The sequence below is a fragment of the Vulpes vulpes genome, chromosome 10 (assembly GCF_048418805.1).
Source record: "Vulpes vulpes isolate BD-2025 chromosome 10, VulVul3, whole genome shotgun sequence".
Classification (NCBI taxonomy): domain Eukaryota; kingdom Metazoa; phylum Chordata; class Mammalia; order Carnivora; family Canidae; genus Vulpes; species Vulpes vulpes.
The window spans coordinates 88,791,458-89,067,763 of NC_132789.1; the positions used below are offsets into that span (position 1 = coordinate 88,791,458).

Sequence of the window (276,306 nt, forward strand, 5' to 3'; positions counted from 1 at the left end):
AGAGAGCGCGAGAGAGAGACAGAGAGCGAGCACATAAGCAAGGGGAGGGGCAGAGGAACAAGCAGACTCCCTGCTGAGTAGGAACCTGATGTGGGGCTAGATTTCTGGGACCCTGGGATCTTGACCTGAGCCAAAGGCATATGCTTAACTGACTGAGCCACCCAGGTACCCCCCCCAAATTTATTTTTTAATTAAAAACTTTATAATTTTTACTTTAATTTTACATACAATAAAATGTATCTTTTTCATTGTACATAGCCTTATAAGTCTGGAAAAAAATAGAAAGATGACTATTTTTAACTGTGAATATTGATGCTTAGAGTTTTCATAATGGAAAAGGATCATTGTTTAACACAAAAGAGTCATTTGAGAAAGGCAGGAACCCTTATCCAATGCACCTAATCATGGCTTCTTGAGATGAAATGGAATACAGTTAGTGAATGATGGGTCCCCTTAGGTCAAGGGGACAATTTACCTCTTAAGAGTACCTGACCATAACCACTAGGTTTCTGTGTTCCTCAAGAGCCACCCCTTCTGGGCATATCCTCCCAGGGAAGGTGAAGCTAGGATTCCAGCAAAGGTGGTGGTGGTTATTTCACAAAACACTTGTCATGATTGGGGTGAAGCCCAAAATTGATAGCAAATTTAGCTGTTACATGTACATTTTCATTAAATATTCCCATTTCCAGCATATCTGAGTAATAAATGATCAGGGATAATGAATAGGTAATTCAAATAATTGAATATCAGTATCAAATTTACCATATTACAGAAAGGTCTGGCATTTCCCCACAATATGAATACATGATAATATCATTACTAGCATTTATTGAGCACCTATACTAGATGCTTACCATATAGTATCTCATTTAGTCTTCACAACCACCATGTGACCTGGTGTGTTGAATCTTCTCTGGACTAGAGACAGATGATCTGGACTTGACACTTCACCGTCAATTTTATATAGAATGTGTTGAGATGTAACTCACATTTATAGACGTGGCTTGGTTTTCTATACTCACTTAAAAAAAAAACAAGGGTGAAGTAAGTCAAAAGCATGGTCAACATCTTGTATATTTTAAAATAAATGTAGATTTAGTGTGTGTTTTCGGTTTAATTTTTAAAAAGATTTTTATTTATTTTGAGAGAGAGTGTGTGCAAAGGGAGGGGCAGAGGAAGAGAACCTTCAAGCAGACTCCACACTGAGTGCTGAGTCCGATTGGGACTTGATCTCATGATCCTGAGATCACCACCTGAGCCAAAACCAAGAATCAGACACTTGACCGATTGAGCCACTCAGGTGCCTCTTTTTTCTGTTTTTAAAGATTTGTATTTATTTTGAGGGAAAGAGACAGAGAGAGAGAGAGAGAGAGAGAGAGAGAGAAGTTTATTTAATTTTATTGTAATTGCTGCACCTAGTCTGGGTCTCCAATTCACAACCCCAATATCAAGAGTCACATGCTCTTTCAACTGAACCAGCCAGATGCCCCCTTGGTGTGTGTGTTTTAAAAGCATTCAACCGGGCAGGCCAGGTGGCTCGGTGGTTTGGCGCGGCCTTTGGCCCAGGGCGTGGTCCTGGAGACCCGGGATCGAGTCCCGCATTGGGCTCCCTGCATGGAGCCTGCTTCTCCCTCTGCCTGTGTCTCTGTCTCTATGTCTCTCATGAATAAATAAATAAAATCTTTAAAAAAAATAAAAGCATTCAACTTATGTGGATCTAATATAAAATTGATTAACTCGTTTGGTATCTCCTTAGTGCCTCTTCCATGCTTTAGTTTTGTGTATATAATTTGCATATTTTTAATCCATGTTTACAATATTTTTTTCCGATTCACATTATTTAGACATACTTCTCCACAATTTTGCCACTACAACTGGGATGTTTCTCATCCTGTCTGGGCTTCAGTTTCTCCTTCATAAAATTAGGCTGTTGGGCTATAATTTAACAGCTAAAATGTTTTCAACTCTGAAATTCTGTGACAATAGAATATTTATTACCTACAGTCAAATAATGGCATAAATGAACAAGGAGTCTTCTTTGGGGAACAAGTTTACTTCAAAACATGGATGCTACTTAATGGGCCATAACTTTCCTGTTGTTCATGAGTCAGCATGAAAACTACCTCCAGAGAAGGCTAAGTAGGTCAGATTTATCTAAGAAGACAGCTGTGTAATCCCGTATCCCTCTCCAACCCCATGGCACTGCAGATACATGCTTCTGGCTTTTTGAACAACAAATAGCATTACCCACTTTGTAAAGTCCACCAGACCACAACCTGAAAATCAAGCTGGCCTTTAAAAAATTTCAGGAGGGGAACAAAATAGAGCTCTTTTTATATATGGTCCACAGCAATTTTCCTCTATCTTTAAGGCATTTTTTAAAAGATTTTATTTATTTATTCGAGAGAGAGAGAGAGAGAGAGAGAGGCAGAGACACAGGCAGAGGGAGAAGCAGGCTCCATGCAGGGAGCCCGACATGGGACTCGATCCCAAGTCTCCAGGGTTACGCCCCGGGCCAAAGGCAGGCGCTAAACCACTGAGCCACCCAGGGATCCCTTTTAAGGCATTTTCATTGATTCTGTGATACCAATTAGTGTGGACAAGACTTTTGGTGAAAAAGTAAAAAAGTTTAAAAATTAGTAAAAAAGTTTTATACCATGACTTTTTATTACACCTGTTTCATAAAACGTGTTAGGTCACCAGTGTTTGCTTGCTTTCCTTTCTAAATCCTAAGAGGACTTAAAATACATATTGTAAATAAATGGGTCAATGAAAGAACTCTCACTTAGAAACAAACTTTAAAGGTGCAGTCACTGTTACTTGGGCTCTGCGAATATTTTTTGTCCGTAGAGGACCCCTGAACACACTGGGAGGACCTTCAGAGCTCCAGGGGCAAATACAGACCCAGAGAAGTAAAACGAAGAAAAAAAAAAGTGGGGGGGGGGGGACACACTAGAATGGGACTGGAGATCCTTGCCACGGAAACGAAGATGCTGGCAGGGAACACAGGAAAAAGAGCAGGAACAGAGAGGATGCTGGAGGTGTTGACGTTGGAGGATGCAAAGGGACTTCTTCCCTTTGAGAGGGAGGACGCATGATTGACTTAGTCCTTCCTTGGCATCTGTCCTGCTATTTGACCACTGCTCTTCCATTGTCTAGACTCTAAGGCACCAGAAACCATTAAATAGAGGATCAATGTAAGCAGACAGGTGTGCCCCAGTCCCTTCCCCTCTTTCTTCTGCGCTGCTCATATTCTAGCAGCAAACTAGTTTTAAAAAAAAACCGTCAGACTGCCAACACTTCCAGGTTACGCAAAGCGATTCCTGAATGAACCTTTGTGATACGGTTGGCAAAGGCATGGTATTAGACCTGCAAGAGATCTCAGGTATCAGACGCACTTTTTGGTTACAGGCCTCAAATGATGGGGCTAGAAAAATATATTTTCAAGTATTACGTTATTGTATTAACCAGCTGATGTCCGGCACAGGCCGCTGACCGCCACGTTTCAGAAGAGGCAGGCTCACGTTTGCAGAACGCATCCTGCGGGGAGCTTCTGCCCCCGGGGGGCTCTGAAGCCCAGAGGCTTCCCCACCTGTCGCGGCCTGGACCGCGTCCACGGAGGCTGCCGGGCGCACCACGGCCGCGCCTCGCTGAGGTCAGCCTCTCGGCCCCGGGACAGCTCTTTTCATGCTAAATTACAGACTTTGCAGCCACCGGATATCCTCGCTGCCTAACTGGCAGTAGCCATGTGGCTGCGCCGGCGTTTCCTGACAACCACGGCGTTATTTCCACTAATATCCTGCCTGGGGCCTCCGGCCGGGCGCCGCCGCCCTCGCCCGTGGGTAGTGACCCGGCTGCGCCCGCGCTGCCCCAGCACAGACGGAGGCGCCCCAGTCCCTCCAATCGCGCCTGGCGACAGTGGCCCGGGGGCCCCTCCCGACCGCCGCGGGCCGTGCCGGGGGCCGGCGACTCGGGGAGGGCGCCGCGGGGCGCTGGGGCGGGCGGCGGCCGCGGGGTCCGCGCCCGGGAGGGGCGCCCTGGGCCGCCGCGTTCGCACGGTCCCCGCGCCCCCGCGCCCCCGCGCCCCCGCGCCCCCGCGCCCCCGCGCCCCCGCGCCCCCGCGCCCCCGCGCCCCCGCGCCCCCGCGCCCCGTCCCTCCCTATCGGCCGCGCACACGCGCGCACAGCCGGCGGCGCGCCCCGGGCTGGACCCGCAGCAGCTGCGGCGGCGGGGGGCGGGGCCGGGGCGTGGCGAGGCGGGGGCGGGGCCGGGGCGAGGCGGGGGCGGGGCCGGGGCGGGGCGGCGCGGGGGCGGGCCCGGGGCGAGGCGGCCCCGGCGCCAGCGAGCGAGCGAGCGAGCCAGCGGCGAGCGCGGCGAGCACCCGAGCAGAGCGAGCAGCAGCATGGCGGGGCTCCGACGCCCGCAGCCGGGCTGCTACTGCCGCACCGCCGCGGCGGTGAACCTCCTGCTGGGCGTCTTCCAGGTCCTCCTGCCCTGCTGTCGCCCGGGAGGGGCTCAGGGACAAGGTCAGCCGGGCGCCGCCGTGCTCGCGCTCCCTCCCCACCCCGCCCCCCCCCTCTTTCTTTTAGGGAACTGCTGAAATGTCTAAGAGGGCGAGGGGAGGAAGGGGAAGGGGCAGGAGGAGGGAGGAGAGCGGTCGCAGGTCTCGGCCGGTAACATCTGGGGCCGCCGCGTCCCCTCCCGCGCCCCCGCCCCCGCCCCCGCCCCCGCCCCCGGCGGCCGGAGCCGGGCAGTGGCGGGGCTCGGGCACCGGCGCGGACCGCTAGCCGCACGCGCCCCGGAGCCTTTGTGCGCGGGCCCCGGGCGCCCCGGGCGCAGCCCCCGCTTTGTGTGGCGCGCGCGGGGGCCCCGCGGCGGCCCGGCTGGCTGCAGCTTTGTTCCCCGAGCCCCGCCGCCGGGACCCTCCCGCGGCCGCCCGCCCCGGATGCTCGGGATGCGGCGCGCCGGGTGGCTGCCCCGGCACCCCCGGCCCGCGCGCCCCCCGCCCTCGGGGGGGGGGCCCCGACTCGCACCCCGTGCATTGTGCCCGCGGCCCCGGGCGGCTCGTCGGCGGGCCCCTCGGCTTGGAGAAGGAAGGGGTGACTCGTCCGGGAGAGGCGGGTGCTGGGGCGCGGGAGGGAAACAGGAAGCGTCCCTTTTCCGTGCATTAAAACGCGCTGTGTTTTCTTTGGTGTCCGTGCAGCGGTTGAGCCCCTGCCCAACGTGGTGGAGCTGTGGCAGGCGGAGGAAGGGGAACTGCTGCTGCCCACTCAGGTGAGGACGACCAGGTGACAGGGCGGCCGCGGGTGCGCGCGGGCGGAGGGGCCGGGCGGCCGCGGCCCCCCAGCGGCACCGGCGCTCGGGCCACTTTGCAAGGCAAATAAACGGCCGGGCCGAGCCCGAACACCTGGCAACGGTGGCCTGCCCAGCCTCCTCCCGCGCCATGTGACAGGGCGTGAGTCACGCCCGCCCCAAGTTCAGGAGCTGGGAGCCGAGGCCACCTCAGCAGGGCCGCGGCCGCGGCCGCGGCCGCCCGGAGGAGGGGAAGGGCGGGCCCCTGGGCGGCCGCGGTCCCCGGAGCGCCGCGAGCCCCGGGACAACAGGAAGGCTGCTCCCAGGCGTGCCAGCGGCTGGCACTGGCCACCAGCCTTAAGCAGCTTCTGCAGGGAAGATGTGACTCTAAAAAGATTGTCGCCCTGGATCTTTTCCAAGCGCCTTTAATTCGCGTAGGAGACACCCTCTTTAGCAACTTGAATTTCAGGTTTCGGGGGCTCTCCCCCCTCTGATACAGCGATTGCATGTGGAAAAATAATTACTAGCATTTCATTGAGAATCTGCGGCATCCTCCCGGGTTCAGGGCTGCAAGCAGATACAGCCCCGCAAAGCGTTGTGTTAGGGTTTAACTTCCAACGTTTGTCTGCAGATGTATGCATTTAAGCATGATACGGTTGACTGCTTTTCAGCAGCAACAGTAGTGACCCCAAATACTTTCTTTTGGGGGGAGGGAGGAGTTGAATTATAAGGGAATATTTAGCTTGTGTGTGTGGTAATTTTTAAGATGTTCATTACTTCCCACATTGGTGGCAGCACTTAATTCTATGTTGTCTCTTGTGGCTGTTTGGAAAAACAGGATGTCTAGCTGTAAGTTCACGGCTCTGCAGTTTTACAGTTGAGTTTCTCCAATCTGTGTGAAGCATTAGAGTGCTGGTTTTGAGATATTCAGAATATTCACTTTAACCAGGACTAATGAATAACAGCTTCAAGGCAGAGAGGTGACTTCTAGAGGAAAATTTTTGTGGACCTTTCCTGAAGGCCAGCGAGCTGAAAGAGACCGGTCCTTTGAGAAAAAGCCTCATTGGGATGGAGAGCAAATAGTCTGCCCTTCTCTTAAAAGTTTGTTCCCAAATGGGTTTTTTCCCCCTCCTCTGATCATAAATAACAGATGCGTATTGTTGAAGATTTGGAAAATACAGAAAGATAAAAAGAACCAAATAGAAATCATTCATGATTCTACCGGGAGACCCACATTTAAAATTTGACGTTTTTCCTTTTTTAAAATACAGTTGTATTTGTGTCTTAATCATGATTGTTCAAAAGCAGCATTCGTGAGGTTCTGGGCTGGAGACTTCTGTGTTGTGGGGGCCTGTCCTGGGTGGAATTCTGTGTCCTGTGGGCTACAAGATGCCCAGCAGTTAGAGCCTCGCTGTCTCTACTCAGTAGTTGCTGGTGGCACTTTCTCCTCCCTCTTGCCCCCAGGTCTGACAGCTAAAAATGTCCCCAGACGTTGCCAAATGTCCCTGGGGAGCAAAAGTGCCCGGGTTGAAAAGCACTGGTGTATATCTATATGCATTTGCATTTTTACTCATTTGTAGCCTGTACTCCTTACTGGCTAGTGTTGAAAGTCAACCCAGACAGAAAGGAAAGTAAATTATAGACTCTCATTTGTTGCAGCATTAGTTGAAGATTTAGTCACTGTGCTCAGAGATGGAAACGTCAAGGCCTGTGATATGATCAATGATTCTATTTATAGCCTTAAAATTTATTTTATATTATTCTTAATTTGTGGCTTTATTTTGTTTGTATGTGTAATATAGTTTGTTTTGGTGAAAAAAAAATGCACACAATTTAGAAGCTGTCTTTCTGGAGTACTCACTAGAGAAGCCTTTATAACTAAGCTATTTTAATGAAAGCTATAATGAAAGTGAAACTGATATTCAAAATAATTTTCTAAATACTTCATCTCTATCTATAGACACATCTTTTAGAGACTATTTACCCTGCCTGTACTGGGGTGGGGGTGGGGATATATGTGGATCTATCTGTATCTGTCAGTGTAAACTGCAGATATATATGCATATGTATTTATCTAAACTGCCTATACACTCACACACATATGTATATAAACTGCAGAGAGTTCTGAAGAAAGTTATTTTTAGAGAATTCTCTTCAAAGTATTTGGACTTTTTTTCCCCACAAAAAGCTCCCTTGTGTGTCATGGAGTCAGCTGAAAAAGAGAGTATTTATAGGTGTTTTTTAAATTTGAGGGTTTCTGCTTAATTAATTTGTAGGCTGGGTTCCTTTCACTCAGAAGGATCCCAAGGCAGCTGCAGAAGCTAAGATTTGTTAGTGATGGGAGAAATGGGAGCACCAGAAGGTATGGCATCAAAAAATTGAATTTTTAAAAAAGATTTATTTATTTATTTTTCATTCATTCATTCATTCATTCATTCATTCATTCATTCATTCATGAGAGACACAGAGAAAGGGGAAGAGACACAGGCAGAGGGACAGTCAGGGTCCCTGAGGGGAGCCCGATGTGAGGACTTCATCTGGGGACTCCAGGATCACACCCTAAGTCAAAGGCAGACGCTCAACCACTTAGCCACCCAGATGCCCCCAAATTGAATATTAACATTTGTCACCACTCATTATTTATACAGTTGATATTTTTGGAAATGTTTTCTGGTGATTGGGTCTTTTTTTTCTTTTTAAGTGAGCAAGGACTAGAAAAATGCATCTTTGGTGCATTTTTGGTACAAAACCAAATAAAATAATTGAATTGTTATAATCTTCCAGACCTGCTGGATAGGTTTCCAGGATTTGACTCCCGGTTCCGTCCCTTTTCTCAGTTTCTTCATCTGCACAATGGGGGTGGGAATGGCCCTGATCTCAGAGGATTTTGTGAGGATTAAAACTGTCTTGAACTCAGTGAGCACTTCATGTGTGTTACCTATTATTTTGGTATACTTCTCAGCTGATTCCTAGATTTGGTCACTGGAGGTCATGGGAGTTTTCCTGCGTTGAAGAGGTTGAACCAGTGCAGAGAACTCAGTACTATTTCTTGCTCTACAGTTGTGTAGATAGGTTATATTATTCACATCTTTTTGTTATGTGCGGTTTTTACGTGGTAAGATATTTGGTGTTCGAACATAAACTATCTATGGTGATAATGAGAAGGAAGGGAAAAAAAACGTGATTTTATTCTTAGATTTACAGAACTTTTCCTCTCTTCAGGCCTTACTTCACCTATACTTCAACACACTGAATCCAAAGTGGTGATGGTTAGGAACCAAACACACGTTTTCATTAGCTTATTATCAGGAAGTAATCCCATGTGTGCAAGATACTGCATTGCATACCTTCTTACTTTGCCTTCAAATAACCCTCTGTGCTGGCCTGTGATGCCCTTGACCTGCCCTAGCTCTCAGGGCCTTCCGCAGTCTGACCCTGTGTATTGCTCTAGGCATTCCTCTGGGACGCAGGCCCCAGCATGACCCTTGGCAGAGCGGCCCCCCTGTGTATCTGTTGAATGAAAGAACAAATGTGATTGTCCTGCTGTTCCCATAGAGCCATCCTCCCAGACTTCTAACTCCGTAGTGGCACTATTGTCATTTCTCGCTTTCTGAGGTTCTTGAGCGTCTGGATTTTTTTTTTTTTCTTTCTTGGCCTTGATGTTCCTCCTTGCCCTAACTGGATTCCCTGTAAGAGTTTGGGCTTTTCTAAGCTTGGTGGTCTCATTGCAGCCACACTGTTCTGCATACAGTAGGCATTGAGTAGTTAGCCCGGAGCTCTTCCTGGGGGAGGAGAGGCAGTTATCAGTGTCTTGTCCTGTTTCTGAGGTTAGTTTCAAAGATGGCAGGCTAAATGCCTTACGTGTTGATTTTGGTGGTGGTTGTTTGTTTTTTTGGTATCCCTTCTGGCAGCAGGAAGGGCAATCTAGAATTGTTCTTCTAATCCATTCAGACTCTGCAGAGATAGAAGCCTCACTCCTAACAGCCCTGGTTAGATTTGGGACACTAACATTGGTGCTGAGTAGGAGCAGGAGTTACCTGATACAGAATCATGTTGGTCTGGTTTGGGGTGGCTGGGCTTAGTGCTTTTCTGGCCTTGTCTGTTCATCCCCCCACGCCCAGCAAAGCCCCGGGATACAGCGATAAAGAAGGACGTCTCTGCCTTTAAAAATCTCATGTCTTACCCCCTTAAGTCTGGTATAGGTAACGGAAACTGGTAGAAAGTGAAACAGGAAATAGTACAATAGTACACTGAATATCTAAATTCTTTATTATCTCAGGTACTGTGTTATGTAATAGCATCTTGCTCTAGTCAGTGAATCATTGACTGGTATTTAGAAATCTTTTTGTTATAGAGATTTATTTTGGGTTTAATCTACTTCCACTATCAACATAAAAAAATAATACCTAACATGAATTGAGTATTACTGGCATTGTTTAAGTACTTTATGAGTTTTTAATACTCATGTTAATACACTAAAAACCATGAAGTGTTCTGACCTGACATTACGGATGAGGAAATGGAGTCACAGAGTCATTAAATAATTTGCCCAAGGCTGAAGGAAAGTGGCAGTGGTGTGATTTGTACCTGGGAGGTGTTGAGCTTCAAAGCTCCTGCTCCTGGCCACTATGGCACTGTATGAGTTTTAGCAGTCTGGCTGGGAAAGTATTGTGGTGGTGGATTTCCTGTGTTTCAGGGAGATCCCTTCATATTCTGTTTTGAGTTAGAAAAATTAGCTTAATGAAGTTTTAACAAATGGTCAGATCCACTAGTGTTTCTGAAATTTTTGCTTAATATTTTTATTGAGGTATAATTGACGTAGAACATTACATTCCTTTCAGGTGCACCACATAACAGTAAGTCTAGTTACCATCTGTCACCATACATATTGCATAAATTTTTTTTTTTTTGTCTTGCGATAAGAACTTTTAAGATTTACTCTCAGTAACTTTCAAATTTGCAATACAGTGTTATTCGCTGGTCATCATGCTAAATATTACATCCCCAGGATATATTTTAACTGGAACTTTGTACCTTTTGACCAACTTTACCCATTGTGCTTCTCCACCGCCTGCCACCCCTGGTTCCCCAGCAATCACCAATCTGTTTTCTGTATCTGTGAACTTGGTATTTGTTTTTTGTTTTTGTTTTGTTCTGTTTTGTTTTTTCTTGTTTTGTTTTTTAAAGGTTTTATTTATTTATTGAGAGGAAGCATGAGCAGGGGGAGGGGCAGAGGGAGAGAGAGAGCATCTCAAGCAGACTCTGTGGTGTTAGCTTGATCCCATGACCCTGAGATCATGACCTGAGCTGAAACCAAGAGTTGGAAGCTCAACTGACTGAGCCACCCAGGTTTTTGTTTTTTAAATTCTGTATTTGAGAGCTATCATCTATCATAGGTATTTGTCTTTCTCTGTTTGACTTATTTCACTTAGCACAGTACCCTAAGGGTCTACCCATATTGTTGAAATGAGATTTCATTTTTTTATGGCTGAACAGTATTTCATTATATATATGCACACATATGTATATATACAGGTACCCATGTATATGCATACATACATATCACATCTTTATCCATTTATGTCATTAACTTAGGTTGTTTACATATCCTGCCTATTGTAAATAATGTTACTGTGAACATGAGGGTGTAGATATTTTTTTGAATTAGTGTTTTTGTTTCCTTCAGATAAATACCCAGAAGTGGACTTGTTAGATCGGTTTATAATGTTTTGAGGAACCTCCATACTGTTCTCCACAGTGGCCACACTAGTTTGCTTTCCCATCAACAGTGCACAAGGGTTCCCTTTTCTCTACATCCTTGCCAACACTTATCTCTTATCTTTTTGATACTAGCCATTCTAACAGGTGTGAGGTATATATCCACGAGTATTTAAGAAACAGCTAGACTGCACTTAGCTCTGTGGATACTTATTGAGTATGTACTGTGGCCCAGCACTGGTCTAGGTGCTTTGGATGTTGAACAGAAAAAACACTGCCCTAGTGGAGCTTGCAGTCTAATAGTGGCATATAGATGGTAAAAAGAAGTAGAATAAATTGTAAATTCTTTAGTCTGTTGTTAGAAAGGCATCCGTGCTGTAGGGTGGCAAACCGGGGGAAGATTAAGGTGATGGGAGCTGGAGTTTTAATTTAACAAGGCAAAGTTGGTCCCTTTGAGAAGGCCTGTATTTGACATTTGAGCCAAACCTGGAAAGCAGTGAGAGATTTAGAATAGCTAGTGCAAGGGCCCTGAGGCACTGCCAAGGGCCAGTGGGGTAGGGAGATTACAGGATTTGGTTCCCTCCTTTTGAGAGCCTGGTGGTGTTGGGGAGATAAGGCTGGTAATACCCTGAGATAACACTCAAGTGCTGAAATGTAGCAACTGAGAGGAGAGAGGAGGAACCGTGTATATTGGAGGGGTCTGTTAAGGCTTAGGAGTAGGAGGGCTGCTTAGAGACCTGCATTAGCAAAAGTGTGAATGGGGCCTCCTCTAGATCCTTACATGAGTGACAGTGTTTTTAAGTTGATGCTTTGAACCGGAGCCCGGAGCTCCTGATGAAGTGTGGCTGTAGAGATAGGGATGTGTATGTCAAGGTCAGTTGACAGTTGCCCGGTTCCAGGTTAAGGAGCTTAGAGTACATCTGACTAGCAGTTAGTGAGTGGTAGTAGGCTCTTGAGTAGAGATTAACATGGTGACATTGGATGCTGGGTTCATACCAAGTGGGTCGTTAAGTCGTGGCTGATGTTGAAGAAAATTGGTCTTGCAGTGACACAAGGGATGGATTGGAGGCAGTGGTCTTCAGCCAAGTGAAAAGCCCTGTCTGTGATGGTAATGGAAGCCTGGAGTACTGATAGTATGGGCTGCCTTGCTGTGGACGGGGTGGAGAAGAAAGGGCAGGTCTGTACCATGGTTCAGACAAGTGAGTAGGTCTTTATGGCTAGAGGTGAAGAAAGAGCAGTATAAGATGACCCTAAGGTTTGCCCAAGGGTCAAGGAGGGTGATGGTATCCTTGACAGAAGGAGGCTGGTTAGAACAGAAACCACTTGGGATGCCTGGTGGCTCAGAGGTTGAGCATCTGCCTTTGGCTCAGGTCATGATCCTGCAGTCTGAGGATCGAGTCCCACGTCGGGCTTCCAGCAGGGAGCCTACTTCTCCCCTCTGCCTGTGTCTCTATTTCTCTCTCTGTCTCTCATGAATAAATAAATAAAAATCTTTTTTTTTTTTGGTAATAAAATCTTAAAAAAAAAAAGAACAGAAACCACTTGGCAGGGGCCCCATGTGTTGATAAGTCAGTGTTGGTCATAACTATTTTGGGAGAGAAAAAGTGCATATGTGCTGGAGGCATTTGCCAGTAGGTTTGGAGTTGCAGATGAATTCATCCTACAGGTATTGTGGAGTACCTGCCACATGCTGGCCACACACCAAAGCGGCAGGAGTCTTGCTCTCAGGAAAGATAGGCATTCCCTGAGTATCTACCCGTGTGATCGAGTGAGGAGTTGGGGTTGGCAGTAGGGATTTGGGCCTCACGGTGATGAGCGTGGGTCAGCATTCTGGGGGAATTGGTGTAGGGAGTCAGGGCCCAGGACTGGCAGTGACGAGGAGGAAGATGGGGCAGAGAGGCATTAAGTGCCAACAGCCAAAGGTTAGGGAGAAGCTGGAGGACCAGGAAGGCTCCGTATTCCTGACCCCCCAAAGGTGGAGAACTTTGGGGGAAGAACGGTCAAGATTGTGTCTGTCAGTTTACATGTAGGATTTATTTGGATCTGGCCTTTTGTTTCTATTTCAAGTTCCTTTTCTTTTTACCTTCCTGGTACATGACATGTGGTCAGATTTTGGCCTGGTAATCTGGGGGAGGATTTTGGAAGTGCTTTTGACGGTGATGTTTATGCCATTTATACAATTGATCAGCCTTTTTATGTTGATGTCAAAATTTATCAGGTATCCATGTAGGGGATTCTGAGCTAACCAAAGGCTCTTGGAGAGACAAGATGTCATGCTAATTTGGAAATTATGTTTAGGTCAAAATTTTAAGCAGGGAGAATCTGACATTATCTAAAGGATCACTCGGCAACTTACGGCTTTTAGGAGTGTCATTCTTTTTTTAAAAAAATATTTTATTTATTTATTCATGAGAGACAGAGACAGAGAGAGAGAGAGAGGCAGAGAGAGAGAGAGAGGCAGAGACACAGGCAGAAGGAGAGGCAGGCTTCATGCAGGGAGCCTGACGTGGGACTCGATCCCGGAACTTCAGGATCACGACGTCCTGGGCTGAAGGCAGGCACCAAACCACTGAGCCACCCAGGGATCCCTAGGAGTATCATTCTTTCAATAAATTCATTGCCTGCTGTGTATCAGGCGCTATTTTTATTTTTATTTTAAAGATTTTACTTATTTATTGAGAGAGAGAGAGCGTGCGAGAGCGAGCACAAAAGTGGGAGAGGAGCAGAGGGAAAGAGGGAATCCCAAGCGGACTCCAGGCTGAGGGTGGAGCCCAACGTGGGGCTCTATCTCAGGACCTCCTCTGTCTCAGGAGATCATGTCCTGAGCAGAAGAGCCAGACACTTAAGTGACTGAGCTGCCAGGTGCCCCCAGGCAGTATTTCTAGACGTTCTTTACAAGTTCATCATCCATGTGAAATTTAAGAATTGTTTCTTTTCAGATTTCTGTGTTCTTCTTAAACAACTGTTAAACCATGTGTTTTGTTTTGTTTTTTAATCAATAGGGTGATTCTGAAGAGAATATGGAGGAGCATTCTCAAGAACAGAGGTAAGAAAAACCACAGGAGCAAATACCTGCATGCTGAACATTGCTGCCCACTTTGGATGCTATCTGAAGTCTTGGTTATGTACGTTTATGTTTATGTGTTTAATATATCTGTGATATACCTTGATCTTTGGCGCTTGGGATATCTGAACTCTCTAATAATTAATATGTCTTTGTTTTAAAATAAAGTTGTGCAGAAAGCTGTTAGAAATACCTCCTGCCACCCATTTTCTTTTTCTTTTTTTTAATTTTTATTTTATTTATTTATTCATGAGAGACACACACACACACACACAGAGAGAGAGAGAGAGAGAGGCAGAGACACAGGCAGAGGGAGAAGCAGGCTCCATGCAGGGTGCCTGATGTGGGACTCGATCCTCGGTCTCCAGAGTCACACCCTAGGCTGAGGACAGCGCTAAACCGCTGAGCCACCCGGGTTGCCCCCACCACCCATTTTCAACTTTGCATTTTCCATAGCACACCTATGCTATCCTACTTGTTCAGAAATGCCTGTTGAACATGAGGCACAGTGCTGGGTGCTGGGCATGAAATATTGAATAAACCCTGTGCTGCACGTAGTAGTGGAGCCAGACCTTACTGTAAACAAAACGAAATGCTTGTGATTGTAGTAACTGTCAACAGTTGGATTGCCGTGGTACAGAATAATGAGGAAGATAGGGTGGTCAGGTGAGGCCCCTCTTAGGAGGTGACATTTGAGCTAAAGTCTGGAGGATGCAAAGGAATAGCCAGGTAGCAAACAGGGAGAGTGCTCTGGGCAGTGGGAGTGGTGGCAGATGCAAAGGCGCAGAGTTAGGAAGCACTAACAGCATTCCAAGAACTTGGAGAAGGCCCGTGTGGTTTGTGGGATAGTGAGGTAAGACAGGACCTTAGAAACCACAGTAAGGAGGTTGGATTTTATATTTTTAACGGTGTAAGATTTGTTAGAGGATCTAAAGCAGGGGCTAGGAAATCGAAAGGTGTCAACTACATTTTTAAGAGAATACTTTGGTCGCGGAGCAGTCTCATGGTCACTTTTCAAACTGGGATGTCTGGTCCCTGGAAGGTACATGGAGACTCTAAATGGTACCTGGACATAACAAAACTTTCAGGGAATCAGCTTTTAGATCCCACCATCCAGATAGTCTTCTGAAATTGAGCTGTCTGAGGTTGCAAGTTACCCTTTTCCACCTCTTCTTTTGTAATCTCTCTTCCCCACTTTATAAAAGAAAGGCATACTTCTTACCTCGTCCACATCTTACTATGTGCTCAATGTTGGGCAAACAGAGGTGTGATTTAAAAATACCGGCATTGGTCAGGAGAAGTGATAAACTCTGATTGGGTAACAAATTCTTTTGTAACTCTGGAGGTTTCTGAATCTATCGACAAAATTGAAGGGCCCAATCAAATTGGCAGTTGGTCATTGCAAGTTATTTTTAGGGGATCTCTGGGTGGCTCAGCAGTTTAGCGCCTGCCTTCAGGCCGGGGCATGATCCTGGAGTCCCAGGATCGAGTCCCATGTCAAGTTCTCTGCATTGAGCCTGCTTCTCCCTCTGCCTGTGTCTGTCTCTCTCTCTGTCTCTCATGAGTAAATAAATAAAATCTTTAAAAAAAAAGTTACTTTTAATGATCATTGCTTTTTGGATAAACAGTGAAGGAGTTTAGAGAATATAGGGACAGTATTGTAACAGCGCTCTTTCTATTCACGTTTTAGTTTATGTGAACAAGCTTTTTCAGTGCTTACACTTTTAAAAAAGTGGACAAGAAAAATAATAGTCACATGAATCAATGACGGGGGGGTGAGACACTTTTCATCCATTTCACTAAAGAATGCATTTTCAGTAAATTTGTCTCTTCATGTTTAATCGCCTATCAAAATTTATGAAATTTCTTGATCAGTTGTATACTAAAGAAAATTATAATGACAGCTCAGTTCAGAAGAAAAAAATACTTAACACTTAAACACTGTGGTCATAGGAAATTTTAAAAAAATCTAATGTTTCAGTTGAAACTCATAGTTTTGTTGCAGAAGACTTTGAACATTGTGATGTATGTATTAGATTTAAATACTTGGAGGGAATATCCAGTAATACAAGAATGCCTATTGGTGTGTTTAAAGAAATGGATGATGGGGGCACCTGGGTGGCTCTGTTGGTGAAGCGTCTGCCTTCGGCATTGGTTATGATCCTGGGGGTCCTGGGATCATCCCCTGCGTCAGGCCTCCCTGCTCAATGGGAAGTCTGCTTCTCCCTCTCCCTCTGCTGCTCCCCTTGCTTGTGCTGTCTGTCAAATAAATAAAATCTTTTTTAAAAAAAGGATGATGATAGGGCGCCTGGATGGCTCAGTTGGTACAGCATGTGACTCTAGATCTTGGGGTCATGGGTTTGAGCCCCATGTTGGGTATAGAGATTATAAAAAAATAATGGTGGATTTCATTGCAGTAGTATTTGAGTTCCATTGAATGTGTTTTAAAAAATGATTATGAGTTGAGATGCCTGGGTGGCTCACTGGTTGAGTGTCTGCCTTTGGCTCAGGGCGTGATCCCAGCATCTGGGATTGAATCCCACATTGGGCTCCCTGCAGGGAGCCTGCTTCTCCCTCTTCCTGTGTCTCTGCCTCTTTCTCTCTCTGTGTGTCTCATGAATAAATAAATAAAATCTTTAAAAAATGATTGAGTTTTATTAAAAATGCCCTCATTTATAATATGCCAGAGATTACATTCTTTGAAGCCTTTTGAATTTATAGTACAACATTTTAAATGTGGGCTGAATGTATGAGGCAGAGTTCAGAGTTGGTTGCAGTCCTCTGTTTGAGTGTATGGGAGCAAGAAGAGGCAAGGATTGCCGGTGGTTCAGGCAAGGCTGGTGGGAGTGGGGATGAAGGGACATGGGAAGTTCTGAGGTGAATTTTGGGGGTGGAACAGATTCATTACTTGTTGAATCAGTGGTAGAGCAAGAGGGACTAGACTGACTGACTAGAATTTGGCTTGAGCATCTGGAGGGAGGACAGCTGAGATGGGAAAGGAATTAGGGGAGGGAAATCAGGAATTCTGGTTGGTTGTCTCATAGGAATGTCAGACTTGATATGACACGTCCCTGTGGCCGTGGCGCCGTGAGCCCTGAGCTTGGAAGCCCTGGGCAGCCTCCAGGCGTGGGTGTGTCCAGCCTGTAGACAGCCTTGTTGCTCGCCTTAGCCTTTGTTCTTTCCTTTCTCGTCAGTCAGAACTAGTTTCTTTACCTCAGTTTTATGTCAGACTCTAAGGTATTAGTAGGTTTTATCCCTACGGGTCTTTTGACCTAGTGTTAGATTGTTGGTGAAGGTGTGGGGGGTAGGAGAGTGATTAGAACAGTGGCTTTCAAACTTGTTGCCAGTGACTCACAGTAAGGGATGCGTTTCACGTCATGCTTACCTGCCTGCTCAGAGGCACATGCGTATGGCCATATGAATGTGCGTGTGCGTGCTTTATTTATTGATAAAATAGCGTGTCCCTTTACTACCTGTGACATACTCTTTTCTATTTCATCTTTTTTTGTCATGGTTAAATGTACATAACATTTACCATTTAAACCATATTTAAATGTACAGTTCTGTGGGATTGAGTACATCCACGTTGCTGTGCATCCAGTCACTGCCGTCCATCCAGAGGTTTTCTAGTTCATCTTATTTCATTAAAAAAAAAAAAAAACTTGGTTGCCACTACTAGATTTTAAAATTTCTTAATCATGATTCACATTTTGATTGGCCCTGATTTATATATTTTAATCTTCTCAATATCAGATATTCCAGTGTTTTGTGTTATATTATCCCTAGTTGCTTTCCTTTTAACTTGACTTCCAAACCTCCTCCTCTTTGTTTTTTTCTGGCTTTTTTTTTCCCCCTTGGGATTTGTTCCTTATGTGTAAAGACTAGATGATGACCTGGGTTGGATGGCACTATTAGAGAATTTTCCTTGTGTTCATTTTTTGAAAGTGTAGGTTCTGGAGCTCTTTTAAGAAGTCTCTCTGTAAGTATAATGTCCTGTGATAGCTAAATGAATAACCTAGGTACTTAGTATTCACTTACCTTTACTGTACAGTTGGGAATTTTCTTAAAATGAAAATTTTAGTACCTCCAAAGCTCATACAATGTTGCTACAGTTAAAATAGATCTTTTGTTTCAGAATATATTTAGGTTTACAGAAAAACTGTGAAGAAGGTACAGAGAGTTCTCCTATACCCCTCATGCAGTTTACCCAACCGTTAACATCTTCCATTAAGGTGGCACATTGGTTATAACTAGGAAACCCAACATTGGTATGTTACCATGAACTAAACTCCCTGCTATTTGAACTTCATTTGTTTTTCTCTGATGTCATTTTTCTATCCAGGATCCCATCCAGGATGCTACATTACTTTTAGTTGTCATGTCTCCTTAGGACCTCTTGGTTGTGACAGTTTGTCAGACTTTCCTTGTTTTTGAGATCTTGACAGTTTTGAGGAGTACTGCTCAGGCATTTTGTAAAATGTCTCTCTGGGGTTGCCTGATGTTTTTCCTCCTGGTTAAACTGGGATGTTACGGGTTTTGTGGAGGAAGACCGCAGCTATAAATTGGTATTCTCATGACATATCAAGGATATCTGCTATCAACATAGCTTATCACTTTGATATTGACCTTGATCACTTGGCTCTCTTTCTTCACCTCTTTCCGTGCAACACTCTCTGGTGGCAAGTCATTAAATGGAATTAAGCTCCACCTACACAGATTATTTGGCATTCTTCTGTATGGGAGGTTTTGTTTATCTTCCCTCATTATTTATTAATTCATATACTTATATCAGTTCAGTCATACGGGTATTTTACTTTATAACTTTGGATTATAATCTGATATTAGATTTGCCCTGCTAGTTTTATGTCCATTATCCTAAATCTTATTTTTGAAGTTATTACTACCTCTTTACACATTTTATAAGATTTTATTTATTTATGTATGAGAGACACAGCGAGAGAGGCAGAGACACAGGCAGAGGGAGAAGCAGGCTCCATGCAGGGAGCCAGACACGGGACTCAATCCCAGGTCTCCAGGATCACACCCTGGGCTGAAGGCAGCACAAAACTGCTGAGCCACCCGGGCTGCCCTCTTTACACATTTTAAAAACATTTTAGTGGTTTTCATTTTGATCACTACTGCACAATGCCAACTCTCAATGATAAATAGAACTTGAGGTCGGTTGACCCAGTGCTCAGGAATTCTACAACATGAATGTCTCATCTCAGAGCACCCATATAGAGGAACACCTTGGGCCTCAAGATAGATTTGACCATAAAACAGAGTTTCAGGAGTGTGGGTGGCACTGACCTCTAACCCTGGTAAGAATCTAGATCTGAAGACAGCTCTGTGTCTCACTCTCCCGACTGCCCGGGGTGGGGCCCAAAGCAGACCACCATTAATCCTGGGGTGGAGGGTTCTGGAGTCGCCAGCCTATGATCTCAAACAGTTTGGGAAAGCTTTCAGGGAAATTGGCCTCACTGAAGATTTTGTTTGTATTAACTTGACTTAATCTTCTATGAATGCTATGTAATTGTATTTGGTTGAAAGCCAGGAAAGCAATATTTGAAAGACTTTCTCCCCTCTTGCCTCTGCATCCCCATTTTTCTCTCGGGTGTTCTCAAATATCAGCAGTAATCTTTTCCTTTGCTGAGAGTGAGAGATTGCATTTGGGACTCAGCGATGAGAGCAAGTGAGAGCGGACTTCAGCTCTTGCTGGAATTGAATACTCTCAGGGAAGCTGGTCTGGCTCTCTGTACATAGCTCCCATAAGCCTTGTTGGCATACATTTGTTAGAATGTGAAAAGTGTGAGCATTGGCAAAGTGAATAGTACAGCATATCAGCTTTTAAAAATAGTTACATAAAAAGCATAAATACCGACTGGTCAGGTACAGTGTCTATGGGAGTTGTCATTGTGTTGTGTGTTTTTTTTTTAATGTGCTTTTTTATATGATCAGTAACCGCAGCAAGCCGTGTTCTCCTGAAGCAATTTACATCAGTTAAAGGCAGATCCTAAGAGTCAGAACACGAAGAAAGTCTTGTTAACCTTTCAGCAACATACTGAAAGATAGAATTGCAGGGCAAAAATGACCTAATCGCTAGGGAAACTTCCTTTTGGCAGTGAAGGGGGTTTCAGAGCCCCCACAGGGAATGGAAGTGCTTTTCACTTTTCTTTGTTCTCCTTTAGAAGTTGAAAGCTATGTTTTCAGTACAACCCTGAAGTTCATCACCGGTTGACAGGATTTTAGCTTTCTAACCTGAGCGTGCCACTCTAGTAGGGTTCCATTGTGGGTGTTCTCTCCCTACCTGCCATTTCCCCAGGTGATTTCACCTGTTCTCCTGTGTCTTTCGCTATATAGAAGGAACTTGACCTTAGATTGTACCTCTTAGCTGGGGGTCTCACCTGTGCAGTTGCCCACAGAGAGTTCCTTTTAGCTTTCAGATGCTGTTAGCTCATTGAGCTCTTCGGCTCTATTCCCTCTCAGCCTGCACCCAGCTGCCACACCATGCATTCATTTGTATAAACTAGAAACCAGGGTCCTCCCCCGCCCCCTTGATTCCTTTGTACTCCCACCCTAGTAGGTGACCAAGTGTGGCTGGATCTTCTTCAGATGATCAGCTGCCTCCATTTTACAGCTACCCCAGCCTGTTAGGCACCTTCCTCCCTGAGGAATGTATCTCAGTTATACCTCCTTCCCCGTCATTCCTCCTACACACAACCCTGCCTTCATGATCAAGTGCAGACGCCTGAGCGTGGCATAGAGGCCTTTTGTGATCTAGGCCCTGCTAACTTCTTCAGACTTCCTGCCCCTGCTTCTCCCTTCCCTTCCCTTCCCTTTCACATGGGCTCATGCTCTCTTTTTTCTCTGGCTGAGCCCCTCACCCAACAACTCCATATGGCATCATGGCATTTCTAATACAGGACATCTCTGTTTTAAAATTCACTGTCTCAGGATTGTCCTGAGTCTCATTTGGCTAATTCCTTAGTGCCTATTCTAGTACCTAACACCTAGGTGAAGAACTGCTAGATGAAGGGATGCAAGCTCCTGATACAAATTTAAGTCTTTTAAGTTGATTACTTGTAATGATTCGCATGTTCTTCATATCCAAGCCCATGAGGCCCTATTTGCCCCTGAAATTAAAGCATTGGTATTAGTATTAGAGGTGTGGTTTTTAAATTAGGTCATTGCAGTTGGTGTGTTTTTAAAGAGAATGGGTTATTAGCTCTATCAGTGTGTGCCTCATGGTACCTTCTAGAGAGTCATGTGGGCCCCGGGAGGGTTGCAGAACGAATGCATTAAGTCATGGTCTTCATGGCTGTAACAGTGTAAAGTAAATTTTCTTTGATTGTAATGGATTTCATAATTTAGATTGTTAGAATACAAGCTTTTTTTCAACAGTGTTCTTGGTATAAAAATTGTCTTCAAGTCACAAAAACCTTTTTGGGTTTTTTTTTTAGGTTGTGAAATTTTTAGCAGAGCTTTTGAGGCTTATTCATATAATTATTTAGCCCTCAATTGGAATTAATTAGAAAAATAGTGTAATAGGATCAGTATCCTAATTCTGATTTTCATTGAAATTATTACTTCCCCTAGATTTATCTTTTATAGACTCTGGAGTGATTAGGCTTATGCTTATTTATATCTTTTTATTGAAAAAGACATTTGAACCAATTTTAATAATTGTATTTTGTATTTCCAAGTGTATACAAATAATTGTATTTCCAACTGTATTTTGAAGGGTTAATCTGGAATAAAAATAAGCAAAACATTTCATTACTATTCACATTCCCGAAACAATAAGGTAGAATTGAAGTCTGGAGATTGTGGACGTGGGTATGGCCCGTAAACATGGCATATCCAGGTTTGGAAAACTTGGTGTTCATTACCTTAGACTAGAGATTGCCTTTAGGAGAAGTGTCTTCATTCAGCATTTGAAGTGGGACTCTCAGCTGGCTTCATTCCACATGCTACTGGGTGTCTTGTCTGATTATTGCTACTCGTCACAAATATTTAACAGCCAAGTATCTCTGTGGAGTCTGTTCAGTCAGGTGTGCATCCTAAAGTAAGAGCTAGGCAGGTTCAACAGCCCAGGAAGACTTGCCTATGGAAATGACAACATGGCTATTAAAAAGTACATAAAAGATTCGTAAGGAGCTTGTATCAGACCAGAGTGAAGGTACCACTGTGAGCAAGAAAGAGGGACTTGGGTGTTTTGCCATTGGGAACCTAACTTCTATCTTCAAGAAGCTTATAGCTATATAGTTAGAGGTGAGGGGACACTATGGTTGTCTTAGGCCTCTTTTATACAGTGAGAATTGTGCTTTGGGTTGCCCTTTACTCGTCATGGTGGGTTGATGAGAAATAAAAGTACTTTTTAGATGGATCCCAATATATGGGCAGCAGTATTGGTCAATTCTGTGAAGGCATTCTGGATATGATGTGACACCAAACTTCTTATTGCCTAGGAGGGTGACAGAGCTTGGGATTTCAAGGTTCAGAGGAGAAATATAATTTCCCAAGGCATTATTCTCTGTCTAGGAACACAAGTATTAAAATAATAGGGTCTCCTGGGAGCTTGTTACTCTAGTTTTAAATGAATTGACATCAAATTATTTGATTGTTGTTGCAGTCTTCCACGTGTGACATACGACTCTAGAGTAATAATGATTCCCACCCCCGCTCCAGTTAATGTGACAAAAGAATGTTGCCACTTCACGAATAATTAACTAAGGTAGTCTAGACAGTACTTCACAGATGTTGTGCTCAGTAAAGATGTTTTTGCATTGCCTTTGCAAACTCATTCATGAATGATACAGGGAAAGTCTTGTTTGTTTATTGTGGCCTTTGTCAGTGTTTTCCCCCAAGTAGTGGGGATGTAGTTTTAAAAAGTTTGCTATAGGGACACCTGGGTGGCTCAGTGGTTTAGCTCCTGCTTTTGGCCGAGGGTGTGATCCTGGAGTCCTGGGATTGAGTCCTGCCTTGGGTTGCCTGCATGGAGCCTGCTTCTCCCTCTGCCTGTGTCTCTGCCTCTCTCATTCTCTCTCTCTCTCTCTGTCTCTCATGAATAAATAAATAAAATCTTTAAAAAAATAAAACGTCTGCTATGAACATGAAGATTCTTTGAGATTAAATTTTTTAAATTTATTGAGAATTTTAAATCATTTTAAAATTACTCATTGATAGTTCCTTTTTTCTTCGTCCAAAAATCTTTTAGTAAAATGTAAATTTTGGGAAGATTACCATATTTACCTCATGGCATTATTTTCTCTACTACAAAAATACGTGTCCCAGTTTGAGGAACATGGTTTTACTGCCATACATGCTTTTTCCCTGATGGCTAATTCCTGTTGTTTTTACCAGTTTTTTCAGATATTTCAATCAGAAGACATGGCTCTGGATGGCATGTGACTCTTGGGCTAAAACTAAACATTATCTATTAATAAACTATTGAGACTATACCAGACTAAAAAGCTTCTGCACAGTAAAGGAAACTGTGACCAAAATAAAAAGGCAACCTATGGGGGACGCCTGGGTGGCTCAGTGGTTGAGCATCTGCCTTTCGTTCAGGTCATGATCTTGGGTTCCTGGGATCAAGTCCCCATCAGGCTCCTTTGTGAGAAGCCTGCTTCTCCCTCTGCCTATGTCTCTGTCTCTCTTGTGAATAACTAAATAAAATCTTGGAATGGGAGGAGGTATTTGCAAATGACCTATCTGATAAAGTGTTAGTATCTAAAATATATAAAGAACTTCTACAACTCAACACCCCAAAAATGAATAATCCAATCAAAAATGGGCAGCAGACATGAATAGACATTTCTCCAAAGAAGATATACAGATGGCCAACAAGGCACTTGAAAAATGCTCTATATCACTTATCATCAGGGAAATGCAAATCAAAACCACAGTAAGATTCCACCTCACACTTTTCAGAATGGCTAAAATCAAACCCACAAGAAACAACAAGTGTTGGTGAGGATATGGAGAAAACGGAACCCTTGTGCACTGTTGATGGAATGCAAACTGGCGCAGTTACTGTGGAGAAGACTATGAAGGTTCCTCAAAAAATTAAAATTAGAAATACCATATGATCCAGTAATTCCAATGCTGGATATTTACCCAAGAAAATGAAAACACTAACTTGAAAAGATACGTGCACCCCTATGTTTGTTGCAGTGTTATTTACAATAGCCAGAATATGGAAGCAACCCAAATGTTCCATTGATAGATGAATGAATAAAGAGGAGATAATATGTGTGCATGTGCGTGCGCACACACACACAGGAATATTATTCAGCCAGCCATAAAAAGGAATGAAATTTTCCTATATGTGACAACATGGAAGGACTTAGAAAGTATTATGCTAAGTGAAATAATTCAAACAGAGAAAGATGAATACCATATGATTTCTCTTATATGTGGAATCTAAAACACAAAACAAATGAACAAATGAGAAAACCAGACTCTTAATTACAGAGAACAAACTGGTGGTTGCCAGAGGGAAGGTGGGGGGGTGGGTGAAATAGATGAAGGGGATTTAAGAGGTACAAACTTAGTTATAAAATAAATAAGTCATGGAGATGAAAAGTATAGCACAGGGAATATAGTCAATTATATTGTAATAATATTTTGTATGTTGACAGATGGGACTGTACTTATTGTGGTGAGCACTGAGTAACATACAGAATTGTGGAATCACTGTTGTACACCTGAAACTAATATAGCATCTATCAACTGTACTTCTGTAATTCTTTTAACTTCAAAAAAACTTCACCCTCCAAAAACTAAGCTTCTTCTATGGGAAAGATGATTTTCCACCTGTGAAATGTCCAAAGAAACCTACAACTGAAGGTAGTTCCCCGAGAATAGCTTCAGTAAAAGCAAAGACATTGTGCCTCTCACAATGACCATTGTGCAAATGTACATAGTAAATAATTCATGCTGATGTTATGCCTTGTGCATCATTGACTTTCAGGGTTGTCCTACCTTATGGATGTCGGTTCCTTTCGCTGCCACTAAATTATTGATAATAGATAAAGTCCAGTTTGAATCACAATCCAGTGGCCCAGTTAATAGTTATAGCAGATGTATGTAATATGAAGCTTTGGTGAAGTAATTCCTCTGGGATTATGATTGATCTACCTCTTAAAATCAGGCCTTGCTTATACAGTTAATCCATTAAAAATTGCATTTAAGTAATTGCCCTTGTATTATACTTTTTTTTAAAAGATTTATTTATTTATTTATGATAGACACAGAGAGAGAGAGAGAGAGAGAGAGGCAGAGACACAGGCAGAGGGAGAAGCAGGCTCCGTGCCAGGAGCCCCATGCGAGACACAATCTCGGGACTCCAGGATCACGCCCTGGGCCGAAGGCAGGTGCCAAACCGCTGAGCCACCCAGGGATCTCCTGTATTATACTTTATAGTTTACAAAGTACTTTTACATGCATTGTCCCTTAGGTAACCAGGGATTCCCATTTAATAGATGAGGAGACAGGTTTTAAAAAGTAAAACAGTTTAAGATTACAAAGTATGAAGTGGCTGTACAGGCACATAATCTGAAGTGTCCTCTTTCTAGATACACTTGTTTATTTTGCATCTAAAACAGGGGCACCTGGTGGCTCAGTCGGTTAAGCATCTGCCTTTGGCTCAGATCACCATCTCAGGGTTCTGGAATCGAGCCACACTTAGGGCCCCTGCTCGGTGGAGAGCCTGTTTCTCCCTCTCCCTTTGTTCCTCCGGTGCCATTCCCTCCCCCCCCCCCCCAGCTTCTGTGCTCTATCTCTCTCAAATAAATAATAAAATCTTTTAAAAAATAAAGCGATATAGGTTGGGACACAATTTTCCCAATTAGTCTGCCCTCTATAGAAGGAGACCAAATCTAAGAATGATATATGAAAGAAACTGAATTCTTTAGTAAACCCTGGTATTATATGGTTCATAGAAAACCGCTGAAAAAAATGAGCATGGCTCTTGTAAGAGAGATGCAGAGTTGGGACTTGGGTACAATGACACTTCACTGTGTGCTAGAGAGCTTCTTTCATTTTTTTTTTTTTTTTTTAAAGAACTATTAGAGAGAGAGAGGAACACACACAAGCAGGGAGATGAAAGAGGGAGAATCTCAAGCAGACTCCTGTCGAGCTTGCAGCCCACAGGGCTTGATCCCATGACCCTGAGATCATGACCTGAGCCCAAATCAAGAGTCAGATGCTTAACTGCGCCATCCAGGCGCCCCATCATTTTCTATTCTGTTCTCTAAGTGCTGCTTATCCGTGACATTCAATTGCATAGCTTTTGAAAAAATTGGGAAATATAAATCTGGAATTTTAGGATTACTTTGTGGAACACGTACCACTGTCATGTGTGCTCTGAGAGGTTGTCTTTAGTCCTCGGATGGATATGTTATCCTGTTTGCTTTGCGATTAGATATTTTCAGCTTCAAGTAACAGAAAACCCTGACTCAACCAGCTCAGACAATGAAAAATGTATTATGTCACCTAACAAGAAGCCCGGAGGCTGGGTGGTTCTGGTCTGGTTTACTCAGCAGGTGAGTGTCAGCACCAGGCAGCCAGGTTTTTCCAACTCTCAGTTCTGCTGGCTCAGTGTGCCGCATGGCTCTCTTCAAGGTGGCAGGAGGCTGAGGCCTCACAGCCTCCTGTCCTCCCAGTGGACCATCCAACGGCAGGTTAAAAGAACCCTCCTCCTGTGCCTCTTTCTCAGGGGCACCCGTCAGCGGGACCCGCCCCCCCCCCCCGCCTTATATCTCACAGGCAAAACATGGTCCATGCTCACCTTGGCCGAGGGAGTGGTAGGACTACCCAGTTTGCTTTGCAGCAGGATTTACACAGCCACCAGGGAGTGGCGCTTACTGACCTCACTGAGGCTGTACCGTGTGGGAGAAGGTGATGGACTCGGGAAGGCCAGCAGCAGGGCCTGCTGTGTCCAGCTCGGGGCTTGTTCTGAGCGAGGAATGACAGGTCTAGGGCAGTGTTTCTCAAAGAGCAGTCCTGGGACCAGCAGAATCAGCACCGCCTGGGAACCTGCTAGACCAGTTCCCAGAGCCCACCCCAGGCCTACTGAATCAGAAGCTCCAGGGGAGGGGCCTGTGATCTGTTTTAACAAGCCCTCCAGGTGATTATGATGCATGCTCAAGTTTGAGAATCATTGGTCCGGGGTGAGGCATCTAAGGAAGCACATTTCAAAATTTGCTTTGGTTGAAGATTAAATAATGGGCAGCAGAAATGGTCTTGTTGGTAAAACAGTGGAGTGGAAGTTGGGAGACAAAGGTTGCCCCCCCCCCCCACCCAGCTCCACCCACTATCACTGGCCCAGGCTTTAGCAAACCTAGAATACTTACATATTCTTTGCAGATGGTATTATCAAGTTGCAGCCAGTTGATTTCACTTTTTCTAAAAGGGTTCTGTCCTGATTATGGGGCTTGGAGGTGGGGTTCCAAGTTGAACTTTAGTGCCCACCCATTGGGGCCACCATGCTCTGGCACGCCTGGTAAACAGGTGGGTTGGGCCATTGCAGGTCAGCTTCCAGGAGAACTGAGGAACTTTCTCAGGGATAATTCATTCATTATAAGGGAAGTGAGTCTGGCAGGAAACCTTGGCCCAGTAACAAAAAGTCTCAGTTATTGGATGGGAGTGGCCACTCCCAGGACAGGGTGGTGTGTGTACTCAGATCTGCCTCTTGGCCCTGCTCCCTCTGGGCACGTGGCTGTGTGTGTGAGAGTGAGAGTGTGTAAGTCTGTAGGGTGTGTGGGGTGGTGGTGTTGGGGCATGAGGAAGGATATTACTGAACTAAAAACTGAAAGAAGTGTTCTAAAAATTCTGTGAGAAACTGGGGTGGGTGGATGCCAGAAGAGGCGCCGCCCACAGGGAAGGGAAGTTCCCCATCCTGCCCGAAGCCCCCCACGCCCATCCCCACAGTCCTGGACCCTTGGTCAGGAGCAGGATGGTGCTCAGGGGCAGGGTGGCCGCTGGAGAGAAGGAATAAAGCCCAGACGAGCGCCTATCCTAGCTCGCTTCGCCTGTCGTTTGACACTTGAGAGTTTCCCCGACCAAACCACAGCCTGGGGATTCCCTGCAGCTCTTTCATGGTGCACTGGGAGTATTTGCGCCGAGGGGGCAGGACGGAGGAAGAAGCCCAAGTTCAAGGGCGGTGCATTCCCTTTTCCTAGGGCTGCGTAACAAAGTGCCGCAAACTGGGTGTCTTAAAACAACAAATTTATTCTCTCAGCTCTGGAGGCTAGAAGTCTGAAAGCAAGGTGTCGGCAGGGCCACGTTGCCTCTGAAACCTAGAGGGGATTTTTCCTTGCTTCTGCTGGTTTGCTGGTAACCTTTGTTGTTTCTTGACTTGCAGCTACATTCGTCATTCTGGTCTCTGCCTCTGTCATCACACGACATTCTCCCTGTGTCTCTCCATGTCCTCTCGTGGCCATCTTCTTAGAGGGACACCAGTTGTATTCTTTGAGGGGCCCACCCTACTCCGTGATGGCCTGATCTTAACGAATTATGTCTGCAAGGCCCTATTTCCAAATGAGGTCTCTTTCTGAGATACAGGGGGTTAGGACTTCAGTACATCATTTTCCGCCTGGAACACCCAGAGAGTCTCCTCATCTCCTTTTCCTGCTCTCCCCCAAGTTTGGGGCTCCTAGGAGGTAACTTTGGTGTTGAGCTGTTGCCTTAAGCAGCCGTGATTTTTTGTTTCTTAGAGCTGCACTCCAGGCCCACTGCACTGTTGGAGGGCCAGAGCTCCAGAGGCAGCTGCAAGCCCTATAGATTTTTTTGACCAACTCACTGACCCTTTGGTTGAATGGCCTTTTGGTTGAATGGACTTTATATTTCTAAACATTTTTTTTTGCACATCCATAAGAGCCTATCCCAGGGAATTCTTTATGCTATTTACACATAGGCATGAGCGTTGGAAACGTGTCTTCTCTTCTGTTTTTATTTTTTTTTCTTGTGGGAAATAAGTGGGAAGATTGACGAGTATTTTAGTATATACTGAAGCTTAACAGGCAAAGCCTTGAAATCGAGCCATACTCCTTTGATGAGAATGCAGAAAAATGCAGTTCCTGAGACTGTTGGCTGGCTGTGTGGCGTCTGTGTAAGTGCCTTCAACCTGGTTCCTTACTGGCTTAAACGTAGCACAGATGAGTACCTTTGGGTCGCCTCACAAACCAAAGCAAGATGCCTGTGAGTCTCGTTCATTGATTTGGTAGGGGAATCCTTTTGCTGTTTCCTGGAGATGCTTGCATCCAGATTAGTCCCTTTCTGCTTATTTTAAAATAATAAAATACATTATTTTAACTGCAGTTAGCCAGATGTATCCTAGTGCTAACCATAGGAGTAGCTCTGTTATTGTGAACTTTAATACTTTGCCCATCAGTCCACTTTCAGGTGGATGAATGTCACATCCGAATTGCCTGTTAGTTTGACTTTCATGTAACTTAATTAGCAGATTTATGTTTTGGGAAAGTCTGATCTGTGATCTTGAAATTGGTTACGGTTGGTGTAATTCATGGGTAATTGGGTACCTTCACAGTGACTCCTCCAGTCATTAGAGGGCTGGGGTGGTTTGCGGTTGAAATGGGAGAGGGGGAGAAAGCAATGGCTCCCCATGCCTTAATCTTTTAATCCATTTAACCTGGGTTGTCAGTTTGGGCCTCGTTTTAATTTGAAAGTATGCTTAGGTAGTTGGGAAGGGGTTTCATTAATTCACCACATTTAGACCATAATTAAGGGAGGAAGGATATCCCTAATTGCCTAAATTTCTTAAAGTTATCGTGGGCACTGTAAGGGTCCATTAAAGTTATGCTTCTCCTTGTTGGAAACCAAAATTCTAGTTAAAAACAAAAACAAAAACAAAACAAAAAAACGAGGCTAAAACCAAACAAAACAAGCATCACAAAACCAAACCCCAGTTCAGAGATGTTTTGTGAGCATGGTTCTCTTGAATTCAGAAATGTATTTGTGGAATATGGAATAGGGTTTATGGATACACAGCAAGTTACCTGTTTCTTGCTGAATTCAGGGTCTGTCACCCGAATGCTCATTATTTACATTTTCTTTTTCTTTTTGCTTTTGGATTGGGGATTAAAGGGAAAAATGGAGAAGGAGATGCTCCCGGACACCTGCACACCTGTAATATTGGCTAATAAAATAGAAGGGGGAGTAGGTGTGAAGTAAGTGGGGCAGGAAACTGGCTCAAGAAAGGGAGAATCTAGACGGTAGATGGAGGGCAGTTTTTGTTTTACACCCCTCTTAGGGGTTTTGATCTGGTAGATGGGGATTATAGTGTTAATCCTATGAAATGAAGTCACCAGGGTTTTGTAGAATTTTCTCAGTGGTCCATGTCAGCCTTCTGTCCCTCTGTAATCATTCAGGTGGTTAGTAAAAATCATTTTACTCCTATAAGTCTATTGAGGAACAACTTTTAAGTATTTTTCCCTATTAGTCATTTTATTCCAATTTGTGCATTTATTTTTTAAGGTAGTACTCTATTTTTTAAAAAGTCTGTTTATTTAAGTAATTTCTACACCCAGTATGAGATTTACAATCCTGAAGTCCTCTGCCAGCTGGGCCAGCCAGGCACCCCAACATAGAAGTGTTTTCTTTCTTTTTTTTTAAGATTATTAATTTATTCATGAGAGAGAGGCAGAGACACGGAGAGGGAGAAGCAGGGAGCCCCATGGGGGACTCGATCCTAAGACTCCGGGATCACGCCCCGAGCCAAAGGCAGATGCTCAACCACTGAGCCACCCAAGGCGTCCCTGGGTTTTCTGAATAAAGACTTTGGTTTTCTGAATAAAGACTTTTAGTACCCAAAGGTTATTCAAGCTATTACAATATTAATTTTCTACACCAATACAGCTTTTAGAGTATTTTTCTTGTCATGTCTAGTTTTGCACATATTTGGCAACACTCAGTGCATGTTGTTTCCACCATAAAGTAGAAACCTGATTAAGAGACATTAGCATACTTATTATAGCAAATAAATTAAATATTTAGCTTTTAATTTTTATGGAAATCAAAAACTCTAAAATTTTCATAGAAATTGAAGCCTTGAAAAGTTAAGTCTGTTCTGGCCTCAGGGAGAGGGACAGGTTGACTTGTGCATTGTACTTTATGGCACTGTACACAGGGTTGCCAGGCTGGACTGCTGCTCTTGGAGCCACATCCTCTCAGAGGAGGCATCTTAGTCACATTTGTACAAAAGCACCATATGGGCAAGTCCTGAACTTTGTTTAGCTCTGCTTACTTTTATTATCCTAAGCATGTATTCCTTTCGTAGCCTTAAAAAATCAATTAATTAATTAAATCAGAAAGTTATTTAATAAATTAATGTATTAATTAAATTAGAAATTAAGTCTAAATGTTAATTATTAAAACTAAGTATACTTTCACATGCTGGGTTTTCAATGCAGTTACTAACATACCACACTTTTCGGTTTAAATCACATGGCTCTGTGTTCTCATTTGGTCTGAATAAGCTTGTAGAACAGATCTCATCTGGAAAACGGGGATAATGAAACCAAGATTCTGGGTGTAGAAACATTTATTAACATTTCACATTTCTGAAATATTTATATATACTAGCTTATTTAATTCATAGGAACCTCCCAAGAGAAAATAGCCTTATTTCAATTTTACTGTATCTGTTGAGACTCCTGCCTCTCAAGGTTTCAGTTCTCACCACAACTGAGAGGTGTTGGGGGTAAGACCAGAGTCCAGGGATCAAGCCACCAGACTTTGAATTTCTCACATTCATGGGTGTGATGTCAGTTGAAATGATTAGAAAATTCTCACTTGCTCTCGTTTCTTCCTTTAGTTTCCTTCTATTCTGAGTAGAAAGAAAAACAAGATAGAATAGTATCATGTAGTTATAAATATTGAAATGTTAATGCGTGTAAGCTGGGGAAGAAGCAGTACAGAGTTATGGAAACTTTGACCTGAAGATTATTAAAAAGACATTTTTTTAAAATATTTTTTTAGGGGCACCTGGGTGGCTCAGTGGTTGAGTGTCTGCCTTTGGCTCAGGTCATGATCCCCTGGGGTCCTGGAACGGAGTCCCGCATCAGGGAGCCTGCTTCTCCCTCTGCCTGTGTCTCTGCCTTTCTCTGTGTGTGTCTCATGAATAAATAAATAAAGTCTTTAAAAAAAAAACAATACGAATATTTTTTTATTAGAGTGCGTAAGTAGTGGGGGGAGGGGAAGAAGGAGAGGGAATCCCTAAGCCGACTCCCAGCTGAGCACGGAGCCCAACCTCAGGGCTGGATCCTACAACCCTGAGATCACAATCTGAGCTGAAATCAAGTTGGACACTTAACCTACTGAGCCACCCAGGTGCCCCTAAAAAGAACATTAAAAACAACAAACATAAGTTAGCTCAAGGAGGCTGATCAAAACGTCCATGATGATGGTAACTTATAATTAACATGATGGTTTGATTGTAGATATTCCTAATAGTTAAATGCCTAGTACTAACATGTTTTTCTTTTGAGTTCACTCTGGATTAAAAATAGAGGGAGCTTGTTGAAAATTTGAATTTTCACTCACTCTTGTCCAAATCATTACATTTTCCAAATTAATGATGCTTCAATTTAGAGAGATTTTTCAATGAGTATTTTGAATCTGTATTACATAATGTGTACAAAACTTTGCATAAATCATCGAGTTTCAAGGTTACGCATAAAATATCTCAAACTTGCCAAATTGGATGTAGGGAAAACGAATATTCTGACTGTAATGACTGATTAAAAGGCAGGATGCTCGTAATAGGAAATGGGCATTGCAGAGTTACTGGAACCACCCCCCACCAAGCTTATTGGTTAACTAGTAGCTTATAAACACAGACTCTACTCTCAAGGAATGTATAGTTTTAAGAGAAAGAACACATGACTTTGGCAACACGTGAAGAGGTAATGTGTGCCTGTGAGCTGAGTTTTGAGTTCTTTCTACTTGCATCTTTTCTGGCTTCATATAATGTTGGGTTAGGGCTGTGGGTAGGGTGGAAAAAACAGAAGAGAAATTGGGACAAGGATGGGTAAGTGGAAGTGTATTGCGTAGGAGGAAGAGCAACAGGCAGAGGTGAGGAGGACACAGCTGGACAGGAGAAGTAGGGACAGGAAGCGAAATAAATGAGCCAAGGTTAGGAACCTGAGGTGGTTCACATGGGTTGGGCTGTGAAATAAGGTAGGTGAGACACAGACGGATATGGTACTGTTTATCTGAGGTGTGGGGTGTATTTTCCAACCTCAGGGTCGGGGAGTCACTCAGGGGCTAAATAAATGATGTGCTTGGAGCCAGACCACCTTGGTTTGAATCTGACTTCCTACTTATTAGCTGGCCACTTTTGGCAAGTTGCCAGAATGTTTTGTGCCTTAGTTTCCCTTCTTTAAAAATATGAGTGTTACTAACAGTACCTACTGCGGAGTTTGTTTTAAGAAATAAATACAGATAAGGCATTCAGGACAGTGCTGTCCATGTCGCTGCCCCCATGTATGGCCTGCCGGGATTGAGAAGGTCCCCCTCGGTTTAGCTGCCCTGTCATGGTGGTATGCTGGCCCACACCCTTCCCTGGCTTCCAGGGGAGGACACTCTTTTTAGGCATTGTTGCATCTGAGAAGCTGGAGCTGGTGTGCACAGGATGTGAACCCTGTCTCTGTAGCTTACCAGGTGTGTGACCTCTGTTTCCTCATCTGTAAAATTGGGACAATTCACAAGATTGTGTGAGGATCAGTTAAAAGGGTTACATGTAAAAGATACTCATAAGATGGAATATGTGGTTGGCAGCACGTATCAAAACACGTGTGCTTTAAAGATACTGCACTCTTAAGAGTTTAAGGAAGCAGTGGGAAAAGTTTACAAAGACGTACTTAAAACGATGTCCATCGACTTACATTGGAAAAAAATTGTAACCGACCTAATTTACATTGGGAAAGAGGTAGAAGCAACTTGTATGTCCGACAGTACATCCACGTAGATAACCTCATAGTATTTGAAAGGGAAAGACGTTCACGATATTGAATTTTTGATAGAAAAAAATGGACAGATGTTAACTAGATCCAATGCGATCGTTTTGCAGTGTGTACAGGTAACGAATCATTACATTGTACGTGTACGTGAATGTAATAGAATGTTGTATGTCAATTTTACTCAATAAAAAAATCTTATAATGAAAGGTGGTAATGTTGACCGAGTCTGTGCCAGGTTTTGTGATACAGTTCCTCAAATATTGCTTTGCTTTGTCCTTCTAACGGCTCCCAGGGGTGCCGTTCAGAACCCAGAACTCCCTGTGTGACCCTGGGTAGACAAGCAGCCAGTGCCCTTGACAGCATCCAGTGTTTTCATTTGGTAGTGAAATGTTACTTTATTTCTGCTTATTATGCCATAAGGTTCATTAGAAACTAAGATGTGTGGAACTAGGGAAATTCACAATAAGGAGAGGAAACAGGTAAAGGGCGGATTATAATCCTCGGTACACTCTGAGTGCTGGGAGCCAAGGAAGCCCCTTTGGCCAGCGTGGTTTTTAATCCACATGAGGACATTGCTTCAGGTAGTCTCACCTGAACAGTGGGGAGTTGTCTTTTTTTTTTTTTTTTTTAGATTTTATTTATGTATTCATGAGAGTCACACAGAGAGAGGCAGAGACACAGGCAGAGGGAGAAGCAGGCTCCCTGCAGGGGGCCCACCGCAGGACTCGATCCCAGGACCTCGGGATCATGCCCTGAGCTGAAGGCAGATGCCCAACACCGAGCCACCCAGGCGTCCCAGGAGTTGTCTTCTTGTGAATGAGGAGTGATTGTGGGGCTGGGAGGGGAAAGGTGGGAATGGCTATTTAGTTAACAGGAGTTTGGGGGGATCCCTGGGTGGCTCAGTGGTTTAGCGCCTGCCTTCGGCCCGGGGCGTGATCCTGGGGTCCCGGGATTGAGTCCTACGTTGGGCTCCTGCATGGAGCCTGCTTCTCCCTCTGCCTCTGCCTCTGTCTCTCTCTCTCTCTCTGTGTGTCTCTCTCATGAATAAATAAATAAAACTTAAAAAAAAAAAAAAGAGTTTGGGATTGTGGAGGCAGAGCCGGCCAGAGCCAACAGCAGGGGCTGATCGGGAGGCAGTGGAGACCCAGCTCTGACACAGGGGTGCTGGAGGCAGTGTGGGGGGGGGATGCTGGGCCAGGCGGTCACCCTTAGTTGCTCGGGTCCCGGGGAGGGGTGAGGGGTCCCAGGAGAGAAGTAGCTACTTAGCAAACAAGTATGAAAGCGTCTGAGCGTGTTAGCAGGGGTGGCTGTACTTGAGCTCAGGGGATGCGTGTCTTCCTCGGCGCAGAAGGAAGCCTGGGGATGAATTCCTAGAGTGCCAGGCTGGCCTCGCTGCACGGGGCGTGACTGAAGATCGGAAGGGTGGTTGGTTAAGAGAATCCTGTTCAGAGTCAGAGTATCAAATTAGATTAGGCTATAGATTTAATGGATAGAAGTTCTTTAAAAAGGATCAACTAGTACTTGCCCAGGCGTTACTTCAGACGACTGGCCTCCACCAGTTTCAGAAAATGAAACACAAGATTTTAAGTCACTGAACACTTCATTTAGGCAGAATTTTCTGTGGAAGCCTAGTGTGAGAGAGAAATACAGGCCGCTCCATTACAATGGGGATGGGGAGACCCACTGAGCCCAAGGGATGGTTACCTTTCAAGAACGCGGCCCGGAAAACTAACCCTGACCCCAGAGACGTTTCTTTTTTTTTTTTTTTTTTTTTAAAGATTTTATTTATTCATTCATAGAGACACAGAGAGAGAGGCAGAGACACAGGCAGAGGGAGAAGCAGGCTCCATGCAGGGAGCCCGACGCGGGACTCGATCCCAGGTCCCCAGGATCACACCCTGGGCTGCAGGCAGCGCTAAACTGTTGCGCCACCGGGGCTGCCCATGTTTCTAAGACAGTCCCCTTTGCTTAGATGTGTGTGTGGTGTGACCATGACAATCTCACAGTTCCCTCAGTTTTGCCAGCGACAAATTTAGGGTTGGATGTTTATGAATGACAGTTTTGAAGGCAGAGTTGTTTGAGGACTTTGGGGAAAGTTTTCCTCACCTCAACAGCAGTTAGGATGTGATGCTGAGGGGATGGCAAGGTGGGGAGGTTCCACACCTGGACCCCCCAGCCCTGAAAGTGTCTAGGACTTCAGGTCATGGGAGTCATGGGAGAGAAATACTCTTTATTTACCTTGTTCTGAGTTAGGCCTCATGCTGCTTGAAGCTGAAAACATCCTGTTACACCTGTGTTTTCCCATCTGGCCCTTGAGAGAAACCTGTGACTCTAACCCAGTTTAAAGCTTTTTGCTCCACGGAATCATCTACCCAGAGGGTTAATTCCACTAAATTAGGTCTCCCATTTTGCTATTCGTGTTTTCAAAGACTTGTTTTTAAAGTCTGCATTTCAGGTAAAGCATTTTCCACATTGTAGTTGAATTACCTGTCTGTTGGAGCTGCTTTGTCCTATTCTGGAAAAGAAAGTTGTTTGTGTGCCAAACACACAGATTTGAAATCGGAACGTGGTGACACAAATGCCACACACATACGAACAGCCAAATGAACCACACAAACCTCACCCGCAACATGCATAGCAAGCAGAGCACATGCTCCCCACACTCCCACCACACACGGACAATAAACGTACGCCCCAAACAGGTTTTTTTTTTTTTAAGATTTTTATTTATTTATTCATGAGGGACGGAGAGACAGAGAGGCAGAGACACAGGCAGAGGGAGAAGCAGGCTCCATGCAGGGAGCCCGGTGCGGGACTTGATCCCGGGACTCCAGGATCAGGCCCCGGCTGAAGGAGGCGCTAAACCGCTGAGCCACCCGGGCTGCCCCTAAACCAGTTCTTCTTGTCATGGACTATATTCTTTCTATTCTTCACTATTTTCTCTATTTTCACACATAGAGAAATACTTTAAAAAATTTATAAAAGATTTCAAAAATAAAGAACTTGAAAAGACTGTGCAATGAACACCCAGATACACATCTCCTAGATTGAGCTTCTCCTGCCATCCTTACAGCTTTCAATAGCAGGGGCTAGTGTTTAAGCATCTTGAAGTTTTTGGCTAAATAAAGAAAAATGTTACGTTGCCTTCTTTTTTTGTTTTGTCAGATTGAAGGCACAGCTCCTTTTCAGCCTGCCTGCCGCTGCTCTGGGGTTTTGTGAAGTGTGAGGAGGCGGGTGGGAGAGGATGTAGGAAGATGGAAAATGAGCATCTTGCTTTTTCACTGACGTTGCTCAGTGGATCCTGGATGGAGGCAAGGGTTTTGAGGAGTCCTGCACAGGAGGCTCTTGCTCTTCAGCCCATTATATGCTCCCACTGCTCCCTAAGAGGATGAAGAGGCTGCGAGAGGCCCTCCCCTGCTGGGAAGTTTTCCTAAAAGTCCACTTTGGGTAGAGGAGCAGATTGCAGCCGCAGAGCCAAGAAGGGCCGAGGCCAGCCTTCCCTGTTCTCCCACTCATTTCCGGCTCGCTGTTTAATTTGAAATCCTGGAACATGTGTTTTAGTGAATCGGTTCATAAAAATGTTTTCTTCAGGATTCTGGAATAGAGGCTGTGCATTCTTTAGTACAGCATACATGGATAATTGCACTCTGAGTGTGCGCGCACATGTGCAAGAGAGACTGTGTTATGTAGATTGTGTTTTTGGAGGTTGAGTAGGGAGGGAGAGGGTGAAGGTAGTTCTTCTAAACTCTCTCTTCATGTTTTCTCCCTCAGTACTTATGCAGAGAGTGCACAACGAAGAGTTGAGATTCTGTGACCTGCTGGGTCCCCAGGGTCTTCTCACTCGGCCCTTCTGGGCACGGCTGGGCCTCCTCTTTTTTTCTGTTTCAGTCACTTTGGAAACTAGTTAGAAGCTGGAAATTGAGAAATTGCCATTTAGAAGTTTATACAACATATGCAAGAAAGAGTCTGTTCCAGACTTTGCAGTTACATCCACTTTGAGCTTTTCCCAACCTTTCATGGAATAAAGCCCACCAGAATTAGGTGAGAGCTCACAATACTGCACAGCATAGCTGATTCTGCATTTATAGTATCTGTGTAGTGTGTACGCCTGGATTGTGTGGTTTTTTTCTTTGAGTGCAGCCTGATGTGGAGAACTTGGGCTGTCTCTCATTTTCTGAAACCTTTATCTGGCTTATCCTAGACACAACCCATTTTTTTCCCCTCCCTTTTCTTTAGTGTTTAGGGGTGGGTTGGGCCTGAACTCATTGTTTTGTGGTACCAACACTGAACCTTATACCTTCTGAGCACTGACTGGTCCCAGGCAGTCATTTTTCCACAGGGACTCCTCTTAGGTGCTATAGCTCAGCATGCCCTTTGGAGCTCTGGAAGTTGGCCAACACTCTTCTGCCCATGGCTACTGACCCACAGCATCATGCACCATGGCGAGGCAAGGCTGTGGTACATCCTCTGGTGCATCAGTCTGAGCAAGAATCATCTGGCTCTGCCAGTGAAGAAATAAGTCCTCTGATGACACCCTTCACGCTTGATTGATTATTCAACTTTAGTGGGAATACTTCAGGTGATTGGGAGTTCACCACCTCGGAAACTGACTTCCTGTTTTTTGAGCCTCTCTCATTGTTAAGATGATGTTTGCTGGCTTAGGCCTTCCACCAGTTGATTCCATGGAGCCTGCCTTCTCGAGCAACACAGAAGAAGTCCATGCTCTCTGCCATCAGACAGATGGCAGTTCTGTGCAGATCTGGAGACCATTATCAAATTTCATCTCTAGGTTGATTATACCTAATTATTTTTTGTCGCTTCTTCAGGTTAAATTATTCCTCTCTTTTTTTCAGTTCTAATGTTAATTTGATCTGAACTTTTTTTTTATTGTAAGTTTGGCCAATACTGGATAAAGTGATTTAGTTGAATCAGAATGGTGCCATATGCAGTGAGTTCTTTTTTGGGGGGGGGGGCGGTCTGGACTCTGCTTATCTTAATGAAGACGAGATTTCATTAGTACTTGTATTAGTCTCTTCCATTTAGACCATGTTGATTTTATGGCCAGACAAAACCAAGGAGAAAGCCTCCACAAAACAACCCTTAAGCCTTTCTTTTTCTCTTTTCCTTTTTCTTCTTTTTACTAGGAACTGTTAGGTTCTTTTTCTCAACATATCTATGTTAAGGAAGTTGAGTTAATTGTTTTCTTCTTTTTTTTAAAAAAAAATTATTTATTTGACAGAGAGCACAAGTGAGGAGAAAGGCAGAGACAGTGAGGAGAAGCAGACTCTCCACTAAGCAAGGAGCCGGATGTGGAGCTCCATCCAGGACCCCAGGATCACAACCTGAGCTGAAGGCAGACACTCGACTGACTGAGCCACCCAGGTGGCCCTAATTGCCTTCTAAAAAAAAAAAAAGCCTTTATATATTTACATTTGGTCTTATTAAGGTTCCATTTTGTTGATTCAGACCTTCCTTAGCCTTTTGAGATCAAAGGAAAATATATATACAACAGACACACACATGGATGCTCTTTTATTGTTAATTGTGAAATCGATTCCAGAGTGATCACATGACTTAGTTTTCTTTCTCCCCCAAGACCTCATTTAATATGACAGGACAGAAATTTGAAAGATGGAGAAAGCCCATAATGAATAAATGTTTGGGAGAAGTGCTGTCAGTTGTTAGGAAATGTCAAAAAGAGATCTGGAAGGTCGAAAATGGGTGAAGATGGTAACTGAGGGAGGAGCCAGAGAAAAGACTACAAAATGAAAGATTAGGGGGCTTACCAAACATATTGTGAATGTCAGCGTGACAAGATAAAGAGAAGATTCTCAAAGGTTTTGGGGAGAGGATGGGTGGGGTTTGGCAGGGAACAGTTCACTAATGAAGACACCACAGTGGGAACTGGGTGCTTGACTGGGGACATGGGGCGTAGTACGCACACCTCCCAAGGTTGTTGCAAGTATTAAAGTAAATAATGTATGTACGGTATTTTCTGGCACATGGTAAGAGCTCTCAGGATGTGGGTGCGGGTGTTGCTCCTATCCTGACCATCCCTGCTACTACTGTGATGGTGAAAAGTGTATTGGGATTAGGATCAGCTTCATAATGGCTAAAATTAACGAGTCAGGAAATGACAGATGTTTGTGTGGATGAAGAGAGAGGGGAATCCTCATACACTGTCAGTGGGAATGCAAACTGGTACAACTTTATGGGAAACAGTATGGAGGTTCCTCAAAAAGTTGAAAATAGAGCTACCTATGATCCAGGATTGCACTACTAGGAATTTACCCCAAAGATAGAAATTTAGCGATCTGAAGGGGCACCTGCATCCTAATGTTTATACCAGCAGCATCCACAATAGTCAAACTATGGAAGGAGCCCCGATGTCCATCGACAGATGAATGGATAAAGAAGATGTGTGTGTGTGTGTGTGTGTGTGTGTGTACATACACATATATATGTGATGGAATATATATATATCATATATATATACATATATATACACACATATATATATGATGGAATACTCAGCCATCAAAAAAAATGAAATCTTGCCATTTACAACAACATGGATGGAAATAAGTAAATTAGAAAAAGACAGTTATATGAACTCACTCATGTGGAATTAAAGAAACAAAACAGGATCATAGGGGAAGAGAAGAAAAAAATAAGACAAAATCAGAGCGTAAGACAAACCATAAGAGACTGTAAATCATAGGAAACAAACAGGGTTGCTGGAGGGGAGGGAGGAGGGGAATGGGGTTACGTGGGTGATGGGCATTAAGGATGGCATGTGATATAATGAGCACTGGATGTCATGTAAGACTATTGAATCACTAACCTCTGTCTCTGAAACCAATAATATATGTTAATTACTTGAATTTCAATTAAAAAATGGTTCAGTTTTATGAGACAGGAAGCCCAGTGGCATAAACAAGATAAAAGTGGAGTGAATGAGCTAGAAGTTTGCTTCTAGGCTGTTCCTCTGAAAGCAGGGGGAGAGCCAGTGCCCAGGTGATAGCTCCATGGTCATCAGGTTTGGCTCCTTCTGTCTCCTAGTTGAACATGACTACTCACCCTGCAAGATTGTGTCTTCGCTTCCAGCAAAGAGGAGGGAGCTGCAGTGGCGTTTGGCCTTTGATCACCCTTTAAGGTCATATCCTGGGAGTAGCCTCCAGATTCTAATATACATTTCATTTCCAGAACTTAGTCAACGTGATTGCATCTCCATTGCAAGGCCAGCTGGGAAAAGGAGTCTACTCTGCAGCCATATGCCTAGTTAAGAATGACTTCCAAGGAGGAAGGGAAAACAGCTATTGATGTTGGCAGCTAGCATTCCCTTTGTCACAGTATACCTTTACTTACCAATATATTAGGTCCTCAACTTCTGGAATATAAGATTTGCTCCAGCTCTTTGGAATTTAACACAAAGGTCCATTAACATAACTTATATTTTGGTCAAGCTGTGAATTATTACGTGTTAAACTGGGCATTAAACTACAGAAGCTTTTCATATGGCTGACGCACATTGAAATATGCCCTGCTGAAAATACTCAGCTTAACATTACTTTTGGAAAGATCTGCAGATAAGGGAAAAATTGGAAGTTCCTAAGACTGTCATGTGCGGTTGGTAATAGACATTATGCTTCTGGTATGGAGACGATTCATGCAGATTGCTTTGACTGTTAGGTGCAGTTACAGCATTTGGTGTTTGTATCTTGTTATTTGATCTCTCTGCACTGGGAGTGCTAACTCTGCTGTCATTCCTTGGAAATCTACATCTTAGATTTTTCACATTATTCTCTTCTGTTTGGAGGATAGCAGTGGGATCCATGACCTTATTTCTAGATAAGAAATTTCTAGAAAGCCAATTATTGTGAAGTCTCATCTTGCTGGATGATTTTTCCCCCCTTGGTCTTCCTGACCATGTTTATTTCTATTGACCCAAATGCTTGAGATTTATTTTTAGTTCGAACGACTCAAGAGATGCCTAAAGGTTAATCTTAAATTCTATAAACTATGCATTGAGACAAAGACATAATTTCAGTTTCTCACACTTAACTTGGAGAGTGCTTTCTCACTTAGGAAACTTTTCAAGAACCTTAACACTTAGCAAATGTTCATGTGATGTTTTCCATTGCTATAACTTTCTCGTTTAATTCACTTTTTCCCTTAATCATTTTTAAAACGCAAGAGAATTTTCACATTTCAGGGATCCGGTTGTTATTCCTTCTTGTCCTTGGAGCATAACATAGCTTTTAAACAAACTAGGACAGAATTAGCCATATTAAATAGGAAAGAATTAAAGTTAAGTGGCACAAATGGGCGGCTCTTTGAAATATAACAAAATGAGTGAATTCTGTGAGTTACTATCATTTTTTATTTTATTTACTTATTTTTTACTATCATTTTTAAAATTCAGACATTATACAACTGCCAGGGTATAGCTTTGAAAAATCTGTTAGGATGTGCTTTTGCATATACTGAAATAGTGATAGTTAAGAAAAAAGTTTTTGGTACATATTAAGTTAATGCCTTAATTTGGTTTTGTGGCCAGAGTCAGGACCAGGAGTCAGAGAACCTGCGTCCTGCAGTTTACTAGTGATGTGATTTGGGACAAATCATTTGACTTTTGAGCATTTCATTACAAGAAGCAAAATAAGGCTAATGTCTGTCTTACCAGCCTCATAGCAAGAATGTAATAAAACACTGGTTGTAAAGTGTTTTGAAAATGATTAAGGGTCAGGAAATGTAAGATCATGTTATGAAAGAGTCATTGCTGAGACTAGAAGCAAATCTTTAATAAGAAACAGAAAACACTGCTTTTCAAAATACATTGTTTTTAAATACACATATTGAAGCCTTTGCTATTAAATGTATAATGAAGACTAAATGTTTTGACTTTCTGTGTTTTATCCTTACCCAAGAGAAAAATTGGCTGATTAGATTGATGATTATTTTGTTGCTTGGCTAGTGTAATATAAATTTTCTTAGAAATGATAATTTTTTCCCTTTATTCCATAGAACTAGCAAACTGTGATTCTTTTAACTAGATTATAAGATTTGTTTCTACAAAAAGGCTTTTTTTTTTTTTTTTTTAACAAATGAAATTTAGGATATATGAGAAACAATCCTTGACTTTTTGCCTCCTCATCGCATTTGCCACTGGCACATGCCATTGTCAAGGATGGATGCATTCACTTAAATCTCAGCTTGTTTTTCCAGAGTGACCAGCCTTGCTGAGTAGTAACAGAGGTTATGGTTCAGGGGCCCATGTGGGAGGAGAAGACAGGGTTGGCTAGGTGCAAACTGTAGGTCTGTAGAGCCAGTGCCAGGGGACCCCGGTGGGAGGACAAAGACAACTTAGGTATATTTTGTGTTCATAAATATTTGCAAATAAACTATACTAGTCTGTAATGAACTCCAAAACTGTAATTTCAGTCTTTAACTACAATGTGAGTAAACACACGGTGCATCATTTGAATTAGGATTTGAAAGCATATTATGTACTGAAGGGGAAAAGAGTAATGTTGTTCTGTTTCTCAGTATTCAAGTTCTTTTTTTTTTTTTTTAAAGATTTTATTTATTCATGAGAGACACAGAGAGAGAGAGAGGTAGACACAGGCAGAGGGAGAAGCAGGCTCCATGCAGGGAGCCCGACATGGGACTCGATCTCGGGTCTCCAGGATCACATCCTGGGCTGCAGGCGGTGCCAAACCGCTGTACCACCGGTGCTGCCCCTCAAGTTCTTGTTCTGTTTGGAGAATAAGTCTTGAGCTCATGACCTGGTAATGGTACGAGATAGTACTGCAGTTTTATCACCCAGCTAAAATGTGTCATACCCCTAAAATGGGTTGAGCGATAAAATTGTAAGAATTCAGAAAAAGGGAGCCAATTTGAGATGAGAATGGTAAGCAGGGGGCTCATGAAATAAGCAGGTATGGACTTAAGAGGAAGGAGAGACAACCTGGAAGCAAATAGGGCATGCTTGGGATGTCAGGAGGAGAGCCTGGCCAGAGCATGGGGCATGTTTTGTGGTGTTAGACATAAGTCTTCTAGATAAGTTGTACCAGATTTTGATAGCTTGAATTCTTGCCTGGGAATTAAACTATTTCATGAAGCAGAGGGAAAGTGTTAGAAATAGAAAATGGTACTAAAGAAATAACAACTTATGTATAATTGGGATGTGAAGAAGAAAAACAGAATAGTGCAATGGTACTCATATTTATTTATTTTTTAAAAATATTTTACTATATATATAGAGAGAGCACAGGGGGAAGGGCAGAGGGAGAGAATGTCAAGCAGACTTCTCCCTGAGCATGGAACATGACAAGGGGCTCAGTGACCTTGAGATCATGACCTACCTGAGCTGAAACCAAGAGTCACACGTTTTAATGGACTGTGCCACCTAGGTGCCCCAGTGGTACTAATATTTAAAATCCAAGAAGTTTCAGAAAAGAAGACCTGAATGTATAAATTGAAAGAGTCCATCAGGTACCTAGACAAATTAGCCCAAAATGATCAACCCGGAGATAGAGTCTAGGTGAAGTCTTAGACTTCAGAGAAAAGGAAACAACATTCCCAAGGACTGCTTGCAAAAAGATTAAATAGTATACAAGGGCAAAACAAATTTGGCCATCATCACACTTCTCACAGTGACTTCCAAAGCAGGTCACAGTGGAGCTGTATCTTCAGAAGGTCTTAGGGAAACTATTACTGTGCAGTTGTGTCCAGCCAGGCAGTCCTTCAAGTATGAAGGTAGACAGGCAGCTTTACGCATATACAACCTCAGGGAAAAATGTATCTTTGAGCTGTTGTTGAAGAACCTATTAAGAGGTTGAACCTCATGTCAGCAAGTGTGACGAAGGAAATGGCAGCAAGGTGACTGAGCCTGAGCACCTCATATTTTGTTGGCAGACCTAAGACTCAGATCTTAGGAAGGGGCAGGGATGGGAGAATGAAAACCCTCCCCATAATTGTAATTGGGAGCTCTTGGAGGTGGTTTTCTGTCTCAGTGTGTCTCTTAGAAGTCGTTGTAGAGACAGAGTTTGGTGTACAGGATATTTATGAAGGATTAACACCTGTGGAAGAGTCGGGCAGAGGAAGAGGTCAAATTGCAGTATTGGTCTGCACCACTGAGCCAGCCCCACAGGGAACTTTAGAGTGTTTATGGCCTATCAGGGCTGTCGAGTGTTAGGCACAAATGGTTGGGCTGTTATACCCTTGTCTTTGTCAGTCATTGGATGTGGACTGCTCTTTGAAGGGCATGTTTTTGGATGGGTGGCTCTCTATGTCCGAGGCATGCCCTAAAGGAACTCCCTGCCCGAGGCTGTCTGCCCACAGCCCTGTGGGTAGCACATCTCCATGTCTACCTTGTTTGCTTTTTCTTTAGTAGGAGGATTACGGTCAAAGTAATCATTTAGAAGATGAATTTCTTCTCATTGGTGATGGTAGCCACTCCCTTACCAGACCAGTTCTAAAAGTGATTTCTGCCTAGATGCTAGGACTGGCTGTAACCTAGAATCTGGCTGCAGTTAATGCCTTCAGAACCTGTAGAATGAGGGGTGCCTTGGCGGCTCAGTCAGTTGGGCTCCTGACTTCAGCTCAGGTCATGATCTCAGGGTCCTGGGATCGAGTCCTGAATCGGGCTCCCTGCTCAGCTGGATGTCTGCTTCTCCCTCTCCCTCTGCCCCCTCCCTCTGCTTATGCTCTCTCTGATAAATAAATAAATAAATAAATAAATAAATAAATAAATAAATAAAAAATCTTTAAAAAAAAAACCTAAAACATGTAGAATGGATTCTGTCATTGGCAACTAAGAACCTGACACGAGTAGAATGGATTGTGGGGAAAACAGCCTAGAGTCTGGGGGAGCACTTAAAAGACCACTGTGTAGTCCAAGTGGGAACTAGTGAAGGCCCAAACTACAAGAGACTTAGTTGAACATAAGAATGGATTTAAGGAGAGTCTGAAAGAGGGAATGCATCACACTTAAGGTCTTTAGAATAAGGAAATGGGGGATCCCTGGGTGGCTCACTGGTTTAGCTCCTGCCTTCAGCCCAGGGCGTGATCCTGGAGTCCCAGGACTCATCGGGCTCTTTGCATGGAGCCTGCTTCTCCCTCTGCCTGTGTCTCTGCCTCTCTCTCTCTCTGTGATAAAATCTTAAATAAATAAAAAAAAAGAAGAAGGAAATGGTTAAATCAGATATCATTCAGCATTACCTCTGGGGAATGGATTTGGGTGTGACATAGGGATGGTTGGGTGTATGTAATAGGTAGTTGTACTTTTCAATTTATACCCTACTGTATGTTATGCTTATTATATGCTAATAATACTTTAATGGTTTAAAAAAAGCTCTAAAAAATAAAAATAAAAATAATTTAAAAAGCTCTAAGCTTTGAGCCAGGAAGATTAGAAACATTGTAGTGTTCAGTTATCAAAGTTTGCTTTGTATATTGTGCATGAGTTTGAGCATATTTTTTTCTAATCCAAGAAGTCACAATAAGGCAAATGAAGGAAGGCTGTGATGACTGTAAAGTTAGAAAACTAGGTACATGTTCCATCTGACTCCTCAGTGCAGAACTTACAAAGCACAATTACTGAGTTTCTGCTGTGTACCAGGCAATGTGCTAGGTTCCTTAAACGTTTCCTTCTCACATCTGTATTGTAGATAATATCATCCACTAAATAGATTCCCAGTGGAGATTGATTAATGATATGTCTCATTGGCTTCCTCGAATTGAGGAAATGTTATTTAATGTTTGCTTTAGATGGTCTCTTTTAGTAGAATCAGATCTATAAATACAGAGAACAAATTGATGTTTGCCAAAGCGGTAGGAAAATGGGTTGAAGGGGAGTGGGAGATACAGGGTTCCAGTTATGGAATGAATAAGTCAGAGCATAGGGAATACAATCAGTTATTCGAGTGATGTAACAGGACAGGTGGTAGCTACACTTGAGATAAACACAGCATAATGTATAAATTTTGTCAAATCACTATATGTTGTACACCTGAAACTAATGTAACATCATGTATCAAGTATACTAAAAAAAAGAGGCCTTTTTTCATAAGTCCAAAAGATGGTGCATTTTATCTGCATAGAACTCTGCCACCTTTATAATGCTTTTTAAACTATTAATAATATATCTTAAAAATTAAAATAGATTAACTATGGGCGAATTTGCAGATCAGAAATAAACATCACTCCTCCACAATTAAAAACTAATTTTAATATTTAGATTTTAATTCGGTGGTTCTCAACCCTCGTCATGTTACAGAATCACCTGGGGAGTTTTTTAGGGTGTTTGTTTTTTTTTTTAACACTGATGTTACTGGCCTCACCTTGAACTAATTAAATCAGAATATGGGCAACCCGAGTTGAAACTGCTGCATCGGATTGCTTTTGTAATAGATCAACAGCTGCTTTTATGGTGCCCTTGTTTTGCTCTTGCTTAACTGGAATATGATCTGTCAGGAAGGAGATGACAATGTTCATTTTGAAGAAGGCTGAATTTTCATTTTAAAATGAAAGCACATCTGATGATGTGAAAGGGCATGAAAACATATCTCGAAGTTAAGATTTTGATACCGGACTCTCGGTTGTCAAAGAATATATGTGAAACAGCCCAAATTAGAATCAGACTTTGTGTGATTTTTTTCTTAATCTTTATCCTGTGCTTCTCTGTCGTTCCCATCTGCCTTTGATCTTGAGGTCTGTCCAAGACTCCTATAGGAGTCATAGAGCACTGGCTTTTAAATCCAAGAGGATGCACATCTAGGGATACTTTGAAGCCTGTTCAAGGGATATGCAGGCACCTATAATTTAAAGAGAATCAATTTCAGATTCTTAGACCTTGAAAGTAATCAGTCCTGAAATTGACCTGCCTCAGAAAATATTTGTGGCCCAGGATGTCCGCTGGTTCTCCTTTCTTACCTCCCCTTTCAGAATATCTGTCTTTAAAGGAAAGGCACACCTCACGCTTGCCCTAATCATCAGGGTGCCAAGCAGAGGGATAATGAAAATATTGGTGTGGCTGCTGAGAAAGGGAAAATGGAAAATGGTCCTTTTGCAAGTAAGTTTCCTATTCTTTACTGTCCATAAAATTGAGAAAAGACTTATGGAGTGGTCAGTTGATAAGTTATTAAATATCACACCCATGGATGCATATTACTACTCTCTGCTAGAAAAATCTTCTATTTCTGTCTACCTGTTTATGTGAACCCATATTCTCAGTGTGTACATCTGAAAGAACTAAATATAATAGATTTCATGTGGAATCTTGTCTCGTTCTAGTAATAAGTAATAATCTACAAAGAATGAACTAATGAGAGGGGAAGTCCCCTCCATGTCATTAAGATACACGTTTCCAGTAAAATTTTGAATAATTGTATTGAATAATGAATAATTGAATAATTATATTGAATAATTGTATTATTTTTGGGGGTCACTTTTGTCCTCATAATAGTAATTGTATTGAACTCAATTTAGAAGAAACTTTAACCCTGAATTTTATGGTTAAATACCTAAATCTCAATTTGTTTACAGATTTTTGTTGCAGAGAGGTAAGATGGTCTTAGGCATAAAAGTATATAGTAAGACAATACTGTAGGGAATGTAAAATGGAAAGATGAAATCAAAGAGAAAGGGAAATCATGCACCATTTCCAACTTTTGAAAAGTTTATTCATTTATTTTTCAAATGGATGTTGATATGTAAAAAATGCTGATGGAATTTAGACTAGAATAGATACATTTTAAAAATGATGTAATAGTTGTATTTAAAACTCTGTATTTACAATATACAAGAAATTATATTCTTTGCAACCATTTCAAATTACGGTGTGAAATTTTGAATGTTGACTTTAGAATGGTGTGGAGTACATAGTTTTTCCGAATCCTCTTTGGGATTTTGCAAACACAAACATGAACCGTAGGCCAGGCCTGTTTTGTGTGATGAGGGGTGATGAGGAAGACATGCTGATTTATTTTATTCCTTGGTTAAAATACCTGGAAAGATGATATGACTGGATGTTTTTTAAACCTCTCAGCAATATTTTAACAAGAAAAACACAATTGCCAAACTGTAATAGGGTGTCCAAAAATGCACACTCTTCTGAGATCACTTAACTCCTTCTTCCCTGAGCCTTTAGGCCATTTGTGACCTGTCCATCTTCTGCCTTCCTCTTGCTTTTGAAGAATCTCTTTTAGAGGTGTTATTTAGATATGCAGGCCGTTTGTGTTATCAGGAGATGTTAATGGATTTTGTTTTTCTAAAGAAAAACTTTATTTTTTTTACATTTTTCGTAGTTGACACACAATATTACATTAGTTTCAGGAGTACAACATTGTGATTCTACAAGTGTAGCTACCATCAGTTAATGGGGTTTTAACTTACCAGTTTGTCACATACAGATGGTTTCATGTTCTAATTTTCATTTTTTATCTGCTGGTTTTAGTTTATCAAAGAGTCTAGAGAGATTGGGAATGCATAAGGAAGTAGTTGGAGCCCTGGAGAAAGAGTCTGGTTATACTGTGGTCTAATTTTGGTGCTATTGCTAGCAAGCTGCTTGAATTTAGTTACTTTGCAGACTGTCATGTTAGCCTAAGGGTGAGGCAGGGGTGGTGGTGGTGGGGTGGTGGTGGTGGTGGTGTAGGGGTGGTGGTGGTGGAATTTGCCTTTCTTGTTGCCTTTGGCAGAGCACATTTGTGTACTTACTAGAGAATATCGTAGGATTGAGCTACAAAAGCTTATTTCTTTTGGTTCTAGGTCTCTACGCTGAGTAGAATAGGAGTTCTATTCTACCATTTTTGGGTTGACAATTTTGAAAAGATATAACCAGAAAATACCAAATGAGTAAACTGAAGATTGAAATAGGCAGAAGGCATGTGGTTTGCTTTTTTATATTTTGTGAGCAGATCATGTATTGGGGAAACAGTATAGATAGTCTTGTTTTCTTACATTTATCCTCAATTCCTGTACTGATGTTTCAGAAGCTGTCATAAAGCTATTTAATAATACAACACTTGTAAAATTGGTCTCCATTCAAACATGTCTTCCTGCTTAGAGGTGGCTCTGTTCACCCACTTCCCAACTGGTCGGTAACTCTGGTCTTTGTGTTGGCTGTTGAAGACTAGAACATTGACAAAGAGTGATTATTGATGCTTCAAAAGAGGGTGATTTAAATATCAAAACATTAAGAGATGCCCTTGTAAAAATGACTATGGCCTTTAAATAGTTCTAGTAAAAATTACCTGCACGTGGCTCCTATGTCCTATTATGCTAGTATTAGTCAAGAATTGTGCCAAAAAGGGCAGCCCTGGTGGTGCAGTGGTTTAGCGCCGCCTGCAGCCTGGGGTGTGATCCTGGAGACCCAGGATCAAGTCCCACATCAGGCTTCCTGCATGGAGCCTGCTTCTCCCTCTGCCTGTGTCTCTGCCTCTCTCTCGCTCTCTCTGAATGAATAAATAAATAAATCTTAAAAAAAAAAAAAAGAATTGTGCTAAAAATTCTCAACTCTTGACTCATTCTTTGTTGCTGCTGAGACTTAGGGTATGGTTGGGATTTATAAGAACATTTTAAAAATATAAAATGCTTATTTTCATAACTGAGTTTTGTTTTTTAAGATGTCAAGTCCCAGATAAGTCTCTTTTTTTCTCTTGCTCTTACTGTTGTGGATTTTAAGGGATTTCCTTTGAGGAGCTTCCTCTCCTGGTTCCGTACAAATTTTTCCTCAAATACGGCACAGCACAGGCTTTGGAAGCATAAACGTGGGTTTGAATTCTGGCTCAGCCCTTGGCTGGGGGCAGCCTTGGCCCAATAAATTTGTGCAAGCTTTAATTTCCTCCTCTGTAAAACAAGACTAATGGTACCTTTCTCAGTATTATTGAGAAGGTTTACTGGCAGCATACACATAAAGCACTTAGTGTGGGGCCTGCACAATAGCCAATGCTCCGTGATAGGACCAGAGGCTGTCATTAATTATTTGCCATGTTACTCTGGCATCTCAGTTGCTTTGCACTTGACGTCTCAGCTGAGATGAGAATTGCTTCTTAATGATGTGAAACAAATCAAGAATGCGTAGTGATGGAAGTAGGAGGGCATGTTTCTGTTTTCAAAGTGGAAATACAGTAGTTTTTTATTTTAAAGGTTATCATAATAGCTTATTTTTGAGTGCTTTCTTTGTGCTGGATACTCTTTAAAGCCCTCTACAAATGGAAGCTCATTTAATTCTTTGACTAAAACTGTGAGCTAGATACTATTAAGATGGGTACCCATCACTAGCCCCATTTTGTAGTAGGACATCAAAGTGACTATTTACTTAGGCCCAACTGAAGAGTGTAATGCCTGTTGTTAAAAATTTTTTCTGGGGCACCTGGGTGGCTCAGTGGTTGAGCATCTGCCTTTGGCTCAGGGTGTGATCCTGCGGGTCCTGGGATTGAGTCTGCATCAGGCTCCCTGCAGGGAGCCTGCTTCTTCCTCTGCCTATGTCTCTGCCTGTCTCTCTGTGTCTCTCATGAATAAATAAATAACATCTTTAAAAAAATTTTTTTCCCTAGGAAATACTATATAAAGAAGAAAATTAAAGCCACCATTTAAAAAATAACTTTAAAAAAAATTAAAAAAATAAAAATAAAAAATAACTTTATTTAGATATGATTCACAGTTCACACAGTGCCATGTAAATGTACCTGTTAAGGTATATAGTTCAGTGGTTTTAGTATATTGGTAGTTGTGCAACCATTGCCACAATCCAATTTTAGACCATTTTCATCACCCCAAAAAGAAACCTCATTCCCACTATCAGCCACTTCCTGTTACCTCCACTCTAGTCCTTAGCAAGCATTACCCTATTTTCTGTTTCTTTGGATTTGCTCATTCTGAATATTTCATAAGCATGGGATCATACAACACGCAGCCTTCTGTGACTGGCCTGTTTCATTTAGCATAATGTTTTTGAGGTTCACTCACATTGTAGTATGTATCAACACTTTGTTACTTTGTATGACCAACTAATATGCCCTTGTATGGATACTGATTCTGTACATTTGGGGTAGTTCCAGTTTTTTGGCTATTGTGAGTAATGCTGCTGTGAACATTGATTGGTGTGGACATATGTTTTCAATTCTGTTGGGTTATTTATCTAAGAGTAGCATTGCTGGTTCCTATGTACTCTGTGTAACATTTTGAGGTCCTGTTAAACTGTTTGCCAAAGTGTTTGCACCACTTTACATTCCCACCAGCAAAGTAGGGGAAGGTTCCAGTGTCTCTACATCTTTACCAGCACTTAATTACCAAACATTTTGATTCTAGCCATGCTAGGTGTGATGTGAAGTGATACCTTATTGTGGTTTGAATTTGTATTTCTTTAATGACAGGTCATGTTGAACATCTTTTCATGTGCTTAAGGGCTGTTTGTGTGTTTTCTTTGGAGAAATACCCAAACCCTTTGCCCATTTTTAATTGGATTAATTGTAACTTTATTGTTTAGTTGCGCAGTTGACCCTTGAACAACTTGGGTTTGAACTGCATAGGCCTAATCATGCATGGATTTTTTTTCAGTAAACACAGTACAGTATTGTAAATGTGTTTTCCTTATGATTTTCTTCGCGATATTTTCTTTTCCCTAGGTTACTTTTTTTGGCGAGACTATAGTATAATACATATAACATATAAAATATATGCTAATCAACTGTTTATGTTTTTGGTGAGGTCAACAGTAGGCTCTTAGTAGTTAAGTTTTTGGGGAGTCAAAAATTATATGTAGGTTTTCAATTGTCAGCCATATACTGTAAAGTTTGAACTTTTTTTCCATTAATAGTGCATATTCTTTTTACTGCATATTTTTGAATGGGATTATTTGACATGTACAATTTTGTAGTTTTATTTTTTCTTTCTTTTTCCAGTCTTACTGAGAAATAACTGACATATACCACTGTATATGTAAGTTTAAGGTATACAGCATGATGGTTAGACTTACCTATGTTGCGATTACTGCAGGTTTAGTTAGCATCCATCGTTTCATACATACAATAAAAAGAAAAAGCAAAAAAAAGAAGAAATTTTCCCCCTTGTGATGAGAATAACTTTTAAGATTTATACTCTTAACAACTTTCCTGTATCTATACAGCAGTGTTGGCTCTAGTTATTTACTGTATGTTACACGCCTAGTAGTAACTGGAAGTTCGTATCTTCTAAACACCTTTCTCCAATCCTCTGCATCTCTGGTAACCACAAATCTGATCTCTTTTTTTTTCTAGGAGTTTGGTTTATTTTTCTGTTTGTTTTAGATTCCACATATAAGTGAGATCATACTGTACTGGTCTTTTTCTCTCTGACTTATTTCACTTAGCATTGTACCCTCCAGCTCCATTCATTTTGTCACAAATGGCAAGATTTCCTTGGGCTTTTGTTTTTTTAAGGCTGACTCATATTCCATTTGTGTGTGTGTGTGTGTGTGTGTGTTTCACTTCTTTATTCATTTATCCATCAGTGGACACTTAGGTTGTTTTCATGTCTTGGCTTATTGTAAGTAATGCTACCATGAATGTGGGGGTGCACGTATCTTTTTGAGTTAGTGTAATTTGATTTTAACTTTAATATATTGTGGCCATCTTTTCATGTCTGTATCTAATTACATCACTTGTAATGACTACTTTGGAGTTCATTATATGAATGTTCCATAATTTAAAGTCTCATATCTTATATATGGGTTTTATTTGAAAGGAAAGAAAAAAAACTGACACTGCATCTGCATCTTTGAACATTTGTGTGGTCATTTCTTGAGGATACTTTCCTCACTAGAACAGGAATTGCTGGGTCAAGAGATGGGCAGGTTTTATTTGAAAAATATTCCCTAATTGCCCTCCAGAAACATGGTTCCAGTTTATACTCTCTTGCCAGTGACTTAGGACTGCTGGTTTCCCCTCAACCTTCCCAACACTAAGTATCATCATTTTTGTTAATTTTTAAACTGAGGGCCCCAATTGATATTCTGTACTTCTTTAAATTGGCATTCATTTATTAATGAAGTTGGTTAAAGTCTTTGTTTCCTGCCATTGTTCCCTGAGCCTGGAGATTTCCTCCTGTGGCTCTTCCAGATAGCTCTTTGCCTGGGCACCCCTGATATAAGAAGCTTTCCCAACCTCTTCCCCTGCCCACACAGACCCAAACATATTTTCTTATTCTCATTTGCATGGTTCCTTCCCAAGGCCCTGGGAGGGATCCGAGGAATGTGTTCACCTCGTGACATTTTTAAATAAATTTTCAAAAGTAAGATATATTGTGAACGTTTTTTCTTCCTGGAACATTCCCTGCTCCCCCAATAACTTTCAAAACCCCATAAATGCTGGATATCCCTGCCTGGGACAGGTTACATGTTCATTACAAAGTTAAGCTGAATGGCACCCATGAAGTTTAGTGCTTCATTAGTTTTTTTTTTAGCATTTGCAAAGGAAATTTGTTCATCTGTGGCTTGGTTCCTTGTAGGCTCATGAAAAATATGGTAGCAGCCAAAGAAATACACTTTGAAGGTTTTTAACAGTTAAGATTAATTTTGTGGGTGGTATGTGTGTTTATGCAATCATGTGTTCCCAAACCTTTTTAACCAGAAGTCAGAAATCTATTTTGGTACATTACTGATTTCCTGTGATAACCCAGTCAAATTACTCATTGTCCGTATAGCCTCTTTCTTAAATCACTCTGATTCACCTCTTTTAAAGCCTTTACACTGAGGAGGAGTCTTTTAGAACTCTATTTTTTTAATGTCTTGAAATTTTGCCTGGTTTGAGTGATGGGGCTTCAGTGATTAACTTTACTAGTTTTCCACATTTCCTAATCTTACTATGCGTGTGCATTTAATAATAGGGTGAAAAAACCCCAATAAACTGTTAAATGAAAAATTTCTGACTTGCTCCCAGTGAGACCGGAGACCTGGAGCATGGCTTTCACTTGACTGTAGTCTGGTTTGTGTTTAGAAGTGAGGTTGGTCAGCAGGTGTTTCAGCTCTCACAGGTTCCCTAGAACATGCTATGCACTGTGAGTGGGGAGGATTGAGCCCTTAAACATTAGAATCTCTCTTTTGGTTAGATACCTCTGTTGGATCCTGCTGAGTATTAGAAGACAGTGTTTGGAGGATGACAGAGAACTACGGCAGCCAGGGGTAAGGGGGGATGTTCAGGAGCTGAGCCAAAGAGAAAATAGAATCGGAAGAAGCTGAGCCCATGTGGAAGTCTGTGAAAATAGGAAGCAGATACAATTAGCTGAGAAACTGTTAATGGAATAGAAAGGTTTGAAAACATAGTGAAGAAATCCATTTTGTTTCAACATTAGATCATTCTGGAGAGAAAAATGTATGTAACAAGTGCAGTGTTGCAGGGTCAGGGTATAGACTGACAAGACTCTAGCATGACACGTGGAAAGGGAAAATCAGGTAAATTATTAAGAAATTTCCTAATGATTAAAGTCATATCTGGCAGTTTCAAAAAATTATAATAGGCTTTGGTATATGTTAGCATATGTTTACTTGCAAAAATCAATAGCCTCTCTTGGTGATCAGACTCTATTTTCAGTGTTCCTAGGATATATCAGAGCCAGCTTTCAGCTTTCAGCTTTCAGATGGAAGCTGTGACTCCAGGAACATTAATTAGCTACTTGCTGATCAGGCCTCCTTACTCTTGTTTGCTCCATTCCGGGGCAGGCACCTGGAAATCCTAGTGCTGAGGCTGGTACAGATCTCAGGAGACTTTAACCTGTGGTTTGTGTGTTGTAGTTTAAACTTTTGAACACCTTTCTTATTATTTCCTGTGATTGGTCTTTAGTTTCTATGTGTAATACTCTTTTCCCTGCTTTCCTGGGGGGCGGGAAATTCTATATGTAAGGGACCTGTTAAATTGGTGATATGGTCAGGCAGCCTTAGGAAAAGGTGAAATGTGTGCTGGTAAGCCAGAGAGGTGAGTAGTGGCTGTGTGGGATACTTTTTGTCCTTCGCTGAAAGATTTGGTAGGGAAAGTTCTCTGGGATTTCGACAGCAGTTGTTCTGAAATCTTATGTAAATATTGTCTCTTTGAGTTGCTTACTTGGGGCGGAGCTTTCAGTGAAAGTTGCTGAAGTGATAGAAGCTGTGATAGAAAATTGTTTAGTGGCATGGCATACTTGTTTATGAGGTTAAAGACTTTGTACTCGATCTGCATACTTAGGTCTCTCACTTTTTGCTCTTGCCACAGAGATTGTGAAGTTTTACTCAAACTTCAGGTGACATGAATGCCATAGAAGGAGAAGAGCTGAGATAAAAGTATGCAGATACTTTAAATTGCTATGGAAGAAGTTTGACTATTGGTACCTGTCCAGCTCTATTGGCCAACACATTTAGAATATGGAAATGAATAATTTTAAACTTTAATGCTCGGCTTGCATAGGAGGGGAACAACAGGCAAATATAATTTTAAAGCAGGTACATGAATTTAGTACACGTATAATTTGGCCAGTTTCCTTTGGCAGGGACAGAGGGAAAGAGGCTCCATTAGTCAGTAGGGTAAATCGCTGTTCTTGCGTCAGAAGTAAGGGGCTTATCAGGCTTTAAGACGCAAGTTCACTGTGAGTCTGTAGGAAGATGGCCTGTTGGCTCTTTAAGCACTTTTTCTGAAGAACCTGCTGTACTGAGAATCTGTTATGTGTGAGAAATAGGACTCAGTGTGGTGGACAAATAGGGAAGTTTGGCCTTCCTCGATCACAGGGAGTTTACACATTTCTGCATGTGAAAACAAAACCACCAGGGCAAAGCCCAGTCCGTCAATGCCAAGCGAACGATGCACACAGACGTCATTCGCTCAGGGGAAGGTCTGGTCAGGAATTCACCACATGGGGGCCTTTGATGTGAACTCGTGGGAGGACAGCCAGGGCCTGTTTCCTCATCTGGGCTAACTTTGGGGGCTTCGGGGTCCCTGGAGGCCTTGAACATGCACAGTCCCATCTTCCTTGGTTGCCACGTTTGCTTAAGGCTTGGAGGGATGATTCAGATATTAAAATAAACCCAACAGTGAAGAGTGGATGCTCAGTTTGCATCCATCTTAAAAATAGACAACTAGCCTTTAAATATTTGTCACACTTCAGGTGGGAAACCGAGAAGGCCCTAGATCCCTGGTGCCGTTCACCCCCCTCTGCCAGGGGCGTTTGGTGGGGGAGAGTTTGAGAAGCAGTGCTGAGAGAATAGGAAGGACCTGCTCCTGCAGCCTCGTCTCCTTTCCCCAGTGACTCAGTTGGGTGATAGAGGCGTCCGGTGGGCTAGGGTTCTTGAGTGGGATGGATTCAAAATTAAATGCAAAGAATTTGGCGCTGCTTGAAGTATTTTGTCTTCAGGGTGAGTTAGCGATCAGCATTGTGGAACCTTCTGCTATGTGACCTGATCAGAGGGGAGGCTGGGGGTGGAGGTGGGGAGTGAAAGGATTCACCCAAGACAGAACAAAGGAGATAGAAATGCATGGAATAAAAAAAAAAAAAAAAAAAAAAAAAGAAATGCATGGAATACACTGCAGGGGAGCAGCAAGGAGGACAGCAAATGAGAAACTGTATGCGGTGAGGTTGGGGGTATTGCTGTAGTTCAGGCAGGGGAGCGAGGAGCTATGGGAACATATGGAATTTTACTTTTTGGGTACCTGTGCCTGGTTGTAAGTCACCCATTGGTGAGTAAGGCCTATGGCTATTTTGAGGTGGGTCGCCTGATGGGCCTGCTTGCATTGGTCACTGTGAGCCCTCTTACCTCACTCAGCTTTCTGTTGTTCAAGTCTGTTGCCCAAAAGCAGTCTCCATACCTTCTGCTTTTTCAGGAGTTTGGGTCTGGCGTTGAAAATAGAGCCCCACAGGTCTAGAGCAGGTGTTCAGGGTATATATACTGAGGGGTGGCGCAGGATGGGTGAGGTGACTTGGCTTTGTGCGTAGGACTTTAGAGGGAGAAGGCAGTAATGGAGAGCCCACATGGGGGAGCTGCATTGCCCACAGGTTGGAGATGCAAAGACTTCAGCCACCTTGAACCATGTAATCTTGGGCCTTTTTTCCTTCAGATACTGAAAGGGGACAATGCCTCCTTTTCTAGGGTAGTTGCAAGGCTGGAGGTGTAGCGTGTGTCAGGTAAATATATATTAGGGACTCAGCTAATGGTGGTGGTGTCTGTTTTGAGGATAACAGTGCTCCTATCATTGGGAGGGTAGGGGTGGCTGTTTCTCCAGGGAAAATTCTGGGCCTTCGTCTAGGCCCAGAATTCTCGATATACATATCCACTCTTGATGTTCTAGTGAGGAATTAGATAGGCTCTGTTACAATTGCTAGATCCACTGCGTATCCTTCAAAAAAGGGGATGTGTGGTATTAAAATACAGGTAGACCGTAGTTTAGATACAATAAATTTCTCAAGACTGTTCTTTTAAAAAAATTATTTGTGATAAAATATATGTAATATAAAAATCACCATTAGCCGGTCACAACACCGGACTACTGTCACCAGCATCAGTCCACAGGACTCTCTTCATCGTTCCCCCTCCCCAGCCCCTGACAGCCACTTTCTGCCATTATACATACTCCTCTAAGCACCTCATGTAAGTGGAGTCATGCAGTTATTTGTCCTTTGGGGACTGACTTATTTCACTTAGCGTAATGTCCTCAGGGTTCATCCATGTTGCAGCATGCGTTCCTTGTTGTTGTTTTTACTGTTCCTTGTCTTTTATTTTGTACATTTATTTATTTATTTATTTATTTATTTATTTATTTTATTTCTTACTCTTCTTACAAAAGGAAATACACGTCTATTTTAGTCTTTCAACAGTATAGGGAAGAAAAACATCCTGTATTTCTCCTACCTGACACAGCTTTTGCTATATTTCGGTATGTGCTTCTGCTAAGGCTGCCTCTGCAAGCAGAATGGTCTGGAGTAAATCCCACATGTACTGGGGCCTCTGGCCTCTCTGGATGTAAGGGGGGCTGTTGCATGGAAATTTGGAAGACAGTGAGAAATCAAGCAGGAGCATCTGTCAGCTGTGGTGACAGAGCCCGGGGAGAATGTGGGGCCGTGAAGTGGGAACCCACAACCACCTTTTATGAAATGGGACATTCTCATCTTTGAAGCTTGAGCTTGTGGGTTTTGAGTTCCTGTTTGTGCCCTTTAATTTCAACTTTCTAAGTTCATAAGTTAGTAGTAAATAGGTGTCCTGGCTTTCATTATGTGCAGATATCAAGGAGACGTCGGAAGAGCAGTCTCTTCCCGCCAGGTGGGTGGGTTGGGTGGGTTGGGAGGAGAGCTGCTGTGCTGAAGCACCGGGGGAAGGAGGAGACCCAGCACAGAAGGAGGGTTGAGGGCGGTGCTGGGAGGCTGTGCTCTCCGGGTCCCCTGAGATCAGCCCCCGGGGAGCTTCCAGGAAGCCCCAGCACCCTGCTCCTTCTGCCAGAACATCCGGTGCTCCGCCTGCCTCATTCTCTAGTCTTTTGTTTGTCTCCACCTGGTGAGATGGAATTCTTAAGAGCACTGTTACTTTCTTATTTTTGAGTACCTAACATGCTTAGCTGGGTGCCCTAGCCCTGGACTTCTATGGCCTTTAATAAATGTTCCCTCGAATGGAGAGCCTGCCCAGAAGGTAGTCTCCTGCTGTGCTGTGTTGTCTTGATTCTCACTGCAGTGCTCCCCAGGACCCCCTGTCCCTCCCACAGCCCTCCCTTCAGCACCAGCCCTGCCTTTGGTGATTTAGATGATTGAAACAAGGCAGAGGAAATCCCCGTTGCCTCTGCCTCCGGGCTGCAGAGCTCCTGGGTTTCCCCATAGCCCACAGTGATACTTGGTGGTTAGACTTTGCAGGACTTAAGGATTGAGTAGGTTTTTGTGGCTCCATCTAATTAACTTAACCATCGTGTTGTATTTCCATGGTACTGTGTTTTCTTTGGTCTGAAAAAGTGCTTAAAGACCATGTGACTGTAGGATTACCTGTTTTTTTTTTCCCCCTTTAGCTTTTGTTGTGTCTTTAGCATTTTCTGTCAAAATAAGACCTGAACTAGAGTTTTCTGTGAATGTAATTCCCAGATGTTATGTTAGGCATTGGCAATTAAAACTACCTGAATTCTGTTGTTTTTTAAGTAGAGAAGTATTTATGAACCTTAGGTATATGTTCTAGGTCTCCCTGTTCCTGTCTGTTGAATGAAATTCATTCTGTAAGACCTGAGGTTAGGAGGTTTGCCTTAAGTTAGGGAAGGGAGGGCAGTTGTCTCAGGAATGAAATGAAGAGCGTAGAGAAGCATAATAAACCAAAAAATTAAAAATTCAGAGGAAAACAGCACTGCACTGTGTAGGAGGAAACCAAATCTGATGCATGTGTGCAGGTAACACTTGTGATGAAGAGAAAGGGAAGTGTTTGAGGAAGAGGAACTGAGGCTTTAGAAATGCAGAGGCAGACATTTGCAGAATTGGTTGGCTGTTTTGCAGGGTATGTTGAGGAGAGCAGTCAAAAGGAGGTTGGCTGTACGCTTCTAACTCACCTCAGGCTCTGTAAGGAGTTCTTGTGTGATCATTGTTTAACATAGTATTATTGCTAAGACTGTGGGAAATGTCTACAGTTAGCTGGCCTTAAAAGAAAATTAAAACTTAGGTCGAAATCAGGGCCACAACCAGAAATGAAGCTGTCACCCCCAGAGATGACAGGGAACGTTTTGTTCTTGACCCCATGCTCAGACTGATCCCCAAGGTTCCAATCAGAAGAGGTCATAGACATTCAGTAAAGGGAATCCATTCTAGTTGAATATCAACCCTGCCCTTCCTTCATGACAGAGTTTTCAAAACCCTTATATTTCTCATTACAAAATTCACGTTTGTGGTCACAAGCTTAGGTAATTCAGAAAAGAACAAAAAGGGTAAGAATCATTTTCCCACTCTGCTCACTAAGACTGTTTTGCCAGCACCTCTCACTTTATGTATGCAGGGCTGTCCTTTATTTTTCCCAGATTTCACTTGTTTGATTTTTTCTGTCTCTCCGGCGGAAAGTCTGATGGAGAATTTGATCACTGGCTGCGCCAGTGCCCTTCTCAAAGCTTTGCACCCCAAGAACTCCCTTACAGTTCACGTAGTCTGGGGAAGGGCTCTGATGGATCTGCGTGGGGTCACATGCAAGTCCCCATGGCCAGGGAGGCTGGGTCTCTAAATGGAAGGAGGGCATGGCCGAAAGCCGTGGCTCCTCTGGATTAGCAGTCCAAGTATTCTCCCACAATACTTTGTAAATTTTTAAAAGACCAAAAAATTAAAAAAAAGGTTGTTAATAACAAGTGCACAGATATGTAATCTTTAATGGCAGGCATTGTTTGCAGGTAAAATGTGTTATATGGGAGTTATATTTTTATTTGCTTTATGTATGTCTTTTTTAAGAGATAGTTTATATAATAACAGTGTATACTTTCTGTCTGCTTTAAGGGACTTTAAGAAAGTAAGCTTGTGTAGTAGTGTATGGATTGGTTAGTAGGAGGCCTGGGTTTGTTTCTCAGCTGGCTTTGAACTGCATTTCTGACCTCGGGCAAGTGGTCATTTGGGTTTTCATTTACTGGCCTAGAGAAGAAGAAATTTAGACCCTGTGGCCTGTAAGGTCACATTTAACATAAAATTCCAATGCTATGGCTTGATTTTATTACTTTATATCGTTTAGAGGGTTTGGAGTTGTCTCATAGATTTTGTGCACCATTGTCATTACTATGATTTATTTGGTGTCTTTGGCCAGGATGTGACCCTTTGATTTTAATGTAGTTCCCATGGGAAGATATGATTGTCTTTATGTTATGGTTTCTAGGAATGTGCTGTGAAGATAAAGCAGGGATTGTCTCTGTGTAGGAAACTTCATTGGGTGGCTCATCTTTTTGGGTAGTGACACACAATGGCTAGTGACACGCAGTGATGCTAAGTGTACTAGGACAGCACGCTGTTCAAGTATTTGACAGGTGTCTTTTTACTGTCCATGTGTTAGTTTTTCCTGCCTTAGTGGACTACCTTGCGTTTATTTCTCTCTAGTCTCATCTTTTTGGTACCAAATTTTTGTAATTTGAGAGGCTTTGGTTTTTGGTCTTGTGTATTTTAGAGTGTTAGCCATATCATTAGTGTGAGCAGCTGCTATTTCTCATGGTCTGTTCTGAATTTTCTTGGCATGCTGAAAGACATTGCCTACTGTGGCTGTGACATACATTCACTCCCTGAGTTTATCATGTCTCTGAAATGGAGAGCAGTGTGGATATGTATGGAGTTCTAGAACTGAGAGTAAAATATTGTAGCCTCAGCTTACTTCCAGCTTGCCTCTTCAAAGACTGTATTATCTAGTCTTAAAAATGGAAATTTATTGATAGGGAGAATCTAGTATATGAAAACAGAACCGAGAGTAAGGCTGTATTTGAGCTCCTAGCAATTGGCATTGGTAGATTTGTGTGGGTTGAAAACATAAGTTTTAAATTTAGTGTATCCTTTTCCAGTGACTGGAGAAAACTATGTGGCATGTTTTAAAATACTGAAAAAAAGAGGACCAGTTTTAAAATAAGAGTGTCCAGTCTCATTGCAGTATTGCAGATAAACCCATTCACCTTGGAAATTTAGGGGGAAACCTCTAAGTTTAAAAACAACAAGACAGTTAAAAACAAGGTGAGAACAAGTGTCAGCTTAAAAGCAGGTAGAGGAGGAAAAGACTTATTTTGGAACTTAAGGAGGAAGTAACTGTCACTTCCGTTTTCTCTTATGTTCTTCTTACTTTCTTTAAAATACTGGTCTTGTCTCTTGTAGGTTCCCTTCCTGGACCTGTCTCATAAAATGTTTGTATTAAAGTGGCTATATATCAAGCAAAGCAGTTAACAATGTATGCTACAGTTTTAGAGTTTCCAAGACTAAGAGAAATAGCATAGCGATTTGGTTGGGATTGGAGGAGCTGGCCCCTCCGTCAGAGTATGGCCTTGAGATAGGGTAGAAACTCGAGAAATGTTAGCTGTAGTTCCTTATCTGATGATGCGTGTTAGAGATCACACCAGGCTTTGGATTTGTGCTCTCTTTTTGTAGGGCAGCTTTGCATTTTGTCTGGTCTGGGAGGATCATGTCCTCTTGAAATAGAGTTCTGTGAGGTGAGGAAGAGCTTTCCATTGCTTTTACCCCACCGTCCAGAGGACTTCAGAGACCATTCATCAGTCCTTAATCTTTGGTGATTTGCAGGATGGTTTGTAATTAATTTTATCTCAGTGCTTGTGAGAAATGGCACTTAACCTAGTGCCTGTGAACTTTGACTTTATAGGACGTGGAAATGTTCTGTTCCGTATAGAGTTGGTTGTATTTGCAGTAGTAAAAGAAGTGATTGATTATTTTGAATTTTCTATTTAAGGAAATTGCATACAGCATGCTTCTAAAACGTGGAGGATGAGATGGAATCCTTTTACAAAAGAAATGGAAGTAAAGTTTTCACTTAAATTAGCAGGTTTAAAAAGAAATTAGCAGGTTTTTGTGGATGTGCCTCTTCTACCTTCAGCATAACTTGAAGAGAAACTTCCTCTGTGTATATGTGTCCACTTACTGAGAGTGAATATGGACAGTGAGAAACTTATGTGGACTTCTTATTTAGAAACCGCTGCTGCTGCTTTGGAAGGCAGTAGGCCAAAAGATATGAAAAGCCAGTGAGAAGAGAAAACTGAATCCCTCGGCGGGGGGTAGGGGTGGGGGTGCGCATCTTAATGCAAGCACAGATATGTTACCAAATATGTTAAATCTAGGAGTAAAAGTAGTTTAGTCACAGGAGAAAATAAATTAAGAAATTAAGGCTGCATGTATATCGGACATACTGTAATATGCTCTCTGGCCTGGCTCCTTGGTGTTAGGAATGATTTTCTTTGCTTTAAAGATCTCCCTTCACTCCTCACCCTGGCCAGGTAACTCTGGGAGATTTTCTGTTATTCACATATGCTCGTGTTTTGAAGTCACACAGTGGTATTGTATTAAGTAAGATCTGATTGCAGAAATGGACACTGTGGGCTGTTACACAAGATGGTACCATATGTTCATTTCACGAGACCTCATGCATGCTTTAAGGAAGGAACAAACATTATTCTTTCAAATCTGAGTAGTTTATAGTTAATACTGGTGTCAGATATTTTAGTAAGCACCTAAAATTCTTGCTGTCTCTACTGTTCTTTTTTCTTAGGTCTCTGCTGCTCTTCTGAGAATACCAACTCCTTGTGGTCAGGGGCTTTTATGCATTCATAGCACTCATGCTGTGTTGGACATATGGTTTAGAAAATACTGTGTAAAAAATACTGGTTGCATTTGGGCAGATCTTGATAATGTGATTATTGGAGTTGTCCTGTAGAGGTGGTGTGAGTATGTTTTTTATTCGTCCTGTCTTGTTTAGTTCAAGTGGCATTAATTTGGTGAATGACGGGACTTGGGGGCAAAGATCCAGTTTATTGGATGATAAAACTAAGGACCTTATAGAAGACCTAGATGGACTGGGGCTGTATTATGAGTGGAATCAAAGAAGAAGCTCAGAAGATACTAGGTACAGTACTGGGATCTGAATGAGCAGTTGTCCCCCCAGGAAGGGGAAATAGAAGAAAGGCCAGAGGAAGTACTGTTGGTGAGGGAGATGAGAGAGTGTTAAGGACTGTGGAATAGGTGAGTGCTGCATCAGTCTGTTGCAGAGTTGAGGTCCTTTGTTCAGGGGAGGCTGGCATGCTGAGCTTGGCTCTTGTGACCATTGTTTTTTTGTTTGTTTGTTTGTTTGTTGTTTTTTGTTTTGATTTTATTTATTTATCCATGAGAGACACACACAGAGAGAGGTAGAGATACAGGTAGAGGGAGAAGCATGCTCCATGCAGGAACCCGACGTGGGACTCGATTTCTGGTCTCCAGGATCATGCCCTGGGCTGAAGGCAGTGCTAAACCGCTGAGCCACCCAGGCTGCCCTCTTGTGACCATTGTTCAGGGCAGTAGCTTCAGAAGCACATTCAGCTTATGGAAGTTCAACCTCTGGAATGTAGCAAAAAGTGAATGATTCTGACCTTGATTTGACTTAGTGGATATGTGGCATAGAACCAGCAGTGGTGGCAGGGGCAACTCTCAGGTCCTGCGATCACAGCTGACAGGATGTTCCTGACTCAGCTCCAGGACTGCTTCCTGAAGTGGTACAGCTTCCCAGTGTGGCAGAGGTGCCGGTATCCTTGGTGGGGGCGCGTTCCTGTTTTTCTGGGAGTCCTTTCTGGAGGGCCCAGCAGAGAGGCTGCTCCCTTGAACCTTTCAGCAATCTCATAAGCATCTAATTCCCTATATTAAAATCTCTCTCTGCTTTAAAATAGCTAGCTTGTTTCCTGCAACCTGATTCTGAGATTGAAGAATTTTATGGTGAGAATGAATGAGCTGATTGGAAACAGAAGTATCCCTGGAAGGATCCCAGAATGAGCAGCAGAGGGATAGATAGGTGGATCTGTAGTTCTGAAATGCATGTGCTACTGCTTTCCTAATGGGTGGGTGCAAGGACTGTGGGATTGCGTAAGGGAGCTGTTCTCACAATGCAGGTTTCCAGGCTCTATCCCCAGAGATTTTGATTCAGGAAGAAGTGATGGAGTCCTAAAGTCTATATTTTTAAAAAGCTGTTCCTGGTTATCTGAGACATGGGTAAATTGAATACCAGTGGACTCATTTCTTGACTCTATGAGCTATGCTTATGATAATCCTTTTTTTTTTTTTTTTTAAAGGTTTGTTTATTTGAGAGACAGTGTGCTTGCATGCCCACCATGCTAGCAGGGGAGGGGCAGAGGAAGAGAGAATCTTCAGGCCGATTCCGGCTGAGTGCAGAGATGTCAGGGCTGGTCTCACCACCCTGAGATCATGACCTGAGCTAAAACCAAGAGTCAGGGGCTCAACTGATTGAGCCACCAGGGTGCCTCATGATGATCCTTTTTTTTTTTAAAGGGAGGAAATGTTTAGGAGTTACACATTTTGAAAGATTCCACTGCTGAGGATTAACCTTTTCTTGAATTTAATGGGATTAGCTCTGTGACTACTGCCAGAATGTGCTAGTATTTCTCGAGTGGAGTGTACAGGATTTCCTTCTTTTGTTATAACTAGAGGAAAGAAATATATTTCTGAAGTGTTACTGAATATAGGATAAAAATTGAGTTGTTTCTAATGAAAGTTAACAACTTAACTGAGTATAGTATTTTCTTGTTATCAATATGGTATTTTATAGTATAATACTTCCATTTCATTGTATAAAATGTTGTTAGTGTATTTTCTTACCTCTGTTTATAGTTAAAGGAAGATCACAATGGAAGCTATTTAAAATACGGAAATGCCTCCTCAGAAGAGAGGTCAAGGGATTATTTGGAGAACTGGCAAATTCAGAATAATTTAGTAGTTTTTAGAGTTCATTGAGCTCTGGAGGCCAGGTGGTTTAAAGATCAGGGCTCACGTGTCCATGTAGATGAATACGGGGTTGGGGAGATAGCAGGGGAGAGAACATGCCTTGGTGTAAACACTCGTTCTGCTTTTGATTTCTTCACCCCCGCATTGTGCCCTCCTCCCCCCAAAGAAAAGAGAAACACCAGTCCTGATTTCTGCCCTTCTCGTTCATCCTCTCATGCTGGCTTTTTGAAGGTCCATGCTAACAGATGAAGAAGGAAGTCACCATTGTTCTGTGGTCGGATGGTGCCTACTTGATTGAAATTGATTAGCCCTAGATGATTGGAGGCCTTGTAACAGCGGGGGTTATATGTCAAACGGGCCTCCACTGACGGGCAAGACTCCTTTTCCTCTGCAGCTGCCAGACTGCTTGAAATTGGGCAGAATAATTTTGCACTTGGATAATAGGCAGGAATTAACTGCAGCTCACCAAGTGCTGCATAATGATGGGAAATGTGGATGGCGCTAATCAAATGCATCTGCATATGGCATTTTCATTATGTATAAGAGGCATCTGCGCACAGAAAGGAAATGAGCTTGTAGGGCTTGTATGGGTGCATGTTTGAGAAGATGCATCTGCAGAAGTGGCCTCCTCTTTCCTTTGCTGCATTGAATCCTGACAGAAGTATTGAATTAGGAGGCTGGCACCGCGTGGTTGCTATAGGTTCTTTAAAAAAAAAATAACAGCTTTATTGAGACATAATTCATATATCGTACAGTTCGCCCATTTAAAGTACACAGTTCACTGTGTTTTTGTTTATCTCTGGGGCTGTGCAGCCATCACCACAATCTAATTTTAGAACATTTCTGTCCCTCTTAAAAGAAGCTATTGGTTCTTTTATAAAGAAAACATAGTTTGCACTTTTTAAGAGATATTGTTTCTGCCTTTTTTTTTTTTTTTGCTTTTGTTTTTTTGGTGGGAATGCAGATTTTCTTAGGCCCTCTGCAGAATCATCCTATTTCTCAGAAAGTATGTGCTTTTATAAACAGTCATAAAATATATTTAATGTTCCAAAGGTTACTTGCTTTTCTGACTTTTGGACTTAACCTCATGAATTATATATTAGTAACTGGGTTTATCTAACTACTAGCTGGGACCTTTTCAGCTTCAAGTGATAGACTCTAATCATTTGGTTAAGCATTAAAAGAAATTTGTTAGCTCTTAAAACCTGGAAGGAGGGTTGTTGGGTTCAAGGAGTGAGTGGATTTAAGGATTCTCCCTCCATCTCGCCGATGTTGATCTCCATGTTGACCACATTTGCCCCCATGGTAGCCAGAGGACTCGTGTGGGGCTGGGGTACGCATCGGCTCCCCACTGGTGCTGGTCTGGGGCTGCTGCTGAGCTGTTGGAAGTGAGGCTGAGGGTCAGGTGCCAGGGCTCACCTCAGCTTGCCTTGGTTTTTGTGTAACTGTTTTTTTTATAAATACTGTAGGTTTTTATTTCTTCATTCTGGGATTATGAATCTTCTCATTTAAGCAGTGAGACCAAAGCAACCATCTCAGGCATGTTGTAGTAACTAGTGATGCTGATTCAGATGGTTCATCTGAGATTTGAACCAGGCCTAGGCCCCAGCCCCGGATGCTGCTTCTGAAAGATTCTTCACAGCCAGGGGTTAACAAAATGGGTCTCCTGGGGTGCTGGCTTTTACCCCTCTGTGACGTTAAGTGCCTGAGCCACTGCCGTATTTTCCTTAGTAGGTTCGGTTCTTTAAAATTTCTTTGTTGTGTTGACATTTTCTTAACAATTATAGCTTCTGTAATTTTGTAAGTCACTCTAATTTGTATTCTCTTGATGTGACTAGGCCTGACTTTTTTTTTCTAAGATGAATAAAAAATATAACTTACCTGACATGGGTTTTTACCTGACATCTATGTTCTATACATAGTTTGCTCCCTCCCTTTCTTTTTTCTTTTCTTTTCTTTTCTTTTCTTTTCTTTTCTTTTCTTTTCTTTTCTTTTCTTTTCTCTTTTCTTCTTTCTTTCTTTCTTTCTTTCTTTCTTTCTTTCTTCTCTTAAAATTAGATTCAGTAAAGCTTTAATCAAAATTTGGAAAACTTTTTTTAAAAAATATAATCCTGTGGTACTGCTGTGTTATGGTGAGGTTGACTTTATGCTGGATAATTAAAAAGATATTCTGAGGCCTGAATTGTGATTTTCTAAATCCATGGCATCAGCTGAAAAGGTTTTCTTTTACTTAACAAGTCCTATTCAGCAACTGTTCTCTAAATACTTGGGACACGTTGGCACACAAGACAGACCAAAATCCCTGTCCTGGTGGAACTTGCCATCAAATTGGTTACGGGAATGAGACAGCAAACCTAAATACAATAAACAACTGAAACTCATGGATGTTTGAAGACAGTATGTGGTATGGAGGAAGTTGCAAACTAAGTCAAGGGAAGAGATGAGGGTTGGGGGTGGGTTGGGGGCTGTCTTTAGGGTGTGGAGGCTTATTCAAAGGAAGGAATTTTGTACAGATTTGGAGGAGGTAAGGGTATTTGCCATGAAGCTGTGTGAGAGGAGAATGTTCTGACAGCGGCTAGTACCAAGGTACTTTAAGGTGGGAACTTAGGCCTGGAATGATCACAGAGCTGACCCTGTGCATAGGAGGGGCGGGAATCTAAGGCAGTGAGATCACTGGGAGGGCCCAGCGGGTTCGTGTGAGAGCTTTGAAATAGGCTTGTGGGGGTTCTGAGCCGAGCACAGGACAGGATTGGAGTTAGATTTATAAAGGCTGATTTGGAGCCTAGACTGGTGGGAGGGCAGTTGAGGCCATGCACCTGGTCACCAAGACATCGGGGAGACAAGGGTCCTCTGACCATCCAGAACGTGGTGACGAGGGTGGTAAGGGCCTGAGGTTCTGGATATGCTTTGAAAGCAGAGCTCACAAGATGTGGGGTATAAGGTAGAGAACCGTTCAAGGTGATTCCAAGATTATTGGCTTCAACAACTGGGCTCTGAGATGGCTATCGATGGAGTAAATTGGGGTAAGGAGTTTTGTTTTAGACTTTTTTTTTTAATGTCCTACAGACCTCCAGTTGACCTGTGGGTGGGCAGCCAGGGCTGCAACCCGGGAGAGGGCTGGGCCAGAGGTGTAAGTTTGGGGTGATGTTGGGACTCAGATTATACATCAGCCGGCGAGGGCCGGCAGGAGGGAGAGAGAAGGCCGGCAGCTTAGGGGTCTCTGTCTTGAAGATGTGGTGGAGGAAGAGGAGCCCCTGGGGGGCTGGAAAGTATAATGGGTGAGTTAGGGAAATAGAGCAAAGTACCAACCAGGTCTTCTGGAATTGAAACATTAGCTTTTAAATAACTTCTAAAAGTGGAAATTTGAATTGATTTTAAAAATGATGACGTTATATTTAAGAAGAATGTGCCTTCCTATTGCTCTTGAGTTTTCTAAAAGCATGTAACTGAAAAAAAATTTTTTAAAATATTTTTATTTATTTATTCATGAGAGACACAGAGAGAGAATGGCAGACACACAGGCAGAGGGAGAAGCAGGCTCCATGCAGGGAGCCCGACGTGGGACTCGATCCCAGGTCTCCAGGATCAGGCCCTGGGCTGAAGGTGGCGCTAAACTGCTGAGCCACCCGGGCTGCCTGAAAAAAAATTTTTTTAAAGATTTTATTTATTTATTCATGAGAGACACAGAGAGGCGGAGACATAGGCAGAGGGAGAAGCAGACCTTCCCGTAAGGAGTCCGATGTGGGACTCCATCCCTGGACCCCGGGATCCAGACCTGAGCCAAAGGCAGACACTCAACCGCTGAGCCACCCAGGCTGCCCATAACTGAAAAATTTTAATATTCTCAGAGACACAGAACCGCTTAACGGTTTTGGATAATCTGGGGAGAGGGAGGTGTTACTGACTTCCCACCCGTCCTAACGTTGCCATTAATATTTGGTAATTGTCTTCTCCTGTTCCTCTGTGTATTCTGTAGTTGTAGTCATTGTGCACATGACAGTTTTGTTTCCTTTCATTTACTTGTTGGCAGCTTTTTTTTTTTTTTCCACGGTGCTATTATTATTTTCAAAACAAAATTTTGGGACGCCTGGGTGGCTCAGCAGTTGAGCGTCGGCCTTCGGCCCAAGGCGTGATCCTGGAGTCCCGGGATCGAGTCACACATCAGAGTTCCTGCATGGAGCCTGCTTCTCCCTCTGCCTGTGTCTCTGCCTCTCTCTTTCTCTCTTTCTCTCTGTCTCTCTCATGAATAAATAAATAAAATCTTAAAAAAAAAAAAACCCACACAATTTTTGTTAGGGAGCTCCACTTATTTTGCAATGTGGTGTGCCTTGACAAAAGGATTGAGTGAGTAAGGCAGCTTTGCCACCAGCAGATCTTTGCTTTCCCCTCCCTTGTCTGCTGGGCCCTGGAGTCTGCGCTGGGTTCATCTCCTGTGCTTTGTCTGGGGATGGAGAATGCTGGAAGGAGACGGGGAGATGTTAGAGACGGAGGTGGGGCTGCAAGGCTGGGTCAGTTCTGACCAGTGGGAGGGTAGCAAGCTTGCAGGGCCAGACAAAGGGAGGGAGGGCCTGTGAAGAGGGGCCTCTCCCCTGGGCTTGAGGGACCACGGGGCCACTCTTTCTTGTGACATCTTCAGCAATAACACTTCAGTGCCTCAGGGGTTTGAAAGAAAAATTACAATTTAAAAAGAAAACTCTTCATGCACTATTTGCATATGAGTGGCGCCTGTATAATTAAGAACAATTAAATTCCCTGGGCTGGATTGAAAGGGAGGCTCCAGCTACTTGTGCTGCTGTTCCAGGGGAGTGCAGCCTGGAGCTGTCAGCTCCCTTGAATTAAGTTGGAGGCCTTCTGCCTGCCTGAACCCCCCCCCCCCCCCATCTCCTCCCTGTCTCCCTCCCAATAAATTAAATTCGAAAACAGACACTTTCTAGCCTTGTCCTGATTTATTTCTGTGGAGTCGGTGGAAATCAGAATATCAGTCTTTCCTATTTTGCTTTTCTGCTGACCTTACAACTGACACTCCTCTCTCTACAACCTGGGCAAACACTCTGCTGGGTGCTTTGCAAGCTCTTTCCATACAAATTTCATTTAATCTTCACAGTGGACCTACCTGCCTTAATTTTACAGTAGTAGAAACTGAAATTCTGGTCACAAGAACAGTAGACAATCTCTTACACTTCTCTTTCTAGTTAATTCTCTTTCTAGTTAATTCTCCTCTTGTGGGTTAGTTTCTGATTGGGATCCAGTCATCTCTAGGCCCTGGGAATGCTGTAAACTTATTTCATTGGTAAAACCTTTTTGTCCCTTGGATTCCTTCCTCCCAAGATGGAGTAGGAAATCGGACACCATTTCACCCGTTCTTCCTCTTCTGGTTTTGCAAGAGCTGTGTACTTTGTCGTAGTGTTGAAGGACATTGAGTGGAGCAGGAAGGTAGTTGCTTTCCATCCTAGGTTTCCTGTCATCCATCCCCTGGGGAGGGAGGCAGTGCATATCAATAATTGAGTGTGTTTCAAGTGCCTTTGAAAAGTAGAATAATTTTTATTCCTTACCTTCACTGCAGTGTAAATGGCATTGGGCTCTTATATTGGCAAGGCCCCTTTGAGGACTTAACTCCTACAAGGCCAGGTGGGGACATCACCTGTGTGTCCCTTCTAGCACTTCTTATGTTTCTGCTGTGGTCACAAAAGTGTGGAATACCTTCCTACCTTGGATTTCCCGAAGTGTCTCACAGAGGTCCCTCAGGTCCCTGCATGAAATTGTCCCTTCATTGTGTGGTCAGGAGCAGAACCTAAACTCGAAGGTAGCTTCTGTGTGCCCAGTCCTAAATGCAGTTCATACACAAGCATTTCTCAGTTTACAACAGCTTGTGAACAAAGCCGCCATGAGCTTACTACCACAGCCAGTGACTTTTCCCAGTGAAAGGCAGCCAGGAGCTATCCTTTCTTTACTTAAAATTTTCTTTGTTTTGTCATCAGGTTTGGGTTACTTGTATTGCTTAACCATGTAGCCTTCTGATTCGTTGGGAAGCTATGGTTCTGAGCCACATGGAAGGGGATGCCACTGGGAGCTCATCTCTCTGAGGGTCAGCAGAGGTTAGAAGGATGGGAAGTTACATAGTATTAGTTCTGTTTGGCAGTGGCCCCTTTCCAGTGTTTGAGAAGGGTGAGGGGTGCCTGGGTGGCTCAGGTGGGTAAATGTCTGCTTTTGGTCGTGATTCCAGGGTCCTGGGATTGAGCCCTGCATCAGGCTTCCTGCTCAGGAGCACGTCTTCTTCCTCTGCCTGTCTCCCCCATTCATGCTCTCTCTCACTCTCAACTGAATAAATAAATCTAAAAAAAGAGAGAGAGAGAGAGAGAGAGAAATGTTTTAAAGAAAAAGGGTGAGAAGCTGTTTCAGTTAGAATTAGGTTTTTAGATAACAGAGTTACAAGATATCAGTGGTTTAAAACAAGATATATCCAAAATCTATGAAGAATTTACCAAACTCAACACCCAAAAAACCAAGTAATCCACTCAAGAAATGGGCAGAAAACATGAATAGACATTTCTTCAAAGAAGACATGCAAATGGAAAACAGACACCCAAAAAAATGTTCAACATCACTCGGCTTCAGGGAAACTAGAGATCAAGACCACAATGAGATACCACTTCACACCAGTCAGAATGACTAAAATTAACAAGCCAGGAAATGGCAGATGTTGACAAGGATGTGGAGAAAGGGGAACCCCCTTACACTGTTGGTGGGAATGCAAACTGATATAGTTACTCTGGAAAACAATGTGGAGATTCCTCAAAAAGTTAAAAATAGAGCCACCCTACAACCCAGCAATTGCACAACTGGGTATTTATCCAGAGGATACAAGCACTGATTTAAAGGGGCATGTGCATCCCATTGTTCATAGCAGCAACACCCACAATAGCCAAACTATGGAAAGAGCCCAGATGTCCATCAATAGATTAATGGTAGAGAAGATGGTGGTACACACACACATACACACACACACACACACACACACACACACACAGGACTACTACTCAGGCATCAAAAAGAATGAAATCTTGCCATTTGTAATGATATGGATGGAACTAGAGGGTTTTATGCTAAGCAAAATAAGTTGGTCAGAAAAAGACAAATACATGAAAAAGACAAATTCCACATGATTTCACTCATGTGGAATTTAAGAAGCAAAACAGATGAACATGGAAAAGGGAAAGAAAAATAAAACAAGATGAGAACAGAGAGGGAGACAAACGGTAAGAGATTCTTAACTGTAGGGAACAAACTGAGGGCTGCTGGGGGGGTGGAGTAACTGGATGATGGGCATTAAGGAGGCACTTGATAAAATGAACACTGGGTGTTGTATACAACTGATGAATCACAAACTCTACCTCTGAAACTAATAATGTACTCTGTTAATTAATTGATTTTAAGTAAATAAAGTAAAAAATACAGCAAAAAAATAAAAATGAAAGATAAAATTTTCTCCCTTCTGTGCAAGTATGACCTTTTGCATCCTCAGGCTCCAGGAAGTCTTAAGGACCCGTGCTCCCTCCATATCACCACATTTTCTTCCCTAGGGTACTGGGCCTGGTACTCAGGATGCAAGTGGAGACATTTGTGTTCATGGCAGCAGGTGGGAGGAAGGGATGAAGGAGAGAGCCAGAGGGTTCCTGGAAGCTGCTGCACAATACTTGAGCTTAGCGCCCATTTGTTGGAACTTGGTCCTATAGCTGTACCCAGCTGCAAGGGAGCCTGGGAATGGTGCCCGACAAAAAAATATATGAAAGAGGGAGAGGGGGCATATTAAGGGCTGTAGAACAATCCCTGTCACACAGAACCCTGGGAAAGAAACCATGAAAACTTTACCATTATTTCTCAAGGGAAGATTGTTTTTGACATAACACATTTTTAAGCTACCCCCACTCCCCACCCCAATCCCTAGGGAAAAAAATAACTCAGCCCCTCTGATTTGTATTAAGGAGTACTTGTCTTTCTGGGAACATTCTAGTCTAGTTTCTCCAGTGTCAGTATTACTTGGATTTCACATGAGAAAAATCAGCTTTTAAGGTATTCTGACAGTGGGATTATATCATACAAGAAGTGAGCTTGGCAGTAGTAAGTTATGCTCTGTAGGCAAGTGTGTGGTGTATGCCTAGTGTGCTTAGTGGACAGCTTGACAGTCCAAAAAATCCTCTAAATTTTTTTTTAATATTCAGAGGGTAGTTTTTTGTTTTGTTTTTAAAGAAGACTTGATCTTGTTGCATAATGACATGTCGTCCAGGTATTGTAAGGAACAGGAATGCCAGGACACACGAGTTAGTATTGTACAGGACTAACAATCACCGTACTCTTCCCAGGAAGCTAACACTGGAGGTTCTTCGCTTGCTCTGGCCAAGAAGGCCACAAGGCTGGCTGTTCAAGGAACAGTTTTTAAGTATAGAAATTTTTCTTGAGAGTTTTCCGACAGTATCGCTAATAATCTTTGTAATTGGCTGAAGATCATTTTGATATATCACTCACATTGGGTTTTTAAAAAATTGGGACACCTGGCTGGCTCAGTTGGTAGAGCATCCAATTCTTGATCTTTGGGTCATAAGTTCGAGCCCCATGTTGCATGTAGAGATCCCTTAAATAAATAAAAACTTTTTTTTAATTTAAAAAATTAAAAAGATCAGTTCATCGTGTTTGAATTAAAATGTTGTTCTGGGATGTGAAGTGATACAGGATTATTCTTTCATCCTACCAAGAAACTCTAAGAAATTACCTTATGTATGTCAGTTTTTACCTTATTTGCTTTTCTATAGTCTGTGTCCTTCATTTGTTTCTCCCCTTGTCTGGAATGCCTCTTCCATTTTCACTTGAAGACAGCACATCCAGCCTTCCAAGCCCCACCCCATGCCACCTCTTCCAGAACCCTTTTCCTAACCTGCTCTACATCATTTTCCCCCTCCTATGGACTATGCTCCTCTTTGTATTATATGCAAGATTGTAAGCCTTTTTATTCATCTCTGGAGGCTTGGGTCCAACAGCCTTGACTGTTGTAATATCTTAATTCAGGACGGCTGAAGAAATTCATGGCAGTGTGATTTGGCATTGCTGCTTTTATAATGTGCATAAGTATACCTACCCAGTTGCTTAGAGGGTTATAGATGAGCTTTAAAAAAATAGCTGGTTCATGTTCAGAGAACTAGTATCTAAAGTTACATGGACACTTCTGGGAGCTCAAAGTTGGTTTTCTAGAAATAGCCACGGTATATTGCAGGAACTTGCACTGTCTACCTGTGATTGAGAAGGGCAAGTCCTTCATCCCTAATCTCCACATTCGCTTAGTGTTCATGTGAATTTGCCTCAGCTTCTGCTTCTGATGTGTAGCATCTGGCCAACTCCATTGCTGTTTGGAGACTTCCTTTTTCATCCTAACTTGTTGTCCTAGAGCTGAAAGGTTGAGCAAAATGCATTTTATATTCTGATTTAAAAATCACATTTAATTATTTCAACTTATCGTAGAATCTAGAAAAAAGATGTTAAATCTTTAAACCATAGATGAAAAGCTAAACATTGCGCTAAGGCATAAGTTGGAACAGGAGTTAAGAAACATGGGCTTAATTACTGGCCTTTTCTTTTCTTTCACTTATTTATTTTGCCTTTTCTTTTATATGTTTTTGCAAATTTAATGACTTAAGTAAGGAATTCTTTATGGCATGTGGACTGTGGTATGAATAAACATGTAAATGTAATAATACATTTTTAAAATTCTTTGGAATGCAAATGTCATGTTCTTTTTGGGTTCCCAGACCCAATTTCAATGTGTGTGGGGGCTCCTCTACATAAAACACCAAACAATTCTAGGACACCAGCAGGATGTCCAAGAATTCAACTCAGTTCTGACACTGCATACTCAGAGATTGCACAGATTAAGGGGTCAGGTCTACAAGACTGCCCCCTCCACTTGGCCCTCCACTTCAGATGCCAGTCACAAGTTCCAGACTGTTAACCTGTGCTTCTGACTGACAGGTACAGATTGGCCATTCTATTGACCTTCTCCTTAGGTTCAATTAATTTGCTAGAGCAGCTGTCAGAAATCAGGGAAACACTTAGGTTCACCAGTTTATTGAAGGATATGATAAAAGATGTGTATGAATCAACAGCCAAATGAAGAGATACATTGGGTGAGGTCCGGGGAAAGGGTTCTGAGCTTCCATGCTCTCTCCAGACTACCACTCTTTCTGCCCCTCCACCACCTATACCTGTTTAGGAAGCCCTAGCAACCAATCTCTTTGGGTTTTTGTGGAGGCTTTCGTACATAGTAAGGATAGACTAAGTCATTGGCCATTGGCTGAATCAACCTACAGCCCCACCCCTCTCCCTGCCCAGAGGAGTTTGGGGGGTGGGTGGTGGTGACTGAAAATTCTAAGTCTCTAATCACAAGGTTGGTTCCCCTGGCAACAGCCCCTCACCTTGATTGAGGTCCACCATTCATTAACATAACAAAGGACTCCTTTATCACCCTTAACGCCGGAAATTCTAAGAGTTCTGGGAGCTGTGAGCCATGAATTGTGGATAAAGACCAAATATATATGAGAAATAAATACTGAGAAATCACAATATTGCAAATGCCTTTTGAATATAAGGTCCTGTTAGTGCCACTAGAAGGAGAGGACAGATTTGAATGGTGTGAATGTGTCATTTCAGCATCCATTGCATGGGGAATTAAGTACAGGAGTCAGAAGCTCTACAAGTCTCCAGGTTGGGCGGGTAGGAGGCCATAATTCACCAAGATAGGCATACGGTAGTCCGTCTCCTCTGAGGATAAATTCCAAGAACCCCAGTGAATGCCTGAACACTGTAGATAGTATTGGGCCCTGTCTATACAGTTGACCCTTGAACAGCATGGGGCTGGGGCACTCACTCCTTATGCAGTTGAAAGTCCACATATAACTTTGGCTCCCCCAAAACTTAACTACAAATAGCCTACTATTGACTGGAAGCCCTACTAATGACATAAACAGTTAATACATTTTGTATGTTGTATTCCACAGTATTCTATACTGTATTCTTACCAGGAAGTAAGCTAGAGGGAAAAAATGTTAAGAAAGCCATAAGCAAGAAAATTCACTTACAGTACTGTGTTTATTGAAAAAAATCCATGTATAAGTGGACCCATGCAGTTCAAACCTGTGTTGTTCAAGGATCAGCTGTGCTGTTTTTTTTCTGTAATCGTGCATTCCTATGATAAAGTTGAATTTATGAATTAGGCACAGTAGCAGGTTAATAACAACAATAATAAAATAGAACAATTATGACAATGTACTATAATAAAATTTATATGAATGTGATCTCTTTCAAAATACTTATTGTACTGCATTCACCCTTCTTGTGATGATGAGAGATGTGAAATGTCTACCTAATGAAATGAAGTGAGGTAAATGGCATAGGCTTTTTGACCTAGCATTAGGCTAGTATTGACCTTCTAAGCGTATATCAGAAGAATAATTACCTGCTTCTGGACCGTGGTTGATGGCAGGTAACTGAAACCACAGCAAGCAAAACCATGCATGAGGGGGCCTAGTGTCCAGTGCTGGTGATCCAATGGGGAGTCTGAGAGAGATGTTGAATTCCACCATGGATTCCATTTGGATGTGCCTGTAGGCCATCTGTGGGATGGCGTCTGGTACATTTGGAAACCCGAGTCAGGAGCTCAGCAGAGTGGTCCAGGCCACAGAGACACAGTCCTGGGAAATGAATCAGTCAAACCACAGAAGCCAGCTCTGGCTGATTTAAGCAGAAAAGAAATGTATTGAAAAGATGTTGGGCAGCTCTCAGAATCTCTAGGAAGACTGAAGAACCAGGCTCAGAAAACAAAGAAAGAAGAGGGGACTTAGCAGGATAGAACCACAGCTAGAATTGTGCAGTGGAAGCAGATGGAACACTTCTGTCCTTGACGTGTATCCCACTGCCTGACTGCCGTGGTTGCCACCAGAACCATTCTCACTTTCTTTCCTTCCTCATGGCACCAGCTCTTGATGCTCTGCTTCAGGCAGGTGAATCTGGCCAAGTCTGGGTCACATGCCAGCATCCTGGCTATAAGCAGGGCTTAGAAAAATTAGTAACTGGCCCTTCCAGAATCCAGGAAGGGTAGTGGTGGGAAGTCTGTGGTTGAAGTAAGGAGATTTGCATGCTGGGCAAAGAAATAACAGATGTCCAGATAGGAAGCATCCCCCAGTAGGTGACAGTTGAAACTAGGGAGTAAGTGTAACTGGCCATAGTGAGACTTTAGAGAGAGCTGAGGGGTCAGTAGAGTGGGAGAGAGGAGCTTGGCACGGAGATGAGAAGGAACAGCACAGAGGGAGGAGGGAGACTGGGCAAGATTTCCTAGAAACCAAGGAGGGGCACTTCAGGAGAGGAGCCAGTGGGGAGATTGAGTAACCTCAGCACTTGCCTTCCCAGCTTGTCCTCACCAGTGACCTCAGAAAAGCATTTTTGGTAGAGTGAGGGGGCAGGACATCAGAGGCATGGATGGGAGGCAGTGTAGCATAGGGGCTTGTTCCTGTTAAACCCTCAAAACATTGGTTTCTTTGGGTGTGGAAATGGGATAACAATGGTATCCACACAAGGTTCTTAGGATTATATGGGATAGTGCTGCACACAGCATCTAGTACACTGTCAGTGCTCAATAAGTGTAGTTGTTGTCATTGTCACTTTCACTCACAGTTGGAAGGATGAAGGTCAAAGAGTGTTCTCAAGTGACAGGAGCTTGAGTCTCTCATGTCTATAAGTGGAGGAGAAAGCACAGGAGGGGATGCTGAGAATCCTGGAGAGGGTAGGATGGGTAAGAGCCTAGAATCAGCTCAGGTTCTATCCAGAAAGGGGCTCTTGGGCATTAGTCTTTGAGAGAAGCAACACCTCATCCGCGGGTGCTATGAATGGGGACAGATCTGTCCCTTCACAACTCGTGGGACAGATCGGCATGTCGGACATCCGCTCTGGCCTTGGGCAGGCCTGGCCAGCAGTGTGCAGGGCTGGTTTAAAACGTTACATATCTCATTATCAGTGAGAGCACCTCTGACAGACTGGTAGTACTGCTCCCAGGATTTTCCTTTTCGCTTTGACCTTGAAGTCTGAGGCTCCTGTACTAGATAGAAGAAGCTAGAAAAATCATGTCCAACCAAATGATTTCCCCCACCCCCCTTGGGGATTCAATGGGAGAAAAATACTGGTTCCTGCTTTCATTGTTTTTTTTTTTTAATTATTTTTTTTTAAAGATTTTATTCATGAGAGACACACACAGAGAGGCAGAGACACAGGTAGAGGGAGAAGCAAGCTCCACACAGGGAGCCTGACGCGGGACTCGATCCCAGGTCTCCAGGATCAGGCCCTGGGCTGAAGTCGGCGCTAAATCGCTGAGCCACCCGGGCTGCCTCCTGCTTTCATTGTTAAGTGGTTCTTTGCCAGTAGTACTATGCCAGGAAGATTGGCAGCTCTAACTTGAGTAGACTTGCTTGTGTCCATCCTATCTTCCCGCCATTAACTTCTGGGTGAAGTATTTTTTAAGTTAGAAGTAAGAGCCGAACAAAAGCAACTTGTAGTGCTCAGATGGTGATGTCGACTGTCATAGGCAGGCCCAGCAAGTAGCTCAGTAGCACAGCATGTCTTTCCGTGAAGACTTCAGAGTCTAGACAATAGTGTTGTTTTGCTCCAGTCTCTTGTTACCTTTCTGAGGCAGAGAGGGTTTGTGAAATGTGTGGGAAGCCGGTCCTCTTGTCCTTGTCCTCATCGGGTGGTGGAAGCCTGGTCATGGCTGCTCTCTCGAGGTATTAGAAGAGTTTGCATGTTAAAGGCAGCGAACCATAGATGCTGGGGCTCTGAGGCGGATGGAAACCAGTCCGCTGAGGAATATGGAAAACCGGGCAGTTCCATCCTCCCTATAGGAGTCACTGTCAAATGACTGTCAGAGTGTGAAGGGAGGGTCGAGGGTTACCTGTTCAGAAGGGACTACAGATAGCCCCTGCAGGCCATCTTCTCCACAAACTGGTTCAACCTTTAGGTTCCTTTAGGGGGAAGGCCCAGCACAGACCCATGGCACGTGAGACTCATGTCACGGTGTGTTGTGGTGGGTGTCTGGCTCATGGACCGTCCCAGTGTTCTCATCTTCCAGTAAGGCCTCGTTGTCGGCTACCCTCCTGTCCTCACTGTTCATGCCCACCTCCCTTGCTGTGTGCTCCGCACTCCCCTGCTCAGTGCCGCCAGCCCAGCCCAACTTTCTGAAGAGTTCTCCTTGCTTGGATGGGGTTCTCCAGACGTGGCCTGTGCTTTCCTTAGCCTTTGTGTCTTCCCTCTTGCCCTTAGCTCAGTTTCCATTTGAGTTAACTGTTCTTTGAGGCCCCTGTCTCCTCCCACCCCCGGCCCCAAGCCTTTCCTGAGTCTTCCAGACATGTCTGTTCCTTTCTTTGAACTTTCCTGATCTTTGAGTTTTGTGAGTTGAGATGCTTCCTGGATTGTAACCTTGATGGGGAGACTCTTCCTAGAGCTAGCCACCTGCCCTGGTGCAGCAGCTTCTTCCTGAATTGTCAAGAGCTGTTGAGCCTGGGTCTGCAGTTCCTAGACCCCATTGCTCCTTTCCAGAGAGGTGGAGCACTGTGCTTGGGATGATTTGGTCAGATAACATTTCTGAATGGCCAGAACAGTTTGTTACAGTTAATTCATTTCCATATCGAAGTCACCGGACTGAAATTTTTTAATGGGTGTGTCTAATATTGGCAGATAGATTTCCTTTTCCTAGGAACACGGAGTCTGGGCATCTGAACGCTCCTCTTGGGATCTCGGGGCCACGCAGTCCAGTCCAGCCCCTTCAGTTTGCCAAGGAGGAAACTGAAGCCTGGTGTCACATGGGCACACATATCATACCTGGGACCTGAACCAAGCTCTTCTCATTTCCAGAGAAATTTCTTTTCTCTTGTACTACCCACTCTTTTTGGAACTGTTTCTTTGTCTTACATATAGAGAAAAAAAAAGTTACCTGAAATTTCTGAAAAAAGAGAAGAAGACAAAAGAGGAGAAGTCAGATAATCTCAGGCAGTGATACTCTTACCAAATAGCGTGTGTAGAATGCCTCGTCCACATGTCCCAACGCTGAGGGAAGAGTCAGCTCTTTGTGGAAGGCCGGTGTCTTCAGAAGGGCTACGAGAGAGTGTGGGACGGGGTCCATATAAAGAGCCCCTTCACCTCAGATTACTGTCACCTCTATTTCTTCTCCCTGTGCTCCTTTTTTATTTTTCTCTTCTCATATAGGGCTTTTCCTTAGAATTATCTTAACTGGTGAGGGAGGAGTAAAACATTGGAGAGATGTGGCATGAATTTAGCATTTGTGTTTACAAGATGCCTGAGTTTATTTTATGCCAGATGAGGGGACTCTTTAGAGGGAAGGAGGCAGGTGAACTGGGACATAAAAGAAACATCCGCATTATTAAGAGCACACGTGCAAAAAGGTTAATGCTGACTTTTGAGTAAAGGAGAAAAGGGAAGGAACTTTGTCTTTTATTGCTGTAGCTTGTAAAGCTTAAGTTACTTTGATGTCATCGATTTGGAAGTGAAAACTTTGGCGTCTTTAAACACAGTATAATTTCTTAGCTACCGCTGACATTTGAGGATGGTTGTTGATGTCCATGGTTGGCTAAATTTTGGCAGTTTGCTGCTTTTTCCCCCCTTCAGTCTTTAACAAATATTTGAGGGCATGTGCATGTGTGTGAGTACTGTCCAAGACCGTACCTACATCTAAATGGTTTTGTCGGGGATCCCTGGGTGGCTCAGTGGTTTAGTGCCTGCCTTCAGCCCAAGGCATGATCCTGGAGTCCCAGGTTCGAGTCCCACATCGGGCTCCCTGCATGGAGCCTGCTTCTACCTCTCCCTGTGTCTCTGCCTCTCTCTCTCTCTCTCTCATGAATAAATAAAAAAATCTTTAAATAAATAAAATAAATAAAAAATAAATTGTTTTGTCTTTGAGAACCAACTTTTTAACTTAGTGATGTTAAATCTCCGTGTAACTTGGTCTCCTTTCCAAAATTGTAAAGTCAAGTGAGCCGAAACTGACCAAAGAGAAAAATGAATCTGTTCTATGACTTTTAGGCAGAAATATTGACATGGTTTACTTCTCCATAATGAGATTGAAATAGAGTTTTCTTTGAAGTTAAAGAAATTCTGGTTATGTCTAGTTTATTACTTTAGGTTGGACCTTACATATCTGATTTTTGTTAGGTGTGTAAAACTTCCTGATTGTGGGATTTAGAAATCTCTGTTATGATATGAGATGGCCCTGGTTTAGATTTCATTTGTTCTATTCAGAGATAAGTACTGCTGCCCGTTTGGGACTTTTAAATCCCCAAGTCAGCTCTGACTCAAACTCAATTGGCTTCTCCATCTGTTCTCATTACTTTTCTTGTTAGATGACAGTCTTCCTCTTAGTAACATGATCTAATATTTATTGCACTTAACTCTGTGCCAGGCACGAAGCAAAGGCATTATTATCTCATTTTAACCTCAGGATAACTATGTGGTAGATATCTGTTGTCATCTTCATTTTAAGATAGTAAGGCTGAGACTTTTGAGAAGTTAAGTGATTGACCCACTCAGGACTACAGAGTGGTGGCCTTGGGCCTGGAATCCGAGTTTGTTGCGCTCTGAAGCCCAAACTCTCACCCAGCCGCTAGACTGCCTGGGTTCCTTGGGTAGGTTCCTGTGAACTTGGGTAGGCCTGAACTCCATACCAGCTTCATGTTTCTGACCTCAGCAGATCTGCATTGGAATTCTGGCTCTGACTCTTAGTAGCTATGTGATCTTGAGTGAATTACTTAAATACTTAAAACCTTGCCTTCATTCAGAAATTAGATGTGAAATCTAATGATAAATCCACTTTTGGGTGTACAAGACAGGAAGAGACTATCTTTAATTATTTTACTTATTACTTATATAGTAGCCTGACTTTTCTAACATAATTTTTGGCATGTGAAATTGCCTGTTTTCTTTTTCTTCTGGAATGCTGAGCCCTGGCCAGCTCAATCTGGAGTGAGTGGCTATGGTGCATGACATCCATCACCTCTGGGGTTCTTCAGAACATTTCTGGAGGCAACTAGGTGTGTTGGTGACCTTTTTGTACACAAGTCTTGGAGTTAGTCCTGGCCTTTTGAGGTTGGAGGGAGACCAGTAAACAGCATACCTCTTCTCTGCTCAAGTTCAATGCAAGTGGAGAAGTGGCAGAGGCTGGGCAGATGGAGACTGAGCTGTCACCTTGATTTAGTTAGAGGCAGAGAAGTGGAGGGTGGAAGGAAAGATTGCAGCCAGGATTCTTCCTATCAGATTAGGATTTTAGAAGGGGTTCTCTGGTCTGTGTATTGTTTGTGACTTCAAGAAAAATGGGAGATGGGCTTGCTGAAGGTCACAAAGCTTCTATTGGCCAGCAGCTCAGAAACTCAGACGTCTACTCCTGAACCAGTCTGGGGACCATGTTTGGTGGAGTGCTAGGTGGTGGGAGACAATGGAATGATTGTATTTTGGAAAGCTTGCTGGAATCCTTGAAAACAGCTACACATGTTACATTTAGGGGCTTTTCAGTTAAATATTTTGGATTACATGGCTTTTAAAATGTCACATGACCGGGGCCCCTGGGTGGTTAAGTTGGTTTAGCGTTTGACTCTTGTTTTTGACCCAGGTCATGATCTCAGGGTTGTGAGATCACGTCCTGAGTTGGACTCTGTGCTCAGTGGGGAGTCTGCTTGAGATTCTTTCTATCCCTCCCCCCCCAAGCCCTGCCCCCAAGATACAAGAGCTCTCTCTCAAATAAATAAATATTAAAAAAAAATGTCATATGATCATTGATAGTTTCTTGGTGTACATAATATACCACACTTATATATACATACACACATTCTGTATTTTATGTCTTTAAGTATGTTTATGTATGTTATACATGTACATTTTTTCTTCTATTTTTTTAATATGTTTTTTGGTATGTTAATTTGTCTTGACTCTGAAGAAAAATCATTGTAATGATTAACATTTGTGGAAAGTATGACCTGCCTTGTGGGTTTTTATGTGATGGTTATTCTTAAAAATACAGATTTGATGATGGGTTCAGCCTTTAGGGGCAACCCTGGCTGTGTTCCCCTCCCCATCATAAATAGTCTAGCTAATTTAGAGGCCAAATCTCCTTCCCTCCAAACCCCTCACTCCACTCACCTTACATGTATGTCTTGATTTGAAGTTTATGAAAATAGTCATGTTATTTGAATGCATCTAGAAATGAAGCCTATTAAAACTTAAATGCATCCCCATATTTGTTTTTTTAGTATATGTGCTGCCGAAGCGAGCACATATTTGTTGAATGCTTACAGAATCTGTACATTTGATATGAATTATACTAACCATAATCTAAAAGTATCTTGAATTTTTGCAGCTGTAGAATTATATTAGACTTCCAGTAATTCAATTTTTTTTAATTTAAAATCTAGTTCAGACTCATCTAGGGGGTAAAATGATAGCTTGTAAGAGCCATTGGCCTAAGAATATACTTTAACTCAGCATTCAAACTTCAAAACAAAACAAAAAATAATTTGTCTTTTCTTTTCTTTTTTAGCTTCTCAGACAAACTATTTAGTGGAAAGGGCTTACATTTTCAGCCATCAGTTCTGGATTTCGGGATTCAGTAAGTATCTTTTCTTTATAATTTTTAGTAACTTTATTTGCATTTTTTGCTTTCAAGATATCATATATTTAAAATATATTAATGTATATAAAATATATTTATATATAACACATATCTATATATAAAATGTTAAATACCTTTTAGGTATATTAGTAATATGAGGTATATTGATCCTAGGACTTGTTAAAAGGAATATTTTTGTGAAAAGGAGAGTGTAAGGTTATGTTAGCTATTTCACCAATTTTTAATAAATATACTTTATAATATTTTATAGTGATTGGAATTTAATAAGAAGTCAGTATTAAGTCCCTGTTTTTCTATAACAAATCAGGTTATTTTATAATGAAAAACACTAAATATTTATGGTTTCTGAATTCTTTTCATTAGATTCATTGGCTTGTTTTTACTGCTTGCTATGCTTTGAGATTCAGAATTGCACTGTACAACTGTTAGTTGCTACAATTAAGACTTTGGAAATGAGTTAAGAGGGGAAAACAGCATAGAAGCTGTAATTACTTACATCGTGTTCAGAACTCTTAGGATGTGATCTGAGTGTTGGTTGAGGGACGAATCTGGGAACTGGGAGAAGTTAAGAGAAGGGTGATGCTGTGCAGAAGGGGAGAATTTAAAGGCTCTTTTTGGCTGTGACACTTAAAGTGGTTGAAGTTTGAAACTTCAGGTGTTAAACTCCCTGGATGCAGAATATCTCAGCACTGAAGAGATACAGTTTCACATTTGTAGAGATTTGAGTATGGAAGTAAAAGTATTTCAGATGTCAAAGCTCTGCTTATTTCAGCAGCCTGGAACATCACTGCAGTGTTACAAAGAACTTTTTTGAGTTACAGGAAAAGTTAGGTGAATGAAGTAGGCTTGGTGCTAGGAGAGCATCTGGGGTGAGTTAGTGGTGGGCTCCTGGTGTGCTCTCCTTTATTCATCTGGATTTCCTTCTTTCCCTCTCCTTCTGATCAGCAAAAGATTAGAGCTGCAGGGAAGGAGAAGGAATTTTAAATTTAAAGTACCTTGTTGAGCTTTTAAAGGAGATTCTTGTAAAAGGAAGAAGAGAGAAAAGTGGGAAGGGCTCTTGCTGACTTTACAAGATTCTAGGTGTCTGCTTTTTTGTGTTTGAATTTGTACATTTTTATTCTTAGGTAAAGAAACGTTCGAAGCTGCATTTATGATCAAACCTCACTGGTTTGAGATTCTGAGAGATCACTTTACTTTGGTGAAGAGTCTTTATTTTAAAGAATTTTAATGCAGGACCTACTTTTAAAAATACATATTGCATAACATTGTACTGTATGCTAACGAAATAAAAATATGGAAAAGAAAAAATATATGTCACAGATTGCTAAATATAATAAGATGGATAATAGTAATTACAGTTAGATCAGGATAACAACTCCAGTTCATAGGGCACTGACTGTCTATGATATATTTACAATTCAGTAAGATAAAAATCCTGCAATCAGGGCACATGGATGAGTGGGTACATTGGCTATATGTATCAGATTCTGGTCCTGATAACTGGAAGCAGGTTGAAAAGCAAATGTATAAAATCTTTTATTTGAAAAGGTTACTACATTTTAGACTTGAATCACCTTTAGATGATTCATTTTTGTTTATGTAGTATTTTATACTTCTCAAAGTACAATCGTGTCTCTTGTCAGTTGTGTCTCCTGTCAATCCTGGAAGGATAGTGGAATAATGGTGGGCGGTATTATCTAAGAGAGAGAGAGAGACAGTCTCATGTGTGTCATTTTCAAATCTCTCTCTACTTGAGCATGAACTACAGATGCTCATGAATTTGTTGCTGAGCAGTAATGTATTTTGCCCAAGGGCATTTCACTAAAAGCAATAGAATAAGTCTGATTTTTTTTTTAAATAAGTCTGATTTCTAAGCCAGCACATACCATGCTATTTTTTTTTTTTATAAGTGAGCTCTGGGATATAATTATGGGAATAAATTATTTTTGCTAAAGTTTTTTAAAAATCTCGATAACTGTAGTCTAAATTAGAACACTTCTAAAATCAGTCAAATTTTTCCTTACTTTTAATAAATGTTCTAATTTATAGGCAGTATATTCAAACTTCAGGCAGAGCTCTCATTTCTTCACTGCCCTTGTACAGCTTTTGCTATTGTTTATTTCAAAGTTGACCTTGGGCAAACCCCACCCTTTTTATAGCTTTGGTTTCTTCTGGGATCCAGAATCAGGATCATGTTATTCACCTGCCTTCTGTCCATGTCTCAGGGTTTATTGTAAGGGTTAATATTCCACTGGTCCTGAGATTAAAAAGTGCTAATCATTCATAAGAGATTTTAATCATTCTTTTGTAGTATTAAATTAATAGAGTATCTTCCAGTTGTCACTAGTGAAGGAAATTCTTACCCTCATAACACTTTTAAAAATAGAATTAAAAAAATAGAATAAAAATAGCACAGTGGTAACTAGGTCTGTGTTAGGTCCGGTGAGGTTTCTGGTGGATGCAGTCACTGGACCCTGTAGAATTGCAGTTTGAAGTCTGATTTTCTAATGTGTTTTTGTTTGGGAAACATACGTATTTTTTTAAGCTAAAAATCTTATATTCTGATGATATGAGTGGGATATAAAGCTTTGAGGATAAGTAGTAGTAACTTTGCATATTGAGTTGTATTATTTACCTAAAACCTAAAACTATGAAATCTTTATTTATTTAACTTAATGGAGGGAAAAGGCAAATGTGAGCCTGGTACTCCCAAGACAGGGCTCTCTGAGGTGACCCTTTATGCTTATGGTAGTATAAAAAAATTTTAGTCATATTAGATAAGAACGCTAAAAAAAAAAAAATCAAGGTTTTGATCACATTAGTGCTTATTTTTAAAAATACACATTGGCTGTATTAAACCTTTAGTTAATACTTGTGATTGAAAGTAGGAGGAGGTAGGGTGCCTGGGTGGCTCAGTTGGTTAAGCATCAGACTGTTGATATTAGCTTAGGTCTTGATTAGAGGGTCATGAGTTCAAGCTCCACATTGGACTCCATGCTGGGTATGGAACCTACTTTAAAAAAAAAAAAAAAGGGAAAAGAAAAGCTGGAAGAGGAATGTGAGGGATTTGATGGCAATGATACAGTAGTTTGGAAATCCCATTGTACATAGGACAGTATGTACTTCATTGTCCCTAAAACACACAACTCTTAGTATTAGAGAACTCAGAATAAAATCAGAGAAATACAAGTATAATTGAGATGAATTTTTGCTGAATTTAGATACAGTTTTACTTCTAGGCCATATTAAGGAGAGCTGTATATTTGGGTCCCTGCCACTGAGGGCTTTAAAACTGGAGAAACAGCTTCAGTGAAATTTTTGTGACTCTCTGTTTATGACGTGAGAGTGAATTTGGTATCAGGTGGTAGGAATCAGAGGAAAATGATTCTAGAGAACTTAGCAGGTAGGTGGGTCAGAAGTTAGCTACATTCCTTTGCTAGCCTTGCAGGTGGAAAGAGGAGGAAGGGCAGAGTCAACATGAATGTCCTCATCAGGGTGTTTGCTGGAAAGCAGACATTCTTACCTTAGTGCACGAATATTTTGATTATGTCTAAAGCTTGTGTGTATGTGTCTCTTTGTGGAGGGAAGATCCAAAGATTTCATCAGAATTTTCTAAAAGACTCATGATTTAAATGGATAAGAGCAAGCGCTAGAAAGTGTTGCTGACCTTCTTCTCAGAAGAATGGTCTTTAGCACCAATTAAGTTTTCCTTTCCTGAGATTTAATAGTCTCTCTGTGAGTTGAAATCCATTCCCCCAATCTTAAACTTACTACTTAGAGAAGAAACTTTTAAAAAACTGGGTTTTTCTAAGTGCAGTTTCTTTATCTAAACGTATTTTCATTTGAATTAGAGCCCCATCAGGCGAGTTCTTAGTTCCTACTCTGTATATTTGCAAGCATTTAATGGCCTATGCAGGTTGAATTCTTCTAACGCAAAAGTCAGTGAGGTGTTACCATTGGTTGGCGTAAGTGCCTCATAAAAGAAAGAATTCTTTTAACAGTTTTTGATGTGTGAATTAAATGCTTTATTAATAGCAGGATTTAATCATTGTTGCTTTTAACTTTAATGAACATCAACAGCTTTTTGGATTTATTTTATTTTATTATTTATTTATTTTTTTTAAAAGATTTTTATTTATTTAATCATGAGAGACCCAGAAAAAGAGAGAGGCAGAGGGAGAAGCAGGCTCCATGTAGGGAGCCCGACATGGGACTGGATCCTGGGCCTCCAGGATCACGCCCTGGGCTGAAGCTGGTGGCTAAACCGCTGAGCGACCTGGTCTGCCCACTTTCTGGGTTTAAAGTATATATATATGGGGATGGGTGGAGGGATGAGTGGACGGATAGCTATATTTATGACCACACAATACATTGGATTTTTTTTTCTCCTTGTTCCCCTTCTAGGTTCCTGGGTCACCCTGCAGCAAAGATTCTCTATGCTTACAACCCTAGTAGGGATAGTGAGGTCGTGGTGAATTCAGTGTTTACAGCTGCTAGACATTTTCATGTGCCTCCTGTTCATTGCAGGGTAAGTGTTGATGTACTCTTGGAAACTATGCTGTGGCAGGCTGCCAGGTTTTCTTGCTTTCTTTGGCCTGAAGTTTTTACCCTCTGCTCCCTGTCTCCCCTTTTTCTGCTACCCAAACTCTTTTCCTTCTGTGTGTTTGCTTTAGCATTTATTTTTTCAGTTGTCCGTAATTTTGGTGGGTCTTGCTATCTACATGGAAAAAAAAGTTTAGAATCTAAACAAGGTATAATCTTGTATATCTAACGGGACTTTTTCATGGTTAAAGAAACTTAGTATTATGTGTCTTGAAATGACTACAAATGCAGAACCATTTAGTAATTAGTACAAGGTTTATAGTCATGATCTCTTTGCCGGGCAAACCTACTAGAATAGGAATCCTTTCTAAATGTAGGAATGGGAGGTAGTGAATGGCTCCTTATAAAGCTAATTTGCACCATAGCAGAGAGCTCCAAATCCTGGTCTTCTGGTAGTTTAGATTTCACTGGTCTTTAACTTTTAATGAAGATCCCAGTTACTAGTGGGTTTTTCTTGTTTATTTAGCTTACTTATATCTACCTGATGCACTTTTCCTTATTTATTTATTTATTTATTTATTTATTTATTTATTTAAAAGAATTTTAAAGGACAACAGCTTTTTTTTTTTTTTTTTTTTAAAGATTTTATCCATTTATTCATGAGAGACAGAGAGAGAGGCAGAGACACAGGCAGAGGGAGAAGCAGGCCCCGTGCAGGGAGCCCACTGTGGGACTCGATCCCGGGACTCCAGCATCACACCCTGGCCAAAGGCAGGCGCTAAACCGCTGAGCCACCCAGGGATTCCCGACTTTTTCCCTTTTAAATATGGAACCAAGGAGTTGGTGCAAGAGGGAGTCCAGTATTTTATGGTAGTCTGTCCAGATTAACACAGCTCCTGACTTGCATTAGGTATTGACAGGTTAGTACATTGGAGGCTCCTTTTACTTAAGTATGGTTAGAACTGTGTGTTTGGTAAAGGCCATTGACCATGTGGGTGCGGAGGAGGAGGGAAAAGGAAGAACACGAGGGCGCAGGATTCTCAATCGGAAGTGAAAAGACTTGTCAGCTATCCTGCCATAAGTCTGTGGCATATTCTTTGGTACATCCTCTTAGATTGTTGGATTTTGATCCATTTGATGATTCTCAGGGATTTGTGATACTTCTGAATCAAGGATACAGGATATACAGACATCTAGCAGTGGAAATAGTCAAAAAGTAAGTCTCTGACTTTTTTTTTTTTTAAGAGGTCCATTCCAAATGACCATTTTGGTTCTTCCTTTCAGGTGATTCCAGCAATGGGGAAAACATCCTTCAGAATTATCTTCTTACCTACTGAAGAAGGAAGCATTGAAAGTTCTTTATTTATTAATACCTCCTCATATGGAATCCTTCCCTATCATGTAAGTAACCTTTCCCTCTGGTCCCTTGATTTGTCGATTTAATAGAGGGGTTTGGATATTTTATAAAAGACTTTTGGAAATGCTGCCCCCTGGTTTATGTCATTAGAATATAAGATTGTTAGTGATGTTAGTGATTGTTAGTGATAAACTCGCCAGCTTTCCCCCCTTCTTCTGCCTCCCATGCCATACACAGTTGGCTGTCTTCTCAGAGCACAGAACTGTGACTCTCACTATGGATCTTTGAAGGGCATTAGAACAAAACAAAGAAGCCTACCATATTATGTTTCTATTATAAAAGAGAACGGGCTTTCAGAACTCTCTGCCCTGACCTCATGAACAGGCCAGGGGGAGGAGGTATAAAAGCGGTTCCTAGTGATTTTTGCCCCCTTCCCTCCTGGGCTTGGGAATATTTTTGATCAGGGGACATGGATTGCATGCTTGGCAGCCAGTTCTCAAGGAGCTCACTATTCATATCAAGGCACCAGGGATGGAGTGTGAAGAATCTTTTTGTTGTTCACAAAAAGTAGTTAGGAATTCTTAAGTGGTATCTGTGACATCTTAAATAGGATGTGGCATCAAGCCAAGATCTATCATTTCTGTGGTTATTTCTTACTGGTTTCCATTAAAAACTTGGTCCCTTATGGGGGAAAGTTGTTTATATCTGAAAAGATTAGCAATAGTGAGGAATATTCAACTTAAATATAGCAGCTTTTGTTGCTTTCTTTTGTAGACAAAGATATATAATAATTGGATTAATAGAATCTTAAAGGCCAAGGTGGTGAATACAGATTCCTTTGGAAAGGTGTTTTAACATTATGGGAAATATGTTTCAAAATGAATCGGGGAATGATTAACTTTTTTTTTTTTCCTGAAGGTATCTGGAATTGGCACTCGAAGAATCTCTACTGAAGGGTCTGCAAAGCAGCTACCAAATGCTTATTTTCTGCTTCCACAGGTCCAGAGCATTCAGCTTTCACAAACGCAGGTAATTTTAATAGATTTATTTTGAATTCTGATAAACACCAAACTTTGTAGTCCTCTAAATTTATGTTTTGCAGCCTTTTTTATATAGGATTATTAGAGATGTTAAGCTCATTAGCTTTCAGAATTGAGATTTTACTCTTTTCTGCCTTTAGAAAAAAATCCTGATATATAGAGAAATTAAAAATATATATGTAAAGTGTCAGTGGAATCCATGTACTTCTTCTGAAAGGCTGTATAGTCTATGGTGTTGCTTTCTCATAGTTAGCTTAATCTCATATTTGATCATTTGAAAACTTTCCAGTTTTTCATTATTATTACCGTTAGGCCATGTACATGTTTTATAAGTTTCTTTATTTCCTTTTTGGATTACCTATTTCCTTGGGGTATATTTTGTAAAGGGAGATTCTGTAGTTAAAGAGTATGAACCATTTTATAGAGCTTGTTAAATCTTACTAGGTTGCTTCTCAGGAAGACAGAACCTCTGTGGTCACCAGTAATGATATTTTCTCAGAAATGCCTTACTATCTTCTCCTCTCTCAGCTTCCAATCTTTCCTGAGTGTGGCTTAGTGGAAAGAAATGTTTTTGATATTTTAGAATGTGTATCCAGTCAACCCGTGAACAGTGCAGGGATTGTGGGTGCCCACTCGCTCTGCAGTTCAAAATCTGTGTGTAACTTTTGACTCCCCGGAAACTTAACCAGAAGGCCTACAGATAATGTAAAAAGTTGATTAACATGTATTTTGTGTTGTAGGTATTACATACTGTATTCTTACAATAAAGTAAGCTAGAGAAAAGGTTATTAAGAAAATCATAAGGAAGAGAAAGTCTGTTTACAGTACTGTACTCTATTTATCGAAAAAATATGGCCTGTAAGTGGACCTCGTATTATCGAAACATGTATTTTGTGTTGTAGGTATTACATACTGTATTCTTACAATAAAGTAAGCTAGAGAAAAGGTTATTAAGAAAATCATAAGGAAGAGAAAGTCTGTTTACAGTACTGTACTCTATTTATCGAAAAAATGTGGCCTGTAAGTGGACCTCTGTAGTTCAGCCTGTGTTGTTCCAGGGTCAAGTGTAATATCATAATGTTCTTTCAATATGCATTTCATTAATAGCATATAGGTTTGATCATTTTTCCCTTTTGACTTATTTCCTGGTAACTATGGATAATGTTTGAAATTGAGAAAACTCTTGAACCAATGTATGATGAACTTCGCCACCTTACCTACCTACCCTTTACTTTCTGATTAGTGAATAAAGAACATTGCTTAGATCTTTGTGTGGGTCGCAGTAGTACCTGAGGCTCTCCCTCATTCAACAGTCTTATTGAACCAGTGCTATGGGCACACACTGTTTCCATGTTCCTAGAGCTTACATCCCAGTGGGAAGACAAGCAAAACTAATTTACCTGTAATGTAATGTCTGAGAGATTTGTCATCATTTAGATAATTCTTGGGAGTTTTTGGTATTACTTTTATTTTTATAAAATTGAATAACCCCTCCTCCCAGGATTTTAAGGACGATTTCTTAAGGTTTGTAAATTTGGATTTAGTTTAAATCCTAAGACCAGCAGGGATGTACTGAAAGGCTTTAAGCATAAGAATGACATGATCTGATTGCATTTTTGTAAGGGGTGAAAAGGACTGGAGTCAGTATAACTTACATATGCTGATAGCATGGGTTTTTTCTGCTGCACATTTTTAGTCTTATCTCGGGGGCTGTCCTTCAGCAAAGGGGGTGGCTGAGAATGGCCAGGATTCGCTGGTTACTGAGACTGGAAGCTTTGAATGCCAGATGCTATATTCGTGGTGATAAAAGTATTGAAACAGAGACAGGTGTTCAGATATCCTAGTTAAGAGAGGTTAATTTAAGGATACAGGGAATTAAGAGAGAGGGACAATGACCATGCTGTCCTCCCTATGAGGCCTGCAGGGGATCTTGCTATGAAGAGAACTTGTATGTAACAGGCTGTACCTGCAGCTCTTGTCTGCTGTCCTTGACGACACCCGCTGCCCTTTCCTGCAGCGAGGCTGTCATCATCTCTACCAGGCCACTCAAGTAGCCCCTAACAGACCTGCCAGCATCTACTCTGGCTCTTTCAGAAGTCTCTGTCCCCCAAATGCAAGTTGGACCACACTTGATGGTAATATGAAATGAAATACATTTGAAATACATTTCAGGTAAATGGAATACATTTCAGAATTTGTAGCTAAAACTCAAATTTGGGTGCTGATCTTTTGTTAGAAACCAGTATTTTGGGACGCCTAGGTGGCTCAGCGGTTGAGCGTCTGCCTTCGGCTCAGGATGTGTCCCAGGATCTAGTTTTGAGTCCCACACTGGGCTCCCTACATGGAACCTGCTTCTTCCTCTGCCTGTGTCTCTGCCTCTCTCTCTCTGTGTGTCTCCCATGAATAAATAAATAAATCTTTAAAAAAACAACAGTATTTTGAAGATCTCACGATCAAAGAATATCTCTCAAAAGGCAGTTATTTTAGTCTTCCATTTTTTACTGTGATTCAGAAAAAAAGGACATTTTAAAGTATTTTTCAAGGCTTACTATACCTAAACACCTGCAACATTAGACTAAAGAAATCATTATGGTATTCCTCAGAAAAAATTCTGACTACAATATTTCTGCATTGAAACCACATACATATATATGTGTTTGTGTTGTGTTTTTAGTGACGATAAAATTGTCAGCTCTCCTTCCAACTATCTTCATTTTGATATTCTGTCTTAAGTTTTCTTCTTTCTGATTTTTGTTATATATGTGTTTGTGTTGTGTTTTTAGTGACGATAAAATTGTCAGCTCTTCCTTCCAACTATCTTCATTTTGATATTCTGTCTTAAGTTTTCTTCTTTCTGATTTTTGTTTAAGAGGATTTGGAAGTATCACCTCTAGTTCAGTTTAGAGCTGGAAGGTAGATCTCTTAAAACACAAAAGAGTAAGAAGGTATAGGTGGAAATTAAGATGTCCTCAACTTTGCTTTCACTTACCTCCTTAGCTCCACATGAAGAAAAATTAATTTGTTGTGTTTAGGACTAAAGTTTGAAGTTGAGAGAAGAAATACAGTTGCTTTATGTGAGTCCATGGAGTCATAAGAAAACGGAGACTAAGGTGATAATAACCATTTAAAAGCATTTTCACTCAAACAATAATAAGGCCAAATACTTTTTAGATTTTTTTTGTGTGAGTAAAATGGATAGCCTGCTTATACGTTTGGGTTTATGTTACATATGGGCCTAAATAGAGTTGTATTTTAGTATATTTAACTGAGTATTAAGAAAAACTACCTGGCTTAACCATAAGCAACAGGAGAAAAGGACATGCCCCCAAGGATTCCTGAATATAAAGTGTCTAAAAGGTGTAGATGCTGCTTGATTCTTCCAAGCTAGAAATGTTGACTAGAGAAAGAAAAACAGCAGGAGTATTTTAAAGCCATGAGTGTGGATCAGCAAATGTGCTTCAGGTGCTGCATTGAGGAGACGTTAATCAAATGGGATTTTTAACTTGGCCATAAGCTACCATTTCAAAACTTGAAAGAAATTTGAGTTGTTGGAACGATCGTGGAGGATATCAGATATTTTGCTGCTGTAAACCCAACAAAATTCCATCATGAGAAATTAAATCAGAAACAAGAGACAGATGTGTATCTTTGTACAGTGTTGTGACATATATGATCTGAAACACTTGATGCAGTTGCCTGCACTGTAACTCAAATTTGTAAAGAAGCAAAATTAGGTTTTGGTTATGTACCAGGATGCTAGAGAGCTTGAGAAGCTAAATACGAATAGTGAAAGCTGTTTATGCCTGCCCCTCACTTAGAACATCAGCTCTGCAGGTCAGGGATCTATATTTTGTTCACTGATGGACACATTGTAGGTGTAGGGCACATGCAGGCATGAAGGCATGAAAGTTATGCTTAAGCATCCAGGGATAAACAGGAAAATTCTTAGCACATAAGATCATACAGAGCAAAAATATACATAGTTTCAAGGAGGCTTTTTAGAGAAATTGTTAGAAAAAGGTGTATAAGTAGGTCATTAAGGGTGAGCTAGGGTGACACAGGGGGCATTTCCCACACCTTCAGGTTAAGTTGCATGAGTATAAATGGTTTCTCCCTCCATGCTGTACATTACATCTCCAGGAATTATTTCTTTTATAACTGGAAGTTTGTACCTTTTGACCACTTTCACCCATTCTCCTCCCCCTACACCACCCACCTCTGGCAGTCATGAATCTGTTCTGAGTTCAGTTGTGTGTGTATATGTGTATGTGTTTTTTTTCCCTAGAGTCCACATTTAAGTGAGATCATATTGCATTTGGTTTTCTCTGTCTCATTTCACTTAGTATAACGAATGCCCTTCAAGTCCATCCATGTGGCACAAATGGCAGGATTTCCTTCTTTTTTAGGAGTGAATAATATTCTGTTGTATGTACATACCACATTTTCTTATCCATTCATCCCTTGATGGACACTTAGGTTGTTTCCCTGTCTTGGCTATTGTAAAAAGATGCTAGAAGTGCCTGGATGACTCAGTCGGTTAAGCTTCAAACTCTTAATTTCAGCTCAGGTCATGATCTCAGGGTCGTGAATCCAAGCCCTGTGTTGGGCCCGATGCTTGGTGTGGAGCCTACTTAAAATGAAAATGCTACAGTGAACATGAAAGTGCAGATATTTTTCCAAGTTAGTGTTTTCATTTCCTTTGGATAAATACTCAGAAGTGGAATTGCTGGATCATATGGTAGTTCTATTTTTAATACTTTGAGGAATGATTGTATTGTTTCCATTGTGGCTGCACCAATTTACATTCCCACCAACAGTGCACTAGAATTCCCTTTTCTTCACATTCTTATAGACTTGTTATATGTATCTGTATGAAAAAGTGAATGTTGATGGAAGACCGGGGAGCTCTTTCCACTGGGGATCAGCTAGCTGTACTGAGTTTTTCAGATAGAGGGGATTGTCACTGCTCTTTCCTCACATTTTCTTAAAATTGCTTCCTGAGGTAGCAACTGGAAATTTTTTGGAATCAGAACACCTTAGCTCATATATCCTTGCTACTTAATACAGATTACCTCATGTGAATATGCTGTGATAGCAGTTGGTGTTACTCTCCATGCCCAGCATGGAGCATGCGTACATACATACATACATATATACATACATACATACAGCTATGACAAAAGTCAAGTTTAAGCAATGCTTAAAAATTATGGATTTATTTTATGGATACAAACTGGAGGAAAAATTAATTACTATATGTTTCCAAGCCTGGGAACCTTTCCGCTGAGCCACACTGCTTGTTGGAAGCATTAAATGAGCATCTGTAAAGCACCTAGTACAGAGCTTAATCCCTAATCAGAGTATAACTTTATTAAAGTACTCCGAAAAGGACATTATTTGATATTTTATCCTCCTTTTCTAGAAGAGTATGTATTATATAAGAGCGTGTATTTATTTTATTTGATATTTTCTCTACTAGTAGGGGAAAAACAGTGTTTGTAATGTCACATAGATCATGATTGCTGTTCCCCCCCCTTTTTTAAAGATTTATTTATTTTATTTTTATTTTTTAAAGATATATTTATTTATTTATGATAGACATAGAGAGAGAGAGAGGCAGAGACACAGGCAGAGGGAAAAACAGGCTCCATGCTGGGAGCCTGACGTGGGACTCGATCCCAAAGGCAGGCGCTACACTGCTGAGCCACCCAAGGATCCCCAGATTTATTTATTTTAGAGACAGTGAGAGAGTGCAATAGGGAGAGGGAGAGGGAGAGAGAATCCACAAGCAGACTCCACGCTGTGCACGGAGCGCAGTGTGGCGCTCCATCTTATGGCCCTGGGATTTTGACCTGAGCCAAAACGGAGAGTTGATCACTTAACTGACTATACCACCCAGGCGCCTCTGCTTGTGCCCTTTTAATATGAATATCCTAAGTTTAAGTTACCAATCTGTTTCTTAGAATAACAAAAACAAAACAAAACAAAACAAAAACAACGTGTCTATCTCATGACATAAACTAGGGTGCCAGTGAACAATTGTTATCACATTTTTTTTTGCAGCATGGGCTCATTTTGATCCTTTTTATTTGGTCTTTTACCCATTGGTATCTGATGTTTGTTTCTTTCCTGCTCAGTTGAATCAGATAAAGTGGTTCAGTATCTTTTGCTGGAAACAGAAGTGTGTGTGTGTGGTTCGTCTTCTCTCTAGATTCTTGCTGGCCCAGTGTGTTGTAGTGGCTGCTGAGTTTGGTGGGGAGGAGGGTATACACTTGACATATGGGTCTGCTCTTAGGAAGAAAGTAGGGGAGCATGAGAACTTAAGATTGCTTTTTACTTTTTAAACCTTTTCATTTGGCCCTTCTTTTTCATTTGATGGAAATGATGTGAGGGTTCCTAGCAGATGAGAAGTCACTGTTACAGTGGGTCCAAGTGAGAGTTTTAGGTTCGTCTGCTTTTGCTGTGCTCTTGTCATTATTTGTCCCTTGTCTTATCCTAGTCATTCTCTGCTCCAGTCCATGCATTACACTGCTGCTCTGATGTCCTCCAAAACAGTGCCATTCACTGCTTCCCTGGTGTCTGTCCTCATGGGGTCCTGTAGCGTGGTGTGTGAGGCCCTCAGCACCTGCTGCAGCTTCCTCTCCAGGCTCCGATGTCCCACCCTTCTCTTCTCTGCTCTGGCCTCCAAAACCACTCACTGTCAGAACATGCCGCATATCTCTTTTTACATGCCTTACCTTCATAAACTTTCACCCCATTCTAACTTGAATGATTCTTCTCATTCCATCCTTGGAGATCTGGTTGGGGTATCACCTCCTCGCAGCCTCCCCAGGGCCCTGGGCAAGTCTGTGCTCCAGGTCCCCTGGCACTTGGTTCAGGCCCCTGCTTGAACATTTGGGGTCCCGTGTCATCTCCCTCTCTTGTTCTTCCACAAGGCCATCTAGGATAGGACCTGTTTCCTTTTCATTTTTATAATCTCAACATCAGTTTAGTGTATAGTACACTGAGGGCCTCCAGAGTTTTTAATAGCTAGGTGAGTCAGTGGGCATCTGAGCTGAGGTCCCCAAATAGCATATCTACCTGTCTTTCCATGTAAGATTTGTATGACTTCACCTTTTCACCGCATCAGCCACTTTGACCTTCACCAGATTTACTACCAGGGCAGGTGGTAATATTCTTATTTTAGAAACTGTGGAGTAGACTCAGAGTTTAAGTGACTTGGTGGTGGCTGAGAGCAGAGCTGGAATTGGTAGGGCCAGCTTAGTCTGCTGCCGGATTTTCCCCATATCTAGTAAGTGTTGTGATGACTTTCATATCTGTTGACTTAGCAATTCATTGCCCACAAAAGACAAATAGCAAATAAAATGGGATTTTTTTGCCGCATTTTTATAATGGCAATAAAATAGGAACAGCTTTTAAAGGCTCAGCAGTATAGGGATCCCTGGGTGTCGCAGCGGTTTGGCGCCTGCCTTTGGCCCAGGGCGCGATCCTGGAGACCCGGGATCGAATCCCACATCAGGCTCCCGGTGCATGGAGCCTGCTTCTCCCTCCGCCTGTGTCTCTGCCTCTCTCTCTCTCTCTGTGACTATCATAAATAAATAAAAATTAAAAAAAATTAAAAAAAAAAAAAAGGCTCAGCAGTATAGAGGATCCCTGGGTGGCTCAGTGGTTTAGTGCGTGCCTTTGGCCCAGGGCATGATCCTGGAGTCCTGGGATCGAGTCCCACATCAGGCTCTCTGCATGGAGCCTGCTTCTCCCTCTGCCTGTGTCTCTGTCTCTCTTTCTCTCTCTCTCTCTCTCTCTCTGTCTCATGAATAAATAAATAAAATCTGTTTTAAAAAAAATAAAGGCTCAACAGTAGAAAAATGATTTGATAAATTTGATTACATCAATAAGTCAGACTATTAAGTAGGTCTTCCAAGTTATGATTATGATGCTTAATCTGACAAGTGAATAGTAGAATAGAAGCTAGACTATACTTGGTAATTGTAACTGCCAATATATGGTGGGATAGAATACATAAATATAGCTGTGTTAGGTTTATGAAAAAGTGAGAGTTTTTATTTTTTAATGTTTTTTACAGCACTGTTTTGATTCCAAACCATTGAGATTTGAGGAGTGTTTTAGTGGTTTATTTTGGCATAATTCAAACAATATTTGAAATTGGCATTGTCTCAGAATCTGGCATATATATAGGCTCACTGTCGCAATAAGCTCTTGGAGATTTACAAGAACTTAAGTTACTGTCATTAGAATCATTGTAAAATAATGTTTATTTTTTTAAAAGACTTGTTTTATTTGAGAGAGAGAAAGCACAAGCAGGGGGAGCAGAGAGAGAGAGGGAGGAAAAAACACACTCCTCGCTGAGCGGGAAGCCTGATGCAGAGCTCCATCACGGGACCCTGAGATCATGACCTGAGCTGAAGACAGATGCTTAGCTGACTGAACCATGCAGGCACCCCTATAAAATAATGTTTACTGTTAAAAATAAAATGATAAGACAATATGGAAAACCCAGAGAAATTTTAAAATGTGAGGAAAGCCCATGACACACAGCCTCACCAAGTAAAGGTGTGTGTGTGTGTGTGTGTGTGTGTGTGTGTGTGTTCTAACATAGGATCATATTATCAAATTATCTAAAAGTGAGATTGTGGTTATAAACAATTATAATGTAATCATAAGGTAGCATGGGTAACCAGAGAAGTAAAAGATTAGTAGTAAGCCCCAAGACCATGGTCACACTTGGCAAAGATAACTGGGATTAATGTTTTATCATCTGCTTTCAGTGTATTTCCTGAGTATGCATGTATGTGATGAGGGGTTCCCCTTCCCCGCCACAGTATAGTGTTGCTGGCTTGTGGAAAGGAGAGATTCTTTCTGGGTGTGCTGTGTGGTATCTAATGCATTTCAGACCAGGAGTTCCTAACCTTTTCAGATTGGCACAGCCTTTGCTTTTGGAGTGGCGATATCGGGCCCTTGTGCCTGCCTGTCCAGGACAGGTGTTGGGCAGGGGCTGCATGGAGTCCAATGCCTGCCAGGCTGGGGGAAGGTGTCCCAAGTTGCTTTCTTGCTTTTTGCCTCCTGAGGTGCTGATCCTTGTCAATTAAGTGTGGCGATCTGCAAGGGAAGCTGTAAAATCAGTATAGGGAGGGGACCGAGGAAAGTTTTTTCAATCACAGTTCAACGGAAGAGAAAGAGGCACATTTCTCACTAATAAATTGTAAGAGTCTGGTCTAGGATTTGGAGATGAAACATAGAGAACAGGAAAAGGTTCTTAAACCTCTGAGGCTGTCCTATTTTCTGGATGGGCTTCCATAATTAGTTAAATGAAAGGAACACTTTCTGAATGTGATAGCGGAGAATTCCTACAAATATATGTGTAATCAGTAATGTATTTAATATTATTTCTTTGCATGATGAAAGCTGTTTGATTTTCTTTTAACATAAAAATGATAGAGTATCAGAGTCTGGAAAGGTACTACTATATGTTAGGTGAGTATATGCCAATACTTAATTTTTGTCTACCTACCTGAATATGGATTTTATTTTTTGAAATAAAATCTTTGTAAGTGCTGTGTGCATTCTTTAAATTAATAGTGGACATTAAGAAGGAAAAGAGACTACTAATATATCAATAATGAATACAGTGGTATGGAAAGTAGTATATATAGGAAGGAGAGTGTGGAACATTTGTATGAGTGGATATGGCTTTTAAAAATAGGGAAATTGGAAAACAAGGAAATTGCTTAATTCGTACATTTTTCTCTTTTTCATCTCATTCCAACGAAGATGATTCAAGGGGATGGGAACGTGAGAAGTGGAAAGTAGAAGGAAGGAAGAAAGCATGGGAAAGACTAGAGAGAAATGCCTAGATGTGTGGGGGTGGCTGTCTCTCTTCCTTCTGTTCTATAGGGCAGGGAGTCCCCTCCCCTCTGTCTTACCCTTGTTGCTTATCGAAATTCTCTGCTCTCTTGGCAAGAGAGAACAGTTCTTGGAGAGCTGTTTCCTGGTCTATCCTTTGACTCAGTGCTTCCTGTTTCTCTTCTGCCTCCAGGGAGAATTGACTAGCTCCTTAGGGAAAACCCTGAGAGACCCCTAGTGTAGCAAGTACAGTACTTAAAAGCTTTTGTTTTTAAGAGTGTCTTTTCCTTTGCCAAGATTATAAACTCCTTAAGGGCAGGAATCCTGTTTTAGCCAGTGTTTGTTTTCTTATCCAGCACGGTTTGGCCATATAACATGTGGTAAATAAATGCTTGAAAATTGAATAAATGATCTTAAAAAGGAAGAAACTATAATTTCAACATTCATGAACTTATGAGTTATGAATCGTTTTTGGCCTCTTTCAAACATTTATTATATTAGAATATTATATAAACTTTTATTGGGGTATTTGAAGATGCCCAATAAATGACACCTGTATTCCTGGCCAAGTTCTGAACTAGTGGACGTATAAGAATCAGGAGTCAGGGGGTGCGCCTGGGTGGTTCAGTCAGTTAAATGTCTGACTTTTGATATCAGCTCAGGGCTTGATCTCAGGGTTGTGAGTTCAAGCCTCACTTTGGGCTCCATGCTGGGCGTGGAGCCTAGTTAAAAAAAAAGAAAGAAAGAAAGAAAAGAATCAGGAGTCTGGAAACCAAAATGCCACTGTCATATTGCTGATAAGCCACATGCTCATATATCAGTTGAGGTCAGAGAGAACCAGTTACTAACTCCCTCTCCCCTTGGGTAGATCATGAGGTGGCCCATCAGAAGGAGGTTTGAGTCTGAAGGACAGAGATACCCTTCTCTAGAGTAGAGAGAAAAGAAACCAGTTCCTCCGTGAGCCTCCTACCCTTCTTGGTGCTGTCTACCACACATCATCATGGTTTGTTGCCCACTGACAGGCAATCCCTTCTACCTCCAAGTGGAGAAGAAGACTGGGGGCAAAAGGACAGGTGAATTTAGGGAAAGAGAATCCTTTCCTAATAGCATTCCTCATTTTTTTGTACCTGTGACTCATTGGGCTTGCCTGTGATCAGGAATGGGATCACCCGGGCAACCCCGGTGGCTCAGCGATTTAGTGCTGCCTGCAGCCCAGGGTGTGATCCTGGAGACTAGGGATCGAGTCCCACGTCGGGCTTTCTGAATGGAGCCTGCTTCTCCCCTCTGCCTGTGTCCCTGCCTCTCTCTCTCTCCTCTCTGTGTATTCTCATGAATAAATAAATAAAAATCTTAAAAAAAAAAAAAAAAGAATGGGATCACCCTTCCTCTGACAAGGAGATCAGCTGACTTCTGGCAACTGTGCCCCCACTTTCCTTAGGTTCTTCCTCTGTTCCTCCTCCCACTGGAACCAAACTCCCATTTCTTTGATCCTCCTCACACTGTTGGGGAGCATTGTTGAATTTGTCCCTAGAAAGCTCTGAGATAGATTAGAATAATTCATTAATAGTCTGTTCCAAAGCCACATTGCAGTCAAGGTTGAAAGTTCATGTCATCATCTGTTTCCTATTCTGAATTCTTTTCAAGTATGCTATCCAATACAGCTTATCAGTTTTTGCAGTGGGATCAAATAACAGAGTTAAGATACTCCAATAAAAAAAAAATACCAGCCATGTTAAGTGTGCCCCATCATAGAGATGCATAGTATAATGGATAAGAAGGTGACTTCTAAAACCAGACCACCTGGGTAAAAATCTCAGTCACCTCTGAGTGACCTTGGCCAGATTACCACACCTCTTCATGTCTGTTTACCCATAAAATAAAATAACACTACTTTATAAGATTGCTGTAGCTGTTGACTAAATTCATGCTTGTGTACAACTAAAGTGCTTAGAACTAGTACCCGGCACCTAATTAAAATGCATTCATCACTTAAAAAAAAAAAGTTTTGAACATAAACCTTCTGTTGTGAAATTCTTGGAGAATTTTTAAATTCAGGGATTCAGTCCTCTGGCAAGATGTGAAAGTTCAAGGCCATAGTCCCATATCAAATTATCTTGGCTTGTGAGTTAACATTAAAACAATTTGAAGCCCTCCCCAATTTCTTATTTTTTTGGTCTTAGCCCGAGAAGTTGTCCATGCCTGAGTGAGCTGGGGAGCTAAGAGGCTGGCTCTCACTAGAGTGTGTGTGGCTTCCCCAAATTACATTGGCTTAATATTAAGTAACTTGGGGCACCTGACTGGCTCAGTTGGTCGAGCATGAGACTTTTGATCTTGGGATTGTGAGTTCGAGGCCCACGTTGGATATTACTTAAAAAAAAAAAAAAAAAACTTTAAAAAAGTATCAAGTCTTTCTTGAGCTTTGCTTGAGTCCAGAATCTTAAGACATACAAGAATATCTGATAATCAACCTTACATCTACTGGATTTGGAAAACATGCCTCCCATCTCAGCCCTCAAGGGACTAATTCTAAGCAGAATTGTTCCCATACTTCATTTTTGCCAAAAAGAGGGATGGAGGATGCAGAGTATCACCTTGGTTTTGGCTTTAGTTTATGCCAGTTGTTTTGATTCCAAGACCTTTGCATTTAAAATCAATGGGGAGAGATCGCCTGTCCGGGAGGCTGATTTGAGACCTCAGTGACTTGGTGAAGCACCACCTGGACTTACCGGCTCCTCTCAGGAAGTAGCCCGTGAGGCCCTGTGGTCTTCCCTCTGAGTTAGCAGAGTTAGTACTTCGTGGTGGTGGCAGCCCAGGCACAGATATGTCTTTGTTCTCCTTTCCTTCACGGAGCCTTTGTTTCTGGCATTCCTGTGCTGAATGATGTGGACATCCTGTTGGAGATGGAGCGGCTGCAGTGCCTGGGCAGGGGCATATGGGGATCTGTGCACACACTGGTTTCCATGGCCTCTTACAGTAGACTCACTGAAGCTTCTAGAACCTGCTTCTGAGAGAAGGCTTTTGCCTTTTAGTGTGCCCCCCCTTTCTTTTTTTTTTTTTTTAAGATTTTATTTATTTATTCACGATAGACATAGAGAGAGAGAGAGAGAGAGAGAGGCAGAGACACAGGAGAAGGGAAAGAAGCAGGCTCCATGCTGGGAGCCCGACGTGGGACTCCTGGATCACCCGGGCCAAAGGCAGGTGCTAAAACGATGAACCACCCAGGGATTCCACCCCCCCCCCCTCAAGTGGAGGATTGTTCTTAGCAGATTCTTGGAGGGGAGCTGCTATTGACCTTTCGGGAGCTTATGGCCTGGTGGGGAGAGCACCTTGGCTGTGAGCCGCTCACAGTCTCCTTCGGGTTGTGAGAGGGGGGTTGTGAGTGTGCCCCCCTTTCTCTGCAGTCAAGGGCTATGCCTCCAGGATGTGCTTGTCTTTTCCTGTCCCCTCTTCCTCTTGGGAAGACTCAGTTGAGTTTCTAGCTATTTAACCAGCTTTTTTTTTTTTTTTTTTTGGTCTTTTTATTTCTCTAACATCTGTAAAGCTGCTACTTTTTTTGGGAATTAAGTCGTTCCTTTTTCTTTTTGATCTAGATTATATATATATATATATTTTCTCTCTCTCTCTCTCTCTCTCTAGATGTTCCTCTAGATATTTTCTGGTGAGTTCTCCTAAAGGGAGAGAGATAAAATCAATAAGTTACGGGTCTGCTGACAGCATCTGTTGTTCTAACAAATCTTCTCTTCCCTGGGTTGGGGAGTCTTCCACAGGAGATGCTCTCCTATCATGCCAACATCTAAATCAGGCCTGGGGTCAGTCTTTCTTGATTTTCTTGCCTGGTTCCCCTTTAATGGGTTTCCTCTTTTTACTGTGCCCTCTCTTAGACTGAGTCCTACTTCTGTAAACTTCTCAGACATGTTCTCCCAGGGCATGGGCATTAACTGTGTTTCTACCTAATACTTTCAGAGCATTCTGCTCTGACTTTCCTGTCTCCTGCCCCTGTGAACCTGTCCAGGTCTTCTTTCGTAACCCTGGGTATAGCTGTCTCAGTCCTCAGTTGGCTCTTACTAGGGCACCTGGCTTTAGAAGTGCTTGCCTTCGTAACTCCTATTACCGAATCCTGGTTCCTTCCTGGGGAACAATTCCCATCTGCTGTGGTCTTGCTTTTCTTCCATTTTTTTAAAGCTCCAGTGAGCACAAAGATCTGTCTCCTTCATTTCAGTTTGCTACCAGGCTTTCTCCATCTCTGTGTCTGTTGGACCTTTGAGGTCTTGTTTTCTCATTCGAATTTTGTCTAGTTCTCTAAGAGATTAGTCTTTCTCTCTTTTTAAAAATATTTTATTTATTCATGAGAGACAGGGAGACATAGGCAGAGGGAGAAGCAGGCTCTCTGCAGGGAGCCCGCTAAGGAACTTGATCCCAGGATCCTGGGATCATGACCTGAGCCAAAGGCAGATGCTCAACCACTGAGCTACCCAGGTGCCCCGAGTTAGTCTTTCTCTTTTTTTTTAATTAAAAAAAAATTTTTTTAAGTCTTTCTCTTAGGGGAAATCCTGTCTTCCTCCTGCTTCATCAATCTGCCTTTTTTTGTTTTGTTTTCTCTTCATCTTGCTCTGATAGGAAAACTAAACCATGTTTCCCTAACCTTTTAGCACCCCTTTGATGTCCAGAGTGGACTGGATTGTTCCAAGGACAGACCTTCATGGTTGCCTTCTTTGTGCCTGCAATAATTGTGTCACATTGCTTCTCGGACTCCACCCAAGATGAGAGCATATCTCTGTCTTCTACCCTTATTGCTTCTTTATTTATAAAATCTGCCATCCATCTGTGAATCTGTCATTTTGGATCTTGAGCATCTAAAGCAGCAGTTGGCATTTAAGGGATTAATAAATCTAGAGCCAGTGAGTTGGGGAGGAACTTTTGAGTCTATGGGCCAGCCCACGTGAATTGAAGCTAGACCCTTTCATAGTTCCAACTCTTAGCCATGAAGATAATGTATGAAAAAGGAACAGAATTCGGAGCAACTTGTCTGTACTGTCTGCCTGGAGGTGGACCCAACAGTCTGTTCACAATCTGACTATAAAAGCAACTGGTGCACTGGAAGTTCTCTCTATTGTGGGGGGAGCTCTGTGACACCTTCTGCTCTTCCTTTTTCCTTCTCTCCTTTCCTTTCTTTTCCTAGTGGTAAAGTATATCATAAACTACTATTTTAAGTGTGAGTTGAGTGGCATGAAATACATTCATCCTGTTGTGGAACTGTCACCATTGTCCATTCCAGAACTTTTTCATCCTCCCTAACTGAAACTCTTATACATACTATATAGCAGCTCCCCATTAATCTCTCCTCTCAGTCCCCCATGACCACTACTCTGCTTTCTGGTACTATGAATTTGACTATTTTAGGCACCCTCACATAATTGGAATCACAGAATGTTTGCCCTTTTGTGTCTGGCTTATTCCACTCTGATACAGCTTTTCAGGGTTTCTCTGTGTTGTTGTGTATGTGTCAGAACTTCCTTCTCTTTTAAGACCAAATAACACTTCATTGCATGGATACACCATGTTTTGTTTATTCATTCATCCTTGGATGAATTTTGGCTTTTGGTTTCTGCTTTTGACTGCTGTACACAATGCTGCTGTAAATTTGGGTGTACAAATATCTGTTCGAATCCCTCCTGTCATTTTTTTTTAAAGATTTTATTTATTTATTCATGAGAGACAGAGAAAGAGACAGAGAAGAAGCAGGCTCCATGCAGAAAGTCTGATGTGGGACTGGATCCCGGGACTCCAGGATCACGCCCTGGGCCAAAGGCAGGCTCCAAACCACTGAGCCACCCAGGGATCCCCCCTCCTGTCACTTTGAAGTAGAGTTGGTGGATCACACAGTAATTCCATGTTTGATTTTTTTGAGGAATCGCCATACTGTTTCCACCACATCATCCTTTCTTCTATAGCCATAGCTGATCTTTGCCATGGCTACACCTGTTTAGCTAAAAGCTATGCCCACATTGCTCAAGGTCAAGCTACAAAGGCCTGCATCACAAAGGCTGAACTTTTGTTGAGCCTGGACCCACGGTCAAGGCCTGAGCTAGGCCTTCAGGACCCACTTGTCATTTGCTTAAGGCCAGCAGCATCCAATTGTATAAAAATAGCTGCTTTGCCTTTGGATCAAGCCACCATATGCTGCATGATTTACTAAGGTGAAAATCCCACAAGGCTCTCCTGAAACTGCCAGTCCAGTTTGTAATAGTTAAAAGCCAGCTCCCCAAGTGCAAAAGCCAGAGTGTTGCACAATACAGGCCACTGTCACTGGGTTCAACGAAAAGTCTCAGTATCTAAGTGTTAACTTGTTCTCCAAATTGCTTTTTGTCTGTCTTTCAGGGTTTTTTGGCACATTTCAGGAGGGTGGAAGGTTGTGGGCAATAAATGGCTCTTCTCTCCTCTTTTGGGTTCTGAATCCAAAGTGAAATAAGACGAAAAGAATTTGAAGTGTTTAAGAAAAAAACAAAACAAAACAGCCCTCTTCTCTTAGAAACCAAAGGAGCATGGAAGAGGAGTTTCCCCTCTTAAAACTTTTGATGTGGGTTTTCCCAGAAGCATTTAAGTTATTTCTTGTGGAATTTTATTAATTTAATGCATTAATTGTGAATGAATAAGTAAAAACAATAACGCTCCCTTTTGAAGGTCTACTCTGCCTTGTGCTTGTCGTCTGTATCTCATTTAGGGCTTCTAACTGGCTGTGAACTCACTCACTGTCTTATTGAAGAGGAAACTGAGTCTTAGGCAGGGTATGAGATGTCCCTAAGCTTTTGTGGCTGGAGTTTCATCTTGAATTTAGTTTATGGCAAAGCTTTTTCTAAAAAAGATGTGCATAAGAGAAAGTGCAAAAACGTGTGTTTTTTAATCCCTCTTCCCTTAAAACAGAAAAATTAATTTCAACCATTTCCTAGGATTTTACAAATATTTTAGTGAGGGGCCTGGCAATGTAGGTGAATTTTGTTTCCGTGGCTAAATATCTGAGGATTAGCACAGCAGTGGGGAGGGCTGAAGCACAGCCGCTGTTTAAGGGTGAAAGCAACCCCACAGTGCTGACTAATAACTCAGCTGAGCCCCTCTGTTGTGCAGGAAACACTAAATTAGGAGTTTGGTTATAGAGCATAGCCGTTGTGTGGAAGGGACCCAAGAAAGTGCCTGTGTTATGCAAAATCACTTGCTGTGTAGATTCTATTGTACGTAGCACTGTATATGTGGGCTACTGACTGGAATACTGAAAATTGTGGAGGAGGAGAAAAATAGGACCTAATATTGGGATTTATCTATAATTCTTTCATATTTCACAAGCTGTATTCCTTAAATACAAGGTTTCTGTGTGTGGTCATTACTGTGAACATCATAATTTCAAGGCTCTTGATCATTCTGTCTGGATTAATATATTATAGATTCTTATATACTTTTGTTAGGAGGTTGGTTTATTCTTGTTAGTAAAAGTCCTCTAAAGTGACAGGACTTGAAAGTCTCTCATTTTGTTTCCTCTTTACTTGTACATCATCACCCCAAATAACACTCTGCCCTGGCTTGGTGTGCAAAGACCAGCTTCTTAGCAGGTACAGAACTAGGTGATTTCTTCTCTTTTAGCTCCAGTTAACTAGACATATAACATAAAACCAAGGGAATATAAGCCATTACAAAAGGTTGGTTTGTTTTTTAAACACTGCCATTTCCTTGACTATGGCATTATCTCTTGGTATGGTTTTCTAATGCATGTTCCCCATGGTGAAGAACTTCCCAGCTTTTAAATTCAGGAGAAGTAGACTTGGTCTGTTCTGATTTACTTAGAAAAAAAAGTACTGACTTGTGTTAAAAGATCTGCTTTTTTTTTTTTCCTTGTTTCTCCACTAGCTAACTTTAAGATCTTTGATAAGTCATTTAACCCCTCCAAACCACATTTCTCCCCATCTTCTACAAGTGAATAATACCATATACTTTACATGGAAACTACCAAGAAATTATTTGATTTTTTTACCTGTAAAATTTATGAACTAATTTGTTAAAGTGATTTGGGGGATTTGAAAAGTAGAGAAGTTGGTTTCTATTTTCCTTTTATAATCTGCCCAGGCACACTCTTGGATAAGGGGATGTCCTACCGTCACAACAAATGTGCTCAGCTGGGGCCCTTTCAGAGAGAATTTAATCCCAGTATGTGTGCAATTGCCCCAGGGAGCTCATGTTTTGGTTATGGTTTACTTTCCTAAGTCAAGATTACAGTAGTTTTGGTTTTTTTTTGATAAAGACATGAACGTTTAAATTGCTCTTTGAGAAAAATTGGCCCGCTTCAAGGACACTTTGGAGGTGCTGGAACTCCCCCTTGTGGGACTCTGAAGTGTTCTACAACAAATGAAACAATATAATTTATTTTTGTTACACTTCCAGCTAAGAGAGGAATCTTACTTAAAATGGTAAATTATAGAGTCATCGATCCAGAAACTTACCAAGAATGACAACCTACTGGGCTTTATAGTACATCAGGTGACTGTGCAAATTGGATTGTTTAATTGTTTTCAAAAATTATAGTTTTGAAGTTATAACATTGTCAACATTTGAAGAAATATTTTAGGTAAGAGAATTACCTTGTGTGGTTAAGGCCTACAGTTAAAATGCTATAACTTTTCAAAAAATATAAATACATATGTTGAAAACGTGTTGATAGGTGGTTTTCTTTAAACTTTTTTTTTTAAGTTTACATCAGAAGTACATGCCAAGTGCAAGATTTTGATATATTCTTTTACTTTATAGCCATTGTTTATTATTTTTAGTTTCTTGTCCATTTCAAGATTGCCTTTTTACTTATTTTTAAGATTTTATTTATTTATTTATGAGAGGCACAGAGAGAGAGAGGCAGAGACATAGGCAGAGGGAGAAGCAGGCTCCCCACAAGGATCCCGATGTGGGGCTGGATCCTGGATCCTGAGATCATGCCCTGAGCAGAAGGTAGATGCTCAACTGCTGAGCCACCCAGGCATCCCTCAAGCTTGCTTTTTTCAAGCAAGCTGTCTATTGCTGTGTGCCCACTTCTTGTCATTCACTAATTGCATATTGAATTAGGTGGTAGGCATTGTGGTAAAAGCATCAAACAAGGTGCTTACAATCTTCTGGCGAAGACAGACCTTGAGCCAGGGTGTTGTTATACCGAGGAGTGTTTAGGAAGGTCAGGGAAAAGGTGCTGTCGGTGTAAGTAGTGGACAGTTACCCTAGCTGTGGTGTCAGGGAAAGCCTTGGTGAAGGGGGTGTTTAATCTGGATGTGAAGGTTTAGCTAGGTAGAGGAAGGATGGATTTCGGGGTGTGAGTTCACAGCAAAAGATTAAGTTCGGAGGTTGAAGGCAAAACAGAGCAGAAAGTAGGCCAATGAGGCTGGAGGATAAATAAGGAGGTGGAGACTAGGCAGGTGCCTGAGTTTTGAAGCTACAGTAAAGGATTTGGTTTTTGAAGAGTTCTAAGCAACTAGTGGCATTGCCTGATTTGCGTATTTGTAAACTCACTCTTGTTGCAGTGTGGAGACTGGAATGGAGAGGGCATAGGTAGAGACAGGGAGACTAGCCTACCTGTCCCCTTCCTCCGTCTCCTATCTTCAACAAGGGCAAGCATCCCTAAACTTTTTCTGTAAAGGCCCTGAGAGTAAATTTTGGCTTTGCAGGTCATGCACTCTCTGTTGCAAGTACTCATCCTGGCAGTTATAGCATGAAAGCAGTCATCGACAGTACACAAAGGAATGAACATGGCTGGGTCCCAATAAAACTTTATTTACAAACACAAGCAGTTAGCTAGATTTGCCCTTGGACATAGTTTGCTGACTCCTGATCTCCAGGGTATTAGGAATGAAGAGAAGTGCATGGATTTAAGGGCCACTAAGGTGGGGTTAGTATAATTTGGTTATGGGTTTGTTTGAGAAGGGTGAGGAGGTGGAGTGAAGTTGGTATGCAGGCCTCAGCCATAAATAACTATATCAGTGATGGTGCCAGGGCAACATGCACAGCAAAGGTAGCTGTCTTGACAAGTGTGAGCATTCAGGAGGATGCCTGGCCATCGGCTGGACATGGGTGGGTGTAGAGGTCTGAGCTGGAGAAAGTAGTGCAGGCAGTGTCAGTGTGTCACAGAGCTTCCGTAGAGAGAGAGTGAAGAGGGCAAAAGACAGAATCCAGAGTAACTAACATCTTGAGAGGACAGGGGGAAGAGCCACAAAGGAGGAACCAAAGAGGAAGGAGAAAGAACCAAGAGAAGCATATGTAATGGCAGCGTTAAATTGGCAGAAGAGTTGGGCAAAATGAAAAGTGTCTATTGGACTTGGATATGAGGAGGTCATTTATAACTTGGGTTAAAGCAATTTCAGAGAGTAGTAGGCTTTTTCTTGTTATGACTTTGATGGTGGAACTTGTTTACAGAAAGACAAATTCAGAAATCTAGTTCTTCTTTAAGATTTTACCTCTAGGGTTGCCTGGGTGACCTAGTGGTTGAGCATCTGCCTTTGACTCAGGTCATGATCCCAAGATCCTGGGATCGAGTCCCATATTGAGCTCCCTGCACGGAGCCTGCTTCTCCCTCTGCTTATGTCTCTGCCTCTCTCTGTGCGTCTCTCATGAATAAATAAATAAAATCTTTAAAAAAAATATATTTTACATTCAGTTTACAAATGGTATTAAGTCTAGCAGATAGTAGCAATTACTTTTTAGGAGAGCCTTTGGTTAATATTTGGTCCCATTTACAAGCTTAGTTAAGCTTAACTATCTTTACTGAATTTTAAAATGCTTTATATTACATTGCAGTTTTGGTACTTTAGTTGTTGAATGCAGTGGTTAAAAAAATTTTTTTTAAACATAATGTACTTAGGTAATTCTTAATAAATCTAACAAATTAAATACCATCATGTTGGTTCTACTTAATACTAAATCTTCCTGGAGTGAATAAATGCTTACCAACAATTAAGTCAGCCAAGGATTTGGGGAATGCCTTCTTACCTTACTGAGATTTCTTGGAGTCCTGACTATGGCTGCCAAGCCAAGTGCCTTTTTATTTTATAATCACTATGCCAGACACATCAAACTGAACGAAAAAGGAACTCTCCCAGCTTTGGTTGTTTGAATTTACATGCCTCGCTACCTGACTTCCCTGTGCCTTCACTATCTATGCGCTGCCCGCCCCCCCAAGCCCCCCACCCTCCTATCCAAATGGCTGTATTCCTGGATTAGAATTTTCATTTCCTCCTCTTAAAGCTATGTCGGTTCTCATCTCATGTGGCTGTTAAGATCTTTGTACTTGACACAATTCTGCATTCTTTTCATTTACTTTGGTCTCTTCCATCTGTAGCTCTTTCACATATTAAAAATGATTATGACAACCAGTGGCGTTTCAGACTGTCTTACTGTTTTGTCACAGCTTCTAATGTCATTCTACTAATGGAAGGCAGACATAAAAACAAGTTAATTGGCTATTACTGGGTAAAGCTACTTTGAAATGAAAGACTCCTATGTTGAAACAAAGTTCAAAAAGTATAAGAAATGCCAAACTACAGTATCCTGTGTATATTTAGAACATATTTATCTCCTTATTGCCATAATAGGAATTTTCATGTTGCTCAAGGGAGAGTTTATGATTTCCATTAGAATGTAAGCTCAGTGACACATTTTTTGTCTTATTCATGTTTATTTCCAGCTGCTAGAATAATATGCAGCATTTAGCAGATAGTTCAATATTTATTAAATGAATAAATGAATGTCCTGAATAAATGATAGATTGTTCACTATGAATATGAGGTTGAACTTTTTGCCTCTTGTAAGGTTTTTTCTCCCTTTTTTTCCTTCTTTTAGGCAGAAACCACTAATACTAGCCTCTTGCAAGTACAACTGGAATGCAGTTTACGTAATAAAGTGTGTCAGCAGTTAAAGGTAAAATAAAAAATTCATTGTTTTTATCTTTCCTTTCCTACCTCTTGGCTTGGAAATAAAGAATAAGGTGACACATTCTGTTTTCAGAAATACACATGCCCTTACCATAAGTGCTTTTCTTTTTTTAAAATTTGAAGTCACAAAGTTTGGATGATTTTTTTGTTGTTGTTTTTCCTGTTTCTCCATCCCTCTAATCTCAGAGTTGTTATATGGAATCTGATGATGTTTTACGGCTACAAATGAGCATAATTGTAACCATGGAAAACTCCTCAAAAGAATTTGAAGAAAACACACAAGATTTGTTAGATCATCTTTCTATTATTTATGTAGCTACAGATAAATCTGAGACCTCAGGTAACGTGTAATCTTTTAAAATTTTTATTAAAATATGTTTTGATTAACATACATCACCATTCTCGTGGCATTTACATATTGATTGTATCATTGCAATGCAAGACAAAGAGCCTTTGATTTCATCATTAAGAGATTGAAACAGTAACTAGTTCTCAATCTGCAGCTGCTAGTAAGGCTGTATTATTTTAGAGTAAATTAAGAGTGACTGCAAACCATTCTGAGTTCCCTTAGGATTAATTTTTCTTGGGATCCTGGAGAGAAACAAGTTAAATGGGCACAACAATCTAATATAAATATCCACAAAGTATTTTAAGTCTCATATCTCTTGTTCTATTGTTACTGGTTTGCAGAAGCTCAGTTAAATCATGCTGCTTTGTGTTTTTAATAGTTGATTGGGTGCCGGTTGTTCCTGGATGCCTGCCTGACAAGTTAGGATAGTGTGAACTCTAATGTCCATTTCTATGAATTTTGTCTTTGAAAATGTGTGTCCTATGTACCAGAAATTACCTAGTTCATCAATTTAAGTTTCTTTTTTTTTTTTTTAAAGATTTATTTATTTATTCATTCACAGAGAGCGAGAGAGAGGCAGAGATACAGGCAGAGGGAGAAGCAGGCTCCATGCAGAAAGCCCGATGTGGGACTCGATCCTGGGTCTCCAGGATTACACCCCGGGCTGCAGGCGGCACTAAACCACTGCACCACCAGGGCTGCCCTCAATTTAAGTTTCTAAGAACTTTTGTAGGCAACACTTATCATATGGTCCATGACACTTATAACGTGGGGTTTGCTATTATCCATTGGTTAGCAAGACTGTTCTGGTATATATGTATATTTATATGTACACATATGTACATGAAAATGTACATATACACACTCATATATATGCATATACATACACACACACACACACACACACAGCCTATACATATTTGGAGAAAGATTTGGTAGCAAAACATAATTTTATTTGGCAGTCTTAACAGTTGGTCAGACATCATTTACTTTCCATTCCTTAGAATTGATTGTAGTAGTAATGGTTCAGCAAGAGAGCTGTCCTGTCCTTGGGTTCATAGTTTTGGTGATTCACAGAATGGCCAGGTAGACAACAATGTAGAGAAGACCTCTGTCCCACAGGGAGCTCTTTTGGTGAAGGTTAAAAGGAAGGCTATGTTTTAAGATCCCAGGGTTTTGTTTTTCCAAAAATATGATCATCTAAATAAGGAAATGAGGGGTTGTCTAGTCAACAGGAGGACACAGCTTTCTTTAAAGCTGTCCAATTGGTTAGTTTCATCCAGAAGAGTTAATAGTATGACCCTAGACTCAGAGTTTCTCCACTGGTGGTGGAGGGATCATCGCTCCCTTGAGGGATCCTATATTGGAAGGTCAATCTTTTTGTATGGATCTTTTTTCTTGTGTCTTATAAGAATATCCAACAGAAAATAGCTCCCAGCTTCAATTGTAGTGTTGAAAATCAAGTCACATTTTGTATAGAAATATGTGATGTGGTATTTTAACTACTATATTAAGGTGTGAGAATGAGATAGTTCTTTGTTTTTAATCTCATTGCTCTGATTCTTTTGGACAGATGATTCGGCAGTAAATATGTACATATTACATTCAGGAAACAGCCTTATTTGGATACAGGTAATTGTAAATGCTTACATTAAATTTTAAACTGACAAGTATGTGTTTAATTACAGAACATGAGGATTTTTCAGGAACAGATACAAGAACACTGTCTCAATTCTCTTTTGCTTTAATTTATACTCCTTTTCCCTTGCTTGAACCCATATTAGGATGAAGCGTGTCAGCACCCCCTTCATACTGTTACAGACACATATGCTGGGCAGTTGCTTGTATGCCAGTCTGAGCTATTTAGTTCCTTTAACAGAGTTGATTCAAATTGGATAAATACCCCTCTGAAAATACTAATGTGGATTTTTTTTTTTTTGGTAGGACGTACATCATTTCTCACAGAGAGATGCTCTGTCTCTGCAGTTTGAACCAGTACTCCTACCTACTTCTACAACAAACTTTACAAAAATCGCCTCTTTCACTTGCAAAGGTACAGATTTAAAAAATATTGGAGACTGTCTATTTTCGTTATCTAGTTATGATAGCAATTCCTTCTGTGAAATGCCTTAGAACTGCAGAGTCAGCAAAGTTTTCAGAAAGTGAATGGGTTTGATTGTAGTACTGCAGCCTTAGTAGTTAACTACTAAGAGACAGAATGACAAAAAAAGAGATTGTTGATGCCACTTCTACCACACGTAGGATTTTGCATTTAAAGCTTAACTGAGTTGGTGATTTGAAGGAGCAAGATGCAAATGTATTTGGTGGAGGTGCTCTCTTTTTAGAGAGTTCTGCTGCCCAGGTGGTGTTTCTTGGTGCACAATGCTATGCAGATCTCGTGAATATAAACCCAGTCCTCATTTTAGGTTCTTATTTATGGTAGAGTTCTGTAAAGAAATGCAAATGACTCTATACATATGAAAACATGACCTGCCTCACTTGTATTTCAAGAAATGTTAGTTAAAGTAACAAGTGAGATATAATTTTTTACTTAGATCAATAAGGATAAAAACATTGTTAGTATTCTGTGTTGGTAATGATTAGGAAAAAAAACCCAGATATTTTTGACAAGAGTATAAGCCAATGCAGGCTTTTTTGGAGGGAAAATTGACAATCGCTGAAAATTTAAAATGCACATATATGCTCTTTGATCCTTAATTCTATGTCAAGGACTATCTATGGATATACTCATATATGCATGCAAAAAAGAAATGTGCACTGTTGGTGATAACAGAACAATGTAAACCTCCATTGATGGGAGGAGCCTGGTTAAATTGTAGCGCATTTACAGGTGGGTGTGCCCTGCAGCTTTTTGGAGGCATATGTACAGCAGTGCGTGTGTGTATACTTGGTATTTTTATTTTGTTTTATTTGTATTATTCATGAGAGACACAGAGAGAGAGGCAGACACATAGGCAGAGGGAGAAGCAGGCTCTACGCAGGGAGCCTGATGTGGAACTTGATCCCAGGACTCGATCCCAGGACTCTAGGATCATGTCCTGAGCCGAAAGGCAGACGCTGAGCCACCCAGGCATCCCCACTTGGTATTTTTTAAAGTGTATTTATATGCTTGTGTATGTGTAGAGCACTGGATAGATGTTTAAGAATCTGCTAGCAGTTGTTTAAGATAATTGGGAATTTGGGTGAACAGTAGACTCTATTTTCACATTTTTGTTAGCATTTGAATATTTTTTGGAGCCATATATGTAGCTTAAGGGAAAAAAAAAGACTAGAAGACTCTGGGTAGCTTAGTCAGGTAACCATCTGCTTTAGGCTCCGGTCATGATCCTCAGGTCCTGGGACTGAGCTGGAGTAGGGGGTAGGGGTAGGGTCCCTGCTTAGTGGGGAGTCTGCTTCTACCACTACCCCCCCCCGCCCCCTCTCCCCGCCTGCTTTCTCTTGCCATCTCTCTCTCTCTCAAGTAAATAAATAAAATCTAAAAATTAAAAAAAAAGGCTTGAGTGTTAGTATCAGAGTTAGGAATTTAATACCAGTGCCTTAATGTTACGACCAAGCTCCAGGAAAGCTTAAAAGTGTTGTTTTGATAATTCACAGTGTTTTGGAATACATTGTGCTTTCACTGTGAAGCTCCTTCTTGCTATTTTGGATGTCTTCCTTTCTTGCTCATGCCTCCACATGCTCCTCTTCACCCCACCCAGTTGAGCGTCATTTTTCACTTTTGTCATTCCTGGCAGTACTAAAGACTTTTCCTCTTATATATGGTGAATGCAGATCTTTGTAAAGAGAAGCCATAAAATGTTCATTCTCTTTTTTCCCCCCCAAAAGAAGAAATGAGAGGGTGGTTTTAAAAAGGGGTAGATGGGGATGAGAGACTCCTGACTCTGGGAAACAAAGGGCTGCAGAGGGGAGGTGAGTGGGGGAATGGGGTAACTGGGTGACAGGAACTAAGGAGGGCACATGATGGGATGAGCGCTGGGTGTTATACTATATGTTGGCACATTGAATTTAAATAAAAAAATTTAAAAGAGGGGTGGTTGGGGGCTGGTAGACATGGTGTTCTGGGTGATTAGCAACAAGGCAGCAGAGAAAAAGATGGGAGTGTTTGAGAAAGGATTTTACCATTGATATCTGATGCACTGTTTTAACGGAGACTGAAAAGCAAAGTAATAAGACAGTTAGAAATAAAATATGTATCTTGTTTTTGTTCAGGGTAATGAAAAAAAAGATACTTATGCTTCACATTTATTTCTTTGTATCTCAAAACAGCTACATCATGTGACAGTGGAATTAAAGAGGACATGATGAAGATAAAAAGCACTTCAACACTAAATGCATGTCTCTCCTCTCCTGTGGTTCAAGGGTAGGATGATTCCACTTTCCCTTTAATCATGTTTGTTTATTTGTTTGTTTTCATCTAGCAATAACTTAAAAATATAGCTGAGAAGATGTGTATGACTCTCCCTCTCTGGGCTTGCCTTCCACACTTAACACTGCTTACCAGGCAGTGGGAGGGCTGAGTGCAGAATGGGAGCAGGGAAACAATGATTCAGTTTGTGGAACAGCTTCCTGGCCTGGGAGCCAGGTGTGGATCCTGACTTGGCCCTGGTGGCCTCTTTGAGCATCCTGGTCTTGGCCTGGTCACTCATCCTCTGGCCTTTCCGATGCTCCACTTGTGGGCGTGGAGGTTGAGGAAGGCAGTCTGAAGCTCGTTCCTAACACTAACATTCATTCTCTAACGTTTTCTGATGCTCCTCTTTTTGCATTCAGAGGCACCTTGAGTGCTGAACGTTGTCTCACACTCAGGCCTGATAGCATGCACGTCCTGTGTTCACAGGTATTTTAGAATGGACTCCTCTGCAACCCAGTTTCACATAGAGACTAACGAGAACACTTCAGGAGTTTGGTCAATGTGGTACCTCAACCATTTTGACCGTAGTGTTGTACTAAATGATGTGTTTGTTTCCAAGGAGACCAAGCACATTTTAAAGGTATCTATAGTACTTTTATCCAAGTTTTAGCCTATTTTACGATTTGTTTAAGGTCAGATGCTATGAAATCAATATTTATATTATTTAATTTTTATTTCTGATTTTTTAAAGCAAGTGTTTTTCTTTGAATATTTTCAGTTTCTAGGATCTCTTTGTTTTTTAAACTATTGTTTAGGGACCTCAAAGGGACCAAGATAAATTCTTAAATGATATTTGCTCTTAACATTATTCAAAGAGATTACAATGTATAATTTATACTAAAAAGATTGTATTTATTAAAAGTAAGCCTGAATAATGACAAATAGACTTTTTCAAAATACCACCCATGAAAATTTCGAGATTATTTTTGTGAAATTTAAAAAGAGTAGCATATGAAACATTTAAAAACTGTCATTTATATTAAAAAAATTCAATCTTTGACCTGGAAATAATTGAGTAAAATTATGTTTTTAAAAGTACAGAAGAACTTTAGTATCATACTTTATAATAGTTTTAATCATAATTAGTGTTAGGAAAAGTAATTTCTCTTGCTTTTTTTTTTCTTTTTAGATTCTGAATTTCACTGGCCCTTTATTTCTACCTCCAGGCTGTTGGAATATATTTTCTTTGAAACTTGCTGTTAAAGACATTGCCATAAATCTATTCACCAATGTATTTTTGACTACAAACATAGGTGCCATTTTTGCAATACCTCTACAGATTTACTCAGCCCCAACCAAGGTATTGTTTACAGCACTATGTGTTATAATTTTCATATAATTACTGTTTATTTTTATTCACTTCTGGTGCTTGGGTTTTGTTGACAGAGTTTAAAGGCCCTGTTCTTTAAGACTATCTGAGAAATTTGCAGGATATTGCCAGGCTAATTGTAGATGATTGGTTGTTTAGATATGGAACTCTTGATTGGGAAAGAGTTTCTATTTTTCATAAAGTAATTTGAGGTTAGTAAATAAAATATTACAAATTAATTTCATTTTCATTTATTTCCAAAATTTGAAGAGCAAGGAATATATGCTCGCAATAGAAAACACAGTTGGGCTTCTAGTGCATACTAGCAATGAATTCAAATAAATGAGATGGCTAAATGCTTTAGTTAGGCCTCTGGTAAGTGACTCTTGGTTGCTTGTAATCCTTGCATTTCTTTAGTGGGCCAAATCAAAAGCCTTAACGGGTTCTCAGTTAAAATGCTTTCTAACATCTGGGTTAGCCACATTTAATTTAGGTCTTATTAAACATGCCTCATTTTTTTCTTAATGTTTATTTATTTTTGTTTGGTTACTGTTATTGCTTCTTTTTTGATCCAAGCTATTCTGTATAACGCTGGGTTCTAATTTTTCACTATGAGACGTTCATGCAACCATCTTTATGATTTTTCTCACTTATTAGCATTGGTGTTTCATAGATAGAAATGCCTCATGCCTAGCTATAAGCTTAAAGGTAGGACCTCTAAAATTAAACTGCACAAGATGTAAGGTTAATTCCATTCATCTGTATTTCAAGCAGGGGAGATTTCTTAGAAATTTCCTTTTTCCGATCAAGAGATGCATATTAAGAAGAGCTACTTGTGGGAGGGAGTAGGCAGGTTTCACATATATATGGAAGTAGCAGGTCTGTGCTTCCCCAACCTGTAGGAAGTGGAACCTCAATTTAAGTGTCCCAGGCGGCTTAGGAGTTACTATAGATTGGTGTACTGTTTTTCAGAGGATTAGAGTACAGTTAAAAAAAAGAAACCTATCAGGAATGTCCTGAGATTAACTTCTAATTCAGAAGGCAGCTGTGTGTCTTTGGGGCCCAAGGATCATCACTATGGGCATTGATGATTGTACAGGATCCACTGGCCTGGTCCTTCTGTGAGAGACAGTTCTGAGCTCTCATTCAAGAAGGGAAGCCAAGAATTCACGTGCTTGTTTGGCTTCTGGTTAAAGAGAAATTCACCCAGGTGGAGGCCATTGTCTCCTTCACATTTGAGTGCATTAGGATTTTTATGTTTAGTGTTGTGTTTTAAGTTATTCATATATTACTTTTCAATCTAGGAAGGGAGTCTGGGTTTTGAAGTGATAGCACATTGTGGCATGCATTATTTCATGGGAAAATCAAAAACAGGTAAGTATTTTGCCCTTAGATTTTCTGTAGAACTCTAGTTTGGGATTGGGTGGGAAGTAGTGAGGAAAAATAGCATTTACAGGTGGAATAATTAATACTGTAAACACAGCTTTGTCATATTTCATTCTAAAAGAGCATGATCATTCACAGAATGACTTGAAATTGTTAAGAATCCCCCCGAAAACACCCAGCGTGCTTGTGTAATGGCCCTTAAGTAGCTGGAACTTTTCGTAAGGGATTATTTTTCAAACACTTTATTTGATGGTCACAGCAACCTCATGTCCAGGAAAAATTGGAAAACTGTGGTTCTTTTATAAAAAGGCTGACTACAAGTTAGTAAAAATAACCTAGACTTGCATTTGAAGACCTTAGTTATAGGAGCATAAACATCTTACAGGGGGCGCTAGTTGTTGAGTGTGAATGAATGCCATGGTTTTCATACAGAAGCTCTTTCTGGTCCTTTTCCTGCCTTTTGACTTATGAAAATAATAAGGAGACTGTTAACACTACAGAGATTTCTCTGGGGGAGATTCCCACTTTTTTCATCCCGGCACACTCTTTAGCACAGATAAGACAGAATGGATAAGTGGAGAGGCCAAGGTGAACAGGAGGCCAGTTTGTAAATATAAACAGGCACCTTCTCCAGGCCCAGCCCCTGGTCTGTGCTCTTCTTTGGAAGTACCTCTGTTTTGTCCGTCAGCACTGATCATAGTAACTGAAAGACTTAGTTAATGACCAGTTCTGTTTACAGGGAAGCAGTTTAGTCTGTTAGGTTGAAAGCTGTTAAAAATGTTTCAGGAATAATTTTAACTTGTTTCAGGCTATATTCATGAGCCATGTGTCTTTTATGTTATTACCTTTACATAATTCGATTTAGTTTTGTTTTATACATGTTTGTTTGATTTAATATATCATTTGCCATTGGGTTAGAGGGACTCTTAGTAAAGCAGTCAGAGGAAAGTGGGGGGTGTTTATTCACTCGGTGGTCCTCTCAGTTTGAGAAGTTTGACAGCCTGTGGCATTCTTTCCTAACTGAATTGCATTTTCTGTACACTTAAATATTAAATATGATCTAACTTTTAGAAAATCCTAATTGGGAAGGGAGTCTTTCTCTGGATCGGTCAACCTGGGACGTGGATTCAGAACTTGCCAATAAATTGTATGAAAGATGGAAGAAATTTAAAACTGGTGACGGCTGCAAGTATGTCTTCTGTGTTCACCTTCCCTTGTTTCTTTTCTTCAGCACTGGTTGAGGGGGGAGGGATCACTTACATAGTACTTCACTGAAATTGCAGGACTGAATTTTTAATAACTGGTATTTCTTTTCAGCCTTTTATTTTGACAAATTTCCAACCTCAGAAAAGTTGAAAGTGTAGTGCAGTGAATACCCAAATATTCCTCATACTGGATTCAGTAATTGTTCACATTTTACCACTCCTGCTTTCTTTCTCTCTCGACCTCTCTATCTTTGTAGACACACACATTTTGTTTTTGCTGAGTCATTTGAAAGTAAGCTGTAGATATCGTACTTCAACCCTCAATACTTTATTAGAAGATAGTTTATTTCCTCAGGAGAATATCCTCCTACATAGAACTATACTACCATCACCCACCCAACAAATTTAACATTGGTACAGTTATATTATCTAGGATACTATCTGTTTTCAGATTTCTCTCTTTGATCCACGAATATCCATTATGGCTGTCTTTTTATTTTTCCTTTTTTAAAATCCAGGATCCATTCAAGGATCATGCATTGCATTTGCTTGTCATGTTTTCTTAGTTTTCTGTAGACTGTTTATCTCCGTGCTCCACCCCCCTTCCTTTATCCTTCATCATGTTGATACTTCAGAGAGTCTTAGCCAGTTATCTTATAGAACCTTTAGCACTGTGGGTTTTTTGAATTGTTTCTTCAAGTTTACATTCACATTAAACATTTTTGGGAAGAGTGCTGACTACTTGGTTGATCTTGGGTCCTTACCATTGCATTACCTGGGAAGGGACTTAGATATCAATGTGTCCCATTGTTGGTATTGTGAAGTTGAATCATTTGACTCACCCCATTGTATGTGTGACAGATCTCCATTATAGATAAATTTTTCCTTTAATAAGTAATTAAAAATTAATAAGTAATATGTGCTACAATAATTTGAGATCATATAAATTTCCTGTTCTCTAAGAGCATGTCACCCCCATAATTCTTGCCTGAATCAGTTAGTTGTTAGATTGATGGTTGCAAAATGGTGATGTTTCTAATTATTTTGTTCATTCTACATCCTTTTTGAGCATCCCTGCAGATTCTTTGTTCATTACCATTTACTGTCATTATTATTTTTGATGCTAAATTGTCCCAGATTTGGCTATTGAGAGCCTCTTCCAGCTAGCTTGTAGGTCCCTTAAACCCACAAGGGGGTTTGTGGTTTGTGATTCTTATCATTCATTCTTTGAGCACTTCTTGCTTTCTAGTAAAACAGAATGTTTTAGGATCATCTTGTACTTTCTCTTCCCCAAACCCAGAATAAGCCATATTTCCCCCCCAAGGGTCCTTGTTCCTTTTAGTGGGAGAGATATTTAATGATTTCCTTTTTTTTAATGTCAAAATTATTTTTCCAAGTAATTTCTTTCTTTATGAATTACACAGGAGGACTGTTTTAGGAATGACTCGGTTTGGTCGCTTGAAGAAATCCAAGGAATCAGAATCCTTTGTTTTCTTTCTGCCTCGTTTGATTGCAGAGCCTGGCCTTGTGTTAAACTTCAGCGCAACTGCCCTAAGGAACAGTGTGGTGAGGATTGTGTGTCTCCTTGTCAGTGACATCCCAGCTCTAGGGTTTTTGAATTACCAGTGTCTTCCCTCCTTGAGAATACTGTTTCAGAACCAAAGAGAATTTAAATTCGTTTTAAGTGATACACATACGCCGTTAGGTGCACTTAGTAGGGAGGTGTCAGAAGAACAAAATGAGTAAAACTTCAACCAGATAAAATGCATGAAACAAATATATTTTCTGAAGTTTATTTTCAGTTAAAAATCTATGTGCCAAGAAAGTGTTCAACTATGAACAACAGAGAAAGGTTGTTTTTTTTTTTTTTTGGTAGGATTTCATTATTATTTTTTTAATTTGTTAAAGTAATCTCTACACCCAATGTGGGCCTTGAACTTATAATCCTGAGATCGAGAGTCACATGCTCTTCCAGCTGGGCCAGCGGGACGTCCCACAACAGAGAAAACCTTGACTAGCACAGGCTCACATAGGAATTAGCTTGTTGTAGAGTGAGAAGCTCAAAGCAGAGGAGTCCAAAGCTGATGCAGCAGCAGTGTGATGCCATTGAGAGCCTAGGCTCTGTCTGCCTGTTACCCTCTGTCCTTGGTGTGCTGACTCCCTCCCTGTGTGTGTGCTTCCTTCGATGAGCTAGGGAGGCCCAGAGAAAGGCACAGAAGTGATACCAGCAGGCTTCCATGTGTGTCTCAAGTCTCACTGCCGAAGAGCTGCATCACATGTGGTCTGGGGGATAATTTACACTTCATGAGGCACTCACTGGATTTCTTCGGGGTGGCATCTGAAGACTTTCCAAAAAATTTTCATTTTCAAATGATACCATCTTAAAAGTTTCAAGAGTTGTACCGAGAACTCCCAATCACCCTTCACAGAGATTCCCAGTTTTCCATGTTGGCCACATATGCTTTATCATTTCTTTTCTCTCTCTTTGCACACCCCCACCACACGCATGTTTGTGAGCCATTTGAGAGTGTCAGGTGCCATGCCCCTTCTACCTCTACTTCAGTGTGAATTTCCTAAGAACAGGAGCATTTTCTCCCATACAAGGATGTAATCCTCAAAATCAGAACATGTGACATTAATCATAATAATGTTATCTAGTTACAGTCCATATTCAAATTTTTCCAGTTCTCCCACACACATACTTTATGATAGTTTTTTTTTCTCCCCAGTTCAGGATCCAGTTCAGGATCTTCAATCGCAAGATCAAGTCTTTTTTGTCACCTGTAGTCTTCCTGAATCTTTCCTGGCCTTCATAGCAGAGACAGTGTTGAAGCAGGCAGGCTATTTATTCTCTAGAATGTCCCTCGATTTGATGTGCATTATGGTTCCTCGTGATTAGACTCAGGTTATGAATCTTTTGCAGGATTATTTCAGGGGTGACACTGTGCTTTCCTTGGGGTTTTGATTTTCCTTTCCCTGTATCTAGGTGAAGTACTTTGTGGTGAAGAACCCTTCCTCTTGGCCAGTCTCCTTGCAGCTCTTGCCTCTCTCCTTGTATCCTAAACCAGAAGCGGCAGTGCGCCTGCTCCACAAATGGTAAAGCGCCCAGTTGAAGACTTTCTGATGGGATTTGGGAAATACTCTTATGACTCAGAATTATTCAGAGTCCTTCACATTTTTCACCTGGAGCCTGTACGTGGGTGTATGCAGTATTAACCCCAGTACCTGGACACCCAGCTCCTTGGGGCATATACATATACCTTGATGGAAATTGCCACTTCCCTTTGTTAGGTGACCTCTTGAGTGCTACTGTGTTTAGTCTAGTTCCCAGCAGAATATTGTTTTTTTTTTGGCCAGGAAATCTGTACAATTGTGATTTTCCCACATGTACTCCTAAAGGTTAGAATCTAAACTGCAATGATCTCTGGGCAGCACAAGAAAATGAGTTTAGTGTTTTAGTACATTTCAGTCAAGTATTAGAAAGGATGATAATTCTCTTAGTTCATGTCTAAAAGATGTTAGACATTCACGTTTTATCTTATTTTTACAGAGCAATCACAGATTCTCTTAGAACGTTTCCTTCTTTGGCTTAGTAGAATCTACCCTGATTCCAGGGTGTCTCAACTTCAGCATTATTGACATTTTGGACAAGATGATTTTCTCTTTGGGGGAGGAGGAGCTGTTCTGTGTTTCGGAGGATGTTTATAGCAGTATCCCTGGCTTCTACCCAATAGATGCTAGTAGGTCCTCCCCAGCTGTGGTAACCAGAAATGTCTCCAGATACTATCAGATATCCACTGGAAGATAAAATTGTCCTTGGTTGAGAGTCACTTCCTGTCAGGTTCCATATGGACCATTTTGGTGGGAAAATGCTTCCTATTTAGAACTTTTGTTACCATATGCTTCTTTACATATGGTAAAGTGCTGGGCTGCCAAAGTCATTCATTCAACAGTATTGAGCACTGACAATATGCCAGGTACAGTGCAAGGGGCTGGGACACAGTAGTGACAGGATGTGACATGAATTGTGTATGCAAAAACATGTGCTCACATAATAGGTAAATGTGCACACACGTATTAGTCTTTCTTTATTGGCAATCTGAATGTTAGTTCAAACATTTTTTTTCTCTTTATAGGTTTGGCACCGATATGCAGATGATTAATTTCACAACTGGTGAATTCCAGCTCACCAAAGCTTGCCCTTACCGGGTAGGATGTCATCTTTAAATAGAAAAAGAATGCTAACAAACTATACACATAGCATATGGGCTTTGCTGATTTATGTTTCAAGTTTCTATACATAATATATGCAGCTTTCTTATTTTTATATTCTAGGCATTAAGTATACATAGCAGATTTTTCCAATTAACGAATACAGCAGGAGCTGCATGGTTCATGTTAGCCTGTAAATCATTTTAATTTGATAGTTTGGATTCATGTGAGTGAAGAAATAACAACTAAATCAGGGCTGTGTAGAAAACCATAAAACTTGAGACCCCAGAATTTATAATTTTCTTTTAGATTCCCCATCGAGTTTTTTTTTTAGGGCAACATAAGGTAAAAATGCACTTAAAAAAAGAATCTTCTCCTACCAAACTGGCTTCATGTTTTAAGCAAGTCACCCAGTTTCTTTGATGGTCGCCTCATCTGTAAAAAAGGATTTCTCTGAAATTCTTAAGCCTCTGGGCATTCATGAGGTCTTGCACAAATACTTAGGAGGAGGAGTAAACATGTCATGTGGTGAGGATGTTGTCTGGGGACTTGGCAGCCTTGTTTCTTAGTTTCCACTCAGTAGTTCTGTGGCTCTTTGTACTGAGCTGAGTGTTTTCCTCTCAAGTATCCTATGTGTGAGATCAAGTAGACTTGGAGCATCTGTTACAAATGTAAAAGCACACACGTAAGACTCATAGGCATACAACTATATTTCTCACACGCACATATTTAAATGCCTTGGGTATTTTCTCCTTTCTCCACATTTATCCCTCTGAAGATACCCTGTTGGCTCTAGATTAACTTGACTAGCGTAAAGAGAGAAACCAGGTAACCTCCAACTAAGAGTTAAAACTCATCAAAGCAAGTTAGAGACTTAAAATAGGAAACACATTACAGCAAACATTCCTTGCTCTCTGTAAGTGGTCTAAGCGGCAGCATGGTCTTGTTTTTGTTAGTGAGCCTGTCCTCATTCCCTCTCATTCCCCTTTCCACTGAGCAGGCTCCCAGGGCTGTTGGGGGATAAATGAGTCCAGAATACTAAGAGATCTTTTGCCCCAATGGTATTGAATCATATATAATTTAGAATTCCAAAAATAATGCCAAATTCCTTTTACATATAAGTGTTCTGTTCAAATTTGAGCAAATGATGTGACTCATTTGGGAAAAGACTTTCCTCTGTGATGGAAGGTTTTCCCCAAGGATATTACACCTTTTGCCATAAAGGACACTGTTACCTTCAAGAAGTTGTTACACTGACAAAAATAGTATCAGTGCCTTTGAGATACTTAAAAGTTCAATTCAAAATTCTTACTAAAACTCTGTCATGTAAAGAATGGCATGCATTTTTATGATACTGATTTGCTTTTATAAACATAATTCCTGGGGATCCCTGGGTGGCTCAGCGGTTTAGCACCTGCCTTTGGCCCAGAGCGCAATCCTGGAGTCCCGGGATCGAGTCCCACGTCGGGCTCCTGGCATGGAGTCTGCTTCTCCCTCCACCTGTGTCTCTGCCTCTCTCTCTCTCTATGTCTATCATAAATAAATTAATTAATCTTAAAAAAAAAAAGAAACATAATTCCTTTAGTTAAGAGCAGGGAAAATTGGACAGTCAGGGTTCTGAATCCAGGCTCTTCACATGTGTGCTGTGTGACCCTGGACAGCTTACTTAATCTCTCTATAGCTAGCCTCCTGTCTCCCACTTATAATAATGTGAGAAGATTTAGTAAGGTTTATGGAATGCTTAGCATCTTATGGACCTTACTATATTCTAGTGCTAGTATATAAGAACTATTTAATAAAGGGTGTTTTTATTACTAAGAGTTTTAATACTAAAAATCAGCAGCTTTTTATTCAATATTTATATTAGATATATGTAAAGCCAGGTTCTCCCCTCAAGAAGTTTAGAATTCTAATGAAAATGAATCAAATATCATCACTATTTCTTCTTTCAGATAGCATGGGGACATGCCAGCCACAGTTGGATGATAAAACAAATTTAAAAATGAAGGGCGCAGAAAAGAGAATTATTACCATGTAGATTGTATGATCATAGTGCTAAAAAATTAATAAGTTGTTTTTAGTGAGAAGGAGCTGGAAAAAGCAGTGGAAAGAGGAAAAATGATGAAGAGCTCGATTTTGAATACTAAATTTAGAACACAAGATTTAGTCAGAAAGAGTTAGAAATCTGGGGGAAGGTAAAGGAGGATGTGAATAGAGATCTTTCTCCTGAATGCAGAGACCAAATGTAATAAAGATGGTTTCTGTATAAACCATAGCTCAATATTAAAGAGAAATTTAGGGTTGTCCAGCAGTGGATGAGTGTTGGGTCAGGTCCCTGTAGCATTCATCAGAGGCTATTTGGTCTGTTTTCTGAGTGATGTTTTACAGTCGGAGCATCTTGGCAGAGAAGGCTGCTTCTGGCTGCAACTCCCATCCAAGCCAGGAAGCAAATCCCCTTTCCAGCATCCGTGGCAGGTTGTCCTGCAGCCTCTGCCTGCACTTTCTCAGCTGTGGTTTGGGAACTGTTTATTGGTGTGAGCTCTCAGGGTAAACAAGTTCAGCAGGTCGATTCGGGTAGTCCCATCTGGACCTTAAAAGAAGAGCAATCATGGTTATACACTGTCATGCACATAATGAAGACGAAAGCTTTGCTCGACAGGACTCATTTAATTGCATTTATTAAATTTGCAGGGCATGCAGTCTGAGGAATCCAAGTTTGGCATCCTCCACTTACATTTGCAGCCTCTGGAGATGAAAAGGGTCGGTGTAGTTTTCACGCCAGCCGACTACGGGAAAGTTACATCACTCATACTAATCCGGTAGGTGTGTCCCGTCATGGAGCCCGTTTCTTTCCCTCTGATGCGTCCAAGTCTCTGTCTCTGAAGAATACATAATCTCTTTTCTAAGAGCTGACATTCACCTCTCCGTCAGGCAGGTAGGGATGAGGCTGTGTTGCCTGGCAGATAGAGGAAAGGCTTACCTGAGGCTCCACACTTAAGTCCCCTGGGCTTCTGGCCTTGCAAGGTAGGGGCTGTGTGCCCTTCCCTCCAAAAAAGCTGCATCTGCTGCTGTTCCCCACCCCCATCCCCCGCTGCGGCACACACACACACACACACACACACACACACACACACACACTTCTCTGACCTTAGCTCTGAAAAGTAATTGAAACTGCTGTGTTCGTTTTCATTCCTCAGTGTTTGGATTTACTCCACTCTCATAGCTGCCTTGCTTCTGGAATTCTCTGTAGCCCCAAAGGACAGTGGACTAAGGACTCTCTTTTTTTCTTTTAAATGACAGTGGCTGCTCATTTTAAGCAGCTAAATGTTTTTCATTATTAAATCTTTTTCATCTTTAGGTAGTTTTTATTTAAAGTCTTCTTTCAAAAATGTACAGTAGATACAGATCTATGTGGAAGCTCTCTGCATTGGTGAGAAGTCTAATTTTTAATACATGACATTTTAGTTACTTTTTAAAGCTCTTCTAATATCAGACCAGCTGGTAAAGACTTTCTTATTCTGGACTTCCTTTAACATATCACATGAATTTGTTCTTCTACAAGTGAATGCTCTGAAAAAGGGAAAGGTATGAAAAGTTTTTGAAAGAGTGTGTTCTATTGAGCATTTTAACCAAGATTTCTAATGCCTTGTTGACAATGTCTTTCATTTTAAACCTATTCTCCACTGAGGAACTAAGGTCCTGGGAAGTGCAGAGATAAACTTTACCTCATCCCAGGTTAAACTGACCTTGAAAAGTCTAAATTATTTCTAGTAGTTAATTTATTTTTGATGTTTCTGTATAGATAGCACTTTTCTATAGACAGTATCAGTCATCTGACATAACTTAAAGGCTATTAAATGGTTAAGGATATTCTTAATCCTTTAGGAAAAGATGTAAAGATATTGGTATATGTTGCATAATTAGGAATGAATTCCTTCTCTGCTTTTATGGTATTTACATTAATGAGGACTGGTTTTTACTCTAGTCTGCATCATTTAAACGTCTATTCCATTTAACCTTTTTTGTCCTAGGAATCATGATTTCAGTTACTAAAAAGGTAGAAAGCTAGTCTGAATTTCTATTTGATGGCTAAGAACTTGAGTAGATATATGTTGTTGGTGGGATGACATAAATCTTTGGTTCAAAAGAAACAGTGGGATTTTATTTCTAGAATTATCCCTAAGGCAGAATTTCTTATGGTCACAATTACTATGAAAACTCCTTAACTCACCCTGCAAATGATTTTTGTCAATTAGTCTAAATTTATTAATATTTCTCTGAGGCCCCCAATTTATCTCCTCCGGTTTTTTATTTTCTATTTATTTATTTTTCACTTGGAGGTCTGATCACCACTCTGGTGGCTGGTAATTAGAAAAACACGGCTTTTGCATTCTTGGGCCAAGGTGGGAGAGTGATTGTGAGAATTCACTTGTTCTTGCGGTTGTCAGCTTGTCTGGGCTCTTCTGAGCCCATTGGCAGCCTCCATTCCCTGGAACACCTTCTCATTCCATGAGATGGCAGGAGATGCTACACTATTTAAATTGAGTTTTCGCTTTCACAACTTTTCAGATGTCCTTGCTAAGTAGGAGTGTTTAAATCCAAGTGCACGGTATCTTGTGACTCTGTTGTAATACCTTTGTATTTGTGTTGTCCCAATAGGAACAACCTGACTGTTATTGACATGGTTGGCGTGGAAGGGTTTGGAGCCAGAGAGTTACTGAAAGTGGGCGGAAGGCTTCCTGGTGCAGGAGGTTCACTCCGATTCAAAGTGCCTGAGTCCACGCTGATGGACTGCCGGCGACGTGAGTTCATCCGTGTGGCACTCAGACAGGGAAGGCTTGGTGCTCAAGCCAAGGGCAAAAGAATTCCATAAGATTCTTTTAAAAATTTACAGTAAATTCATGGCATTGATGCAAATAATTAAATCTGGCAAACATTTGAGCGTATTTAAGAGGCTGCTTAAGACAATAGCCTGAGATATTTAACCCAGCTTACGTGATACATATATAAACAGTGTAATTGTGCTAAATTATCAGTATAGTGACAGATATTTAAGATAAATAGTATGAAGCTGTCAATTTAGTTGTCAACTACATTTTCATAAAAAAGATCACACCAAAATGATGAATGCAGAGACTAAAGGTCTGCTAACAAGTAGAACTTTATGCAGTAATGGAAATATTCTCTATCTGTGTCACCCAGTGTAGCAAACACTAAGCATATGTGATTAGTGAGCACTTAGTATAGCTTGTGTGAGTTTTTAAATTTACTTAATTTAAATTTAATTTAATTTAAAGTAGTACATCTAGTGGCCACTGTATTAGACATCACAGATTTAGAAATTTACCAAAATGTTGCATTAGAAATTTTCAAACCATGCATGTATTTAAATTACATGCTTCAAAATTATTTATATTTGTTTCAAGAACTTCCTCAGGAACTAAGACAAAAATCAATAGATGTAAAATTCTGTCTTGTTTTCTTATTATTATTTCCTATTATTGAATTTCTGGAACACACTGAAAGCGTTTTAGTGTTAACACTGTGCTTCCTATGAAGAAAGCTGATTGGTGAAAATATTGGATGATTTGAGGCACTAATGCCTGACTGGAATTTTTTTTTCTTTTAAGAAAACTAAGCTAATTGAGGTTGAGAAGATTTACTGATCATTTGCATTCCAAATTCATCAGAATATTCACTTTTCCATTCATTCAGAATTGACCTTGAAAAATGGAATTAAGGAAAATTCTAAAAACTACAGAACTAGATAAAATTTTAGTCCTTATGTAGAAAAGATTGTGGGTTATAAATTTATAGGAATAATTTAAAATTGTGGTAATTCTTTCTTTTTTAAACTCCCCATATAAAATGTGCTCTCATTTTTTTGCAGGGACTTAGCCACTTACTTCCTCTGAAGGTAGTGGGTGTTTGAACTGTGTTTCTAGAGGCACACACCCTTGCTCTTTTTTTTTTAAGGATTCATTTATTTATTGTAGAGAGAGAGCACACAAACAGGGGGAGGGCACAAGGAGAGAACCTCAAGCAGGCTCTGACTACCCCCTGAGTGCACAGAGCCAGAAGTGGGGCTCAGTCTCACCACCCTGAGATCATGACCTGAGCCAAAATCCAGAGTTAGCCACTTAACCAACTGAGGCACCCAGGCGCCCACACAAATTTGATTTTATCTGGTCCCTCCCTGTTCAGTGTGAAGATCCCAGGAGCAAAGTATGCATGGTGGCTAGGAGTATTCTAAACTACTTGGCTTCTGAGAAGAAGAAACTTCTAACCTTAACTTTTAATAAGTAAAAGAACAAAGGAGAGATTTTGATTACTTTTGGTACCTAGGAAGGTCATATAACTTAAGAAAAGTCTTGACTAGCTAAATGTTTTTATTGTATCCTCGTTGTAGAAGAGAATCTGTGACTGTTCTAGAAATTAGAGCTTATATTGAATTCTTTCACATTTTAATACAGGTCATGGTTTATTGACTCAGTAAATTATTCTGAATAAGTTTTACAGTTCACACATACTAAATATCACTTTTTATCCTTACTAGAGCTGAAAGACAGCAAGCAAATTTTATCGATTACAAAGAACTTTAAAGTTGAGAATATTGGACCACTTCCTATAACTGTGACATCTCTGAAAATTAATGGGTATAATTGCCAAGGTTATGGATTCGAAGTGCTAGATTGTCGTCAGTTTTCCCTGGCCCCAAACACATCCCGAGATATCAGCATCGTGTAAGCATTGAGTTTTAACCCCACTGAGGTTTTGTGCTGCATTCAGTAATGGGGGGTGTGGGAAGAAAACCTATTTTGCATTAGTAAGACGTTGTTTTCATGTAACTATTTTAAGTAAGAAATACGGCTGCTATTGGGATTATTTTGTTTTGTGCCTAAAATTAAAACAACTAAAGTCCATAAAGTTGACTCTTTTGCTATCAGGTTTACTCCAGACTTCACCTCTTCCTGGGTCATTCGTGAGCTGACTCTGGTAACTGCAGCAGACCTCGAGTTTCGCTTCACTCTCAATGTGACCCTCCCTCATCACCTGTTGCCTTTATGTGCTGATGTGGTTCCAGGACCCAGCTGGGAGGAGTCGTTTTGGAGGCTTACCGTCTTCTTTGTCAGGTGTGCTATTGCCTTCAGGAGACTTGCATGAAAATGTATTTTGCTGGGGCATAAAAATGTATGAATAATCAAAAAACATATTCAAACCATCTGAATTGAGTGCCATTCAATAGCTACATGAAGTAGACAAAGTAGTAACCGATAAGCTTTCAGATCATAGTAAACTAATTGTAGGGAGATTGATGAGACCTAGAAGTGTGAGAGATCGCTGTGCTCCCAATTCTTTCGTGGGCAGTCACAGTGGAAAATACGGAGGTTAATCCTATTGGCTCAGTGTGGTGGCAATTTGAGATTGGAAGACTGAAATGACTCTTTTAGAGTGATTTTATCATGAAAGTGCCTTTAAAAATGGAATTGGAATGTCAAACTTACAAATGTGCACGTTTTTAGAAATGTGGATTTTTAAAAAATCTTTAACGTCAGAAATTATTATTCCACTTTATGGAATTTCTGTATCATATCTTTAGTAGACATTGTGCATCAGTCATCTACTGTTCTTCCATAAGAGAGCTAGTCTTTTTAATGCCCACCAGAACCATGCAGTAATGAACCTCATTGCTTTCTCCTTCAGTTTGTCCCTGTTGGGTGTGATTTTAATAGCCTTCCAACAAGCACAGTACATTCTTATGGAATTCATGAAAACAAGACAGAGGCAAAATGCTAGCTCATCTTCACAGCAAAACAGTAGTCCGATGGATGTAATTAGCTCCCATTCTCACAAGTAAGAATTTGTGTGTGTGGGGGGGGAGGGAGGAGCTCTCACCTTTGATACTACTCAGTTCTGATTTTATTTTAAGGTGATACAAATATTACTCTGATTCCAGATTTGTCTTCATAAAATTTTCTTGAAGTTGTGTGACAGCTATAAGAGTTCTGTTGCAATAAGATAGATTTCATATTTAAGTACTTGGTTTGTTAAACTCATGGGCCTTTGGAAGAAGTAAAGATAATACTCCTTAATACACAGTATTGATTGCTACTTCTTTCTCATGGGTTTAGAAACAGAGGGGTGGGTAGGGTTTGAATCCATTTGGCTTTGTGTTAAATGTTTTGTTTCTTCAATTCAGAAGCAATTGTAAGAACTTTCTTGATACCTACGGCCCTTCCGATAAAGGCAGAGGGAAAAGCTGTCTTCCAGTAAACACTCCACAAAGCAGGATCCAGAGCGCGCCAAAGAGGAGCCCAGCTACCTACGGTCATTCTCAGAAGAAGCATAAGTGCTCAGTCTATTACAGCAAACACAAAACCAGCCCATCTGTCACCAGCAGTGCCAACACTACTACTGAGGAGAAACAGACTCCGGCTGTGGGCAGCTCCCTATCTGCTCCTAAAGAGGACGTGTGCACTGATGTTATGGGTGAGAACTGGATCAAATATGCAAGTGGCATAAATGTCAACCTGCAAAAGAATTTAACCCTTCCCAAAAACTTACTGAATAAAGAAGAAAACACACTGAAAAACACAATTGTCAATAATACTTCTTCAGAATGTCATATGAAGGAGGCAATACAGACCTGTATGTTTCCTAAGGAAACGGACATTAAAATTTCAGAAAACATAGCTGAGCTCAAGGATCGAGAGCTCTGTCCTCTGAAGACTTCTAAGAAACTACCTGAAAATCACTTGCCAAGAAACTCACCTCAGTACCAGTCAGACTTGCCAGAGATTTCCAGGAAAAATAATGGTAATCTTTTCATCCTCCTGGATGATTCTTTTCTCCAGTTTGTCTTCAGTCTTTTTTTTAACAGAATTTGTTCTGTGACTTTAGTTTTAATCCTGGATGCTGAATTTTTAGTTCATGCACAAAGTTTAGCAAGATGTAAATGTTGAAATACAGTTTGTAAAATGAGAAGTTTAGAATGAGGCACCACATTTTTAGAATGTCGTGGCTAAGACGTTTACGTTTTAGTAACCTATGTTTAGAGGGATGTTAATGCCATATTTTGTTGTTGGGAGGATATGGACACCGTTTAAAATTATTTTCTATCCTGGATGTTCAGACTCTGTGAAAATTAATCAGTACATAAAATGTTTCTGACCGAACAGAACTTACCAGCTTTGTATATGTTAACAGCTGCTACCATCTCATGTTCCCTGGCCCTCATTCTTTTCTAAGTGTGTTCCTTGGTTAAAAGAAGATAGATGTTCCCTCACAGAAAATACAGTTAGTAAAGGCATGAGCAGGATGAGACTCAGAAAACCATCTACGTGTAAAGTTGTCATTAAGCTTTAATTGACCCCTTTGGCCTTTGGTAATAAGAGCCTGTGCTCATTTTTTTGGCCATTCTGACCATTTTAAATTGCACATTTCTGTACCTACTAAAAGTCGGATTTGGGGGGCACCTAGGTGGCTCAGTCAGTTAAGCATCTGACTCGATTTCGGCTCAAGTCATGATCTCAGGGTCGTGGGATCGAGCCCCATGACCGGTTCTGTGCTCAGTGGAGAGCCTGCTTGAGATTCTCTCCATCTCCCTCTGCCCCTCCCCCATCAAATCATCCATCAATCAGTCTGTCTTTTTTTTTTTTTTTTAAAGTCAGATTTTTAATACTTTTTAATCTGGAAAAATCAGTTACCTTTGATCTTATTTAAAACATCTAAATATAAATAACTTTGTATTTTTTACTCCCCGTTACCATAGAAAAGGAAAGAAGTGTTATGAATTGGCCAGTTCTGATGAGCTTTATGCATTTAGTTAAAAACCCAAACTGCATTTTAAGTGTTCCATCTCCAATTTAAAAGAAAGCCGGAGTCCCCTGCATGGAACATGGTTTAGGCAATTGCACATGTACTCCTTAGGTACATCTTATTCCAACCAGTTTGCACCGATTTCCGGGCGTCAGGTGACTCCTATCTGCAAGTCAGCGCCGTCCCCTGTGTTCTCCCATCTGATGTGTGATTCTCACTCTGGGTGATGCATTCAAGCAGATCTTTAAATGAAATCCTAGCATATGTTGTCTGAGGATGTTTCATGTTGGGGTGGGTGGGCTGCCTCTTGTTCTATTTTTGTAGGGCCCCTACAACAAAACCTTTGTGAAAGGGTGAAATTAGGGGTGAGCCCTACCAGGCTTTTCCTGGTTTTGTGTCGTTTAAGACCGAGTGCTGTGTTGACAGCCTTAGAATCATAGCTGTTTGAGGTGCTTCTGTGGTCCATTGCATCCATCAGATGTCTGCATAAATGTGCCTCTGAACGCAGCAGCTGTGGCATTATGAATAGGTAGATGGGAAGGACCTTCTGCTGCATCGTAGTACATTGAAGTGGTTGAAATGTAGAGGCGTGGACCCAAAGGGCAGCAGTGCCAGAGTGGGTCAGAGGATTTGAATCTGTGCTTCGGGATCTCCCTGTCCAACACTTGATATTTAATGCCCATTGTTGAGCCTGGATGACCATGTAATAACACTTCCACAAGTGTGAGTATACTTAATATGGGAGTCCAGAAACACAGGATTTGCCTGTACCATCGTAGATGGCAATTCCACCCAGAATCTTTCCCTTCTGTGCAGATCATTAGCCTAATTTGCGTTTTAAAGGGAAATGGGTATCTTGCTATAGGAAGTTTTTAAAAACTGCTCTATGGTGCGATCAGTAGCATGTGAAGTGATATCAGAATGCTTGTTAATCAGATCAAATAAGAATTGATGGAAGAACTTTGTCTTCCTACCGTATTCAGACCAACATATTCAAAGGTGCTAATTCACCAGTGCTGTATTTCTGTCCAGAATGAATAGGTCAGCGGGAAAGCCTTGCACTGACATGTATTTTGTCCTGACTGTTCTCTGTTCACGGCACTATTCTAGGAAAATATCAAAGAGGTTAAAAAAACCAAACATACTGCCTGCCATCTGTTTACAATGTAAACATTTTAAAGAATTGACAGTGTTAAAAAAGGATGGAGAACTCTAGAGGAAGAGAATTGTAGTTTGAAGGTAGGATGTGGAGGTTTTATTTAGTAATATCAAGGATCTGGAGTTCTTTTTTTTTTTTCAGATTTTAAAGGAAAGCATTGTAATAAACTGGCAGATGGTGAACAGGCATATATAATCGGCAGGGAATCCATAACGTGTGAAGAATGCTCAAGGATGAGAAAGCCATTTATACATGAGAATTTTCCCAGTTTCCGCTTCCAACTTTGAGTTTTAGTTCTTTTTTTTTTTTTATTTTGAGAAGTGTTTTACTTTGTGAGAAACATGTTTCCATCTTAAAATCATTCTAGAATCTGAGGGAAACAGCTTCAGTCTTAACTGCTGAACTCAGCCCACTCAATGGCGGGAAATCCCAAGTTCCTCGGCCTCGTTCCTCGTGTCGCCCACCAGAGCGGGGAGCTTCCCTGTGCTCAGGGGAAGCCAACCAGCGTGTTTGCCACATCCTGGCTGTTTCTCCTCAACTACACACATGTTCCTTAGAAACCAGTGTAGGGATAAGATCTCCTTTGGAAAAAGGGGAAGGGGGCAGGCGGTCTGTCTCCTAAGAGTGCTTGAAGTGGTTTTATTAACCTGACAGGTGTCCTTGAGGCACCTGAGGAATTGAGCCTTCTCCTGTTCAGAGGCTTTTTTACTTTTCCCGAGGGTAACATATTGTATGAGGAAAAAAAATATTCCAAGGTGTATATTAATGGCTCTGGCACTACATGCTCATTTTTGTCATTGAGAAACAATATTTTCTGAATAACAGAAATGTGTCTCATCCCTTTCCTGTTCTTTCTCTGGCCTTCTTCCGAGAGGCCTGTAGTAAATCATAAATTAAAATTCCCCATAGAAATGAAGTCTGCTGACAGATGCTTCAGAGCTCTGTTTCCACACACTTGCTTTTTGGCATCCACCTGTCAAACAACAGCTCAATTTTTCAGATGTTTGTTACGTGTTCCAGAATCTCTTAAGCATCTGACAAGAGTTGAGCCTTATGTGTCACATAAATGATCTTTTAAATATGCCTCTTTTCAAATGTTTAATTTTTTATTTGTACGATCAAAATTCTAGATCTGAATTATTTTCATCATAGAGTTAAAGAGTAACGGACTCTGGAATTAAGGCTAAAGATAAGCAGCTGGCCTCGGCACTACAGAAGAGGAATAGTGACTAAATTATTTTATTGCTTTCTGTTTATAATAATGTAAAGGAGAATACATTTTTAAATATAATAATACCCAAACCTTGGAATTAACAATACTTGAAAGATTTCACTGAATTCAATAGATATGTCCATTTTACTGGTCTCATTTACTTATAGATACTAATAACTTGAAGATTAGCAGTTTACTCAGCATATACTGTGATTGGATTTGATACCATAAAAGTTTAAGCAGGATTCTGGTGAATTCATGTGTTCCTTGTTTTATTTGCTTTTTATCTTTGTGGCTCAAACACTGACTCTGTGAGATGGGTGTAAGGAAGTTGTGTAACACTGTAAGTCATCATGCTCAATAAGATGACATGGATTGGCTCCATGTATTAAGTGAAGAATGTACTTATGAAATTTCTAAATTCTTAGATATTTTCATGCTAGAATTTGTCAAAGACTTAATGAAGAACTTGTTATTAGAATTCCTTTTACTATTTGTCCTGATTGCCAGCCCCACAGAAGGCATTACTGAGAGTCTGTGCTTTACTACTTTTTGGGGGTAGTTCAGCGGTGGATATTAAGTTTGGATCCTTCCTGAGAAAGTCTGATGACGGATACTTTTAGTGCTGTTCTTACCTGAAGAAAACTTAAGGGAATCCATTTTCTTGTGAATCAAGACTCTAGGAAAGTTAGTGGCACGTTTTGGGGGGAGAATGTATGCGTTCTGTTTCATACATATGGTTTCCAGAATCCAAAATGATGTCCTTATGTATGATTTCTTTTCCTGTTTTGGACCCTGCCTCTTTTGCTCTCAGCTCTTTCCTTTACCACTTCATCATGGTGGATATTTTCCTCTGTACATGTCTTAACACCCAGTCTGTGTCATAGAGGAATTAATGCTCCTTGGTGTTTTTATAGTTATGTAATATTATTTACACAATATTCCATTAACAGAATAAAAGTATGCTTGCTTGTCGGTGTTATTTGTAAAATGTGTGTATCCTGCTTTGAGTGAGATCAGCTTCAGAGTTTCAGAATCAGAGAGGATTTGACTGCTTCTTTCATTTTGTGGGCAGAGACCTTCCCTGCCCCAGGTCCCCAAGAAGGGCCAGCCAGATTGGAGCCTCTGCTGAAGGCTGGTCAGGCATGCATCTCCCCGGAGCCTGCAGCCTGCTTTGCTGTGAAATCTTTGCACTGTGGTCATCTAAACTTTCCCAGATTGCAAAGATATGGTAAGGGATTCTCTGTTAAAGAAAAAAGGAGAAAGTGTTGAAATAATTGGTTTCATATTAGGACACAGGCCAGTTATTGTGGGGTTGAAGTTGATTTGACTTTATTTTGACATAAAGGATAGAAGAAGAAATACACTTAGGAATGAAATCACTTGAAAGAAAAGTGGAAGAGTTGTGTTTTCAGGTGAGGTTTCTACCAGCACCAGCTTTTGCCACACGGTTCACCTGTTGCTCATTTTCAGCATGGAGGTGCTGGGTACTGGGGGCAGGTAGACACCAACTATGGGAGGAGGACCTGCCCTGAAACAGGTCATGTGGTTTTGGGGTGAACTTTTCCATTTATAGGTCTTCCATTTTCATCTTTTAACGGTCAGGGTAGGCAGAGAAGGTGGTGTTTGCATTTTATAAAGAAACTGAAGAAGCTTAGGCAGTTTGAGATTGACTTTGAAAGCTAATTAGTAGCTGAGTCATGACTAGAAGACAAGTCCTTAACCTCTGTCTCTCCCTTCCCCAATTTTTAAAAAGATCGTGGTAAAATAGAACATAAAGTTTACCGTTTTCATTATAAAAGCTCAGCATCGTTAAGTACATTCACACTATTGTACAGCCATCACCATCATCCATTTTCAGAACCTTTTCATCATCCCAAAAAGAAACTCTGTACCCATTGAACAGTAAGTATCTATATTCCCTCCCCTAGCCCCTGGTGACCACCATTCTACTCTTCATCTCTATGAATTTGAGGACTCTAGCTCCCTCAAACAAGTAGAATCATGCAATGTTTATCTTTTGGGGACTGGTTTATTTCATTCAGCATAATGTCTTCTGAGATCATCCGTGTTGTTACATGTATCAGAATCACCTTCATTTCCCATCTCAGTCATTTTTGAGTATACAATTCAGTAGTAGTAAGTATATTCACAGTGTTGTGCACTGATTCATTCCTCTTTGAGGCTGAGTGGTATTCCAGTATATGTATACCACGTTTTCCTTGTTTTTCTCTCCATCCGCCTGCAGACACTGGGGTTGGTTCTACCTTTTGGCTGTTATGAATGATGCTGCTATGAATAATGGGGTACCTCCTCACCTTTTTTCATTGAACTCTTTTAAAGACTGCTTGTAGAACTCTTAATGTAAACACTGGTAAACTGGTAAATGCATTTCTAGAGTATCGTGAATATCAGAAACAATCAAGACTAGATCTCACTAAATTAGATTGTTTGGTGTAGGAAAGAGATTTAACTATGGGAACATGAATGGAAATAATTAGCTAGAGATTCAATCATTTTTATTTATTCAAGGGAATAACCAGCAAGTGCCTGTCAAGAATGAAGTAGATAACTGTGAAACTTTGAAGAAGGTTGACACAAAGTCTTCCTCAGAAAAGAAGATTCACAAAGCATCTAAAGAAGACACATGTTTTGAGAAACAGGATGTTCCTCCAGTCGAGGTCTGTATTCCATTTTCTCTTGCCTATCAGTACAAAACCCATTTTTAGGGCTTAGATGGCAAATATGTGTCCAGTAACTGTACATGTGTATTTCATACCTTTCAAAGGGGGCTAGTTATCATGCATTTGAATCTGCATTTATAATTTGTGAGTTGAGGTGTTTGGAAAGTTTTATTTATCTTCTAATTATATACGAGATATTAAAATAATTTATAGTAACATCAGATAGCTCTTGTTCTCAAGGGAAGCAGTCCTTAAGCAAATGGGTTAAGGTAAAGATGGTGGAGTAGAAGCAGATCACCTGTCTCTTCTCTCCAATTGTTGTCCAACATCCATTTTAGGGTCGGTTCTTGCTGAGTTGGAACCATAAGCCAAAATCCACAGGAGAGGGATGCGTATCTAGCTTGCTTCAGTGGGCCCTCATACAACAGAACCCAGAAGAGAACACGTAGTTGCATGCTGTCCTGGCAAGCTTGCTCTCTTCCTATCAGTGTAGGCTAATGAAAATCATCTGGAGAGCACAATTGAACCCTGTAACTCATAGGTGAAAGCAGATAGGTCCACGATAAAGGCGGGAAAGGTATTTAGGAGAATTTACCTACTTTACATCAGAACAGAAGTATTCATGTGTCAATATAAGCCCAGTGAAAAAAATCAGCATTCTGACTATGCAGATACATACCATGTACTACGTGCAGGTACACACACACATGTACACACACACTAAAAGTGAATGAAAGGAATAGAACATGGAAGTCAGGTAAAAATCCTAATCTAGAAGAAAATATATCTGGAGACCAGAAGGAAACTCTTTACACTATAGATAATGAACTCAATAAAATAAGAGCTTTTTTTTAAGAAATTTTTTTTTTTTATATATTTGAGAGAGAGCAAGTGAGCTTGTAGAGGGAGAGAGAGAGAGAGAGAGAGAGAGAGAAGCAGACTCCCCACTGAGGAGGGAACCCGATGCAAGGCTCGGTCCCAGGACCCCAGGATCATGACTTGAGCTGAAGGCAGATGTTTAACTGACTGAGCCACACAGGGACCCCCAAATAAGAGCTTTTTTAAAAAAGAAAATTAATGGGATGCCTGGGTGGCGCAGTGGTTGAGTGTCTGCCTTTGGTTCAGGGCGTGATCCCAGGATCCGGGATCGAGGCCTGCATCGGGTTCCTTGCATCTTCCTTGCATCAGAGCCTGCTTCTCCCTCTGCCTGTGTCTCTGCCTGCCTCTCTCTCTCTCTCTCTCTCTCTCTCTCTGTCTCATGAATAAAAATCTTTAAAAATAAAAATATATAAGTAAATAAAGGGAAATTAATATATTTATAAAGCTAAGTCAGTGAATGAAGACCCAAATGACATTACAGAGAGAGCTGCCAAAAATAGAATTACTGATGCTGAGAAAGACTTTGAGATAATCCAAATGAGTATGAAGGAAAAAACTGAAGAGCTGGAAGCATTTAGATACGGGACAAAGGAAGACAAAGCAGCCCAATGTAAGAATAATGAGTGTTGAAGTAAATGGCCCAGCAAATGGATCTGAAAGGTACTCAGAGATGTAATAGAAGAAAATTTTCCTGATACGAGGGAAGAATTAAATTTATAGAATGAAAGAGCACACTGTATACCAGGAAAAACTGACACATAATAATGGACATAGGCACAGCCTATGATCTTAAAGCATAAAGAATGGAGAAACACCAACTCAGGCTTGCCTCAGACTTTGTAGAAACATTGAATGCCAGGGAACAGTCATATCATTAAGAGAATAAACATATGAACAAGAACATTCCAGCCAAGCTGACACTCAAGTACAAAGGCAGTGGACAGACATCCTTAAACACAGTGAACTCATCATGAATCTTTCTGAAAAAATGAAGTTAATGAAATGTAGCCAACCAAGATACAAGTAAAAACAAAGACCCAGGAGTACAGAAGCTGTGTCAACAGTCTGTTGTTGAGATTTCTATCCCTTTTATATCCAGGATTAAGACTGAACAGTTGGCAATCATAATTGCAGTACAGATTGCATCTATTAAAACTCTAATAAAGCAAAAAGGTAACATAATCTGCAAAAAACGGGAGAAGTATTGAATGGTAGGTGACAACCAGTTTTAATTTTATTTTTCTTGGTAGAGAGTCAATGCTATGTAAAACAACGTGTCATTTAATAGGGTGACAACTTAGGAAAATATCTTTCACAGTCTTTTTCTTAACCTTAGAGAGATCCTTAAGGAATTAATACATCATGTGGAGGCTAAACAATGATTTGAAAATTGGCAGTTCCCTGGGTTAAACTTCAGTTTTTTATGTCAAATTCAAATAAAACCGAACCTTTAATTTTTATATAAAAAAATACATCTTCATTGTGCTCGCTATGGCAGCACATATACTAAAAAAAAATAATACATCGTCCCAATGTTATACATTATTCCCATCATCTCTCTTGCCATCCTGATGTGTCTGTAGGTTCATAGATGGTAAAAACAAGCTTTTACAAATAATCCATGGCAGGCCGTGGTTTTTCTGCGTGGTTGAATTTGGGGTGGTTTTTTCTTCTTTATATTTCTGTATTTTTGCTTAAACTTTATAACAAACAGGATTTTTTCCTTTAAATAACGTGAAAATGATGCAAAATATATATATACTAGACATTCCATACTGGGAATTTGCAGTCTTTTAAAAGGACAGGATATTTCTAAGTAGCCAAGTGCCCTAATCAGTATACAGTGGAAGGGATTTCAGAGAGTGAGAAGTCAGTGTAGCCTGCAGCAGGCATAGGAACCACTGAGTCCCACAGCATAATGGGGAGCCGGAGGAAATCATCTCTGGGAAGAGACCAGAGACCCAGTCAGGAATGGGAAGTAATGGGAGGGAGGAGCGAGAGTCCCTCCAGGTGGTGAAGGCATGGCACACCAATTCAAAGTTTAGACTTTCTCCCCTAGATCTCAGCTAGAAGCACAAACAGGAACGAGGTGAGCACAGCAGTGAGAAAGCGATGATGCCCGTAGAGCGTGGTTGGTTGCCCACCAAGGAACTTCACAGTCAGGTTGTCAAAAGCGTATCTGTCCAAACAGAAGGTCTTTTTGGAGGATTTGGCTTGAGGATGGCCAGTTTGAGGGGACTCTGCTGCAAATGATGGGGAGCTAGGGAAGGTTTCTGAGCTGGGGGGTGAGCAGAGTGTAAATCACAAGTGGGAAACAGCCTGTAGACTGATTTTCTTGGAGGTCATTATTGAATATTTTTCAGTTCAGGTTGACAAAGATGGGTAGAAAGTCTATTACAGAGATTATAAAGTGTAGGTTAGTAAATGCTTAAATGAAGATGTGAATAATGCATTTTTGGAGGGTCAGTGTGAATGTTTTGAAGGCTGGGCTGGAGAGAGCACAAATGGACACCAGCTCTCTTCTAACAAGGAGGCTCTCACTCTCCTGGGAGGTGTGACACGAGGCTGCGTTTGGGCAGGAGCAAGGGGGAAGGACAGGGTGAGGAGGTAAGAGTTTAGAGGAAAAACTACCAGAATTTCCCTATTCCTAATTGCATAAAGGAGAGGAGCTATCTTTTCTTATATAACCATTTGTTAAAAAAAAAAAAAAAAGCTCCAAGGTCGCAATGAGAAGATGGGGAATTCTGATGTACGTGGTGAATTCATTTTTATGTTTATCAAAGCAGTGTTGCATGTTTTTTTTTAAAGATTTTATTTTTTCATGACAGAGGCAGAGCCATAGGCAGAGGGAGAAGCAGGCTCCCTGTGGGGAGCCCCATGCGGGACTCGATCCCAGGACCCCGGGATCATAGGCAGATGCTCCACCACCGAGCCACCCAGGTGCCCCTGCAGTGTTGCATATTAAGAGCATGGAGTGTGCAGCCAGACTTCTTGGGTTTGAATCCCGGTCGTCATTTATTTGCTCTATAGCATCAGGCAAGTTAGTTAAATGGCAGTTTCCTCATGTGACAAATGGGGTAGTAACAGTGGGCCTCCGTGCTGGGGCTGAGGCTGGCTGAGCCAGCACGGGAAGGGCTTAGAGGAGCGCGCTCACCAAGTGCCGACGAGTGGTTGGTACAAAGGACAGGACGGCGTGTGACCACATCTGGCAGTGGGAAGGGCCGAACTGGGGCTCATGTGATGACTCGGGCCTGGAGCTCGAGATTTGGGAGCTGTACCTGTTGGAGCTGGAGGGCGACGCTGAATTCTCGGAGGTGTGTGTGCACCCAGAAGAGCCGGGCCTGCGGGCGAGCCTGCGGTGGCGGTGCAGCTGCAGGTGGCCCGAGCGTGCGGTATAGCAGACGTGCAGAACTCGAGGCCAGAAGACTAAGCTGGGCCACGGGCCGTGCTTTCAGGAGCAGAGATGAAGTCATTGGATTTGAGGCAGGAGGGAATGGGTGAAATGAAAAATTGAGCCCTGGCAGCCTCTTGCCAAGGGCTTCAGGACTTCATGTTGCCCTGCAGCGAGACCGAAACCAACGCTGAGATGGGATGACTCAGTGGCTGCGCAGCCGGCATGCGGGCGGGGCAGCTGGAACTGCTGCCAAGTCCCGCCGTCTGAGGGCCACAGGAGGAGGTGGCTCCCAGGAGCTGTGCTGCGTGGGGCTGCTGCTGCTGGCACCCATCTGCTACATATAGGTGCCATTTCTGGATTGCAGACTGCGTGCCAGCCCCCGTGCCAGCCCCAGCCCTCTACGCTTGGCCCCTTGCTTATTTTATGGCAGTTTTCATAATTTATTCCTGTTGTTTTCTCTGTGTATCTTCACCATTCCATCTTGGAGGGCACGGGCCTTGCCTTTTTTCTCTCCATCCCGGGAGCTCAGATGTCGCTTGTGCAACAGTGCCAGGGGTCATGTAAGCTGCTCCTTCCTCTTCTGGTCTGGGAGCCTGTGTAAGAGAGACATGTGCGTCTGAGGATGGCGGCCAGCTCCACAGGAAGGCCGCAGGGAGCTGGAGAATCTGGGGGGGACCATGGTCTATTAACTTTTTTTTTTTTTTTTGCTGTCTCCGTGACTCACTCCCAGTTTTGCAAAGCTCTTCTTTAAAACCCTGCGAGTGTACTTTCCGTTTCATTGTTCGTTTGGAGAAATCGTTCTCAATAAACACATCCCCAAGGGCAGTACTCAATGTTTGTTTTTCTTGTACATTCTTAGGGCCTAACTTTGCAGCTTAGAAAATTGTATAAATCTGTCTATAGTACATGGGGAACATTCCTCTCGATTTATTGGCAAAGAAGGTTGAAGCCCAGATTTGAGAGCTGCAAACTAAATTTTAACCCTAGCCCTGCTGTGTTTTTTTTTTTTTTAGCAGACTTTTTTCCCCTTAGAAAAGGAATTCATGATTATTATAAAAAGGGAGAGAAAAGTCTATACAAAATGAACTACTTTGTACATATTTCTGTATTTTAAAAAAAACTCAGGACCATCATTATGTATATGTAGCATTGTTAATAATGTCGTAATTCCAAATTTTCTCATGTTCAGAACAAGGGGAACTTTGTTTTCAGCGGTTATATAACATTCCATCATTTAGCTATGCCCTAATCCTAAACCGTTCCCTTGCGGTTGGCCATTAAAGTTATTTACAGCTTTTTGGTTTCACAAATAGGACTATGATGAACTACATTGTTCTCAAGTCTTCCCTGTATACCTGGTATATCTTTGTTAGAGATTTCTGGAAGTAGAATTATAGAGTATCGTTATGTGTGCCCCAGATTGCTTTCCAGAAAAGTGATCCTGATTCACGTTGACATGGATGCTATAGGACAACACTGGCTTCCGCAGCTCCTGCCAGCACCATGTTTCTTGCAAAGTCTTAGCATGATAGGGAACTGTTTTGTTTTTCATTTCAATATGTGTTTTTTCCTAGGGAAAAGTGAGCACTTCCCTTCATTTCCTTTTTGGGTAAAATTCTGAAAAACAGGTAAAAAAAAAATCATCCATCCGGGACGCTTGGGTGGCTCAGTGGTTGAGGGGCTGCCTTCCGCTCAGGGCATGATCCTGGAGTTCTGCTCAGGGTGTGATCCTGGAGTTCGGGGATTGGGATTGGGATGAGTCCCGTGTTGTGTCCGTCCTCCCCCGCCCCCCATATCGGGCTCCCAGCAGGGAGCCTGCTTCTCCCTCTGCCTTTGTCTCTGCCTCTCTTTGTGTGTTTCTCACGAATGTGTAAATAAAATCTTTAAAAGTAAATAAATCATCTATCCAAAATCCTACCCCTGAAATCCATCCATCCATCCATCCTTCCTTCCTTCTTTTTTTTTTTTTTAAGTAAATTTGGAAGTGAATGACTCCCCCAGCACCACTCGTGGGGCTCAGAGACAGACGCTGTTAATGGCACTCTGCCTCCCTGTGCTCTCCCCCCAGCTCTCTCCTGGTGTCTACAGGCAGAAACAGGCAACGTAAACACACTCGTGTTTTTTAAAACCAGCAACGAAAGATGAGGTACATACTGGTCTGTAATTTGCCTTTCCTGAAAACACTTTATTAAATATTTTGGATGGAGTCTTCATGGTTTTTAGCCTCTTATGTTTCTTCTGTGAATTTGCATTTCACATGCTTTGCCCACTTTTCTGTTGCACGTGTTCTTACTTTCCTTGAGAACATATGGCACGGTATTGACTCTACCTATCAAACAATATGTTTGGTTTTTTTTTTTTCTTAGTCTGCCCTTATTTTTTATTTGCTGTTACTTTTGTACAGCAGCTTAAAGAACGTTTTGTGGAGTTAGTCTGTGATTTCTCTTCTTTGATTTCTTTGCTTTTATAAAAGTTTAGAAATCTTTTTATTTGCCTACCCTGTAATCAGTGAAATTTTCCCTTCTGTCAGGAATGTCAGAGAACTTCTCTGGTTCAAGTAATTCAATAATGTGATAATAGGCATGTCTTCTATAAAGTGCTTGCTCTGTGTCGGGTCACTGACAGATGACCTCCTCACAACAGCCTGTTGAGGATGACGCAGGAAATTGAGGCAGAGAGAAGTTAAGTAACTTGCTGAGGATCACACAGCCAGTAAAAAGCGTGGAGTGAGATTCAAATCAGGCCATTTGGCCTCAAGAGCTGTGATCTCACTTGCAACTCTACATGGACTCTTTCCCTGGTTGGCACTGCCTCCCTCTGTGTGTGACACCCTCTCCGCCAGAAAGCCAAGAGCCAGATTGTCCTTTTATTCCCCCTCTCACTTCTTGACAAGTCTGTTGCTTTGAGTGTCTGGTTTCCTCCCCTGCCCCCCACCATCTGCTGCGTCCTGTGCTGGCCTGTTCTCCCCAAGCTGGACTGGGGCCCTTCCTCTTCACGGCTGTTCTTTCCTCCCTCCCCCTTCTCTCTCTCTCTCTCTCTCTCTCTCTCTCACACACACACACACACACACACACACACACACACAGGCAGGCCATTCATTGGTTTTTCATTCCTCAATATGTCCTCTATCTCTTCCCTCTTTTGTCTACACCCTCTTTCAGTCCCTGACCCCCACCCCCACCCCACTTTGTTTGCTCATGGATGCTGCTTCTTGCTCATTTCACTCACCTGAGTCCCGCGTGCAAAGCACTCTCCTGGTCATCACTAGCCAATACTCAGAGAGAGTGACTGTGCCTCCGACCACCCACTCCCACGTCTCTGTCTCTATAGTCCCTCTTGTTTGCACAGGATGAAGCTCTGACCAGATTGAGTGGAGGGAGACAGCCAAGTGTCAGTGTGACTACTGACCAGTTCACTGTCTCTGACCCAACTTAGAGACAGATCCCTTCTTTGTTTGTGACTCTGGAGGGGCAGAAAGACTAGCTGTGTTGAGAAACCTTTCTTGGCCCAAGGAGAGGGGAATTCTTTTCTCCTCCGAAGCTAGAAATAAGCAGGGAACAGTACATGAATAAATACGGTATATAGCTAATGTTTAACTTTGGATAATATCTGATCTTATGTTGTTAATGTGTTTGTTTAGCATCAAACATAAGCAGTTAGCATTAAGATCCTGTGAGGTAGGGCTTTGTGTGTTTAACTTGTGTTTTTAAAATGCCTTCAGAATCAGAAAAAAAAAGTTAATACATATTTATTGGGGGAGAAACTAAAGGTTATCAAGAAAAAAACACAAAAATCCCATTATCCCACCACATATATAGTTATGATTTCATTTTATTTCTAGTATTAGTTTATTATAGTAAGCCTGCGGCTTTAATAGATACATGAGGCTTTCAGTACCCCAGATGTGTAACATGTAGGCATTTAAAACCTTTTATCTTTCTTCTTCCAAGTCCTGTGTGTCAGTCAAGTGTATGCTAGAAACTCATGATTTCCTTCTCTGATTTCTGGACCAGGCTTCTCAAAAAAAGAAAGTAAAATGAGCCAGTGTTCATTCTTTATGAATTGTGAATCCTAAAGGTCAACAGGAAGAGGACTCTCTGAGCGAGGGAGGGGATTTGCCTCTGTGAAGTCTCTGAAGGATGCATTTTTCAAGCCCTAGGGTCTCCATTTGTGAGCTCTATACCACCTCCCACATGCATGCAGATAGTCCCTCTGCTTTAAAGAGGCAGAGTGTTAGAAGGAAGAGAAAGAGTGTAAGGGACTTTGAAGGCAGGAGCTACTGCAGAATGTTAACAGGCAGGGGAATCCCCTCCCCTTGGGCAGATTAACAGATTTAGCCTAATATACAAAAGGAAAAGACCCAAATTAAAAAATGATTACATATGTATATATGTAATATATATTATAAATATTAAATATATATAATTTATAGATATGTATTTCGTGCTAAATTAAGTTTTTTGAAACCACATTTAAAACATCAAGCATATTCTTATTTACAAAAGCTTAAACTATGTGGCACACTCAGTGGAGACTGGCTGTCCTCCTAAAGGTTTTCTGTAAACAAATAGAAACATAAATACACAAATTATTCCTACATTGAGTTTTTACATGATTTTTCTTCAGTAGTAATTCATGTGAATTGCACATACCAAATTAACAGGTGAACGTTGGAGAATTTATTGCTGCTGAAGTTAACAGCAAGCTGACCCTAAATTGCTAACAGATGTTTTTCCTTTTTAGCCCCTTTGGAATTTTATAGGCAACAATTGTTTCTTCTTTTTGCAGAGATTGAGGGAGGTAGAGCAAAAGGGAAATGAAAACAGGAGATTGAGAAATGCATGTCTCCATTTTCACCAGTGTTGGAGCATTCTGAATTCATATGGAGTTGATCTTCAAAAGCTGGGGGGAAAAAAAGTCTTTTAAATGTATATTTAGTCACTTTAAAGCTTCATTTCAGATTTCTCTTTTCTCTTTAGCAAGAAGATCCTTATAAGAAGAAGAAGCTTCAGGAGAAAAAGGAAGGAAATTTACAAAATTTAAGTTGGAATAAAAATCGAACATGTAGAAAAAACAAGAAACGGGGTGCTGCTCAGGTCTTGAGGTGTGTAATTTTTACAACCCCTTTAAAATGTTCATCTGTTTTTACCCTCTAATTTTATACTTAGCTATTATCTTTAAATCTTCTTTTTGTTATGTTGGATACCAAGAATAGAATATTGACATAAAAGCATGTTATTAAAATTGATATATATTCTGGTTATGTTTTCATTTATTTTGTTAAAATACCTTAAAGTGAATAGATTTTTTGTGTGTGTTCTTACTTTAAAAGGTGTTCAAAGCTATGGCAAGTTTTAAAGAAAAAGCGTAAAACATCCCCTGTGCCAGGCCCTTCTTTTCTGTGAAGTGCAGAAGCATTTGTGGGCAGGTGACAGAACAGCTGGGTGCTGGCAGGCCCCCCAGCTTTCCCCTCCCCCACGTGGGGTCCTATAGTGAAAGAGAATAGTCATCATTCACGGAACGAAGATTCAGTCCTGCAGAAGCTAGGTTCTTACGTGTCTGGAAAGTGAGGTGTCTAGACACTGTGTGTCTTGCTGAAAGCCCCAGAATTTAAGTGGCAGGCCCAGAACTGGTATTCTCCTTTGGAAACCTTGCTTCCTGAGGTCACTTTAATCTCTCTGAGCTTTCATTTTGTTATCAGTAAAATGAAGGCACTGGATAGTGTTTTTGTGGAAATCCCATGTTTTTTCAACAGGTCAGTAGTGTGTACATTTTTTTTTAAGATTTTATTTATTAGAGAGAGAGCATGAGAGAGGGGAGGGGCAGCGGGAGAGGGAGAAGCAGCCCCCCCACCCCCCCTAGCAGTCTCAGTCCCAGGACCCTGAGGTCATGAAGGCAGCCTCTTGCTGGACTGAGCTACCCTGGTGCCCCAGTAGTGCATGCGTTCTGACTCCAGATCCACACGGTGACCTAGTCTCTGAATTATGTATATGTGCTGCCGAGCAAGCACTAGTCTCTGAATTTTGATTGCTTGGGTTAGACTTCTAAACACCCAACATGTGCCCAAGCTGAGAGCCTCCAGTAGAGATGCTTTCTCCTGCCTTTTCCTCCCTAAGTCCATGGATGGAGCTTTTCAGGTGTCCCTCGCACTAACAGTGCCTCCGTCAAGGACCCCAGTTGTACTTAGGAACCAATTCCGGCTCCCTGACTCCTATTTGTGACTGTCTTTGAGCGGGAGAGGGTGGGGTATAATTAAACCCTACCCCCTGGGCTTTAAAGCCTGTTTCCTCCTGAGTAATCCCTGCATCTTCACCCACTCTGGCTTTTCCTTCTTTTGAGTGCTGGCATCTGGGGATTTCTTTCTTGTGAGCTCAGCTAGGTATTTGTATGTTTTTCTGCCAGATTGTTCTCTAGTGGCTCCAAATCTTCGTGTGGAAGGGGCTCCACCTTGCTGCGGTTCTGCTTGTTGTTGGAAGGGGGCTCGGCCTACATTGAGGCCAGGGCCTCGGGACGGGAAGCACACACGTTGCAGTTTACGGTGTGTGTCCCTAGGTCCCTGAGGGCTTGCAATCTGGAGCTCAGAGCCGGTGATTCAGCGTCGTAGCAGCTCCCCGGCATTGTCACATGTACTCCGCTGGAGAAGGCTCAGGCAGTTCCAAGGTCCCTAGCTCTCACACTGAGCAAACCGCAAAATACAAACATGAAAAAAGAACAGACTTGTGGTTTGTTTGCTAATACCAAATACTAATTGTTGGTAATTCTTTTTATTTAGGCTAAATTATTTAAAAACTGCATTGTGGCATCTTGTAGAAAGGAAAGTTACACCTCATATTCCTTTTACATGTATTTTAAAAAAAATTGACTTAGATTACTCTAAAGTATTGTATTTTCCTAATATGAACATACAGGAAGATAGAAAATTTGAGTAGAATTTCACCAACTAAAAGTGTCATGGTATACTTCTACAAGCAGATTTCTGACATGCTAAAAAAGTTGTTAAAATAGAACTTTAGCTTGTAGCTATTCAGAATGTTTTGATCACATGATGCTTAAGAAGTAGGTGGTTGTCAGATTGTTTCCTTGGCTCTTCCTTCTGTTGTACTCTTTACCTTGAGTAGTCAGAAACCAGTGGAATCATGTGCTGCAGGTCACATATTTTGTCATCTTAACGGGCATCCTACAAACCTGCATGAAGTATTGAAACTGGACCATGTGACTAGCCATCTGCGGACTCCTGTGGCGTTCTGTTTCGCCATTTCTGTTTCGCCACTTACAAAACCATTACCGTTCTTTCCCCAAGGAGTTCTAGTAGATGTTATCTACTAGAACTCCTTGGGAAAAGAACCTTAAATACATGGCACATCGTAGTCACTCAGCAAATGTTTGCTGAATGAATGGATGAGAAAAGATGTAACATTCAGTACCTTCCCTCAGACACCAAGGAGTAGGTTCATCTATTGAGAATCCTATATCATGCTAAATCCAAGGAAGATGAGCCAAGAATCTTGGGTTCTGGTTCTGAATTTGCCACTTAGGAGATGATGGAGGGACTCATTTAACCTTGTGGAGTTTTATTCCTATCACTGTGAACTAGGAAGTAGGTTAAATGAGCTCCAAATTGACTGTAGTTCTAAAACAGCAAAATCTTTGTCTTTTTGACATCCCTCTCTTGGTGTCTTCTCCCCCAAAACCCCAAGAACAGAGGTCTCAAGTTGTCTCAGGTTCATGTTTTCACCTTTAATAAGTCTCATGGAAAGCAAGAATGGATGATGGATGATAACGTCCGGATGTGATTTTGTGTGTGTGTGTCTGGTTCTTCTAGGCCTTCTGAACAGAGTGAATTAAAACTTGTGTGCAATGAATTTGAAAGGTCTGAGTTGAACAGTGGCATCGATGTAAGAAACTGGTGTGTACAAGAAAGTCCTGGAGAAATTTGTAAAACAGATGGCGGCATAGGAGGCAGCTTACCTGCTGCACAGGGAGAGGCAGGTATGTAACCACATTGGGCTATGACTCGTGCTTCTCTTGGAATCTTTGGTTCCTCCAGGAAGTATCCAGGGTAAAGAAATGGGGTCGTAATGAGATTATCACTTGACAGGCAACTTTGCTTCCTACAGTCCGAGTGGAAAGCTATCAGGATGAGACTGGAAACCTGAGATTCTTTTGAACCTGGGCAGGCTTCTGGTGTTGCTCGCTCATCCCTCCCCTTAGAACCTGGCCATTCTCAGCTCTCCCCACGTGGAGTGCTGAAGGAACAGGGGTTGCTTACTCTGGGGGATAGCCAGGTGAGAAGAGTGTTCTCCTCCCACGCCTGAGCCAGGGAGTTCCTGCAGAGCCAGGCGGTTGTCCCAGCTGCTGGGTAGTGTCTCAGGGAGTGGGGGGTGGAGGGCACCCAAAGCTAGGTCCAGGTGGGGCAGAGGATAGCGGGAGGCTCATGGGCCATTGAAGTTGGCTGTACATGAGGGGGATGGGGTGTGGGAGTTGTAATCCTCCCACCGGCCAACACCCGTGTTCGCAGACACTCATCGGCATCCGTGTGCACAAACTAGCAGAGTTAATGAGCTTCTCTCTCCACCCTCTCATGCGTTCCCTTAATGCACATGTTGCTTTTTGGTCATATTGGAGATTTGTTCCATTCACACATAAATAATACTTTGAAGCTCCTAGAGGATATCTTAATAAAAGAGGGGAGGACATTACCTATAACTTTCCAGCTGTTGGAGTAGCCTGTTTTCTTCCCAGGACTGTTTATTTCCAGAACCATTGGCAGATTGCGGTAATCAGTGGTCTTGACTGACTGAGCCCCGGACGAGTGTCAGGTCCATCCCGTAGGCAGAGTAGACGTAGCTCATCTCCTGTTTCTTCAAGTCCCATCGTTGGTTTCAGTTCGCTTCTTTCTTCTCCCTGGATGAGCAGAGGTAGCCGACCCTGAAGCTGAACCCGGCCTTCTTCATAATTTCACCTCTCTCCTTTGATGAGACATAGCATCAGGTTGAAAATCATTCAGATGAAATGCGACTTGTCTCTCTGCCCTGCAGAGGGTTACTGCCAGAAGCCTGGGAAGAAGTGCGTGGAGAAGTCTTGCTCCGATTCCAGCTCAGACTGCGGCAGCTCGTCAGGCAGTGTGCGGGCCAGCCGGGGCAGCTGGGGCAGCTGGAGCAGCAGCAGCAGCAGCTCCGACGGGGACAAGAAGCCTGTGGTGGGCCCTCAGCACTTCCTGCCAGCCGGTGAGTCCTGGGGGAACACCCCAGCCCTGGAGAGCGTCCCTCCCTCCCAGCCTGCCTCCTGCCCCACCGTGGCCACCACCACCACTGCCACTGCCACCGTCGTGCCCAGTACAAGGCCTGGATGTGCCATCCAGTGCCTGGAGCACACGCAGGACTGCCAACGGGAGTGTTTACTTAGCTTTGGGTTTCATTCACTCTCTTGATTTTTTTTTTCCTTCCTTTTTCTTCCCTCTCCACCCTACCCTGTCATCATCATCATCATCATCATCATCATCATCATCATTGTAATGTCTGTCTTTGAAGCAGTTTAAAGACTTCCACATTTATTTTATTACTTGCACATTTTTATTATGGTAAAATATATATAACAGGATTTACTTTTTTTTTTTTTTTTGGATTTACCATTTTTAAGTGTGTACCGTTCAGTGGCCTTAAGAACACTACTCTTGTGTAACCATAACCATCACCCATTCCCCAAATCTTCTCATCAGCCCAAACAGGCTCCATACCTTTAAACAACAGCTGTCCATTCTCCACTCCCCCAGCCCCTGGAAGCCTCTCCTCTACTTCCCATCTTGATCAATTTTACTACACTAGCATCTGAGTGGAGTCACGTGAACTGTCATTTTGTGTCTGGCTTATTTTGCTTAGCGTAACTTCTTCAGGGTTCACCTTTTTCACCTTTTTAAGGCCAAATAATATTCCATTGCGCACACACACACACACACACACAACTGCATTTTGATTATCCATTCATCTGTTGGTGACCACTTGGGTTGTTTCCACCTTCTGGCTCTTGTGAATAATACTACTAATGAACACTGTGGCCCTCTCTTGTTTTTGAGAGATTTGAAGATTTGGGAAAGGTTGAAGAATTAACTTACTTTTGTTATATTTACTCTCGTTTTTTTTTTTTTTTTTTTTTTTGGTTTTTTTTTTTTAATAATGCCTTAGAGTCCGTCCTACTTTTGCCGCCTAAAGAGAATCACCGTCCACTGTTGTGAACTTGGTGTGCATCCTTTTAGTCCATGTTTTATTTTACATTCATATGTCCATCAACAAAGTGTAGAATGTTTGTTTCTAACTTACGTAAAGGAAATCATACTTCAGTATATCATTCTGCATCCTGCTGCTTTCAGTAGGTGGTTTTTTAAGCTGCATGCCTATGTAAAGATGGAGTTCATTCCTTTTCACTGTTATTGTTAACATAGTAAACTCAGTCTTTATGTAAGGAAACTGTGGTGAGATTGAGGTGCTCACACATGTGAGGCCTTTGTTCACCGGTCACACTCCATCCACTCCCCCACAGCCTTGAGAGAAAAGGCCAGTGTCCCTGGGCCCATCTGAAGGGTTAGGCCCCGGGCTCAGAGAAGTTGGCAGCTTGTTCCACACCCCAGTTTGCTCACCAGGGGCTCGGGCTTGAACCCCGTCTCCTCCCTGAGACAGGCTGCTTCAGGCCAGACCCCTTCAGCGGCCTCCAGGCTGTCCTCTTCTCTGTCTCCTGTCAGCCGTGAGACCTATAAAAAAAGGCCCTTTCTGAGAGACCAGAGCACCAGTAGCCATAAAAACCTACACAAAGCATCGTGTGTCTTCAGACTGTTTCATTATCAGCCCCCTGCCAAGGAGCCTTTGAGACACTGTTTTCTTAATGACCGCTATAAAATTTTAATATCACTGATATGCACTGTTTATTACTGTGTACTGAGCTTCGGGCCTAAGAAGATAAGATCTTCTCAAGTCCCGACAAACACAGCCGTCCTGCTCCCTCTGGGGGACACTGTCGCCTGCATAGAGACGCACACAAGCTCACATGAAGGCAGGCAGGCCCCTGTGCTTTGACAGCGGGGATGCATTTGGCCCGAGGAGGCTTGGTTTTCGCAGCCTCCATCCACCGCTGAAGACAAAGTTTGCCTGACAATGTTAATTCAAGATTTTGAAAAATCAGTACTTAGTAACAAAAAAAATAGAAGTGCAGCTTTTGCCGACAGGAGCAAGATGATAAAAATGGTTGACGGTGCTGCTAGACAGTGGCGTGTATGTAGTTTATAAGTTGTTGGAGGGTTATGGACTTCCAGGAAAAAGTCCCCAGTATAATTAATGGTGTAACAGACCATAAAGGCAAAGTACCTATGAATTTTACACATATGCGTACACATAAAAGAGATTATAAGGAAACATATCTAACGTTGAATGGCAGTGTAATTGTAGGTACCTCCTGTTTTTCTTCTCTAATGTTTATAGTCACAATTTCCTACAATGTTACTTTTATAAACTGCGGGGGTCTATTTATATAGCAAGATTTCTTTTATCAGAAAAATCCCTGTGAGAAAGTTACATAATATTAATGGTTTCAGCTTTTTTCCCCCGTAATTGAAACACTGTTAATCCAAAATTCGTAAATTTAAATGTTGGGTTTTAGTAAGTTTTTGATGAAAAGATAAATATAATAAGAGATTTTTTTAAGAATAAAATTACTGAATGTGAAAATCAGTTACAAGTGAGAACTGAATTGCTAATTGGGCCTTAGTGATATTAGCAATCTGTACTTTAAGTACACGGTACAGTTGAATTACCCTCTAAAACCTTGTGATACTTTTTTTGCTTTTATGTAGGAGACAGTGTTTCACAAAATGACTTTCCTTCAGAAGCTCCCATCTCCTTGAATCTTTCTCATAACATCTGCAATCCCACGTAAGTTTAACTTCCTAACTTTGGCAGTGTTTAAGGTACTGCTTTTTCTGTTGCTGTGCTGCAGGTGATTTGCACTTTGCACTTGATTCTGCAGGTGGAAGTAGGAAGACTTTTTAAGGATGAGAGAAAAGAAAATCCAATTTTGCTAATAATTTAGAAAGTAGAATCCTTCCCAGTAAACATGTTTCAGGTGGGCACGTCTCTGGGGTCCCCATCGGTGCCTGTGGTATAGCCACATTAGAACACACCCCATTTCTGGGGCAGCTGGGTGGGGGGGGCTCAGTCGGGTAAGCATCTATCTGCCTTTGACTCGTCATGGTCCTGGGGTCCTGGGATTGAGCCCTGCATCAGCTCCATTGGGCTCCATGCAGTAGGAGCCTGCGGTTTGCCTCAGTTAAACTTATTTTGTTGTTTACTAAAAAAAAAAAAAAAAAAGAAAGAAGAAGGAAAGAAGGAAGGAAAGAAAGGAAAGAAAAGAAAAGAAAAAGAAGGAAGGAAGAAAAGAAAAGAGAAAAGAAAGAAAAGAAAAGAAAAGAAAAGAAAAAAAAGAAGGCTTTGCTGGGTCCTGGAAATTTGATATGCCTCAACCAACCCCTTTCTGGCTGTGTGCCTTTGTGTCTCTAGTATTTATGTGTCTTGGGGGGAGGACTCGTGCAAAACTCAGACATGACTGAACAAACATGGTGTGTCCTTGTACAGAAGGTGTCAGCAGATCTTCATTTTCTCCCTTTCTCCACAGGAACATGAATAATCTCCCACAATATGCAGAACCTCCCTGTCCCAGCCTTCCTGCCGGGCCTGCGGGTGTTGAGGAAGATAAAGGTGAGGTGCAGACTCTTGGTCCAGGCAGGGGGTTCCTACACATCGCAGGCCAGGGAGCTTACAAAGATGAGCAGGTTGGGTGGGGCTGGGTCCTGCCAGGGCCCTCTTGTCCGAGCCACGTCACTGGGCTTCTGTGCATTCAGAAGGCACCTGCCCTCTGCACCAGTGTCATCAGGGGCCTCTGACTCAGGCTACCCCCTCCTCGTAGCCAAGCCACAGGTGTGCAGGGGGCTGCTGCTGTGTTTAGTCCACTTTTTCCTCCTGCGGTGACAGAAAAGTAGAGGAGGCAGTAGCGAGCCCTGGTTGGAGAGCATGCCATGGGTGAGGTTCCAAGGCCTTAGCCCACTTCCCCTGCCCTCTCCGCATCCTTCGTACCTCCCACGTCTTAGAAGCCCCTTAACCTGGCCTGGCAGCCTCGGTGACCAGCCTGGCTCCTGGACCAGGCCTGAGACCAGGTGGGGAGGATGGCGGCCCAAGGGCATGGAAATGGGGTGGGTGGGAAGGAAACCCAAACCCGCTGCCACCCAGTGTCTCCCTGTAGGAGGTTAATTCCAGTCTCCCTCATATTTCTTCTCCAGTTCTCTTTGTTACCCCTTATTGTCCTTGTCTTGTGTTCTTGTCCTGTTTTCTTCTAGTGTTTGCTCCCCACATGGCTAGCGAGGGCCAGGGATTGTGGCAAGATAAGCCTGATGTTCACTCCCCATGGCATCACTGAGCTCTAATAGGAGTACTGCTTTTGCTTATATGAATTATGCTAGATTTGAAAACTGCTCTGTACTTGGGGGCCAACTTTGAAAGCACAGACTTCTGTGCTGTTCTTTGGATATGTTTTGGATTTGCTCTTGTTGAGCTGTCAGTGGAACAATGGCATTCTCCTTAGACCCCGCCTTTCTGCTTTATATCCTGAAAGTATATCCCAAAAGGAGTTGCCGAAGGCAGAAGCAGTCAGCATGTGTGGGTGACTTTCCAGGAGTGTTTTCTAGAAAGAGACAAGGGAAGTTGAGCTGGTCCTGCAGGAAGGGAGGGCTGAGGGGGGCAAACGGTAGACTGAAAAGCCTTGTTCTTGTCCTTAGGTCTTTACCCACCTGGAGACCTCTGGCCCACGCAGCCCGTGTGTGTGACGAGCAACTTCAACTGCGCCGTGGAGAACAGCATGCCTGGCGTGATGCAGGGCCCGGCCCCCGTGCATAATAGGTATGGAGTCTCTTCTCTGATCACTGCCTTGTTCAGCCTAAGAGCTTGCAGTGGGGAATTTGAGTTCAGTCTGTGAGGCAGGCCTTCCAAAACTGGGGGCCAGCCTACCTTCCCCAGTGCACCTTAGCTGGATGTTTCCAGTTGCCTTTTGGAGTTGCATTGTGAGGTCTTAGAAACCAACAAAGCATGGGTAGGAGAAACATGAAGGGAAATAAAAGTAACATAGCTGGGACCCCAGCATTATTTTCCTCCTTAAGTTGAAGAGATGATCTGTTAAAGGGGCCCATTTGGAAAGACAGTCACTCATAGTTCCCACCACCTACCAGAGCAGAGATTTCCATTTTCCTGTGGCAGTCATCACGAACACATTAAAATATTAAGAAAGGGGGCACCTGGGTGACTCCTGGGTGGTGGTTGAGCATCTGCCTTTTGCTCAGGTTGTGATCCCGAGGTTCTGGGATCCAGTCTTGGATCACGCTCCCCTCAGGGAGCCTGCTTCTCTCTCTGCCTGTGTCTCTGCCTCTGTGTGTCTCTCATGAATAAATAAATAAAATCTTAAAAAAAAAATACAATGTTAAGAAAGATCAGATAGTTTGAGTATTAAAAAAATAGTTACACTATAACAGTTTCTTGAATTTGCTCCTGGATGTTACTGTCATTCAGGAATGGAAACATGAGAAGATGTTGGCATCTCTGTTTAATCACAGAATCCATTTGAAGTTTTCTAGTTTGGTTCAGTGTATTATGGTGCTGTTTACTTTCTTCCCTGTATAACGAGAATTCAGTTTGTAATTGTGATCGATGTATCTGTTGCGAATCAGTCTCAACACTTGTGGTCCCTGAGATGAATGCTGTCCCTGCTCCAGCTGAGGGGGCAGGTGTCATAGCAGCGCCTCCGCCTCCGGGGGTTGGCTCAGACCCCCAGACTCTTCCGGAGTGCTCCTAACCCCCGCCCTGGACTCTGTCTCGGATTAGACTCTCGCTGGCCAGGTTGTGAAGGTCGGCCTTGCAGGACAAGGCCGTGTCTTGGTAGAGAGCATTCACTTGGAGGTCTTTGATCCCAAGACTTGAGAAAGTACATCTTTTCTTTCCCAAAAGGAGGGTGGAGTTGGGGGGGGATTCACAGTGATTAGGATGCTGGGCAATAACATCGTTTTCCTCTTTCTGTACTTGATCTTTTGACCTCCTGTTTCTGAAACCAGACCTCTTGTTTTTTTGTAGCAGTTTCATTGATTGGAGCGCGACCTGTGAAGGCCAGTTCCCCAGTGTGTACTGTCCATTGGAACTGAACGATTATAATGCCTTTCCGGAAGGTAAAAGCTGTTCGAGCAATCCCAGTGCCATTCTTTTACTCTCATGAAAGTCAAAGCAGGAAGTCTGTGGACCTGAGGCATGAACTGCAGAAGAACGTACCTTGTAAAAGACAACTTGGATATAATTGACAAACATTAGTTTCAGGTGCAGGGCATAACACGGGACGGGACGTGATGGCTCCAGTAAGTCTAGTTACCAGCCATCCCCGTACATTGTTACAGGTGTTCTCTCTTTTGAGGGTACCTTTTAACATCTCTTAGCAAGGTACAAAACAAGAACACAACATGATGCTGTTAACTCTAGCCCCCAGGACCTCACATGCTGTCTCCAGGCTTGATTCGTCTTATCACAGGGAACTTATAGCTCTCGAGCAGCTTCACCCAACTTGCATACACCACATTCCCCTCCACCCGACCCCTGCCTCTGACGACCACCTGTCTGTTCTCTGTATACATGGGCTTGGTTTTTTGTTGTCTTTTGTTTGTTTGTTAAGGATGTGCCTTTAAAAACAAAACAGATGAACACAGAGGAAGGGAAGGGAAAATAAGACAAAAATCAGGGAGACAAACCATAAGAGACTCTTAACCATAGACTGAGGGTTGCTGGAGGGGAGGTGGGTGGGGGATGACTGAGTGATGGGCATGAAGGAGGGCAGGTGATGGAATGAGCAACTGATGAATCACTAAATTCCACCTCTGAAGCTAATAATAAATGTTAATTAAATTGAAATCCTTTTAAAAAAAAAGATTGCACCTTTAACAACGAGAACCTGTGAGAGTGGTTCCCGTTGTGCTTGCCTGCCGCGGATAATTGTACGTGGCCTCAAAAAGCCCTCTCCACCCGGCTGACGGGGGCCTTCTGCACATAACGCTCGCCTACGTAGTCCTTCACACGTGGTAGACCCGGGGCGTTTGGATGTCTGTGGCCCTAAGATCCTAGATTATCCTGGGAGGCCGAGGTGTTAGGTGTTTGCTGTGCTTCTTAGGGCAGCCAAGTCCCCTGTGAAGCTTGCCCCTACCAGGACCCGACTGCTGCCTGGGGCCGTGTCACGGAAGGACAGTCGCAGCAGAGCTGGGAGGGGAAATAGCGGACGCCTGGGCGCGGGCAGTGGTAAGGACGGTGGTAGGAGCTGCGAGGTCTGACAGGCCGCAGAGTGTTCTTACCCATTCCAGTCTGATCCTGATTTCTCGCAGTGGCCTCCCTTCTGGGGCAGACGCCAGGGGTCTAAGCAGATGTACTTAAGGGGACTTGGGCCACGCCTTGCTCCGCGCCAGCCACAGGGGGGTGCTGTGGTGACTTTCTCCTGGCCTTGCGAGGCTGTGTCTATTACAGGGCACCCCGATGTCCGGATGTCCGGGCTGCGCTTTACAGGCCGATGACACCGCCCCCCCCCCAACTATTGTCAGATAGTAGCCTCTCACTATGTCACAGTGTCGCTCCTTCACCTCAGCTCATCTCCGCTCATCTCCTCACCGAGGCTGTTTATTACCTCACAGGATCACAGGATATTTTGAGAGGGAAATAAAAAGAGGGCAGGTTTGCATAACTTCTATTACAGTACGTTATGGTTTCTCCATTTTATGAGTTCTTTATAACTAATCATAAATTTATAAATTAAACTTCATTTCTAACTTACAAATTAAACTTCAGCTTGATTTATACATGAAACTTGAGCACAGGTGTTTATGCATAGGAAGGAAACCTAACGTACGTAGGGTTCACTAGTAGCCGTGGCTTCAGGCATCCACTGGGGTCTTGGGACATACCTCCCGTGGACAAGGCGGGGGACAGCTGTACCTTCCTACTTAGCTAAGAAGCGCTGGTTTCCTATTGCTTTTGTCAGTCCACGTGGAATGTGTGCAGGAAGCTGAGGTGGGCGTGACGGGTAATAAAGGCAAACGTTGAGGACTGCTAAGAATCTGGACACAATTGGAATCTATAGTAGTGCTTATTGGAAAGCTTCCCATCAAATTGTCAAATACAGAAAAGTCAAGGCCAGAGGAAGACCTTCGTCACTGAGGGCTTCCTAGGTAGTGTGTCTGATAAATAGTTTTAACCTTGAGAACAACAGCGTAACGGCCCGCCTGGTCCCCACGGGGTGAGCGTGTACACCTGTCTTTAACTCGTCGGTATAGCTTAAGCCTTGAAAGCTTTGGGCCTGTGAGTGAGAATTCAGGTCTCGCCCGCCGTAAAAACGTTTACCTATGTCGTTGTTTTCCCTTCTTTGTAGAAAACATGAATTACCCCAATGGCTTCCCTTGTCCTGCCGAAATTCAGACAGACTTTTTGGATCACACCTCTCCATCTACCTGGAGCCCCCCACCCAACATGCCTACTGCCTGGGGACATGCCGGTCTCCTCAATTCTCCGGTCAGTGACCTCGGGCAGTTCCGAGTTCTTTCTGGTGCTTGTTTCCTGGTCTCACTTAACTTTAGCGTTGGGTTCAGATCGGCCAAGGCCAGTTTCCTTGAGGTCTCAGAAGCCAGGCTAACCACCCTCTGGGGGAACCTAACCCATAGTCAGACAGATGGGGGCTTGCAGACATTGGCAGGCTAGTCACCCTGAATGAGAGACGCCCCAGATGACACTGAGGAGCGATGGTGTGTAGATAAGAGCGAATCTGGACCAGGAAACCTTCCGTGTTTATGTGGCCCTGCTGATCTTTTCATCTGTGCTCAGAGATGAACACGGGTCCCAGGAAGGTCGGTCAGTGGTCAGTGACTGGGTCCCGAGGGCTTCCTGCCTGTCAGCACCCTTCTGAGCCTGAAAGCCCCGTGCCTTCTCCCTCTCACATCCACTCAAGGCACTTCTTACAGATCGAGGGCGTTTGGCCTAGGGGTCCTTCCTTGGGTTGAAAATGAGTTTATCCAGCTAGGTGAGGATTTCACAACCCTCTGTTTGAGAAAAGTGGCATTGAGGCAACCCAGAGGATTGAGAATAGTTTACTGACTTCCAGGTGACTTGAATTGGCATCACTGTGGTGTCCACTGGTGTGCATTCAACCTTGATGTTGCCTTTCCAAGAAGGTTTCTGGTTTGGTTTGTTTTTGTTTTTGAAGGCTTCTGTTTTTAAAAAAATTTTCTTTTTTTTCCCCTTCCTCATGTACACTTCAGCCCTACCTCACGAGCACCCGAAGCTTGTCTCCAATGTCTGGACTTTTTGGTTCCATCTGGGCCCCGCAAAGTGATGTATATGAAAATTGCTGCCCCATTAATCCCGCCACGGAACATTCAACTCACATGGAAAACCAGGCTGTCATGTGCAAGGAATACTACCCAGGGTTTAACCCGTTTCGTGCCTATATGAACCTGGACATATGGACTACCACGGCAAATAGGAATGCAAGCTTCCCACTATCCAGAGACTCGAGCTACTGTGGGAATGTGTGAAAAGGAATTTGATTTTTAAATAATGTGAATAAAGAGGTTTGTGTTTTCATTACTAGCGTACTGGTTGTTGAGATAGAGTATGACATTGGTGGATATTTTGGCACTTTTATATGAAAATAAATTTTTTTAATGAAATCTGGGTGCTCTATTTTTTCTTAACCCACTACAAATCATCGGTAGAAACTTAAGCATCCCTATGTCATAACCTCATAACTTGTGTATCAGCCTTGCTAAATGCTTTAAATTGGAACAAGGGGAATTTCTAAGAAGGTAAGAGTTGAGAAAGAAGTGGCTGCTTTGGTTCTCCTCCTTGGGCATCAGACTCCCTTCCTCCTCCCATCCCCCAGGAACTTTGGAAATGACCTTTTTCTGGCGACATTGCCAGAAATTCTGATTGAACTGCCCCTTGGCTCAGGCAGGCAGGATTTTGCTTCAAGCTCTGCGTTGATGGTGCAGCACAGCCCGTGTTGAGAGCTGCTGGCCGGGAACCCTGCTGAGCAGCTTGCCCACTTGCCCGGATGGAGCCTGCTCAGGGTGGAGGGTGGCTCTTTCCCGTCCTGGTGGCCACGGCTGCTGGGTGAAGCAGAGAGCCTAGAGCTCTTCTGCTGGTTCGGGAGAGCTGGAGTGTTCCTGCCCCCATCGTGCCAGTGTGAGGGCAACAAGGGCAGCGGGGACGTCCTGGTAAGTGTTGGTCTCCCCCTGAGCGGGCAGGCTTACTCCAAGTATAAAAACCCAGGGGAGTTTGGTAGCCGAAGCATGTTTGCCAGACCGGTCTGTATCTGCTTGTCAGTGGTTTTAGAGATCCCTGATGGTGGAATTATCTGTGTGCATGTGTAAACTTTGGGAACATTTTTAACTTTTAATAAAAGTGTCATAGTTTTCCATTTTGTCTTGTCTTTATTGGAAATTCAGTAGGAGAGAGGTTTGAGTGGAGTGCTGGGTATGCCTGCTGCGAATTTCCCTTTGCCGTGGCTGTCGGGGGGCCTGGGGCGAGGAGGGCAGGTGTACCGGAATCCTGGGGCCGCCTTTCTGTAAGGAGTGCCTCCAAGCATGCACAGCTGCTAGAAACTACTCAGGTTGCCCCAGTTAGGCTCCTTCACCATGTTAGAAACCTGGGTGGCTCAGTGGTTGAGCGTCTGCCTTCGGCCCAGGGCGTGATGCCCCTTCCGATGCCACCAAATCATAATTTTAGAGACTCTATGCCCCAGTGGACTCTCCCCTCATGCACCAGAGATGGTTTGGTACTTCCTCCTTTATGTCTACCTCACCAGCCTCCCTCCTGACTTGGCCCTTTTCCCTCTACTCCTATCTGCAGATTTCTACTTACACTTTTATTTCAGGGCTTTATTCCCTAGCCTGTTCTCACCCTTTCCTTGCCTATCCAGAAGGATGCTGGGTCTAGCATCTTGCTGTAAATGTTTTTTTTTTTTTTTTTTTTGCTGTAAATATTGAACAGTGATTCTGTGTAAATGGCTGTGGCCATGCCCATGATGAAGAGCAAGCCTTCCAGGTCAGCACATTAAAGATCAGTTTGCTCATCGAAAAAAAAAAACAAAAACGGGATTGAGTTCTGCATCGGGCTCCCTGCATGGAGCCTGCTTCTCCCTCTGCCTGTGTCTCTGCCTCTCTCTGTTTTTCTCTCATGAATAAGTAAATAAAATCTTTAAAAAAAAAAATCCTGATTTGGGTAAAGCAGACCTCCCGCCCCCAGTGTTGTGAGTCATGCTGAAATAGTTTAGGTCTCGGTATATACCCTGAAGAATTGAAAGCAGGGATTTCAATGTTTGCACACCCATGTTCATAGCATCATCACTGAGAATAGCTCAAAGGTGAGAACAACCTAGTTGCCCACTGACAGATGAATGGATAATCAAAACACGGTTCTACATAGAATGGGATGTTTAGCCTCAAAAAGGAAGACATTTCTGACCTATGCCACAACACGGAGGGCCCATGAAAACCTGATGCTAAGTGAACTAATAGGCCAGTCAAAGGGCAGTTACCATATGATGCTACAGGTATGAGGTACCTCGAAGAGTCCCTGGGAGGCAGGTGGGGCGTGTCTAACGTGTACGGTTTTCGTTGGGGAGGATGAAAGCGTTCTGGGATGGATGGTGGTGATGGTTGCACAGCAGTGTGAATGTACTTCGTGCACACTTCAAAATGATGAAAATGGGAAGTTTTGCATTACGTATATTTTTTTACCACACACAAAAATTATTTAGGTTGGCATAAAAGCCCCCAAAGTGTTCAGAATCAAATCTAAAACTCCCAGTGGAGAGAGTGTGAGGTGCTAGATGTAGATTCTGTTGAGTAGGATTGTTGATTTTTCCACTTTCATTGATCCCCCAATTTTCCATCAGGAAAACGTGAGAAGCCAAAGTTAAGTTTTTATTCCACTGTGTAAAAAAAAAAAAAAAAAAAGAAAGTAAAACTCTTCACTTTGACTAGAAGATGATCTTTAGCCCTAAGACTAAAATCAATGGCTGTGTGGTATGTGAGCAGATGGGTGAGATGCCAACTTTGGGTTGTGTTCCTAGTGGAAGGAGCGTGGCTGTCTCTTCCGTTTTCCTCCCACTGGCCTTGTGGCCTGGACTCCTGACTCTGCTAAGGGTCCACGTGTGACCCTGGCATCAGACCTGATCCAGCCTTCCGCACTTGCCCGGCTCGCTGTCGTCTCCAGTGCCTAGCGTGGTATCTGATACACGGTGGGGAGGGTAAGGAATGCGAGGCGCTGGGGCTACAATTATCTGGCAGTCGAAGGGAGTCTTCATTATTAGAGAATACTCCAGATCTTCTGTGGTTGGGAGACAAGAAAAGGGCCACCAGCAAGGCAGCAGAGGGAGGGGAAAAATGTCACCACAATTCTTTACGTATGAGTGAACTTTGAGACGTCAGCCTCTGTGCATGGAGCTCGTCATGACCACTGTTGTCACTGTTGGATTGACACTGTTGGACTGTTGTCACGATGGATTACAGTAACACGGGAAAATCTGAGAATCACTGGAGTAAAGGAGATAGAGGAGAACACTCCTCCTGCCTTCCAGGACCTTCGAGTTGAATGGAGAACTCATGCTCTTTGGGACCAGATTTCCTGGGGTCTAACTCCTAGGAATCGACTCCTACAAAAAATAGTAAGATCTTTAGTAAAAATTTTAAAAAGTAATTTTTTAAAAAGAAAAAACATACTACTTTTCTCTTGCTGCCATCGAAAATTCCCACAAAATATCAGAAAGGGAGACAGAACATAAAGACTCCTAACTCTGGGAAATGAACTAGGGGTGGAGGAAGGGGAGGAGGGCGGGGGTTGGGGGTGAATGGGTGACGGGCACTGAGGGGGGCACTTGATGGGATGAGCACTGGGTGTTATTCTGTATGTTGGCAAATTGAACACCAATAAAAAAAATTTATTTTTTTAAAAAAAGAAAATTCCCACAAACTTAGTGGCTTAAAACATCACAAATTTATTATCTTACAGGCTTGTGGGTCAGAAATCCAACACAAGTCTCACCGGGCTAAAATCATGTCACGGTATTTACTCCCGTGTAGAAGCACTGGGGGGGATCCCTTCACCTTTGCTTCCCCCAGCTTCTCGAGGCCACCGTGTTCCTCCGCTCGCGGTCCCCTTTCTGCATCTTCAAAGCCAGCAACGGAGCATTGGGCTGGTAACTGCTCCCACTGTCACATCTTTTCAGATGATCTCAGCCGAGAAAGGTTCTCCTAGTCTGCGAACCCATGTGCCTAGATTGGGCCACCCAGAGAATCTCCCATCTCAAGGTCCTTCTTTTATCCCGTCTTCAAAATCCTTTTTGCTGTTTGTACAGGTTCCAGGGTTTAGGATGTGGACTCCGTTGGTGCAGAGTCATTTTTCTGCCTCCCACAGATGATGTGTGAGCACGTTCACTACAGCGCTTAGAGCAGTGATGAGGGGATCCCTGGGTGGCTCAGCCATTTAGCACCCGCCTTCGGCCCAGGGCGTGATCTTGGAGTCCCAGGATCGAGTCCCACGTCGGGCTCCCTGCATGGAGCCTGCTTCTCCCTCTGCCTGTGTCTCTGCCTCTCTCTCTCTCTCTCTCTGTATCTCTCATGAATAAATAAAATCTTAAAAAAAATAACAGTGGTGAGTTGAAAACAAATGTTCTTCTATAAGAGGAATGTTTAAGTTCTCCCACGTACAGATGTTCAAATTCTGGGAAGCCTCTGAAAATTGCAATACAATGATCTAGGCAGTGAAAGAAGTAGGATACAAGGTTATACGCAGCACGAACATGGATAGTTGTTCACATATAAATATGGATATTTTATATGGCACGAATTCGATAGGTGTAAATAGCAGGTCATGGTGTTGGAGGGAGTGACGTACCATCTGGTGGGGGGGTTGCAAGTAATTTTTATTTTCTTTTTTGTGTCTTTTTTTTTTCCCCTAGGGTCTATTACAAGTGTGTATCACTATTACTCTATCTCCTCCCAAAATTTTAATTAAATCTGAAGGGAAAACATTTTCTTTAACAATGGGGAAAAGTAAGCATGTTAAAAAAAAAAAAAAAAAAAAACAAGTACTGAAGTCCTAACAAAAGTCACATCATATGCTATAAAGGGACATAGTTTTAAGGCAAAGGCAAAGTGTAGCTTTCCCTAAGCCTTCCCTAATAAAAATCCTATAAAATGAGGTATGTGGTAATTACGTGGATTGGGATTACAGGCGCATCAGGATGTCTGTAAATACTGGTACAGCCAGCATGCGAAACGCAAGGCCATCGGATTATGATTAATCGAAATACGAGACAAGCATTATAAAAGTCGCCTTAAAAATGCAACTTTGTTAAAATGCAGGTAACATTGATGCCAACTCAAATCAACATTCAAAATAGTAATTTCTGGGCGGCCCGGGTGGCTCAGCGGTTAGCGCCGCCTGCAGCCCGGGGCCTGCTCCTGGGGTCCCTGCCTGGCGCCTGCTTCTCCCTCTGCCCGGGTCTCTGTCTCTCATGAATGAACAATCTTAAAGAATAAAGGAAAAAAAGGAACCCGTGCCGCCCCCGAGGTGGCCAGCACCCCCCCCCCCCCCCGGGGGCTGACGCGGCTCCGCACCCACCGCGCGCTCCGGGCCTTTCCTTTCTCCCGGGGCGTGTCCCGGCCCGAGCGCGGGTGCGCGGTTCCCTGCGGCAGCAGCCGGGCCGGCGCTCGGGGCCTGAGGGGCCGCGGGGGGACCTCGACGCTGGGGTGACAGGGCGCGGGAACCGCCGCGGGCCCACCCTCCAGCTGCGGCAGGGAGGCAGCCTGGGCCGGAGGCGGGAAGCCGCCCCTGAGGAGGAGGGCGAGGCCGGGGACAGGCGGGGATCTGAGAGGCCGCGGGGGGACCTGAGAGGCAGCGGGGATCTGAGAGGCCGCGGGGGATCTGAGAGGACGCGGGGGATCTGAGAGGCCGCAGGGGGACCTGAGAGGCAGCGGGGATCTGAGAGGCCGCGGGGGATCTGAGAGGCCGCGGGGGATCTGAGAGGCCGCAGGGGGATCTGAGAGGCAGCGGGGGGATCTGAGAGGCAGCGGGGATCTGAGAAGACGTGGGGGATCTGAGAGGGCGCGGGGGATCTGAGAGGAGGCAGGGGGATCTGAGAGGGCGCGGGGGATCTGAGAGGAGGCAGGGGGATCTGAGAGGGCGCGGGGGATCTGAGAGGAGGCACCGGGATCTGAGAGGACGCGGGGGATCTGAGAGGACGCGGGGGGGATCTGAGAGGCAGCGGGGATCTGAGAGGCCGCGGGGGATCTGAGAGGCCGCGGGGGATCTGAGAGGCCGCAGGGGGATCTGAGAGGCAGCGGGGGGATCTGAGAGGCAGCGGGGATCTGAGAAGACGTGGGGGATCTGAGAGGGCGCGGGGGATCTGAGAGGAGGCAGGGGGATCTGAGAGGGCGCGGGGGATCTGAGAGGAGGCAGGGGGATCTGAGAGGGCGCGGGGGATCTGAGAGGCCGCAGGGGGATCTGAGAGGGCGCGGGGGATCTGAGAGGAGGCACCGGGATCTGAGAGGACGCGGGGGATCTGAGAGGACGCGGGGGATCTGAGAGGCCGCAGGGGGATCTGAGAGGAGGCAGGGGGATCTGAGAGGACGCGGGGGGATCTGAGAGGACCTAGGGGGATCTGAGAGGACGCGGGGGATCTGAGAGGGCGCGGGGGATCTGAGAGGAGGCAGGGGGATCTGAGAGGACGCGGGGGGATCTGAGAGGACGCGGGGGATCTGAGAGGACCTAGGGGGATCTGAGAGGACGCAGGGGGATCTGAGAGGACCTAGGGGGATCTGAGAGGCCGCGGGGGGGATCTGAGAGGACCTAGGGGGATCTGAGAGGCCGCAGGGGATCTGAGAGGACCTAGGGGGATCTGAGAGGCGCTAGAGGGATCTCAGAGGCGGCCGGGGATGGGAGAGGCGGCAGGGGGATGTGAGAGGTGTTGGGGGTTCTGAGAGGCGGTAGGGGGATCTGAGCGGCTGCAGAGGGATGTGAGTGGCGATGGGGGATCTGAGAGGCGTCGAGCGATCTGAGAGGCGGCACGAGATCTGAGACGGGGCAGAGGGATCTGAGAGGGGCTGCGGGGCAGGCCGGGGCTTGGCGCTGGGGACGTGCTGCACCACGGCACCTGCAGGCTGTACCCTACCCAGCCAGAAAGTGGCTTTAAAAAAAAAAAAAAAAGATTTTATTTATTCCTGAGAGACGCACAGAGACCGCAGAGACACAGGCAGAGGGAGACGCAGGCTCCTCGCGGGGAGCCCCACACGGGACTCGATCCGGGTCCCCGAGGTCACGCCCTGGGCCCAAGGTAGACGCTCACCCCTGAGCCCCCCAGGCGCCCGGGCAGAAATACCTTTATTGTTTGTCCTTTCTGTAGAAAATATGGATAACCCACAGGGAAAAAAAAAAAAAAAAAAAAGGACAATCATTCTAACCCGACCCCCGTCCAGAAGCGCTGGCCGGTCCGGGCGCTCCATCTGAGCTGGTCCCTCGTGCGCGTTTAGGAAAAGGCGGATACGGCCCGTGTGGCCTGTTGTCCTGAGTCTGAGCGGCAGGGGACGGCCTTCCCCTTCGAGGGCCCGGGGGACGCGGCGCCGGGGGTCCCCAACCTCACTCGCGGCCAGGCCCACTCGGGGCCCGCGCTTGATAGAGAGGCGTCGCCTGGAGGCCGCCTCCTCCCACTAGTCACCACATCACTCATTCGTTCGACAAATTTTTCTGAGGGGGCACTTGATGGGAGGAGCGCTGGCTGTTACATGTTGGCAAATTGAATTCAAATTCTTAAAAAATGTAAAAAAAAAAAAAAAAAAAAAAACAGGCCAATAAAACCCCCCACAGATTTTTACTTCATTAGTCCCCGCGGGCTCTGCAGGTGGCCCGTGACCTGGCGGGGGCTCATTCAATGCAGTGGAGCACCTGTCACTGCCGGGTTTGGGTTTTTGCTCTGGGCCTACGGGAGTGAGGGACACAGGCGTGACCCCTTGGCCTTGGGGCCAGCGCCCCAGAGGAGGCCACAGTATACCCATGCATCAGCTTTTTTTTTTAAATATATATATTTTTAATTTTTCATTTATTTAAGATAGTCACAGAGAGAGAGAGAGAGGCAGAGACACAGGCAGAGGGAGAAGCAGGCTCCATGCACCAGGAGCCCGACGTGGGATTCGATCCCGGGTCTCCAGGATCGCGCCCTGGGCCAAAGGCAGGCGCCAAACCTCTGCGCCACCCAGGGATCCCCATGCATCAGCTTTATGTCACCTGGCAAATCACCCCAGAACTTAGTGACTTAAAATGACAACACTCACTACCTCTCAGTTTCTGTGGGTCAGGAGTCCAGGAAGGCCTCACTTGGGACTTCTGCCCCAAAGAGGGGGTTGACTGGGCCTAAAGCTGCCTTAAGGCTCCACTGAGGGCCTACGAGCTTCCGAGCTCATGCGTGTGGCTTCTCGCTGGTTGTCGGCCACAGGCTGCCTCAGGTTTTGGCCGCATCCGCCTCTCCATTTGGGCAGCTTCATCAGCGTGAGCAAGGAGAGAGAGAGGGAGAGAAGTTACGGTCTTTGAGAACATTAGCTCAGAAGTGGCAGCCCATCGTTTCGCCATATTCCACTGGCTAGAAGCAAGTCCCTAAGTCCTGCTCACACTCGGGGGACGGATGACACACAGACTCGAATATCAGCAAATGGGGATCTGGGAAAGCCATTTTAGAAGGCCGCCAGCCATAGTCATCAATAAATAAGGCAATTCCGGATCATGTTCAGCACCGGGAAGGAAGTCAAATAGGGAGGAGGCTGGGAGCCCCTGAAGCCCTGGGGAGGTCCTCCAGTGTGAGTGGTCAAGGGAGACCTCGGGAGGAGGCGCCAGGCAAGCAGAGACCAAATGACAAGAAAGACCCCATCTGAGGGCAGCCCCGGTGGCTCAGCGGTTAGCGCTGCCTTCAGCCCAGGGTGTGACCCTGGAGACCCGGGATCGAGTCCCACGTCCAGCTCCCTGCATGGAGCCTGCTTCTCCCTCTGCCTGTGTCTCTGCCTCTCAATCTGTGTGTCTCTCATGAATAAATAAAATCTTAAAAAAATAAAAAAGAAAGAGCCCATCTGAGAATATGCTTTCCAGATAGAGGGAACAGAAAATGCAAAGTGAGAGGATGGGCTCTGGGTCAGGGTAGGCCAGTGACATGGAGCCACGTAAGGTGAGAGCCTTATAACAAACCCATGAGGTAAATAGAATCGGCATTTTAAGATAATGAATAACTTCTCTAAGATCGCACAGCTTGGAGGTCACATAGCACACCCATGGGTTTGAGATTGGGCCTACCTGATGCTAAAATCCATGTTTTTGCCACACCAGTACCTTGTGGTTCATTGCAGAATCCACTAGAAAGGATGATGGAGGGTAATCAGCCACCCCAGTGGCCCAGACAGGACACCAAAGCAGTCCCGAGGAAGCTGGGGTAGTAGGTCATGGTAAAGGGAAAACCTGGCCAGCAGGCTCTTTAATGTGGCATGAAACCCAGGTTGAGCAGCAGCCCTGAGTCACCTGAGACTCAGCTGCTGCGTCTTTTGTAGCTAAGTGAATAAACGGAGTTTTGCAAATAACCCCACCTCGTTGCTAAAATCCAATGTTTACATACTGTTGCTTTGTTTCCTTCTGGTTTTCTCCAGTCATTCCTGTGAGAGAGCTGGCCCAAGGTGCAGGTGCAATCCAGGCACCTTCAAGCTGGGAGAGGTGGAGGCTGGTTTGCACCAGTCCTCAGCCACCAGGCAGGACGTCGGGCCCGGGGCAGGGCTCCATGCTCCCTCAGACATCTTTCCCACTGGGCCTTCTGCTTGGGCACAGCTCTTGATAACTTGTGTCCCTTCCTGCATTACACCTCTCTCCCTCCCCCCACCAAGATGCTCAGTCCGGTGTCCGGCATGCAGAAGGTACTTCGTGAAAGTTCAACCCCTGAATGACAGGACACCTACCTGTACACAGCAGACTGGGATGTGTGCGAAAACGCTACAGCAGCGGAAGACAGAAGCTGAGCTGCAGCTATTATTTAGCATTTATTTATTTAATTTATTATTTTTTAAAAGATGTGTTTATTTTATTTTTTTTAATTTTTTAATTTTTGTTTATTTATTTTAGAGAGCACAAGAGCTGAGGGGGAGAGAGAGAGAGAGAGAGAGAGAGAGAGAGAGAGAGAGAGAAAGGCAAACTTCCTGCTGAGCAGGGAGCCCAATGCAGGGCTCGATCTCATGACCCCGAGATCACGATCTGAGCCAAAATCAAGAGTTGGATGCCCAACCAACTAAGCCCCTCAGGGGCCCCTGGGTCGTAGCCATTTCTTTGCTTTGTTTGCTTTGCCATATCCTGATGACATAAACCAGGAAGTCAGTGACTCTTAAGTGTGACGAAACCCAGTGACTCAACCTGGGTTTTGTGCCACATTAAAGAGCCTTGTCTCTAAGATATCCCCAGTGGGAACTGGCATCTCTCCTCAAGGCAGTGGCCCTCCACTTCTCCGTGAGATCTGACCCTACACGCCCGCCCTCCTTTTTAACCTCTCCTATTGTAAATTCTCCCACCTGAGGTGCTCCTCTGCTCCCAGTTACTTCTCCTTTCCTGACTGCTCTCCTGGCCTCCCTATACCCTGTGAGTGAATGACAGTACGACTGGGCCCTAGGCCGCCTTCTCTCCCTCCTCGGAGAACTCCACACTCAGCTGTAATCTTCACTCTCTGCTGAGGACCACTGTTCCAGATGTTTTGTTTTTAAAGATTTTATTTATTCATGAAAGACAGAGAGAGAGAGAGAGAGAGAGAGAGAGAGGCAGAGACACAGGCAGAGGGAGAAGCAGGCTCCATGCAGGGAGCCCGACGTGGGACTCGATCCCGGGACCCCAGGATCACGCCCTGGGCCAAAGGCGGCGCTAAACCGCTGAGCCACCCGGGTTGCCCTGTTCCAGATGTTTGATCACAGGATGATGCAGCCTGAATTACTGAGTACCTAGAGCAAATTTCCCTGGAGACTTGCCTGGATCCACAGTGGGTTCTGTATGTTTGTTACAGCAGCATCACCTGTTCTGATTGATACACATTCCCACATGCCATCAATCCTTTCCCATTTACACTATTATATGTGTATGCATATACATATATATTTACCTTATATATACGTATATATACTTAAGCATTTAAGATTACTTGACATATTGTATATTTATTTACTTGTTTGTGGAGGCCATCAGTGCCACTCATCAAATATTTTCACCTCTCTGCCTCTGGATATGTGGTAAGATTGTGGTCGGGTGAGGCCGTGTTCTAGAGTTTTCCTTATGCACAACGACTGGCCCCTTGAACTTATTCTGGGTCCTAGAATGTGGCAAATAGACCCGAAGCTGGTCTCCATGATTTCTAAAACCTGGTGTTTATACCTTTGTATAATAGCCTCCTGCCCAGTGTGAGGAGACCTGTGACTTACTTGTAACCCATAGAATACAGTGAAGGTGATGGGATGTCACTCTCATAATTATGTTACCTTGTATAGGACTGTATCTTGCTAACAAACTAATTCTCTCTCTCTCTCTCTCTCTCTCTCTCTCTCTCTCTCTCTCTCTCTCTCCCCCTGTTGCTGTCTTTGAAGATGAAAGCTGTTCATGAAGTAAGTAGCCACGTTGGAGAAGCCCAAGTAGCAACAAACTGCAGGTGGCCTAGTCTAGGAGCCAACAATGACCCCAAGTAAGAAACTGAAACTCAGGAAATGAAATTGGTCAACCTCAACCTAAACCTAAAACATCAGGAAATGAATTTGGCCGAAACCATGAGGGTGCTTGGAAGTGAATTTTTTCCCAGTTTAGCCTGTGATGAGAGCCCCAGTCAAAACCTGGACTTCATCTGGATGAGAGCCTGAGCAGACGACCCAGCGAAGCCGCGTCTGCCATGGTGGCCTCCCTTTCTACCTGACAAACTTCACGAGGGTAGAGAGTTTGTTTTGTTCACTTGTATTTCTCCAGCGTTGCTTAGCACGTAGTGGGCGTGCAATAAGTATTTACTGGATGAATGAATAAATGAGAAAGAAATTTGCTTAACTTAAAAGAGAGATAGTTGCCCATAATAAATTCATTACATTTAAGTTGTACACATATTAAATGCATTATGTATACATATAACATGTATTGAAAGATCTGCAGCAGTTAAACTTTGCCATTATTATTATTATATAATAATATAATATATTGCATAATAATATATTATATTATTATTATTGAATTCCAAGTCTTATTATGCACAAAGCTCATATGATTCGATCCGTGGTAGAATGAACTTTATTCTAAAGCAAAACATAGGGTCATATAAAATGACTGTTTCTTAATCCATATAAATAAGACCAAATTTCCACTGGTTATGAAAAATTGGCTGTCAGTATTTTCACCAAACTTGGAGAACACGTCTGGAATAGTCTGACTTACAACATAGGCTATGTCATGTACAAGAAGTCACTTAGTGGGATCCAGTGGTTTAAATGCGAACCTCAAAATGCAAGGCATGAGGACGAGCCTCAGTTTGGCATAGAGCCATTTCTCACATGGACAACTTCATAAACGTACTCTAAATATTTATTATGTAACGACAGTTAAAATTCTCCTGAGCAATAGAAGAGATGAAGAGTCAGCCAGAAATCAAATATGTGGATGTTTGTGGTAAATGTTATATCGTGAAGCGGCCTCCATCTGCCAACTCTCAAGCTTCTGGACTCTTTTGGGTACAACTTGCGCAGAATCATGGCCCCCCAAAGGTATCCACATCTTAATCCCTGCAACCTGTGAACATGCCACGGTAGAGGGCAAAGAGGGACTGAGGTTGCCCATGGAATTAAGGGTGTCTTTCAGCTGGCTCTGAGATGGGGAGATTATTCTGGATTATCTGGGTAGGCCCAATGTCGCCACAAGTGTCCCTGTAGGTGAGAGAGGGAGCCCAGGAGTTATAGTCCGAGACAGAGCTGGAGCTGCAACGCAGCCAGCTTTGAAGACAGAGGAAGAAGGCGCAAAACTGACCCATCCCGTTTCCCTGGACGCTGCTAGAACACAGGCAGCCATGGGCCCGGAGAGCAAGGGCAGCCTCTCACGACCTGAGCCCAGATTGCCACAGGGCAAGGTTAGGAGGGCCAGGTGGCACCTGCACACAGGAGCGTGTGTGACGGGAGCTGAACCCTGACGCTAGGGAACGCAAATCACTCAAGGTGGGCAGCAAGCAGCCCTGCCCTCTGCTCCCAAGGGAGGCACCTGATCCGCCCAAGCCGAGAAGCGGAGTCATAGCATGAGAGCAATGGCTCCAGTGTACAGGCCACTTTTTACCTCTACCCTCTACCATAACCTTTCTTATTTATTTTTTTTAAGGATTTTATTGACTTAATTTGAGAGAGAGAGAGAGAGAGAGAGAGAGAACAAGCAGGGGGAGCAGCAGAGGGAGAAGGAGAAGCAGAGTCCTGGCTGAGCTGGGAGCCTGACTGGGATCATGACCTGAGCCAAAGGCAGACTCTTGGTTGAGTGAGCCACCCTGGCGCCCCTCGTCTAACCTTTTAACAACCCCTTAAAGAGGTAACATTCCCAAGAACCTGAGGCCCTGAAACCTTGAATGACACACTCGAGGCCGCCCACCCAGTAAGGCCCCCCCCCCCCCCATGTTTCCTGTGGCTTCCCATTCTCATACTATCGGTCAATAGGTCCATTTGTGCAGCTCCTCACCTTTGAGGGTATGAAAGTCTTGTAAAAGAGTAGATTGTTATTCAGGCTCTCCCCCTGGTGATCTGCAAACGGCAGATACTAAATTCAGCCAATAGAAAGAACATGGGCTGTGGGATTAGATGTGGGTGGTTCAAATCCTGACTATGCGTCCCTAAGGAGCCTCAGGCTACCCATCTGCAAAACGGGGTCATAATTCTTTCATAGGGATGCGAAGAGACTTGTGCCTCATGGGTCATGTCGTTCAGGCTGTCCCTCATGGAACTAGTTGCCCAGACTAGTGAGCTTCCCACAACTGTGAGCTTCTTGAGGAAGCCCACAGGCCGGTCGGCTTCTGGGCTGCTCCCCCCAGCAACTAGCACCATGCCTGACAAAAAGACATGCTGAATAAACATCTGTTGACAGAAAGAGAACATCTGGCACCTCGGAGGTGCTTGATGCTTGTTGTCTTTCCCACTTCCCTTCACCAGCCCTGCCTTTCTGGATCGGCTTCCCGGACGGAGGGCTCTGTGCCAGGCAAGGGGCGGTTTCAGCACTAAAGGAAGTCTGGGCTCTCCACGGTCACTGTCATCTCCTAGAACTGAAATGTCATTGCGCAAGAGCAAATAATGCAGTCGTTCATGGACAGCCTGGCGCAGAACAGGCACCCGTCTCCGCTGCTGGCATAGCCCGCGCCGGCCCAGTTGTGCAAGTCTCTGAAGCTTGAAGCAAAGCGATTCTTCTTGTGTTTCTGTGAGCACCAGGGAAAACCCTCCTGGCAGAGCCATCCCTCGTTCTTGGGAGAGAGAACAATGCCCCTTTCCTTCCCACGGCCAAGTCCCACGTCCTCTCCTGTGAGAGAGGGGACTCAGTTACCTAGGACGAGGCCTCTAGCCCTCCCCTGACACAGAGGCAAAATGCTTCCACAAGTGCAGGTTCCACTAAGTGGGTTCCTCACCCCCTCCTTCCTCTGTCGCCTCTGTTTTCCTGGACTTGATTCTCTACTTCTGGGGGGGCCTCCCCCTGTTTCCCAGATACCGTCCCTTTCCTGTCCCAGCTGAACCGGCGTGAGCTGATGCTCTCTGCCTCCAAACTGGGCCTCTGCTCGTTCAACCAAGACCCTGGCCCTCAGGGAAATTGAGCTCATCCCCTCGCACTACGGAAACAATATTCACGTCAAAGTGAAAAACCCAATAATATTAACATTCCTTTTTTTTAAGGATTGCATTTATTTATTCATTAGACACACAGAGAGAGAGGCAGAGGGAGAAGCAGGCTCCATGCAAGGAGCCCAATGTGGGACTCGATCCCGGGACCCCAGGATCACATCCTGAGCCAAAGGCAGATGCCCAACCACCAAGCCACCCAGGTGCCCTAATATTTACATTTCTCAGTGTACGTGCCTTTTATCAAAGAGGCTTATTAATCCAAGTGAACGCTGTCTATAGCACAGTTTCCATAGAGAATTGTCGGCCAGCCCTTTGGAGAGGAAGGTGATGGGGATCGTCAGTGGTCTCCACTGGATCAGGTCTGTCCCGGCCCTCTGGGTATCATGCCTCAGTGGGCCAGAGACTAGACAGGTTTGGGAGCTGATTATTTGAACAGTACTCGTTTATCTGAAAACTTCCCCAACAATCCGCAGTGATCAGAATTTGATCAGAAACAAATGCTTTTTAGGAAAAACAGTGGAGAAAAAAAAATCTACCCAGAAGTCCACACCTATTCAGGTTGTTTAATTTCCTCTTCAAATTTTTGTTCTTTGCCAGCACAGCTTTGAAGCTGTGATTTCATGTCTAAAAAGTTCCTTGGTTGGGGTAGTGGAAAGGGACGTGGGCGGGGGGTTGGGGTGACTGGGTGACGGGCACTGAGGGGGGCACTCGGGATGAGCACTGGGTGTTATGCTATATGTTGGCATACTGAACTCCAATAAAAACAATTAAATTAAAATTAAAAATAAATAAAAGTTCCTTGGTCGACCAACCTGCAATCCCCCCTCTTCTCGTTCCCCTCCTTACCTACTTTTGCCCAATGTTTTTGCCTGTATGTTGACAGACAGGTGTGTTTCTCCAGTTGCTTTTCCATGAAACAAAGATCTTTATTCATTTGGCTCTCCCCACAGAGCAAGCCACATCTAGCACATACAGACGCAGGCATCGCTCGCGTCCTGCCCAGGGCACCTTGCCTGGTGTCCACAACTCTGCTCACTGCACAGGGACCAGGCCTTGGTCAAGACGGCGCAGTCAGCAAGAGGGCCCACCGTCTCCGTGGGCAGCTGCCACACTACACTGCCCTCTTGCTCTAGCTTCATGTTGTCAGAAATGTTTTAAAATCACTCTGAAATAATATTTCTCACAAAGGACAAGAGCTATAGCATCTGAACCTTCTAGAAGAGTGCCCGGACCGTTTGACAAATGAACAGTTAAGGTAGGACTCAACCTCACTGTACCCATAGCAAGCAGGTGTTCCTGCTGTTCCCTCCTTACCTGGCGATGCCATCACGAAGCTCAACAGGTTCTGGGGGGGGGGGAGGGGTAGGGGCCACTGGAATCAGGAAATCAAGGGGACTAGGACCAGAGGAAGTGACTCTGCGATATTCTTTTCCCCCAGGACAGATAGATGTTCTCATTAGTTGCAGTTTGCTTTGATGGGCCGAACCTACAGCAAACTAGAGAGGACTAGGTTCCCATAGTTTAAGTCCCAGGGCCTGTCCTGAAATTCTGGGCGCTGTCTTCTGGGTAAGAACCGTCACCCCCACTTAACACACGTGAAAACTAGGTCGTGTGATCCACTCGGGTGTAAAGCTAACTCGTGGAAGAGACAAAGCGCTGGCCCTCGACAGGCCACGTCCCCTTAATGCTGTGGAAGTGGGGCGCCACCGGGCGCGCCAAGCCCTGGAAATCAGGCTTTGGATCTCTGCTGCGTGGGCCACGTTTGGGGGCTGCCCCGAGTCACTCCAGAAGCTGATTTATGGCAGAGACTCAGAGTGGGTCTCTGAGGGCCGGCGTCGCATATTTTTAAGAACTTGTTTATTTTTGTAGGAGAGAAAGTGAAAGGCTGCAGTGACAATGATGACAATAACAGCTAATAGTTACTGACCTCTTGCCGCAGGCCAAGCCTTCTGTGAGTATCTGTGACCTCGCACAGGACAGAAAATCACCTGGGATTTGAGAGTCCCTCTCTCAAGCCCTTATTCGATGATCATTGAACTTTCTTCTTGGGCTTTCAAGAGCAAATGACATCATTTTAGGCAATGTTTGTTCCGCTCAAGATGCTTACATGTGGCAATCATCCTTGAATTGTGCAATGCATTTGGGCCACATTTGGGTAAAGAAATCTCACAACAAAATGGGCACACGGACACACAGTGCATAAAAAATTCAGTTTTCTGTGATTTGAGTGTTCACTTCACAGTCCCACTGAATATGTGTAGCAAGATTATGCAGCACGGGGAGTGGTCTACGGAGAGCTAGTGAAATGCACGGTGCGTGGGCTTTGAAACCAGCCACATTGTGGCTCCAATCCCAGTTATGTTACTTAGCAAGTTCCTGAGCCCTCCTGAGTCTCCTTGAGTTTAAAATACAGATAGTTGCATAAAATGCACCTGCCTCATTGACTTGCTATAGGAGTAAACAAACACGCATAATGCAAGGAGCAGAGATCTTAGCACAAGCCAGGGTCTCAACAGGAGCAGTCACCTCCCACCCCTCCACCCCCACTGCGGATTCTACTTGCCAAACTTGGCAGTGTTCCCTGACTTCTCCTTTCTGCAAGCTCTATTCTGTGCCCTGATTTATAGTTCCTTATTTCCTGGTTATCTTGATTTGTTCATTTGTTTATTCAAAAGTTTTCTATCTGGGTTCCCTGTGTGGCTCAGCGGTTTGGCGCCTGCCTTTGGCCCAGGACGTGATCCTGGAGTCCCGGGATTGAGTCCCACGTCGAGCTTCCTGCCTGGAGCCTGCTTCTCCCTCTGCCTGTCTCTCTCTCTCTCTCTCTCCCCCCCCCTCTCTCTCTCTGTGTCTTTCATGAGTAGATAAATAAAATCTTTTTTTATGGGTTTCATTTTTTTTTATTTTATTTATTTATTCATGAGAGACACACAGATTGAGAGGCAGAGACACAGGCAGAGGGAGAAGCAGGCTCCATGCAGGGAGCCCGATGTGGGACTCGATCCCGGGTCTCCAGGATCATGCCCTGGGCCGAAGGTGGTGCTAAACCACTGAGCCACCAGGGCTGCCCGATAAATAAAATCTTTAAAAAAAAAAAAGGTTTTCTTTTTATCAAATACCTAACATGTGCAAGTTTTACTGGGTAACCCTTGAGGATACAATGATGAACTAAATTAAAAAAAAATCCTTTTCCCGTCCTGGTGAGAGAGTCAGATGTCAATCACACAAGTGGGTGGGTAGTTACAAAGTGAGATGAATGCTATGAAGGAAAGGAACACACACTTAGGCTTTGGTGTAACGGAAGTGAAGGTGAGTCGAGATCAGAAAGAGAAGTGAGAGTGTCTACGGCAGGTGGTGATGGTACTAGCGGAGTTGGTGACAATCAGTGGTGGAGTTGATAGTGATGGTAAAGGGTGTGTGGTAAAGGACAGCATTCACAAAAGGAATATGCAAAGGATTTGTGGGGGTGGGGGTGGAAACTCTGTGTGTCTGGAAATCTGAAAGACCAATGTGGCTGGCACATAGATGGTAAGGGGAAGAAGGCACAGACACCAGAAGTTTCAGCAGAAGCCATACCACAGACCCTGCAGGGAAGGCCATGCAGCCTCCCTGGATTAGGATCCTCATCCTAAGAACAATTTAGAAGTCAGAGAAGAATTTTTAATAGGAGAGTAGTGTGAAATGATCAGATTTTGCACTGTAAAAAGAACATTCTAGATCTGTACTATCCAATAATGGTAGCTACTAGCTGCACACAGCTCTTAAACACTTGAAATGTTGTTCGTCTTAGTTGAGATTTAATGTCCATGTAAGACATGCACTGGATTTCATAGTATGAAGAAAGACTGTGCAATATCTCATTCATTTTAAACTATTGATTCCATAATGAAATGATATTTTGGGTGAAATAAAATGTAATTAAAATCAATCTTACCTGTGTCTTACTAACTTTTAAAAACATAGCTACTAGAAAATTCAAATTGACCCTTGTAGCTTGCATCCGTGGCTCCCACTCTATTTTCATTAAACGGAGTTGCTCTAGATGCAGTGTGACCAAGGGGTCCGGAGAAGGTGGAGCGGATCTGGAGGTTGTTGCTGTAGTCCAGGCGAGAGGCAGGCAGCTGGAACCCGGATCATGGGAGTGGCGGTAACAGGAGTTGGGTGGGTTCCTGGTAAAATCAGTAGAACAAAGTCCTTTTGCAGAAGCATCTGGATGAGTGGTGGGTGCCAAGTATTGGCATTAAAGACCACTAGAAGAGGACTGGCCCCAGCGAGAAATACCATAAGCTCAGCGGTGGCTGTGTTGAGAGGTTGTACTCTGGGACACCCAAGTAAGACAAATGTCTCAATGAGGCTTGGAGGACATGTCTGGGCAGGGGACTTACCTTTGAAAGGGGGACTGGCACGTGGATGGGCACGAATGAGGTTCCTTAGGAAGGGAGGAGTGCCCTCGCCAGTGATGACGGGCCTGGGCCCTAGATTTGGGATACGGGCTGGGGAAGGATAAGTGTGAAAAGGAGAGTTGAAGAGGAAAACTAAGTGTCATGGAAGCAAAGGGGGAGAGAATGTTCTGATAAGGCAGGAGCGGTCAGTAATGCCTCTGCCAGGACAGGTCAGGCAACTCTAAAAGTAAAAAATATTGGGAGTTAGCAACCTGGTGGTCATTGATAACACTTGTGAGGGCTGTTTGGGGTGATGGGGGTGGAAGCCGGGCTGGAGAAGAGTGCAGACTGGGCAAGAGGTGAGGAAACAGGGCCAGTGAATATAGAGTTCTTTTCAGATTTTGGACCATGAAGGAGGGGAGAGAGAAAGAGAAGCTTGAGGGAGATGATTTTTTTGTTGTTTGTTTTGTAAATAACTGGAAGAGACTTGAGCAGGTGTAAATTTGGGTAGGAAGGGTCTAGTTGAGCTGGAGTGGCAGGGAGGCCGAGGGGGAGATGGGATAATAAGCCGCCGTGGCTCCTGAGGACGCAGGGAGGGATAATGTTCCCTACTGGACAGGACCAGAGGGGGCCAACCCACCTCGCTGGGGTAGGAGGGAGCAGGATGGGTGTGGATGGAAGTTCAGAAGGGGGAAGTGGAGGGGATTTCTTCAGATGGCTTTAACGTGCTCTGTGAAGAAGTAAAGTCATCCCTGAGAGGATATGAGGAGCCAACGATGGTCCGTGACGGGAGGCCTGCGCTGAAAGTGTCAAATATGGTGGAGAGTGCAGGTGACTCAGGAGACACAGGAGAGAAATGGAGAAAGAAAGAATGCCTGCTATCCCCTAAGAAAGCAGGCAGGAGGGGACACTTAGGTTTGGGACTGTGTTATATAGGAGATACATGAGAAGACACAGTGGTAGCTCTAGAATTTCTATCTGGCAGAGCAATCTGACTCAGGGGACGGAGGGCTGGAAGCTCTTTGTGTAGTATTTTACAGGCTATCATAGTGAGAAAACACAAATTGCTCATACTGAAGAACAGGGAAGCCTTGTGGAGACTGGGGAGGGAGTAAGGCCCTGATCTTCAACCCCGTGTCTGGTAACACCAAACGGAGGTGTTACGAAGATTGTGAACAAGAGGGGCTGTGCCCGAGGCCTCCTGCTGGCACCCCACCCCAGCTGGCATGAATGTTCCCACTATCAGGTGGCCACACCCAGGTGGGGTTTTTTCCCCCTATTAAAAGAAGGAAGGAGCTCTTTCCTGGTGAATCCAGAAGTTTCTGGGCCAAGTACGGTTCTCCATATGGTGCTGAGAGAATGGGAACCCCAGGGGCTGCTGACCCTTCCATCTGTGAACGCCAGCTTGCACCATATGTGTGTCTCAATCTGCCCCAAATGAGCAAGGAAGAGGAGGAAGGAGATGACAAATGGATTTGGGAAAGAGGAAGGAAATCAGTGAACTCTGAGCAAGATGCAGGAGGCCTCAGTTAGAGCTTGGACGACTGTATGGCCAAGGTCAGGGAGTGGCGGGGGTAGTGCAGAGGGGAAGCTTCTGGGAGGAGGAAGTAAAGGGACCCAGAGGCTTTGGGAACAATGAAGCCAGCTGGGTGGCTGCTGGAAGATCTTGGGAAGAAGTCGTTGAGCCCGTGTCAAAGTCTTCAACAAGTGACAAGAAGGGACCAGGCGCTCAGCAGATGGTGACAGATGCAGGAGGCCAGAGGTCAAATGGCGTGACAGGAGCTCAGAGCCCCAGAAACTGGTTTTCTTACAGAGGACTGGGGAGGGAACAGACCGCGATTCCCAGACGTGGCCGGGGAACAGGCCCACGAAACGACAGACTAGTCTCATCATCTGAACCGGGTTCAGCACAGATCTTTTCAGCGATCTGGGGGGGCTAGAACCGTGGCGTGGCAGATAATGCACACACGTGCACACATGTGCACACCCGCTTGGCTCTGTACCTGTGACACAGGCAGGACGCCCCTGAGCTGCTGAGTGTCCAACAGGGCACTGACTCGGGGGACAGGAGGGGAGGAGCGCAGTGAGCCTGGGCAGGAAGGAAGGATTTGGGGGTGGGTTTGGGTTTTCTTTTCTTTTCTTTTCTTTTCTTTTCTTTTCTTTTCTTTTCTTTTCTTGTCTTGTCTTGTCTTGTCTTGTCTTGTCTTGTCTTTTCTTTTTTTCTTTTCTTTTTTCTTTTCTTTTCTTTTCTTTTTTCTCTTTTTCCTTCCTTTCTTTTTCTTTTTTTTTTTTTTTAGTGACTTTAATTTTATTAACGTTGGCTTTTTAAAATGTCCTTGAGAATTTTTGTCTGTGGAGAGAATTCAGAAATTTGCTTTGGCTTTGTGGTTAATACCTAGATTACTAAATTTACAACGTGAAAAACCTTGTCTTTCTTTAAGGTTTTAGGTTTGACCAGCTATTTATAAACCTACCAAAATTTATGTATCACTTTTTTAAAAAAAGATTTTATTTATTTGAGAGAAAGAGAGACAGAGAGACAGAGAGAGCACAAGCCAGAGGGAGGGGGAGAGGGAGAGGGAGAGGCTGACTCTGCTGAGCAGGGAGCCAAACACGGGGCTCAATCCCAGGACCTGGGATCACGACCTGAGCCTAAGGCAGATGCTTAACTGACTGAGCCACCTAGGAGCCCCTATATATCACTTTATTTATTTATTTAGATTTTTAAAATTTATTCATGAGAGACACGCAGAGAGAGGCAGAGGGAGAAGCAGGCTCCCTGCAGGGAGCCCGATGCGGGACTCTATCCCAGGACCCGGGGATCAGGACCTGAGCCCAAGGCAGATGCTCAACCGCTGAGCCACCCAGGCGTCCCTATATATCACTTTAATAGAGACTTTGGCTTATGTTTGTCCTATTTACAAACATAGCTAATCTCTAAAATAGTTCAAGCTAATCAAAATAAATAAATAGCTCAAGTTGGATTCATAAATGTAATATATTTCATCTCCTCTTTAAATGTCTCTGTTGACTTAACAAAACTTCCCTGAGTTCTTCAAGAACTCTTACATAACTAATACACTTATGGCGAACTTTCAATCTTTCTTAAATGTTTCCATATATAACAAGTGATCGATCCGCGTTTCTACAAAAATTTCAACTTAAAATTCACAAGTATAAATGAAGAATACATTTTATTTTTTACTGAGGTGTAATCGACATCCAACACGATATTAGTCTCAGGTATACAACACAGCAATTCCACACTCGGATCCATGGTCACACAGTAAGTCTAGTTACCATGGAAAGTCACCTTACAAAGTTAATAAAGTATCGTTGACTATATTCCCCACGCTGTACCTTTACATCCTCATGGCTCACCTATTTTATAGCTGAAAGTTTGTATTTCTTAATCCATTTCAACCCTGCCTCCAGTCCTCCCTCTCCTTTGGCAACCACCAATCTGTTCTCTATATCTGAGTCTGGATTTTTTTTTTCTTTTTGGATTCCACATAGAAGTGAAATCATGCAGTATTTGTCTTTCTCCGTCTGACTTATTTTACCTAGCATAATATCCTGAAGGTCCATCCATGTTGTCACAAATAGCAAGATTTCGTTCTTTTTTATGGCTGAGGAGTATGTCATTATACACACATATGCCACATCTTCTTTATCTGTTCACCCATTGATGGACATTTAGACTGTGTCCAAGTCTTGGCTATTGTAAATGATACTGCAATGAAATGAACGTCAGGGTGCACATATTTTTTTGAAATAATGTTTTCATTTTCTTTGGGGAGATACCCAGTAATAAAATTTCTGGATCATATGGTATTTCTATTTTTAGTTTTTTTGAGGAAGCTCCATACTGTTTTCCACAGTGGCTGCACCCACTTACAGTCCCACTGACAATACATGAAGGTTCCCCTTTCTCCACATTCTTGTCAACATTTGTTTTTGGGTTTTTTTTTTTTTTTTGTCTTTTTAGTAAGTCATTCTGACAGATGTGAGGTGATAACTCATCATAGTGTTGAACCACATTATGCTTTATAACAGGACTGAGCCTAGGAAGGCAGTGGTCACATAGCTCACATCTGTGGGTTTGAGTCATATCATGAGTTCACTTTTTCATCTACTGGAAGTCTGCAACCTCTACCCATATTGCCACACAACATGGTTGGATTGAGCAGTTACTTAATTTCAATGAATTTTCCAAGGAGTTTCAAAGAAGTAGGAACTTGATAAAAATCCTGCCTTCTTTTCATACCCTTTCTGCCCAGTGAGACCATGTAACCCTTACAAACAGCAAAGTACTACCAGTTGTTCACCCACGATTTTCTTCAACTATATGTTCGGAAGTCAAGCACTAAATTTCTTCATTCCCATCTTTAAAAGAGGTCAGCTGTTGTGTGCCATGTCTAGGAAGTCAGGGCGAGGAGCCCCTGGTCAGACTTCTCTCCCCTGCAGTCCCACTGTGTGTCTGCAATGGCCACTTCAGGTGTTTCTACTCCATTTCTCCAGACCTAACTGATGTTCTAAAAAGGCAGGTCAATTCAACACTTGACAACTAGTAGTTGATTCATGCCGTTATGTTGTGGGGGCTGGAGATACTTCACTGCAGAGGGAGAATAACATTTGCACCCTCAAGAAATTTACAGCCAGCCTACATTCAGCCTAGGTGTGTAAATTTGGAGTCTCCTTTACTATCGCCTAATGGAATTCTTACAAGAGACGAAAATCTTTGGCCTGGTCTTTGACAGTCTTGTGTCTTTGGCCCTATCCTGTAACAACTTACTTTGTATATGATCCTCATGGTTTGGCCCTTTGCTTCTAGGATAGTCCACCAAAGAACTTGGAGGGGAAGTCTCTTTCTCTCTTCTTCTTCTTCCATATCCCAAATATTCCCCAAAATATTTATAAATTCTCTACATTAAAGAAATAACAGGACTTCTATGGACTTTCTGTTCTGAGTTAACTTAACATTGATGCTTCTAATCCTGAGATACATACCAAGAAGCCTGGAGTCAATGTACAAGATCAGCAGATTGGGCCAACATATGAGACAGGCAATTTTATTTGGAGAGGTTTTCATTAATTTCCCTCCCTCCTTCCCTCTTTCCATCCAGAATGAACATTTAAATAATTCTGCCAAGAATATCTTATTTTCTGGCATCACTACAGTATGACGAGTTTAGTCCTTGAACAGACTTTGTGGAAGTTGGGTGTTGAACTGCTCTGAACAAGCCTGGAGTGATGTTAGGAAGATGGCAAGAATGAAAATGAGCGTTACAGAAGGGATAAAACTATCTGAATACAATATGAGAAGATTCTATGATACTATGTTTTATGATATTATATTATTTCTGAGTTACTTAAAAGATTTAGTTTTCTTTCCATCAATAAATACGTTAGTTAGAGCTGTTTTGGTTGTGAGGGAAATCAGGATCGACGTATTAAGGTAAAGGGAGATATTTTATAAGTGAGTGTATTTATTTTGCTTGATTTGCAGGAGAAGTTAGATTTTTCTCCTTCCTTCTCTCAAAGGGCTAGCAAAAAGGCAGCTCCTCTATTCTGGAGGCTTGATGGGTCTATCCTTTGCTCTAGGAAAGTTAAAAAAAAAGGATCTTAAGAAGTTAGTTATTGAGATAATTTATGTCCAATAGAGTTTATCAATCTAAAGATAAAATTTGATGGGCATTGGCAAAGACATGCAGGGCGTAACCACTACCACTGTCATGATGTAGAACATCTCCATCATTGCCAAAGTTCTCAGATGCTCTTTGTGGTCAGGCCCCTCCTACCACCTGGCTCCCTGGCACCTCCTGGATGACCTTTTGTCATGGTTTTGCTTTGTGTGGCATTTCCTGTAAATGCACTCTGTGGCATCTGTTTGTGTCTGACTTCTTCCACTTAGCATTGTGCTTTTGAGATCCACCCATATTCTTGCATATATCCGCTCTTCCTTCTCGTTGCTGAATAGAATTCTATTGTAGAGCTATGCAACAATTGTTTAAATTTGTTCACCAGCAGATAGATATTTGGGTTGTTTCTAGCTTTGAGCATAGTACATGACTTTGTGTGGCCTTACATTTTCACATCTAGAAGGTAGATACCCAAGAAGACGACTGCTGAGTCACAAATTAAGTGCATATTTAATTTTAGAAGAAGCTGTCAAACTTTCCCAAAGTGGGTGTACCATTTTGCATCCCCCCAGCAATGTATGAGAGTTTCAATTGCTGTACATCCTTACCAACACTAGGTACTGTCAGTCTTTAATTCTTGTGAGCTCATAGGGGTATCTCAGTGTGGTGTCTTCCCCAGTTTTATTGAGCTATATTTCATTCATATCTTTGTATTAAATGTGTATAACATAATTTGATAAATGTCCATACTATGAAATGATTACCACAATGTCTAGTTACCATCCATCACCTCACATAGTTGTGTTTTTTCTTTTCTTTTCTTTTTTTTTTAGTTGTGTTTTTTCTTATGATGAGAACTTTCAAGAGCTATTCTCTTAGCAACTTTCAAATATACAATAAAGTATTTATTAACTATAGTCATCATGTTGCACATGACATCCCTGAACTTATTTATCTTATAACTGGAAGTTTGTAGCTTTTGATGCATATGAAGCACTTTTACCCTGAGAGGTTTTGGTTGATCTTTCAAGGTTCCAAAATGTTGAGAAGTAAATAACAGAAAAGAACCCTACAGTCAAGCCCATAGAGGGGAAAAAAACAAAAAAAAACAAAAAACAAAAAACCCCCAAAAAACCAACCAAACAACTAGTATTACAATGAGTTAAAGTAATAAAATAAAATTAGAAAATTAGTTATTGGAAGTAGAACTGGAAGACTGTGTACCTCAGGAAAATTATGAGAATTTTTTGAGATGATGGAGCTTTAAAGACATGCTTTTATATTAACTAAAGATATTCACAGTTGAAATTGCCAAAGTCGGCTTGATACCGTAACTTCTGTCACAGTGTTTTAAATCCCCAGGGTAATTGGATCTCAGTGAAAACTTGATAGTTGAAGAATAACTGAAACATTCAGTTTATAAGGATATCTGACACTCCCTGCATATCTTGAATTTTAGATAAAATAACCTATAAATTGTGGAAAATGTTACTTTAGAAAAACCCAACTAATCTTAATCTTGGTAAATGTACACTTGGTTCTTAACACTTACCAGTGGCCAGAAAAGTGGAATACTCAAATTTATCCAACAAAAATTCTACAATTTAACCCACAGTGTCTCCCAGACACTAGGCATAGGAGATGTTAGCAGTATCTTTTCATTTTGCCGCAATCTAAAGAACTTGGCCTTTTCAGGAATGTGTTGATACACTACCAGATATTTCCTTCTTCTTTGAGAGTAAGCAGGCAAAGAACACTTTCTCGAAGGAGCAACTGGATTCCTTTCACAGGCTGCAGACCCTGGAGGCCGGTGGCAACAACTTCCTTTGCTCCTGTGAATTCCTGTCTTTCACTCAGGAGCAGCAGGCCCTGGCCAGGCTCCTGGTCAGCTGGCCAGAGGACTACCTGTGTGACTCCCCCTCCTACGTGCGGGGCCGGCAGGTCGGCAGGTCGGGGCCACCTGGCTCCTGGCTTCTGAGAGGCACTGGGCGGCTCTGGTGGCCCCTGTGCTGTGTCCTGCTCCTGCTGGCCCAGGGGGCTTCCCTCCCCCCCCCCCCAGAGATGTCTGTTATGATGCCTTTGTCTTACAGTGAGCACGATGCCTACTGGGTGGAGCACCTTCTGGTCCAGGAGCTGGAGCAATTCCACCCCCAGACTTTATTCCTGGCAAATGGATTATTGACAATATCACTGACTCCATCGAGAAGAGCCACAAAACCATCTCTGTGATTTCTGAAAACTTCATCCCTTTGACGAGAACAGTGAATGATGCTGCCATTCTCATTCTTCTGGAGCCCAAGGAGAAAAAGGCCGCCCCCCAACAGGAAGTGTTGGGGCTGAAGAACATTATTCTAGTCTTTTTTTTTTTTTTTTAATTCTAGTTTTATAAATGAAATATTCTCAGTTTTCAAAGCCTGGTTCTATGTGGATTTAGGGTTTTGCTATTATTTCACACAGGCAGTATTAAGTACATTCTTCAAAAATTGCAGATGATTCACAAATCCGTTCAGAATAGACAAATTTTGAAGAATGGGCATATGTGTTTACAAAGCTCTATAAAATAGTTCTGGGATTATGTTAGATTTTCAGTAAGTGATTTTTGACAGGTGTACTTGCTATTATTTTATTTAACTATTGCAAGTCACTTTATATGAAAAGGAGACTGTGAATTTTGATAACTTCATTTTAGAATTTCAGCCACATGCTCAAAAATATAAATATCTACCAGAAGTTATCTTTTCCCAAACACCTTTTCATATTCTGCACTCATTTTCTGACCTCAACAAATCAGTTTTGTAGTAAGTTGTAGAAAATCTTATGGGAAACAAAAAGCAGACTGACTAAAGAGTCTCAGAGTCTAATCTGGGTTTGTCACCGAGCTGTGAGCCGTGCAACTTGAGACAAGTTCTCCAATCACTTGAGCTGAAGGTGTAATAATATCAGAGCCATTTATTTCACATGTTATTATGAGATTCAGATGAAAAGACGTATTTGAAAGTGCTTTGGAAATGTTTATGAAGCTTTATGGTATACAGATAACACTGGCAATAACTTGTGGGTAAATAAATGAGTTCCACCTGACTTTGCCAGAACATTCTAATTGGCTTTGGGATTGCAAAGCAATAATATCAATCGAGGCAGTTAGATTAAAGGCATATGGGGAAAGAACAGAGGTTTTTTTAGATTTGGCGGGGGCGGTATTGGAAAGAAGTTTTCTTAGGTACACGCCTAAGAACTCATGAGGAAGAGAGGTGGGGATTTTGTAGTTACTTGAAAGTCATTTCAGAGAGCGATATTCACACAGTCACCTGTGGGGACAATCAGGCCCCACCCTCTGAAGTTCACCTTCCTGCCTACGGATGAAGTTTGCCTGGATGCTGGAGCTGATAAAGAGGATTAGGGATGGGGACTAGGGCAAGACAGAGCACCCTGGATTTAGGGTAAAATTCTCATCTCAAATCTCAGTACTGCCCCATTTGCATGGCATTTCCTCCGTGTGAGAGGAGCAAGAGTGCTTCCTCGGCCTCAATTTGTAAGGATCAGGTGTCCTTATGAATAGAAGAAGCACCCTGCGAAGACTACTAAGGCACTTTGATTCTTCTTCTTCTTTTTTTTTTTTTTTAAGATTTTATTTATTTATTCATGAGACACACAGAGAGAGGCGGAGACCCAGGCAGAGGGAGACGCAGGCTCCATGCGGGGAGCCCGAAGCGGGGCTCGACCCCGGGGCCCCAGGATCGCGCCCTGGCCCCGGGCTGCCCGAGGCAGTTTGATTCTTAAAAGGTGGGTTGTCCCCCTTGTAAACATTCTTCACTAGTTTCTGTGACACCGAAGAAAAGCCAACCCGAGGCTTTTGGGAATGACGTGGAAAGACCGGGATGGAGCCGACGCAAGGTGGGGACCCGGACTCAGAGTGTGCGCTGCGGGCGGGAGCCCCCGGCGGCGGGACGGGGCTGCGCGGGCGCCGCTCGGCACCTCGGGGCGCTCCCCTCCCTGCCCCCTTACCCTCCCCCTCCTCCCCATCCCTCCCCTCCTCCCCCGTCCCCCTCCTCCCCTCTCCCCCTCCCTCCTCCCCTCTCCCCCTCCCTCCTCCTTCCCTCCCTCCTCCTTCCCTCCCTCCTCCTTCCCTCCCTCCCCCCTTACCCTCCCCTCCCTCCCCCCTCTTCCTCCCTCCCTCCTCCCCTCTCCCCCTCCCTCCTCCTTCCCTCCCTCCCCCCTTACCCTCCCCTCCCTCCCCCCTTACCCTCCCCTCCCTCTCCCCTCTTCCTCCCTCCCTCCTCCCCTCTCCCCCTCCCTCCTCCCCCCTCCCCCTCCCTCCTCCTTCCCTCCCTACCCCTCCCGGCCGCGGGCAGGCGTCCTCACCCGCCGCTCGGGCCCAGCTCGGGTCCGTGGGTGCGGGCGGCGGCGGATCTGGGCCCCAGGCCGCGCCCCAACCGAGGGGGCCTCGCCGCCGCCGCCGGGAACTCGCTCCGGGGGCGCCTGGGGAACTCGCTCCGCCCGCCGGACGCCCGCCCGCCCGCCCTCGGGGTCCCCGCCCCCGCCCCCGCCGGGAGGCGCCCTGCGCTCTGCGCCCTGCGCCCTGCGCCCAACCCGCCGGGTGCGCCGCGTCCGGAGGCCGCGCGTCACCTCCCGGGTACGTCGGGCCGCTCGCCCCCCGCGGGGCCTCCCCGCGCCGCCCCCCGCCCGGGTGCGCTGGCGTCCAGGCGGGCGGGGCTTCCCCGCGGCGCCGCGGGGGGCGGGGGCGGAGGGGGCGCGGGGGGGGGGCGGCAGGGCAGGGGCCACGGGCCCCGAAGGACCGACGCTCTCGTAACCCCGAGCGCCCCCCGGCTCCCAGCGGCCCCCCCCAGCGCCCCCAGGGTCGGGTGAGGACTTTGGGGGGCGCGCTCGGGGCGGGCGCGGGCGCGGGGGCGTGTCTGCGCTCCGGGGTCACCTCGGGGACCGCACGGCGCGAACCGGGTATGGTCACTGCGGCTGAGAAGTGGGGAAGGGTCGGGATCGGGGTGTGCCCAGGAGCCTCGCACCGTAACCCCAGCCCGGCCTCTGCGCGGCGGGGGCGGGTGTGAGCGGGTGTGAGCGGGCGTGAGCGGGCGTGAGCGCGAGAGCCCCCCCCCCCCCCCCCGCGTTCCTCCACCCTCGAAACGCCCGAGCGGTCTCCGCTGAGAAAGTAACTTAGAGCACCACGTGAGCGCAGACGAGCTCTCTAAGTAAGAATGCCCTGAAGGTCCCCCTCAACTTCCCCAATCCCTTTAAGTGAGAACTGTTGAGAACCTAGATGCAGCCAGCGAGTGTTCTGACTGTTTTGTGTTTTGGGGGGAGAGACAGAGAGATGGACTGATTGATGAGGCGGGAACAGCTCCGCTGGCTGGGATGGCGCTAATCTTGCGGAAGGTCTTGTCTGCGCTGTTACTGACTTTACCAATCTTTACCAACTTTACTAATCTTTACCAAAAAGCAACTGGTAGATTTGAAAGTAGAGACCAAAAAAAAAAAAAAAGGGAAATGACATCCTATTTGAAAATGACTTATTCACCGATATTTTAAGTTTCTTCCTGTTCTAAGCAGAGAACATTTACATTTTTAAACTTCTTTTTTTTTTCATCTTTAAACTTCTTACGATGCACTTATTTTACAAAAATTGCCAGAAGGTTACAGCATGATGTGTACGTTTCTAAGCTATCAGTTAATTTTTTGCATTATTTTCTTTAAGAATTTGGCTCGGGTGGTTAGATATCTTGTTTTGATTTTCGTGATTGAGTAGAATTTATGATTAAAACAGAGTTGTGGGTATGATCTTTTTATAAAGATTTCCTAATAGATGTAAGTTGTACTTACTCCTCATCAAAAGACTTGCTTGGGGGATCCCTGGGGGGCGCAGCGGTTTGGTGCCTGCCTTTGGCCCAGGGCGTGATTCTGGAGTCCTGGGATCGAGTCCCCCGTCCGGCTCTGCGCATGGAGCCTGCTTCTCCCTCTGCCTGTGTCTCTACCACTCTCTCTCCTTCTCTCTCTGTATCTCACGAATAAATGAATAGAATCTTTAAAAAAGGAAAGACAAATTTTGACTTGCTTGTCAAAATTCTGTTTACTCCCACATCATATAAAATTTATATTCCTTTTTCCTCATACTGAAAAGAAATGCCTGAGCCTTTGAATGCTGTCTTCTTTCTTATTAATTATTAAAATTAACAAATGCAATCATTGCTTCTTGCTGCCTACTCTTACCAGGTTTATTCTGCAAATTGCTGAAGAATATATGTTTTGGGGTACTTCTTTCAGTGATAGACTAGGGCTAAAAATTCTTTTTTTTGTTTTTGTTTTTGAGTGTCTGAAAATGCCTACCTCACTTTTACTCTTGAATAATAATTTCAATGGGTATTGCCATCTAGATTGGCAGGTGTGCCTTCTTTGCCCTTGGAGAATACTATTACATTATTTTTTTGGCAAAGTGAGGAATTTTTTTCTTTTTTTGCTGGAGATTCAATATTCATTTAAATTTAGCACCTTATTTTTTTCCCAATTTAAAAAAACTTTGAGTTACTCTGTCTTTTGATAGTTGGACCCGTAGCAGCATACAAGATAGGCCTGGAGTTTTCATTTCTTATGGGGGATTTCTAGTAGGTTGGCTTTCAGCCAGGGCCAGAGGGCAGAGATTTTTTTTTAGATCCTTATTCACATTAGGGGCAGCTTTTTCCCTGCCTGTGTACTTTCAGTTCCTGACTGCGCATCGGGCCCTGAGTCCCTTCTCCACTCCTGTTTCACCCAACCATCACAGCCCCAGCCCTGATGTGGGTATCTGGTCGTGGTTTTGCTGGGGGCCACAGGGCTTCAACTTCCTGTCAGTTCTCAATCAGTAGATGTGCACAGCACAATGCCAGGCTTACCGGTCAGACTGCTGTCTTTTGCTGTCTTTTCCTGGATCTCAGACCAGTAATGCCTCAGCATTTTGTTACTTTTCTGAATTCTTTTTTTTTTTTTTTAAGATTTTATTTATTTACTTACAAGAGACACAGAGAGGCAGAAGGAGAAGCAGGCGGCTCCTTGCAGGGAGCCCAATGCGGGACTTGATCCCAGGACCCTGAAATCATACCCTGAGCTGAAGGCAGACACTCAACCACTGAGCCCCAAGGTGCCCCAATTTTCTGAATCTTTAAGCAGATGATTTTATATTTTGTCTAGACCTACCACCCTCATTAGGTATGACTCCATTCAGTCTAACTGGAGCCATTGCTCTTCTGTTTCTCAGTGCCATGCCATTGCATAGAGGGGAAATGGCAGGAGAGAGATAAGACTCTCATCTTCAGTGTCAGATTGGTAGTGGTAGTTTTAATATCATTAATAATTAATATTTACTGAAAAGTTACCATGCAGTAGGTACCATGTAATATGTGGATGAACATAGCCCAAGATCCCTGCTCTGATTAATTTTACAGCTTAAAGACAAAAGGCTAGGAAAAATTTAAAAATAGATTTATCTGACCTTTAAATATTAGCTGGAAGCTTGTATAGATTTCTTAAGATTTGTGCTATTTATTACAAAATGATCAAGTAAATTTTGGTTGCCCAGTACAGTAATACTAAGATGATTTTTTTTTCAATAATGGATTCAGCAGAAAGACAGTGGGATAAATATAGTACCAAACAGTATTCTTATCTCATCTTACCCCTGTCACTTTTAGAGGTGGGGACAATGTTGGATCTATGTTCTTTATGGGTTAGTTTCCATTGCTTGCTATTTTTTGCTCTTCTCCTGGTCATTATTTTGCTTCCTTGGTTGTTTTTTTTTTATGGTGTACTGGACATTCACTTTGAAACATTTTTTGTAGGAAGAAATTTGAAGCCTCAAATAGTAGTATTCTCTTCTAGAGAAAATTTCCCTTTGTTTCTGCAGGTATCTGAGCACTAGAATTCCAGAAATCATCCTAATCCCTTTTCAGAGCCTGAGACTGCCTGAGCCATCCAGATAAGTCAGAACTGTGCTACAATCTGTGTAAGGGCTCGGTTTCCCTTGGTTCAGTTCTGCCTTTCCATCTGTGATTGCCCCAGACCTTAACCTTACATATACTCTGTGTCCTTCAGCCTGTCAGAGTGTTGTATGGCCTATTGGATGAGGCTTACTATATTCAAGGTGGTGGAAGACAAGATTGAAAATATTGGCTGAGAACTGGAAACTATAAAAAATGACATACAGATGGAGAAAAGAACCAAATAGAAGTTAAATAGGTGAGAATGGCAGTAACTGCAAAATATAAATGCTGTGGCTGGATCTAACAGTAGATTAAACACAGCTGAAGAGAGGAGAATAAACTGGAAAGTAGATCAGAAGGAAATATTGAGACTGAAACTTGAAGAGGTGAAATATAGAAAGAACAGAAGAGAAGGAGGCCTGGAAAATAGAGCTAAACTAGAGCTTAGATGAAAATTTATGACCTTAAATGTATATATTAGATATGAAGAATGGCTGATGATTAATGAGCAGGTGTCTACCTTAAGAAATTAGAATAGGAACAATAAAATAAATCTAGAGGAAGCAGAAGGAAGGCAATAGTAATTTAAGAATAGAAATTCATGGAATAGAAAGAAAATAGAGGATCTATAAAATGAGAAGCTGGTTTTTGAAAATGCTAGTAAAAAATGATAAACTGCTGACACTGAAGACAATCATAAGGCACAAAAAACTCATCTAAGTTACAAGATAGAACATTAAAATAGTAAGATGAAATAAAATAAAATAAAATAAAATAGTAAGATTATATTCTAAGTAACTATGTCAGTAAATTTGCAAGTTTAAAAGAAAATGTTCAATCCCTTGAAAAACACAATTTACCAAAGCTGACAGATGATGAAGAAGAAAATATGAATAGTTTCATAGCTGTTAAGTATATTTAATGTATTTTATAAAAACAAGATAAATATACAAATAATAGCAATAAATCTTGCAGGTTCAGAAAGTGGCATTGGTGAATTCTACCCACAGAAAAGAAAGGTAATGTATAGGGCAATTTTACTCTGAATATAGATGCAAATGTTCTAAAGGAAATATTAGTAAACAAATATACCCAGTAAAATATAAAAAAGGAATAATATGTCCAGACTAACTTGGGTTTCTTCTAAACAATTCAACATTGTCTCAACACTAAATTGATTAATGTGAGGAAACCTGTGTTATCTCAATAGATATAGGAAGACAAAAAAATTTAATAAAGGTCAACATTCAGTAATCAAGAAAACAAAATAAAGGTATACGGATTGGAAAAATAATAAAGAGAATAGCTTCATGATAATATAAAAAAAGGCTTTTAAAACAGACCACAAAATCACTACTAAGAAACAAAATAGAAAATGTTTAAGAACATCTGTTCATCAAAAGATTCCACCAAGAAAGTGAAAAGGAAAGCCACACAGTGGAAGAAGAGAGAGGCATACCTTTTTTTATTGCATGTGGCAGATACTGTGGTTTTTTGTTTTTTGTTTTTTGTACAAATTCAAGGCATGTGGCGACCCTGTGTTGAGCAAGTCTGTTGCTGTCATTTTTCCAACAGCACTTGCTCACTTTGTATCTCTGTGTCACGTTTTGGTAATTCTGGCCGCATTTCTAACTTTAGTATATTCATTATGATGATCTGTGATCAGTGATAATGACTCACTGAAAGCTCAGATGATGGTTAGCATTCATTAGCAATAAATCCTTTTTAAATGAAGGCGTGTACTTGTTTTTGGATGTTGCACATTTAACAGACTACTGTGTAGTACAAACATAGCTTGTGTGTGCACTGGGAAACTAGAAAATTCATTTGACTCTCTGTACTGTAATAGCCATTTTATTGTGGTGGAGCCAGACTCACAATATCTCTCAGCAATGCCTGTATTTGTAACACATGTATCTTCCGTTTTGAGAGTATACATTTTTATTTTCATATGTATGTAATATTTATAATAATTATTATGTTATAATAGCGACAACCCAATAGAAAACAGTAGGCCAAAAACTGAAAGAGGCACATTACTACTGAGAATTCCAAATGATCATACGCAATATGATCCTATGTGCAGATGTTCAGGCTCATTGTCCAGGAAATGAAATTTAGACAACAGAGAGATTACACTACCTACCTACCAAAATCACTAAAATTAAAAAGACTGGCAGTACTAAGTGGTAGCAAGATAGAAAGCAGTTGGAACTCTCATACAGTGCTGATGGGAATGCAAACTATGGTTTATCCATACTAGGAAACACTGTGATCCATTGGGAAAGAATCAGAAAAGTCTCTATATGTGAACGTAGAAAGATGTCAAGTTACATTGTTAGGTAAGAAGTGAAAGTCTAGAATAATTATGCATGGTAGGTATGGCCCCATTTATCTAAAAGAGACAGGAGGGGGTGCAAAGCAGTTGCATTGGTGTGGCCATAAAGATTCTGGCTGCAAGAGCTATTAAATTTCCAAACCAAGTATGTATTAATATTATTTGTGTTTTAATATCTGTTCCTACAAATTATACAGCCTAGGCCTTTATAACCTCAGATTCTGTGGGTGTGGGAAATTAATTTTACCCATAAAAAGTTTTGTTCTTGGGGTTACATTTTTTTAAAAAAAACTTGTACAGTTTATGTAGTGAGCAAATACAGACAAAGGAGTACAAAGCATAAGGAATGAGAGAGCTGAATAGAGCCAAAGAGGGATACAGGGCCCAGAAAGAGGGCAGAGTGAGCGAGCGAGTGAGCAAGAGAGCTGGATTCATGACTGGAAGGAAACCAGCAGTGGTGGAGAGCGTGCAAACAGCTTTATTTCCCCCTCATTCATCTGAATAGCCCATCCAGACCGGGGCACTGCTTTCTGCACTTCTCTGCAGGAAGAGAAGGTTCTGATGGTTGGTCTGATTGTCCCTCGGCCCAGCAAACCACCTTGCTCTCTCTGGAGTTCCCAGCATCCCTCCTGCCTGCTAGTAGTTAAGTGTCAGACAAGTTGGAGGAGCACGGGAACTTTTTCTTTTGCCACTGGAGCTGTGTTCAGTGAATAGTTGTCCTGCAAAAGCTGTGGTTGGGCTCTGTGACATCTCTAACTCATGGGGGCACCAAGGCAGGGAAAGAGTATGCTTATATCCAAGAAGGCTTGAAGCGCAGGAGTAGGTGATTGTAAATCCATACGGTTAAGCCTAGCTCATTTTTTTTTTTAGATTTATTTATTTATTTGGGAGAGGGAGGGAGAACATGAGCATGAGTGGGAGGTGGGGCGAGGCAGAGGAAGAGGGAGAGAAGCAGACTCCCTGTAAACCTGGAGCCCAGTGCAGGGCCTGATCTCAAGACCCTGAGATCATGACCTGAGCCAAAGCCAAGAGTTGGATGCTGAACTGATTGAGCCACTCAGATGGTATAGGGCTTCTAGGTCTTGGCACAGGGGCAAGATCTCTGTGCTCATGTTGCTGGATGCACCAGGGAATCCATTTTTTAATCCCCATGCATACATTCCATTTGCCTTTCTGTTATTTCCTGGTAGGTAGGTGTGTGTGTGTGTGTGTGTGTGTGTGTGTGTGTGTGTGTGTGATGCCTTACAGAACATTTCTCAGGAACTGGAATCATGATAAACTGTCAAACACAATCACTCATTTGAACCTCTTTTATTTGTAGGTTGGATCACTGGACAATGTCACGCGTTTTGTGGACAGTGTGGGTTTTGGGGGCTGTAACCAACCTCTCCAAGGAAGAGGCCCCTGACCAGTCTTCTTCTCTGTCCTGTGACCCCACTGGTGTCTGCGATGGCCGCTCCAGATCTTTGAACTCCATGCCCTCAGGGCTCACGGCAGCTGTGAGAAGCCTTGACCTCTCCAACAATGAGATCACCTACATTGGCAACAGTGACCTTCGGGGCTGTGTGAACCTCAAGGCTCTGAGGCTGGAGTCTAATAGAATTAACACAATAGAGGAAGATTCTTTTTTTTCCCTGTGGAGTCTTGAACATTTGGACTTATCTTATAACCTCTTATCTAACTTATCATCCTCCTGGTTCAGGCCCCTTTCTTCCTTGAAGTTCTTAAACCTATTGGGAAATCCTTACAAATCACTTGGGGAAACACCTCTTTTTTCTCAGCTCACAAATCTAAGAATTCTGAAAGTAGGAAATATCTACAGCTTCACTGAGATTCAGGATAAGGATTTTGCTGGGCTAACCTTTCTTGAGGAACTGGAGATCGATGCTTCAAATCTCCAGAGGTATGAGCCAAAGAGTTTGAAATCGATTCAGAACATCAGCTATCTGGCCCTCCGTATGAAGCAGCCTGTTTTACTGGTGGAGATTTTTGTAGATCTTTCCAGTTCCTTGAAACATTTAGAACTGAGAGATACTCATTTGGACACTTTCCACTTTTCAGAGGCATCCATCAATGAAACACATACGTTGGTTAAAAAGTGGACATTTAGAAATGTGAAAGTCACCGATAGAAGTTTTACTGAGGTTGTGAGACTGTTGAATTATGTTTCTGGAGTGTTAGAAGTAGAGTTTGAGGACTGTACCCTTTATGGGCTCGGTGATTTTGACATACCTGATGTGGACAAAATTAAAAATATAGGTCAGATAGAGACACTAACAGTACGGAGGTTGCATATTCCAGACTTTTACTCATTTTACGATATGAGTAGTATATATTCACTTACAGAAGATGTTAAAAGAATCACAATAGAAAGCAGTAAGGTCTTTCTGGTTCCTTGCTCACTTTCACAACATTTAAAATCACTAGAATATTTGGATCTCAGCGACAATTTAATGGTTGAAGAATACTTGAGAAACTCAGCCTGTCAGCATGCTTGGCCCCTCCTGCAAACCTTAATTTTAAGGCAAAATCGTTTGAAATCCTTAGAGAAAACTGGAGAAACTTTGCTTACTTTGAAAAACCTGGTGAACCTTGATATTAGTAAGAATAATTATCTTTCTATGCCTGAAACTTGTCAGTGGCCAGAAAAGCTGAAATGTTTGAACTTATCCGACACAAGAATGCAAAGCATAACCCGTTGCATCCCCCGGACACTGGAAATTTTAGATGTTAGCAATAATAATCTCGAGTCATTTTCCCTGATTTTGCCACAACTTAAAGAACTTTCTATTTCCAGAAATAAGTTGAAGACTCTACCAGATGCCTCCTTCTTACCCACCTTACAAATTATGAGAATCAGCAGAAACACAATAAACGCTTTCTCGAAAGAGCAACTGGATTCCTTTCACAGGCTGCAGACCCTGGAGGCCGGTGGCAACAACTTCCTTTGCTCCTGTGAATTCCTGTCTTTCATCCAGGAGCAGCAGGCCCTGGCCAGGCTCCTGGTCGGCTGGCCAGAGGACTACCTGTGTGACTCCCCGTCCTACGTGCGGGGCCAGCGGGTCGGGACCGCCCGGCTCCCGGCTTCTGAGTGCCACCGGACAGCTCTGGTGGCCGCCGTGTGCTGTGTCCTGCTCCTGCTGGTCCTGCTCACGGCTGGGGCGTGCCACCGTTTCCACGGGCTGTGGTACCTGAGAATGCTGTGGGCCTGGCTCCAGGCCAAAAGGAAGCCCAGGAAAGCCCCCTCCAGGGACGTCTGTTATGACGCCTTTGTGTCTTACAGTGAGCATGATTCCTACTGGGTGGAGAACCTTCTGGTCCAGAAGCTGGAGCACTTCAACCCCCCGTTCAAGTTGTGCCTTCACAAGCGGGACTTTATTCCCGGCAAATGGATTATTGACAATATCATTGACTCCATCGAGAAGAGCCACAAAACCATCTTTGTGCTTTCTGAAAACTTCGTGAAGAGCGAGTGGTGCAAGTACGAGCTGGACTTCTCCCATTTTCGCCTCTTTGATGAGAACAACGATGCTGCCATCCTCATTCTTCTGGAGCCCATTGAGAAAAAGGCCATCCCCCAGCGATTCTGTAAGCTGCGGAAGATAATGAACACCAAGACGTACCTGGAGTGGCCCACGGATGATGCTCAGCAGGAAGGGTTTTGGTTAAATTTGAGAACAGCAATAAAATCCTAGATTCCTTCATGAAAGGCTAGTCTGGGCCTGGCCTTCATATCACTGGTTGTAGCTAAGTCCACTCTGACACAGTTGTCTCTCAACTACATGAGCGCACTGTCCTTTACAGACTTGCTTACTAAAGCCACTACTGCTGTTCATATTTTGTCTAGAGTGCTGTTTTATAAAAACTACCAGATGGGAAAGAAGAGGTTCTTGGTTTTATCCTTATCCTATGAGATAATCATGATCCAAGTCCACTGTTGACATCAGAATTATCTGTAGTCATTGGCTTAGTTCATCAGGAAATAGCACCAATCAGCAGCCTTGCTGATAAGATAAACAGCCGATTAACACACATTTTGTATATGATTATATATGGTATTCTTATTTAGTCAGCTAGAGAAAAGAAAATATCATTAAGAAAATCATAAATCTGGGGATCCCTGGGTGGCTCAGCGGTTTAGCACCTGCCATTGGCTCGGGAAGTGATCCTGGAGTCCCAGGATCGAGTCCAGGGATTGAGTCCCACATAGGGTGCCCTGCATAGAGCCTGCTCCTGTTTCTCCCTCTGCCTGTGTCTCTGCCCCTCTCTCTCTCTCTGTCTCCCATGAATGAATAAAATCTTAAAAAAAAAAAAATCAAATCTGCATAAATGGGCCCATGCGGTTGAAACCAGTGTTGTTCAAGGGCCAAGTGTAAATAAAATACTCAATTTAAAGGATTTCCAAAGAAGCTCCCACATCCCTGAGCCTGATCTTCCATCAGCATTTAACTCCATGTGAAGTTCTGATTAGTTTTGTTACCCCGTCTTCTAATCTATTTCCTCTGAAGCATCATGCTTTCTTCTTCAAAAAAGTCTTATTTGATTCTAAAAAAGGCTCCTTTTCTCCCTCTGAACATTTACAAAAGCGCATGTGGGCTAAATAAATTTTTGGACGAATATATACCCAGTGATTCCTCAAAATGACCCAAAAAATAGTGGATACACAATAATTTAAAGATAGTACTTCCACGTGTTAATCTTTATGATCTAGAGTTAAAACTACATTATATTTAATGCAATTAATTAGGCTAGAGCTATTTCCTGATTCAACGCAAATTTCTTCTTAAGCTGGGAGCCACCAGCGACAGGACTGGAACTTCCTCTGACCTGCTCAGTTTGTAGACAGAACTGGGTCTGTGTGGTTGATTGGCCTCTCAGGTCAGAAAAATCCGGGTCAGTAGAAGCATATCTCTGGGCAAGTCACTTAACTGACCCCAAATATTTTTCTGCCCTTACAGCAGGAACACTAATATCTACATCATGTGGGTGTGAATGTACAGTTGTGTAGGCTAACCACTGAGTGCGTGCCCCTCACTTACCATTCCCTCTGGATGGGTGGGGAGGGCGGAGGGACCAAGCCTCTGAGAATAAGAACCATGGATGATGCTCACATGGGGTAACAGCAATGCCTGTAGTAGGTGTTTGCTATTATTTTTTTTCCTGAGATGCAATTCATCTTTTTATAGATCATAGTCTGTGAATGTAGAAATTCCTATTAGAGGTACAAGCTTTGCCACAGGGACCCTGTTTTTCACAGAAAAATATCCCAGGGAAATAAGCGCATAGTTTCTGGGGAAAGTCAAAGAGTGTTTCTTCTCTCTCATACCAACTCCTGGGAGAGTGTTATGGAGGAAATAGTAGCCAGCCTAAGAAAAACAGTGGACGAGTTCAGGGGAAGGAAATGAGGTGCTACAGAAGCAAACGACAATAATGGACTTTTTGCTTTATTTCTCTATATCCTACATTTAAGCACAATGTTAATTACCGTGAGAACCAGACAAATTTAACATGAATTTGGTCCGTAGATTTAATTTAAATAATTTAGACAGCAAGAGAAAGAGCTCTGTAGTTGGTTGGTAGATTGAAAGTAATGTTATAAAAATAATCTTTTTCTCATCACAGATGTTTTCTTTTTAAAAGATTTATTTATTCATGATAGAGAGAGGCAGAGAGAGAAGCAGGCTCCATGCCGGGAGTCTGATACGGGACTCGATCCCGGGTCTCCAGGGTCACGCCCTGGGCCAAAGGCAGGCACTAAACCGCTGAGCCACCCAGGGATCCCCTCATCACAGATGTTAAACACATTCACTGTAGACATTTTGGGAAAGAGATAAGAGCCTATAAAGAAAGAATTATTCTTATCCCTTCACCTTGGGATAACCACTGGTAACTGTAGTATATAGCTCGCCATAATTTTTCTATATATATATATATATATATATATATATATATAAAACTTCACGAAATTGGGATTAGATTTTAAATACCTAAACTATAAAGAACGTAGCATCTTTATTTTGCGTGTTTGAAGTTGTTTAGGGATTATCCAACATTTCTGAACTCCAAGGGTCGTTCAGAACTCCATGCAGATACATACTGGTTTACCTGCCCAGAGTTCTAAAGGGTTCTAAAGGCTACCCTCATGCAGTTGCCATCCATAAAAGATAAATGGGAGGGGTGTCTGGATGGCTCTGTTGGATAAGCACCCAACTCTCGATTTTGGCTCAGGTCATGGTCTCAGGGTCATGAGATTGAGCCCCATGTTGGGCTCCATGCTCACTGCAGTCTGCTCGAGATCCTCTCTCTCTGTCTCCTTCTACTCCTCCACCCACTCTCTCTCTTAGAAAAATAAAGATAACTGGGAAATACATCAGAGATCAATTTAAGGGCTCCTTCTTTTATAGAAGAAAAAACATGTTAGCTAATACTTTAGCCAACAATGAGGTCTTTTGTCAGTAAACTATAAGCTCAGGGATCTTGTTTTATCTCCTTAAACCAGGGTTAAATCTAATAATCTAGATCGTGAACCAATCATAATACTGATGCATTGAGCAGTTTCAGGAAGGCAAATTACCAACAGGTAAAGATCTTAGCATGAGTTTTCTTCATTACAACTGTGATAAGGCTTTGAATAGCATTAAGTGCATTGCCTGTGTTTTTGACAATAGGTGTGCTTCCTTGTCTACTTCCTGTAAGTGTAATGTCTCCAGGTAACGAGAACAGATGTCTGATATTAGGCATACAGTGGTGGCTGTTTAGTAACTCGCCAGCAATTAAAAACAAATACTTTTGGGGAGGCCAATGTATTGTTCTTAATTCTTTCTGACTGTTCTTTCCTATTTTATTAATTTTGTCCCTTCCTGCTGGATTAATTAATCAATCCATTCTCTTTTTTAAAAAGATTTTATTTATTTATTCATGGGAGACATACAGAGAGAGGCAGAGACACAGGCAGAGGGAGAAGCAGGCTCCATGTGGGAAGACCGATGCGGGACTCGATCCCAGGACCCCTGGATCACAATCTGAGCCAAAGACAGATGCTCAACCCCTGAGCCAACCAGGCGCCCCTAATTCATTCTTTCAACAAATATTTATTGAGTGCCTATTAGGTAACAGGCACTACTCTGAGTGCTGGACATAAAATAGGGAACTAAATAGATCAAATCCTCTGCCTTCATGGAGGGGAAGACAAATAAAAAAATAAATGTATGATATGATTTCAGGTAATGATAAGTGCTATGAAGAAAATAAAAGCAGAGTACAGCAAGAGAGTGATGTCACGCATGTGTGTGTGTGTGTGTGTGTGAACGGAGTGTCACAGAAGAAGAGAGTGGTTCTCCCCTTCTTTAGTGCAGCCCTTGGATGGGTCAGGTGCACTTGGCAGGCCCAGCAAATGCAGTGCACGTCTGGCTCATTGAATGGGCTGTGGCACCTAATGCCAGACATTTCCAGAATAACACCCTCCATGCCAAAGGGCTTTATGTCACCAAAGCTGCCACGTGGTGACAAGCAGAGAGCAGAGAAGACCTTATCCTTAAACTGTAGTTTACATAACAACTCTGCCTACTTCTTTGAAGACTTTGAATTGATCAGAAGATCCTAGTTATAGCTAAATGCTGTAGTAAGAAGTACCTTATCAGCCACATTAGAGATAGCAGGTCCATGGTGGGTTTAACAAATGGGCTGCACCCCTGGATTAGAAAACGATCACAATGGGAAAGATGCAAAGGATGCTGTGTTTGTTTATGCTGTTGCTCCTGTTAAAATCAAACACAGAGACCAGACTTAGAAGTCCCAGAGCAGACAAAACCAGTTTTTAGTCTCACAGGCAAAGCTTGATTTAGCTTACTCTGCAAGACAAGTGAGGGTAACTTGCCCCGGGTGCTTTTTGCTTACGCCTCTGAAAATCATAAGCAAAACTTAAATTGTTTCCCCAAAATTGATATGAGGTGATCACTAATCAATTCCCTTTCCTTTAAGAAAATTCCAATATTGTAACCAATCACTGTGAAGAATAAACAGTCACTGCCTCCAAACTAGATAAGCGGTTGTGTAACCTAGACCTCTGAGCTTCCTTCTGTGTTTTGGTCTGAGTGCTCCTGGTTTGCAAACTATCTTTTTGATGTGTGCATAACAAACTTTTACTAATTACTACTTTGCTGATTCATTGGTTTTCTGTTTTTTTTTTTTTTCTGAACTTTTGACATTCAACTTCTCTTTTAAATTCTTTCCACATAGGCAGATTGCCTTTTTTGTAGGGTCCTGAGTTTTATCCAGTTCTCAAAACTCTTGCGCTTATCTCTGAAATTAAAAAAAAAAAAAGAATATCAATAATAAATGTAGGATCAAGGATTTAAAACTATTTCAACATGCAACTCGTTGCTTCTGGAGTAGGTCTGCTGTACTACTCCAGCCCTAGTGAATAATTAATGCCTTGAACTATTCCAATCACCACGGGTTGCCAGGCCACCAAATAACGAAGCCAGTCAAGGATTTGTCCATACAGAAAGTGTGTGCGCTCCCAGCTAAATCTCAGTTAAGGAGGTTGTTCTACGTACAGTCAAGTAGCAGACATATTCACAAATCTCATTTGCAAATACAATAAGCAACGCCATGAGAGGGTATTTCCTTTCTCGTTAATTCTACGTGCTCATTTAAAAGCCCCTTATGTGATTGTTATAGCATTTCGTTATCAGTGTTAGTTACACTACACCAAATTTCCAAAAATAAATCAAAACAGTTTACAGTAAAATCCCGAACTATAAAACAAGAGCTAAAGGCAAGGGTCAATACTAAAAGACAGTGGGAAGGGGAAATGACTGCTCTGAAAAACCAAGGCCCATGGAGGCTTTTGTAAGTGAGCCAAGACAGCCTTGGGCTCTCGCGTAGTTGACTCAGCAGAGGGAGCGTGTTGTGTATTAAAATGAAAAACATCACAGATAAGATATACTTTTCCTGATTCCTTTGATAAATTGTGCTAAAGGGACATAATTAATACCTAATATCTCTGATAGCAATGTTACACACATAAAGGCAAATACTCCCCAAGTAGCTTGCTTTTCTGAGTCTCCAGAGTACATGTAATAATATTCAAAAGTTACAAGAGTACATGTAATACTTAAGAGTTTCTTCTCTCAAGACTGTATAGAGTAACCCATTGCCCTTTGTTATTTACACGATCATTTAAGGCGATATTTATGATCATATTACCACCAATTTTTATAACAAAGATGTATATCCTTTAGCTTCATAAGGTATTAACCAGAAGTGGTTCTCGACTCGGTCGGCCCATATTAGAAGGGACTTCAGGGCAGGTGCGTGAAGAGGAGGGAGGGAGAAGCTGCACACACCTTTAGCCTCGGTTGTGCTTCAGTTACGCTGACTCACTGAGAAAGGCCAGGCCCGTAGATGGAGCTGGTGGCTGCACAGGTGCTCTGCTGCTGTGGCCCTAAGACACAGCCAGCCACGGTGCTGCATCCCCTGCTACCCTAACAGCAAATCTTCCCTTGATTGGCAATTCTCAGAGATGGACGCATTGCTGCCAACAGCCATCGTTAAATCCATGTATAGGGTTGGGGAAGAGTAGGGGAGCAGGGAACAAGGGCGGTATCTCCGTTAGCACTGTAAAATTTAGGTGACTGGTACCTAGAAAGTGTAGTGGCTCTTAGGCGAAGAGAGAGTACTTGGCAGGTTGATGCTGACCTCTCAGTGTTTTCTGCTTAGGGTTGGGATATGTTTTAATCCCATGTCCTAGAGGACATTAAACCTAGAGGTTTAATAGAATATAAACCTAAATAGAATATAAACCTTTTACCCTCCTAGAGGACATATACCATGGTCTTGGGCCAGTGGGGTTGAGGACTAAGTCTTTATAGTCCGCTCTGGATGGGGCCATTGAGGCTTCCTGTGGCCTTAGTTGGAGAAGCATGGTGTCTATAAAAATCCTAGTTGTTGCCATAAGCTGTCTGTAGGTCCTCATTTTCTTTCTTTTTTTAAATTTATTTTTATTTTTTATTATTTTATTTTATTTTTTTTCTCATTTTCTTTCAATATTATTATCCCTCGGGTTTAGCCTAAAACAAGATGAGGATGGTAAGGAATTTAAAAGGCCAAAATACAGGGGGTAAACAACTCTACTCATTTCTGGAAATAATAAAATTTAGTACACCTTCAAAATTCTTTTCCATATTCTAGTTCACATTTGAAGCTTTTGAAATTTCAATTCCAGGGGCACCTGGGTGGCCCAGTCAATTAAGTGTCTGTCTTGGGCTCAGGTCATGATCTTGGGGTCCTGGGAGGGAGGCCTGCCTCAAATCCCACATGAGCTCCCCGCTCAGCAGGGAGTCTGCTTCTCCCTCTACTTCTACTCCTCCTCCTCCACCCCTGCTCCACTCCCTCTCATGCTCTCCCAAATAAATAAATAAACAAAATCTTTTAAAGAAATTTCAATTCCAGTCTACATATTTATCTACCCACCTACTCATTCCATCCACCCATTACCTGTCATCCATCTATCTGCCCATCCATCTATCCATCCATCCATCCATCATCTATTTATATATCTATTATCTATCTATCTATCTATCCATCTATCTATCATCTATCTATCATTTATCAATCACTATCAATCATCTATCATCTATCTATCTATCATCTATCTATCTATCTATCTATTATCTATCTATCTATATCTATCTATCTATCTATCTATCTATCTATCTATCTATCTATCATCTATCTAATCCTTCCATATATTTACCTATCTCTTGCAATATCCCATCACATTTTCACTAAAGCCCTTAGGGTGGAACATATGGAATATGGAGAGCAGAATGTATCTTTTTTGGCACTTAAGTTCCTAGCCAGAGTATTAACATAGGCAGAGGGGAGAAGAGAGCAGTAAGTCATTTTGAAATAAATGGCTAGGGAAAACAAACTTTTTCTGCTAAAACTTTCATGAAGGTAATGAAAATTTTGATTGAAGAATGCATTACCACAAATATTTAAGATAATACTTCACAACTTTTTAAAAAAAGGATACGGGTTACTGATCATCCTCTTCAAATCAACCTTCTCTTTGCAGTAAGGGCAAGTTTGCTTTTTACCAACTATACACCAACCGCGGATGCAGAATTCATGAAAGCTTAGGTATCTCGTTAGGGAAGTTTCTAGATATTAAAGGGCAAGGTCTGCTTCATGATGGCATAATGGAAATGACCCCATCTGCGGGAGGTGGAGGGGGGGAATAGAGGATGAGAATGGCTGTCAGTCATGACTTGATTGTGTGCATCACTATTTAAGGAAGATTCGGCAGGACCACGGAACCCCCAGGGACTGGGAGCTTGCATCAGAGCTGCTATAGCTTTAGGACCCTTCAGAGTTTACATGGCTCCTTGGTTTTGTTCTTGCTTCACTTGATTCTTCCAGGATTTAAAGTAGATAAAGAATATGAAAGTGCCTTTCTACAGTAATACTTTATGTAAATGTATCATGGTGTTTCCCTGCCTCGCTCATCGTGTGTTTCTCATGCATTTACCATAGCACCTCCCTATCCTACTTTTTGGGCATTACTCATTACCTACTGTACTGTGGAATCAGCCTTATCTTAAGGACTTAGGCAAGCTTAGGGAATTTGAAGTCATAAACCGCAAACTTACAGATATTTCTATTAGCTTCATAGTCCTATCTCAAGTTATTTGTTACTGATAAGGAGCCACTTACTTTTAATAGAATATAAACCTAATAAAATTCTGAAACCGTAGGCATTTACAAACTCATTTGCATATATCTCCCTGTCTAGAGAGTTTGGCCCTTTTCCCCTAAAGTTGAGAGCACATCCTATGTTTTCCCACAGCATCAGGGGACCGCTCCTATTAAAGCTCCTATCACATTGTATCATGACATTCAATGAGCATACACGTCTCTCCTGGACTGCATGCTACTTGTGGGACCAGGTCTCATTCTTTTGTTTCCTCAGCACCGTAAACAGTGCCTGAGGGCCTATTTATTAAATAAATGTTTGAATGGATCACTCAAAACCAATTGCTTTTGCAAATACATTTTCTCAGGTTTGACAACATTGTAGATTTGAGCAAAGTGATTAACAGTAGTGAGATCCGTCCTATTGATCCATCCTAGTGGTTTATTTTTTTCTACAGTTGTTGATCTCACTGTGGCTCTCTGGATCCAGATCACAGGACTTTCTGACTAGTCCGCTGTCACCCATGTGAACAGCAATGATGTGGAGGTCTCCTCTCTAACAAGTGGAGGACTGTGAAGTGTAGACAAGTGGAGGCCGTGTACGTAGTTCCTCAATATTAGATCTTCATGCAGCTAAGAGGTTCCACTATTTTATGTTCTTGGAGTTGGGTCACCTTTGCAATAGGCTTGGGTTTATATAAAGTGGTGTACAACAACAAAGATTTTAAACCAAAACCCTTATAGTTCTATATTCAAAAGGGCTGGAGGATGGCCCCATTTTTAGAGAGATACAGAGTTCAGGGGTCCTAGAGACAGCAGTGAAATGTCCACCTCCTCTTTAATAATCTTGGTCTCATCTTCAAAATCTCGATGCTGTAAAGTCTCCAAGCTGTCAGAATTGCTGCAGAGCAATATTCTGATTCTTTCTCCTGCCTCACGTTATTAATATAACTCACATTTGCCTGCTCCTTGCTAACGTGACTCATGCCAAAGTGGGCCATTAGTAATACTCCCTGCAAAGCAAATTCAAAGGTGACTACATTTTAGAGTACATACGCACACATGTACAACAATCCCTAAGTGCTTTTAAAGGTGGAGAGAGAAAATATTTCCACTTGCAAATGGCAGAAGGGGCTCTGTTCCAACATTTGAAAAGTAATCACATTTAAAACTAAGGCCAGATTTGGAAAATTTCTACCAAAGAAGGATAGTTTTTTGGGCAAGTGGTCACACTGAAAAACCACCACAGAATTCTATATGGGTTGTCTTTGTATTTTTTAATCTTAAAATAGTAAGGCTTAAATGTTGGAGTGAGGGCTCCGAGTACGTTTCAGATGCATTTAGTCCACTTTTTAACTCTCGGGATTGAAAAATTGGAATCTGTCCAGATGAAATAGAACGGGATCAGGGGCACTGCACGTCTAGAGTATTAGCGAGCTCGGTGGGCTTCAGAGGCAAAAGATAGATGGTTTAACCACCTGATAATGCCAGAGGTCTGAACTGGGTGTAGAGCAATATTATCAAATTGATATTGTAGCATAAAATAAAGAAAAATGATACCCCGCCCCCCCCCCCGTATTTAGAAAAGAATTAAAATACCGACTGTCGGCCAACCCACACACGACTTTAGTGTCCAGAGTTCCATGCTTAGGCAGCATAAGCTGCTTCGCTCAGGGATCTTGAGCCCAGTGTGTTTCTGCATACTGAGGGCTTCCTCAACAGTCACTGGAATCCCCAAAGAATGCTAGTTTCCAGCCCCAGGCTTGTCTGGTTCCTAACACCTAAAGATCTGTCAGCCACTTGCGGTGGAATTCACAGGCAGAGGAGCCAAGTGGTCCAAGAACTGGGTGTGCAAGTGTTGGTCCCTCTTTCCTACTGCCTGTGGCACTAGCCTCTTTCTACGACCAAAGCTGACACCTGGTTGCCCGCCCGCCCCCCCCCCCCCCCCCCCCCCCCCCCGCCAACTGTTGACACAAGCAGGTTTCTAGGATTATTTCTAAGCAAAGCACACTTTGTTGCATTCAGTCCTGTGAGACTCAGACGCAGACTCCACCTGGATAGTCCTGAGTTCTTCCCTGAACCTGAAACTCCACTTTTTCTCATCCCCAAACCTTTCCCTCCCTGGGCCTTGACGGCTATCTGTCCGCTTACGGTTTGCAAACTTTCCCAGCCAGCATCCGGGCAGAGGATGCAGTTTTCCTGTCCATGTGGCATTAAGATTCATTTTTATAAAGGAAATTACTGGGAGAACTTCACCTCAGTTAGCATTCATTATTCAGCAGGGATTATCAGAAAGTCTCAACAAGACAGGTGGCAGAGGATAAAGGCCTGGGGTTTGAGGATGGCAGTTGAGCAAGCAGAGGAGATGGTGAGCGGGGAGGAGAGGAGGGAGGAGGAAGGGATGAGACGAGCTCCCTGACTTGCCATCTGCCATGACCAACACAGATTCTTTGAAAGTGGCCTCCCATCACTGGCTTGATGAAGCCCATACGGTTTCCTGTGAAAAGGATACACATGATTGCATGAGAGCTGGTAGGTGTTTTCAATGAGTCCTTCCTCATCGAGCTCCACAATGATCTTCTGCCCACAGACGGCGCAGACGTTATCCCCCAAGCTCCTCGTGGGCATCCCACTCATGCTGTAGAACTGTTGGGGGACATGCACAGAGCGCTGTTGGAAAGGCGAGCACGTGCCATGCATACTCCGAACACAGGGAAGCCACTGCCAGGTTTTGGGACAGAGTCTTTACTGCTTCTTCATTGGTCTAGAACTTGAAACACTCTTCCCCAAAGGAATGCTTCAGTGGGGCCAGGGTCTCCAGGCAAAAACCTACTCAACCCCAAGTGGACCCAAGGCACATGGCTAATTATAACTTCCAATTTAATCTTCCCATTGAGGAATCCTTCAAGGGGAAAGGTTTTAATTGAACACCAATAAAAAATAAATTTATTAAAAAATAAAAAATTTTAAAAAAGGGGGGGAAAGGTTTTTATCCAGGGCTATAGTTCAGAGTCACACTGGAAGCTTTTTAAGCTTACCCATACCCCGACTCTTCCTCTTATTCTGGAGATTGATTCACACACAGATCTGGGGTAAGCTGAGGCATCTCCATATTTTTTAATTCCCATGTGATGAGAAGGAGCACACAGATTAATCCCACTGGGAGGCGATGTTTTTAGAGTTCTAACTTGGGATACCTCTATCTTTCCAGTACTGTGGATGAAGAGTGATTATTGCTTTTTTTTAAAAGATAAATATTCATTTAATATTTGTTTTAAATAGAAGATAGGAAGATAATACAAGTCCCCATATACCATGTACCTTGTTTCCCCTATTATTAACCTCTAACATTAGTACGGTACCTTCATCACAATCAATGAACCAACATTGACACTAATTATGAAATAAAGTACATACTTGATGCAGATTACTTAGGGTTTTTGTTGTTGTTGTTGTTGTTAATCTAAAGTCTTTATTCTGTTCCAGAATCTCATCTAGGATACCACTTAGTCGTTATGTTTCCTTAGGCTCCTTTTGGTTATGGTGGCTTCTCAGACTTTGCTTTTTTTCCTATGACTTTGACAGTGTAGGGGAGTATTTGTGGAATGTCCCTCAGTTGCAACTTAACTGGTGTTTTTCTCTTCATTACACTGAGTGTGGGTTTTAGGGAAGGAGACAATAAAGGTGACATTCTTATCACACCACAGCGAGGTACTCTTTCTTTGACTCCTCCTTGTTCTGTACTCTTTGGAAGGAAATCACCATGAGCAGCCCATTCATAAGGAGGGGGTCGGCTATGCTCTATCTCAGTGTCAGTGAGGTTTCTCTAGAAAAAAGGAAACCATGGTGTGTGTGTGTGTGCGTATCTAGACTAGTGTTTGACTATTTGATCAGACAATTGAGCACCATAACCTACCCAAGTTGACACAAAAAACTTAACCACACAACCTACTTATGGTTGGAGTATCTACATAAATTATGTGGAATTCTTCTGAATAAGAGATTTGTTTGTTCTCCTCCATTTATTCATTCATGTCATATGGACTCTTGATATTTATTTTATACTTTGTTATAACCCAGTGCTGCTGCTGCTGCTGCTACTGCTGCTGCTATTTTGTTGTACAGATTGTTCCAGCTTGGGACAGATTGGGAGGTTTTTCAGTATCTCTTTGACTTTCCCTCATCTTTGTGTGTGTGGTTTTTTTTTTTTTTTTTTTTGTGGTTTGGTTTTTTGAGCACTTCCTTAACTTCTGGAAATACAAGATACTCCAGGTTCAATTGAATGTTCCTGCCAAGACCTAGAATCAACTATTTCTCCAGGAAGCCCTGGTTCCTTTTATTGTACAATGGTATTAGAAAAGATCTGGGCACGAGGTGTGCTCCTTGTTACTGGGGTGTCATTGCTTTAGGGCTTCTTAGCTAACAGAGCAAGGAAATATATATGTATATACTAACTCATGTTTATAACATAGCAATAGACAGTCCTTTATGTGTCCATCTATGTTAAGACACATATAATCTATATTAAGCTAAACATGAGTTCAGATTGAAGTCTTTAACTCTTATCCATTACCACATGGATCATTCTAGCCTTCTCTCCTTACCTGTTTGGAACCCTCTGGAGTGAGAAACATAGCTCCCAGTAAGGGCTCTCCACTTACGTAGCCGTGCAATTCCAGAATACATGTAGAGCAGTGTCAGGATTGTCACCCATAGTCACCCATAGCCCTGAGGGAAACCACTGTATGAACTAGAGTACAGAGCTTATGTTCAGTTCCTTTGCTTTTAATCTTAGATTTCTGCTCATTTCAAAGGTACTCAGATCTGCACTTTCTTTTCCTACTTCCTTCACTGTGGTTATTTCATGTATTTGTAATACACTTAGATTCCTTGGTCACAGTCTACATTCTTTCCTAGAATTCTCTTACATCTTAAATGATTTTCTGGATTTGTATACATTGTTTCCCCCTCTCTGCTTCAAAATACTATTGATTTTGACAAATGGATAGTGTCGTGTATTTACCATTACAGTGTCATACCGAATAATTTCACTGCCCTAAAAAATTCCTTGTATTTCACCTATTCAACACTGCTCCCTCCCTAGGCCCCTGGCAACCACTGACCTGTTTACTATCTCCGTAGTTGTACCTTTTCCAAAATGTCATATAAATGGAATCATACTATGTAGCCTTTTCGGACTGCCTTCTTCCACTTAGCAATATGTATTTACAGTTCATCCGTGTTCTTGCATGGCCTGATAGCTCATTCCTTTTCCTGAGGAGATTTAAAACAAAGCAGATGCATTGGCTCCACTTCCAGAGATTCTGACTTAATTAGTCTGGTGTGGGGCTTAGGCACTGGTGTGAGAATGGAAATTGTTCCTCCTTTGCCTCCTCCTTACCTCTGTCATAGGCCTGTGTACAAACTTGCACACACACACACACACACACACACACACACACACACACCATTAGTTGAAGTCAATGGTGGTTATGCCAATGCTTGGAGCAGTGGGTTTTATATATTTGGTAGATGGAGTTAAGATGACAAAGGATGACAAGAAGTTGAAAACTTCTGAGGTGGGATCAGATGAGAAGTCTCCAGAAAGTGCTTAAAAACTTGTCTTGGGAGGTTGAATCTCTTCTTCCTGGCCCCCTGGAGGACAGAGGACATACAACTCTTCTCCTTGTCTTCTGTCCATAAACAAGTACAAGAGGCTTTGGGGATTTTTTAAGGAGTATGGCTTTTGGCTTTTGCTGGAGGAAGTAGGAGTGGAAATATTCCCTCCCATGCGCACCATAAACATCAGAAAAAAAAAGGCAGTTGTCCTGTAGATGACACATGGCAGAGGAATCCCAAAAGGCATTTTGTTCCAGCATTTCACCACAGAAGTCGTATGCCAGGCTATCAGAAAAGAATAAGATAGAACCTACAGAAATGGAGAAGGGCAGATGCGATGGGAATGGAGTTTGGGTCATGTCTACTTAGTCTCACCCCATAAATGGAGAGAGAGAGAAGAACAGTCCTTGACACTCACACTAGCTTTTCCATTTCATATCTGTTGTGTACCAAGGGACCGGTTGAGGACAGAGACATGAAATTCTTGAAACCACTGGGTCATCCCTGGAGCCCCTGTAAATTTTAAGGAGATATGCATGTCTCAGACATAGATGAATGTTGCTAATACCTGAATCTGGAATACATCTAACCAGAAAGTATGTCTATTTGGAGTTTTAATCATAAAAGAGTATTTAAAAAAGATGTTAGGGATATTTTTAAAATTCTAGCGACCAACATACAGTCAGAATATATTTAGCAGTTTTTGTATCTTCTACTTCTTCTAATGCTATATGATGATAACTGATCTTTATGAAGAGTAACCCGGAGGCACTGATTGATTCCAAAGTGCTTTATGTGCATCAAATATGACTTTCTGTATTAGGCCCATACCAAGGTTTTTGTTATTATTGAATTTTTACTAATCCTTTCTTTCTTTTCTTCTTTCTTTCTTTCTTCTTTCTTTCTTTCTTTCTTTCTTTCTTTCTTTCTTCTTTCTTTCTTTCTTTCTTTCTTTTTTCTCCTTCCTTCCTTCCTTCCTTCCTTCCTTCCTTCCTTCCTTCCTTTCTTTCTTTCTTTCTTTCTTTCTTTCTTTCTTTCTTTCTTTCTTTCTTTTCTTTTCTTTTTCTTTTCTTGCTTTCATGGAACCCAGTCTCACAACTGTAAGACCATGACCTGAGCTGAAATCAAGAGTTGGACGCTTAACTCACTGAGCCACCCAGGTGCCCCTACTAATCCTTTCAATATTGACAATTGGAGTATGCTACATAAGGTTGCTTTCAAATAATTATTTTATTTAGTAAGAGGCCTTTGGGGGCACCTGGCTGGCCAACTCAGTAGAGTATGTGAGTCTTGATCTCAGGGTTGTGAGTTTGAGCCCCACGTTGTGTGTAGAGGTCACTTAAACATAAATAGATAGATAAATAAATAGATAAATAAAGAAATAAATAAATAAGATGAGATCCTTGTTTCCCAATCACTTTATAGAAATAAGAAGTATATTTTCTAACGCATTAGCAAAGATAATTTTTGGTGCCAGGAGAATCAGGGAGCAGTTGGCCTGGGAGAACCAAAAAAGACATGTATTTCTGAAAATGGATACAAATATGTAAGATGAGACCAAATCTCCGTGTGCTGTGGTGGTTTCAGAGAATGAGAACAACACTTACCCCTATTGTAGAAGCCATATAATCCGAACAGATCTCTGCAAAATCTCTTCCCATTACTCCATAGTAGAGGCCATAGAACAAGGACACAATGCCAAAATCCATGGAATCTCTAGCCTTGATTCTATTGAAAACAAGAGTGTAAGGAAATAAGAATGTGGGATTTAGGGAGCTCGGGAAGACTGCAGCTTAGAAGAAATTTCCTGCCATAGTATCTAACAGAAACTTGGGAGTGATTTTTTTAATGGATTTTTTAAAATCCCCTCCCCCCTTTTTTAAAAGAATTTTAAAATTCTCTAAATTCCCCTGAAACTTGACTACTTAGTGGTAAGTGGACAAAGTAATTCTTGAGAGGGTCTTCTAACTAGTGGTTCTCAAGCTGAGCTATGCAAAGAAAAGCCTGGGTAGCTTGTAAAACTGCTCATCTGCCCCTTGCACCCCAGGCCCATGACATCAGATTCTCTGGGGGTAGGGCCTGTGCAGCAATATTTTTGGAACCTCTCCAGATCCCAGGTGACTCTAGTGGGCAGCTAACATTAAGAACTTCTTTAATAGAGCAGTGGTTCTCAGCCCTAGATATAGATTAGAATTAACCTCGGGGAGATTTAAGACTCCACTGATTAGGAGCTGTAATGTAAGTGGCTTGGGGTGGAGTCCACACAACAGTGCTTTTTAGAAGCTCCTCAGATTGGGATTTCTTGTTATCAAATTTAGATTTTACAGACTGTTTTCAAATACTTCACTTACCTAGCAAATACTTGAGGTAGATAAGATTATCCTCATTTTGCATTTGAAAAAATGGAGATTTAGAAAAAAACGATTTGCTTATCATGACAATTGGTACAAAACAAAACCAGGGATCGAGCTCCAATTTTGAGGCCCTTCACTACAGTGTCATAGTTGCCATATATTAATTAGAGAAAAAATTTTGCAAGTTGGATCATATTTCAAATACGGTAGGATTCTCTATGATACACCCCACCTCATTTTTAAGGGGAATATTTCTTTCTTTTTTTTTTGGAATATTTCTTTAAAAAGTGAATAATCAGCCCCTAATTTAATTAGCCCCTAATTTAATGAATCTTAATCATAGTACATATGGTTTGCTGTATCTGTCAACAGTTTCAAATATTAGCCCTGGCCAGATCTGATTGAGTCAGGCAGTGAGTAGGGAGTGGAGGGGAGCTGGGTAGCCCCTCTATGGACACTATCTGGTTGTTTTGTGCTCTGTTATTTGAGGAGGAAGGAGTAAAGGCAGATTGCTTTGCAGACTTAGAGGTACAGATCTTTTGGTAATGTGAATTGGGAATTCCAACACAAATAGTGGCTTTATTCTTTCAAGATTTGCCTGGGTTTATTTGAGAACTGGGGCAGTGGGGAGGAATAAAGATTCTCTCCAGGTTCGGAGAAGGATGTATTATGATCTTACTGATAAAAAGTATAGTGACAGATTTGTGGTTCCACAGAAAATAATTTTAAAACAGTGATAATCAATAACAGTAAAAAACAATTCCTTGCCAGACTGAAGGGTTAAGTTCTTGGTAAACCTCATTGTAAGAGGAGTCATGGCTGAGGATCTTAAAATCTTATGGACAATAGTCTTGGGACAACTATAGGCTCAGTGATTTCATACAGCCCTTATAAATATTTTTACAGTCACTAATGTAAAGTTATGTAGACAGTACGCTGAAAAAAGAATTCAGTATCTTTCTATATGCAAAATAATATGGAAATCATAGGTGTGTACATTTACTTTCTATCCCTTTCCCGCTAGAAAAGGGTGGGAGCTCCTGCTCTGAAAGTGTCATGAAATGCTTATAAAATCAGTAATGTTGCCATAGAAGAGTCTTTCCCCTCAGAGCTGACAACCCCATCCAACTGCCTTCCCTATTTTATGAGCTAAGGGTCACCGATCTGTGCCCCTATATTTCTGTTAAGTTCCCAGACACTTAGAGGAACTTCAATGTGAGAGCTATTCTGAGGAATTTTTTATTTGAGCTGCTTTCCATAGCTGGGTGGTAGGTCTCAAATCCCCTTTTCAGACCACAGGGTGATGACACAGCCATTGCTCTGCCCACGAGTACCTCATCGGCAACACATCAGTAACCAACTTTCTAGTGGGTGCTCTGTTCTGAGTTATAATTATCCTGATTTCCTTGATTGCTCCCAAGACGAAATTTCTTGCTCTGTTATCTCCTTACTCCTCATTCAAGTTCTAAGCACTTAGTTTTGTCCTTTTCTGACTGCCCTAAGCAAAAGGGATTTCATGGGTAGCAGAAACAAAATTCTAGAGCAGTGCTATTCATGGCAATATAGAAATCTAGATTAAAAATTTCCTAATAGTCACATTAAAAAGAAACACAAAATAATTTCACTAATACATCCCAAATGCTGTATTTCAACAGTCAATATAAAAAATTCTTTTTCATACTTTGACATGTGTATTTTATAGTTACAGATAATTTTATTTCATAATTTAGGTGCTCAACGATCACACGATCTATCGTATACTGCACCAGACAGCGTAGTTCTAGAGGTTTTAAGGAAGAAGATATATACAAGGATATGATGCTTCAGAATTTTATGGAGGCGAAATTTGTAGTTCAGTCAGAATTACTCTACCACAAATGTAGCCTGTTTTTAATGGTGATCTTTAAAATATGCCTATCAAGTATGGATTTTCTTTAAAGCTTACAATTTTTTTGAAAATTTTTCTTCTCTAGGGTTTCCTCTTATACTTTTCTAGCAGTTTCCACCAATGATGTCTACTACAAACAATGTGGGCCTGGAACATCACAGGGCCAAATGATTTCAGATACAGAGAATGCGACCAGGTGAATGTTGCAAACGAGGGCTTGCAGATATTAAGATCTTAACTAGAGATACTTACTTGAAAAATAAATTGAATCCACACATCGTGAACATGATAGCCAAATAGCCCACAACACCAAATGCATAGCTGAGTTTGTAGATTAGAAGAAACCATTTGTAGACCAATCTGTGGAGTGTAAAATGGGGAGAAAAACAGAACATGATACATTAGAAAGTATTTTATCTTTTTCAAACATTTTTGTAAGTCAGTTTTTAATTTCTAGAATTCTGTTTATTATGTAATATACATAGCATAGATTATATCAGCTAAACTCAATAATAATCTATAGTTTTAAAAAATTTTTATTTATTTATTCATGACAGACACAGAGAGAGAGAGAAAGAGAGAGAGAGGCAGAGACACAGGCAGAGGGAGGAGCAGACTCCATGCAGGGAGCTGGACGTGAGACTCGATCCCGGGGCTCCAGGATCACACCCCAGGCCACCGGGGCTGCCCAATAATCTATAGGTTTAATGTATCTGTACTATATACATAGTATGCACGTGCAAATACAGTTTCATTGTAACTTATCTGCGTTCCTCATGTAAGAGTGGCCTTCGGGGATGGTTTCTCTGCCTGGGACCCTGCCTCCCCTTCTTCTCTTGTTTGGCCCCAGGGTTAGCTTAGAGTGGTTTTGGCAAGAGTAGCTTGGAGGTAAGGAAAAGATGAGCAGAGAAGTCAAGGGGGGGGACCTCCTCCCCCAGGAGTTTTTCTGCACAGCTGCACCTGCTGCCCCTCAAACCCCAGCCCCAGGGCAGATGGCAGCCATGGTGGGCTCAGCCTCATCCCAACTCCCCCCACTCACACAGCCCCTCCTCCAGCCCCGGGGTGGAATCACCAGTGAGCCTCAGGCGGGGTTTCTCCTGCTGTGTGCATGGGGCCTCTGTGCACCCAGCAAGTACCATGACCACTCTTAAAGGCTTTGCCTTTTCCCACGGGCTCCAAGTGAAGAAGTGGGAGATGGGGATAGAGAGGAAGGGTGTAGATGATCTCCAAGGGAGCCGCACACCCTGTTTGTTTCCCTTATCCCTGGTGGTAAGAGCCCTTAGAAACACCCCAGAAGGGGCCGCGTGGCTGCTGCATGCCTGGGAGCATGTGGGGGAGGCTGGGAGCCCAGATCCATCCGTCCTGTGCCCCCGGTACAAGAAGGGGGGTGGAGAAAGGAGCAGCTGGATGCCGTCCTGGTGCTGGGAGAGAAGAAGGGGGGTGGCTGACGGCTGCTCCTGAGCAGGTCTCCCACCATCCCACTTCTTCCCAGGGGTAGCCGTGCTCCCAAGGCTCACGCTCTGGGGTATTGCCCAGGTAAGGTCTCCACGTTAGTTTAAAAGATCTACGCCCCACTTCATTGAATTCTGGTCAGAAGGGACCTTCTGGAACACGGTGCTTTAAATGGGGGTTCGCGGGCGGGCCTGAGACCTGGGTTGTCAGGCACCTCGCCCTGGGAAAGGCTCCCCGGGTTGGGGTCGGGGGCCGCGCCTCCTGCGGCAGGTGCAACCCTGCCGGGTGGGGGGACCCTGCGGCCTGTGGGTCAAGGCGCTCCTGGCCATCGTCCCCTCCACGAGGGGGGCCTTTCTGCCCCCCAAGCGACTCCCTTTGATCCGCAGGCGCTGGGCCGCTGGCTCGCTGCTCGGGGCAGCCGGCCGGGGCTTGCTGTCGCTAGAAGGGGGGATGGGGGCAGCGCCCCGGTGGGGGTCCCCCGACTCCACGAGCCCTCTGCCCCCGGAGGGGCTCCTCTCAAGGCTATGCCGGCGCCTGGCTCTTCCTGACTCTACCTGCGCCGCTTCTCTGGGCCAAGAAGCCACCTGTGAAGTCACGAAGGCCACATCAGTATTTTTTTTTTTTTTAAGATTTTATTTATTTATTCTTGAGAGAGAGAGAGAGAGGCAGAGACCCAGACAGAGGGAGAAGCAGGCCCCATGCAGGGAGCCCGACACGGGATTCGATCCCGGGACCCCAGGATCAGGCCCTTGGCTGAAGACCGTGCTAACCGCTGGGCCACCCGGGCTGCCCGGGTCACATCATTATTACAGACAGGCTAGATACTCCCAAATCCCCTCCACCCCCAAATCCTCCTGCCTACTGGGGGCACAGGTGTCCAGGGCACTGGGAGCCCAGAACTCCCTCACTCCCCAGATTACAGCCGGAAGGTGAGCGCCTTAGAGCAGCCTCCAGAAGGACAGCTTGGCCTGGAACTGATGGCACCAGGCTCAGCTCTTTGTGGCCAGCGTGTGGCCTGTTTGGGGGCCTGAATCCTGCTGCAGGAGAGAAGAAACTCACTCCACTTCTTTGTTATTCTGACCCACAGCCAGGGGGAGGAACAGCTGGTTTTTAAACCCCACCGTGGGGGGAACCACTCCTCCTGGGCTTGCTTTTGCACCTTGCCGATTTGCTCGGATCAGTTTTCCCAGCCTGTAATGAAATCTTGTTCCAAATGGAAAATCGCTAAGAAGTGACTTACCTATAATATGATGATCAAAGAAAGATCCATAAAGATCTTTAGGGCCTGCTACCTCTCACAAACAGGAGCTTCTTTACCCAGAAGAAATAGGGTCCTAATTAGCCTTTCCCATTGTTGGCTCTTCACATGGTGGCTAGGTCTTTCTTTAAGGGTTAATGAGGTGTGCAGGCGGGAGAAGCTGACCTGGGTAGACTGTGGGCCCCAGAAGGAGACGGCCGGGCCCCTGGCCATCTGAGGTAAATGAGGCATGGAGTGTAACAAGGCAGCAGTTGGATATTTCTTGCCATGAAGTTCCTCTGCACTGAATGAGCTGACATGCACAGAAATACTGTGTTTAACTAGAACAATTCATTCTACAGTGGAGAAGCAAACTATTCTCACTGAAATACAATATAGGTTATATCTAGGGAATGAAAACAAGTACATTTTGAGTCATACAAAATTTGGATTACTATCACAAGTCTTAAATAACTTACAACATTTTTTAAGAAGGAGAAAGTGTTCTGTATGTCCATGTGCTGATGGGGAGACTAGGCCATACAAAGGCTGTCTAAAACCCCAACTTGGCTAGTTTAGGAAGTCTCCTAACACCACCCCAAAGCTCTTCCCATAATTAATTAATTAATTAAATTAATTTTAATTTTAATTAGTTAAAATTTATTTTATTTTATTTTTTTTAAATTTTATTTATTTATTTATTTATGATAGTCACAGAGAGAGAGAGAGAGGCAGAGACACAGGCGGAGGGAGAAGCAGGCTCCATGCACCGGGAGCCTGATGTGGGATTCGATCCCGGGTCTCCAGGATCGCGCCCTGGGCCAAAGGCAGGCGCCAAACCGCTGCGCCACCCAGGGATCCCAATTAGTTAAAATTTAAATGAAAATATCAACCTGAATTCATTTACTTGAATGTTAATCTTTTCTTTTAATTATTTTTTTAAGCAAGCTCTACATCCAACATGGGGCTTGAACTCATCAAGAGTCGCATGCTCTTCTGATTGAGCCAGCCAAGAGTCCCTTGAATATTAATCTTTATCATTACATTTATTTATCTGATTTTTCTCACTGCATATTTTTTCTTCTCCAGAGTGGAAGGAAAAGTTGGTATTTGTCTCTCCCACTCTTTTAGAGGATTAAGAATGGCCAAATAATCATAAAAGCATTTCACAGGAGCTTATGATTTATTCTTCAACAGAGATCAAAATTTGACATTGTCTTATTACCATGTAACACTTTGTACATTTTTCCCTTTATCCTACTTCAGGTTTATCTAGATTCAGATTCAGATCTTATCTACAGGACAAGGAGAGTGAAAGCAAACTGGTGGGTACATTATGAAGTTTGTAAGCACTTTGGAAAGATTTGTAGATGATGTGATCGAATCATAGCAATGTCAAGAGGTTGGCAACGGTAATTAAGATGATCACCAGAATATTAAAGCATCATTTGTTATGAGAGGAATAAGTTGTCCATTACTTATGATTTATCTAACATAAAATACATACATAGTTGTTAGAAATATAAGCATCTAACTCTCGCTCTATTATAACATGTGTGTGACCCAACTTATAACAAAATGCTGAGCTAAAAATAAATATGCAAACAGTGTTCTAGAAGGTTTAATCAATACTTTCACTTCTCTTTCTTCTGGCTTTTATTAGTAGCTGATGTAATATATTTTACCTGTATGTCTGAATTGTCATTAAATAATGAACATCATCCAACAGCAGTATAGCTAATATCCAGTTTTGTTACTGGAGGCAAAAAAGTGTAATCCCCTCCTCTCCCATCTGGGAAAATGGAATTAAAGCTTACTTCTTAGTGCTTACAATAAGAAGGACATCAAGGAAGGAGGAAATGGAATACATACCGTGGTGTTCTCCCTGAGAGGGGTTTTCGGGTAGCTCTGAAGAGGATGTAACTGGTAATAGCTGAGAACATTCCCCACATAGACAGAAACCGCCACCAGTAAAGTTTTATCGTGAAATACAGAGGGACAACCCACATCTGCAACAGTGTCACCAGCTGTTGGAAAAATGAACAGAAAGTCTCTTTCAATGACTGAGGGCCGGGAATGTTATGTCCACTATTAAATGATTCAGAAGCTACTCTTGGGGGGAAACCATCCTCACCATCCCGCCTGGCACATGCAACTGGTTCACCATCCAGCTATGAGCTCTTCTATACATGCAAAGTTTTGGAGGGACTTGGTGTGATCATCTGAACATTCATATGGGAAAGAATCCAAAATATTATTCTTTTTTTTTGTTTGTTTTTTGTTTTTTGTTTTTGTTTTTGTTGTTGTTGTTGCTTCTTTTCTCCTGGATAGTTCAGGTGAAAACAACTTTGGGCTTTAAAAGCTATGTGATTTTGAGCAAATGAACCTCACTTTTGTTGTAAAATTGGAGATAAAAATGCCTGTCCTGCTTGCTGGTACTGACAGGTGGGGAGTGCTCTGGAAACAGTACTGTAATACGTGGAGCCAGGGGGCTGTTGTTTCCATCATGTGCACATGTACGGATGCAGGGATGGCAAAGAAGGAATGGAGTCCCAGTATCTTCTGGGACCTCTTTTGCCTGCTGCCTCAGTGCAACCTGCAGGGTTCAGTACAGAGGCCCAAGGGTGAGGCCCCCTCACCCCTGACTAGTGGATATGCAGCCCACCTTTATGCTTCTTGTCTTCCCTTTTTTAAAAAATAGATTTTATTTATTCATGAGAGACAGAGAGAGAGAGAGGCAGAGACACGGGCAGAGGGAGAAGCAGGCTCCCAGTGGGGAGCCCGATGTGGGACTTGATCCCAGGACTCCGGGATCACGCTCTGAACCGAAGGCAGACGTTCAACCACTAAGCCACTCAGGCGCCCCTCTTGTCTTTCCTTTTTAGTTACTGGTGCCTTTTCCAGGCAGGCCAAGATGCAGATCAAACTCCTGCTCACCTGTGTGTAACTCTTCTGTGACCTGTGCCATTGACCTGAGTGCCAGTGGCCTGCAGAGGGTTCTTTAAGTTGGCTGGCCCCAATCCCATGTAGCAGAAACAGGATGGATCGAGCTGCAGGGTTGTCGGTCAACAACCTGATTATGGTGACCACAGTGTCACTCTTGTTCTTGAAATCAGGCCAAACACTAGCTATGACCTCTCTTGTGAAAAGAAGACAGGTTTGAATAATAGCCAGAACCTCTGATCGTTTGTGTTTTATCACATGCAGACTAACCACCTATTATTTGCCCAGCACCAATGGAAGAGGGGGATGGCAAAGGGGTTTTGTCTCAGGTGTGGACCTTAAGTAGTGGCACCTGGCAATGCTCTGTTGAGGAGGATGCTGAGGCTGGGTCTTGGTGTAGAGTATCGTGATGGGTTAATTATGCCTGCCAGTAATGCAGAAGCAGTGGTTGGAGCATGCATTTTATATATTTGTCATCTGAGTATAACAACTGCTGATGTCATTTGTTTGTTTGTTTGTTTTATTTTATTTATTTATTTTTTACTTTCTTCATGTTGGTCATAAAAGGAGGCAGCTTGGAAAAAAAGTTTATGGATATGTTTTTGGATCCTTTAATATTTTTTCTTTCCTGTTTTTTTTTTTTTTTTTAAGATTTTATTTATTTATTCATGAGAGACACACACAGAGAGAGAGGCAGAGACACAGGCAGAAGGAGAAACAGGCTCCATGCAGGGAGACTGATGTGGGACTCGATCCTGGGTCTCCAGGATCAGGCCCTGGGCTGAAGGTGGGGCTAAACCGCTGAGCCACCCAGGCTGCCCATGGGTCCTTTAATAAGGTCTCAGTTGTAATAGCCTTAAGGTCAAGAGCCAAAATTATCTGATAAGACTTTCAAATGTCCATGAAAAAGGCAAGGCCACAGCCATTCCTCTTTCCACACCAAATAAGAAGACATTTCCGAGGCTTTTCATTTATTTATTGCTTCATTCCCATAAACAACGTGATCTAAAGTCTTCTGAGAGTTGCTCTAAATCTTTGAGAGAACACTAGGGTTGTTGTTATTGAACATGTGCACTTCACCAAAAATACACATGGAGCCAATCTGAAGTAACTATCTGGAGAGTTTTGGGGAAAAATATCCTTATAACCTCCTTTTTTTTTTTTTTTTTTTTTCAAATTCCAGGCAGTACTTTAAGGGAAGGGTATTCTTTACTCTGGCCTGAATTAGTCAGATACAGACCTGCCTCATTTTATTGAGCTTTGAAGATACTGCATTTTTACAAAGTAAAGGTTTGTGGCAATCTTATGTCCAGAGCATCTATTGGCGCCTCGTTTCCAGCAGCATTTACTCACTTTGTGTCTCTGTGTCACATTTTGATACTCTGGCTATTGCCAAGAAGTGTGCCAAGTATGTCAAGTTTTTCATGATGGTATTTGTTACGGTCAACTGTGATCAGTGATTACAACTCCCTGAAAGCTCAGGTGATGGTTAGAATTGTTTTAGCAATATTTTCTAATTAAGGTCCATACAATTTTTTTTTAGACGTAAGGCTATTATTACACACTTAATAGACTACTGGATAGTGTGAACATAGCTAAGATATGCATTGGAAAACCCAAAAATTCATTGGACTCGCTTTCTTGGGATACTTGCTTTATTGTGGTGGTCTGGAACCAAACCCGCAGTGTCTCCAAGGTATGCATGTAATTGCTTTAAAATTTTTTTTAAAGGTTTTATATTTATTTTTTCATGAGAGACAGAGGAAGAGAGGGGGGAGGCAGAGGGAGAAGCAGGCCCCTGTGGGGAGCCTGATATGGGACTCAATCCCAGACCTCGGAATCACGACCTGAGCCAAAGGCAGACGCTCAACCACTGAGCGACCCAGGCGTCCCTGTAATTGCTTTATTTTTTATTTTTATTTTTTTTCCTGTAATTACTTTAATTTTCCATCCTAACTCATGAGTGTGGTTAGAGTAAATACATGAGTTAGCACCTTTACTTACAAAGTCAAGATGACTATAATATCTAAACAGGACAAACAGGCTTTACTTACGGAAGTAGAATGTGGATCCTGAGAGCCAGAAACCATGTACTAGGTAAGACACAACGGAGGCCTACTTTGGCACTAGCAACTGTCACCCTCTGCTGTTGAAAGTAAAAACGGGAAACCCCAGTATTTTGGTCATTTATTTCTTGTAGCTGATTTTGGAGATAGTTACCTATGATAAATGATAGGTCTTCTGGCTTTTTTAGTTCATGACTTCTGATATTAAAAAGGAAATGGACATGAACTCCATTTTTCAAAACCTGATCATCGATCTTTTGCATTTTTTATCTTTCTGTCTTAACAGTTTGATTCATCTTGAGCTCTGGAGGTTGTATGTAAGTGATGAACTACTGAATTCTACTCCTGAGACCAACATTGCACTGCATGTTAACTAACTGAGTGTAAATAAAAATTTGAAAAAAAAAAAAAACACAACAATTTGATTCCTCTTTACATTTCTCCCATAAAAATGGTGAATTTTTAAAAAATAAGTTAACAGTTCATTTTAATTTAGCAAAACTACCATGCCTGTATACTTTTATACTTTAGGTCATAAGCCAAAATAGACAAGACTAATCCATTTCTTCAAATCCATGGAGTTATTATAATCTATAATATTTTGAAGCAATGATTGGATTACATTTTTATAATACTAGTTCTCCTTGTGAATCTATAAGTGCCACCCATTTCTAGAAGATCCCAAATTTCTCTTTTTTGATACCTGGGTTTAATTGAATAACAATGTTCAAATGTATAGACACACTACTTTGTAAAAATAGGCCTTAGAGATCAGAAATAAAAGAAAAGCAAAAAAATCATTATATCAGGAATGCAAATATTTAATTTCTTAACTATCTTTAAAGTGTATAGCCAGTGCCGTATTTTCTCATCATATAAGGGGAAAGGTCAGAAATTTACATTATGAATTCAGTAACTGTAGAGGTCATTTTGAAATGAAGGCCACATTTTGTATCAATTTAAAAGATTCTTTATCAATATCCAGAGCAGTTAAAACTTCTCATTTTTAATAGCAACTGCCACATATGAAATGTAGGAATTTGGTGCCTCATAAATAAATGCACGATATATGTGAAATCGAGGTGCATGCATGCAAAGAAGGCGGCCTGGCAGCTGGGATGCATTAATAATGCCAGAGGGGTCACCATCTGGGCATGTGCATATAAAACACAGCTGCATTACTGGCGGAGGGCGCCCGGTGCATCTGGATCACATCACCCAATGTTCTCCCCACCCACACATTGTGGCAGAAGGAATTTCCTGACGAATCAGATGCTGCCCAAAGGTACCACGTTTTTTTTTTTTTTCTTGTAGCTATGCCCATAATGAGTCTGAAAAGAATAGCAAATCAAGTCAAAACAAAGATATCTTTTTATTTGCCTAATTATACAGAATGATGAATGGACCACACAACGAGAGAGAGAGAGAGAGAGAAGGAGAGGGAGTGGGGGGGCGGAGAGAAGGAGAAGGAGAGAAAGAAAGAAAGAAAGAAAGAGAGAGAGAAAGAGAGAGAGAAGGAGGCAGGGAGGGTGGGAAGAAGTTGTGTGATGCTCATTTCCTTTTCACGGCAAATCCCAGAATATTTGCAGCCGTTTGTACATGTGTCTGTGTGTATTTGTGTAGGTGGAGGTGGAGCAAGAGCAAGGGGATGCCAGAGGTAAGCAGAAAATTATCATATAAATAAATGACTCCAGGCAATGCTGCTGCTATTATTAGTACAAAGCCAACGAAGGAGGACAGAAATCAGACAAGTAAAAGTACGGAATCTTGGCATATGTAGGGCTCTTTGAAATTCCCTTGGTCCTTACTTCTATCTTCAAATCAATTCACACTGCTAATTTTGTTCTTTAAATTCTTAAAGGAGATCCTGCGATGCTATGTTTGTGTGTATGTATTTGTGTATTGCCTCATTTTAAAAAGATTCAAGCAGGCACAAGGCTTCATTGGTACAGTAATATGTTCTAGTGTTTCACAGCTATTAACGGGCAGGAAGTTGATTTAAATAGAGCAATGTTTCAATCTGTGGCAAATTATTTGCCCGTGTGCTGAGGCAAGTTAACAGTGTGTCCCAAGCCCAAATTCTGTGCATGGAGTCATCAGGCCTTCTATTGATTTGAAGGGAAGTAGAAGGATTCTTTTTTGGCACCTTCCCCCCTATTTCCTGCAGATATGAAAAGCAGGATATATAAAAGAAGGTGGAGAGGGTGGTGTTGAATGAAATTTCATTTTTAATTAAATGCCGTTTAAAAAACGCTGTTAAAAGCATTTGGAAATGATTTAACTTTGAAGCTTTGCCACATCTACACCGTATCAACACCATCAGCTCGAGAGAGAAAAATTCAAATTCCCAGATGCTCTGCCTATATGGTACTAAAAATGTGGCTATTTGGAAACATCCAGGTATCTATTTATTTATTTTAAAGATTTAATTTATTTATTTGAAAGAGGGAGTGAGAGAATGAACAGTGGGGAGGGGCAGAAGGAGAGAGAGAGAGAGAGAAGCAGACTCCCTGCCGAGCAGAGAGCCCCATGCAGAGCTCGATCTCAGGAGCTGGAGATTGTAACCGGAGCTGAAGGCGGCCACTTAACTGACTGAGCCACCCAGGTGCCCCAGAAACAGCCAGGTATTTAGTAGAATTCCAAACAAAATAAGAATTTTCCACTTCCTATCTACTTCCACTTTTTGACATCCCCTAGGAGCAATTAATGTTCTATTTTTTACACTTTGTTTTCTAAATAACACGTGTCCTTTGCTTTAGGTATTTATAATAAGCTGATGGGACATATACCGCTCCTACAGACCACAGAACAGAATTTTTTTTTTCTTTATTATAGAACAGAACCTAAGACAAACGGTGACTTCAGAAGACAGACATACTTCTTACCAGCTGCAATCTGAAAAAGTTTTGAGTGTTTTGGATTATTATTCATGAAATAATGTGAAAATAATAGTATTTTATATATGGCAAAGAATACCCTCAAGGTGTAAATAAATAGGTAACCTGGTTCCCACCATCTGTCATCTATTTGCTTGATTGTTCCACTCCACTATCTATAGAGAGCAGTTCTATCAGCTAGGTACAGAGCGCATGTGCAAGTCCTATCGCCTCAATCTTACAGACTCCTCTGATTTCCAAGGTACTTAGAGCAGCACCTTTCTCCCAATTCCCTTCAGTGAAGTTGTTTCATAGATTTGTAATGCGGTTAGATTCTCTTGTCACCATCTGCCTTTCGTGGGGATTCTTCAGTCTCCTAAATGAATTTTTAAAAATTTGCATGCCTTGACCTCTACTCTGTGTGCTATGCTGTTCAGTGGGATTTGATAAATGCATACAAGCTTGTATCCACAACTACAGCATCATATGGGCCAATTTTACGGCCCCAGCATCCCCATTTCACTTGTTTGTCCTTCCCTTTTTTCCTCCTTGAACCACTGGTAGCCACTGATCATATTACTGTCTCTATGACTTTGTATTTTTCAGAATGTTATATAATTGGAATCGCACAGCATGCAGCCTTTTCATATTAGCTTGTTTAATCAAGTTTCTTTCATGCCTTTTCATGGCTTGATAGCTTATATCCTTTCACTGCAGACTAATATTCCATTGTATGGATATATCACCATTTGCTTATTTATTCCTTTTTTTTTTTTAAAGATTTATTTATTTATTTATTTATTTATTTATTTATTTATTTATGATAGACATAGAGAGAGAGAGAGAGGCAGAGACACAGGAGGAGGGAGAAGCAGGCTCCATGCCAGGACCCGGACGTGGGACTCGATCCCAGGACTCCAGGATCGCGCCCTGGGCCAAAGGCAGGCACCAAACCGCTGAGCCACCCAGGGATCCCCTATTTATTCCTATTTTAAAGGAGATCTTGGTTGTTTCCGGTTCAGGGTAATTATGGATAAAGGTGCTATAAATATTTGCATACAGGTTTTTGTGTGAATGTAGATTTTCAGTTCAACTGGGTAAATACCTAGTAGATTTATTGCTGGATTATATAGGCAGACTATGCTTAGCTTTGTGGGAAACTGCCAGACTGACTTCCAAAGTGGCTTTACCATTTTGCATTCCCACCAAGATTCCCTGCTCTCCGCATCTTCATCAGTGGTTAGCATTATCAGTTTGTTCAGATTCTAGTCATTCTAATAGATATGTATTAGTATCTTATTGTTTTAATTTACAATTCCCTAATAACATATGATGATGAACAGCTTTTCATCTGTAAGCACTTGCCATCTGTATATCCTCCTTGTTGAGTTCTCTTTTCAGACCTTTTGCCATTTAGCTTATTTTCTTATAATTGAATTTTTTAGGGTTTTATCTATTTGACAGAGAGAGAGGAGGGAGAGAGAGAGAGAGAGAGAGAGAGAGAGAGAGTGCATAAGCAAGGGGAGCAGGAGAGGGAGAAGCAGGTTCTTTCCTGAGCAGGGAGCCCAATGTGGGGCTCAATCTCAGGTCCCTGGGATCGTGACCTGAGCCAAAGGCAGAGCCACCCAGGTGCCCCTTATGATTGAATTTTAAGTATATTTTAAGTATAACTGTCCTAAAATGGATATTTGTTTTACAGTTATTTTCCCCCCAGTAGGTGGCTTGTCTTTTTCTTTCATAGTATCTCTCGTAGACCAATTTTTAATTGCAATAAAATCCAACTTATCAATATTTTCTTTCATGGACCATGTTTTTGGTGTTGTATCTAAAAATTCATCACCAAACCCAAGTTCGCCTCTATGTTATCTTCTAGAGGTTTATAGTTTTGCATTTTACATTTAGATCCATGATCTATTTTGAATTAACTTTGAGTGAAATACATGTTCTAGATTTTTTTTTTTGCATATGGGTGTCCAGTTGTTCCAGTGTGGGACCCAGGAAATCTAACAAAAATCCCCTACCCCTGGACAAGCAGAGCAGGACTAACTCCATTTTGTGCTACACCCACCATCTCATGTAAACCCCGCCCCCCCACGACCTGCCTTTTGTTTAAGGCACTGCCTCACCCTAGTTTAGCTAGTAAGCACACCCTTATCAGAAATTAACACACATAGGAATGCGGGATCTCTGACCTTTAACCAGCCAAGGAATGAAAACCCCTCTTTTTCCCACCAAACCTGCGCGCCAATTCTAACTAGAATAATAGGCTAGTTCAAATGGTCACTATAGGGTGAATCATAATTCAATTAGCCACCTGCGTGTGGACTGACATGACTGTGCAACTTTCTACGTATGTTACAATCTCATTGGCCACGACCCCTATAACACTACTATGCTTCTTAGTCTCGGGGTCCAAGCCCTTGCTCTGCTGTATGGAGTATACTTGGACCCAAGCTCAAGCTCGTAAATAAACCCTCATGTACTTGCATCGGTGTCGGCTCCTTGGTGGTTTCTCGGATTTGCAATCTTGGGCACAACACCAGCACCATTTGTTGGAAAGATGATCCTTTCTCTATTGATTTATCTTTGCTCCTTTGTCATGGACCAGTTGACTTTATTTGTGTGGGTCTATTTCTGGGCTCTCTATTCTATTCCATTGACCTATATGTCTCTTCTTTCACCAATATCACACTGTATTGATTACTATGGCTTTATAGGAAGTCTTGACGTTGGGTAGTTCAGTCCTCCAACATTGTTTTTCTTCAGTAGTGTATTGTCTATTCTGGATCTTTTACCTCTTCGTAAAAGATCCAGATTTAGTTTGTTGATAGTCACAAAATAGCCTGCTATGATTTTGATTGGGATTGTACTGAATTTATAGCTCAAACTGGGAAGACCTGACATCTTAGCAATATTGAATCTTCCAACCCATGAATATGGATTATCTTTCCATTTATTTTAAGTCTTCTCCGTTTTTGCATATACATCTTATACATAATTTGTCAGATTCATGCCTAATTATTCCCTTTTTAAGTGCTATTGTAAACGGTATTGTGTTTTAATTTCAAATTCCAGTTGTTCATTGCTAGTATATAAGAAAACAATTGACTTTTGTATATTGACCTCGTATACTCTGTTACTCTGTTATAATTAGTTATTGGTTCCAGGGTTATTTTTTTGTTGTTGATTCTTTGCAGTTTTCTATACAGTCATGTCATCTGCAAACAAAGATGCTTTTATTTTTCCTTCCTAATCTGTATACCTTTTATCTGCTCCCCTTTTTCTGTCCTATTGCAGTAGCTAAAACTTACAGTACAATTTAAATAGGAGTGGTGAGAGAGGACTTTCTTTTAGTCTTCTTTATCTTAAGGTGAAAACATCCAGTTTCTCACCACTAAGTATAATGTTAGCTGTAGGTTTTTTATAGATATTTTTAATCAATTTGAAGGAGTTCTTCTCTATTTCTAGTTTGTTGATAGTTTTTATATGAAAGGCTGTTGGACCTTGTCAAATGCTTTTTTCTACATCTATTAATATGATCATATGATTTTTCTTCTTTAGCTTCTTAATGTGATCGATTATATAAATTGATTTTTAATTGTTGAACCAACCTTACATATCTGGAATAAATCTCACTTGGTCATAGTGTGTAATTCTTTTTACACATTGTTTAATTTGATTTGCTAATATTTTGTAGAGATTTTTACATTTATGTTCATGTTAGATATTGGTATAATTTCTCCTTCTTGCAATGTCTTCATCAGGTTTTGGTATTAGGGTAATGCTGGCCTCCAAGAATGAGTTCTGATGTGTTCCCTCTGCTTCTAGTTTCTGAAAGATTGTAAAGAATTGGTATCAAAAAAAAAAAAAAAAAAAAAAAAAGAATTGGTATCAATTCTTCCTTAAATGAGTGGTGGAATTCACCGCTGAAAGTATCTGGAGTGGTGCTTTCTTTTTTAGAAAGTTGCTGATTATTGACTCAATTTTCTTTCTTTCTTTCTTTCTTTCTTTCTTTCTTTCTTTCTTTCTTTCTTTTCTTTTTTTCTTTCTCTTTCTTTCTTTCTTTTTTTTTAAAGAGAGAAAGTGTGAGCAGGGTTTGGTAGGGGAGAGGAACAGAGAGAGAGAATCTTAAGCAGGCTCCATGCCCAGTGCACAGCCCATATGTTATTGGTAAGACTCCTGGTCAACAGTAGGCAATTAGTAGTTAAATTCTTGGGATATCAAAAGTTATATGCAGATTTTTTTTTAATGCAGATTTTCAACTCTGTCAGCACCCTAATCCTCCTGTTGTTCAAGGGTCAACTGTACATTGTTACTATTTCTACTTTGAACAAATAGCTATCTATTTGGTTAATTAATAATAATAAATAAAAGATTTTATTTTATCTACATTTATTCCTTCTCTGACACTCTTCCTCTCTTTATGTAGACTTGGGTTTCTGACCTATATAATTTTACTTTTTTCTGAAGCACTTCTTTTAACATTTCTTAATGTTAGTAAGAACATTAAGTAAGATGTTAAGTAATGTTAAGTAAGAACATTAAGAACTTGAACAGTAGGTCAAGTCTACTGGTGATGAATTCCCTCATTATTTTTTTGTTTATCTGAGAGAGAAGATACTTTTCACTTTCACTTTCACTTTGAAGGTTAATTTCTCTGGATATAGAATTCTAGGTTGGTGGATTTTTTCTTTCAATACTTTAAATATTTCACTCTATTCTCTTCTTGCATATATGGTTTGTGAAGAAAAGTCTGATGTAATTCTTATCCTGTTCCTCCATAGGTAGGTGTTTTTCCCCTCTGGTTGTTTTAAAATTTTCTCTTTGTCTTTCTGCAGTTATAAATTGGATATGTCCAGGTATAGATTTATTTTTTAAAAATATTTTTTCTTATAATTTTCTCTTATGGATTTTCATTTTTCTTTTTAAAGTTTATTTATTTATGAGAGACACAGAGAGAGAGAGAGGCAGAGATACAGGCAGACAGAGGAGAAGCAGGCTCCATGCAGGGAGCCTGATGTGGGACTTGATCCCGGGTCTCCAGGATCATGCCCTGGGCCAAAGGCAGATGCTCAACTGCTGAGCCACCCAGGTGTCCCCAGGTATAGCTTTCTTGATATTTGTTCTGCTTCTTCTTGGAGTTTCTTAGGTCTTTGGTTTGGTGTCTGTCATTAATTAAACAAAAATCGTTGGCTATTATTACTTCAATTTTTTTTTTTTTACTTCAAATATTTTTTTAGCTCCATATTTCTTTCTTTTCCTTTTGGTATTCCAAATGTGTATATTATTTTTTTGGAATTGTTTCACAGTTCTTTAATATTCTGGGTTTTTTAAATTATTTTTTTCCTTTTTGTATATTATTAGTCTGGGGGAGATTCTGCTAATATTATCTTCAAGCTCCTTGATTCTTTCATCAACCATGTCTACCTTATTGATAAGCATACTGAAGGCATTCTTCATTTCTATTACAGTTTTCTTTTTTAATTTTAACATTTCTTTAATTTTTTTTCATAGAGTTTCCACCTCTTTGCTTACATCACACATCTATTCTTACATGTTGTCTACTTTTTTCCATTAGAGTTCTTATCATATTAACTATAATTATTTTACATTCCTAGTGTGATGATTCCCAAGTCTGCAGTATCTGGGCCTGGTTCTGATGCTTGCTTTGGTCTCTTCTGATTGTGTTTTAGTCTTTCTTTAGTATGACTTTTCAATTTTGGTTGAAAGGTATACATAATGTATGGGGTAATAAGAACTGAGATAAATAGATCTTTTGTGTTAATTTGGCTAGGGGTTGGGCTATGATCAATGTTTGCTGTAGGTATCAGAGGCTTCAATTTGCACTAGTATACTTGTTTGTGTCTCCATCTTTGTCTTTGGGTTTCCATAAAAACTCCTTGTATAGCATCTGAGTCTTGCAGCTCTCTCAGCTATAATCCACTGTTATATTGGACACCTGTTGATGTGGTGGTAAGGCATGGGGACAGTTCAAGTATTCTATCATTCTGTGATTAAGTCTTCGTGTCTTTGTGAGCCTCTGTCTCTGTGGCATGACTTTCACAAGTGTTTTTAAACTTTTGTTTTCCCTTTAAGTGAGGCAGGAAGTCTCTCGGAGGTTGGGGTGGGTAATTTTTCTTCCCCCACATTGGAGAAGGGTCTGCTTTCCATTGCTGTATAGGTCTTTGTTATGGGGAACACTCTGCATCTAGAGTGATTACTTTCTCCCTCCCCCAGTCAGAAACACAAGGATTTTTTTGTTGGCCTTATATCATGGGAATCTACTAGGGTTCCTACAGCTAAAACCTAAAAAAATATGGAAAAGCCCCTAAGACTGTGGCCCCCAAGAGTTTACACTCTTACACTAGTCTAAACTCTACTTCCAGGAATTCTTCAAAGTTATCCCCTAAGTGTTTCTACCATTGTGTGGCTCTTACAGCTTCTGCTCCCAGTCAGCAGATTTTGGTTGTGATTCCCTGCATTCTCCTGTGTTTCTCGATTTGAGGTGGTGCTTTTCTCACTAACCTCAGTTCTCAGATAGATCCAAGAAAGCTTCTTGACATGCAGTTTGTCTAGTTTTTTCTCATTGTAAGATGGAGTGATGACTTTCAAGCTTTTTACATGTCAGAGTTATGACCAAAAGTCCTTCCCATTTAAAAAAATTCCATCATTTGAAAGAGCAGGAAACTGAGGCTCACTGTGGTTATTAAACGAGTGGCTAAAGTCTTCTAACTCCTAAGCTGGTGCTCTTCCCTTCACCATCTTGCCTCTGGTTGCTATTAATACCTCTCACAAAATCAGCATGGAGAACCCTCTGCAGGTAAAGCATATGGTAGAGCAGAGGGTATGGCAAGGCGGGAGAAAAAGGTGTACTGCTTTGAAAAAAATAATACATTGAAATCTCCTAAAAGAGAGTGCACACTAATAACTGAGTGTTCACTTCAGCTTTACAAAAGTGTTCGGAAAATTATTCTTTTATTACTAAACTGGTTTTATAGTGTATGTTTAAATTTGTAAAACTGTTACATACATCAATCTCTCTCTCTCTTTTAAAGATTCCATTCATTCACTCTTGAGAGACACAGAGACACAGGCAGAGGGAGAAGCAGGCTCCATGCAGGGAGCCCAATGCAGGACTCCATCCCAGAACCTGGGATCATGCCCCAAGCCAAAGGCAGACGCTTAATCACTGAGCCACCCAGGTGCCCCTACATCAATATCTCTTGAATGCAACTATTAGTTGACTGGCTCTCACCTTGAGCCAAAGATTGTCAACAGAGACATGCAGGGGAGAGGGGCTACTCCACCCATTCCTTTGGGACATGTGAAAATAAATATAGATGGGCAGCCTGGGTGGCTCAGCGGTTTAGTGCCACCTTCAGCCCAGGATGTGGTCCTGGAGACTTGGGATTGAGTCCCACGTCGGGTTCCTTGCATGGAGCCTGCTTCTCCTTCTGCCTGTGTCTCTGCCTCTCTCTCTTTTTCTCTGTGTCTCTCATGAATAAATAAAATATTTAAAATTTTTAATAAATATAGATGTACTGATGGGCAAAGAAGTAGAAAATAGTCTAAAGGCCAACCATGTCTAAGAGCTAATCTAACAGAGTCCCAACAGGGCCACCATGAGACCCAAATCTGTCCTTGACCACTGTGGAGTAACTTCATCTAGGCTCCTGGCTTTGTTAAACTGCCGGGTAGGATCACTCTAAGAAAAGCCACTATCACAGGCATCTGGCCACCTCCAAGGGGATCCTTAGGACCACAGAGTCCCTCTCAGTAGCCATAAAATAGAGGAGCTGTGTGACAGAACACAGAAACAGCAACCTTGGGGAGCTGAAGTGCGGTGACTAAGGGAGACCAGTTGTACGTGAGGTATAGGGTGCAAGCAAAAGTAACAAGCCCACAGAGTTTTTTCAGGCAGCACAGCTTGTGCAGTGAGCAACAGGAAACAATTTGAGAAGATCACTCCAGCTAATCAAGAGTTGTTAAGCTCAGGGACATCTATCTACCTGGTTCCAATGTCGTCTGAGTTGTCAAGGGTTAGAACCTCCAAAGGCAACAAGTCCTTCAAGTGGCTTTGGACTTATGAGCAGGTCTATGAGGCAGGTAGAGCCAGGGTGTTAGCTCCATATCGAGTTGGTACAGTGATATACATCTTCACAGGGTTGACAAAGGGGCAATTTCTTCAAACACAAGACAAGGACAGATTCTTTTTGGCATAAGCCACCCCCCAAATCATCAAATACATCAAATACAAATGGCAGAGGAGTTGTGAGACACAGTGTAGGTCAGTTGGTGCACAAGGCATTTCCTTGCAAGGGCAGGGGGCTTTCTATGCAAAATCTACCCCTGCGTTGCCATGGAAACTGAACAATGTTTTTAAAATATCTAAACCAGAGATTATTATCAGTTAGGGTTAGGGATGATGGAACAGGGATATGAATGGTTTCCTTAGGAAGCCAGTGTTCTTCCTACTTAAGGATTCCAGAAATTCTGTATATTAGGTCATTTCCGTTTTGCAGATAAGAAAACCATGATTAAGATATATTTAAGGAGATTTTTTTGATATTAGTGAATAACTAATGCAGTTTTACTCTAGTCAAAACAATTTGTTCAAGAGCAATATAGAAGGTGTTTAGTTTAATTGGCAAGACATTGGAGGCAAGGCAGCAAAAGAATGTGTTTGCTTAAAAAAGCAAAGAGACAAGATTTCCCTTTCTAAAGAAAACACTCCAATTGTCTACTTAAACATTATACAGAATTCAAAAGAATTCCTTTAGATCCTGTGCTAGACAGGGAATAATTTCTATGATGGGTAAAAAATAAAATACAGTAAAATACTGGTCTAAGCCAGCACTTCCTACGTCTGTGACATTATTTATACAATGACCAGTCCAAGACCCAGAGCCCTGTGGAGTGTTAATTGAAGACGTTCTTTCTTTGCAACATACTCAAGTCTAAATGATTCGTTCTCCAATGTGGTCTCAGATTGGGCGCACCTGCACCACCTGGGAACTTGTTAGCCATGCAAATTCTTGGGCCCGTATTGAATCAGAGACTTTGGGGGTGGGACCTGGGAATCTGATTAACAATCTGATTCACCTCTCCAGGTGATTCTGATGCACCTTAAGAATTGAGAACCACTGCTCCAAACATGGCAATGGCAAGGTCTCATCCAAGATGGCCTTGGCTGTGATCTCAGGATCAGGCCCTGAGGTGGCAAAGTTCCAGTGGACATGCTCAGGTGGGATTGATCTGTGCAAATGGGATCACGCTCTGTGTTGCTGAGGTGAGCACAACGTTTGCACTAACACATTTCCATAGATATGCAAACTATGATGCCAAGAGAGTTTCTTGCTAACAAAAAGGAAGTTAGCCTCAATCTTTTGTTGCTGCTGTTCCAAATCCTCCTTCTCCTAGGCCATTGGCTGAAGTTGTTCAGGCTAAAGGAAAACTGATTTACTTAAACCACGGTCTCTTAGTCTTGTCACTATTGATATTTTATCGTGAGGAGCTGTCCCGGGCATGTTTAGTGGCATCTGTGGCCTCTACCCACTCGATGCCAGAAGCAATTCCCATCCTCTTCCCCCCGCTCCCACTAAGGCATGACAATCAAAAATGCTTCCAGATGTTGCCAAGTATCTCCTGCGGGTGAAACTGCACCCTGTCGAGAACCACTGACTGAAACCAAAGCATTTCCTTCAAAGTGGTGAGAAGGGAGGGATGTGGCAGGAGGAGGAGCAGGCTCCCAGAGGCCCCGGGGGGGGGGGGGGGGCAACTCACGTTGTAGGACTGGCCGTGCCTCTGTCTCCACTGTACCAGCACTATCTGGGCGATGACCAGGGTGCAGAGGAAGATTAAGATCATCTCCACGTGCATGGACTCATGGCCGCGGTGCATCCTGTACATCTTCTCCTGCTGCAGGCTGCAACCAGCAAATGAGGTCATCTGAAAAAGCCTTCAACCCTTGCACAGCACATTTAGGGGGAAAAGAAATGTCTGGGCTCGTAGAAAGCCATCGGAGATTTCAAACTTAGGGGGTTTTAAGCTTTGATTATGGTTTTCCTAAGTTTTTCTTGGTTTTTCCTTTACACCCAGGCTTGAGGAGGGGGAGGCAGAGGGGAGGAGCCTGAGTGCAGCAGGGGAACCAGTTCCTCTCAGCCTTAGCTAGCCTGTGTGGTTTTGGTCTCAGCCTTGTCCTTTCACGTTAAGTGATGGGTAAAAAAAAAAAAAAAAAAAGGCAGGGATGGGCTCTGGAAAGACTGGGGGATACCAGTCCCTGATCTGCTATGTCATTGCCACACAGACCCGTGGAAGTCACTCATCCTCTCGGCACCTCAGTATCCTCCTTTGCAAACTTAAAATATGATCCCTCTGTATTTCATGAGATTGTTCGAGAACTGCAACATCCATGTTATTTTATTTGTTCTTAAACAAAGAAGCATAATAATTACTAGGTTAAAACATGAAATTGCCATTTTTGAAAGTCAAAATACTAAAATCATGGTAATTTCAAGTAACCTTTAATATTCTGAAATAAAAGGATATCCTGCAGATGGTGCCAATGGACCGAATATTACCTAAAGGGCTCCAGAAAACTCCTGAAGGAGCTGTATACATTTTTATTTTATTATAAGGAGAAAGAAGAAGCCTAACTATTACCTTAGGCAGGCATAAACGTTTGGAGGATGGCTGAGTATCTCAGTTTTTAGTTGGACTCTGGGTCTGTATAACAGTAGAGGAGACACTATAGTAGTATGTCACCTGGTTTAAGTTCCTATAGCAGAGGTGGCTTCAGATAAAGCCGAGAGCAGTGGTTATTGATGTTGGCTGCAAATTGGAAATCACTAGAGAGCTTTTTTTTTTTTTTAAAGATTTTATTTGTTTATTTCACAGAGAGAGAGAGTGAGACAGAGAGCGTGCAAGCACGAGCAGGAATGGCAGGGAGAGGCAGAGGGAGAAGCAGGCTCCCCTGGAGCAGGGACCCTGGAGCATGACCTGAGCCGAAGGCAGATGCTTAACCGACCGAGCCACCAGGCACCTGTCACTGGGGAGCTTTTTTTTTTTTAAAGATTTTATTTATTTATTCATGAGAGACAGAGAGAGAGTGAGAGAGAGAGAGAGAGAGAGAGAGAGGCAGAGACACAGGCAGAGGGAGAAGCAGGCTCCATGCAGGGAGCCTGATGTGGGACTGGATCCTGGGTCTGCAGGATCAGGTCCTGGGCTGAAGGCGGCGCTAAACCGCTGAGCCACCCGGCCTGCCCACTGGGGAGCTTTTAAAAGTCCCACTGTCCAACCTGTGCCCAGATCAATCAAATGACCGTTTCTGCATATTCTGGGCTGAGCTGTGCCCACCTGAATTCATATGTTGAAGCCCTGACCCTGTTCCTCAGGTGACTGTATGTGGAGACAGGAATTTAAGGAGGCAATAAGGTGAAATGCCATCACTTAATGGGCCCTAATCCAATCTGACCCGTGTCCATTGAAGAAGAGGATATTTGGATAGAAACTCACACAGAGGGAAGACTGTGCGAAGATGCAGTGAGAAGGCAGGCATCTGCAAGCCAAAGAGAAGTGTCAGGAGAAACCAAACCTGGGACACCTTGACCTTTGACCTCTGGCTCCCAGAAAGGTGAAAAAATAAATTTCTGTTGTTTAAGCCACCAGGGCTGTGGTACTGGTATGGCACTTCAAGATCCACATGTGAGTTTTAGGTGCAGCCAAGATCGAGAACCACTGGGCTACAGGAAGACCCAGCAGTCCAGGGTCAAGATTAGGGACAGTGGGAAAATTATGAATGTTGCCAATCAAGTACTTTATAAATAGTGGTTAGCATTATTTTTCACCCCAGTGGGGCACCATAGGTCACAAAATCTCTTGAAGTGTCCACTTACGACTGGCTATAGTGTGCATTTAATGTACCGATTAGAAAACACTGCAGGGTAACAGTCTGTGCTATAAGACTGTGGCCTTTTAAAGGCCCTCATTGGGTCTGCGGTTGGGTTCTCCCCCTTTACCAGTAATTTATCCAGCTGCTCTAAAGAGTAAAGTACCAAGTGCCTCCGAAAAGGGCACTGAGGGTGCCCCCTGCTGGAGATGTGCGGAAATGAGCCTGCGGAGCCTAGTAAATGATCCAGCCTGAGTTGAGCTTCTTTGAGATGGAATCTTAGAGCCTTAATGCTGGAAGGTACACTAGATGTGCTGAAACCCCTACGTTTATCAAATGAAGAGGCTCAAGTCCGTATCAGGTAAGCAGTCTGAATAAAATTACATTGTTAACGGTCTGTGTGTGTTGGAAGCTGAGCTTAAGGGACAAGACTGATTTTCAGAAGCTCATTAAAAAATGCACTCATTTCTCTGAAGAAATGGGAAGTGAAGAAAAACAAAAGGTACAAGCACTTATAGTTTTTACAGTCCCTAACCCAAAATAGCTATTTAATATTCTTTTCAGTGAATAGACTTTCAACTTATGCCATGTAGATAGAAGAGTGAATTTATCATCGGTCTAAAATGGACTTGCATGGATATAAAACAAAATACGCTTTTTGACATTCATCTCTTTTGTGTATATATAATGAAAACACATCTCAAATATGAAATGGTTAACCTATGTGGATGTACCTTGCAAAGTATAAAGTAGTATGCAAATATAGTAAGTGTTTCCTATTTTGATTAGGAATACATTCAGAATTGATTACCATCATGCAAAAAAGGAGGAACTTTTCATTTATATTTCATTTCATTTGGTGCCCAAGGGCCCTAATGGCCCCGTAGTAAGTACCAGAACACAGGGGAAATAGCATATAAAGAAAACCATATGGATCTTGTGCCTAAAATAAATACTGACTTGACACTGCCTTATTTTGAAGGACATACAAATCCAGCTTTGTAGGACTGCATGGAACACACTGTAGGAAACATGGAATCCCTGTGGTGTTGGTTTATCTTTGCCCATACATGCTATGCTAACCCACCTTCTGTAGCTCAAGGTATTTACAAATAAATCATGCTTTGTTTAATTTCTCAAAATGCTAAGGTGGAAATGTAATTTTTAGTATAACAGCTGTAAAAAATATAAATATTAATCACTTACTTCCACTCATCATCCACAGAAAGCTTTGTTTGAGAGATCTGAAAGAAACAAAAAGAGCCCTTCTCAAAATTTCTTTGTTTTTGCAGCTTGTATTTTACAGCATTAAATGGAAAACCCAAACCATGAAAAATAGTGATGTTTTCTAGCACTAGAATAACTTAAGATGATAGCCCTAGTAGAATATTTGCTTATGGAAGTAACACACACCCACACACCCCAAAACAAAAGGGTAATAAGATTACTATTAATAAATATTTGATTCTGCTCCTAAGTCAGAGAACCGGACGCAGCTTCATTTCTGTAGTTTACCTGGCAATTTAGTCAAGGTTGTAGAGCGTGGCCTCCCAATAGGCAGCGTCACCCTGGCTTTTGAGATATATGTGAATCTCAGAGAATCTCTCTTGCTGGTGTCCCCAGTGATGTCAATGAATAAATATCTCCACATTCAAGGTTTTGGAGACAGAGCTGACCAGAGGCTCTACCTGTTTAGAGCATTTTTTTGTGTCCTGCTTATTTAATTTAAGGCCTTGCCCTTGCAGACTGAGCTGGAGAGCATAGAGACTACCCTAGGAAGTGCTTTTGTAAGACCTACAGATTGTAGCCACAGGCTGCCTGCCTCCCCTCGATCACTGCTAATCCACTACATTTGGTTATTTGGAGCATTTAAGGCAATCCTTGAAAAGGTATAACTTATAATTTTTATGGAGAGCACAGAGAGCTTAATCCCTAGTTCTATATGTTAAAAGCTAAGATCCCCAATGATGGCAAAGAAGGGAAGGCAAATATAACATTTGTTACACAAATATGATACTACCTAGGTTTTTTTCTATATATTTTTTCAAATGGCATCAGCAAGTTTGACAAATGGGAAAAAACAATGCCATTTATAGTTCAATCTAGGTTTCTCTGGCTCTGGTAAAGATTCCATAATAAAATCTGTGCTTCTGCCAGAGGCTTGAGGGATTCTCTTAGAAGAGAGAACAAGACTTCAGATAATACAGCTAAGTAGGGGCTTGGGCAATATTTGCACAATGCCAGGACTTGCCAGGTTAATGCCAGGAAAGAGGAAGTAGGGAAAGCAGCAAGTGATGCTGGCAGCTTCTCTATGGCTCCCTGCTCCTGGATGATCCCATCAGGTGGTCCCTGATATTCAAACAGAGGTCAGAACAGCTGGGCTTCATGCTGCCCTCTAGGAGCAAAGCCTTAGTGGCAACCCTTAGGGAGTAGCAGCACCTGAGTCCCTACCTGACAGGTCCCTCTCTGCTGACTGGTGTTTTGGGGTAGAGAACATTGTTATGGGTTTAGAGCCATGAATGATGCACCCATTTAGCACCGCCAGCACTGGACGTTGAGCTAACTCGTTCCTTGGGTAACATTGGGCACATCAATAGCCTGTGATTGTCTCAGTTTCCTTATTAGAAAATGGGGATTGATAGAATAGCTCCTCTTGTTAGCTTTGCTGGGACTGTTGTGAGTATAAATAAGATTTGTTGGTGCTCAACCCAAGGGCCAATTATCTCAATAGAAGTTATAACTTACTACTTCTACTACTCTCTTCTACTTCTCTTTTTGCTATTCAGCATCTTGGGGTTCACAGTGCTTCTTATTAAAATCAATTTTTCTTCCTACTGAAGACCAGGAAAGCTTAGGGAGTAGAAATTATAGCTGAAAAGATTTCTACTAAACACAAGTAAGAACTTTGTTAGATCAAGTATACTGAAAAACACTCATTTCCTGGGGATAAAGTGAATATGATGATGATGATGATGATAATGATATTTTTGGAGACATCTCTTTTCTAGTAATAGTCCCCCGTAGTACGATATTTTTTTCTAGGGTGGAGTGTACTTTTTGACAAATTTTTTTCTGGTATGCTATTATGCAAGCCCATTCAATATCTTATGAGGATTTATTTTGGAAATTAAAATGACACTAAAATTCATCTGGAAAGATGAGCATGTCTAAGGATAGTGAGGAAAACTCAAGAGAAGAGTAAAGACTGGACATTTGGCCTGCCAGGTACTGAAGTGCACAATAAAGCCACAGAAATTAATTAAAAGTATTACTGGTCCAGGAACAGATCCAAGTACGCATGATAAATGAGTCACTTCAAATCAGCGAGAAAAAAAAGTGGATTGTTCGACAAATGTTGCTGAGACAACTGGTTAGGCATTTGAAAAAATATATATACAGCTGGATCCACACTCCACATCTCAAAATAAATTCCAGATGTACCAAATATTTGAATGTAAAAAAGAAAGTCTTAAAAGCACTAGAAGAAAATATGGGTAAATGTTTTAGTAATCATTTAGTGGACAAAATATTCTTAAGTGCTGGAAAAATTTTATGGAGAAGGGTAGACATGCAGATCCCACAGGGTCAAAACCGCATTCATAGGGACTTGCCTTAGCTGCAAACTAAATATTTAGTTGAGGAAGTCAGAATACAATTATTACAAGTAAAGACGCTAGGGATACATTGATAATTAAGGTTAATATTATACTTATTACTACTTTTCAGGGTTTGTCTGAAACTAATTGATTGGAAGTCAATTGTACTAGCTGATACTAAAGAAGTAGGATCCTCATCAGTAAAGAAACTATAGGAATAATCAGACTACATCAACGAAATGTCAGTAACATGCAGCAGCTTCGAATCCGAAATGGTGGTTGGATGTAAAATGGAAATATAATTGTTGAAGGAAACAGACAATGAGGAGAGTTGAGCCAATAATTACATGTAATCCGTGGAATCCTGTGGCTATGAAGAAGGTAGAGCCACAGACTCCATCTGAGATAGTAAAAGATGTTTTGTAGTATTCTGAAGCTTGAAGAAGTGTAAAATAAACACCTAGGTAAATAGTGATGAATAGGGCTTGGAGTCTGTGTTTGCGGTTTCCTTCTATAAGGCTGTGGTGGGCTCAGGTCACCGAGACTCCGGAGGCTAAGAGAACAGAGATGTTGAGTAGTGGAACTTCTAGGGGATTAAGGGGAACGATGCCTGTAGGCGGCCAGCAGCCCCCAAGTTGGAGGGTTGGACCTAAACTAGAGTGGTAAAAAGCTCAGAAGAATCCCGCAAAGAAGAATACTTCTGATACAATAAATAAAATTATTCCATAGCACAGTCCTTTTTGGACAATGGGAGTCTGGTATCCCTGGAATGTACTTTCTTGGATGACATCTCATCATCATTGATATATAGTTAGTGTGTTGGTTGTCAGCCCTAATGCTAGTAGGGCTACTGAGTTAAAGTGAAATCGTATGATTAAGCCTGAAGTCATAAGAAGGGCTGAAAGAGCTGCTGTTAGCGGTCATGGGCTTGGGTTTACTATGTGATAAGCATGAGTTTGGTGGGTCATCAGGTGTTATCATGTAGATATAAACTCACTAGCAGGGTGAAAACATAGGCTTGAGTTAAGGCCATGGTGAATTCGAGAATGGTTAATAGGATTAAAATAATAAAGGTAATGACAGCTGTAGTAGTACTAATATTTATTAAAGCAAGAGTAGTTCCTCCAATAAGGTGAATTAGTAGGTGACCTGCAGTAATGTTACCTGTTAATCGTACAGCCAGGGCTATGGGTTGAATAAATAGGCAGATAGTTTTGATAGTTACAAGTATTGGGATGAGGGGGAGGGGTGCGGTGTTCCTTGTGGCAGGAAATGTGTAGAGATGCTTTGGACTTGTATCGAAAACCAGTAATAACTGTCCCTGCTCATAGAGGGATGGCTATTCCCAGGTTTATAGATAATTGTGTGGTAGGGGTAAATGAGTGGGGTAATAATCTGAGTAGGTTAGTTGAGCCAATGAATAGTATGAGTGAAATTAGTGTAAGAGCTCAAGTTCATCCTCTTTGATTGTGGATAGCTATTATTTGCTTTGATGTTAGTTGAATTAATCATTGTTGAATGGAGATGAGACTATTGTTGATTAGACGGTTAGGTGAGGGAAATAGGATACTTGGAAATATAACAATTAAGATTACAATACAGAGTCCTATTATTGTTGGGGTAGTGAAAGAGGGGAATAAATTTTCGTTCATTTGTTTTCTCAAGGTGTGGACTATTTTGATGGTTTTATTGATTTTAATCCTGGATTTTGGATAATAGTGTTTTGAAATTTTTAGTTGAAATATAATGAATGGGGTTAAAATTATTGAGAGAATTGTGATGAATCAAGTTGATGTATCTCATTGTGGCATTTCATTGAGGAGAGGCTTAAACTCTGTCTTTAACTTAAAAGGTTAATGCTTTATAGCTTCTCAATGATTATATAGCATTAAGGCAGAACAAGTTTCGAAATATGAAAGTGGGGCTATTTCCAGAACGATTGGTGTAAAACTATGATTGGATCCACAGATTTCGGAGCACAATACAAGGCCTCAAGTTTAATTATCCAGCAAATTTCTTCAAATTCTCCAATCTCTTAGGCTATTATCCTATCATCATACACCACTTCACACCAAAAATAAACCTATTAATAAGCCAAAAATCAGCATTAACACTCCTAGGCATAATCTGACTAGAAAATGTATTACCCAAATCAATTTCTTATTTCCAAATAAAATCCTCCCCCTTAATTTCTAACCCAAAAGGCCTAATTAAATTATATTTTCTCTCTTTTATAATTACTATAGCTCTTAGCCTACTAATTCTTAATTACCATGAGTAACTTTTATAATCACTAAAACACCAGTCAACAATGATCAACCAGTAACAATCACCAATCAAGTTCCATAACTACATAATGCGGCAATTCCCATAGCCTCCTCACTGAAAAACCCTGAATCTCCTGTACCATAACTTAATCACCTATTCCATTAAATTTCAGCACGACCTCAACCTCATCATCCTTTAAAATATAGCAAGCAGTCAACAACTCAGATAATAAACCAGTAATAAATGCAGCCAATACAGCCTTATTAGAAACCCAAACCCCAGGATACTGCTCAGTAGCCACAGCAGTCGTATAACCAAAGCCCATAAGCATACCCCCTAAATAAATTAAAAAGACTATCAGCCCCAAAAAGGATCCTCCAAAATTCAACACAATAGCAGAACCAATACCTCCACTAACAATTAGTTCAAGCCCACCATAAATAAGAGAAGGTTTCGTGGCAAAACCCACTAAACTTATTACAAAGACAATACTTAAAATAAAGACAATGTATGTTATCATTATTCCTACATGGAATCTACCATGACTAATGACATGAAAAATCATCGTTGTGGTTCAATTACAAAGAATATTAATGACCAACATTCGAAAAACTCACCCACTAGCCAAAATTGTTAACACCTCATTCATTGATCTTCCTGCACCATCAAATATTTCAGCATGATGAAACTGCGGATCCCTACTGGGTTATGCCTAATCCTACAAATTCCAACAGGACTATTCCTAGCCATACACTACACATCAGACACAGCAACAGCCTTTTCATCAATCATCCATATTTGCCGAGTAAATTACGGCTGAATTATCCGATATATACATGCAAATGGAGCCTTCATATTTTTCATTTGTCTATTTATGCACAAAGGATGAGGATTATATTACGGCTCCTACGTATTCATAGAAACATGAAATATTGGAATTATCCTCCTATTTGCAACTATAGCCACGGCATTCATAGGTTATGTCTTACCATGAGGACAAATATCTTTTTGAGGAGCAACTGTCATCACAAACTTACTTTCAGCAATTCCCTACATTGGAACCAGCCTGGTTGAATGAATCTGAGGTGGTTTCTCAGTCGACAAAGCAACCCTAACATGATTCTTTGCATTCCACTTTATTCTCCCATTCATCATTGCTGCCCTAGCTATAGTTCACTTACTGTCCCTACATGAAACAGGATCCAACAATCCTTCAGGAATTTCATCCGACTCAGACAAAATCCCATTCCACCCCTACTATATAATCAAAGACACTCTAGGAGAATCAGTCCTTATTCTAACATTAATATCACTAGTCCTATTCACACCTGACCTACTAGGAGACCCGGACAACTGTATTCCTGCAAACCCTCTTAACACCCCTCCACATATCAAACCTGAATAATATTTTCTATTTGCCTACGCTATCTTACAATCCATCCCCAATAAACCAGGAGGAGTGCTCACCCTAGTATTCTCCATCCTAATCCTAGCAATCATCCCCTTACTTCATACATCCAAACAGCGTGGAATGATATTTTGACCACTTAGCCAATGCTTATTTTGATTAACAGCAGACCTGCTCACATTACATGAGTTGGGGGACAACCACTAGAACATCCCTTTATAGTTATATAAGTGATAATTGGTCAAACAGTATCAATTCTATATTTCACAATCCTAATCCTAATACCAAGCACTAGCATTATCAAAAACAACCTCCTAAAGTGAAGAGTCTATGTAATATAATAATTATTTTGTTCTTGTAAACCAAAGATGGAGAATGATCATTTTCCCCAAGACTCAAGGAAGAAGCATCATCTCCACCATCAGCACTCAAAGCTGAAATTCTTTTTTTGAACTATTCCCTGATAGACAAATCCTACCCGACAACTTTCTCAATTCATATATTGCTATAACTCTAATGTGCTATGCCCGTATGCCTAAAAAAGCTTCCATTCCCACCTACCCAACCAATACAAAAGTCAGCATTCTTGAACCCTTTCCTCTCTACCATAGCCCTACATCAATGGCCCATAGTCTTCGACATCCCTACGTATGTCGTGCATTAGTGGTTTGCCCCGTGCATATAAGCATGTTACATGTTATTATTAATATTAATATTACATAAGGACATACATTCAATCACTATTTCTCTTCAACTGGAAATGAACTATTGCTCTTTATTTAGTCCAGTAAGGGCTTGATCCCCAAGCCTCGAGAAACCATCAATCCTTGTGTGAAGTGTTCTTCTTGCTCTGGGCCCATTTCCACGTGGGGGTTTCTAGCCTGAAACTATACCTGGCATCTGGTTCTGGTTCTTACTTCAGGGCCATGTTCTCCTTTACTCCTATCCTATAATCCTCTCAAATGGGACATCTCGATGGACTAATGACTAATCAGCCCATGATCACACATAACTGTGGTGTCATGCATTTGGTATCTTTTAATTTTTAGGGGGGAGGGGACTTGGTATCACTCAGCTATGACCGTAAAGGTCTTGATGCAGTCAAATAATGTGTAGCCAGGCTTAATTAATATCATATACCAGCATCACATAACTATAAGGTGCAATTCAGTCAAGGGTCACAGGACATATGAATTTTCAGGGATCCCTGGGTGGCTCAGTGGTCTAGTGACTGCCTTTGGCCCAGGGCGTGATCCTGGAGACCCGGGATTGAGTCCCACATTGGGCTCCCTGCATGGAGCCTGCTTCTCCCTCTGCCTGTGTCTCTCTCTCTCATGAATAAATAAAATATTAAAAAAAAGGACATATGAATTTTCATACACATATGCGCATACGTACACACATACACTAAGACATTAACTTAACCAAACCCCCCTTACGCCCCATAAACTTATATGTACACAATATACTTATTTGCATCCCACCAAACCCCAAAAACAGGACTAAGTAAATGCAACATATATATGCTAGTATCCAAAATTCATACAACAAATTTAACACCTTAGCTAATTCAGTAAAACAATTACAACCCTTAAATCTGCAATCTATAGATAGGCCTTCCTTGACTCCATCCTTCCATTTAATATATAATAAATTCAAACTTAACATTTACATAAATTTGTGCCAATATAAATATACTTGTTAATGTAGTTTAATAAGTAAAGCAAGACCCTGAAAATGCCTGGATGAGTCATAAGACTCCATAAACACAAAGGTTTGGTCCTAGCCTTCCTATTAGTCCTTAGTAAGATTACACACGCACCCTCCACACCCCAGTGAGAATGCCCTCAACATCACCGATGATTTAAAGGAGCAGGTATCAAGCACACTCATAAAGTAGCTCATGACACCTTGCTGAGCCTCACCCCCACGGGATACAGCAGTGATTTTAATTTTTTAAGCCATGAACGAAAGTTTGACTAAGCTCTATTAAAGACAGTTGGTAAATTTTGTGCCAGCCACGAAAAATTTCTGGTAGAGACCAGAAATTATAGAGTTAAAAAAAAAAAAAAAAGGCAACAGTTGTTTTTTGTTTTTGTTTTTGTTTTTCCTGGGTAGAATGAAAGTTAGAACTTTACTTTGGGAGTGAAAGTGGTTAGCCAGGAGGAGCTCAGGGTCAGAGCCTTGTCCAAAGGGATGGTTTAAAACCTGTGGGACTTTGAGGGGGATTTGGTTGGACCAGAAACCAGGTTGGGGTCACACGGAGAGCCTCAGGGGGTCCACTGAGAGAGCTAGTTGAATCTTTAGATCCCAGAATCCCCCAGCCCTGCCTTCTCTAGGACAGTGAGGTGACTGGTGGGGCCAAGGGGCAGGCAGACATTGTAGGGGAAAAGGTAGGGGGGTTGTCCACTCACTCCTGCCGTGGATGAGTCCATTCACTGCACCTCGCCCACTATCCTTGACCCCACATCCAGGGCGACAGGGAGGTGATGGGGTACAGTCACTTCATTACTGTGGGCAGAGGACCCAGGGTGCCTGCCGCCTGGGGGTGGGGAGGTGGGACACACGGGGTGGGCTGGGAGGTGGCTCCTGCACTCTCTTGCTTCTGGATGTCCCCTATTGCAGGGCTGAGAGTGAGAAGGTCATCCCTGGGGTTGGGGAGGATAAGTCCCTCTGAGCACTGGAATCTTCTGTGAGCATGAGAATGCTGCTGCCTTGGTGTAGAGCCCCTGCCTGCCACCTGCCAGGGAGGGTCCACTACCGGTTCCTGAGAACAGTTCAAAGTTGTTGCCTCTGGAGAGTGGGAAATTAGGAACGGGAAAGAGTGGGGTGGTGATGGGGTCCCATTGGGGTTTTTTGTTTTAAGTCTTGTAGAACTATTTGACTCCTTAAAATGTGGGCATCCATAGTTTTAACAAAAATTAACATTAAAAAGAAAAAAAATGTCCATAACAGTAAGACATAATTTTCATTTAAAAGGGAAAAACGTTTAGTGCTGTCATCAGCCAGTGCTGTTGAGGAAAATAGCCTTCCTGTGCCCTTCAGGTATGATGTGTACATGAAGACAGTTTCTCTGAACAGAAATTTGGCAAGGCCTGTCAACATTTTAAGTGTTCGTTTATCCTATGTAGAATGGTCTAGGAATATTCTCTCATGAAGCGAAGAGGAAAACATACAGGGAAAGATGACACAGGTGTTCTCATAGTTTTATTTATGATATTGAGAAACCACCTATGTGTCAATCCCCCTATGTGGGGGATCAGTTAATTGGTTATGATACATCTATAACAAAGGAAATCTATTGGCTCTTAAAATCATTGTGCAGATATTTATTTATTTATTTATTTATTTATTTATTTATTTATTTACTTTAAAGATTTTTATTTATTCATGAGAGACAGACAGACACACAGGCAGGGGGAGAAGCAGGCTCCATGCAGGGAGCCCAAGGTGGGACTTGATCCCAGGTCTCCAGGATCAGGCCCTGGGCTGAAGGTGGTGCTAAACTGCTGAGCCACCTGGGCTGCCCAGGTCTATACTTATTGACACAGAAGCATCTCCATGACATTTTAAGAGAAAAAACATGCTTAAAAAACAGTTGTATAGGGGGCTCAGTGGTTGACCATCTGCCTTTGGCTCGGGTTGTGATCCCAGGATCAGGGATCGAGTCCCACATCAGGTTCCCCGTAGGGAGCCTGCTTCTCCCTCTGCCTGTGTCTCCACCCCTCTGTGTCTCTCATGAATGAATAAATAAAATCTTTTTTTTTTTAATAAATAAAATCTTTAAAAAAGTTGTATATAATGTAAACCTATTAATGTAAATATATAGTTACGTAGAATAAAGAAACATTGATGTAAAAAAAAAAAAAAAAGAATAAAGAAACATCAAGAAGAAAGAGATGTCCAGAATGGTCACCCAAGTGCTGACAGGAATGATCCGTGAGGGCTGATGTGTACTGGAATACTTACTCCTTTTTAATACTTGTCTATATTGAATATATTCTGCATGAACATAAGTCATTTAAAAGAAGAAGTTATTCTGATGCTGCTTCTCCTTTCTCCTCCTTGTCTATCGGTTGCCTAGTCCTTTTTCCCTATTTACCTTTCCTCCTCTTTTAGCTCACTTTTGAGCTTCAGATTCTTCTCTCCAAGTGCCTTCCACAGATCTCCACTGGGATGTCCCTCAGACACACAAACTCAGCCTGGCCCACACTGAACATACCAATTTCCATCCAACCTGCTTCCATCTCAGTGCACCCCTTCTCACTCAATAGACCCACATCCCATCTTTCAAAACGGAACTGTGGGGCACCATTCTTGACCCTAACCCTCCACCCCCAACCCAGTACCCTCCTGCCATTTCATTCATTCAACAAACATCTACTGACTACCTCCTGGGTGCCAGGCACTCGGGCAGGAGTTGGCATGCAATAAAGGTGAGTAAGACAGACAAGGTTCCTGTTCTCATGAACTGAGCCGTGTGTTCTAGACAAGGTATGGACAAGAAACAAGGAAAACAAAGACCGAATGTGGTCAATTCTCTGAAGAAACTAAACAGGTTGTGTAGTTAAAAAAAAAAAAAAAAAAAAAAGGCAGCATGGGGAGGGGCTGTTACTCTCTAGACTGGTTGGCAAGGGAAGGCCTCTCTGAGCCCGCAGAGAGATCCAACTCAGCATGCAGAGTGTTCTTCACAAGGGGCTCTTGCCTTCACTTCTTTTCTCCCTTCGAACAGGGAGGGTGATCCAATGAAAAGCAAACTGATGCCGTTTGATCCCCTGCTCAAAAGCCAAGTGGCTGCCCTTGTCACTAACATGGCTCCTGGGGCTCTTTCCAGCTTCATTTCTCTCCACAGCCCCTGCATACCCTTCGCTCCAGCCAAGTAGTACCTTCCTTCCCCTGAACGCTTTTCCTCCACCCCCAGGCATCCTTTGGGGATGCCCTGGATTCTTCTTCCTCCAGGAAGCCTTTTGGGTTAGGCCTCTCCAGGAAGCCCACTCTCCAGGGAACATTGCTACCACACTGCATGGTCACTGGTGATTTAGTACCTGTCTCATCCCACCCTGAGTACCCCCTGTCTGGCACATCATGTACTCAATCCATATACAGTTGATCTTTGAACAATGCAGGGGTTAGGGGTGCAATCCAGTCCCCATACAGTCAAAAATCTGCGTATAACTTTTATTGCCCAAGGCTTAGCTAACAGTCTGCTGAGGACTAGAAGCCTTCCCAGTAACATAAACAGCCAAGCAACACGTATTACATATGTCATATGTATGACAACTGTGTTCTTATAAGAAAGTCCGCTAAAGAAAATGTTATGAAAATCAGAAAGCGAATGCATTTACAGTACTGCACTGTAAATAACCTGCATGTAAGTGGATCCGTGTAGTTCAAACCCATGTTGTTCAAGGGTCCACTGTATTTGAAGATGCCTGTCTCCTAGGGCCAGCGCTCACCCTTTCTCACCTCAGCTGTCGCCTCCAAATTGGTGTCCCCACTTTGAATGATTCCCTCACAAAAATCCATCTGTTATGAAAATCTTGCTAGAATGTGTGGAGAAACCCGAATAGTCAACTCAAACTACTGCTGTCCCTGGGACCTATGTGAGGGAGGTAGGGACGTGTTAAGCTTGGAGAGATGTGTTTAATGTAATGGAATCCATGGCACTGGGTGAGGACAAAACTTCCATGGATGGAGGGGGAGGGACCTGTTGTGTCTGGCCTGCTCCAAGGCAGAGAACCGTGTTGGGGCAGAGGTGGGTCCTCTGAGGAAAATCAGACGCTGCATAGCAGGCCTCGGACAAGCAGAAGAGGGAACTGCTGGATCCACCCTGTCTGCTCTCTTGTACCTCAACTTTGAGGAGCCTTGGGAGTAGACAGGGTGTGTAGCTGGCTCAAAAGACCACAGAGGGTATAGCTTGCGGGTGGTGGGGGGGGGGTTGGAGGATGGGGAATAGGGAGATGTTGTTTGTCCCAAAGAGGTATACAGGAAGGTGGGCAGATCATGAAGTTGTAGGTTTATTATTTACTCACTTATTTGTCCAATAAACATTTCCTGAGGCCCTGTCATTTGCCAGGCTCTGTGCTGGGTTCTGGAAATACAGTATCCAGCAAAGCAGATCAAGTGGCTGTTTTGCTGGAGCTTCCAAGGTGTTAGAGATTCTCAGAAAAACATATAGACATTCTTCAAGGGGTAATAAGGATGATGAATGACAATAAAAAATAGGGGAAGGTTTAGAGTCAGAGGGTCCTGTAATATACAGGCGGTTCAGTTAATTCTTATGGGGTTGGGATGGTCAGTAATCATACCTATGTTTCTTTCATTATCCTCAGCTCTTATAAAGTCTATTTTAAACTAGCACTTTGGGGATCCCTGGGTGGTGCAGCGGTTTGGCGCCTGCCTTTGGCCCAGGGTGCGATCCTGGAGACCTGGGATGGAGTCCCACGTCGGGCTCCTGGTGCATGGAGCCTGCTTCTCCCTCTGCCTGTGTCTCTGCCTCTCTCTCTCTCTCACTGTGTGCCTATCATAAATAAATAAAATTTAAAAAATATATTTTTTAAACTAGCACTTCTCCAACTTTGATGTGCAGTCACCCAGGGGTTTGGTTAAAATGCAGATTGGAAGCCAGTAGGTTTGGGGTGGGGGACTGAGACTCTGCATTTCTAATCGGTGCCACCGATTAGGTCAGGTGACACCTTGGCTGTTGTTTCCTAGACCACATGGCTCTGCTCTGGGGGATTAAGGGAAAAGCTCTGAGTTCCTCCCAGGGCAGCATTAGGACCATGCCTCCTGAGGGCAGTGGGCAAGGCGGTGACAGCAGCCTTAGGGACAGTAGACCTTAGCTGCAGAAGTGACTCTCCCAGTCTCTGGCCCTTCCCAGCTTGCAGACTTCTTCATCTGAAACCCATAGTGAAGGACTTGATCTGGGTTTGAAATCAGCAAGTAAGTCATGGAGTTCCCTTGTAGCTTCCCCATTTTTAGAAAATAAATCTCCAGTGCATACTACGGTACAAGACTTGTCACTACTGGGATGCCTGGGTGGCTCAGTGGTTGAGCATCTGCCTTTGACTCAGGGGATGATCCTGAAGTCCCGGGATCGAGTCCCACATCGGGCTCCCTACATGGAGCCTGCTTCTCCCTCTGCTTGTCTCTCTCTGTGTGGCTCTCATGAATAAATAAATAAATAAAATCTTAAAAAAAAAAAAAAAGACTTGTCACTACCAAGCTTTCCCCTCGGACTAGGCTTCACGAACCCTGGATTTCTGTCCAGGTCACAGTGAATATCCACCCCCACCCCACCTTTCTCCATGCTCACCTCTCATCTCCCAACAGTTTTTTTCATCTCCACGTAGTTTTGGTATTTCTGTTTCTTCCACAGAGACCTCTCATCTCCCCTCCTGGCCACATGGAATCTCATCCATCTGAGGCTCAGCTCACAAAAGCCACGCCATCCCCTCCCAATCAGCCAGCCTGTGCCCACCCTCCCTGCCAGAAGCAATTCCTTGCTTCCTAGAAATCCTACAAAACTTCACTTGAACCTCTTCTGGGGACAGTAATCCCTTCTACCGTCGATGAGTTATTTTATCCTTGTTACACTTTCTTTCCAGGATGTGAGCTCCCAGAGGAAAGGTCTACCTCTACCTCCCCCCTTACCCTTACCCACGAGGAGCACAGTTCTTGGCATGTGATCATGGCCTAAGACTCGTCTATGAACGAAAAATAGTAATGACTTAGATTTGAAATCACGAAAGGGCGTGGGTGGGGAGAGCCTGGGGGATAGAAAGTGCTAGCCCCGGAGTTCTCCAAACGTCAGCATTAGCCCCTCTGGTAATTAATCAGACTTCTAAGGGATGGCCAGGTACTGTCCCTGAGTCAGGAACTGGAAACCCTGGGGGCTGAGCCCAACTATCTGCTTTTTATTTTTATGATTTTTGTAACCAGCTGATGGAGGGCTGTTTACATTTATTTATTCGGCGCCGTCGCCACTAACCAGCCTTCAGAGAGGGACTCGATGCCCGCGCCCCTCCGGAGCCCACAGTCGAAGGCGCTGCCCACCCAGCACCCTCCAGCCGCCGCCCTCCGCCTTCCGGGGGCCCTGGGGCTCCTGCGGGGAGCGGGGAGGGGGGCCGCCAGCAGGGACCACGGGGAACAGCTAGGGATGCGGCAGGTGAGGCTCGGGAGGGGCCGGGGTGGGGAGCGGAGGGCAGGCGGGAGAAGCAGCAGGGGCCGGGAGAAGGGGGAGGGTTCGGCTCCCCGGGTGGGGGGCGAAGCGACGAGCACCTTCCGGGAGGTCATCCGCCCCGCCATCCTGCGCCCCGGCGGGAGGCTCGAGACCTGCGGACGCCCCGCCCGCGTGGGCCTCGGGAGGCCAGACCCGCGCCCCGCGCCCCGCACCTGCTCCCCTGGGGAGACGCCGCCCCGCGCCCCGCAGCCCCCGCGCCCCGCACCTGCTCCCCTGGGGAGGCACCACCCCGCGCCCTGCGGCCCCCGCGCCCCGCACCTGCTCCTGCTGGGGAGACGCCGCCCGGCGCCCCGCAGCCCCCGCGCCCCGCACCTGCTCCCCTGGGGAGGCACCACCCCTCGCCCTGCGGCCCCCGCGCCCCGCACCTGCTCCTGCTGGGGAGACGCCGCCCGGCGCCCCGCAGCCCCCGCGCCCCGCACCTGCTCCCCTGGGGAGGCGCCGCCCCGCGCCCTGCGGCCCCCGCGCCCCGCACCTGCTCCCCTGGGGAGACGCCGCCCCGCGCCCCGCGGCCCCCGCGCCCCGCACCTGCTCCCCTGGGGAGGCGCCACCCCGCGCCCTGCGGCCCCCGCGCCCCGCACCTGCTCCTGCTGGGGAGACGCCGCCCGGCGCCCCGCAGCCCCCGCGCCCCGCACCTGCTCCCCTGGGGAGGCACCACCCCGCGCCCCGCGGCCCCCGCGCCCCGCACCTGCTCCTGCTGGGGAGGCGCCGCCCCGCGCCCCGCGGCCCCCGCGGCCATGCCTCCGCCGCCCTGGGCCGCGCCTTCTCCGGCCGCGCGGGTGGGGCGGGTCCCGGGCCCTGCGGGGACCCTGGGGCAGCCCGGGTGGGTCCCGCAGTCCCGCGGTGGGCGGGGGCTGCTGCGCGTCCGGGCCGGGCCCGCGAGGTCGCCAGGGGGCGGGGCTGCAGAGGCTGGGAGGGCGCGGCGGGCTGGGGAGCGAGAGACCGGAGGGTGGTTCCTTCTGGCTGCTTCCTTCAGAAGCCTTTACCCGCAGGCAGGAGCTCAGGTGGCCGTGCGGAGCCCAGTGCCTTCCAGCCCCGGGCCCGCCGCCCCTTGTGCCCTGTCACCCGCAGTTTTAATAACCTAGACAGGTCCCCGGTGAAGTCACACTTGGCTCCTCCAAAGATGACAAGGGAGGGAAACTCAACTGTGGGGAGAGGGCAGGCCCTTTAGGCCTCTGTGCTGCTTTGCCCTGCACTCGCCCCTGGGAAATCACCCTCAGCTGGCCTTTGTCCCCTCCCTTGGGGACAGAAGGGTCCCCAGCAGAAGGCTGAGTCTGGTCTTTTTAAAAATTTTTTTATTTATTCATGAGAGACAGAGAGAGGCAGAGACACAGGCAGAGGGAGAAGCAGGCTCCCTGCAGGGAGCCCGACGTGGGACTCAGTCTCAGACCCCAGGATCACGCACTCAACCAAAGGCAGAGGCTCAACCGCTGAGCCACTCAGAAGTCCCCGAGTCTGGTCTTATGGCTGGGAACAATCTGGAACATTTGGGGAGGCTTTGAGGAGTGCACTGATAGGGCAATAGACAAAAAGGGAACATGTAAGTCTGGTCTGACTTACAAAATACGGCTCACTCCATTCCAGCTTGTGGTGCCTCATTGTTTTCCACACCTACAAGGAGCTACCAGTGGGGACTGACCAACAGACGGACACCTCCCGGCCATCGTAGACCTTCTGGTCTAGCAGGGTGTAGAGGCAAACATCCAGTGCCATTAACTGTGCTGAGTGCTTCCTATTCCAAGTACTTTACTCGGTGTTAACTCAGTTTTCAAAGGCCACCAGGCAGGGGTGTTATTACCTCCATTTTACACGAGAGGATTGACTCACAGACAGGTGCAGACGCTTGTCCAAATTTCAAACCCAGTAGGGGGTGCAGTGGGAATTTGCCTTTTAGCTTCAAGAGTGAGCAGGAGGTCTCAACTGTGATTCAAGACAGGGGGACCTGTCAGAAAGCTCTTGCTGTAGCTCCAGTTAAAGACAGCAATGACCTTGGTGGTGAATGTGCGTATGTGTAGGGATGGCAGGGAGGGGAAGGGATGTGGAGAGACGTGGATGGAGCCAAGAGATTTAGGTGATAGACTACGTAAGATTTACGGATCCTCAAGGATGGCTCCCAGGCATGTGGCTTGAGCAGCTTGGTATTTGGGCAGAGGGTGCTGAGAATGGGAATATGGAAAGAGCAGCAGATTTCTGAGAACAAAGATAATGACATATTGCCTCACTGTCTGGCTCTTGGCTTTTCTTCATGTGGAAAAGGCCATTTTTCTCCTTCTCCACTCCAGGATGTCTCAAATTCCTCTGGATTCCTCTAGGTCAACTGCTCCTGCCCCCCAAGGTATGGATGGAAATAGACTTTTTCTATCCTATAAAATTCTGGTCCATTATCATTATATAAGTTCTGATTCCCTGGTATGAGTTTCTCTTCCCTGGATGACTGACACCAGGAACGTCCACGTGTTTCACTGGAGACACATGTAAGTAAGCACAAAGGAAATCATCTTCCTTCTGATTTCAGCTCAACAGTCATCAGGGAATAAAACTCAAAAGACCGTTTCTTCCCTACTGGTAGTGATGGACTTACTCTGCTCTACTCTATCATATCTGGTTCCTTTAGTGACTCATTTCCAGATACAGAACTAATATCTTGTTTTCCAGAAAGTAACCACTGCTTTCTGGGGTGGCTTGCCCAAACCAAAGTTAATTACTTTGCAACTTTGTTTCCCAAATCAAATGCTTGGCAACTGACTGCTCCAAATCCTGGAGTAGATGGACAGCCTTCCTGTTGCTTAGAGCTCATCTCTTCAGCATATTAGCCATAGCTCATGCATCTTCCTGTAATGTCTTGGTCTAGAGCCCTGAGGTGATTGTAATCATGTCATGAAAGAAATGAACTAATGTCATCAAGGTGTTTGGAAAAAAAGGTGGATTCAAGAATATCTAGAAAATTAAATATGCTGTTTGGTGCAGGAGTAGAGAAATAGACCCATGCATTTATGGGAAGCTAGTTTTGGGACAGGAGTGGCAAGTTGGTAGGGATGCATGGACTATTTAGTAGTTGGTTTGCCATGCCAAGAAAAAACAGGTGATTTAAAAAGTAGAAGTTTAAGAAGACAGTTTGAAAGAATATCTTTATTATCTCAAGATAGTGAAAAATACATTAAACAAAATTCAAAAAGAACAAATCATAATGGAAAAGATTAGTAAATTGGTCTATGTCAAAATTTTAAATTTCTGTACAATAAAAAGTTGACATTAAAAAGAAGCAAGCCATGGACCAAGAGAATGTCATTTGCATATATCTAGCTGTCAAAGAATGAGTGCTCAGTAAAAAAAAACAGCAGAACTGTTGGAAATTACTTTTTAAAAAGTTTAAATCAATAGAATGTGGGGATAGAGACCAATTTTAAGAAATAAAATTATGAGACGTTTCATAATTTTAAGGGAATTTATGTTTGCATTTATATATATATGAATCAATCTAGAATGCAGTTCATAGGAATACCTAGTATTTGTTAAATTATTTACTGCAGAGTGGCTGCCTTCAGCCTTCTTATCCACTTCCTGAGTAGCATTCATTAATATTTCCCTTTTCTGCTGTCCTTCTCAGGACAACCCAACCGCCCTGGGATGATGGTACCACCTAATGGTAAGATCTTACAGAAGTCCTCTCTATTGTCTTACAAATGGTCTTTTTAAAGTAACTTTCTTTTTCAATTTACTCCTTTCCTCTACTCTCATGTCTTTTTCATACTTACAGATTATATATAATATACGTAATATATTATATATATTGGATTATATATATACTATATATGTATATATAATCCTTAGCCTCACAGCTAGAATGGGCGATTTTGAGCGACTTTAACCAGGTGCAGTATTGGTCATGTGGAGCAGGTGGTAGAGAGGAAGGGAGTCCAAACAACTGTGGGGCCTCCCCTCCCTGAAGGGGATGGCAATAGAAGAGTCAGTCTAAACAGGGGTAGGGGTGTCAAATTCAAACCATCCAGGTGATGTGAGTATCCAAGAGAGCTTGTCTGACCTCAGAAATCAGTGTGAAAAAGGCACCAAAAGTTCTGCACTTCTGTAATCCTTGGGGTCAGGGACAGACTGGTTGTAGATGGGGGTTATCATGTCTAAAAGGGGAGGGACACTGAAGCTAGATCCTACCTTGGCTGATGAAATGGCTGCATAGAGATACTCTGGCTTTTTCAGTCCCCCTCCACTTGCTAACCACCTCCGCCCCTGGGTGTTAGGTTGGCCTTCAGGTGTAGATGTTAGTCTCTGAGAATTGGTAGAAATCTCTTGCAGGCTAGTCTGATTCTCAACTGCAGGGGTTCCTGACTACAGTCCCAGTGTTCCCTGGCCTCTCCACCTCACGGAATAGACCTTTTCATCCTCTTTTCATTAAATCTGCCTTTGTTTAAACACTACCCACTCAAATAAATGAAAGATAGTCAACTTTATTATTTATCTCATTCTTTAAAAATAAAAAAGATTTATTTATCTGAGAGAGAGAGAGAGAGAACATGCACACACATGAGTGGGGGTAGAGGCAGAGTGAGACAGAGGGAGAATCCCAACTAGACTCCCCACTGAGTGGGGAGCCTACCATGGGGCTTAACCTCACTATCCATGAGATTATGACCTAAGCCAAAAATCACGAGTGGGATGCCTAACCAACTGAGCCCCCATTTATCTCCTTCTTTAATTATTAGTGTTGTAATATGATTGACCTCTACTCTTTCTTTGGCTAAAATGTGCAGAGCGTAGCTATATTATGATTACATGGAGTTTTGTGAGCTGGCGTGTGGCCCTAATCACCATTTATAACATTGCTTCTTTGGGAAAGTGCACTCTGCCTTTCAAACCACAGCCTTCCAAATGCACATTTGGAACACAATCCGTTTGTGAGCTGGGAACCCTCTGTATTAATGTCTGTTGGCCCAGGGCAGCCCCACAACCAACTGACATGTGGTTTAAGGTTCATGTAACAGCCGGTTCATTTAAATAATGTTAGCTGGAGCTCAGTTCAGGTTCTCAGGTTTCTGGTTAATTTGGAATAGAGGAGGCAGCAGAGTCACAGTGTTCAAACAGCATGTGTAAGGCTCCCCACTCCCTGTAGAGGGATGGCACATTTCTGCTTTTCATGATTTACCCTGTAGGTTTTAGGACCCTCGGACCCTCTTCTGAGGGCAAGCTCTTTCGTTCTGTTGAACAACTCATCTTGAAAAAAGAACTGCTTTTAAAAACCAACTATACTTTCAAGCTTGGAAGTTCAGCTAGGGTCATTCTCATTTATTGAGTTCAGGGGCCCTCTCTTTAGGAGGGAAAAGCACATTTAAGTCCTTGATGGGGTTCCTTGCCCTCCCCCACCTTGTTTTCCTTTCCTGATGTCTCCTTTAAGAAGTTTCAGCTTGGGGACGCCAGGGTGGCTCAGTGGTTGAGGGGCTGCCTTCACCTCAGGGCATGATCCCCCTCCCCTCGGGGAGCCTCTTCTCCTTCTGCCTCTGTCTCTGCCTCTCTCTCTCTCTGTGTGTCTCTCATGAATAAATAAATAAAATCTTAAAAAAAAAAAGTCTCAGCTTTAGTAAGTTAGAAGCCAGACAGCTTGTGCCAGACAAGCCAGTCTTTACTGTATTTACTGTAAAAAGGGTAAACATTTATGAAACACCCACAGTGTGTCAGGCATTGGGCTAAGCACGCTATGTATCTGGTATCATTTCATCCTCAGAATGAGCCAGAGTGACAGGTATCATGGTCCACATCTCACAGATGAAGACATTGAGTTAGAAGAAGTTAATTGCTTTATCTGATAATGTTATAGCAGCAACCACTGCTCTGTTGGCTCCCCAATCTCTCCGTTGGATGGGAGGCCATTGCTTTACTGGGGGAGACCCCAGGAAACTCCTGGTGTGGAAGTTGTATTTGTCATTTCTTTCTTTTTTTTAAAAAAAATTATTTATTTATTCATGGGAGACACAGAGAAAGATGCAGAGACACAGACAGAGGGAGAAGCAGGCTCCCTGCAGGGATCCCGATGTGGGACTCAATCCTGGGATCCTGGGGTCATGACCCACGCCAAAGGCAGACACTCAACCCCTGAGCGACCCAGGTGCCCCATATTTGTCATTTCCAGTTGAGACCAAGGACTTGCCTTCCCAGTTCCTACACCTCAGGTTAATCGCCAAGACCATAACACACCTCCATTCTGCAAAAGTCACATTCTCATGGAAGAAAAATACTAATGTTCCTTTTTTTTCTCTTGAAGCCTGACATGGGGCTCAATCCCAGGACCCCAGGGTCGTGACCTGAGCCAAAGGCAGATGTGTAAGCAACTGAGCCACCCAGGCACCCTTCTCTTGAGTTTAGATATTTGTCCTACTTGGGGGCTTGAAACAACATCAGTTATAGGAGCAATGACAAGAAGACACAGATATTTTTTGCTGGAGTATAAAGCCTTCCAGTGAGTACTCCTGGTTTTACTACACTCCCTGCCCATGATAATAGCTACAGCTTTTGATAGTGCCTACGAGGGCCAGGTACTTTCTTTATATTTAATCTTCAAACCACCCTCCAAGGTAGGTGTACTATTATTATCTTCATTCTACAATTAAGGACAAAGAAGGTCATTTTTTGAGCCATCACTGCTGCTTATAATGCCCTTTTCTTTTCTCATTTCAGTCTGCGGAAATCGTTTTACCTCACCCCATCCGAGGGCCTGACCAGCTCTATTCTCTCACCAGACTCTCCCAAATCCCCAGTGGGAATACATTTCTTTCAACCCTATGCTCCACAGCTTTTGCATTTGCCTCTATTCCACACTTGTGCTCTAGGTGCTGGTACATATGTCTCTATGAGTCACCAATTGCAAACATGGGGAAAGCAGAGACTCTGTTCTAATCATCTTGTGCTCACTGCTGTATCTAGCACAATGGCTGGTCTGGGGCCAGAATGAATTGGTGTGGTCGGTCACATTTCCAGGTGATCCTGCTTGTGTCCTCAGCCTCTTCCTGGCTTATGGAGGGAGAGTGAAGGCAAGTGGATTCCCATAGCCCATTAGCTCCAGGAAGAAGGGGCTATTATCACCATAGCCTTTTGCTGTCTACCCATAACAGGACCATTGAGACTTCTGAGCATTGATATGGACATAAACTTAAAATATAAAAAGGGGCTTAACTTGTGCCCTTAACATAATCCCATGCAGTCCAGATGTGCATATATTACAATTTGTTTTATAACGTGTCATTGTTAATCAGAACGGGGACCCACGTTTGCTGATACTTAATGATGCTGAGATGTGGTTGGGAGAAGGAGAGCAGTGTAAAGGGTAAGACCTGACTCCACTCCATTCTACATGTTATTCTTATATTGAATGAACATAAACTTTTGTGTTAAGCCACATAACTGCTGAGAATATGTTCCACACATTGAGTGTTGGTGATGAGTTGCTTTTCTGATTTATTCTATAAACTTAGTAGTCCTGAAATATTATATAAATAGTTGAAATAGTGCATGCATGGAAATAAAATACATATTTACTTTATTTTAGAATATTGGAGAAATGAAATATCAGTGTTTTTGGTTATTTGTTGTTGATTGCTATTTTTCTTTGGGAAGGATTTCAATTATTCTAAATTACCAAATGGCTATAAACAAAAATTTTGTGCCGGGCATTTTGTCTAATGACTTTTTAAAATTTAATATTCTTAAAAAAAATTTAATATTCTGGGGTGCCTGGGGGGGAGGTGCAGTCAGCTAAGTGTCCAGCTGTTGGTTTTGGCTCAGATCATGATCTGAGGTTCTTGAGATAGAGACCCGTGTCAGGCTCCATGTTCAAGGCAGAATGTGCTTAAAAATCTTTCTCCCTCTCCCTGCTCATACTCTCTCTTAAAATAAAATAAATAAATCTTAAAAAAATAATAAAATTTAGTATCCTGACTTAAAGTTATATATGTTTAATTTTTACACTAAACATTTTGCTGGATCTCAAAAGAAGGAAAATTTTAGAAGTCATCCTGGATGCAGTAGTTAGGGGGTAATTTAAGGAATAGCTAGACTGTACTACTTTAAGATTTTCCTGAATCTAAAAAAAAAAAAAAAAAGATTTTCCTGAATCTTATGAATATCCATCAAAGTGGCCATAGTTTTGGGGATGACTTCAAGTAAACATCTCAAAGGAAGTTTTATCCTGTTAGAAACATGTGTGTTGTACATTGTACATTGTGTGGTTTCAATACACTGCAAGACTTGAGTTGGGGTAACTGTCTGTACTACTGGCTCCCTAGAATTTTTGGGAGAGACAGCCTTTATTTTTCCCCCCTTAGTTGCTATTATATTCATACTTGAAGTATACATTTAAAGCTTTATTAATAGTGAAATGAGAATGAAAATCTCTTGGTAATATGTCATCCAAGTGAAGAATTATCAAAAAGAATAGTCAGAGCTGGTAACACAAGCATGAAAAACCTGATCATTTACTGGGCTTGGGGTGGGTTCATCATCTTTGTTTTCTAAATGGCCTTAGGATTGGAAGGGACACCAGCTTATGAAGAATACCACCAGTAAGAGATATTCATCAAAAAGGTTGTGGAAGAGGAAGCTATTTTGGTTTAACATGAGTTGCTTTTGAGGCACCTCTAGGCCACTCAGGCAGAGCTGTCTCTGGCTTGAGAAGAAAGTTAAGGATAGAGAGAAATTTGGTGTTTTATAGTGATGAATTCTATAGGAGTGAGTAACTATTTCCAGAAAACCTGTAATGTGAGAAGAGAAGGAGGTTCAGGAACATAGTTGATAGTTAAGACAGCAGGATTCATAATCAAACAAATTTGGCTTCAAGTTTCAATTATAACACATTCATGTGTCCCCTTAAGACTTGGGACATCTGACTTTTCTCACTAACAGATCTGAGATATTAATTCACATACCATACAATTCACCATGAGTGAAAGTGTATGATTCAGTGGTTTTTAGTATATTCACAAAACAATGCCGCTACCATTGCTGTCTAATTCCAGAACATTTTCATCACCTCCCAAAAGAAACTTGTATTCACTAGTAATCATTCCCCATTTCCCACTTCCTTCATCCCCAGCAACCATTAATTTCTTTGTGTGGATTTGCTTCTTTTAGATGGTTATACCACCACATTTTGTCTATCTACTCATCAATTGATGGACTTACAGGTTTTTCCTACATTTTGGCTGTTATGAATAATGCTGCTATGGAAGTTCATATATAAATATTTTTTTGGATATATGTTCTCAAATCTCTTTGAGTATATATTCCTAAATATATAGGAGTACACTTGCTGGGTCATATAGTAACTTTCTGTTTAAGATTTCGAGGAACTGCCACACTATTTTCCAAATTAGCTAAATCATTTTACAATTCCACCAGCAATGTATGAAGGTTCCAGTTTTTTCACATCTTTACGAATAGTTGTCATTATCTGACTAGTTGATTGTAGCCATTCTAGTTGGTGTGAAGTAGTATCTCATTGTGATTTATTTTGATTTTTATTCCCTAATGACTAGTAATGTTGAACATCATTTCACGTGATTATTGGCCATTTGTATATCTTCTTTGAAAGATACATTATATATTTTTATATATATAAATATATAAGTCCTTGATAAATATATATATTGTATATCTTCTTTACTTTTTTGCCCATTTTATTTATTTTTTATTTTATTTTATTTTTTTGCCCATTTTAAAATTAGGTCACTAGTGTTCTTATTGTTGAGTTTTAAGAGTTCTGTATATTCTGGATATCAGTTCTTTATCAGCTATATGATTTGCAAAGGTTTCCTTCCATTCTGTGGATTTTCTTTTTATGTATCATTTGGTGGTATGCTTTGAAGTACAAAAGTTCTAAATGAATCTATTTTTGCTTTTGTATATGTGCTTTTGGTATTGTATATAAAAAAAATCATCACCTAATCTTAGGCAATAGAGATTTACTACTATGGTTTTTTTCTAAGAGTTTTAGAGTTTTAGTTCTTATATTGAGGTCTTTAATCTGAGTTAATTTTTGTACATGGTATGAGGTAGGGATCCAACTTCGTTCTTTGGTATGCTGATATCCAGTTGTCCCAGCATCATTTGTTGAAAAGACTATTCTTTCCCCATTGGATTATTATCTTGGCCACCCTTGTCATAAATCAAGTGCATAAATATGATGGTTTATTTCTGGACTCTTAATTCTATCCTTTGATCTGTGTGTCTGTCTGTCTATCCTTGTGCTAGTACTACACTGTTCTTGATTACAGTAGCTTTGTATTAAGTTTTGAATTTGGGAAGTGAAAGTCTTCCAACTTTGTTTTTATTTCCCAAGATTGTCTTAGCTATTTTTGGTGCCTTGTATTTTCTTAAGGATTTTAGAGTCAGATTTTCAGTTTCTGAAAAAAATACAACTGGAATATTGATAGGGATTGTACTGAATCTATAAACCAATTTCGGGGTATTGCCATATTAACAATATTAAGTCTTCCAATTCATGAACATGGGATTTAAAAAGTTTAGTTAGTTCTTTAACTTCTTTCAGTAATGTTTTGTAATTTTCAGTGTACAAATCTTAAATTGCATTTGTTAAATTTATTCCTAAGTATTTTATTCTTTTTAATTCTAAATGGAATCATTTTCTTAATTTTGTTTTTGAATTATTCAATGTTAGAATATAGAATTACAGTTTATTTTGTATGTTGATCTTGGATCCTGTATTCTTGCTGAACTCATTTTAGTTCTAATAGTTTTTTAGTGGATTCCTTAGGATTTTCTATGTACAAGTTACTTCTTCCTCTTCAATCTGGATTCTTGTGCTCTCTCTCCCTTTCTTTCTCTCCCTTCCTCTCCCCCCTCCCCTCCTCTCCTCCCCTTCCCTCCTTTCCTGTTCCCTTCCTTCCCTTCTCTCCTTTCTTCTACTTTCCCCTCCTTCCCTTTCCCTCCTCTCCCCTTCCCTTTCCTTCTTTCTTCTTTCTCCCCCAACCATTTTTTTCCTTAGGCTTTTTCAAGTGCTTTTCTGTATCTGTTGATGTGATCAGTATGGTTTTTGTGCTTTGTTCTATTAATACAGTGTATTATATAGATTAATTTTCATATGTTAAACCAAGTTAGCATTCCTGGGATGAGTCACACTTGGTCATGGTATATAATTCTTTTAATATGCTGCTGGATTGTTGAGCATTTTTGCATCTATATTCATAAAGTATATTGGCTTGTAGTCTTTTCTTGTGATTTCTTGTGAGTGTCTAGTTGTAGTAATCAGGGTAATGCTGGCCTCATAGAATGACCTGGGAAGTGTTTCCTTCTCTTCTATTTTTTTGGATGAGTTTGTCAATGACTGATGTTAATTTTTAAAATATTTGTTAGAATTCACCAGTGAAACCCTCTGGGCTGGAGCTTTTCTTTGTGGGATAATTTTTGATTAACAATTCACTGCTTCACTTGTCATAGGTCTTTTTACATTTTCTACTTGCACTTGAGTTACCTTTGGTGTTTTGTGTTTTTCTAAGAATTTGTCAATTTTGTTTAGGTTGTCTAATTTGTTGGCATAAAACTGTTTGTAGTATTCCCTTATGATCCTTTTTACTTCTGTGGGTTTGGTAGTAATATCCCTCTTTCATTCCTGGTTTTAGTAATTTATTTATTTATTTATTATTTTTTTAAAGATTTTATTTATTCATGAGAGACAGAGAGAGAGAGAGAGAGAGAGACAGAGAGAGAGGGAGGCATAGACCTAGGCAGAGGGAGAAGCAGGCTCCATGCAGGGAACCTGACGTGGGACTTGATCTGGGGTCTCCAGGATCAGGCCCTGGGCCGAAGGCAGCACTATACCACTGAGCCACCAGGGCTGCCCTGTTTTTAGTAATTTAGATCCTTTCTCTTTTTATTTTGGTCGGTCTAGCTAAATTTTCATCAGTTTTAGTAGACAGACGCTTAACCAACTGAGCCACTCAGGTGCCCCAATTTTCATGATCTTTTTAAGTAATCAACTTTTCTCTATTCTTCTTCTAAGCTCAGTTTTATCTATTTCTACTTTGATTTATATAATTTCCCATCTTATATTTGCTTTGGGCTTAATTTGCTCTTCTTGTTTTTTTTTAAGACAGAAGGTTAAGTTACTGATTTGAGATCTTTCTCCTTTTTTAATGTAGCTTTACAGCTGTTTCCTGCGGAGCATTACTTTAGCTGCATATATTCATTTTTGGCATATTGAGTTTTTGTTTTCGTTCATCTAAGTTTCAAACACATTTAGGAATGTGTTGTTTAATTTTCACATATTTGTGAATTTCCCAAGTTTCTTCCTGTGATTGTTTCTAGTTTCATTCCATTATTGTTGGAGAACATACTTTGCATGATCTGGGTCCTTTTAAATGTATTAAGTTTGGTTATATGGCCTAATAAATGGTCTGTCCTGAAGAATGTTCCCTGGGCACATGTGTGGTGAGGTCAAGGATTTCAGGGCTGATCAAGGAAAGACAGGAACATGAGATGGCAATATTGCACAATCATATTATTGGGCCGTATTTTGCTGGGGTTACAGGAGAAGGGAAGACCCTTATAGCAGGAGGCTAACAGGGGAAGAGGAAAAGGGAACTCCCAGGGAGGAGGGGAATGGAGAGGGGGCTTATGTATCTAGATGGCATCATTCAGTGGCAAGATGGGGAGTGTCTGAGTCAGAAAGTACTACAGGGCAGCAGAGGTTTGGGGTCTTTTATAGCCACAGGGTTTATCTGATATATGGTTAGCAGATATTTGGTGCGGTTTTGCAGGGTATGTAAAGCAGGCAGGTCCTAAATGGCTAAAAATATTATTTTGGATACGCAAGACTTTGAGTTTGGCTTTGAGCTAATGGTATCAATATGTTGCGAAAAGATAAACAACATAAAGGCCAATATACAGGGGCTATCTTTGGCCCATTTATATAACAAATTGAGAAAAATGTGTATTCTACTGTTGTTTAGTGGGGTGTTCTATAGATGTCTGTTAGGTATAGTTGGCTTTAGTGTTGTTCTAGTCTTCTATTTCCTTCTTTACCTTCTGCGTACTTGTCCAATCTATCATTGAAAGTGGGGGCATAGTGGGAGCATTGGAGTCTCTGTTATTGTTGGATTTTCAATTTCTCCATTTTGTCCCCTCTCTGCATCTCTCCCACCTTCTCTTTTGCCTAGATAATTCTTTCTTGTAACCTAAAAAGTTCAGAATTTATGGTGGTCTGGCTTTTCTGGGCAGGGGGTAACTTTATTGGTTTGGGAGTGGTTTTCAGTTTAATTTTTCTTTTCTAGTCTTGCATCACAGGCCATTGTGCACATTCTAATCCTTTATTGGACAGGAGTTTAATGGAGTTAGGCCAGGAAATGTGATAGGGACCATGCTACACTCAGAACCTCTCCCCTTTCAATTGCTGTAGCTAGCGAGAGTTAAGATTGTTAAAAGTACAAAAGACTAAAAAGGAGTATTATGACCTCCCTGTACCACCTCCTGATTTTCCTTCTTATTTTAAAAGGTGTAAGTAAGTATACAATGACTTGGTTTTCCCCTACTTTAACTATTTTTTTAAAAAGATTTTATTTATTTATTCATGAGACACACACACACACACACACACAGAGAGAGAGAGAAAGAGTGAGAGAGAGGAAGAGACATAGGCAGAGGGAGAAGCAGCCTCCATGCAGGGAGCCCAATATGGGACTTGATTCCAGGGCTCATCCCAGGACTCCAGGATCACACCCTGGGCCAAAGGCAGGGGCTGAACTGCTGAGCCATCCAGAGATCCCCCTTCCCTATGTTAACTATTTTAATACTTAAAAAAAAAAAAAGTCAAACCCAAATGCTTTTCTCCCTTTTTCCTGTTTTTGGAACCACTGCTTTATTGGGACCCCAAACACAATGTTTTGCTCACTATAGAATTAAATACTACAGGGAAGTCTCCTTTGTTGCCTAAGACCTGGGTGCCAAGCATCTGGGGCATGACTACCACTCCCTCCTCCCATGCCTGTGTGAACATCATCAAAACCCTATGTATATCTTCTTCCACCAAATATCTGTTCACAACTTTTACTCATTTTCTACTTGCATTGTGATTTTTTACTCTTAAGTTTTGACAGTTTTTTTATATATTCTAGATACAAACCCTTTGTTAAATATGTGGTTTGCAAGTGTTTTCTCTAATCTGTAATTTGTCATTTCCTTCTATTAACAGGTTCTTTTCCCTCCTCAGCTTTATTGATATAGAATTGACAACTTAAAGGATATTGAAAGTGTACAATGTCATGACTTTGTGTACTTTTAACAGGATCTTTTGGATAGTAAAATTTTAAATTTTGAAGAGGTTTATCAATTTTTCCTTTTATGGATGATGATTTTGGTACCAAATTTAAGAATGCTTTGCCAAATACTAAGTCTTGAAGGAATAAATTTGTCTACTGTTTTTTCTAAAAATTTTATAGTTTTATGCTTTACACTTAAGTCCATGATCTGTTTCAAGTTAATTTTTGTATATAATGGGAGGTTTAGATTATTAATTTTTTTTTGCCAGTGGGATAGCCAGTTGCTCTATTACCACTTGTTGAAAATGCTATCCTTACTCCATTGTATTACATTTACATCTTTGTCAAAAAATAATTGAGCAGATTTGTATGGGTTCATTTCTGGGTTCTCTATTCTGTTTTATTGATTAGGAATACATCTATTCCTTTACCTCTACCACAGTCTTGATTATTATAGTATAACAGGAAGCCTTACCCTTGGGGAGGATAACTTTCTCCCACTTTATTCTTTTTCAAAATTATTCTGGTCTTCTAGAGCCTGTACCATTCAATATAAATTTTAGAAGAAAGTTGTCGATGTTTACAAAGAAGCTTGCTGAGATTCTGAAATAAGAATTACATTAAACCTGTAGATAAATTTGAGAAGAATTGACATCTTTACAATATTGAGTCTTCCAATCTATGAACATGGTATGTCTTTCCAATCTTGCATACCTTGAAGAAACTCAACATGGTTGTAGTGTATTATTCTTTTATTTATTTATTTTTTTGGTATTATTCTTTTAAAACATTGTTTGATTTGATTTGTGAGTATTTTGTTGAGAATTTTTGTATCTACATTCATGAGAAATATTGGTCTACAGCTTTCTTTTTTTCATGCAGTTTTTTATCTAGTTTTGGTGTAGCACAATACTAGCCTCATAAGATGAATTGGGAAGCATCCCCTCTTCTATTTTCTGGAAAGAGTTGTGCAAAACTGGTTTCAATTCTTCTTTAAATGTTTGATGGAATTCTCCAGTTAAACTTTCTGGTCTTGGACATTTTGATTTTACCATTATTTTGATGTGAACTTATTTATACTCTGAAGAACAAATAGGGTTGTTCTTCAACACACAGGGTTGCTGTGTCCAGGAAGGTCTGGAGAAATTTGGGTCTCAATTAGTATTGTCTGTCAAATGTGTAAGTTCACATTAGACTGTGAACTTCTTCAGAGTTCCCATACTGTGTTGGTCATCATTGGAGCCTCAGTACCTAAGATAGCACCTGGAGTGCAGGAGGTTGCTCGGTGTAAGATTGGTGAATAATTGAATGAATTCTCAGCCCTAGAATTGTGCAAATTGGAAGCCTGATGCGGTTAGAGAAGCCTAGTGAGGAGAAGGTAGCGTGGAAGTTCTGGAGTCCTATTTTGGAGATGGAAAAATCTCTTTGGAAGAAAGGAGGAGTTGGGCTCCATTTCTTCCTCCTATCTGCCTGAGCCACTACCACTCAGGCTCTGATCACCCATACCAGCTAGAGTAATCCATTGTGCTGAAGAATTTGAAGAGCATGGGGAGCTGGTGGAGCAGGAGTATGTAGGGGATAGGACTAGGACTGGCTGTAGACTGGTGCTCTTTCCTGCTGTTGGTGTTTCTTACACAGAAATATGCTCTGAGAATTATACTTCAAAACTGAGGAAGGAAAAGAGATGACAATGTATTGAGCCTAGACATAGTTTGTAGAGTGGTAATTCTTTAATTAGAGTTGAATAGTCTCAGGTTTGCAGAAGTAATTAAATTGCCTAAGTTGTTGTGAATTTCAAAAGCTACCCCAAGGTGTTTTCCACTTGTACTGTAATTTCTAGTTGGCTAAGTGTTTGTTTGTTTTGATATTCCTTAAATTATCCAGTTTTAGAAGATTTTCTGCTAGAGCTTTATTTGTGTGTAGGTGCACATGAGGGCACATACTATGCATGAACTGAAATGCATGAATTTTTAGATGTATTTCTACTGAGACCCAGTTACTAAGTTCTAGTACTTTGCTTATTTCATAGCATAGCAGAATGCCTGGATTGTTAAATAAATGATTATTTTTATTTTTATTTTTATTTTTTTATTTTTTTTTTAATTTTTATTTATTTATGATAGTCACAGAGAGAGAGAGAGAGAGGCAGAGACACAAGCAGAGGGAGAAGCAGGCTCCATGCACCGGAAGCCCGACGTGGGATTCGATCCCGGGGTCTCCAGGATCCCGCCCTGGGCCAAAGGCAAGCGCCAAACCGCTACGCCACCCAGGGATCCCAATAAATGATTATTTTTAAAAGAAGATTCATTTATTTATTTGTGAGAGAGAGAGAGAGAGAGCATGTGGAAGACGGGGAGGGCGGGGGGGGGGGTGGGGGAACAGACTTCCCGCTGAGCCTGGAGCTAATGCAGGGCTGGATCCCAGGATCCTGATCATGACCTGAACCAAAATCAGAAGTCAGTCACTTTAACTGATTATTATTACTTTGTATTGGGACATCTTATGGCATTTAAATCCTTTGATTTGTTTTTCCAGCACCATTTGTATTAACTGCTATCTTCAGTAATTGAAATTTTTTTTAGCACCCACCTATCTACATCACTCTCTGGACAATCATGGACTGCTTTTAAAAATATTTTATTATGTTGAATTGCTATTTGTTTCTGAGCTAAATGTTGATCCATTGTTTTGTAATTTGGGAATTTTGGAATTTTATGGATTATGAAAGCAATGGACCTTATGCTAGTTTATTGATAGTGTTTAGAATAATACCTTCAGTGTGATAATTGCACAGTCAACCGTGGTTGATGGGTCAGTATGTAAAACTGATTATAAATACTGAGTTTCTTAGGCTGTGTCCTAATAGAAGATATTCTCATGCAACTCACTGAAAGTTCTTTCCTTAAAAGCATCTTTACCCTGATCCTAAGTTTAGCCTTAACCAAACATTCTATTTTGTACCTGAGTTAACCACTCTCTCCTCTGTGCCATCCCTAGGCGTGTATACATCACCCTCTTAACAGAGTATTGGTAAAGCTTGTTTACATGCATTTTCTGCTTGTTGGATTGTTAATTCCCTTTGGGCAGGATCCATCTCTGTAACTCTAGTGCCTAATACAATTCCTAATTTAAAGTATAAGCGGAAAGAGGAGAATCACTTTGCATCCACTACCTAGGACAGTGCCGACATGAAGGAAAAAATTCAATAAATCATTGGAT

The 276,306-nt window shown here is 42.4% G+C and overlaps 3 protein-coding genes and 1 pseudogene across 9 annotated transcripts; 3 read left to right on the forward strand and 1 right to left on the reverse strand.

The window, feature by feature from the left end:
* Positions 1-4,312: 4,312 nt before the first annotated feature.
* TMEM131L (transmembrane 131 like) lies at positions 4,313-164,738 on the forward strand. 2 transcript variants are annotated; one of them, XM_072724884.1, is made up of 35 exons: positions 4,313-4,526; positions 5,204-5,274; positions 14,013-14,056; positions 85,088-85,156; positions 89,585-89,708; positions 91,007-91,123; positions 91,998-92,108; positions 113,837-113,914; positions 114,115-114,268; positions 115,851-115,909; positions 116,222-116,330; positions 118,565-118,658; positions 119,133-119,286; positions 119,836-120,006; positions 121,320-121,389; positions 122,473-122,590; positions 124,031-124,172; positions 125,593-125,702; positions 126,743-126,815; positions 129,510-129,637; positions 131,478-131,620; positions 133,375-133,561; positions 133,766-133,951; positions 134,523-134,672; positions 135,019-135,635; positions 141,542-141,690; positions 150,946-151,070; positions 153,789-153,955; positions 155,005-155,193; positions 157,806-157,884; positions 158,624-158,706; positions 159,780-159,900; positions 161,122-161,213; positions 163,445-163,584; positions 164,328-164,738. In XM_072724884.1, exons 1-35 carry the CDS (start codon positions 4,403-4,405, stop codon positions 164,601-164,603), a joined length of 4,824 nt encoding a protein of 1,607 aa, XP_072580985.1. In that variant the 5' UTR covers positions 4,313-4,402; the 3' UTR covers positions 164,604-164,738. The 2 variants fall into 2 exon arrangements, with proteins under 2 accessions (XP_072580985.1, XP_072580986.1); XM_072724885.1 differs by having other exon boundaries at positions 4,329-4,526; positions 14,013-14,135.
* Positions 164,739-184,014: 19,276 nt separating this feature from the next.
* On the forward strand, positions 184,015-191,211 carry LOC140594110 (toll-like receptor 2; annotated as a pseudogene).
* Positions 191,212-192,588: 1,377 nt separating this feature from the next.
* Positions 192,589-203,116, forward strand: LOC112933419 (toll-like receptor 2). The gene is made up of 2 exons (XM_026016594.2): positions 192,589-192,765; positions 200,603-203,116. Exons 1-2 carry the CDS (start codon positions 192,677-192,679, stop codon positions 202,974-202,976), a joined length of 2,463 nt encoding a protein of 820 aa, XP_025872379.2. The 5' UTR covers positions 192,589-192,676; the 3' UTR covers positions 202,977-203,116.
* RNF175 (ring finger protein 175) lies at positions 200,578-259,828 on the reverse strand. 6 transcript variants are annotated; one of them, XR_011994986.1, is made up of 10 exons: positions 259,503-259,825; positions 244,510-244,547; positions 241,200-241,341; positions 225,404-225,558; positions 221,095-221,202; positions 218,208-218,328; positions 213,494-213,627; positions 210,323-210,424; positions 206,914-207,806; positions 200,578-203,285 (listed from the first exon to the last, which is right to left on the reverse strand). XR_011994986.1 is itself a non-coding variant. In XM_072724887.1 (10 exons), the coding sequence occupies exons 1-10, from the start codon at positions 259,551-259,553 to the stop codon at positions 207,577-207,579; spliced, it is 930 nt and encodes a 309-aa protein (XP_072580988.1). In that variant the 5' UTR covers positions 259,554-259,826; the 3' UTR covers positions 200,578-207,576. The 6 variants fall into 6 exon arrangements, 4 of the variants coding, with proteins under 4 accessions (XP_072580988.1, XP_072580987.1, XP_072580990.1 ...); XM_072724887.1 differs by having other exon boundaries at positions 200,578-207,582; positions 207,734-207,806; positions 259,503-259,826; XR_011994987.1 differs by having other exon boundaries at positions 201,570-202,874.
* Between the last annotated feature and the right edge of the window lie 16,478 nt (positions 259,829-276,306).

Bases quoted from the DNA above. Each gene is read 5' to 3' on its own strand.
- TMEM131L (XM_072724884.1), top strand. From the start codon at position 4,403: ATGGCGGGGCTCCGACGCCCGCAGCCGGGCTGCTACTGCCGCACCGCC. The intron at 118,659-119,132 runs GTAGGATGATTC...CTGTGTTCACAG, and splicing joins TCCTCTCCTGTGGTTCAAGG to GTATTTTAGAATGGACTCCT. The intron at 157,885-158,623 runs GTAAGTTTAACT...CTTTCTCCACAG, and splicing joins CATAACATCTGCAATCCCAC to GAACATGAATAATCTCCCAC.
- LOC112933419 (XM_026016594.2), top strand. From the start codon at position 192,677: ATGCGGGGAGCCCGAAGCGGGGCTCGACCCCGGGGCCCCAGGATCGCG. The intron at 192,766-200,602 runs GTGGGTTGTCCC...TTTTATTTGTAG, and splicing joins GGCAGTTTGATTCTTAAAAG to GTTGGATCACTGGACAATGT.
- RNF175 (XM_072724886.1), bottom strand. From the start codon at position 259,553: ATGGCCGCGGGGGCCGCGGGGCGCGGGGCGGCGCCTCCCCAGCAGGAG. The intron at 241,342-244,509 runs GTAAGTGATTAA...TGCTGGTTGCAG, and splicing joins TCTGTGGATGATGAGTGGAA to CCTGCAGCAGGAGAAGATGT. The intron at 207,807-210,322 runs GTATCCTTTTTT...ACTGAGATTTAG, and splicing joins AAGAGGATGATCAGTAACCC to CTGGGAGCGCACACACTTTC.